General features: G+C 60.4%; 12 protein-coding genes and 1 long non-coding RNA gene across 28 annotated transcripts; 8 read left to right on the top strand and 5 right to left on the bottom strand.

Moving 5' to 3' along the window:
* Positions 1-18468: 18468 nt before the first annotated feature.
* On the top strand, positions 18469-34795 carry LMNA (lamin A/C). Its single transcript, XM_044266557.1, has 12 exons — positions 18469-19123; positions 29087-29243; positions 30292-30417; positions 30655-30825; positions 30941-31066; positions 31684-31904; positions 31992-32217; positions 32503-32610; positions 32711-32830; positions 33218-33307; positions 34003-34272; positions 34547-34795. Exons 1-12 carry the CDS (start codon positions 18768-18770, stop codon positions 34571-34573), a joined length of 1998 nt encoding a protein of 665 aa, XP_044122492.1. The 5' UTR covers positions 18469-18767; the 3' UTR covers positions 34574-34795.
* A 7359-nt stretch (positions 34796-42154) lies between these two features.
* Positions 42155-61895, top strand: SEMA4A (semaphorin 4A). Of its 5 annotated transcripts, none has more exons than XM_044266561.1 (15): positions 42155-42201; positions 48528-48695; positions 50316-50476; positions 51385-51447; positions 51709-51807; positions 52041-52146; positions 52826-52942; positions 53190-53314; positions 53477-53649; positions 54649-54799; positions 57951-58131; positions 59508-59626; positions 59712-59869; positions 60131-60231; positions 60589-61895. In XM_044266561.1, exons 2-15 carry the CDS (start codon positions 48557-48559, stop codon positions 61179-61181), a joined length of 2286 nt encoding a protein of 761 aa, XP_044122496.1. In that variant the 5' UTR covers positions 42155-42201; positions 48528-48556; the 3' UTR covers positions 61182-61895. The 5 variants fall into 5 exon arrangements, with proteins under 5 accessions (XP_044122496.1, XP_044122497.1, XP_044122494.1 ...); XM_044266562.1 differs by lacking the exon at positions 42155-42201 and adding an exon at positions 44416-44470; XM_044266559.1 differs by lacking the exon at positions 42155-42201 and adding an exon at positions 47210-47262.
* A 5587-nt stretch (positions 61896-67482) lies between these two features.
* Positions 67483-80442, top strand: SLC25A44 (solute carrier family 25 member 44). 3 transcript variants are annotated; one of them, XM_044266563.1, is made up of 4 exons: positions 67483-67616; positions 71850-72487; positions 76054-76181; positions 78166-80442. In XM_044266563.1, exons 2-4 carry the CDS (start codon positions 71863-71865, stop codon positions 78355-78357), a joined length of 945 nt encoding a protein of 314 aa, XP_044122498.1. In that variant the 5' UTR covers positions 67483-67616; positions 71850-71862; the 3' UTR covers positions 78358-80442. The 3 variants fall into 3 exon arrangements, with proteins under 3 accessions (XP_044122498.1, XP_044122499.1, XP_044122500.1); XM_044266564.1 differs by lacking the exon at positions 67483-67616 and adding an exon at positions 69529-71240; XM_044266565.1 differs by lacking the exon at positions 67483-67616 and adding an exon at positions 71247-71611.
* A 159-nt stretch (positions 80443-80601) lies between these two features.
* LOC122918292 (polyamine-modulated factor 1-like) lies at positions 80602-95020 on the top strand. The gene is made up of 5 exons (XM_044266567.1): positions 80602-80772; positions 91461-91566; positions 92096-92196; positions 93164-93359; positions 94504-95020. The coding sequence occupies exons 1-5, from the start codon at positions 80615-80617 to the stop codon at positions 94555-94557; spliced, it is 615 nt and encodes a 204-aa protein (XP_044122502.1). The 5' UTR covers positions 80602-80614; the 3' UTR covers positions 94558-95020.
* A 534-nt stretch (positions 95021-95554) lies between these two features.
* Positions 95555-97018, top strand: LOC122918293 (bone gamma-carboxyglutamate protein). The gene is made up of 4 exons (XM_044266569.1): positions 95555-96321; positions 96453-96491; positions 96573-96642; positions 96755-97018. The coding sequence occupies exons 1-4, from the start codon at positions 96258-96260 to the stop codon at positions 96882-96884; spliced, it is 303 nt and encodes a 100-aa protein (XP_044122504.1). The 5' UTR covers positions 95555-96257; the 3' UTR covers positions 96885-97018.
* A 111-nt stretch (positions 97019-97129) lies between these two features.
* PAQR6 (progestin and adipoQ receptor family member 6) lies at positions 97130-100831 on the bottom strand. Its single transcript, XM_044266566.1, has 8 exons — positions 100756-100831; positions 100117-100194; positions 99581-99708; positions 99291-99496; positions 98995-99121; positions 98513-98609; positions 98274-98424; positions 97130-97996 (listed from the first exon to the last, which is right to left on the bottom strand). Exons 1-8 carry the CDS (start codon positions 100813-100815, stop codon positions 97722-97724), a joined length of 1122 nt encoding a protein of 373 aa, XP_044122501.1. The 5' UTR covers positions 100816-100831; the 3' UTR covers positions 97130-97721.
* A 1468-nt stretch (positions 100832-102299) lies between these two features.
* Positions 102300-126979, bottom strand: SMG5 (SMG5 nonsense mediated mRNA decay factor). 4 transcript variants are annotated; one of them, XM_044266571.1, is made up of 23 exons: positions 126816-126897; positions 124240-124550; positions 123432-123530; positions 122806-122929; positions 122293-122449; positions 120232-120321; positions 119266-119355; positions 118262-118340; positions 116229-116354; positions 116075-116143; positions 115716-115924; positions 114937-115074; positions 113961-114545; positions 112093-112268; positions 111009-111084; positions 110245-110420; positions 109245-109403; positions 106167-106226; positions 105535-105694; positions 105077-105167; positions 104245-104319; positions 103765-103903; positions 102300-103657 (listed from the first exon to the last, which is right to left on the bottom strand). In XM_044266571.1, the coding sequence occupies exons 2-23, from the start codon at positions 124332-124334 to the stop codon at positions 103574-103576; spliced, it is 3057 nt and encodes a 1018-aa protein (XP_044122506.1). In that variant the 5' UTR covers positions 124335-124550; positions 126816-126897; the 3' UTR covers positions 102300-103573. The 4 variants fall into 4 exon arrangements, with proteins under 4 accessions (XP_044122506.1, XP_044122505.1, XP_044122507.1 ...); XM_044266570.1 differs by having other exon boundaries at positions 114931-115074; XM_044266572.1 differs by lacking the exon at positions 124240-124550 and having other exon boundaries at positions 114931-115074; positions 126816-126979.
* A 498-nt stretch (positions 126980-127477) lies between these two features.
* On the top strand, positions 127478-133687 carry TMEM79 (transmembrane protein 79). Of its 2 annotated transcripts, XR_006386580.1 has the most exons (5): positions 127478-128486; positions 129271-130073; positions 130226-130439; positions 130636-131670; positions 132752-132804. XR_006386580.1 is itself a non-coding variant. In XM_044266574.1 (4 exons), the coding sequence occupies exons 2-4, from the start codon at positions 129314-129316 to the stop codon at positions 132963-132965; spliced, it is 1188 nt and encodes a 395-aa protein (XP_044122509.1). In that variant the 5' UTR covers positions 127479-128486; positions 129271-129313; the 3' UTR covers positions 132966-133687. The 2 variants fall into 2 exon arrangements, 1 of the variants encoding a protein (XP_044122509.1); XM_044266574.1 differs by lacking the exon at positions 130636-131670 and having other exon boundaries at positions 127479-128486; positions 132752-133687.
* A 218-nt stretch (positions 133688-133905) lies between these two features.
* LOC122918018 (glycosylated lysosomal membrane protein) lies at positions 133906-136532 on the bottom strand. Its single transcript, XM_044266171.1, has 6 exons — positions 136366-136532; positions 135786-136043; positions 135404-135604; positions 135088-135306; positions 134484-134740; positions 133906-134376 (listed from the first exon to the last, which is right to left on the bottom strand). Exons 1-6 carry the CDS (start codon positions 136483-136485, stop codon positions 134211-134213), a joined length of 1221 nt encoding a protein of 406 aa, XP_044122106.1. The 5' UTR covers positions 136486-136532; the 3' UTR covers positions 133906-134210.
* Positions 136533-139772: 3240 nt separating this feature from the next.
* On the bottom strand, positions 139773-157480 carry CCT3 (chaperonin containing TCP1 subunit 3). Its single transcript, XM_044266575.1, has 14 exons — positions 157331-157480; positions 155488-155549; positions 154833-154883; positions 154674-154736; positions 153585-153681; positions 147531-147648; positions 145512-145698; positions 144774-144923; positions 143892-144024; positions 143631-143712; positions 142454-142634; positions 140835-141080; positions 140447-140578; positions 139773-140109 (listed from the first exon to the last, which is right to left on the bottom strand). Exons 1-14 carry the CDS (start codon positions 157359-157361, stop codon positions 140005-140007), a joined length of 1638 nt encoding a protein of 545 aa, XP_044122510.1. The 5' UTR covers positions 157362-157480; the 3' UTR covers positions 139773-140004.
* A 213-nt stretch (positions 157481-157693) lies between these two features.
* TSACC (TSSK6 activating cochaperone) lies at positions 157694-163589 on the top strand. Of its 2 annotated transcripts, none has more exons than XM_044266581.1 (4): positions 157694-157782; positions 158288-158339; positions 162309-162431; positions 163327-163589. In XM_044266581.1, exons 1-4 carry the CDS (start codon positions 157726-157728, stop codon positions 163542-163544), a joined length of 450 nt encoding a protein of 149 aa, XP_044122516.1. In that variant the 5' UTR covers positions 157694-157725; the 3' UTR covers positions 163545-163589. The 2 variants fall into 2 exon arrangements, with proteins under 2 accessions (XP_044122516.1, XP_044122517.1); XM_044266582.1 differs by having other exon boundaries at positions 157749-157782; positions 158283-158339; positions 163327-163586.
* A 9731-nt stretch (positions 163590-173320) lies between these two features.
* Positions 173321-183068, top strand: RHBG (Rh family B glycoprotein). Of its 4 annotated transcripts, XM_044266579.1 has the most exons (11): positions 173321-173547; positions 178299-178485; positions 178959-179109; positions 179221-179368; positions 180271-180437; positions 180720-180857; positions 180978-181111; positions 181244-181249; positions 181437-181558; positions 182461-182534; positions 182714-183068. In XM_044266579.1, exons 1-11 carry the CDS (start codon positions 173361-173363, stop codon positions 182780-182782), a joined length of 1383 nt encoding a protein of 460 aa, XP_044122514.1. In that variant the 5' UTR covers positions 173321-173360; the 3' UTR covers positions 182783-183068. The 4 variants fall into 4 exon arrangements, with proteins under 4 accessions (XP_044122514.1, XP_044122511.1, XP_044122515.1 ...); XM_044266576.1 differs by having other exon boundaries at positions 178959-179368; XM_044266580.1 differs by lacking the exon at positions 181244-181249.
* A 13496-nt stretch (positions 183069-196564) lies between these two features.
* Positions 196565-218617, bottom strand: LOC122918299. Of its 2 annotated transcripts, XR_006386581.1 has the most exons (5): positions 218552-218617; positions 216146-216202; positions 204823-204918; positions 199014-199124; positions 196565-196885 (listed from the first exon to the last, which is right to left on the bottom strand). It is a non-coding gene; the product is annotated as an uncharacterized LOC122918299 (long non-coding RNA). The 2 variants fall into 2 exon arrangements; XR_006386582.1 differs by lacking the exons at positions 216146-216202; positions 218552-218617 and adding an exon at positions 211543-211557.
* Between the last annotated feature and the right edge of the window lie 324 nt (positions 218618-218941).

Below are 218941 nucleotides of genomic sequence, written 5' to 3' on the forward strand. Positions count from 1 at the left end.
GCTTGGCCCGGCTGCCCCCACCTTGCGCGCCTTTAGCGAGATTGCGGTCCTCGATGATTCATTCTCACCCATTCGTTCTCCCAGCTAACTCGGGTGTGCGAGGCACTGCAGGAGATTCCGACCCACCCTGGGTCCCCTGGAGCCAGTTCTAGATCTGGCCTTGCAGGGAGGAGATGATCCCAAACCACCAGCACAGAATTCCAGAAATTATTGCCGTGAGTCCTGGAATGCAGGCAAACTCTGGGGCTCTGGCGGGCGAGAGCACGCGCGGGCCAGCCTCCTAGCCTCGGGCCGAGGAACAAAGGACCCCGTGGAGTTGTTGCGCAGGCTGCCTGTGCAGCATGTGTCTGTGTGCAGGTGTGTCTGGGTGCACGCGTGGGTGTCCGCATGTCCACACGTGTGAACACAGAACCCAGAGCTTGTGTGGGGGCTGTGGGTCAGGAACCGTGCTTGTCTGGGTGTGGAGCCGGGTCCCTTCCCTCTCCTGAGCCAACCTTTCATCGGCACCTCTGCAAGCACCAAGGGACGGGGCACACATCTGGCACCTGCCCCTCCTGTGTGCTATTCTCAGAGTCCCTAGGGAGGGAGGGGACACGGGAGGCTGTCGTCAAGGCTGCCCCACAGAGCCGGTGGGCCCTAACGGAGGGCATCCTAGCGTCCCCCTCTCCGCGTCATATATCCGAGGCGGGGACGAGGGGGCTCCTCTCCGATGTGTTACAGGGTCTTCCTTTCCTTGTCTGAACACCCCTCCCTGGGGGAAGTCCACCCTGCTATCAAGCACCGTGTCTCCTGCCGAGACGGCAGCCCGTTTGCTCTCGGTTGGTGGAACACGTGAGCTCATTAATTTCAATGAGGATGCATTAAGTAAAATTCTGTAGGACACACAAAAGAAAGATCAGGTTTGATCTCTGCCTGCAGCAAGCCACAGAAACTAGCCTGTGTGACCCAGAGAACGTGGCCAAAGACGATTAGGTGTGGGGGGCAAACGGTCTTTTGGACTCAGAGGGCTACAGGGGCAGAGGAGCAAGGAGGCCACTACAGGTCCCCCTGCTGTTCTGCACGGGTCTCCAAGGGCTCTGAAGCCGGGTCTGAGGTTTGGACCTAGACAGATGCCACTGCCCTTCCCCTAGGCCCACTCCAGCACCCCACCCCCAGCAGGTCCCGTGCTCTCTTATTTCCCTAGGGAGAGCAGCTCAGAGGGGCTGGGGGGGAGCCAGGGTCCCCCAGGACAGCTGGCTGACAGGGCCTCTCCGGGACCCAGGGCTGGACCCCGGCGTCCGGGAGGCGGGTGATACTGGAGCTGTGACAGTTGGTCCCCAGATTCCTCACCCAGTGGCGCCAGCTCTGGTTTCGGGCTGGGGAGGGGGAGGGGTTCGTGGTGCCAGCCTGGGCTGGGTGCTCTCGGGGCAGGGAGGTGAAGGCCATAGACACGCCCTTGCCAGGTCATCGAGAAGGGACTTTTCCAGCACCCTCTCTGTGCCAGGTGCCGAGCTAGAAACTGAAGGGGATCCTGACCCTCAAGACACAGCCCGCCCCAGGTGAATTAGCAGATACAAGCCACGTGCTGGTTGCAGAGCGTGTCCTCGGGGAAATAGAAGTGGAGTGAATGAATGAATGAGCATTGGAACACCTTCATCAGTTATCTAATGGCCTCATTTCATTTTTAAAGTTTTTTTAAAAATTTAATTTAATATATTTTTAAAAGATTTTTATTTGAGAGAGTTGAGCTAGAGAGAGAGAGAGAACATGAGCCAGGAGAGGAGTGGAGGGAGAGGGAGAAGTAGGGAGCCTGACGCGGGGCTCGACCCTAGGACCCTGCGACCGTGACCATGACCGGAGCCGAAGGCAGACGCTCAACCGACTGAGCCCCCCAGGCACCCCTAATGGCACCCTCCTCATTTTACAGAGAAGAAGCCAGGCCCTGTGACTCTTATGCTTTCTGTTCCATCCTGCTGTCTTTTTTAGGAAAGGGAAGAGGAAGTCGGAGGGAGGGGTGGGAAGGGACTTGGCCATTTCCTGAGCGCCTGTTGCTGGCCCGGCTGTTGTCTTGGCCTTTACAGACTCCATGTGACTCCATCCTCTTCACAACTCCGTGAGACTAGACATGCCGCCTCGGCTTCACGTTAGGGACCTATGGCTCAGAGAGGTTAAGTAACTAGCGCAGGTCACCCAGCTGGTAAGTGCCCTCCGGCGTTGGGTGCTAGATCTTTTTGACTGCAGAGCTTAGGACCCTGGAGGGAAACCCAGTGAGTGCCTGGAGGCAGGGGGTGACCACTGAACCGGGAGCCGTTTGGAGAGGCTTCCAGGACGGAGTGGCTCTGGAGTCCCTGAAACATGAGTGAGGTCACTGTGGAGGGAGAGGGCTGGAGGGACGACTGGCGTTTGGTGCCACAGGTGCCCAGGGAAGCCTGCTGGTGGGGCAGGGGGCCCCCTGGCGTGGATCACAGGTGGAGGACCAACGTCTGTGAGCCCCGACCACGAGGTGGCGCTGCAGGCCGACAGCTGGGAGCGGCTCCAGCCTGGACTGGACTTTAGGGCCCAGATGTTTCTTCCCTGCCTGCCAGGGCTCTGTGCCCAACCTTGCCTCCTCAGGGGTCACCCGGAGTTTCCACCTTGCCCTTGACGGGCTGGACACTCCACACACGGGAGACCAGTGTGTTCCCGACTCCAGGTGAAAACCCAGGTGCGGAGGCTGGGCACGCCCACAGCCACATCAGCTGCTCGGGTCATCCCGAGCCCCCTAGAGCTGCTTCAAACTGCCTTCGTGTCCAGCTGCCCTCCCGAGTCCCTGGGACACACGGTTCAGGGGCAGGCTGAGGAAACCGACACTGGACTTCAACTGACCTGGGTCTGAAGGGGAGTGACGAGAGTAATAGGTACCTAGTGAGAGGTAATTGCTTTTATTCCGTTGGTGGGTGCTGAACTCTCGCTGGGTCAGGCACTGCGGCAGGCCCTGGAGACGCAGCACTGAACAAGGCAGTCGAGGAGACTCCCGGGGAGCTGGTATTCTGGGCGGGAGTGGACAAAGACAGTAGACAAGGTCATCATGTCGTCTCTGGTCATGGTGGTCGCTACAAAGACCACTAAAGCCGAACGCGGGGTAGAAAGGTGGGAGATGGCTGCTTGTTCCTTCTCCTCCCGCCCCTCCGGCCCCATCCCCTTCCTCTGTCCCCTGGCCTGCAGGCTTCCTCCAGCAGCCCCCCTGGGGGAAACAGGAGTCCTGGGCTGGGAGAACTGGGTCTGCCTCTGCCTCTGTAGTCTGGACCTGCCCCTCTCCCAGCTCCCCGCTTCCGGGAGATGCATCACCACCCACCTGGTGGTTCAAGCCAGGAACAGGAGTCGGTATGATTCCTGCCTTTCCATAACTTCCTCCCATCAGCCCATCAGCCTTACCTCCCAGCTACACCTCTGGACACTTCCCAAACCTATGGGCTCGCTGTCCCTGCTGCCCCGTCCCCATGAGGGCTGCAGGCCCATCCCAGCTGCCTCCATGCCCTCCAGAAAGGTCATTTCCAAAACCAGCAGGGTCGTGAAACTCCCTTCTTTTTTTTAAAGATTTTATTTATTTATTTGACAGAGAGAGATGACAAGCAGGCAGAGAGGCAGGCACAGAGAGAGGAGGAAGCAGGCTCCCCGCTGAGCAGAGAGCCCGATGCGGGGCTCGATCCCAGGACCCTGAGATCATGACCTGAGCCGAAGGCAGAGGCCCAACCCACTGAGCCACCCAGGCGCCCCATGAAACTCCCTTCTTAAAACCCTGCATTAGCTCCCTGCTGCCATTAGATTGGAGACCAGACTCCTCCGTGCGGTTTAGAATGCCCTTCGGTTCCATGGACTCTGTCCTCCATCCCCTTCTCCGCTCTGGCCGCACCGGCCTTCCTTCAGGGCTCGGAGCACACGCTGTCCTGCTCAGCACCCAGCTGTGCCCTGCGCTGACCCGTCAGGGGTTCCCTGACTCTTCCCCTGCCTACTGCTGGTTCATCTCGCAAGCCCCCTCTATGACAGTTTCCCTGGGAAATCTCCCTTACCCTTTGCTACCCTGGACTGTAACCATCTCTTTATGTTTCTGTCTCCTCAGTCGACTGGGCGCTTTTTGAGCCCAGGAACGGGATCTAGCCCGGTCCTCCTTCCCAGGTCCAAGGTACCCAGCACCCAGCAGGTGCCCAGTCAGTGTCAGCTATTTGGGAAGTGGGCGTGCTTGTCATCACCCCCTCCGTCACTTGCATGGTGTAGGCCACGAGAGTGCCAAGCGTCCACGAGTCCTGTGCTCCTGCCAGGCCCTGTCCGCTCCCTGTGCCCGGAGCCCTGTCTCCCTGACTCGTCCTTCAGAGCTGAGTTCAGGATTCACATCCTCCAGAAAGCCTTCCTGACCACACTGAGCACGTCAGCAGGCCCCTCCTCTAGCACTCAGTCAGCGTGGAGCTCGGTCAGAGCCCGTTTCTGTGTTCAGGAGGCCACAGAGACTGAACCCCCACACGAGGATTGTCTCTCCAAACCTCATGTGGGGGGGCCCATGGTCAAGGTTTGTTGAGTGAATGACAGTGAATAAAAGGAAGAACATGATACTGAACAAGTCAACCTCTTCTTGTTGGGCCTCAGTTTCCCTTTCTGAAGAGTGGGGGCAGGAGAACGTAGAACGAAGATGTGCTTGTTCAGGTTAATCAGAGCCCTGGTCTGCGACAATGGCCGGATGCCATGGTGTACATTCCCTGGCCGCGGTTGACTTTGGTGTGGACGGTGGGCTGGGGGGGTCACCTCCAGTCAGCATCAGCACCGCGGGTGGACAGGCTGGGCCCCCCCCACCCCCACCACTGGCCAGCTCCAGCGTCCTTGCACAAGGGCCCCTGTCAGGAGCTGGGGGGCGCTCGGGCCGCTCCCCACTCTCCTCGCATCCCCAGCACGCCCCGGTCACCTCTTGTGTCCAGCCCCAAAGTGTGGACAGTGACACCTGGCTGCTTGGGGCCCTTCTCGCCATACGCGGGGCCACTTCCGTACTCTCCCCTCAGCCCTCGCAGACCCGTCCGGACCAGGGTCCCCAGCGGACTGCATGGCCCTCCCCATCTTCCCACCCACACTGACCGGTCCAGGCTCCCTTTTTCCTCTTGCATGACCTCTGACCTCCGACCCTGCCAGTCCCACCCTCCCCGGCTGCTCCTTTTCCGCCTCTCCTCCAGCATTCCAGGCCCGCGGCTCCCGAGCGGCAGGCCTGTCCTGGGTCCCACACTTCTGCCCAGCTGGTGCAGCAGAAGCCGGACGTGGCTGTCCTCTGGCCCGGGTGGGCGGGCAGCGGTCGGTGGGGCTGCCGTCACCACCTGCGGGCCCTCTGCAAATTCCTTCTCTCTCCCAAGCTGTTTCCCCACCTATAAAATGAAGATAACAGCTGCAGTCACCTGTCAGGATTGTTGTGTGATCGGTGGGAAGACATGTGTAAACTCACAGGCCTCAGTGCACACAGCAAGTGCTTAATAAATGTTCGGACTCACCTGCATCATCCCTTCCTCCAGGAGGCCTGCTGGCCCGGTGCCGGTTGTCTGCCCTCGGGCATCCTGAGCTGCCACCCCACCCCAGCATGCCCCCGCCCTGGCCGCTCAAAATGTCACTGCTTATTCCTCGACGGCCCTAAGCCTTTGGGGCACAGGTGCAGAATACAGAGGAGGTGGAGGAAGGAGGGGGCACTGGCCGTCCTGGGAGGACCAGCCCCTCCCCCCTTGGGGCCCGGACCCGCCACCCGCTGCGGGGCCGGCAGGTGGCGCCAGCGCCCGCGGGGCTCGGCCCCCGGCCACCTCCCTGCCCCGCGGGAGTCCGCGACGGGCGGGAGGGGCAGGTCCCGGCCGGGCGCAGGGACAGAGGTGTCCGCGGGGCTAACTGGGCGCGGAGGGCGTGAGGGCTGCGGGGCTCGGGGCGCAGAGCCTGGCGCGGGGGCGCCGAGCGGGAGCCGCGCAGTGAGTCAGAGCCGAGCGCCAGGGGCCCGACTGGGCTGCGCGGGGGCCACGTGGTCAAATCCGTCGCGGGCTGCGGGGAGGCCCGGTTTCCATGGCGACGCGGTGTTTGCGGCCAGCGGGGACTCCTGGGTCGCAGGCCGGGAGCAGTGATTCACCACAGGAAGGGGCGGCGGTCGCGGAAGGCCTGGGTCTGCGGCGGCCGCGCCTGGTGCTCCTGCCCCGCGCTCGGCTCGCGCTCCCGGGCCGGCCCGGGCCTGGGCAGTGCGGGGCGCGCGGTGCGGAACCGAGACCCCATTTCACAGACGGGGAGACAGTCCCCCTGGCCGGGACGAGGGGCAGGACGGGAGTGGCAGAGCCAGGACTGGCACCCGGGCCCGTGGGACTCGGCCATGCTGGTGAAGACCCCGAAGGCGGGGGCGTGCGAGTTCGGGTGTGGCTAAGGCCCGGGACGAGATGGGAGGGGGCCCCCATCCCCCTCGGCCGCCCTCCCTCTCCGCCAAGCCCAAGAAAGCGGTCCCCAAGTCCGGTGCAGCCAGCATCCCGCGTCACTTTCCCTGTCGCCTGGTCCTGGGGGCGGGAGAGAGAGAGTCTGGGGGGAGGGGATGCATCGTGTGTGCCTTCCCCCATTCCCCACACTCGCCCCCGCTAGAGCCGGGGCCCATCTCTCTGCTGCTGGCGGGACAGTTTCGTTCTTGATAAGGCGTGGGGGCCCCCAAATTCAGTATGAAAGAGGTATCCCCTCCCACGCCCGGGCCCTTGGTGATGGCACGCAAGCGGGAAGCCCGGCCCTTCCCCATCTCTGCCCCTACCTCGGAAGAGACAGAGATGGCAAGCACCTTGGGACCCTTCCAATCCCGTCCTCCTGGTCTTGCACAAAGAAAACAGAAGCCTGTAGAAGAGCGAGTTTTCCAAGGTCACAGTGAACTAGTAGAAGAGAAAACTAATCCCCCTAACTCCTGACTCTACATTCTGTGATCCCAGGAAGAATATTCTTGAATTTGGCCCCAGGTTCTCAGAACCGGGTCAGGGGGATGAATGAAGGGGAGAGGGTGGACGAGCTGGGGTGCCAGGGCAAGGGGTCACACGTGGGAAGAACGTGCGCAGGTCGCGCCCCACCTGCCATGTGACCTCAGGAATGGTGGAGGGGAGATCATCGGAAAGACCCCGTTTGGCAGCGCATGGCAGCGGTGTCAACGTCTGGGGTCACCAAGGACTGTGTGGTCTCTTACCCTCCTACCCTCTCTGAGCCCCAGGGCTAGCCTACCTCCAGGGTTGCAGGGAGGATGGGTTAGAGGGCGGGCAAGTACTTAAGAATTACGGAGTGACGTGAAGGTTCTTGACTGCCAGGGAAGGCAAGTCATGTCCTGTAGGGCTGGGAGACAGCTACCCTGCAGTGGAGAGTCGGTGAGTAGCCCAGTGCTGACCCTTGACCCCCAGGAAAGCAAAGAAGAGTATGAATTTCTGCCTTGCTCAGCAAGAACAGCTGTCCCCTCCCCTGGGGGCTGGGGGTGGGCGGCAGGTCGCTGCAGACCCCGGGGGGTGCCCAGAGGCTGTGGGAAGCTGAGCACTAATTAGCTCTCCCTCCCTAATTGGACTTAATTGCCTCCTTGTGATCAGCAATTAGGAGGCTGCATTGCTTAGCACAGGGAGGGTGACACCTCAGCGGGGATTGGTCAGGGCTCCCCTTCTGGAAGGGAGGGAGGCAGATGGCCCCCTGGGGAAGTCGCCCCTCACCCAGCCCCTTCTGTTCCTGTGAGCCTAGGGCCAGCCGGGAGCCTTGAGGCCTCTCTGTTCTGTGGCTTCTCTGGCTTCAGTTTCCCCACTCTCAGGAGCTGTCTGGTTTTTCTACCCAGAGGAGATGTAGGATCTGGGCCTGGTCCACCCCCACCCCGGCCCGGCTCCTCTGCAGCTTTGGGGTAGACAGCTATGGGGTCGAGGTTGGAGGTGTGGGTTTGGTAGCCAGGTGGCTGGCTTCCGAGGGGTTTGAACTCCAGCGCCACCATTTACTATGACCTTGGACCCTTTGTGCTCTGTTTTCTTACCTTGAAAACGCAGTGGATGGGGCGCCCACCCGGCTCAGTCGGTAGAGTGTGCGACTCTTGATCTTGGGGTAATGAGTTCAAGCCCCACTTCGGGTGTAGAGATTACTTAAAAATAAAATCTTTTTAAAATGTTTTATTTTTTAAAAAAAGATTTAATTTCTTTATTTGAGAGAGAGACAGAGAGCACAAGCCGGGGGGGGCGGGGTGGAGGAAGGGCAGAGGGAGAAGGAGAAGCAGACTCCCCACTGAACAGGGAGCCCTATGTGGGGCTTGATCCCAGGACCCCAAGATCCAGACCTGAGCCGAAGGCAGATGCTTAACTGACTGAAACACCGAAATACCCCCAAAATGGAACTTTTAAAAAATAGAATAGAATAAGATAAAATAAAATGGAGCTTATCATAACCTTCCACCCCTCGAAGGGGAAGGCTGAGGGGCAGATAGTGGACGGATAGCGGACCCATGCCACTCAGAACAGGGCCTGGCTTGGGGGGGTCCCAGAGTAAGTAGTGACTGTCACACCCCCATCCCAGACCTCAGCTGCCTCGTGTAAGACGGCAGACTGAAAAACGCCCGGGTCCCACGCCGGACCAAGCATGGAGTCAAAACATCTGAGACTTTGGGAATGGGCGCTTCTGAAAGCCCCTCTCCCAAGTGATCGTGACGCCTGGTGAGGCTTGAGCCCACTGGATGGAAGGGTGCCCCCACCACGCCCTGACCCCCGAAACACTCTCAAATAAAACCCCCCGCCCCCTACCCCCCTGCCCAGCAGCAGGACAGGGTCCTGATGGCTGCGTGGCCCTAGGTCACCACCCGTGTGCCCCCAGAAGCAGGTCCCACCCGCTCACCTGGACAGAGTCCTCCTCTATAAGGTGAGAGTAATAACCCCACTGTGTTCGCCTCCCAGGGCCTCCTGGAGACACTGTTTCGCTAGTGACAGAGCCTGCTATGAAGGGAGGCAATTATATTGTTCCTTCCGCAATAAACACATATTGAGGGCCTGGCGTGTACCTAGCATCTCCTTTACACAGGGAGCTCCTGCGGAGGTGAGGCCAAACCATCAGACCAGTAGGTTCCGGGGGCCAACCTCTTCTAGCTCCTGCTTGGAATCCCATTACCCCATGAATGGAAAGTTCCTAGAGAGAGAGCGCAGGCAGGGCTCCTCCAAGGAAGGCACCGGCAAGAGTGGGTGTGCGGAAAAAGCGGAGGGCTTGAGCACTTGGACGTTTCGGGCCCCTGAGCTGCTTGGCTCGAGTGTGGGCAGAGCTCTGTCTGGGCTCCAAGCACTTAGCCAGGGCCTGGAGATCAGAGAGGGGAAGGGGGACCACCCAGCCCTCCTCAAGGAGCTCCTTAACCGGGGAGAGCGACAGAGGCATCCACGGACAGCATCACTGTGTGTGCCGAGAGATGCTGGGGGCCTAGCCAGGGCGCCTAGCCCAGCCTCAGTGGCACTTTAAGCTGCGCCGGGGGGATGAGGAGTTGGTCAGAGGGCAAAGCATGTGCCCGCTTCAGGCAGATTGGTCTAGAAGTAACAGAGAGGTCGGGATTGCTAGGATCTAGAGGCCGGGACCAGATGCCCTGGGGGCCTTTACAAGCCAGGTCATGGAGTTTGCCCTTTATCCCCAGTACCGTGGGGCTACACTGATAGTTTGAAGTCTCATGGAAACATGCCAAGGTTTACGTTTTGGAAACATGGCCGTGATTTGGAGGAGGAGAAGAGGTCACAGAGACAAGGGTGTGGGCATGGAGACTGGCTCGGGAACTCGAGCAGTTACCCAGGATGGAGAGAGATTCTAGAAGTCGGGTCTACAGGCGGTGGGGGCTGCCTGGTTGAGGGAGATGGAAGTCCTCGGTTCAGTACCCACCGAGGGCGGGGCCGGCAGCGGGGAGCTGGTGAGTGTGGAAACCAGGGCTGGCCCCTGGAGTGGGGATGCTTGGAGGGAAGGGCCCGGGGCCAGCCTCTCCGTTTCCCTGACCTTCCCAGGACACACTGGGCATCCCTGGCCCAGAGACACCCTGTCGGGGCAGGCCTGGCCTGGATCTTCCGCAGCCCATAGGGCAGGAGCCATGCATAAGGGGAGCTCTAGGGACCCTGGTGCCTCCTCCCAGCCTCTGGCCTGAGTTGTGCCCTGGCGAATGGGTTCCAAAGGGGAGCCAAGAAGGCAGGCTCTCTAGGCTGGGGCCACCCGGGGCCATAGGGCAGTTTGGCTGCGGGTCTGGGAAAGGCTCCCCCTACCCCTTGAATGGTACCCCACCCAGGGGCTTCCAGGATGGTCCCTGCGCCCCAGCCCCAGCCCCAGCCCTCCCTTCCCCGGCCCCTCCCTTCCCGGCCCCTCCCGGAGAGCCTCTGGGCTTCCTCAGCCTGCTCTTTGCCCTCCCTCATTAAACTTGGTTTCTGGGAGAATATGATTTGAATTAACTCCTGGGAGAAAAATCACAGAAACCAGGAAAGGGGGGCCATGGGGAGGGGGCAGTGAGTCATGTTTCCATGTGTATTTTTCAAACTTTCCAATGGCACTTTGGGAAACAACACCCTCCTGGTTGCCAGCTTGGGCCTGGCCATCCAGGGGTTCCCGGCTCTGTGTTGGAGAGTCTCCCCTCCACGGCCACTACATCCAGCCCAGCCCTTCAGCTCTGCTTCGTTTCCTGGGACCCTGCCCCCTCACCCACTGGCCCATGCCGCCTCTGAGGGGCTCAGAGAAGTCCCTCGGGCAGGGGGGAGCTTCGGTCTGTCCTCTGCTGTCACTGCAGGGTGTAAGCCCGCCATATACCCCATTTCAGGGCGGACCCATGGTGCCTGAAGCCATCTGGCCAACACTGCAACCCTTGAGAAGGACCATCCACACCGGGGAGCCTGGGCTCCAGGAACCACCTCTGCCCCAGCAGCTTCCTCTCTGTGCCCTTCCCTCCTGCTTCTGTACCCCACTTTCCAGAGGGCCTGTGGCTGGGAGTAAGAATCCACCAACTCCCAGGGAGAAGCCTGCAGAGCAGAGATCTCACCCCAAGAAGGTGGGTAAGAAAGAGACCTAGTGCGTGTCTGTCCCGTGCCCGGGAAGGAGCGGCAGAATTCCGTCTGCCTCCCGACTCCCGAGTTCAGCCACAGCCAGTCCCTCCCTGCGGGTCCTGAGCCCTCCCAGCCTCCCTGAAAGCACCCAACTGCTTCCTGGGGGTCCTGGACTAGCTGTCCCTTCCCCTCCTCCCTCCAGGCTTCTGACTACGCCTTCCTGGCATGGCTGCATATCCCGTCCCCACAGTGCCCATGCCAGCAACAGCCCACATCACATGGGCCACATCTGGCTCTCTGGGAGCATATCCTCCCCCGCTTTGTCCCCTCCCCCTTCTCTGCCCTGGGCCTGAGCAGGGACTGCCCCTGAGGACCCCTCTTTTCTGTCCTGCCCCCTCACAGTCTCTGACAGACTCACTCCTTCCCCCTTCTTTCCACCTCCTCAGCCCCTCCCAACCTGCAGACTCGGACATCTGGACTCCGTCCCTCAGTCCCTCAGGATCCCCTCCCTCTCTGGATCCCGACTCTGTAGAGCACCCCTCTTTCTAATCCCCACTGAAGAGCCTATTGGGGGAGGGGTCTTTTTGCAAGGTGGGAGCCCCCAGAGTTGTTCCAGGGTCTGGGAAGCCCAGGCAGCCCAGGGAGTCAGTTCCCCCAGCCCAGCACCCCACCCCTGCCTGTTGCCGGCTTGGGGTTGGGGGTGGCTAGAGGTGACCACACGTGTGCGTGCAGGGAGGGGTTGGGGGGGGAGGGCTGAGGGGAGCGGTTTGGCTCACCCTCTCCAAGTGTTCTTTTGTGAGGCGAGGGAGGAGCCTGAAAGGGCCTCCAGCTACTGGCCTCCCTCCTTCCTCCCTGCTTAGCAACCCTTGTTGCTGGGTAAATATTTGCCCCACCAGAATCTGGGGCTGGAGCGCCGGGTGTCAGCCCACGCAGCTGCCCCTCTCCTCAATTCCTGGGCCTCTCCTCTGTCCAGGTCCCCTCTCCAAAGCCCCCTGGCCTGGACTCAAGGTGTGACGCCCCCCCCCAACTGCCTTGTCTCAAAGCTCCATCCCTCCTCCCTCACAGGAGACCCCTCCCCAGCCTCCTTCCTTCGCCCATTCCCATCTCTCCCTACATCCCCACCTGCCTTCTGTGCTCACCCCTGACACCTGGGTGAGACCCCACCCCTGAGCTAGACAGTCCGCCATATCCTACTGGGAGCCCAGCCTGGCTTCGCCTGGGGCTAAGTCTTGGTGCTGAGAACCAGGACCTCACCTCTCTGCTGCTAGAGGAAGTACAGCCCCACCCCTAAGCCTTAGCTCAGGTCCCTGAAGCTCCAAGGGGAGAGAGATCAAGGGATGTGGGATGTTTTGATGAATATCCATCCGTCTTCCATCCACCATCCCCAGGGAGCTTCTCTTCAGGAAGCCGGCACCATTTTCACCTCCTCTGGGGGTAGGACTGAGGGAACCATGGCCAAGAGGAAACAGATGCCCCCTCCGCCCCTCCCTGGGCAGCCTGACGGTGCTCCGGCCTCCGCCTGTACATCCTGTCCCCCCTAGAGCAAGGGCCCTGATGCCCTGGTGCCCTACACCTCCTCCAGGGGTCTCCTGTCCCCTGTCCCTATAACGAAGAACCCTGCAGGGTCCAGGGTGGCAGGCTCCCAGGGCCCCGGCAGGCTCTCAGGGCGCTGGGGAAGCTGGGCTTACCAGGCAGGGGGAGGCCAGTGCATTGATCTGGCGCAGGCCCTCCGGAGGGTATCACCAGGGAATTTGGGCAGTTGGCCCCAGGCAGGTCTGAGAAAGAGGGGTTGGCCTGTGCGCTGCTCTAAGACTCCTCCCAGCTCTGGAGTTCTGGCTTCTGGGGAATGAAATGATGAAGCTCTGGCCAAGGCAGTCCCGTCGCCATCCCTGGGGGCCCTCCTGGAGCTCCCGTGTCCAGCCCATCCGCCTGTCCGCCGGTAGCCCCAGCCCCTTCTCCGGGAAAGGGCCCAGGGCTCTGCCCCATCCGTCAGGAAATCTCCCGAAAATTCACCACCAGCCTCCCCGCCGGAGTTCACTGGGCCTGTAGACACCCCTGGCTGCAGGCCCCGGGGCGCCTTCCGAGGGCGCCCAGAGGTGCTGGGGGCGCTGGGACCTGCAGGATCTACCCTGCCGCTCAGACACGCCGAGGGGAGGGAGCCCGCCCGGGTGGCCGCAGAGCCGCCGCCGACACTTGGTCAAAGAGAGATTTTCGTCCCGTTCACAAATAGGGCCTCCGCGCAGCAACCGGGCGAGCGCGAAGGGACACCGCCCGCGCGCGGGGCTGTAGCGGCCCCCGTGGGTGCGGCGCGTCCCGCGGAGCCCACGGCGGGGCCCCCGGTTCCAGCCCCACGCGCGGCTGGAGGGGCGGCTGGGGGGCTCCTCTCCTGCCTCCCCTCCCGGGAGCGCGCGGCGGCCTGCGGCTCGGGGACCCTCTGCAGCCCCGGGGCCTGGCGTTGTGGCGCTTGTTTGTTTCCTTGGCAACAGGGAGAGGAAACCCCCGCTCGGGAGGCCGGGGAGTCCCCGGCAACCGCGCACACACACACACACACACTCGCGGCCTCACGCGCAGCCGCCCACGCGCAGGGCCTGCGTCAGCACCGCGGGCCGGCAGCCGCCTCGGGCCGGGGCGGGACGCCGGGCGCGGCGGGAGGGCGGCGGGGCCGCTCGAGGCCCCTCCCCCGCCCCGGGCCCCGCCCCTTCCCATCCGCCTGCCCTCCCCCACCTCCAGCAGGTGCGTGGGGGGTGGGGAGGGAGAGCGGCGGGCGGGCCCCAGGCCTACTGGGGAGGAGGGAAGGAAAGGGTCGCGCGGGGTTGCGGCCCGCCTGGCCCGAGTCTGGGGCGCGTGTGACAGTAAGGGGCACTGCGCTGCTGTCGTGTATTTTGACGCTTCCGGGAAGCTGGGCCGACTACCTGGGCCCAGTCTGGTGGGGGAGGGGTCGGGGGCGTGGTCCGGTGTGTGGGGCAGGAGCTCCAGGTCCGACTCCAGGATCTCGCGGCTGGACTGGTCTTCTTGGGGTCTGGGCCGAAGAGAAGTGGGGTGTAGCTAAGCTGGAGGTGGACAGCTGGGGTTTGTGGCCTGCTCCTGTCCCCTGTCAGCTGCGTGGCCTTGAGCAAGGCAGTTCACCCGCCCAGACCGCCCCATCCTCATGTGTATTGGGGGACATCAAGGTGCTCGCTCTGGGCCCTGCAAGGAGGCTTAGAGATGGTTAAGATAGCGATTTTGTGTGTGTGTGGGAGACCTTGCCTAGGTGTGAGGGTGAGGGGTTGGCTCTCTACTCCATTATCCGCCACCGCTTTGGCCTGGCTGGAGCCGTGAGGGAAGTCTGGCTCCGGCTCAGCGCCTCCTTAGGCTGGAGGGGGAGAGTGAGTGGGAGCTCTTCCACGCGTCCCCCAGCCCAGAGCTCGGTGCCTGGCAGACGCTTAAAGAACAGGTACAGGTACGTCCTTCCTTCCTCAAGGTTGCACTGATCATCTGTGCGTGACTCACTCAGCAACTCAGCACCTGTTGAGTACCAGGCCCCGAGAGCAGAGGATGAATGACGGGGACCTGCCCTCAAGACCTCACTATAAAGGGATTTCCAGACCTTGGCCTTGAGTCCCCAAATCACTCCCCCACCATACACCAGTCCCTAGACCCTCCTCCAAAGAGTCAGTCCTTCCCACTGCTGTGAGGGGAGCACAGCTGCCTCCCCAGTGTCCTGAGCCCCGGGTGAAGCCTCTCCCCTCCTCCCCTCCACCATCCACGATGATAGCCTAATGGCAAGATCTTCGCTTCCAGAGTCAGGCCAACCTGTGTCAGAATTCCAGTTCTGCTACTAACTAACCACAAGACCTTGGGCAGGTGGTTCTCAGCAGGAAGAGGTTTTGCCTCATGGAAAACGTTTGGCAACATCCAAAGGCCTTTTGGATTGGCTCAGCTGGTCGAGGAGGTGCTCCTGGCATTTAGTGGGTAGAGGCCTGGAACCTCCCACCCCCCATAACAAAGAAACCTCCAGCCCCAAATGCTGGGAGTGCCAGAGCTCGGAGGCCCCGCCTTAAGTGAAGAATTTAACTTTCCAGGCTTCAGTTTCCTCCTCTGTAAAACCGGGCTATTTCTAGTCTCTAGCCTGCGGAGCTACAGTGGGGGCTCACCAAGGTGGTCCCTCACAGCCCCCCCCCCCGCCTCTTCCCCTCTCCGTGCCTCCCCACTGTCCTTGACCTCAGCCCTGTCCCCTCACCGCCCATCCCCGGAGCAGCATCTGCCTCTGCGCCCCACTTGCCCCGCACTCCCGACTTCTTGCGTCTGGGGGCTCCCCTGCTCCTCGGCACCTTTGCCCAGGCTTCCTCTGAGGCACTGGGCCACCCCAGCACCTCCCACGCCTTCCACCGAAGTGGCATAAGAGAGCGAAGCGTGTCCTGGATTTGGCTCAGGCTGCTTGGTCCAGGCTGCGAGCTCAGCCAATTACTTAGAATCTAGTTTTGGGAAAGTGAGTCTCACTTTTGGGAAAGTGAGCGTCTCCAGCTGCGAGGGGGTTCTGTGGACCAAGCGGAGAATGTGCAGCGGTGAACTTGACTGGAAAAGTGTCACTCACTGTCCAGCATCGACCCACTGTGTGTCTGTATTTAAATATTTATCTATTTAAGTAATGTCTACACCCAAGGTGCGGCTCGAACTCATGAGCCTGAGATCCAGTGATGTGCGCTACTGACCACAGAGCCAGCCAGGTGTCCCCAACTCTGTATCACTTAATCACTGCAGCGTCCTTGTTTTATAGACCAGGAAAGGGAGGCCAGAGTCACACCCCTGAGAGCAGGGCCCCGGCGCACTCAGCTCAGGTAAGAAACTCTGAGCGCCTCCTGTGAGCCACATGTTAGGAACAGAGCAGGTGTTAGGGACACAGATGACCGAGACTTGGTCCCTCCTGTCTCTCACAGCACTTTTGGGAGGAAGGCTCATGGAGGAAGGGAGGCACAGCATGCCTTGTGCCCTTCTCCAGGGTCACTTCCTCAAGACAGGTGCCACCTCCACTGCCCCGGCCACGCCTTGGACTCACCCCTGTATTCTGATAATACTCATTAATGCTCCAGCTCTCGGGCCTCTGGCTTCCATCTGGAATTCACTATCCAGTCCAGAGTCCTCTGCTGCTCTACAGCTGCCACGCTTGCTCGTGCCTCTCCCTTGATCTCCCCACCAGTGGACACAGTAGTAGCCTTGCCTCTTCTAGGCACCTTGCCCATGTTGCAGGTGAGGAACGGAGGCCCTGAGAATCCAGTAGCAGACGGGTCACTGCACAGCGAGGAGGGAGAGGCAGGACTGGAACCTGGTCCCCACCCCGGGTCAGGTTCCCTCTTCTGGTCCTGGCCTCCTGTTTTCTCCTCCTGCTGCTTCTGGGACTGGGGATCTGTGGCCTAGTGGGGGTGAGAGCAGACTGATGGTATGGGAGTTAGGATCGAGGCCCACTTTGAAGTTTGGATTTAGGATTGAGGCTTTCAGTGCTGGTGGTAAGAAAGGGGAGACCCTTCGGAAAGAGCCTACAGTGAAATCTGGGCTAAGATTCCATCCCCCTCCTTTCTCCTGCCTCTTTTCCACAAAGATGAGGAACTCTGGTATAGGAAGGGTTAAGTGTGGTTTTGCTTCCCTGGCCAGGAAGGGAAGCTGGGCCTGTCTGGGACTGGGTGGGGCAGAGGGGGGGGCTCAGTGCCCGGAGGTGGGGGGGCCTGAGGCAGTGGGAACAGTATGAGCCCTGTCCCTCACGTTTCACTGGCTAACCCACCCCGCCTCCGCTCCTAGTTTGGGGAACAGAAGAGGGAGAAGCAGAACAAGACTTTTTGTTTTGTCTGGGAAGCTGAGAGTGGGGGCCACGCCCTGGGGGAGAGGGCCGCCTGGGGGGCTGGCTGTGTCCTGGATCCCTTGCTTGGGTGTGTCCTGGATGGTCACCATCACAGAGATGGGAAACTCAAGCATCCCCTCCACGGCTCCCCTCCATAAATACTCAGAGTTCCCATCCTAACGCCACTCCAACCCCTGTGTCCTCTGAGGCTGGGCTCCAGAACCCAGGGAAGAGGGCCCTCCCTGCTCTGCTTCCCTTTGCTATTACAGAAACCCTGATATCCCGGAGCTTTAGGCATTAGCAACGTAATTGAGTTTTCTGGGTTCTTCACCAGAGCAGAAGTCATGGGAGGCACAGGGGCAGGATGTGAACTCATGTGGGTTCTGGAGCCTGGGCCCTGCTGCCTCTTAGAGAGGGAAAGATTTGGGGACTCAAGGCCAAGGTCTGGAAATCCCTTTATAGTGAATTCTTGAAGGCAGGTTCCTGTCATTCTGAGGCCCTGTGAGCAGAGAATGAATGACGGGTTAGAGAGGAAGAGGCGGTGGGGGGCCGGGCTAGGATTGCTAGCGGAGGACAAGGCTGATCAGAGGAGTCCTTGGTGAGGCCTGGGGTGGGGACATCTGGGGATGTCCCCTGGGTGATCAGTGGCAAAGCCGACCTGGCCAGGGAGGTATGTAGTGATAAGGGCAGCTGGAGGGCTGTGGGGTCTCTGCTGTCCCAGCCCCCCAACACCGCCTCTCTGGCTGAAAGCAGGACAGAGACCCACCACTGGCTGTTCAGCCCCTGCCCTGCTCCCCCTTCCAGGCCCCTCTGGGAACCACAGGAATCTGGGACCGGGTGTCCCGGCAACGTGATGAGTGCACGCACAGCTCTGGTATCTGTTTTAAATTATCCGTTAAAATAAGTACAGTCTTGCAGTTGGCAGGGCGGGAGAGAAGGAGCAGAAAGGATGAAGGGGGTGGTGGGGACCTCCGCAGCCTCTTTTTCCAGTCACTTGGGTCTGAAGAAGGGGTGGGGATGGGTGCAAATGCCTGGGTCCTACTCCCGGCTTTCTGCGGGGGCCTGCAGCTTGGTGCTGGGGTCAAGGATCCCATGCTTGGCTTTGAAGGGTGAAGATGGGGCAGAAGATAGGAAAAGAGGGACCCCAAACTTCTGGCCTCTGCCCCAAAAATTGAGGGTTAAAGGAACTCAGGATCCAGAACTTCCCCGCAGCCCAGCTCCCCAGAGAGCTCGGCATTCCCTCCCCACCCCACCCTGGCACACTGCGATGCTGCTTTGAATGGGCTGCCCACATGGGGAGGGGGGTAGGGGTGACTCACTATTACTACGGGGAGGAAGGGGGGAGCCGGCGGTGGAAGAAGAGTGAGTCACCCCTATGGGCACCAGGCTCAGCCCTCCCCCACCTTTCCTGGATTGGCCTGCCTGACGCCCTCCCGCGCCTTCCACCCGCTTTCTCTTTTCCTCCTGCCCTTTGCCCACCCACTCCCAGCCTTTGGCTGGGCCTTCCTCCCGGGAAGGCCCGAGCCGGTGGGGGTAAGCTTGCGGCTGGGAGGGAGCCCTGGGAGGGGGCGGACCCAAGACGCGGGAAGCGCAGGGCCGAGCGGGAGCGCGGGCCGGGGTGGAGCCCACTCCGCCGCGCCCCGCGGTCCTCGCCTCTCCGCGCCGCCCCCTCGCCTCCCGCTGCGGCTGTGCGGCGGCCCCTTTAAGAGCGGCGGCCCCTCCTCCCACTCCCTAGACCTATTAGAGGCCGAGCCCGGCGTTGGTGACTCAGAGTGTCCGCGGGAGCGCCGCAGCGACAGCCGCGCGCCCAGGTCCCGAGGTCCGACAGCGCCCGGCCCAGAGCCCACGCCCGCCAGGAGCCCGCCGGCCCGCGCGCTCCGACCCCGAGCGGTCTCTGCCCTTCGGCCCGAGCACCGCGCCCTTCCCGGGACCTCTGCCCTGTGGGCAGCGCTGCCACCCTGCCGGCCATGGAGACCCCGTCCCAGCGGCGCGCCACCCGCAGCGGGGCGCAGGCCAGCTCCACCCCGCTGTCGCCCACCCGCATCACCCGGCTGCAGGAGAAGGAGGACCTGCAGGAGCTCAACGACCGCCTGGCCGTCTACATCGACCGGGTGCGCTCGCTGGAGACGGAGAACGCCGGCCTGCGCCTTCGCATCACCGAGTCCGAGGAGGTGGTCAGCCGCGAGGTGTCCGGTATCAAGGCCGCCTACGAGGCCGAGCTCGGGGATGCCCGCAAGACCCTCGACTCGGTGGCCAAGGAGCGCGCGCGCCTGCAGCTGGAGCTGAGCAAAGTGCGCGAGGAGTTCAAGGAGCTCAAAGCGCGGTGAGTGAGCGCAGGTGGCGGCGCGAGCGGGAGCCCAGAGGGTGGGCGGGCCGTTGCCCCGTCGGACTGCAGCCGCCGCCGGCCGATAGACTCGGCCTTATAGTCCCCTCCCTCCCCGGAACTGCCCCGGCGGGTGACTGGCAGTGCCAAGGGAAATTGTCAAGACGGGACAGAGAAGGGAGGGGTCTCTGGCAGAGGGCGGGGTGTCTAGGGAATGGTGGGGACATCGGGCCAAGTGGGGGCTGACGGCAGGCCCACAACTCTGTCCCTGTCCGGGCGGGGGTTGCAGGCCGACGGGAGCCAGGGGCGCTGCCCGTTCTAAAAAATCTGGGCTCTCAGGACACACTGGAGTGGGTGAAAGGGTCCTGTTAGAACTTTCTTGGCTGGCTTGGCACTGTGCCAGCTGTGCCCAGCCTATGTCTGGACACCTGGTGCCCATTAAGACGGAGCACCCCTGCTGGCAGTCACCCAGTGGGGCTGGAGAGAGGTTAGCCAGGCAGGAACGTGGAGGTGACCCCCTTGGCACAACTCTTTCCGGGGTTCCAAGAGTTGGGAAGCTTTCCTCCTGCTCCACTCGCCTGTCTGGGACCTTCTCTGGGCTCTGACAGGCCCTTCAGCAGGCCCCAGGAGCAAGGCTCCCCCGCAGCTCCCACAGCCCTTGGCCTGCTTGGCCCAGGAATGCAGGAGAGGGAGGGAGACAGAGGGCAGAGGCTCCCAGCTCCCTCCCGGCTCGCTCCCGGCTCAGGAAGTTGTGTTGCCTGTGCCCAGGTCTGGTGCACCAGCCTTGGCCTTCTGCCTGGTGTCTGACGCTGGGGGGGCCTGCTCCTCCCTGCCTCTCCTTCCTTGGGGTGAGCCACTCTCATTTCCCGGCCCCACTGAGCAATCTTTGCTGTGCCCGGTCCACTCAGCTACTGACTCTGTTTTGATCTTTGCCTTATGAAGCTGCTGGAATACAGGGACATTTTTGAAATCCAGCCGTTGGCCACTTCAAGCCCCTCCTACCTCACCCATCCCTGCCGCACCCTACCCCACCCTACTTGACTCCACCCTCTTTTCTCAAAAGGCCTTTGGAGCCTGGAAGTTTGGATCCTGGAGCTTGGAAGTAAAGCCCCAAGGATTTACTTTCCTCCTCCCCGTTCCCCTTTTCTCCAAGCCAAGGAGCACTGAAGGTGCTTGAGATCCTTGGGGTGGGCGGTGGGGGCCACGGCTTGACTTCCCTTCTTTCCCTGCCTTTCAGTCGTCTTCAAACTGGCTCTCCTCTGAGCCTCTCTGGATCCGGAGATCCAGATCTCGCCCTTCTCTTGGCCCTTCCTCTACCAGGCCCCTGGCCCCATGGGCGTGGCGGGTCTATCCCCTCCTGAAGACTGGGTGGGAACTGTGGCCGCAGACAGGGTCACTCACCGGGAGGCATTGTTGCCAGAGGCCACTCCTGTCTTTCTGCAGTAGTGACAGGAACAACTGAGCTAGCAGGACAGATGGGAAGCAAGCTCGGGGGATTGCCCAGAGCATCAGCGTGTTAGATTAGTCTGCCACTGCCCGTTCCCGCGAAGGGCATTCTCAGCGGGTGTTTTGTGGGGCGACACTGATCGGGAGACAGGATGAGGAGTCAGCCGTCCCTCGCTAACCCAGCCACGTCAGGCTGTCTCCCCAGCCTCGCGGTGCAGCTGTCCAGGCCTGGGACGCCAGGCGGGTGTGCACGCACGTGGGGCAGGGGCGGGGGCGGTGTGTGCCCGGGGTTATATTTAGCCATTTGCCTTTCTTCTCCCTCTCTGATGCTGGCTGGGGAGGCTGGGCTTCCGGAAGCGAGGGGTGGGTTGACACACCTGGATCTCGGGCTGCTGGGAGGCAGGTGGAGACGAAGCCTCGACTCGGGGTGTCCCCGTCTCTGTCCCCAGAGGAGAAGACTGGATTCCTTGCTTGTCTTTGTGTCCGCTGTGTCCAGGGCGAGAAGAGTAGAATGAAGAATTGGGGAGAGAAAGAAAGGCTTCGCCGTGACTCCTCCCATGAAAGCCTAGGGAGAAGGTGGTGTCTGGTTTAATGTTTAATGAGAGCGCAGAGGTCAGTGCCAGGCGTCTGGTTGGGGTGCGGAGCTCTCTGTAAGAACCCGTGGCAATCCCTGGCCCAGTCTGGTACCTTGACCACACCCAGGGCTTTGGGGCGTCCTCTGGTTGGGCTGGGTAATAGGCCCCAAGCAGAAGCAAGCACCCCCCCACACATTCTGTCTATGCTGGAGTCTAACGTGTTTGGACAACTAAGCATGGGAGTATGGGGAGCTGAAAACACCAGGGAAAGCCCTCCTGGGGTCCAGGCTGAGAGCTGGGCCCCAACCCAGCAGGACAGCTGGGCCGCTGACTCAGATGCTGTCCCCCTCCTCCCTTCCACCCCGGTGGCTTTAGAAGAGACAGAGGGACAGCACATGTCTCAAAGGGAGGGGGGCGTGAATGCCGCACTCTCCCCGCACTCCCCAAGGCATCCTGGGAGCTTTCCGTGGGACCCCTGCTGGAGGTCTGGGGCCGCGGTGCCACAGGTGGGTGCGGAGCGGAGTCCGGGGCCACAGCACGGGGCTGAGGTCTGCGCCTTCCCACGTGGAAGTGGAGGAAGGCCGAGTCGGAAGTGGGGAGATCCTGGGCCCGCAAAGCAGAAGCTCCTCTTCCCCCAGGACAAGGCTGGGTGTTTGACAACTTCCTGTATTGTCTGCTCCAGTGCGGGCCCCAGGAGGCCGGGCAGGGAAGCAGAGGCCCCGGCTGGTCCCAGCGCTCAGTGGGGCAGAGGCTTGTCTGGTCACAGAGCAAAGGGGTCGCGTCAGGACTTGAGCATAGGCCTCCCCAGTTCCAGTTCAGGGCCTGCGCCACAGGAGCCGACTTCTCTGGCTTAGAGGGCAGGGTAGGGTCCGGAGGGCGGGGCGTGGTGGGGCAGCGGAGGCTCAGTCCCCCGTCTGCAGGTGGCACTCGGACCAGCAGGGCCAGCAACGCCGCCATGCTGTCCTGTCCTGCCAGGGTCTGCGGGTACCCAGCCTTTGCTCTGCCCTGTACCTGGAGAGACCCAAGACCCTGCCAGGCCGGGGCCCCTAAGACAGAGCTCTGGAGGGCTGGGGGTTCCTGTCTTGGGACTTGGCCCCGGAAGTGTCTACTTGGATGAAGGACGCCGTACCCTCTGGCAGAGATCAAAGGGAACAGGGATGGAGGCCTTTGAGGAAACCTGGGCCCCTGTTCTCACCTGAGGGAGCCCCGGTGTTCTCTCTCGCTGGCCCCCCGCCCCTGTCCCTGAAGTCTACATTCTGCTTTGAGGCAGTGAAGGGGCAGCTAAGCTCACGGACTGAGCACTGCGTGAGGAACCCAAAAGGGACAAGAGACCGCAGCTCCCACGGGGCTTCCTGAGTGCCTTCCTGTGATCACAGGCCCGGCCGGTCCTTCCCCCAGTCTCTATTCTGAGACTTGCCCATGTGTGGGCAGTGCCCCTCGTCCCCCCCCAGTACTCCCCACCCTCCCTCCGCCGGGATTCAGTAGTTCAGTGTCAGGGATGAAGCCAGGGACAGCTGGGAGAACAAGTGGGCGGCAGGGCCTTCACCTCCCAGCTGGGCCTCTGCCCCTCCCCCAGAGGAGGCACTCCTCTCTGGGCCCCTTACCCTGTCTGGCTCAGAGGCCTAGCACTAGGGCAGTGCCCCCCTAGTCCCGCCTCCTGGAGCCCCAGGGTCCTGGAAGAGACGCGGGCCAAGCTCTGATGTTCTCGTCCGGAGAGTGGTTGCAGAGGCTCCTGTCCCCTAACGAGGCGGCCACCAGCAAAATGACAGCCCGCACGAGGCCGCAGGAACAGCCCTGGGCCTCGATGCCCTTTTCCCTAGGCTTGGTCCTGCTGCCACACTGCTGTGTGACCCTGAGCCAGTCACCTTCCCTCTCTGGATTTCCCCAGCTGTGGAATAAAGGGGTGAGAGCAGGAGGTGTCCAGAGATCCCTCAGGTTCCAAAGTAGCACAGGGACCCACCACGTGAGAACACAGTCCTCCAAAGCACCAAGCCATAAATGTTATAAGCTATAAATGTTAAAATCAAACATACTTAATGTGAACATAATTAACAGCCAATGGTGTTCTCATAGAAATGCTTCCCACGAGCTGCGGAAGGCAGAGCGCAGACACGCTTCTCTGTTGTCAGAGGTTGTGTGAGCAGTTCACGGTGGTGACATTACACTCTCGGTTCAGGCTTTGTTTTTATTGCTGGTAAGAAGGGACACTTCGTGGTCACGCGTCTGCTTCCAGGACAGTGGGAAGGGCCATGTTCTACAGGACGGGCTGAGGGCCACAGGCCCGTGCTGGGCTGGCAGGGACTCCCGGGGGTGGGGGGGCGCTGTTACCCGCAGACGTGCGGCTGACCTTGGGCTGCCCACCCATTTCCCTTCCCTTCCTGCACCCACTCCGGCTCCCCCAACCTGAGGTCGGGCTGTGAGGAGGACTTGGAGGGGGACAGAGTTTGGGAAGGGGGGGCAGGTGGGGGTGCTCCCTGTCCGTGTGTGGGAGAGGAAGCCGGGATTAATTCTGGCTGGGATCCCGGGCCCAAGGCAGGAGCTGAGTCACGGTAGAGGGCAGCGTGAGGGTGGACAGGAGACCCTGAACTTGCTCAGTCTGAGAAGGAAGGGCTGGGGGGGGCCTTTTTCTGAGGGGGACCGTGGATGTTCTTGCCCAGCGGCAGCAAGAGGGAGGAGGGCGGGACTAGCACGGGGGACAAAGGGAGGGGACAGAACACAGGTGTCCCTTTAGGGCTGGATCAGAGGAGCTAGGGACCCTCCTAACAAGGGGCCTGGTTTCTGGGGGGTGGCAGGGATGGGGATTTCCAGGGCCCCCCTTCTCCTGGGGTTCTAAGCTGGCACCTGGAGCTGGAATGCGGTGGGACCAGAACTCCTAGGTCCTCCCACTTCCTTTCCTGATCTTGGGGTGTGGCTCCCACCCCCTCTTGCTGTCATGGGGTTAATAAGCAGAAGCCACCAGGGGGAGGGTTCATGCATCCTAAAGAAGGGACTTCTGAGTCAGCTTCTTGTGGGGGAGCCCCTAAATGCCCTTCCCTTTGCTGGTGGCCTCCCTCCCCCTGGACATTCCCCACACCCCTGCTTTTGGTCTAGCCCCAGGCCTCAGCCGTGCATTGCCGTGACAAGGCAGGAGGGACTGCTAGAGAGATAGGCCAAGAAGAAGGAAAGGGGAGTTGGCAGGGACCTTGCGGGAGCCGTTGGTCAGGAAGCCAGCTGCCTATCGCACAGGACCCCGGGGCCCAGCCTCTGGTTGCGGGCGCCTCCTGCCTCCTGTCTCGGTACAATGCCACGTTGATACACCCAGCAGCTGTGACTCAGGCCTGGCCCCCCGCCAGGCCCAGCGCCTCTGCTGGAGTTGCGTCTGAACATGTCCACAGGCCTCCCAGCCCTCCTGTCAGCGCCAGTCCCTCCCCCTGCCCCCCGCCTGGAGTCACCACCTGGCTTTGTCTAGGGTGGGGGACAGTTGGAGCCCCGCGGCTCTGGACAGGGATCTGAGGGCCTCCAACCAGGCAGAAGCGGTGGTGTCACACCCAGGAGAGGCCTGGGGAGGCAGAGCCGCGCCCGCACCTGTGTGGGGAGGTCCAGGTGGGGTCCACCCCAGGGGCCCACCTGTGCTCTCTGGCTACGAGGTGCTCAGAAGGCTCCGGGGCCTGGCAGGGCCGGGAACACCCCTCCCCCACAGTTCTGCTCCTGAAGGTCTCTCTGCCCGCGAGGACTGGTACCTGGAGGCCCACATGTCCTGTCTCCCCACAACCCGCCCTTACTAGAAAGCGGCGGCCGACCCACAGCCCAGCCGCACAGCCCAGTGGTGGGGACCGTCCAAGCCCGTGGCTTCGCACACCGTTTGGGCGCCATGACTCTCCTGGGGAGGCCGGGGGAGCACGCGTCCCAGGCTTGCTTCCCCGGGGGCCTGAGTGCCGCTCTCTGCGTGCCCCCCACAGGCCCCCTTGGGGTGCCCCACTGGCATTTTGGGGGCTCTGTCCCCATCTGATGTGAGTGTCCTCAGGTGACCCCATGGGCAAACCTTCCCTGGTCCAGGGCTCGGTTTTCCCAGCTGTGACCACGCAGGGATTGGCCGAGGAGGAGGAGGCCCGGCCTGCAGGCATTCGAGGCACAGACGGGAAAAGCCCCGGATGGAAGTGGACAGAGCGTCGGTCGGCCAGGGCAAAAGCAGCCGCAGAGCACGTGGTGGTGGCGCTGGGGGTAGACCAGAGCGCCAGGGCAGGGCTGAGGCCATGCAGCCGTCGGGGTGGGCTTGGAGAGACAGAGGGAAGGAAGGACAGATGGCAAGGGGGGAGCTGCTGGAACAAAGGGGGGGGTGGCCAGGGGAGACACCCTCGCTGGCAGGAAGCGGGCTTGGGCCCCGTCTGGAGTCCTGGAGGGAAGGGAAGAGCTGCCTGAGGCCCACACCCCCGCCCTGCCCTTCCCTGCCCTGCCACAGGGGGCGCCCTTCACAGCGGGGGCTCAGAGACCCTGCCCGCCCCTCCCCTCCCTCCTGTCCTGGGGTTGCCCAGCCATGGGGAACTCTGTGTGCAGGTGAGCTGAGGGGCCCAAGGGGACCAGGGAGGGATCCCCTGCAGGGCTGGGCGGCTCCTCAGGGACCCCGTGGCCATGTTCCCCTCCCCCTCCCAAGTCTGAGGGTGGCCTGGGATCTCTGTGCCCCTTGCTTCTTCCTCAGGCCCCGGGGGGAGGAAATGAGGGCCTCCCCCGCCCAGCCTAGCAACGGGTCCCAAACAGGCCTGGGCGGCCTGGCTTCCATATCTGGCATCGGAGCCGGCTGAGGAGGGTGACTCAGTGGGCGGGCCAGCACCTGGCCTGGGGCCCACCCGCCCCCGAGCTTCCCTACCCTGAGGCCTCGGCCCTGCGGACCCCGGGCCCCTGCAGACCCCCGGCCTCGGGCCCCAGCTCTCCGCACGCTGCCCGCCCCAGCCCACTGTCTCTGTCCGGTCGAGGGATCTGCCAGCTGTGAGACGAGGCGGCAGCAGGACGCCGGGCCCTGCTGGCCTCTGGACGCGAGGGCTGGGGCAGGATGTGGGCAAAGTCAGGGTCTCCCCTGTGGGTGCTAGAGGATTTCCCGACCCCTGCCCGGCATTGTCCCCCCAGGGTGAGTCACTTGCAGCCCCGTTCCCGCCCTTCTCTGCGTCTGGGCCGCCCCACCCACCGCTTGCCACCAGCCCCAGGGGCCCTGGCACCTGAGGGGCTGACCACCTGGCCAGGGTCTGTTCGGGGGTCCCTGCTGGGTCTAGGCAGGCAAGGGGCCTGGCTTTGCACCGTCCCAGCCGTTTCCTGGAGTGGGCACGTGGCTCCCCGGCCACACAGCGCCTGGGGGCTGAGTCATGAGCTGTGGGTGGCTGACAGTGTCCCACACATGGGGGCTCTCCACCCCACATGAGGAAACCGCCAGCGCCCCCCTCCCCTCCCTCTTTGCCGGTGGTTGCGGCTGCCATCGCCAGGACAGGATGGAAAGGCTCATCGCCTCCTTGCTGCTTCAAGGCTGTGCTAGGGGCCGCTCTGCTGCAGGTCTGCTGCTGCCCCGTAGACGTGGACGTGACCCTCCGTGCCTCGGCGTCCTCAGTGACACGGGGAGGGCGCCGGCTCGTGGGCCGCTGTGCAGACCAAGGGAGCGAGCATGGACCCTTAAAGCAGTGGCCACTGCGTGACGGGCGCCCAGGCCTGCTGGCTGCCGTCGCCTTCCTCTGATGAGCGTTGTTACCCACACCGCCGTTGCGGGGAGCCGTGGGCGCCGGGAGCCCCGCAGACCGTACGCTGGCAGAGGGCAGCCGCTGGCCCCTCTGCCCTCAGCCCGGGTCCTGCGCCACGGCGGGCAGGCTGGATCCCCGCAGAAGGCCTTGGGAGCCAAGGCAGGGGTCCCCCACAGCGGGATTGAGTGTGACCCCGGTCCTGGGCTACTGCCGCCTGCAGGCCCTTCACTTGGGTCCTCTGTGCCTAGTGTCCTCGTCTGAGAGCAGGGGCCTGCGCTGGCCCCCCGCGAGCCCCTCCCAGTCCTCTTGGCCCAGAGCGGCTGTAGCACCGCCGGCCGCGGGTGTAGAGGCCTCTGCGGGGCTCTGGAGCGGGCCCAGGAGCTGCCGTCTGGGGCCACACGGCTTCACTTTACCGGCGGTTTCTTCTTGGTTCCTCCCCCTGCCGCTGGCTCAGCTTCGGAGAAGTTCTGAAGTCATGGAAAGTTGGGGCTGTGTTCCCAGCCAGGGGCTGGGCCGGATGGCAGCCAAAACCTGAGCTGGGTTTTGACTTTATTTTTAGCTTTTCTGGCTGCGTCGGAGGAGGGGAGACATCCTCCAGGCCTGGACGGGCCTCTGTGCGCGGGAGACGGACGCTGCCCCATCAGAGGGCTTGTTCTGGGGTGTGGCCGGCCGCCTGGCCCAGCGCCTCCAGGGGCGCCCTCTCTAGGTCTTTGCGTCCCCCGACCCCAGCTGGGTGTCACCGTGTCCCCCTCCTGGTAGGGCCCTGCTAGAGACCAGTGACCCCGTTTGGAAATTCCTGGGCGGTGGCAGGAGTTCGCCCCCGTCTGGGCTGCGCCCTGCACAGTTTCGTCAAGGCTCCCTCGGCCTCGCAGGGAAAGGCTGGGTCTCTTGGAGCGAACGGCTTTTGCCGAGGAGAAAAATGTTGAAGGGCCACTCTTCTTGCTTCCAGGACAGAAGTCCCCCACCCCCGCCCACGTTTGGTTTTCCTTTCCCTTTAGTCTCTGGCTCGGGCTCAGGACAGAGGAGTTCCATGAGGGCAGCTGGGCCCAGGCCCTGGGCTCCTTCCTCCAGGCGCTGCTGCTCTCTCTCACCACCTATTGCAAAGTTCTTGGGTTTCCCAGAGGTTTGGACCCCTCTGTGTCTCTGAGTCACTATCTAGCAAACATAACTGGGGGCCCAGAAAGAGAGGGAGGTGACAGCGAGAGCCACGTTTATCTGGTTACTTGGCTAAAGCTTCGCCCAGCTGGAGGGGTACGGAGGTTCAAACCTGGAGACCCAGGGGCCACATCTGGAGCCAGATGCTGAGGGTTGCGGCCCAAGGACCAGGCTTAGCATTCTCTCCTGCTCTGACAAGGCCTGGAGGGCGGGCGGCAGCTGGAACCCCTGTGCTTGGCCCGGATCAGGGGACCCAGACTGGGTATGAGAAGGGGTGGGCTCAGTACCACGCTTTGCTGTCCTCCTGCCTGAGTTTTAAACCATCCCTGATGTGTAAAAGGGGCTAGGAGAGGTGGCCCATCCCTTTGGGGCCCAAGGTGCAGTAGGGAAGCATGGACCCCAGGGCTGGAAACCTGGCTGTCTGGGCCCCTGTAGGGAGGGAGGCCTGGCCCAGTGGAGAGTGGGTGGAGTCAGGGAGAAGGTTAAGGCCTTGGGGCGCCTGGGTGGCTCAGTGGGTTAAAGCCTCTGCCTTCAGCTCAGGTCACGGTCTCAGGGTCCTGGGATCAAGCCCCACATCGAGCCCCACATCGGGCTCTCTGCTCAGCAGGGAGCCGGCTTCCTCCTCTCTCTCTGCCTGCCTCTCTGCCTCCTTGTGATCTCTGTCTGTCAAATAAATAAATAAAATCTTAAAAAAAAAAAAAAGGTTAAGGCCTTGTGTGGGAAGGGGCAGGAGACAAAGGTGGCCCTGTCTCTTTGGGAAGGAATGGGAGGAGAGAGAGGGAAAGGCATTCATCTCCTGGGATTGCTTTTGCCCTTGGCCCCAGGCACGTTCCTGAGCACTGAGTCATGGGAAGGGTGGAGAAGCAGGAAGGGGGTTTGGGGGACCTTGGGGAAAGTGGGAGTCCAGCCCCAGGGGCAGGCCTATGCCAACAGACCAAGAGCAAGGATGCCCTCTCCTGGCACTTCCCGGGACAGGCGGGCCGGCCGGGCAGGCCTCTGGGAGGTGACTTGTGGCTCCCCGCTGGAGCCAGGTTCTCCTTGGGACACGGACTTCTCCTCCTAAGCCCACTCTTCCCTTGCTTCCTTAGCAACACCAAGAAGGAGGGCGACCTGATGGCCGCCCAGGCCCGGCTGAAGGACCTGGAGGCTCTGCTTAACTCCAAGGAGGCCGCCCTGAGCACCGCGCTCAGCGAGAAGCGCACGCTGGAGGGAGAGCTCCATGACCTGCGGGGCCAGGTGGCCAAGGTGAGGCCAGCCTCCGGGGCCGCTGTGACCCTGCCTCCCCCATGGCCAAGAGCAGGCCACTCTACTCCCCCTGCCGGCCCCCGGCCCCCCTTCCCCTCCGTATCGCAGCCGCCTCTGCTTGCGGGTATCCTGCAGCGGCGATGCCAGACCGCCCGTCGCTGGGAGCCCAGCCGGCTCAGGGGCTAGAGCGTGCGAGTCCAGATCTCGGGGTCGCAGGGTGGAGCCCCACATCGTCCGTAGAGCTTAACGTTCATAAATGAAAGAGCCCCCAGCCGCATCCACGTAACTGTGTAAGGAGTCGTGCCTGGCCCCCATCCCGCCTGGTTTGGCTGTGCCGTCAGAGAGCCACGCTCCCTCTGGACATCACAGCCTGGGCTGGTAGTGGGGGTTCATCACAGACGGGATGCAGGCACGGGTATGGTTGTACTGACTTTCAAAACCCCCCACCATCCGTGCTCCCTCCCATCTCCCACCCCAGGCTAGGGACGGAATCCAGGAAGCTGGCTGGCGCAGCTCCTCCGATCAGAGCATGGGCACAACCAGCGTCAGCTGCCCAGCTCCCGCCGTGGGCCCTGTCCCCTCCCAGGCCCTGCCACAGCAGTGTGCCGGACAGACGCAAGAGTCCAGCAGGCTGACTGCCAAGCCCGGGCTGGGCCATTGCCCTCCGGGCCTCCCACCTCCAGCCCCTCCCTGCACCACTCAGGCCTTCACACCCCCAGGCCTTTGCACAGGCTCTCTTCCGCGCCCTGGCCATGGCAGTGCCCCCCACCCCCCTGGGCACACTTCGGTTTCTTGCCCCGTGCTCCTCTGTACTTTGGACACCCCCCTTCAGAGCACTTCCTGAGCTGTGCCCGGGAGGGATGCGAGTACCTGTCCGGAGCGGTTTCTGTGGGTGACGGGACACTGTGACCTCGGTGACCGCGGAGGCTCTCCGTCCCCCGGACCTGTGTCTGCACACGTGAAGGGGTGTGCCGGACAGACACTCGGCTTCCTTGTGGCTCTGATGTTCCACGGCCCGTCTCCCTGACCTCTGCCCCCTTTCTCCCAGCTCGAGGCGGCGCTGGGCGAGGCCAAGAAGCAGCTGCAGGACGAGATGCTGCGGCGTGTGGACGCTGAAAACCGGCTGCAGACCCTGAAGGAGGAGCTGGACTTCCAGAAGAACATCTACAGCGAGGTGGGCGGGCTCTGTGGGTGCGGCCGCGGCGCTGGGGCTGCGCTGGGTGCCGGGCGCCGGCCTGGCCCGCCGGCCTGCCCTGTGCTCGTTGGGGTGGGGGGGGGGGGACGTCCAGCACCCAGACCCCAGGCGAAAGGAGGGTGACAGGGCCTCCGCTCAGGCGTAGGATCGGGCAGGGGGCTTGGCCACCCCGGCCTCAGCCTCCAAGGACCGGGTCCCATCTCGGGTCGCCCCCAGGAGCTGCGTGAGACCAAGCGCCGCCACGAGACGCGGCTGGTGGAGATCGACAACGGGAAGCAGCGGGAGTTCGAGAGCCGGCTGGCGGACGCGCTGCAGGAGCTGCGGGCCCAGCACGAGGACCAGGTGGAGCAGTACAAGAAGGAGCTGGAGAAGACCTACTCCGCCAAGGTGCTGCCCCCGGCCACCTCCCCGCCCCCTCCCCCCGCCCCGGCTCCCTCAGCCTCGGCCCGGCCTGGACGGCGCCGCCGCGGGCAGCGCCCTGACCCTGTGCTCTCCCCTGAAGCTGGACAACGCCAGGCAGTCGGCGGAGAGGAACAGCAACCTGGTGGGCGCCGCGCACGAGGAGCTGCAGCAGTCCCGCATCCGCATCGACAGCCTGTCGGCCCAGCTGAGCCAGCTGCAGAAGCAGGTGCCCCCGCCGCCCTCCCGGGACGGAGCCTTCTGGGGCGGGGGGACACAGTGTGCCCTGGGGCCCCAGCCTGACTGGGGAGCCTGGGATTCAGAGTCCGTGACCTGGTCTGGCCTGTGTGACCTGCGCTCCACAGAGCCTTGGTTTTCCCTTTTTTTTTTTTTTTAAAGATTTTCTTTATTTGAGAGAGAGAGAGAGCATGAGAAGGGGAGGGTGAGAGGGAGAAGCAGACTCCCCGCAGAGCAGGGAGCCCGATGCGGGACTCGATCCCGGGACTCCAGGTCATGACCCGAGCTGAAGGCAGCTGCTTAACCCACTAAGCCACCCAGGCGCCCCTTGGTTTTCCCTTTTGAAAATGGAGGCGCCTCTTACCCTGCGCGAGGCTCAGTGCTGCGGCCGGCTGTGCGTTTGTGGCCGGAGGAAGCAGGTTCCAGTCCCAGAACGAGAGATTTCAGTTCAATACAGGGAAGGTTTTGGGGAAGCCAGCCAGGCCACGTGAGAGCCCCCAGCAGGCCCTGGTGGGGGGCCGGAGAGCCGGGATAGAGTCGGGGGGTGGGCACCGCTTGTCCGAGCTCCCAGACCCTGGGAGCTCCCCTGACCCCGGCTTGCTCGCCCAGCTGGCGGCCAAGGAGGCGAAGCTGCGGGACCTGGAGGACGCGCTGGCCCGTGAGCGCGACACCAGCCGGCGGCTGCTGGCCGAGAAGGAGCGGGAGATGGCGGAGATGCGGGCGAGGATGCAGCAGCAGCTGGACGAGTACCAGGAGCTGCTGGACATCAAGCTGGCCCTGGACATGGAGATCCACGCCTACCGCAAGCTCCTAGAGGGCGAGGAGGAGAGGTGGGTGGGGAGGAGCCCAGGGCGGGCCATGGGGGGGCGTGTGGCCCACCGCCGGCGCTGACAAGGCCCCCTGTGTCCCCTTGCCAGGCTGCGTCTGTCCCCCAGCCCCACCTCACAGCGCAGCCGGGGCCGCGCCTCCTCCCACTCCTCCCAGACACAGGGGACCGGCAGTGTCACCAAGAAGCGCAAGCTGGAGTCGTCCGAGAGCCGCAGCAGCAGCTTCTCCCAGCACGCCCGCACCAGCGGCCGCGTGGCCGTGGAGGAGGTGGACGAGGACGGCAAGTTCGTGCGGCTGCGCAACAAGTCCAGCGAGGTGGGCCTGCAGGCCGGGCTCGGGCTGGGGCTGGGGCTGGGCTCGGGGAGGGAGGAGCTGCAGCAGGAGGGGATGGCCCTGGGACCGCGGGCTGCCCCTCCCAGAGCCAGACCAGGGCCAGGCGTCGCTCCACTGGCTGCGGGACCCTGGGCGAGCAGCTAAACCCCAGCATGCCCGGTACCTCGCTCTTCTCCCTGGTGGGGCCCAGCCCAGGTGCCGGAGCAAGATGGGCCGGGGAGCCCGAGCGCGCCTCCCCCACCTTCCCCTTCCCTTCCTTCCCGGCAGGACCAGTCCATGGGCAATTGGCAGATCAAGCGCCAGAATGGAGATGACCCCTTGCTGACCTACCGCTTCCCGCCGAAGTTCACCCTGAAGGCTGGGCAGGTGGTGACGGTGAGTGGCAGGGTCCCCTGGGGCGACCTTGGGTGGGGCGGGGCTGGTCTGAGGCTGGGCACGATGGACTGAGTGCCCTTCTCTAACCCTGCCTCCCCAGATCTGGGCTGCAGGCGCCGGGGCCACCCATAGCCCCCCTACCGACCTGGTATGGAAGGCGCAGAACACTTGGGGCTGCGGGAACAGCCTGCGCACGGCCCTCATCAACTCCACTGGGGAAGTGAGTATGTTGCGGGCCGGCCTCCGGCTGGACCAGCCTCCCCCAGAGCTGGACCCAGCAGCACCCAGCCCCGGGGGACCTAGCTCCCTCCCGGTCGGCCCCGGGCCCCAGACTCTGCCCAGCTGGCAGACCCGGGGTGCCTCCTCCAGCGGCCTAAGGCAGGGAAGATAGACAGCAGGGTGGATAAAGGCAGGAGCACACTCCTCTCACACACACACACACACACACACACACACACACACCCGCCGAGCCTGCCAGGTCCCTCTGGAGAAGGAAAGTCCCTCGGCTCCAGCGCCACAGGGGGGGGGTCACTGGGAGTGAGAATGCCCGTGCCCCGCCCCGGCTCTGACCCCTGACCCCTGGTACCTGGTGCCCCGTCCCTGGCAGGAGGTGGCCATGCGCAAGCTGGTGCGCTCGGTGACGGTGGTCGAGGACGATGAGGACGAGGACGGAGAGGACCTCCTCCATCACCACCATGTGAGTGGCAGCCGCCGCTGAGGCCGAGCCCACGCCCCGGTCTTCCGCCAGGCCTCTCCTTGCCAAAAATCTTCTCATTAAAGAATGTTTTGGAACTTCACACGCTGCCCTGGCTCTTCTTCTCTCCTCCCTGTACCTTGAACAGGGAGCCCAGGTGTCTGGGTGCCCTCGGCTGGGAAGGAGCGGGAACGTCTGCTGCCGTGGGGTGTTCCCGCGGGAGCAGCGGACTGGGTCTGGATGTGTCTCCCAGGAAGGGGACAGGAGGACAGATGCGGGCGCCTGGCCCTGCCTCTCTCCCCCCACTCCTGTCGCTAGCATTTCCTTTCTCTTGCCCTTCCAGTTGCATGCGCCCCGTTTCTCCTTCCTGCAAGAACGTTCTCTTCCCAACCCCCAGCCCCGTTTTCTTTGCATGGCTGCTGCCCTACGAGCTCGCTCACTCTCCTCTCCCTCATAAGCTTCGAGTGGCTGGGACAGGGTCCAGGCACAGCTCCAGTTCCCGGTCCCCAAGTCTTCCTGACCCTCTGCTCCCCCACGGCTTCCCCTCCTCCCAGCAGGGGCCCTCCACTGGGGCCCCCAAGCCCAGAGCCCGCCTTTCTGCCTGGTGGCGGTGCGCACCGGAGCGCAGAGCGGGGGCTGGGCCCAAGCGCACAGTCCGGGGCTCGCCTGTCCCGCCTGAGCCTTGTCTTCCTCCTCAGGGCTCGCACTGCAGCAGCTCGGGGGACCCGGCTGAGTACAACCTGCGCTCGCGCACGGTGCTGTGCGGGACGTGCGGGCAGCCCGCCGACAAGGCCTCTGCCGGCAGCGCGGGCGCCGCGGTGGGCGGATCCATCTCATCCGGCTCCTCGGCCTCCAGTGTCACGGTCACCCGCAGCTACCGCAGTGTAGGGGGCAGTGGGGGTGGCAGCTTCGGGGACAATCTGGTCACCCGCTCCTACCTCCTGGGCAACTCCAGCCGCCGCACCCAGGTGAGTCCCCGCTTTGCCTGCACACCTGCCAGCAGGGGCCGCGGGTCCTTGAGGGTTAGGCCAAGGGGGCCCTGTGGAGGGGGGAGGCCTTCTCTTCCGCAGCCCGGGGGAGTGGGAGCCTCCTCCCCCAGCCCAAGGTCCCAACTGGTGGGCTCCTGCACCCTGCCCCTCCCGTCTGAGCCCCAGACTGGAGGGCGGGGGCGGGGCCAGGGGCAGGGGGGTGGGGGCCACAGGCTGCTGCTCACACCGCTCCCCTCTCCCTTCTCTCTCTCAGGGCCCCCAGAACTGCAGCATCATGTAATCTGGGACCTGCCAGGCCGCGTGGTGGTGGAGGCCTCCCGCTTCCACCCCACCTCTCTTGGACCCCCGCCCTGCACCTCGTGGGACGGGGCTTGAAGCCAAAGAAAAGTACCCCTTTGGTTTTCTTCTTCTATTTTTTTTTTTTTTTCTAAAAGAAGTTATTTTCTACAGTGGTTTTATACTGAAGGAAAACACAAGCAAAAAAAAAAATCATCTATGTCAATCTCCCCTTGCTTTTCCCTGCCTCCCGGAACTCTTTATCTGCCTTAAAACCAAAGAGGGCTTCTTCCAGAAGCCAAGGGAAAGGGATGCTTTTACGGAGCCCACTTTCTGCTGCTCCGCTCTGCCTGCTGCGCGCACCCCGGGACCCTGTGAACATGGTGCCTGAGAGCAGGTGTGGAGTCTTCTCTGCCGGCCTCTGAGGGAGGAGGGCTGAGCCAGGCCCCTGGCCACCCCATCCTTGCACTCTACCTGGCTGAGGCTCCGCAGTCTGCCCCGCCCCTGCCCCACCCCTGCCCCAGCCCCGGGGTGACTTGGCTGCCCAGTACCAGCTACACTTGCTTTTGCTGTATTTTATTTAGACAAGAGATGGGAATGAGGTGGGAGAAGGGGAAGAAAGGTTCTTTGAGCCTTCCTCATCTGGAAGCTGGAAGCGTGGGCTCTGGAGGTCAAGGTCACGTGGGTGCAGGAGAGTAGGGAGAGGGAGGGTACTAGAGAGGGTGGGAGCCAGCTGTGGCCCCATCCCAGAGGAGGAAGGTGAGAGGGGGTGGAGGGTGTGCGTCAGTGGTTTTGGCAAACACTAAAGAGCCCCTTGCCTCCCCGTTTCCCATCTGCACCCCTTCTCCCCGCCAGTCAATACACTATTGTTTCTATCCCCTGCTGTTGTGCTGTCTTTGTCCATGGGCGTCACCGAGTGTCCGGACACACACACACACACAACTCATGGTCTCCCACATCCTCCTGCTCACTGCTGCCCAGCCGCACCCCTGCTCTGGGGGAGACCAGCGGAGGCCCCGGAGCTCGTCAGACACACACCTGGGTCGTCTGGTGGCCGGTGCGTGTGGCTTCCGGGTAAGCTGTGCCCTCCCCTTGCAGGGCTGTGCCCCTGTGGAAGTCCCCCAGAGAGGCAGAGCCCACTGGAGGGCCTGGTCTTCCTCCCCACTTTGTGCTCAGCTGGGGACAGCACCGTCGTCAGGGAGACTCCACTGCAGAGGAAGCCATGCCCCGGGACAAAGGGGTGTCTCAGGCAGAGCGGGAGCCCCAGGAGGGAGTGGGGGGCCCACGGGGCATGAACTCTGGTGAGCATCCTCTCTCCGGCCCATCAAAGATTCCAAAGCATCCCTGCCGTATTTCATGGCCCCTCCTGGCCTGAGCGGGACTGTGGCCTCTGCCGCTGGGAACAGGGTCTCTGAGCTGCCCACGGCCACACCGCGGGTAGGTGGCCAGGATCCCAGAGCGCGGTGTCAGCCCCCACCTCCACCCCCGCTCCTGTGACTGCACGGTCCCCTCCGAACAAGGAGGAGCAAGGAGGAGCCCGCTCAAGTGTCTGCTCCCTGGGGTACGGGAGTCCCGCGGCAGGGAGCAGTCTGGGGTGATGGCGACCCCGACCGGGAAAAGCAGCGTGGGTGAGGGGACAAGCCCTCGCAAGTCCTGCTGGGAACCCTGCTGCCCCGCGGGCTGCGGCCAGGGGCCCCCGGGAGAGGGATGCTCACGGCCAGGGCTGTGCGCTGGAGGAAGCGGCCCCTGCCTGAGGCGGGAACCCCCTTCCCGCCCTTGGCCCGAGGCGCCGGAGCCCGTCCTTGCACTTCCCGGGACGGGCACCCGAGGGCGCCAGAGCGCCGCCCGGGCCGGGACCTCCGCGGGCCGAGGCGGCTGCGCGGGCCCTGGGGCAGCAGGTGCGTCCGCCGCGCGCCCCCCTGCCCGCGCGCCCCCCTGGCCGGCCGGAGACTGTTTATTTGAAGAAAATGTTTTGTGTCCAGTTGTAACGCTCTGATAACACTGAGAACGCGGTAAATAGAAAGAGGGAAAAGTCATCCCTTTTCCACCCCCCAGGGCAGGCACCGGTGGGTTTCCTTCTAGATGTCCCCGGACGCGCGCGGCCGCGGTCAGGCGCTCACGAGGGTCCCCATCCCGATTCTCAGTGAACACGCGCGAGCGCCTTCCCGTGCTGCTTCTCAGTGGTCAGCGCGACCCGTGACAACACGGATCCCTCCGCGCTTCGTTCAGGCGGCTCCGCCGACCCGCGCCCCGTCCGCACGCCCGGCCCGACCGCTCTCCAGCCGCCGCACGTCCCCAGGGCTCGGGGGTTCCAGCACGTTTGGTTGTTTCCCACGTTCAAGTGCGCGCGTGTTCGCCCCGCGCGGGGCCTCCCTGAAGGACGCGCCCGGAGCCGACCTCCTTGCTGACGTCTCTGGGCACTTCCACGGGATAAATGTCGGGTCGGGACCAGCAGAGGCCCCGGGGGCGGGGGGCGCGGTCAGGGCTGTTGGTATCGTGGCCGAGCATCCTCCAGAGAAGCCCGACCCTTCCCGTTCCCACCTGCCCCGAGCTCACTGTTCCCCAAGCTCCTCCCCACGCCGAAATTTCTACCAGTTTTCATCTTTACCAACTTGATAGGAAAACAATTACACTTCATTGTTCTTCGGAATTGCATCTCCTTGAAAAGAAGTTGAGTTTTTTCATTCACGGATAATGGCTTTTTGCATTTCTTCTGGAATGAGCCATCTTTCCATATCTTGCTCATGTCTTTATTGTGAAAATTATCATTTTCATATTGGTTCTTAAGATTAGGGGAGAAAGCGCTCTCTCTTTAGCTATGAAGCTATATGCTTTGCAAATATTTGATAAAGGATATTTATTATATAAAAGTACTTTAAAAATGGCTAAGTGTATATATAGCACCTCATTTCACCAATCGTCTCTGGATATTTAGGCTTGTTCTCATGTCTGTGGTTATAAATAATGCAGCAGAGAATGCCTTTTCTTTGAGTGTTTCAGGTAATTTCTTATGATGGAGTTTCGGTGAGTCCCCTGCTGATTAGTCTGGCTTCATCTTTTTAATTTTAATTTTTATTTATTTATTTGACAGAGAGATGACAAGGAGGCAGAGAGGCAGGCAGAGAGAGAGAGGAGGAAGCAGACTCCCGGCTGAGCAGAGAGCCCGATGCGGGCTCGATCCCAGGACCCTGAGATCATGACCCGAGCTGAAGGCAGCGGCTTAACCCACTGAGCCACCCAGGCGCCCCTCATTTTTTTTTTTAAAGATTTTATTTATTTGAGAGAGAGAGTAAGAGAGAGCACGAGAGGGGAGAAGGTCCGAGGGAGAAGCAGACTCCCTGTGGAGCTGGGAGTCCTTTGTGGGACTTGATCTCAGAACTCTGGGATCATGATCTGAGCGGAAGGCAGTCGTTGAATCCACTGAGCCACCGAGGCACCCCTCATTTATTTTTTAAAGACTTATTTATTACATTTTATTTATTTATTTGACAGACAGAGATCACAGGTAGGCAGAGAGGCAGGCGGAGAGAGAGGAGGAAGCAGGCTCCCCGCTGAGCAGAGATCCCGATGTGGGGCTCAATATCAGAACCCTGAGATCATGACCTGAGCCAAAGGCAGAGGCTTAACCCACTGAGCCACCCAGGCACCCCAAAGATTTATTTATTTATTTATTTGAAAGAGACAGAGAAAGAGAGAGAGAGCGTGTGCAAGAGCGGGGTGGGGGGGCAGAGGGACAAGGTGACTCCCCACTGAGTGTGGCGATCCCAGGGGCTGGATCCCAAACCCTGAGATCAGGATCTGAGCAAAAGTCAGGTGCCTTAAAGATACAAACATAGTGATCCGAAGGGGCACGTGCATCCGAATGTTAACAGCAGCAATGTCCACAATAGCCAAACTATGGAAAGAACCTAGATGTCCATCAACAGATGAATGGATAAAGAAGATGTGGTGTATGTATACAATGGAATACTATGCAGCCACCAAAAGAAATGAAATCTTGCCATTTGCAGTGATGTGGATGGAACTAGAGGGTTTTATGCTGAGCGAAATAAGTCCATCAGAGAAAGACAATTATCATATGATCTCCCTGATATGAGGAAGTTGAGAGGCAGAGTGGGGGGTTTGAGGGGTCAGGAAGGGAAAAATGAAATAAGATGGGATCGGGAGGGAGACAAGCCGTAAGACGCTCTTAATGCCGCAAAACAAACTGAGAATTGCTGGGGGGAGGGGGAGTTTGGAGAGGAGTATGGTGGGTTATGGACATTGGGGAGGGGATGTGCTCTGGTGAGTGCTGTGAAGTGTGTAAACCTGGCCATTCACAGACCTGCACCCCTGGGGCTAATGATACATTATACGTTAATAAAATTTTTTAAAAAAAGCAAGTCAGGTGCTTAACTGAGTGATTCACCCAGGTGCCGCACTACTGACTTTAAATTCATGAGCAGAAGGTGCTGGGTGGCTCAGTGGGTTAAGCCTCTGCCTTCGGTTCAGGTCATGATCTCAGGGTCCTGGGATCGAGCCCCGCATCGGGCTCTCTGCTCTCCGCGGGGAACCTGTTGCCCCTTCTCTCTCTGCCTGCCTCTCTGCCTGCTTGTGATTTCTGTCTGTCAAATAAATAAACAAAATCTTTAAAAATAAATAAATTCATGAGCACACACCCTGGGACCACCGCCCCATCACCACCCCCCGCTGCTGTCCCCTGCATCGTTCTCCATTCCAAAGAGACGGCTCTTGCTGAGGTCCGTGTGCCCTGCTCATGGCCGACCCAGTGGTCTCTACTCAGTCCTCTCTGCCCTTGGCCTTGCTTGTCAGAGACGACGATGCTCTGCTCCCTGTCAGTCCCCACTGCTGGGTCTTCCTCTTCTCTCCCTCCTCTGGCAGACCGAGTGCCTGGTCCCCACTCCTCTCTGTCTGCACCGTGGCCAGGACAGGCTTCCTCCAGCCTCATGGCCTTAAGCACCAGCCACACGTTGCCGACTCCCAGGTGTACACCTTCAGCTCGTTCCCGTCCCTGAACCCCAGACCCGATGCTTCTGGAGTTTAGCACGTCTGCACCGATGCGCCCCATTCTGCTCTGCCCGTCCTCCTCCTCACGTTAGCGGGTGACCATCCTTCTGTCCGGCGGCTCGGCCGGAAGCCTTGAGTCTACCCCTAACTCCTCTTGTCCTCTCAAACCCCACATTGAGTCTCCCAGAAGATCGCGGCAGCTCTTCAGTACAGACGAGGAAGCCAGCCTGTCCCCCCCGGCCCCCTCCTGTGCGGATTACACGATCACACATCAGTTTCCTAGTTGGCTTCCTGCCCTTGCTCCCGAGGTTGGTTCCCCGCACAGCAGCACAGTGAGCCTTTTTATTCTTTTTTAAAGAGTTTTATTTATTTATTTGACAGCGAGAGCTGAGCAGAGAGCCCGATGCAGGGCTGGATCCCAGGGCCCAGAGATCAGGGCCCGAGCCCAACGCAGACGCCTAGCGACTGAGCCACCCAGGAGCCCCCAGCACAGGGAGCCTTTAACAGCTTGGTCACACTCTGCTCAAAACTCTCCAGAGCCTCCCTAAAGCCGTCCATGTAAGAGCGAAGTGGCCTGCACAAATGACGTGCGCAGCAGCCTGACCACCCGGGCACGTGGTCCCTCACTCCCGGCCCTTCCACGCAAGCTGTGGCTGCCAAGTTCTTCCCCGACTTCAGGGGCCCCCCCTCCCGCCTGGACCACTTTTCCCATTGAATATTCTGGGGCTCGTTCCTTCACTCTCTCCAGTCGCTGTTCAAACGTCACCATCAAGGACAGCTTTCCCCGAAGAAGTTTCCTTCCTGAGCCCTAACACTTCCCAGCCACCCCCCCTTTATTGGTCCCCACGACTTAGTGGCGGCAAACATTCGCATGTTTGTTCATCTTCTGTCCTCCATCCTGGGACACATGCGCCAAGGACAGGTGTTGGGGTCTGTCTCATTCAGGCGATGACTCCAGCGCCTAGCGCGGTGCCGGATCACACAGCGGGCACTCCGGGCACTCCGCCAGCCAGCGTCGGTAGGCCAGGGAGGGGAATCCCTCGGGGCGAGCACATTCGCAGAGACCCGCCGCTCCTGGCTGCGGGGCAGAGGTCACCTTCCCACTTGAAGCGAAGCACCCGGGAGTCAGTGCGGAGAGAGGCTGGGCCGAAGTCATCCAGCTGCTGGTGGAGTCCGGGGCTCCTGGCTCCCAGAAGATGCTGTGGCGACTCAGCACTGTGGGAGGACCCGGGACTTTCTGAAGGAAGGGGTTCTTTGGGGGCAGGCAGGGAAGGACAAGAATTCTGTCGGGGGCGCCCGGCCGGCTCAGTCCGTGGAGCATGTGGATCTTGATCTCCGGTTGTGAGTTCAGGCGCCGCATTGGGCATAGAGATAACTTAAGAAGTTGTTCTGGGGGCACCTGGGGGCTCAGTCAGTACGCCTCTGCCTTCAACTCGGCCGTGACCTAGGGGTTCTGGGATTGAGCCCCGCATCGGGTTCCCTGCTCAGTGGGGACCCTGCTTCCCCCTCTCCCTCTGCCCCTCTCCCACCCCTTGTGCTCTCTCTCTCAAATAAATAAATAAAATTTAAAAAAACAGAGAGAAAAATTCTATCTGGTGGAAATGAGAGAAGTCCCCCTGCAGGTAGAAACTGAAACTCGAGGAAAGGCTGGGTCCGGGAGGTCTGGAGTCCAGCCTTCCGGAACCCGCAGGGACTCCACGGGGACTTCACGTTGGCACCGTGGGCACTGGGGAGCCCGCGGGTTTGAGCCCGAGAGAGGAGAGCCCACGCTTCCTGTGGGCTCCCTGGCTGAGGTCTTTCCGCCTTCCTATCTTTGTCCTCTCCTCATCTGCCTAATTCCCTTAGCTGCCCGGGCCCCTCTGTGGCCACAAGTAACCCGCTCAGGCCTCTGCCTTTTCCGTGCCCCCTGCCCTCACCAGCTCGCAGGCCGGCACTGGGAGGGGGTGAGCCGGACCCTGCCTCCCTGCAGCCCCAGCGCCACAATGCCCTTATTCTGCCGCCGAGGAGCACAGCTGGAGAGGGATCTGGAGGGGAAGGTGCTCCCTGCCCCCGGCCCCTGGAGTGACCCTGGGGGGGGGACTGTCCTCCCCTCCCCCTCTGGGGCCAGGCTGCAGGCCCTCACAATCCTTGAGCTGGTTCTCCGTGCTTAGTACCAGTCAGTGCCAGCTGGCAGCTCGGCTGAAGACCGAGGCGGCGCGGATATGGGGGAGGGGAGGAAGTGGGCAGGGGCCAAGGGGAATGGGGGCCAGGATCCGAAGCCGGGTGGCCAACATGGGGGTCCCACAGCATGAGGGAAAGGTTCAACTGATGAGTCTGAGGGCTTCAGGAGCAAGAGAGGGGACGTCAGGCCCCCAGGCCCCCAGTCTGGCCATCCTGCCCTCCCCCCCTGCAAATCTAATCTTCTCCTCACCACCCACTTTCCTCCACTGCCGCCCCCTGACGCTGTCCCTAGCTAATTTGTCTTGGTCCCTTTAAGAGCTGCCTGGGAACTGGGGCACCGGAGGGGGCTGGCTGGGCCCCCACCCCCTCCCCCTGCCATGCCCGCCTCTGCTCCGCCCCTGCCCCATACAGACTCTGCTGGAAGTCTTGGACGCCGGGGTTAGGGTCTCCACTGCTGGGCTGGGGGTAAGGCTGGAAAGTGGTGGGGAAGGGGGACCGTGGTCCCCGGGGGAGGGGATGGGAAGGTGGGATGTCAGTTTCCTAGGACTCTGGGCACAGAGTATCTGTGCCAACTTCAGTGAATAACATAGGGGGTCCTCAGGCCTCAGGCTGGGGGTAGGGCAGCTCCGGGGGTCCTGAGGGGCAGAGCCTTGGGGGGAAGGATCCCTGTGTCTCCTCACCTTCCCCCCCCATCTCATTTTCCTGGGACCCTCCTGGGATAAACTCCCATCAGCCACTTGTCCCTCCTGCAACTAAAGATGTGGGACCCTGGCACCCCCATCTTCCCACAGGTGGGGAAACTGAGGCTAGGCAAGCCAGAGGAAATGGAGTGGTGCATACATTAGCAGGAGAGATGGGGATTAGGCTGCAGAGAGCTTCTCCCTCCTTCTCTGCCTGGAAGAAGAGGACACAGGGCACTGGGTGTCCAGGACAGTTCCAACCACAGCCCGAGACTACATCCCCACTGCGTCACCCGGACAGCCTAGCTCCTTCCTGGAGTTCTGATTCAAGGCCAGGAGAGGCTCCCCGAAGCCCACCTGCGTGGGGGTGAAGTAAGGCAGGGGAAGCTGGCAGCCTCCCTCCACTGTGCTTCCTTGGAGTAGTTCAGAAATGTGGCCCTTACGATTCTGTTCCAGGAATGGCACCCAGTTCCCCTAGAGGGGAAGGAGGTGGGGGGAAGACCCAGGGACACTCCCAGGCGGGAAGTCCTTCTGACCTCTTCCTTCCTCTTGTGCCACGAGCTCAGCTGCCTCCGACCCTGCCACCTTGATTTCCAGTCACACCTTCCCCCGCTCCCATGCCCCCCATCCAGGGGCAGAAGAGCCTGGACAAGTGGGCACTCTCTGAGGCCCCAAGGCCAAGGGGCCGCCCTCAGGGGGAAAGGGACCATGGGGGGCAGTGATGGAGCTTGGCTTAGAGTCCACTTCTGCTTTCAGCACAAGCCCTGCCCAAGCGGCCCCTCCCCAGACGGAAAAGCTCACTGGCCACCCGAACCCAGACCCGAGTGGGAACCAGACTTAGTCTCTGAAAGCCTGGTCTGGGGCCGGGACCAGCACACTCGCTTCCTTCTTAGAAACACTATTAAGTCTAGAAATGGGCCAAACTGCTCCCAGGTAGGCTGGAAAGCCATTATCTTACCTCTGTGAATCAGAGAGAGCAAGCAAGCTGCCCAGGGTCACACAGCCAGTCTGAGGCAGCCCAGCCTGGGACCCAGGGCTCCGGCTCCCTGGTCCCCTGGTGCCTGCTTTACAGTCCTCCCCCAGGCCCAGAGAGGCCAGCCTGGAAGGAGTGTTGTCAACTGCTCCTGTTACCAGTGAGGAAGCTGAGGTCCAGGGGGGACAGGAGAGCAGGGAGGGGTACAGGGGTGCTCAGTTCCGGGGCCGGGAGAGGACACAGGCCCAGGTTCAAAGCTCCCAGCCGGAACCCTGCTCGCCCCTTCAGAGGTGTGAAAGACTCTGCGCAGGCTTGTCTCTGTTTTATCTGCGTCTGGTCTCGACCTTAGGAAGCCCCTTCTGCAGTAGTCTGCTCTCCACCCTCTTATAGCATCGCCCTTCTCCCCCTGACAGGTCTCAGGGGGCTAGCCAGAGAAGGCCGTGGCACCAGCCTAAGTGTGGCGGTGGACCCCTTCCTGGGGGACTCGGGATACTAAGAACAGAAGAGGGCTTCTGAGACCCAGCCTCTCAGTTAATCTGCCCGGATATCTGTGGGTTCACTTGCCTCCTCCTTGGCAAACTCAGTCTGCATGGGGTCGGGCTGGCTGGCAGCTGGCTGGGACCCCCTCCTACATAGACGCAGTTCCCAGGGAAGAGCGAAACCCAGAGAAACTGACCCCAGGAAAGAATTTAGCACCATATGACCCCTGAACCCAGCTGGGGGACATCTGTGAGGTGATGCCTGCTGGATGGGGGGAGAAGGAGCTGAGCAAGGCCCCCCCCAGGGGCTAGTGTTCCCCTCCTGCCTACCCCCCACAGCTGGATCCCCGCCTCCCCCACACATGTGGATCTGTGAGCCGCAGAAGGTGGGGCGCAGGGGGACACGAGTAGGAGGAGGAAGAATATGGGGAGATTCTAGTCCCTCCCACTTAGAGATGCGGTCGCCATGGTGACTGAGGACCAGTGAGGCGGGATGGGGTTGAGGATGGGGGGCGGGGGCGTGGCAGGGACGGAGGCACTGGGAGACGGGAACTGCCCGGCATTCCAGGGGGAGGGAAGCACAGTGCATCCCGGAGCTCCAGGTAAGGAAGCCGGAGAACTGAAGGGAGGGGGCGGGCCATTGTCTGATGCTGCCTCTGCCCTGAGGAGGGGGCAGACGGAGGGGTCGGGCCATTGTGTGCGCTACTTGGCTCAGCCTTCCAGCACAGTCAGATTGGAGGAGGAAGCCTAGGAGGCCCCGGGTAAAGGCTTAGGGAGGTCGGGCTGGGCGGGTGGCAGGAAGGCTGAGAGACAGTGTGGGCGGGAAGAGGCAGGGGAGGCTGGGGGAGTGGAAGCCAGGAGCATCCCTAGTGCCTGACACACAGTAGGCTGCTCTGCATAAGTTGACTTGACTTGGCTGTGATCATAAAAAGAGAGCAACAAGGGGCAGGGCAGGTGGGATGGAGGAAGGGGAGACAGGAGGCTGGTGTTCCCCACGACTGGGCTCTTCTGGGGCTGCCCCTGAGGCTGGAAGGGAGAGGGGCTAGGGGGCGTTGGACCTGCTGGGTCATTGGCAAAGCCTTTCTCCCTCTCCTGGAGCCCCTGTCAGTGAGGTATCCATGTGCCCTGGGGCACTGAAGAGACAAAGTGCCCCAGAGTTCTCTGGTGAGCACAGGATGGGGAGGGGAGGAGGGTGAACATGGGGTAAAAGTGCAAAGCGTGAGCACAGGGTAGGGGTGCGGGGGGGGGGTGAGCACAGGGTAGAGGTGCAGGGGGTGAACAGAAGGTAGGAGTACAAGGGATGACCATGGGGTAAGGATGCAGGGGAGGTGAACATGGGGTAGGGGTCCAGGGAAGGTGAGTACAGGATAGGGGTCCAAGGGGATGAACACAGGGTAGGGGTGTAGGGGGAGGGAACATGGAGTAGGGGTGCAGAGGTGAGCACAAGGTAGGGGTGCAGGGGGTGAGCACAGGGTGGGGTGCAGAATGACACCTCCATCTCCCCTCCCACCTCTAACCCCCACAGCGAGATCTCCACCCTGGGCCAGAAAGCTTGGCAGAAAGGGTCTGCTGTTTGATGTGACCGAGGGGTCCCCAGAGGAGGTGGACCCTGGGGTGGGGGATATGGCTGAACTCAGCACTGCTGCTACTGGGGGGTGCCCAGGCTGGGGAGAGAGGAGCCGGAGGACCCCCACATTGGGGCTATGCAACATCACGGCCCCTCAGACCTTGTCCCTGAACCCCTGACCCCTTCTTTCCACCCCCAACCTGCACAACCCTCCCAAGACTTCCCCAGCTGGGCCCTGGTTTCTTCATTGGGACAGGCAGGAGGGAGGTGGGGCCCTGCCAGCAGGGGGCTCGAGGCTGTGGGCAGGACCTTGTGCAGAGGGAGATGTGAGGGGGTCCCCGTCAGAAATCATCAGCCGCCTTCAGGAGGCCGCCGGGAGAGCCACAGACCCGGCGCACGGGGGCCCTTCTGAATGCAGGCTCCTGCGGCTGCCCAGGTCACGTGCCCCTGACCCCAGCCGGCGGCGGGCTCCCCAGCTACAGCGGGCCGCGGTGTGGACTGCGGAGTCTGACTCCAGGGCCTCCCATGCAAGAGGGGCAGTGGCGGGGCGGGGTGCAGTGCCCTTCCTCCTGGTCTGGGTCTTCCTGCGACCTCGATGGCCCTCCTGGGTGTGGGGCTCCTGCCCGCCAGAGAGGTTTCGGTTCCCTCTTGCCTTGGGAGTCCCCTGAGACACGTGCTCTCAGCCAGGAGAGCCTGAGCCAGCAGCACACACCCTCCCAGCTGTCTTCGCCGCCCAAGTGGCTCCGAGCTCAGGGAGGACAGCGGGAGTAAGTGCTCCCCAGCCACTGGGTGGCCTAGGTATTCAGATCTGAGTCTAACTTGGCTTCTCCCTGGGGAGCCTCCCTGAGCCTCACTCGCCTCACCTGGGAAATGGGACTACCATGGTAGCCCGCTGCAGAAGTTCTCGGCAGAGCAGAGCTCCGTCACAAACTATTCGTGTTGGCTGGAGGGGCTGGGGAAGATGCCCCGGGCCAGAAGGAAAATTCCTGGGTCCCCGGGGAAGGAGGAGCTAAGCCCAGCACTTCCAGAGGCAGGAGCAGGGCGTCGGGCTGAGATCGTGGGCTGGAGCTCCTTCCCCCACCTCCCCCACCCACCTCCCCCACCAGAACTCCTCCCTGTGACCCAGATAAGCCAAATCTGCTGGAGCAGAGAGGCCCAGGGCCAGGGCAGGTCCCAATCTGGGCTGGGAGGTGGGGAGGCGCAGAAGGTGGGGGCCAGGTGGGAGTTTTCCAGGGTTCTGGGAGTCTGAAAGACTCTGTCTAGCGGCTTGCCGCCCCTTCCCCGGCTTCTCCCAAGGACCTGGCCACCAACCTCTGTGACAGTTGTCTGGAGGGGTCTTGCTGAGACCAACCCCGAGGAGAATGGACGAGAAATGGGAGCAGAGGGATAAGGAAAGGGCGCTGGCTGCCCAAGCGGAAATTCTAGGGAGTGACCTGGGCCGCGTCGTGGCCAGAGGGCTGGCAGGACAGGAAGGACTCCCCGCCCGAGGAATGGGCATCTGAGAAGGAGCTGGGTCGCGGGTCGGAGTCAGGTCAGCCCAGGGTTGGCTCTTAACCCAGCAGCCAGCCAGCCTCGGGCTGAGCAGGCCGGAAACTCCCCACTTCGTAGGCTGTGAGCCCTCAGTGCGAGATGTGTCATTAACTCTGCGTTATGAGGCTCCCCCGGGGGCCTCCAGGGGCCGGTGAGCTATGGGGGGGGGTTGGGCGCCCCAGCAGTGTGTCCCAGAGGTGTGACCGCAGACGGGACATGCTCTGGGCCACCCAGCCTGTGCTGCCCCAAAGGGGAAGGAGACCAGGCTGCAGAGGGACTGGGTCGGCACAGCTGCGGGTAAGAGCCGGAGGCTCAGCTGGAAGTGGGGTCTGGGGGTCAGCCACCTGCAGGCCCGTCCAGGCCCCTAGCCGGGAGGAGACCCCATCTTGTGGGCAAGCCGAAAGAGGAACAGCGAAGCCCGGGTCATGGCTCCCAGCTGCGAGGGCTCGAGCAAGAGTCGTCATTCCTGGTCTGGTCAGACGGGATGCGGCATGACAGAGGGTGGAGGGGTGGCCGACATGACCCAGAAACCTTCTGGCCTTTTCAGCTTTCTGGATGGGCAGGGAGAGAGAGGAGGGGAGGCAGAGGCGAGTCTCCTTTCTTTGACTGCCCCACCCCCCCACTTCCGCCCAAGCCCAAGCCAGGGATCTGTCAGGACTCGAGAGGTGGAAATTCTGGTTTTCCAGAACTCCCAGGGCTGGCTCTGGCACTATGAGCACCTGGAGGGCCGCGCTCCCGGCCCAGCCGGGCTAAGGCCTCTGTCCCCTGCCTCCGGGGCCTGGGGACCCCCTCCACCCCAGAGTCCGGCCACCCGGGTTTCTGCGCTGTGGCTAGCTCAAGGGTATGCAGGAAGGGGCAGGTGGCTGGGGGTAGACCATCCTGGGGACACAGATGCAGCAACCCGGGGAGACGGACTCCAGGGAGAGGGTCAGCTGCGGACGCTCGGGCAGTGCCAGGAGGCTGCTGGGCTTCTCATCGCCGCCCTGCAAGGAGGGGGCCAGGTAGGTCTGGGCATCAAACAGCTGCAGGCCGGCGCCTGGCTGAGCCGAGGGGAGCGGTCCCAGCAGGCCCGCCCGGGTCGTCCGAGGCCAGCGGCAAAGGCGCAGCCCCAGGGTGCGCGCCAACCTGAAAGTGTGGGGAGAGCCGGCTCAGCTCTGCTTTAAGTGGGGGCATCTGCTCTCCAGAACCTCCCCTTCCGGGGGCCAGGAAGGGCTTTGGGGTCAGGACTATGGGGAAGGGAAGGAAAGGAGGAGACAGCAAGAAGGACTTCCTGAGAGTGAGGAGAGCAAAGACAGAGCGGGGCCAGGGGCCCGTGGTGGCCGGAGGTCAGGGCGACGGCCTGACGGCGGGACTCAGACCCAGAGGGCAGCGTGAGGCCGCGGGCAGGTCCCTGCGGGTGATGGAAGTGAGACTCTGCGGGCACCCTGCAAAGGAAGCGGTCCCCTCCCCGGCACCCCCACCCCCACCCCCACTTCTGCTGCCTGGGGCTCTCCCATTGGTCCCCAGGGGGGGATGTGGTGAGGAGGGCTCACGCTGAGAGTGCCGGACGCCTGTTTCCCCAGAGCCATCTGGTGACAGCCTCCCGCTGAGCATGGCCCTCCCAGCCCCCGGCCGGGACCCCTGGAGCCTCCTGGGCCTTCTCCTCTCCCAGCTGTTCCTGGCGGTGCCGCTACCGCTGACTGCAGGGGGCGGAGGGCAGGAGCCCGTGCCCAGGATCACGTACCGCGCAGGTAAGGGTCTGAGGGCCGGATGGGGCTAAACTGGAGGGGCAGAGGAGGACAGAGACCGAGGGAGAGGGGGAGGCAAGGGACGGGGTCGGGGGTTGGAGATTGTGGTCTCGCAGCGCCAGAGACTGAGGAAGGAAGGAGTGAAGAAACCGTGTGGCGAAAGACCGAGGGACAGGAGGGACCGGGGCGCTTCTCAGAGGAGGTGGTTTCCTCAAGCTGGGCACTGCAGACCCTAACTGCTTTCACACACACCCCAAACCAAGGCCCGTGCTAGGAGGTTATCCGTGGACCCCGCGGCCCAGGACATGGCAGGCACATGACAACCACACGGACCGTCTGTGTCCGGTGCTGTGGGCCCCAGGAATAAGAGAGTCAGGGCGGCCTGCTGGGGTCCAGGCCCTGGGACGCTACCGGCTGCTTTCTTTCTTTCCTTCTTTAGATTTTATTTATTTTACACAGAGAGAGAGAGAGCACAAGCAGGCAGAGAGGCAGACAGAGGGGGAGGGGGAAGCAGGCGCCCTGCTGAGCAGAGAGCCCACGCCCCTGAGACCATGACCTGAGCTGAAGGGAGATGCTTAACCTACTGAGCCCCGCCAGGCACGCCTGTCGGCTGGTTTCTTGCTGAGGCTGTAGGAGCCCATGTTTCTCCTACTTCCAGGGAGAAGGTCCGGGAAGGACGTGGTCCTGCAGGAAGTGTGGGTGCTGGGGTTACCAAAGGAGGCAAGGCTCGGCCGTGCTCAGGGGTCTCGCAGGCTCGAGTGGGGAGGCATGTCAGCAACTAGCCGTGCGAAGGGGGGTCAGTTCTGTGAGCTCTGAGGGAGGCCTCCAGCACCTTGCCGGCCTCTCCTTTTGGTCCTGAGATTGTCAGAGCTTCCAGAAGTAAGTCTTAGCGAGAGGACCATCTCGCTAAGAGAGGACCCTCCAACGAGGGCCAACGTGCCAAAGCGCCCGTGAGGGGATGGAGGAGCTTATCCCCGTCGCTGGCGTGTCCTTCCTGGAACCAGCTCGCCTCCCCCACCCAGGAGACATCCAGCCATGCCAACAGGGGCCTCTGAAGACCGATGGTCCCCTCTGCTCAGCCTCTGGCTGTGATTCTAGTGGCTGAAGCTTCCTGCTAGAGGAGAGGAAGGAGGGTCAGCAAGTGTGACCCTACAACCCACAGCTACCCCGACACACCGTCCATGTGGCTCACAGTATCTTCTTGTCTGTCCCTCTGCCTTCTGCTCCCCCTGCTCCTCCCTGGGGAGGATCAGGGCATCCTTCCCCTGCCCCCAGTGCCCCCCAGGCCTGGAAAAATGTCCATGTGCCTTGCTCGATTTCCCGTCCCTTTGTCTATCTCTTGGGTGCAGGCCACCTTCCCCCAGTCCCAGATTGTCATTAGCCTGTCTCTGGCAGCTTCTTGTCTCCCCTATGGGCTCAACACAGACCTCCTACGCTACTGGCAGCGGGGGGGGGGGGGGGGGGGGGGGGGGGAGCCGCTGGTGGAGAGCGGGTCCAGCTTCCAAGGCCAGGGGAGCACACTCTGCCAACCCTTCTCCTCACCAATCCCCACCTTGACCTCAGGAATCATCTGCCTGCCCAGCCATCCCTCATCACTCACCCCTTCTCATCACTTCCCAACAGGGGAGGGACACAGGGCTCTCAGCCTCTTCCACCAGAAGGGCCTCCAGGATTTCGACACCCTGCTCCTAAGCGATGACGGAGGCACTCTCTATGTGGGGGCTCGAGAGGCCATTCTGGCCTTGGATATCCAAGACCCAGGGATGCCCAAGCTGAAGAACATGGTGAGGAGGCCGGGGATGAAGGGTGCGGGCTGGGTGCGTGGGGGGGCGGGCCGCTGCCGGGGGCCTGGACTGCCCACGCACGACTCACTGCGCAAGCGCTGTCCACTCTAACCCGCGGCGATCAGCCATTCCCGACGCAGGTATCTGGTCTGCAGAGCAGATAAGAAACGCCACGGTGGCCTCGCTGCTTGCTGGTACCATGCATCCTGGCGGAATAACATTAATTGCTAAAATGGCTGATATGGAAATCATTGGCACTGAAGGAAGCGTGGACTGGAGTTAGATCAACAGTCCGATGTCCACCCGCCGGCAGAAATCCCCGAAGCTTCCGTGTCAAATCATAGTCACCCTCCTGCTGGGAACACTGTGAGGAGGACAGGGGGAAGGAAGGAGGGATGGGGCCGAGGGTCCCTCATCTCCCACGCTGTGTCTCTCAGGGTGTGGTCTCTGGGCCACTGTGCATATGGGATACTGGTTGAAAATGCAGATTCTCTGAGGTGTGAGCCAGGAACTGACATTTTAAACAAGTTCCCCAGGAAACGTGTGGTTTGTCGACTGCTGCTCTGCCTAACCCGCCGGGTACTGGGTACTTTCCATATGACACTGGTTGTGCCCTCCGGAAGCCTGTGCAATGGACTAGGACCCCTCACCCAGGGGGTGGCTGAGCCTGGATTCAAACTCGGGTCTCATTCCACAGGCTGGGTTCTTCTGTTGAGCCGCACCCTCCTGAACACCGGTATCCTTCGGGCAATAGCCAGGGTCAAGGGCTGGTGTTATTATAGCTCATCAGTGTGCACCGACCACTGTGCATGCTGGTGGCTTTAAAGCAGACCCGAGGAGAGGACAGCGGGTCAAAGCTAGAGCAGAAGACCTCACTGTCCTCTCCCTCCCGACCCCTACGGCTGCAGATCCCCTGGCCGGCCAGCGACCGGAAAAAGAGTGAATGCGCCTTTAAGAAGAAGAGCAATGAGGTGAGTGGAGGTAGGGGTGTAGGGACACTGGGCAGGAACCCCCGAGTCCCCAGACCATCACTGGATGGCATCTGGTTGGGCCGGCAGTGGAGGAGGCTGCTTTCCTAGGTGATCGCCTGCATCACGTTCTGTGAAGATGTCCAGGGACACCCCCCCCCAGCAATTCTGGGCCCTCTCCCCACCAGGAAGGGTGGGGGGCAGCCCGTAGGGCCCAAGCGTGTGGGGCAAGTGGCCAGACACCCGGATTCTCTGTCTCCCCAGACACAGTGCTTCAACTTTATTCGTGTCCTGGTCTCTTTCAATGCCACCCACCTGTACACCTGCGGCACCTTTGCCTTCAGCCCTGCTTGTACCTTCATTGTGAGTTACGGGGCACCAGCACCCAGACCAGAGCATCCCTTCTCACACCTACACCCTGCCCCCGCCCGCCCCCCACCCTCTCTAGCTCTGGAAAACCCTGCTCTTCTGGATGCGGGACCCTCGTGAGCTTCTTGGCCCTAGTTCCCCTCCACATCCCTCTCCCTTCCTCACGCCCCTCATTTCCCAGACATGAGACTCTGGCGTTCTGGCCCCCAGCCTCTCCCCCCCTTTAGGAACTCCGAGATTCCTACCTGTTGCCCATCTCTGAGGACAAGGTTGTGGAGGGGAAAGGCCAGAGCCCCTTTGACCCTGCCCATAAGCACACGGCTGTCTTGACAGGTGAGCATCAGGTTCCCGGCAGGGACTTTCCCGGGTCATTCTGTGGAATATGGAAGCTGACAGTTTCCTGAAAGGCCGGGGACAGAGGGAGGGGAAGCCGGGAGCCTCAGAGCACTAGCTTGGAGGGGCACTCAGCACCCCAACCACCAGCTCCCCAACCACAAAGGAGGTGGGGGGAGACGTGGAGAGGTTCGTTCACACAGGCGGGGGCGCCTGGGAAGGGTCTTGGCAGAGAAGAGGCCTGAGGCTCAGCCAGTTGTCCATAGATTATAGCGACACCACTGTCTGCACCCTCCCATACACAAACCACAACAGACTCCCCACCCCGGCTTCCTGGAGGAGGTGGCCTTTGGCTTTTGAGTGGAACCTTGGAAACTGGGGTAGACGCACAGGGAAGATGTTCCAGGAAGAGAAGAGTGGGACCAAGGCGTGGAAGCAGAAAGCACCGCCACCTCTGGGGAGGAAAGAGGGATCCTTTCTGGCAGGGGGTTCAGCTGGGCGTGCGGGGGAGCAGCCAGGGAAGGGCTGGACAAGGCCAGCCTGCCGAAGGACGAGGAGGGAGGCTCTTCCGGCCGCAGGAGTCCCTAACAAGGGTGCTCAGTGGGGTCTACCAGCTGGGCTGTGGGCGCCCCAGGAAGCTGCACCCTCCATCCAGGATGCCTCCCGCCCTCTCCCCTAGATGGGATGCTCTATTCTGGCACCATGAACAACTTCCTGGGCAGCGAGCCCATCCTGATCCGCACGCTGGGACCCCAGCCCGTCCTCAAGACCGACAATTTTCTTCGTTGGTTGCAGCGTAAGGACCCGAGCCCCCAGCCCAGGTCTGGCCTTGCCCTGAGCGCGGAGACCAGGCCCGAATGCCGCGGTTCCCGAACCCCACCGTCCTCTGTTTTAGGGGAGGGGGTGCAGTTCCCGCCCCCGTGGCAGGCGCCCCCGGCGCCACCTCCCGCCAGCCGTGGGGCGTCCCATCGGGCGGCACAACCGGCCCGGGGTGGGGTGGGTGGGGGGCTCCCAATCCTAAGCCTCCCCGCCCCGCCCCGCAGCGGACGCCTCCTTCGTGGCCGCCATCCCTTCCACGCACTTCGTGTACTTCTTCTTCGAGGAGACGGCCAGCGAGTTCGAGTTCTTCGAGAAGCTCCACACGTCGCGGGTGGCCAGAGTCTGCAAGGTCTGCGGCCCGGGCGGGGGCGGGGCCGGGGCCGGCCGTCGGGGGAGCCACTGGGGAGGCGGCGGAGGCGGGGCCGAGCTCCCACGGCCCAATGGGAGCGGGACGGGGGCGGGGCGACGGGGGGGGGTCGAGGCGGCTCTGACTCCGCCCCCGCGGCCCTAGAACGACGTGGGCGGGGACAAGCTGCTGCAGAAGAAGTGGACCACCTTCCTGAAGGCCCAGCTGCTGTGCTCCCAGCCGGGGCAGCTGCCCTTCAACGTCATCCGCCACGCTGTCCTGCTGCCCGCCGCCGCCTCCGCCGAGCCTCTCGTCTACGCGACCTTCAGCTCTCAGTGGTGAGCAGAGCGGTGGGGACGCAGGGGCGGCACGCGTGTCCTGGGGCCCAGAGCGCCCCCTGCATGCACTTCACCTAGGAAGGCATGGGCCCGTCACCACGTCCCAGGAATCTGACTCATGACCTTCGTGGAGGTTGGAAAATTAGGCTCAGAGAGGTTCTTTCTGGTTTATAACCTGCCCCCTTCCAAGAAGGATAGGAGGCTTATGGAAGGGGAACGTTGAGACCAGATACAGTCAAACCGATGAAATGGGAGTAAAAGGAGAACGAGAAGGCAGGGACAGGGTCAGCACATCACAGATGGCTGTCGCTGGTGCAGTGCTGGGATGCTGGTTACAAATTTAGCTCTGAGCTTCCCAATGGCCAGAGCAAAGAGGGAAACACCATCAGTGTCACTAAGATAAGAACAGTCATTGCTTGGAGGCTGGGAAATGTTCATTGATTTGCTGTGATCTGGCCCCACAGTGTTTAGGTGTCTGATGACCGTATGTCAGGTACCAAAGGTATCTGCTGTCAGCAGGGTCTGGTATCAGTGGCATCCAGAACTGAGAATGTGGGAGTGTGCCACAATCTGGCTAAAGGGAACAAGAGAAACCTGTCTTCACAGACCAGGGCTGAAGGAATAAAAATTGTCTCATAGTCAGGCTCTGGTTGGTTGTCCCAGGACCAGGAATCCAGGAGGCCCAAAGGATCAGGGCTTCATCATCAGGGGCAGGTTCCATGGCCCCTCCAATGGGTACAGCCCAGCCTGGGCAAGATAGGAAGGAGCCGCCCCAAGACCTGAGCCCCAGTTAATTATCCTTAAGGATAATCCTAAAATGAGCCAGAGTGAGGGGCTCTCCTGGCCCCTATCAAGGGGGTGGCGGGGCGGGGCAGTAAACAGTAGTAGGCCAGCTGGGCCCTCCACACTCCTGCCCTTCCGGGCTTTCTCACAGGGGTGGGCCAGGCCTGGAGCTGGTAGAGCAGAGGAGATGACTGTGTCTGCTCTGGCTGTCCGCAGGCAGATGGGTGGGACCAGGAGCTCTGCTGTCTGTGCCTTCGCTCTCAAGGACATCAAGCGTGTCTTTGAGGGGAAGTACAAGGAGTTGAACAAAGAGACATCACGCTGGACTACTTATGGGGTCCCCGAGATCAGTCCCCGGCCAGGCAGCGTGAGTACCACCCCCCACACCCAGCAGTCCTCCGCCCCACTGATACACACATGTCCTGCATGTGGAAGTACCCATTGTGGCACGATCAGTGTCTGATAAATGTTACCCAGTCCTGTCTGCTCAGGTACACACCTGCTCCCGTGGCCCACATTCCACAGGTGTCCATGCATCCTACACACAGAGAAGTCCCCCCGCCGCTAAGTGCACCCCAAGTACCCGGGTGTATCGTGGAGGAATCAAGGGAGCCCTGGCTGTGCCAAGAACCGCCTGGGCATCTGATTCTGCCTTTCTTATTTAACTTCTGTGTTTTGATCGGAGTTGAGTTCTGTAAATACTGACAGCATTTACAGAATCTTACAGATCTACGTGGTCAGTTACCAAAAACAGCCCTATGCAGCGTCCTACACTTTTCCCCCTGTAGAGGGACAACCTCTTTTAGCTGAGCTGATACCTTTTATATTTATCTCCAAATCTCTAACATACTGTTATTGCTCCTTCTTGATGTTTGAGTTTCAGTAGGATGTATCGAATCCCCATTCTGGGTAGTGACGATTTCCCTATGCCCCTCACCCCTACCCAGGCACGTAGGCACTGGAGCTGGCCTGCAGCAGCCAGCAGGAACCGTTTGGGGGCATCTCTTTCCAAGCTCATGTGTGCTGACATGACGCCGGTGGCCTGAGACCCGCGGGAATTAGGGCTGCGCGTCCCCGCACCCCCGAACTGTTTTACCAGCACACCACTGCACCCAGCTGTCACCTCCCAACAGAGTTTTATAGTAATTTTGGTTAGATCAGGATTTAGATCAGGACTCATGCACAGCTGAGCCAGGAAGCAGGCCCTGATTACGTTTCCTTTTTGCATAATTTCAAAATTTCCCGGGGGTGTGTAACTCTCTCTCTTCTTTTTCTTTCTTTTTTCTTCTTTTACTTTCTTAATTTGCTTTTTCTTTCTTTTCTTTTTCTTTTTCTCTTTTCGCTGCTTTGTTTTCTAAGCTCTTATCATTCATTCTACCCCAGACCCTTCCTCAATGATCTGCATCTCTTCTGAAGACAGATGCATTAGGCATTCTAACAGGTTTGCCTTCCTGGAGGTGGTTCCCATGAGCTGCAGCCCAGACCTGCCCCCCCGCACTGCCGCCATCCTAGAATTTCCCTTCTCGTCCTTCTGGGCATTTCCTTTGTATCTCTCCGTGAAGTCCTCGTGGTTCTGACATCCCATGGCTTCCTCTTTTTTTTTTTTTTTTAATTTTTTTCTTTTGTTTTTAAGGATTTGATTGATTTATTTATTTGATGGAGTGAGTGAGAGAGAGAGAACACACATGAACAGGGGCTCACACCTTGTTGAGCAGGGAGCCCGAATGGGGACTCGATCCCAGGACGCTGGGATCCTGATCTGAGCTGAAGGCAGACGCTTACCCATTTGAGTCCCCCACGTGCCCCAAAATACAGTTTATTTGAATCAAAATCTAAGTAAGATATGTAACTTTGGATTAGCTGGGGTTTTTTTCTTTCTTTCTTTCTTTCTTTTTAAGATTTTATTTATTTATTTGACAGACAGAGATCACAGGTAGGCAGAGAGGCAAACAGAGAGAGAGGAAGGGAAGCAGGCTCCCGCTGAGCAGAGAGCCCAATGCGGGGCTCGATCCCAGGACCCTGAGATCATGACCTGAGCTGAAGGCAGAGGCTTAACCCACTGAGTCACCCAGACGCCCCTCTTTTTTTTTTTTTTTTTTAAAGTTTACTTATTGAAGTAATCTGTACACCCGTGTGAGGCTAGAACTCGCACCGTGGGATGGAGAGCAGCATGCACTCCCGATGGAGCCTGCTGGGTGCCCCTTGGATTTGTTGTTCTTTTAAGGCTCTTTTAATCTGTACGTTCCACCGTCTTCTTTTCTCTTGCCATTTGCTTGTCCTGTGGAATTTTTCTCAGTCTAGATCTTGGAGCTTCCGGGTCTCTGTGGCGGAGTTGCCGTCGCTCCTGCGCCTTGTTGGAGGCTGGGCCTAGAGACTCCGTCCAATCCGAGCTCCACGGGGGCATAAGACCGCTTCAGTAGTTCTTTGCTGGGAGAGGGTCTATTTCCTCTGGGTCATTTAGCTTTTCGTTTGTTTTTTTCATCGGTTCGTTTTGGTCCCTTTCGTGTTCGTGATTTAAATCACAGGTCTGATGGCCCCGGGTTCTCTGTTCTCGTGAGAAGGGCCCGTGAAGCTCTCCGGAAGCTTCTTCCGTGGACGTGACCGCCAGCGGGGGCTCCCCGATGCCCCGCGGAAGGTGGCCTGGCCGGGCGGTATTCTCAGGGGTTCTCTGCGTCAGTATCAACAGGTCTTACCTCTGACCTGCAGCCAGTTTTCTGGGGCCCTCTTCCAGCCTTGTGCTTGGAGGGAGACGGCCTGGCTGCAGGCCCTGGGGGGCCGGGGGGCCGGGGGACCATGTCCCCACATGCACTGGTCTCCCCGCCTTCTCCCCCTGCTTTCTATGTGTGCCTGCTGCCCGTGTCCAGAGACTCTCTGCTTTCTGGTCTCCAGAGAAGGAGCCTCCAGTCCTGGGCCCGAGGCCTGCAGGGCCAGCCCCCGCACCCCCCATGTGTGGGACCTCAGCTTGCCCTCCTGACGCAGCACCCCCCACCCCCACCCCCCACTTTCAGAGGTGGCTGCTGCCATTTGTGACCTTTAGAGAGTCTGCCTTGTAAGTCAGACCCTTTTGGTTACCCCGGGGCTGGCTTAAGAAAATTCTTTCCTTTTTTTCCTGCTCAGTCTTTTACCATCTTTGATCGTTTGACTTCAGCTTTCACCCTGCGTCTGCCTTTGCTCTCCCCCTGCCCCATCCCCCCATTGTCGGGGTAGGGGGAGGAAGTGAGAGTAGGTGCGCGTGCTCCTCTGGCATCAGAGTGAAACACAGATGCTCTTACCTCACATCACAGATGAGGAAATGGAAGCGTGTGGAGGGGGAGTGACATCTGCACAGCGGCAGCTGACAGAGTGGGGCACCGTGAGCCGGTGACACGCTGTGCTGTGTGCGGGGCCTGGAATTCCGCAGCCCCAGGGTCCTGAGATGAGGACTGCCTTGAGAGAGGGACCAGTGGGGGGTCCCGGAAGGCGACAGTGAGCTTGCGGGGCAGGGAGCACGGACCTGAGGCTCCTCCTTCCCCTTTTAGTGCTCCGTGGGCCCCTCCTCCGACAAAGCCTTGACCTTCATGAAGGACCATTTCCTGATGGACGAGCAGGTGGTGGGGACACCCCTGCTGGTGAAGTCTGGTGTGGAGTACACGAGGCTTGCGGTGGAGAAAGCCCAGGGTGCCGACGGGCACAGCCATCTGGTCCTGTACCTGGGCACCGGTGAGTAAAGTCTCCCGATGTCCCGCGGCGACCAGGTGGGGGCTGTGACTCAGGCTGCGGACTCCGTGCACTCCCGCTCTCATTCTGCAAATGCTTGCTGAGCACCTGCTATGTGTCTGGCGTCCCTCTGGGCTCTAGGATACGGTGGGGCCACCCGACAGCCCAGTGTCCACCCTGTCTGAGCTTTGAGTCTGGAGGGGGTGATGGACACAGAGCACAGAGGGCTCTGATGGCCGGACCAGGAGCTGTTTGTCTCCCGAAGCCCCATTAGAGCCGTGAAGAAGCGAGTCGGTGGCAGGTGGCTGGGAGCAGCCAGCGGGGGGACAGTCCTTCAGGAAGCTGGTCGTGAAGGGAAGCGGGGAGGGGAGACTGGAGGAAGGGGGGGCTCCTGCCAGCAGGCTTCTTTTTTTTTTAAGATGGAAAGGTCCTCAGGCTCCAGGAGAGAGGCAACCGGTGAGGAAGTGAGCGGGCGGGTCAGGGGTGACTGGCAGGTTGCAGAGCCAGGAGGAAGCTGGGGTCCAGGACGCAGATGGGGGGCAGCCCCCATGCTGGGATGGGGTGGGGAAGTAGAAGAAGGTAAGGCTGGGGGCGGGTGTCCGGCAGGGAGCAGAGGAGGCTGTCGCAGGCAGGGTTTGGTGTTCCGTACAGGAGGAGGACATGGGGTCTGGGGCCGGGGACGAGGGGTGGAGAAGCAGGGAGGTGTGAGGAGAAAGGGCTACATTCACAAGTCAGTGTGGAAGGAAGGAGAGAGAGTCGGCGGGGGGACGTGCGAGATTGCCAGGCGTGTGTGTCGAGGGCCTGGTGGGGGTAGATGACCTTGAGCTTCCGTGGAAGAAAGCTACCCGTGCGCCCACGGCAGCCACTGTCTCCGCTGAGCGCCTGTTGGGTTCCAGCAGAGAGCAGGACCGACTAAAGCTCGGTGCCTGTGGGACGCATGGAGACAGACGACGCGTGTAGCACATGAGCCACGGACCTCGTGTGTTTTGAGATTAGACATTGATTTGGAGGAAGGGAGGACCCCCAGCCACAGCCCGGGGGGTGCGATTTCTAACGACGCGGTCAGCGCGACCTCACTGAGGCCCGTGGAGGAGGGACACTCAGGGGAGCTGAGGGTGGAGGCTGCCGGGCTTTCTGCAAAAGTACGTGGCTGTCCTTGGCCCCAAGTCCGTGGGGGTGTGGGTTGGGTTCTTGCAAGGGAAAGACAGAGGGGCAAGGGGTTCCAAGCCGTTGCTAACAGAGTTCCCGTCAGCCCCACGGCATGGAAGGGAGCAGCCTGATGGGCTGTGCTGGGTTCTCTTTGGAGGAGTCTGGAGTCAGAGGCCATGCATGAGGGCCCGTGGAGGAGGTGACAGTCTCCACCGTCTGTCTCTCCACAGCCACAGGGGCCCTCCACAAGGCTGTGGTGAGTGGGGACAGCGGTGCTCATCTGGTGGAGGAGATCCAGCTGTTCCTCGATCCGGAACCTGTCCGCAACCTGCTGCTGGCCCCCGAGCAGGTGGCAAGGGCCCTTCTGACGAGGCGGGGCTGGGGGGCTGGGTCCTTACTGGGGGTGCAGAGGTCACTGTCCCTCTCTTTTCCAGGGCGCAGTGTTTGCAGGCTTCTCAGGGGGCATCTGGAGGATTCCCCGAGCCAACTGCAGCATCTATGAGAGCTGCGTGGACTGTGTCCTGGCCCGGGACCCCCACTGTGCCTGGGACCCCGAGTCCAGAACCTGCCGCCTGGTGCCCAGCCCCATCCCGTGAGTGCCGGTCCCGGACGGCATTGGAGGCTGGCCTACTGGGACCTTCTTACCCAGTGTGGGGCACGGTCCCACCCGGGGTCTCCCTCCTGGGGCCGAGGCTCCTCCTGGGGTGGGCTGAAGCGAGGGGTCTTGGAGCTGCCCCAGCCGCCTGGGTTTACCTGCGTCTTCTCTGTCCTGACCCCCACCTCCCTCTCGTCCTCCATCCTCTTCCCACTTCGGTCTGTTTCAAGGCCTGACGTCTGCTCTCTGCCTTCGCAGGAGGTCCTGGAGACAGGACACGGAGCAAGGGAATCCAGGGTGGGCTTGCGCCACTGGCCCCATGGGCAGGAGCAGCCAGCCCCAGAGCCGTCCCCAAATCAGTGAGTGTGGAACCGGGGGAGGGTGGGGGGAGGCTCAGGTGGCTGTTCCCCCAGCACCCGCCAGCTTGCGAGCCCAACACCCGACCCGGCGAGGATTTCAGGCCTGGCTTCAGGTGGGAGGATAGGAATTCCAAGCGGGGATTCCGGATTGGGGCTGAAGTCGGTTGTGGTGTCAGAGTTGGAGTCAGATGAACCAAGGTTAGTCTGGGGTCCAGACTGGAGACAGACGAGGGCTCAGCTTTGAGTGTGGGGGCTGAACTGGAAGGTGGAGAGGGGAGTCAGGGTCCACATGTCGGTAGAGCTTTCCTGCCCTCCTGCTCCCCTGTGCTTAGCCATATCCCCATCCTTCATCTCCAGTTAAAGAAGTCCAGGCTGCACCCAACTCCATCCTGGAGCTCCCCTGCCCCCACCTCTCGGCCTTGGCCTCATACCGCTGGACTCACGGTGCGGCCGAGATCCCAGAAGCCTCTTCCGCGGTCTACAATGGCTCCCTGGTGCTGCTGCTGCAGGGCGGGGTAGGAGGCCTGTACCAGTGCTGGGCCACAGAGAACGGCTTCTCTCACCCCGTGGTCTCCTACTGGGTGCAGAGCCAGGACCAGCCCCTGGCCCTGGACCCCGAGCTGGCAGGCATCCCCCGGGAGCGTGTGGATGCCCCACTAACCAGGGTTGGGGTTGGGGCCGCCCCGGCTGCCCAGCGGTCCTACTGGCCCCACTTCCTCACAGTCACTGTGCTCCTGGCCTTAGTGCTTTCAGGGGCCCTCCTCCTCCTCCTTGCCTCCCCGCTGGGGGCTCTCCGAGCCCGGGGCAAGGTGCAGGGCTGTGGGACCCTGCCCCCAGGGGAGAAGGCCCCCCTGAGCCGGGAGCAGCACCTCCAGCCTCCCAAGGAATGCAGGACCTCTGCCAGTGATGTGGACGCTGACAACCACCCCCCGGGCACGGAGGTGGCATAGGCTCTGGGCAGGGCTGCGGCCATGTAGGGTAGGGTAGGGCGGGGTGCCCAGCTGGGCTGCCTGGGGGACCTGGGGCAGTGTAGCCCCAGGACAGGCAGGAGCACAAAACACCGCCTTCCTGTTGTGCCGCCGGTGGTCCTCAGCGGGCCGGACACAGCAGCCTGACCCCCCGTTGGCTGTCCCTCTGCCACGCACTGGGCTCTCCACCGGGCCGTCCCAGACCCGGACCAGACAAGACCTGGAGCCCATCCTTCATCTCCGGCCATTCCAAGACCTTCCAGAAACATGCTGCTCCAGGAGCCCCTGTGACCTGGGACTGTTCAGGCCCCCGTGGTAACAAACACCGAGGTACGAACGACACAGGAGGCCGCTGCCCGCTGCCCGGAGACCCCACGGGGGGCCGCTGCCACCACCATGGACACCAAGTCTCCGCTGTTCCGGGTCCCTGCGGGGGGCTGCCCCTCCCGCTCCCTTACCAGCTGTGCTGCTGACTCCTGGGACATCCTTCAGGAGGTCGGACCCCCTTCCTTCTTGTTTCAGCCGGGGAGGATTGTGGCCCCTGCCGTGGCTGGAAGGACGGGGTAACCTGAGCCTTGTTCCCTCCTCCACTCTGGCTGACCTCTGGAGCCCTCTCCTCTCCCCTTTCCTTTATTTTGGGATCCAGACTACCGCTCGTCACAGACAGTTTATTTTTTATTAAAAAGACAAAGCTCAGGACTCGCGCCGTTTTCTGGGAGCAGAAGGCGGCCGCGGAGGACGGCGGGATGGAGGGGGCGGCCCCGGAGGGCCTCAGCGGGGAGCAGCGCCAGGTCCGTGGGGCCAGGGCTGTCCAAGGGCAAACCGTCTCTTCTGCCGCGCCGGCTGCCCACCCAGAACCAACCCTGCAGCCCTTTCCGCATCCATCGCCCACGCACGCCGTTCCCTGCTGGGCAGCTGCTGTCCCTGCTGTCCCCAATCCCGTTCCCCATGTCCGCGGTCGTGTCCACTCTTGGCGGACTGAATTTTTGGAGAGACCCTATGGCCACCCCCAGCCGGGGCATCCCCTTCCCCAGTCCCACAATAGCCCTGTGTGGGGCTCCCCCCGGGGGCTCCTCTCACCAAGACCCTGCCTGCCCGCCCGCACTCGACCGCTCCTCCCCTCCCCTCTCCCCTCCCCCTCCCCACCCCTGCGCTGGGTGTTCCCTGCAGGGTCCAAACTAAGGAGGGCTCTGCGCCCCGCCCCCACGCCCACGGGCTCTCTCTCCTGTTCTCACCCAAACCCAGACGGGGCCCCTTCCTGCCGCCCACCCACAGCTCCCCCGGGGACAACCTTGCCCTCTCAGGTGCCCTGTGCTCTGGCTTTCTGTGCCACCTGTCTGCACCGATGACTCTGAAGCTACTCATAAGCCCCAAAGGGCCTTGACCTCTCTGCCACCTTCACACTTGGCCACTGCACTCCCACGACTCTTTCTCTGGGGCTTCTCCTTTTTTCTTAATCGTTTTTATTTGTAATGCGGCTCAAAGCAAACAACAGGCGGTCTACCCCCTTCACGGACCACCTCGGAGTGTTGCCTGAGCTTCTGCTTCCGTTGCTGTGTGATGCCGCCAGAGCCTGCCTTCCTGCGGCCCCGGGTCTCTGCCCCTCGAAGAGCATCTCCCTCTTGCCAGGCCCCTGCAGGCCCTGCAACCACCAGTCCCCTCTCTGTGAATTTGGCTACGGGAGGTGTGTCCTGTGAGGGGGGTCGCACAGTATTTGGCCTTCTGTGACGGGCGTCTTTCAGTCCCCATGACGTCCTCAAGGCTCACGCATGTTGGAGGCCCTCCTTCCTCGCCAGGGCGGAGCACTGTTCCCCTGGGCACCTGTCCCGCTGCTTCTCCCCTGCCCTCGCGCCGGAGGACCCTCCGTTGTGGCGTTTCTCGGCTACGGCAGACACCGCTGCAGTGAGCACCGGTGGGCAAGTCTCTCCTCCAGACCCCGATTTCTGTGCCTTCTTTTCTGGAGGAGGTCTTCTTCTCTAGGAATGTCTTCTAGCCTCCGCCCCGCGCAATGGCTCCGTCTTCCTCGGTCACCAAACACATTGTTAGCCCGAGCCCGGCTTCTGCTGTTCAAGCACCTGCCAGACGCACCTTGGGGCTCCAGCCGCCCCCTCCCACCCCCGCGACCTCTCGACCAAGAGCAGTGGGGCTGCGGGGGCCGCTGGGCCACAGCGGGGCTGCTGGGAACTTGCACTTGGCCTACGTCCGCGCCGCAATCCCTCACCTCTCGGAAGGAAGGAAGGTACCGGCAGCCCCTCCTGCTTCAAGCATTATGGAACCCTCGCTGCCAGGCAGGCGTCTCCTCAGCGAGCTTTCTCCCGGCTCCAGCCAGCCCGAGGACAAGCCCGCCGGACGTCTTCCTCCAGGCCACCCAGAGGTGTCCAGAAGCGCATCCTTTGCCCTTCACTGCCTCCCCTCAGCATTACTCTGGAAACGTCTCTTTCCTCATTCCCCTCTGAGGTACAATTTAGATGCCTCCACGCGATCTTCCGAGCTGGCCCCAGTCCCGGTGGTCATTCCTCCCCGGGATTTCCCTGGTGCTCACTGTCTGCCTCACTCAGGAGGTGCCCGAGCCAACCCGAGCCAAACCTAAGAATGTGAGCGACCCTGGGGTGGGGGCGGGCGGGCGTGCATCTCAGGCCACCCCCACAGCCAGCAGCCTGAGGCGTGAGGCACTACACACTGGCGACCCGAGGCTTCCAGAGATTCTCACCATTTGTGACAGCACAGCCTCCGTCCCGGCTCGCCCTGCGTGACCTCTGTGCAGCCTTTGACCTTGGTGACCTTTCCGTCCAGCAACACCTGTGCTCCAGTCCGGCTGCGCACTGGCTCACCTGCCTGCCTGTCCTAGCACCTGAGGTTCCCGCGGCATCACTCTCTTCTCTCCCGCTCAAAGCTCCCCTGCAGGGGCGCCTGGGGGGCTCAGTCGTTGAGCGTCTGCCTTCCGCTCAGGTCATGATCCCAAGGTCTGGGGATCGTGAGCCCCGCATCGGCTCCCTGCTTGGCAGGAACCTGCTTCTCCCTCTCCCATTCCCCCTGCTTATATTCCCTCTCTCGCTGTCTCTCTGTCAAATAAATAAAATCTTAAAAAAAAAGATCCCTTGGACAGTGTGTCCATACCTACTGCTCCCTCTCCCACCTCTTAACGAAGGACGCCCGTCCGTCCCCCCCAACCCGTTCGTTCAGCAAACATGCACTCGCCCCCGCTGTGGTCCAGAATGTGACGTGGCCAGGCCTGCTTCCTGTCTGCACGGGGCTTACAACACAGCAGCAGGGACAGCTGGCCCCAAGCTGGGGAAGAGGTATGGAGGGGGACAGTGCTTTACCTGCCTTCCAGCTACTGCTTCCCTCCACTTGGCCACACCACAGACATCTCTAACGCAACATGTCCCAAATTCAATTTGTCATTCCCTCCAGACCCTCTCCCGTGTTCCCCTGTGCGGGCTAGTCACACCGCAGTGTGGAGGCCTGGGGCTCGTCCTACACTTCCTCTCTCCCAGCCCTCCCTGGGGACTGGGTCCCCACCCCATCTGCTCCCCGGCCCTCGCTTGCCCCTGCATTCCCACCAGGTCCTGACCCCCTCACCAAGGCCGCCAGAGCCGACCCCTCACCGGCCCCTTCCACCTCTCTGCCACTCCCATCCAGACTCCCTTCTCTGGAGGGTCATTCTCGGCCAGGGTCAAGAAGAGCTTGCTAGAAACGATTCTGCCACAAATTGGGGCACCTGGGGGCTCCGCTGGCTGAGTGTCTGACTCTTGACTTCAGCCAGATCGTGATCTCAGTGTCGTGAGATCAAGCCCCGCAGACAGACGTCACGCTCAGCAGGGAGCCTGCCTGAGGTTCTTTCTCTTCCTCTCCCTCTGCAACCCCTCCCCTTGCTTGAGCTCGGGCGAGCTCACACTCTCCAATACATAAATAAATAAATCTGAAGAAAAAAACTTGAAATGGTTTTTCACTCAATCCAGACTAAAGAACTCCAGCAGGACCTCCGGGGACAGCGTGCCTTCCCTCCAGCCGCTCTGCATACGCGTCCTACAACGCCTCCTACAACGTCCAGCGACTGAGCACCTGGGACTGTTCTCCAAGAACCTATACTGAGTGTCCAGTGTCAGTCCAGGCCTTGGTGACACAGAGATCAGTAGTCTCCTGCCTGACGGAACTAACAGTGATGTTCCTTGAGGCATGCTGTTTCTTCTCCCTGGAACATCAGCCCCTCTGTTCTCAAACCTGCCGTGCAGAGTTAGTGCCCTGGGCACACCTTGCTCTAATCCCTTTCATACATGACTGCTGCTTCACCGGGTTTCTGTGTACCTGGCATATAGTCTCAATGCTGAAATCCTTTCATTCATTCAAACATTTCCTGAGCACTTACTACGTGACGGGCACTGTGAGGTGCTGAGGACACACCGATGAACAAAGTAGACACAATTCCTTTTCTTTTAAGATTTTATTTTTTTGAGAGACAGAGATCACAAGTAGGCAGAGAGACAGGCAGAGAAAGAGGGGGGAAGCAGGCTCCCCGCTGAGCAGAGAGCCCGATGCGGGGCTCGATCCCAGGACCCTGGGACCATGACCTGAGCCGAAGGCAGAGGCTTAACCCACTGAGCCACCCAGGCGCCCCAGTAGACACAATTCTTGCGGTCATGAAGCATACATCCCAGTGTGGGAGATAGACGACCATCCTAGTGTGGGAGACAGATGAGAGAGATAGTCAAACAGGTAGGGGATATTAGAGGGTGATGTGCTATAAAGGAAAAAATTGAGTTGCAGGAAGAAGGTTCAGTGGAATGAGTGTCTACAGATAGGAGATGCAGAGTAGGTCACTGGATAACGTGAAGTTTGAACAGTGAAACAATGCAGTAAATGACAGTACAGGCTCTGTGGGTGCCTGCAGGAAGAGCTTCCAGACGTAAGCCGAAGCCAGTGCAAAGGCCCTGAGTTGAAGTGAGAGCAGTAGAGGAAGGGAGAAAGATACTCGGTGTGCAGGGTTGGAGGGAGACTGTAGGACCTCGTAGGGCTTTGCCATTGTAGATATTGGCTTTTACTCTGAATAAATGGAGGACCCCTGGAGTATTTTGAACAGAGGCGGGGACAGAATCTGACCTAGAATTTAAAAGCATCACCCGGCTGCTGTCTTCTGACTAGAACATAGCAGGAGCAAGGGGAGAAGCAAAGAAACTGGTGAGGTAGCTGTTGGAGTCATCCGGGTGAGAGCGGTGGCTGGGGCCAGGCAGGCAGCGTGCGGCTGGCAGGGAGTGGCCAAGCCCTGGACAGGCTTTTGAAATGAAGCCCATAGGGGAGCCTGGGTGGGTTAACTCAATGGGTTAAAGCCTCTGCCTTCGGTTCAGGTCATGATCTCAGAGTCCTGGGATCGAGCCCCGCATGGGGCTCTCTGCTCAGCGGGGAGCCTGCGTCCCCCCCCCCCTGCCTGCCTCTCTGCCTATTTGGGATCTCTGTCTAATAAATAAATAAAGAAAGAAAAACAAAAAGAAATGAAGCCCACGGCATCTGAGGACGGGCTGCATGTGACAGGGGAGAGAAGGAAGCTTGCACCGTGGTCTGTGCAGATGCAAGACTGGACTTGTGACTGGACTTGCTAATGAACTGAGGAGGGGAGAAAGAACGTCTATTCGTCTTTTGTCCACCGAGTCGTTGGTCTTTTGCTGTTGAGATGTGGAAAATCCCATTTTGAAGTGAACTCTCTCTCCGCCCCAGGTCTTCCAGACCCTCATTTAAAGAGCTCTTCCTCTCCCTTAAAATCCAAATACAGGTCGTTTCGGAGTCGGAAGACACCCTAATGTCATTTACTCCACCTCCAGAATGGCCCCTAGTCCTGCAATGTTTTGAGTTCTCAAGCCTCAGAATCGGTTGTCTAACCTCATTCCTTCCTGCTGCACACCGGCCTCTACTGTTTTGGCTCCACAGATGAGAAAAGCCACGCAAAAATCACAGATTAGATTTGGAGTGAAGATTTCCAATAGACCCGAAACACAAGGTGACCCATTTACAACGGGATCCTCAAGCAGGGCCGGGTGACTTGGCTCAGCGAACGAGAAAGGACACGCACGCGCCGTAGAACTGAGGGCATGGCGAGGCCAACGAAGGCGTGGCTTCTGCCCGAATTCAGGATGGCCGCGCGCTCCGCCCACCACCTCCTTGGGGGGTGGCGGGGGAGAGGCTCAAAGCTTAGCACGCCATTGGTGGAGTTGCCCGCGGCGTATCCCCGCCCCCTCGCGAGGGGCGGGAGTGACAGTGTCCCAATTTCCGGTTCCGGCAGTACCGGGAGCCGGGTCGAGATGGAGGAAGATGCGAGCGGGGGCCGGCGGCCGCCGGGCATGGAGGCTCGAGTGGGCGCTGTGGCCTAAAGGGCCGGGTTCGGAGCTCGCCTCAGTCGCGGCAGAACCGCCCTGATCGGAGGAGGTGAGAAGCCGGCGGCGCGGAGCGCCTGACGGCGGAGGTCTCCGAGGACCCGGACCTGTCACGGCGGCGGCGAGTGCCTGCGGCTCCGCGGGAGCCGGCCTCGCAGCCCCAGGGCCGAGGGGCGGCTGCGGCCAGGCGTCTGCTCCCGTCGGAGGAGCGCACCGCGGAGGGAGCGGGGCGGGGGCGTGGCTCGGCCGGCAGCGAGCCCCGGGCCGAGGGCGGCCGTGCGGGGGGCCGGGCAGGCGCTGCCGGGACGGCTGTCGTGCGGTGTCTGCGACGAGGATCGCGTGGGTGCCTGTGGACGACCCCGGGAGAGCTGGGTGGGACCGCTCCGTGACCGGGGGGGGGTCGGCCTCGAGGGAGGGGTCGGAGGGGTCGGAGGCGTCGCGGTGGCCGAGCGTGGAGATGTGTCCGCGCCCGTGCGGGGAGAGTGAGGGACAGAGTGGGGCAGAGGCCTTGTTTGCGCTGAGAATCGGGGGCCGAGCCCACCGTGTGGGTCCAGAGCTGCGGGACCGGGTTTGCTTTGGTGCGGGTGGTCGCGGGAACAGCTCTGCCTGCGTCTGGTAACCAGTGCTGGGCCCAGTTCTGGCGACAGGTCAGGATAGAGTCGTAATCGTCCTGGACTTTTTGAGCAGCTCTGTCATGGTTATACCGATAGTGACAGTCGTCACTTAAAGCAGAGTTTTCCAAATGCTGGGGCACAGTAGTCACCCAGACAGCTCGTTGACAGTGGCTCTTACTGGACGGGCTAGCCTGCAGCCTCAGCTCCCAGCCCGAGCCGGCTGCCGGTGCGCGCACGGCTCTGACCAGCCAGGGCTTAGGGCAGCGCTGTCCAGGAGAGCTTTGCAGTGGTAGAGATGCTTCGCTGTTACCGAATGCTTTCCCACGAACCGCCTGGCCGGTACACGTGTGGCAGGCCTGGCTGCCCCGCTTCCCAGATGAGGAAACTGAGTTTCAATGAAGCGACATGGTTCCAATCGTACCAGTAATGGAAGTGGACCTCGGATCTCCTGAGTACGGGTGTTCTTCCCGCTGCATGACCCTGGCCTTCCAGGCGGCCCGCCTTGTCCTGAACCCGAGTCTTACCTCAGAACCTAGAGAATGATCTGGAGGGATGCTTCTGGATCAGGAAGAGTGCATGTGGAAGGGGGATGTGCAGAGACCACCGATCTGTCCCTTTCCCCTGCTGGGCTTGGTCGCAGAGGCACTGCCTCTGACATCTCATTTGATGACTTCGGGGTGTCCTGGGTCATCTGTTGGGTTCCATAGGAAGCACTTCAAACTTTGTGCCTGGGCAGTTGTTGAAAGATGGGAGGAAATTCAGATTCGGAGCTGTGCACGCAAGTAAGGGTCGGGGGAAGAGCCCGAAAGAACGGGGCTTCTGAGTGGGGAGAAGGGAAGCCCAGAGGCAGTGTGCGTCTGGGTGCCTGCCAAGAGGATTTTCCATCGGGTAGAACGGGAGGGACTAGTTTTGGTATTTCAGCAGGAAGTTTGGAGGTTATGTAACAAAGAGCAGGTTGGGATCCCACTTTCGAGGGCAGCCGCAGCTTTTGAAGGGTTAGAGGGCGTGCGTGCGGGGCCTTCTCGCCTTCAGCTGCACAAGCTTCTCCCTCTGAGGCATGACCCTTAGTGGCTTCGGTCACCATGGCAGCTGTAGAAGACACCTGCCTTGGCTTCGGAGAGTCCCCCCCTTCCTTCTGGGACTTTACAGTCAATAGGCCCCCGTAAGGATGGAGACATGGGGTGCTGGGTCCCGCCGTCGGACTTCTTGTCAGGAGTTAGTGGTTCTCTATGATTCAGCCGGACAAGTTGAGAACAAGTCCACTGCTCTTCCTTTCTGTCCTGTTTAGCACAGTTGGCGCGAGCCCAGCAGGGGCCGTCTTGCTTGAGCCCTGCCGTGTTTGTCCGGGGACAGCCGCGTGCTGGCCCGCCGCTCAGCCTGGTCAGTCCCTCCACCAGCACCCTGGGAAAGCAGAGGCAGCTCTTGGTTTCTCTGGAGCAAAGCTGAGAGAAATCTGTGGTCATCTGCAGGCCCAGGAGCTTATGTTTAACCCTTTAACCCTTGAGTGACCAGCAGCCATGAAAGCATTAATGCTGCCTACCACAGGTGGGAGGGACCCCGCTTTAGACTGTGCAGCGTGACTTGTGTCAGAACTCCTCACTTCCGTGGGGTAGAAGGCATGGTCAGTACAGGAGAAATCTTGGCGCATATCCTGCCTCCACCATGACCTTGGACCTGTTCCTTTTACTTCTCTCTGATGCCGAAGTGTCTAACTGTGCACAGGTGAGGTTCTAAGGTCACATGAGGTGACAGGTATTCGGAAAATCCTTGAGTCTCTCTCTGCTCATCACCCAGTGGTGTTGGAAACATGACCTTGGGACCCTTAATACCAGACACTCTGGGAAGGTGACAGTGACCACCTTCTCTTGAAGGCCTCAGAGGAGAGGACTGTGGGGCTTGGTGGGTGTCCCCATCTGAGGCTGGGGAGGAAGGGCCACTTTTGCTCGCAGCAAGTGACACGGCAGCCTTCCTTTCGTTATTTCCCACATCCTAGATGCTCCTCCTGGGCCCAGCTGGTTGTTCTAAGCCATCGTTTGCTGCTCTCGAGGTCTCCATGCATTCCTGCTCTGTCCCCATGGCTCTGCCCTGCAGGGTTCCTCCGCTGGCCTCACCTGGAAGCTGAGGTTTTCCCTCAGGGCACAGGTGTTTGGCTCGCCCTGCAGGCAGCCTGGCCTTCTGTGCCAGTGACACAGTCCCGCTGTGGGGGGGCTCCCCGGAAAGATCACTGTGCTTCTCTGCTGACTTCCATGGCAAAGCGAGAAGCTCCTCAGGCTACTTGGGACCTTTGGTTGGGAGAGGTGGTTGAGGATGGATTCCATTTAGACACTTGACATGAGGTTGGCTAAGGCACTGGCTTCAGGAACATTTCAGCTTCTAGAGTTGTCCCTTTAATGTGGCCACCTCCTTACCAAGCCTGTCGGGATTTCTCCCAAAGCCTGGGGAGCCCCTGACTTCTCGCTGCCAGTTCCACCTCCCCGTTTCCACTCTGGCTAAAAATGTCCGGTGTCCTGTGCAGGAACACGTTCCGTTGTCGCTCAGGGCATGTCCAGTAGATCATGACCCATTGCTGGACGGTTCTTAAGTTGGAAGGTCCCGGTTTCATATGGTTATTGCATTAGTGCTGGGTTTGCTGGAGAACTTCGGTGGTGGCCAGGCCTGACATTAGAGCCGCGGCAACGTACTTTGGCCTGGTTTCTGTCTGAGTCTTAGATCCACTCCCCAGAGGGATTGCTGCTGTCTTTGAAAACAGACTGTGCACGTCTGGAAGGCAGAGGCGGTATCTTCCTATCGCTTGGGTCTCCCCTCATTGTACAGCACAGAGGTGACGATTTCTGTGCGCAGGGGTGAGAAGTGCCGGGCCTGCCCTGTGCCCTATGGTTCTCCAGACTTCAGGGAAACCTCTTTTCTCTCTGCTGGTTCTTTTCTCTAGAGCGAGTTATCTAATAACCAAAGGGGACTCTGACCTTTGGCTTGTTGCTAACTTTCTATCCTTTGCTGGAGGGCGGGGAGTGGGGGCAGACTTTCTTCTAATGCAGGCTGCAGGGAAGATAAGTGTAGTGAGGGTAAGTGGGCAGCTGGGAGGGCCCAGTCCGCTGCCGGTAAATGGTGACAAAAGCAGCACCCTGCTGAGGGTTAGCGGTCAAGGCGGTGCGTCCTTGGGAGGCCTTGGAGCAGCCAAAATGGAGCACCAGCTTCCCTTCAGCATTAGGAACTTGCTAAGTGTCGCGCAGTGACATCCCTTCATCCCCGTGGAGGCCTTGCCCCTGGCCAGGTGGTTTCTCCGGGCGGCATCCTGAGCTCTGCCTGGGTGAGCAGAGCAGGAGGCGCATGGGCTATGACTCCAGGGCCCGGGCAGAGGCAGGGACTGGGCTCGGTGGTCTGCTCAGCCGGGCCAGGGAGCCGAGCTGGGAGCGGAGCTGCGGGAATCACTGAGGTGAGGGGCGGCCTCTGGAATTGGGGAAGGGCTGACCAAGGAGAGAGCAGGGGGCACAAAGGAGGACTCGGGCAAGAGAGCTGGCCAAGCTGGACTGGGTGGGATCTAACCTCCGAGGAGGCGGGTACCCCGGAGATGAAGCCTGAGCGCCGGGTTCGGCGCTAGCTGGCAGGGCAGAGCGCAAAGCCCTGGCCTCCTTGCCCACGTCCCCCCGCCCGCTCGCACCCCCACCCCCCAGGTCTGTAGGCGCCATGGAGGACAAACGCAACATCCAGATCATCGAGTGGGAGCACCTGGACAAGAAGAAGTTCTACGTGTTTGGGGTGGCCATGACCATGATGATCCGCGTCAGCGTCTACCCGTTCACCCTCATCCGCACCCGGCTGCAGGTCCAGAAAGGCAAGAGCCTCTACCACGGGACCTTCGATGCCTTCGTCAAGATCCTGCGAGCCGACGGCGTGACGGGCCTCTACCGGGGCTTCCTGGTCAACACCTTCACGCTCATCTCCGGCCAGTGCTACGTCACCACGTACGAGCTCACCCGGAAGTTCGTCGCTGACTACAGCCAGAGCAACACGGTCAAGTCGCTGGTGGCCGGCGGCTCGGCCTCCCTCGTGGCGCAGAGCATCACGGTGCCCATCGATGTGGTGTCCCAGCACCTGATGATGCAGCGCAAGGGCGAGAGAATGGGCCGCTTCCAAGTGCGAGCGAGCCCCGAGGGACGAGGGGTGGTAGCCTTTGGCCAAACCAAGGACATCATCAAGCAGATCCTGCGGGCTGACGGGCTCCGAGGCTTCTACCGGGGGTACGTGGCGTCACTGCTTACCTACATCCCGAACAGTGCTGTCTGGTGGCCCTTCTATCACTTCTATGCAGGTAAGGGGGGGCGGGAGAGCAGGGGTTGGGCAGGGGGGGTGAGTGGGGGGCGGGGCGGGCGGGGCACTGTGCAAGCCAGAGCGGAGGATTTCAGGGAAGAACAGGGTATTTGTCCAACAAACATTTGATCCCAAGAGGGCTCACGGATGAATGAGACACGGGTTCTTGCTTTCGGGGAGCTTCTGTCATCGTGGGGGGACTCAGACGAGTAAAGTAGATGACTCTGGAACATCAAATATGTTGATTGCCTTAATCAGTGGGGGTTCCTGGACTTTAATTGGAAGGCGAGGAAGGGCAAAATTCATGCGATATTTGGGATCTGAAGAGGAAATTTCAAATTTCAGATGAGTGTTTGCGTTGGATGCCTTTCCTCAGCGTTGTTAAATTCAGGGTGTCAAAGAGCCTGGAACCCCTCCGCTCCTAGAATGTATTTTTGTTTGTAAGACATTTTACTTCTTTTTAGGTGTTTCCCAGAAATGGATTACTGGGTCCAAAGATAACATTTTTGAGGGCCTCAATAAGCCTGTTGTCAGACTTCCTTCTGGAAGGCAGAAGGCATTGCCAAGAACAGGACCTGAGCGTGCCCGTGACCGTTGACACCCATGGCTTTGGGCCACCAGCAGACTCCTGTGAGGACGGTGTCTGCTTGCAGCCTCCACAGTCCCTGCTGTGGGCTCCGAGCCTTGGCCGTGGGCATTCTGCCCAGGCTATCCGGGACCTTTCTATCCAGACTTCATGATGCCTTCCTCACCTGTCATCACCCTCTCCCTCCAGGACTACACGTTTGTGATTCTCCTATTCTGCTGACTGTGCCTTCTTCTTTATTGCTAGCTCTGTTTCTCTCTCCTGTCCAGCACAGTCTTTCTTCTTGCATATTTGGTAAAATTCACCCAGACTCCACGTGACCTTTTGCCTCAGATCCTTTGGGAACTGATCTTGGTAATCTTAATGTTAAGAAAAACTCTAAGAGGGGTGCCTGGGTGGCTCAGTCGGTTAAGTGTCTGCCTTCGGCTCAGGTCATGATCCCGGGGTCCTGGGATCCAGCCCCACATCCAGCTCCCTGCTTAGTGGGGAGCCTGCTTCTCCCTCTCCCTCTGCCCCCCGGCCTGTTTGTGCACGTGCGCTCTTTCTCGCCAAAAAAAAAAAAAAAAAAAAGTGAGCGTTTTCTCTGGCATCTGTCTTTGCCCTTCTCTCCTCATGTGATTTCATTTACAATTGACTTGTCCTTTTCTGCCATGTCAGAAAATCTGTGTCTGTCCCTAGAGTAACTTTCCAGAGCTCTGGACAGACACTGACTGTTGGGCCTCCCGACTTGGACGCATGCATTTACATCCGAAACACTATGCAGTAAACTGTCTTTCATCCCAAGCTGGTTGACTCACTTCCTTCTCTCAGTGGCCAGGTTATTCTCCATGTCACTGACATAGTCACTCCCTCATCCCCACATCGGGTCCTGGTGACCCCAGAATGTCTTTTCCTATTCTCTGTCCGTTTCTCCTGCCTTCCCTGGAAACCAGGCCTCCAGGGCCACTCTGCCGGCTGCTGCGCCAGCCCTCTAGCTGGTCTCCCATCCCACCTACCACACATGCCAATGAAGTCACTCTGTAAACCCTGGGCGTGGTGCTCAGCGGCTCCCCCTGCTGGCTGAGGACGGGCACATCTCTTCAGCCTGGCTTCCGCCGCCCTTCACAGCCGAGTGTCCCCTGGTGTGGTGTGCATGGTAGCCAGGCCAGATCTCGGACAAATCTTCCCACCCCAGCTTTGTTCCTCTCCGCCGTCCAGGTGCACCGGCCCTGTGAAGCCGTGACGTACGTGACTGCTGCTCGCTGCCGCCTCGCATCTCTCCTTGGAGCCCTTCTTAACCCCGATACCACCTGTCTGTCCTTGAGCCCCGGGGGCGTTCCTTGAAGCTTCCTTCTGCAGCTGCATAGCTTGCCTTGATGCCGCTTGTGTGCACCTTCTCTCTTTCTTTTTCTTTTTTTTTTTTTTCACTCCAAGACACCATTTATTTTGTTAAAGTCAAGCGGGATGATGTGTTCAGAGGTGGTGAGTGTCGAGCATGAAGTACGTACAGGAGAAACGGCCACTAAGGAGCCTTTGTTCAACAAGCGAGCTCTTGTCTTTCGTGGCTAGAGAGGGTAAAGCGAACAGTTCAGCCGCACTGAGCTTCCCAGGGACCAGGGAGTGGGTGAGTCTGGCCGTCTCCATCAGCAGTTTGAGAAATGAGCTTTGCTTTCTTGATACAGCCTGGAGAAAACCTCTCTCTTGGATATGACTTTCTCTCAGTATTGTTTTTGTTTTTAAAAACATTCATATGGCGGGGGACCCCCGGGTGGCTCAGTCAGTTAAGCGTCTGCCTTTGGCTCAGGTCATGATCCCGGACTCCTAGGATCAAGCCCCGCATCGGGCTCCCTCCTCAGTGGGGAGCCTGCTTCTCCCTCTCCCTCTGCTACTCTGCCTACTTGTGCTCGCTCACTCTCTCTAATGAATAAATTAAAAATCTTTAAAAATAATTCACATGGGGGCGCCTGGGTGGCTCAATGGCTAAAGCCTCTGCCTTTGGCTCAGGTCATGATCTCAGGGTCCTGGGATCGAGTCCCACATCGGGCTCTCTGCTCAGTGGGGAACCTGCTTCCCCCTCTCTCTCTGCCCGTCTCTCTGCCTGCCTGTGATCTCTCTGTCAAATAAATAAATAAAATCTTTAAAATAAATTCACATAGGTATATACATAATGGAGTATTAGCCATTAAAAAAAATGAAAACTTAACCGTTTGCCATGACACGGACAGAGTTAGATGGTATAATGCTAAGTGAGATAAGCCAGTCAGGGAAAAGCAGGTATCATAGGATCTCACACAGACATAGAATTTAAGAAACAAGACAAAGAAAAAAAGAGACAAACCAAAAAACAGGCTCTTTGCTCCGGAGAACACACTGCTGGTCACCAGAGGGGAGGTGGGAGGCTGGGAAACAGGTGATGCGGCTGGAGGGGTTAATGTCTTGGGCGCTGAGCAGGATGCGGGATTGTCGAGTCACCGTGTCGCACGTAGGAAACTAACGTAACGCCGCCGCCTGCTAGGAAGCTGGAATGAAAAAGTACAGTACAAATATTCCCGTGGTCCCGAACGCACAAGGTCAGGACAGGGATGCGGGGAAGAGAGCCCGTGCCAGTCACTCTGCCCCTTCCTCGTGCGTGCGTGGGAAGACGGGCCCCGAGTGCGTTCCTGGCCGTGAGTCAAGAGGAGCGGCGACAGGCATCGGGTTTTCGCACCAGGGAGGATTTCTGTCCATCAGATGAAAGGAACTGGTGTGCAGAGAGGTTCTGAAACCCCTTCTCCAGAGGACTGTTCTGTTCAGGTTGGAGATGGACCCAGCATGGCTTCGGGAAGGGCCTCAGAGCCGTCAGTGTTTTGGCTCCGATGGAAGCCAGGAAGAGAAGACGGGTGTTCCGGGGTCCGAGGAGGCTGGGGCTGGAGAGGGTTCGTCCTTACTGGGCGCAGAAGCAGCCTGAGGGCTGACCACGTGATGCCGCAGGTCTTGAGGCCTTGTTTTTCCCTCGGTTCCAGAACAGCTCTCATACCTCTGTCCTAAGGAGTGCCCGCACATCGTCTTCCAGGCTGTCTCGGGGCCCCTGGCTGCGGCCACTGCCTCCGTCCTCACCAACCCCATGGACGTCATCCGCACCCGAGTGCAGGTAAGTCCGGCCTCCACCCGGGTGAGAAGGAGAAGGGTGGGTGACCTGCGGGCTCCCCCGTGCCCTCCTGACCTCTGAGCCGTGGCCTTCTAGTCTAGCTGGCCTTGTCCTGTCAGCCAGGCCCCTTCCCGCAGCCGAGCACGTCGAAGCCCCTAGTGTTCCCCTCGTAGTGTCTGTGGCCTCGCACGCCCTGCTCCTGGCCTCGCACACTTGTTCCTGTCCCAGCATGCCCTGCTCCTGTCGTGGCCATGGCCGCTGGGCTCCTCCCTGCCTGGCCGCCTGCTAGCATAGTCGATGGGACAGCTTTTCCTTACATCGCAGGTTTGGGGCTATTAGACGTCTGTCCATTTCGGCGGGTAGGTCTGGGTTCTCTGCAGACTGTTCTTGGGCAGGCCTCACTGGCTGTGCCATGTAGACTTAGCAGGGACGCTGACAGAGCCCTTGGTGGTGCTGTCCAGGATGATCGTCCCTGTCCTCCCTCATCTCAAAGAGAGCTCCCCGGCACCTCATCCGAGGAAGCAGAATCTGAATCTGGGTGTGTCACAGACAGGTGGCAGGGGCTGCGGTGTGAAGCTTTAGGTGAGAATAATGGGGGATTGTGACGTCTGAGGTGGGTAAGGGTAGGAAGACAGCTGTGCAGGAGAGTGGGGTCGCTGGTGGGGGTGGGGGGGGGAGAAACTCAACAGGTTGGAGGTGAAGTCAGCTCCCCTGATACCAGGATGCTGGGACGGAGGTGGCCGGTAAATCTAGGTGTACTTGTCCCTAGGAAAGAATGCCACCCCCCACACACTTTTTTTAAAAGATTTTATTTATTTATTTGATGGAGAGAGACACAGCAAGAGAGGGAACACAAGCAGGGGGAGTGGGAGAGGGAGAAGCAGGCTTCCAGCCCAGCAGAGAGCTCGATGCAGGGCTCGATCCCATGGCCCCAGCTGAAGACAGACGCCCAACGACTGAGCCCCCCAGGCGCCCCCCCCTACACTTTTGAACGAATCAGTTGGCTTCGGATTGGTTTGCAGGTAACAAAGTGCACAGGCTCCCTCCTCTTCTGAGGCTTATTTCGAGTGTTCGGTGAGGAGACCAAGGGAAAGGACAGGTGTCTGCTGCTGAGGCATTGCGGGGTGGGAGGGGACAAAGCGCACTGGAGGCCTGGAGGCTCACCCGAGCGGCCCTGCCCGGCTGTGGCTCTGCGGGAGGGCAGGGGGCAGAGGCGGGCAGAGGAGAGTGCTGCCCAGGAAGAGCGGAGTGTGCGGCCCGTGCTGCGGGAGGTGGGGGAGGGGCTGACGCTCCAGCCCATGGCCTTGTGAACATCGCCCAGTCTGGGGAGGCGTGACACGGAGAGCTGGTGTCCTGCGCGGTCTGAGGGTCTGAGTGGGACCAAGTGGGACCAAGTGTGCAGGGTCTGGGGGCACAGGAAGGGGACAGGACTGTTGAGAAGAACAGAGGAGATTCCAGCCTCAGCTGGACTCCGGTGTGGCAGGGAACAGGAGCCTTGGGGGGGGTGTGGGTGCCAGCGTGAGGGGAGGAGTCCAGCCTCGGGGACTGAGGGACTGAAGTGGTCGGAATGGAAAGGACAGAGCGGCAGGGCGGCGAGTACCCGGTCTCCCTGAGGCCCAAGGGACGCAGCCAGGGCAGGGCCGCAGCGGAGGGCCGGCCTGACGGTGATAATAGCTCGCACTAATAGGCACCAGGGCCTGCCAGCGGGACCGCTCAGATGACCGTGGCGGGGCTGGGAGTGCTCCGTTGCTGTTGCACGCGTGAGGGCCCCGAGTGCAGAGTACACTCCCCACGGGGCTGTGCTGTCGGTGACCAGTGACCGGGGAGCAGGATCCGACCCTGGCAGGCGGGCCGGCCCCGGGGCCCACACGCAGCCCCGGGCCACCCTGTCGCGCCCAAGCACGGTCCCACCCCAGACCCCAAGGCACAAGGCTGTGCCGAGCGGCTCTGACCGCAGCCCGCGGCCCTCCGCTGTGTGCTTCTCCAGGTGGAAGGCAAGAGCTCCATCATCCTGACCTTCAGACAGCTGATGGCAGAAGAGGGGCCCTGGGGCCTCATGAAGGGCCTCTCGGCCAGAATCATCTCAGCCACGCCCTCCACCATCGTCATCGTGGTGGGCTACGAGAGCCTCAAGAAGCTGAGCCTCCGGCCGGAGCTGGTCGACTCCCGACACTGGTAACCCGCGGCGGGAGCCAAGCCCACTGGTGGCCGCGCTGCTCTGGGGCAGGGGCCGCGTGGGGAGGGTGGCGCCGTCCCCCGACGGGCTCCCCGCCACCCCACATCTGCAGCCCTACCCCAGGGGGCCTATCTGGGACAGGGCAGAGACGGAACGGCTCTTGCTGAAGAGCCCACACCGGGACCCCCTCGCCCGTTACTTTTCGTTTTCTTGCCCTACTGGGCTCTCTGGCTCAGTCCCGGTCCTCAGCCCCGTCCTGAGGAAACCCACCGTCCAGTGCCACCGCCCCACGCCCTGCGGAACCTCTTCTGGCTTCCCCCACCGTCTGTGTTCCTGAGACCCTGACAAGAGCTGTACATAGAGCTTGCTTCCCGTCACTGGTCTTCTCCTGGGCCCTCAGCCCCACTCCCATCGGCTGCCACGAGCCCTCTCCCGCTGCCTTCCGCGGGCCCGCTCGTGTTTACTTCGGGACTGAGCTGCCCGCCGGACTGCTCTGCTGCTCCCTGCCGACGGGGCGCTGGGGGCACGGGGCCGGCACTTCCGCGCGGGGAGTCGGAGCAGCGAGAACCTCTGGTGTTCCAGAGCACTTGTCCTCTCTTTGGAGAGGTATTAGGTCGGGGACAAATGTTGATCCTTTATCTTGTTTGTGTTTTTTTAACACCTGTGAACTAGGTACTGTCAGTCCTGCTGAAGCGCCGATCCTGCAGTCAGAGCCCACCCCTTCCTCAGACAGGTGGAAAACGCGGCTTTTCCCTCAATCCCGATTATCTGTCCCGTCCACGTTCCTTCCGAGCCAGCAGCCCTCGGACGTGCAGGCCCGGGGTGACTAGAGGGTCTGCCAGGCAGAGAGAACAGCCGGTCCGGGGAAGCCCAGTGGAGCTCTGGGCCCTAGGCAGTGGGGCCACCTGTGTCTGTACCCGGGTCAGCGGGACTCACGGACACACAGGCCTCACAGCGGGAGCCTCCGAGTCGTGGAACCACTGGAGTTTCTCTCCTCATCCCAGGGAAGTGTCTTCCCGGTCACAGGCCTCCCGAGGGGTGCTGGGAGAGTCAGGAGCAGGGCACGAAGCCACCTGCCCACGACCGCTGCACTTACCAGCCCGACACTGCCCTGCGCGGCCGCCCAGCACTCCTCCTTCCCCACAGGCCGCTGCCACCCAGGCTGCCACACCCACAGAGGTCACACGTGTGGCTGGAGGAGCCTTCCCGCCTCTCTTCAGTCCCACCCCGGGATATGGCCGCGGTGCCGTGAAAGGTGCTAGCTACCGGAGGCCTTGACACTTCTACGGCTGCCCCCTTCTGTCTCCCTGGCCAGGTCAGAGCCAGACCCCACTTCTCCACCTCTGTCCACCTGGGTCTGTCAGATCTTTGAGGGCTAACCCCCTTCACCTCCCTTTGATTTTGTGTCCCCTCTTCTCCTCTGTCAGGTGTCCCCCAGTGTCTGTCCCCTAGTGGCTCCCCCCCTACACCAGGGTGCACAGGTGACTCTGACCCACTGCCCCTCAGTCACCCACCTGCCCAAGAGCCACCAGGAGGGTGAAGGCCAGGGCTCCTGTCCCTGCAGTCTCTGCCCTCGGCCCCACGCTGGCCACTCGGTCGGGCGGTGGCAGGAGGGGGAGTGCGTGCGCTCAGACTGCTTCCCCCCGCCCCGCCCACCCCCTCCTCCCGAGCTCCCCATGCGGAGTGCCGCACCCGCCCTCTCTACCTCTCCCTCTGTCTGGCTGTCTCTCTGTCCACCTCTTTCTCCGTCTGTCTACCGCTCCCTCTTTCCTCCACCTCTCCCTCTGCCCACCTCCCTCCCTCGCACCGGCCCGTGCTCGGACAGGGGGCCCCGACACCTGGGGGGGCGGGTGGCCTCGGGTTACGGAGCGCTCGGGTGGGCAGCGGGCCGAAGGCGGCGGCCGCTGGACTTGCGGGGGGCTGGGCTGTGGCCCGCCCCGGAAGGAACGTGGGACAACGGGGGGCGGGCACGCAGGTGCAGCTGGCGCTTGGCACACTGGACTGCTGTGAACACGAGCGGCGGACACCCACTGTTGCACTGTACGAAGTCTCTGACGTGTGATTAAACCTTTTTAATGAGCCCCTGGGCGTCGGCTTGCGCGTGGTCTGCCTGCCCGCCGGAGCGCGCCGCCCCGCCCCCGCGGCTCGGTGACGGACACTCGCCCCTTCCAACCGGAGGCGCCCGGTGCCGGGCCGGCCAGTCGGGAGGCCCGGGGGGCGGGGCGAACGAGCCCGTTAGATTTGGCGGTCGGGGTTCAACATGGCCGCAGCGCGCCGCGTCCACGCAGACGGCGGCTGCGAGGAAAAGGGGCCTGAAGGGTCGTGTCCAGCCGTGCCCCCCGGCGCCACCATCCCGAGGGTGAAGCTCCTCGACACCCTGGTGGAAACTTTCCTCCAGAAGCTGGTCGCTGCCGGGAGGTAAGGGGCAGGAAGCGAGAGGCCAGGGAGGGGGCGCGGCGGCGGCGGCCAGGTCACGTGGTCTCTCGCCCGGGTCGTGACTGGCCGGGCTCCGCCCGCGGTCACGTGGTCGCGCGCGCGCGCCGTTGGGGGCGGGGCCTCCAGGGCTGGCGTCCGGTGTGCGGGCCGGCCTGGCGTGCCCCCGCGGGTGGGCTGCGGCGGGGCTTTCCGCGCCTCAGCCCCGCACGGAGCGCCGGCCGTTCCTGCGCCCGCGGCTGCAGTGCGCACAGGGCCGGGCGCCGCGCGTCCCCGGGGGCAGACGTGCGGGGAACCGGCGCCGGGCGGGAGGGCAGCGCGGGGAGGGAGCCGCAGAGGACGTGACGCCGAGCGGAACCTGGAGGAGGGAGCGACGGGGAGAAGGCTACGGACCAGGCCTGTGCAAAGGCCCGGAGGTCGTCAGGCCCGCTGGGGAGGGGCCGCTGGTGGCCGGCGTGCAGGAGCGGTTCTCCGTAGGAAGGAACCTGATAAAGCGTCCGCAGTTGCTCGTGTGGACCCGTCGTAAGGCACCACCAAGACCTGCCCAGGCGAGGTCCCTCTTGTGTTTTAGGTATTTGCGTTTTCGTCCCCCCACCCCCGTTCGTGTCTTCCTCTCCCCTCTCCATACGCCTCGCTCTCTGTGGGCTCGGTGTCCTCCGGGTGTTGGTGTGGGAGTACTTGCCCGCAGTGTCGCCGGCTGTGCTGCCGGAGCTGGAGCTAGACCCGCGGTCGGGGCGGAGAAGGGAGTCCGGGGAGTAGAGCGGCGGGTCGGGGGCATCTGGGTTAGCCAGTGCAAGGAGGGGACACTGGTGTGTTTGCCTCCTTGTAAGACAGGTTCCGTGCCTGTTTGTAAGTGGACTGAGTGATAGTGGGACCGCGGAGGCCGTTTTCACTGAACAGCACTCGCTTTACGCTGTCCCCACGTGTCCCAGGTGCCTGTGGTGCAGGGCGCTCGGCCGCCTCATCCCCTGATCGGCATCCGGCGCTCACCCAGCCGGGGGCAGACCCCTGGCGGGCTCCGGGCCTGTCCTCCACAGCTCCTGCCTGGGCCACGGTCCTTGTCCTTGCTTTCGCACGAGCACTGACATTTCTGCGCGAAGGTAACGGAGAGGGGCCCGGGCTTCTGGGGTTCGCACCCGCCTCTGCCTTGTCAGATTGCTTCCCGGAGAAGCTGTTCCTGTCTCCTCCGGCCTCACCGGCACCAGCGTCCACCACCCAACCCCTGCCGCTCTGAAGGCGTGGACAGGGCTGTCCCACAGCAGTTCCGCGTGCCCCGCCGCGCGCAGCTTGGGACACACCTCACCGCACTTGTCAGTCACGTGGCTTTCCTCGTCTGCCCCGGCCGCCGCCTCCAGGTTTTCTTTTCAGACTCATTTTCTTAAGATTCTATTAATTTTCAGAGAGGGAGACAGAGAAGGAGGGAGCCCAGCAGGGAGAGCAGCAGCAGAGGGAGAAGCGGGGAGCCCGATGTGGGGCTCGATCCCAGGACCCCAGGATCATGTGGAGCTTAAGGTGGATGCTTAACCGCTGAGCGACCGGGCACCCGTTCTGCGGAGTTTTAACGTTCTTTCAAGAACTCACACATTCTTACTAGGTCACTGCCTCGTACTTGATAGTTTCTGTTACGGTCGCGAATGTTCTCTTGTTTTCTGTTAACAATTAGTTACTGACGACTTAGAGAAACTCTTGCTTTCTGTGAGATAGTGCTTTCCGGCAGTCTTGCTCGCGCTTCCGAAGCGTAACCTCCTCCGAGGGCGCGGCGCACCTGTGTTCAGCCTGATCCCATTTCCGCGAATGAGCGCGCCCCGTGACCAGCACCCGGATCCGGAACACCCCAGAAAGTGCCAGGCGCCCCCTCCCGTCTTCACCGGCAGCTGGAAGGGTAACCGCTTCCCTGCCTTTTGTTAACCAGACATTAGTCTTGCCTGGGTTCCCACCCCCCCAGCACTTTATTAAACGGAAGGAATCCTGTGGTTTGTGATCTTTTATGTTGGACTCGTTTCCTCGTTTCCTCGACGCTGCCCTTGCGAGATTCACCCACATCGTCATCAGGGATTCGCAGTAGTGAACAGTGATGTAATCATCTTTGCCTTCTTCTTTCTTCTCCACAGTGTTTAAGTTTTGGCTATGTATTGGGGCGCCTGGTTGGCGCGGTGGGTTAAGCCTCTGCTTTCGGCTCAGGTTGTGATCGCGGGGTCCTGGGATCGAGCCCCGCATCGGACTCTCTGCTCGGCGGGGAGCCTGCTTCCTCCTCTCTCTGTCTGCCTCTCTGTCTACCTGTGATCTCTGTCAAATAAATAAAATCTTTAAAATAAAAACAGTTTGGGCTATGTATTTTTGAAAAATTAGGAAAATGAAAGTCTCTGTGTGTTTCTAGTTTTCTGAGAGGTTTTTAAAAAGTCAGGGATGCCTGGAGGTCTCAGTTGTTAAGCGGCTGCCTTCAGCTCAAGTCATGATCCGAGGGTCCTGGGATCGAGCCCCGCATCGGGCTCCCTGCTCTGTGGGGAGCCTGCTTCCTCCCTCTGCCTGCCGTTCCCCTTGCTTGTGCTCTCCCTCTGGCAAATAAATAAATAAAATCTTAAAAATAAATCCTGTTAATTTTCATGTGACTACTGCTGGTTTCTACAAATTCTACCACTTTTCATATTTTCATAGTTGTTTAATTCTTGTTTTTCTCTAACAGTCTTGGTTTACTTCTCTCACGCGGAGTCTGCACCGCCGTCACAGGTGCAGGCGCCGCCGCGGCTCGCCTCCTGCTCTGGTCCAGCCTCCGGCTCGCTTCCCTTCCCCGCGCCGTCGCAGCCCCCGTCGGCATTCTGCTCCGGGGCTCTTGCACCGCTTCTTGCCTTTTCCTCTCACACAGACCATGTCCTGTGAGTCTGCGTTTGGGTTCATTCTTCTTTGCATTTTCCACGAATCATAAATCACGCCAAAGCCGGTTGCGCTGCCACAGCCGTTCTGGATCTGGAGTTCTGAATCCAAATGCAGATGGGACATCTGGTGTGGTCTTGTACGTTGTGGCGAGTTTTTCGCGACGCTCTGTCTCAGGTACCGTTGCCTTTCCGGGGTGAAGGACGTCAGGGACCATCTGTTTCCGCTGAAGTAGCTGGTTGGTCATGAACTTCCTGGTGCGGATAGTTACCGCGTCATTCTTGACGGCGCCAGGCTTCAAGCAGCCGGGGAGGAAGAAGTTTAATCCGTAAACCGGGAAATTTACCCTCGTGGCGCACAGCACATTCGCAGACTTGTACACCCATCGCCACTTTCTAGTTCCCGAACATTCTCATCACCCCAGGAAGAAACCTCGTGTTCGTTAGCAGTCACTCCCCGTTCCTCTCCCCGGCTCCCCGCGGTCCCCGTCTGCCCCTGTCTTGTGCACCTGCCTGGTCTGGACTCCTCGTCCACGCAGAGCGCACCGCGCCTGGCCTGACGCGGCCGGCCTCTCGCACTTCGCATGAGGAAGGATTTCGGGGTTCGTCCCTGTCGCCGTGTCAGGATTTCCGTCCTTTTATGCCCGGATTGCATTCTGTCGTGTGGCCCTCCCACCCCATTTCGTTGCTTCTGCCCCGACTGGCACGCGGCGGGGCTGTTCTCCGGGGACGGGCGTCAGGAACGGTGCTGGGAAGCGCGCCGCACAGGGCTCTGCTGGGGAGGCCCCTGCCCCGTGGCGCTGGCTCCTGTCGTCACTGCCGGTGTCACCGTCCGGGGAGGTGCCAGGCTGGCCTCCAGCGCAGCTGTGCTGCTCTGCGTTTCCGCCGGCTCGGTTTGCCCCCACCCTCGCCGCGCTCCTCGCCGGCGGTCTGTCTGCCCGTGGCCGGCGGCTGCGCGCCCAGTGGCGTCTCACGTGCCGCAGGTCCGCGCTTTCCTCCCGACTCCGGGGCTGAGCCCGTCCACGCGCTTCTTCACCGCTTCCGTGTCTTCTTCGGAGAGCTGCTGACTCAGATGTTTCGCCCATTATTTATTTATTTGTTTACTTATAGAAATGTTTTTCATTTAGGGGCACCTGGGTGGCTCAGTGGGTTAAAGCCTCTGCCTTCAGCTCGGGTCATGGTCTCAGGGTCCTGGGATCGAGCCCCGCATCGGGCTCTCTGCTCAGCGGGGAGCCTGCTTCCCTCTCTCTCTCTGTCTGCCTCTCTGCCTACTTGTGATCTCTGTCTGTCAAATAAATAAATAAAATCTTTAAAAAAATAATAAAATTCTATTTTGGGGGCACCTGGGTGGCTCAGTGGGTTCGAGCCCTGTGTCGGGTTCTCTGCTCAGGGGGAGCCTGCTTCCCCCTCTCCCTCTGCCCTTCCCCCTCCCTGTGCTTTTTCTCTCCCTCTCAAGTAAAATCTTTTTTTTTTTTTTTAAGATTTTATTTATTTATTCGACAGAGAGAGAGATCACAAGTAGGCAGAGAGAGAGGAGGAAGCAGGCCCCCTGCCGAGCAGAGAGCCTGATGCGGGACTCGATCCCAGGACCCTGAGATCAGGACCTGAGCCGAAGGCAGCAGCTTAACCCACTGAGCCACCCAGGCGCCTCAAGTAAAATCTTTTAAAAAAATAAAATTCCATTTTGAATAATCTCTACTCATGGGAAATGATCACATTATGATGTTAAATTTTATTTATTTATTTATTTATTTATTTATTTTTTAAAAGATTTTATTTATTTATTCGACAGAGAGAGATCACAAGTAGATGGAGAGGCAGGCAGAGAGAGAGAGGAGGAAGCAGGCTCCCTGCTGAGCAGAGAGCCCGATGCGGGACTCAATCCCAGGACCCTGAGATCATGACCTGAGCCAAAGGCAGCGGCTTAACCCACTGAGCCACCCAGGCGCCCCTATGATGTTAAATTTTAAAGCCATGTTATGGAGGGAAGCACGCAGACCCCACGAGTATGATCTTTCTCTGGTATTACAGGTGCAGGCGCAGGGGTGCCCGGCAGCTCAGTGGCTGGCGCCGCTGGTCTTGGGGTAGTAGGTTCAGGCCTGTCCGTTGAGTATAGACATTCCTTAAAAAAATGAAATCTTAAAAAAATAAAATTGCAGTTCACTAGTTGACACGTTACATTTTACAGTCTTTTACAAATGACCATTACAAGTTCCGTTTGGGTTTGTTTTTTTAAGCTGTTCCATTTTGGGGGGAAGTCTGAGACGATCTGTCTGACCTTGAAAAGCTCCTCCGCCCAGAGTCCGGTGCCTAACTGCCTGGTAGGGGCCACAGCAGCCTGAGGCGGTGCAGACAGAGGCGACCTGGGGCGGGGGTGGGTGTAGGACACAGCGGAGAGGAGGGACAGGGATGCCAGGACTCCCAGCTTGCAGTGGTTGGGTGCAGGGTGGTGCCGTCATCGGGAGCTGGGGAGGGAAACAGGTCTGGGGTCAGAAAGCTGTTTGGACGGGTTCGGGGTTCTCTGCGCCTTCGGTCCCCCCTCCTCGCACCTGCCCCAGCCCAGATCGGTATTCTGCCTGCACCCCACTGCCCAGTTGGTTCCCAGCCCGCGGAGCAGCACAGCGGAGCCCCTCCCGGTGGGAAGCCGTGCCTCTGCGCCCCCAGGCCTCTCCCCTTCTCCGCAGCAGCTACTGGAGACAGGGCTGTGCAGAGACCACATTCAGGCGACTCGACTGCAGTACTGCTGTTCTGAGCATGTTTGTCAGAACGTTGTTGTTACAGTGTCGTTCACGTCTTACAGTACCTGGCTCATAAATTAAGCTTGTGGTGCTGTGTCGGCACAGGAGAGGCAGCACTGCCCGGTTCGCCGCCGTCCAGTCTCTGGCAGAGTCTTGGCATGTGTGCACCGTGGGTAAGGGGGCCGCTGTACAGTTACTTTGAGAGATTTTTAAAAATCTTTTTGTTAATATTTGTCAAATTAGAAGAAGTCTTTTTCAGAAAAAGTACCGCAATTTCAGATTCTCACTATTAAGTTTCTGGTAGTTCCCGAAGTTTCCAAGCAGTAAAAGTTTAGGTTACAAGGGGCCCGTGTCCCCACTTGAGAGAGAGCCAGAGCTCGAGCAGGGAGAGGCGCAGAGGGGTGGGAAGAAGACGCGGGGGACCTGGAGATCACGACCCAGTGGGAAGGCGGACCCCTCACCACCCAGGCGCCCCTAATGAAGATGAGGTTTAAAAGCTAACTTTTTGCCACGGTCGTCGTCCTGCATCACAGACCCGTGCTGTCCTCAAGGAGCATTTCTTGTTTTGGCTGCCCCCCGCCCTCTCAGGCCCGCGGCTGCCCGCTGAGCCCCGCACTCAGAAGGGGCAGCGGGGAGGAGCCACCCACAGGCACCTGCTGGTGCGGGGGCGGTGTCAGACCCCCAGCCTCTGTCGCCGGCTCGGAGCGCCCCCTCCCTGGGCTGGGGCCGAGGCGCCCTCTGGTGGACGGTCGGTGGAGGGCGCTCAGCGGGGCCACAAGCTGGGGGTGGGGGTGGGGGTGGGGCGGTGCTTAGAGCTGCGGGCCGGCGGGATGGGGGCAGTGGCCCAGCCATCTGCAAAGCCCTGCACTGACCGACTGGGGGGCATGATTCTGGGCTTCCGTATGTTGAGGGTAATTTTTTTAAGTTAAATTTCGTGATACGGGGCGCTGGGGTGGCTCAGTCTGTCCAGGTCTGCCTCTGGCTCGGGTCATGATCTCGGGTCCTGGGATCGAGCCCCACATCGGGCTCTCTGCTCCGCGGGAGGCCTGCTTCCCCCTCCACCTGCCGTTCCCCTGCTCCTGCACGCTCTCTATCTCAAACAAAATCTTTAAAAAAATAAATAAACTCGTGTGGTAAAGTCAGAGTTTTTAGTGCAGTCAATGAGATGCTCCTTCTGTGAGTTCAGACCATGGGGGATCTCAGTTCCCGTGGTGCGCGGGCTGGAGAGCAGGGCGCTCTAGATCTCGGGGTGCTGAGTTCCAGCCCTCCATGCGGCACAGAGGTTATTTTAAAAACTAACTAAGGGACGCCTGGAGGGCTCAGTCATTAAGCGTCTGCCTTCAGCTCAGGTCATGGTCCTGGAGTCCTGGGATCGAGCCCCGCATGGGGCTCCCTGCTCCGCGGGAGGCCTGCTTCTCCCTCTCCCACTCCCCCTGCTTCTTTCTGTTCCCTCTGTCACTGTCTCTCTCTGTCAAATAAATAAATTAAATCTTTAAAAAAATATAACTTAAAAGAGTATAAGAGAACTAGATTAAAATCAGTTAATACAGTCATTTGTGTTTTAATAATTAGTACATTTCAAACAGTGACTTTGGTGATAAATACGCCCTCTTTTGGGGGGGCCACAGCTTTGCCTTTTCTCTGTCGTGCGGCCAGTGGGGTCTTCCTGCGGCTGGGCTGGCCTCGAGCCGGCGTCTGCCACCAGGACGCTGTTAGGGAGCTCTTGCCGTCTGCTGGGAAGCCAGCTCACTGTTGGGCACTTCCGCGGGCGCCGTGAGGCCTGCGGTCGAATCAGTGCTACTGACAGCGCTCGTCTGCGGGGACCTGTGCTAGGTGCGTCACACGCGTGACTCGCGGGAACTCTGAGCGCAGACTCGCCCGCGGGGCCGAGCAGAACCCGAGGCTCGGAAGGGTGCGGACGCTGTCACACGTCACTCAGGCGTCGCGCGGTAGAGGTAGGGTCTGAACCCAGGCAGACAGACAGGCCGTGAGCCGCAGAACCAGCGCACGTAGCCACACGCCGCTGATGGGGCCCTCGCGCGCCCTTGGAAGGCCAAGGCCAGGGCACCGTCCCAGCAGGGGGTGAAGGGGCCTTGCAGAGAGGCCCCCCAGGGCTGCTCTTGAGGGAGGACTCCTCTGCCAGATCAGTGCACACCCGCTGGCCCTGGGGGCAGGGTGGGGATGCTGGGCTGCAGCTGCCTCCAGCCCAGTTCCGGGCACCTGGAGCTGCAGGGAGGGGGCAGTGTAGGGGGCGTGACGGCCCCCCGAATGCTTTCCAAAATGCATCACTTGACCTGCTTTTCTCTGAAAGTATGTTTTTAGAAGTCACAAGGGCATTTAAACTGTTCCTGAACCTGTCCCTGCTCTCGAGAAAGGAACTCGTGGGGTGGGGAGGGGAGTCGGAGGAGGCAGACAAAGGCACGCGCTTTGGCTAGAGGGTGAGGATGCCCGGGGCACGCGGTGTCCATGGGCCTGACCGCGGCGCGCGCCGCTCTGCGAGGGGCATCCGCCGCGGGAGCGCCTGCCACGAGGAGAAGCTGTTCCTCCCCGGTTTCCCGTGTCTCTGCCAGCTGGGGGTGTCGGCTGCACGTCTCGGGGTCGTCCTTTCACGGAGTGAGAGCCACAGCGTCGTGCCATGAGCCTTAACACGAGCAGGCGTGGCAGTGACGTCGCAGTGTCCAAAAAACAAAGCCAGGAGCCCTGTCCCCCCGTTTCCCCACGCCGTCCTGCAGTCCGGCTGCCTGCCCTCCGCTCCCGTGCGGCCGGCGGTCACTGTTCGGGGATCTGCGCGTGTGGGCTTTGCCGTCACTGAGTCCTCGGAGCCCAGCGGCCCATGCAGTGACCTCCACAGCAGCACTGGTGGGCGATGGCCTGTCCCTGGTCCCCGGGCCCCACATCCTCGCCACCACCACCACCGGATGCCGGAGCGCAGGACAGGGACCCACTCAGACCCTCCGCCGGCCAGCGGGCCCGGAGGAAGAACAGGATCTCCGGTGTCCGAGCCAAGTCTTTCTGAAGCCACAATTACCCAGTTTTGTTCCAGCCCGCTTGGCCGGATGTCCTGCGTCGCCGCATTCCTCGTGTAGCCACAGACTGCGTGGCAAGTGGGGCTGGCAGGACACAGGACGCCTGGGGCCCCGCCGAGGCTGAAGGGTGCCAACCTCTGTCCCTGCTCCTGCTCACGGGGCCAAGGTTTAGCCCCCACAGGTGCTGGTGTCCAGCGGGCGCTGTCACGACAGGGAGAGACCATCCCTCACGTGGAGTCGCCGGCAGAGGCTTGCAGGCGGACTTCTGGAAGTAAAGGCCTGGCCTCCTGCGTGCGCCAGTCTCCAAGGTGTCAGTGCTCAAGCCGCAGCCCCAGGACCGCAGCGGCGCCCCGAGGCCGAGCGTTTCCAGAGAGAGGATGGCAGCCGCCCCGGGGCACCAGGAAGGTGCTGGGCCGGGAGGCGGCGGTAGCCGTGCTTCTAACATCACCTGCGGGCAGACGACAGGACTTCGTGTCTGGGGCGGTTGAACAGCAGCTTCACAGGTTTCCTGCGGACTAGCAGGTGTCCCTCGCAGGACCCCGTGCACGCACAGGTGCCACCCGCTCCGCTGGTCGGGGAGGCCGGGAGCCATGAGAAAGGGGGACCAGCAGTGAACCCCGAGCGGTGGGGGGCTAGGCGCGGGCTTCCAGGGACACAACACCATGTGTGTCCCGAGGCCCCCCAGTCTGGCCACACAGCTGGGGAGCGTCCGATCCCCCGCCGAGCACAGTGTGGGCTGTTGTGTGCTTAGGGACTCCGGGCTCAGACGCTCCTGCAGGTCACTGAGCTCCCCCACCCCAGCTTAAAGACCATCCCGAGAGCCTTTGCCTTCAAAGTGCCCCCACGAGCAGCCGTCCCCATGTGCACGTGTGCTCCCGCGGACGCCCCAGGAAGGCCGTGCGGCTCCCTCCCCCAAGATCACCCAGTACCTGGTTGGCGGCCAGCACCCTGGCAGACAGTGGGCAGGCTGGAGGGAGAAGGGAGAGAGACAGACGAGAAAGCACGGAGTGGGGAGGGAAAAGGCAAGAGACTCCGTTGCCTTATTTGAATGTCTTTGTCCAAGAGAGCAAGCCACGGGGAGTGTCCCGGGCACCCTCTGATCCTTCCAGCTGTGAGGGTGGATCCGGGGACCAGCTTCCAACAGCCGGGACAGAGACCTCCTTTTACAGGGCGCAAACAGGGCGCCCAGGGGCTCCGTCGGTTAAGCGTCTGTCTTCGGTTCAGATCATGATCTCGCCCTGGGATCGAGCCCCGCATCGGGCTCCCTGCTTGGCGCGCGTCTCCGGCTCCCTCTGCCTGCCGCTCCCCCAAGCCTGGGCTCATGCTCTTTCTCTCTTCCTCTCCCTCAAATAAATAAAATCTTTAAAAAAATTTTTTAAAAAAAGGCATGACGGTAAGAGGAATCCATTACCCCACTAACTAGCAGCCCCAAGGTGGGGTGGCTCTGGTTTGGTGTTTCCAGCGCATGATGATGTCCTCGGACACCCCCGTTCCCCTCTTCCGTTCAGCCTCCTCAGGGCATGAGCTCTGCCCTCAGGCCAAGGTCCCCACGGAGGCCTGAAGCTGGAGCCAATGCCGCCCGCACGGGTCATCCCCGCCCACAGAAGGGGCATTGCTTCCTTCCTGTGTGGCTCCTTTACAGAGGAAGGAAACCTCTGCCAGAGGCCACCTGTCCTGTCCTGTCCTGCTGGAGTGACCAGAGCTGCTCAAGGACCGCAGCCCACCCCCCCAGCAGGACCCCCCCCGCCCCGGGAGCGGGTTGGACCCTGTGGGGGCAGCTGGCACGGAGTCTTAGCTCCCGGTGATTTGAGGCACTGTGGCTGGACGGGGGAGACCCCAGAGCTTCGTTGGGCTCTGTGGGGCGGTGGGGGCCCTGGGGATCCGGTGCGGCGGAGGGGGCTGCGGGTGGGAACCTCAGCCTTCCCCCGGGCCGTGGACTCGACGGGCCGGCCCCTGCGGCAGGGAGGCAGAGGTGGCCAGGCCAGGCGCGGGCTGGCCGTGCGCTTCACCCTCTGCCGGCGGTTTGTCCTCCCCGCCAGCTACCGGAGATTCAGCGACTGTTACAAGCGTCTCTGCCAGCTGCAGCCTGACGTGACCCAGCGGATCCACGACAAGTTTGTCGCCCAGCTGCAGGCGTCCGTCCGGGTGAGTGGCAAGGAGCCCAGCAGGGGGTGCTGGCCCTCGGGGTCCCCAGGGCTCAGCGCTGCCCTCTGTGGCTGCGGGCTGCCGTGGCCGCTGTCCGTTCTCCGGTGTGGCCTTGCTCTCGTGGCCGGGGCTGGGGCGTGTGCCTGCTGCCCCGGGGGCTCCTGTCCTCCCCGCGTCCCCAGTGCCCAGGGCGCAGAGGCGACACGTAACCGTGGGCAACCGTGGACCGGCCTGCTGCGGGGAATGCGAAAGGCCAGGGCTGTGTTCGCGTGTTGAAGTAACCGTGGTCTCTCCAGAGGGCTCCACGTCCGTGTGCGTCCGCGGCACCGCGCTGGGCCCGGGCGGGGGCACCCCGAGGGGCTGGGCGGGCTCTGCTGTCCGTTGGGTACTTTCTGTCCTTAATTATTAAAGCCACACGGAGAGAAGTTGGAATGTGGGTATGAAGACAGAAGTTAGCCAAAATCTTACCAGTCCTGCACGTGTGGTCCCGGTGGGCTTGTCGGGCGTCTGAGTGCTGTGGCCCCTTCAGGAGGAGATCTCGGAGATCAAAGCGGAGGGGAACCTGGAGGCGGTCTTGGACGCCTTGGACAGGATCGTGGAAGAAGGCAAAGACCGCACGGAGCCGGCCTGGTGAGAAGCGTGGCCCCCGGGGCAGGCGAGCCCTGGAGCCGCCGCATGCTGTCAGGGGCTCGCGGCCCACGGGGGACCGTCCTTGCCGGGGGCTCATCTCGGGACCCACCTGGCGGATTTGCAGTCCCTGTCCGGCTGGGTTTTAGTCACTTATCCATTTCACAGTATTTAGGGGACCCCTACTGTGTGCCCCCAAAGCTGACCTTCCCGTGGCTCGGGGCACCCCACACAGGATGGGGGGATCCCAAGCTCCTGCCCTCCCCAACACCCCCTGCCTGAATTTAGGCCAGAGCCAGGAAACACCTTTCTCACGCCTTCCAATTTTTTATGCTTTATGACCTTAACACACAGGAGAATTGGGTTTTAGAGCTAAAAATGAACTTTTTTTTAAAGATTTTATTTATTTGACAGAGAGAGATCACAAGTAGGCAGAGAGGCAGGCAGAGAGAGAGGGAAGCAGGCTCCCTGCTGAGCAGAAAGCCCGATGCGGGGCTCGATCCCAGGACCCTGAGATCATGACCTGAGCCGAAGGCAGAGGCTTAACCCACTGAGCCCCCCAGGCACCCAGAAAAACGAATTTTTTAAAGAACCTCTGGTGGCTTCACCCTCCTGCCCCTCCGAACCAGCCCGTCCTCACTCGGGCCTTCGGGACTCGCGCTTTCACCTCCAGACCCGCCTACCGTAGCTTCCCAGGAGGCCGGCACCGGCTGGGCCTCTCGGGGTGGCCCTAATCGCCGAGGAGTGGGGACACAGGGTCCCACGGGCAGAGGCCGTGGCTGGAAGGTGGCCTCCTGCCCTGGAGCGTTAGACATGGGGGGGCGCCTGCGGCTGGCGGGTGGGGAGAACCGGGAGAGGGGTCCCCGGGCGCCTGAGCTGAGAGCCGGCCGGTGAGCCCGGCAGTGGGGGGCCCGGCCCGGCCCGCTTGAGGCTCACCCACACCCGTGCTCCCCCCACCCCTGCCACCCAGGCGCCCCAGCGGGATCCCTGAGGCAGACGTGCGCAGCGTGGCTCTGCCCTACTTCCTGCAGCAGCGGGACGCGCTGCAGCGCCGGGTGCGCAGGCAGGAGGCGGAGAACCGGCGGCTGGCGGAGGCTGTGCTGGCTGGGCGGCGGCAGCTGCAGCAGCTGGAGCAGCAGGCCCGGGCCCGGCAGCAGGCCTGGCAGGTGGGTGTCCCTGGTCGTGTCCCCCGCCATGGGGCCTGATGGCAGGTGGCAAGCCCGAGGGACAGGCTCCTCCTGTTAGGCTCAGTGGCCTGTGGCTGTGGGGTTCTCCACGAGACCCCCAGGAGCTTTTGGGGGCGCCCGGGGGCGCAGTCTGTCAAGCCTCCGACCCCGGTTCAGCTCAGCTCAGGCCATGCCCTCGGGCTCGTTGGTCGGATCCCCCCCCCCCCGTCCCCCCCGCAGCTCTGCAGTCAGCAGGGAGTCTGCTTGGGATTCCCTCTCCCCCTCCCTCCCTCCCCCTCGAAGCGGCTCCAGTCCAGGGCTGTGGGCACCACTGCTGGGCTCGCTCCGTCACCCAGACGCGCAGCCCGTCTTTACTCGTAACCACTTGCGGGTTCCCGGGGCAGGCCTTCCTGTTCCATTCCTCGCCACGGTGGGTCCCCACATCCCAGGCTCCCGGGTCCCCGAGCCTCGGAGGCTGCAGCAGAAGCGGGCCAGTGGCTTGCTCGCTTCCCTCCGGCCCTCACCCCCTCCCTGGCTCTGGGGCCCCGGGCAGCAGGTACCCACAGGGTCCTGACCTGGGCCTTCTTGGGGGCACCCTGCTGAGTTGTCAGGCAGTGTGCTCCCCGCTGCTGCCACTCTGTCCCCACGAGGCCATGGCTCACTCTCCCGTCTGGAGCCCGACTTCCAAGCCAGCCAGCCCCGACGTTCAGAGCTGCTGTGTTCAGAGTGGGGTGCACAGCCCCTGCTCAGAGCCACAGCAGCCCCAACGCACCAGAGAGCCCCACTGCGTGGGTGGTGGGTGCCCTGGTGAGCTGGTGCGTGGCTCCGTGTGGCACCTGCAGGGCTGTCCGTGGCCCAGCTGCGACCCTGCTAGTGTCAGGGGACACGCGGGGCCCTTATTCATGCTGGGCACTGCTCTGGGGAGGCCCACCCTCGGTGGCCACGACTGCCAGCCTGCCTCAAACACTAGCTGAGTAGGGGACACCTTCCACAGAGGCCTTTGCCTGCCCCTCCCTTGCTAGGCCTGTGACCTGAGCCGAGGCCCCTTCCATGTCGCTGGGGGAAAGAGGCCTGGGGTCAGGCCGAGTGGAGGGGAAGGTTTACGGTTTCTCCTGGGCTGTGTCTCCCCTCCTGCTGCTGCCAGGCCCTGCACAGAGAACAGAAGGAGTTGCTGGGCGTGCTGGGGGAGCCCGAGTGAGGAGGCGGCCGCCGGACCAGGAACAGAGGGCAGTCGAGGTCAAGGGCCAGGGCCGGCTGCCCCTGAGAACCAGTGAAGTGGTGGCCAGTCCCTGAGTGCGGATGGAATTAGCCGGAGGATGACGCCTGACCAGCCCTTCTGCGTTGGGGGCTCCCTTGGGGTCACACACAGACACACACAAAACACACACGGACACACACACACACCCCCCTTCAGACCCTTCCCTGTTCTCTTCGGACGCAAGGGCTGTCGGCCAGCACCCACACCGGGAATCAGGCCCCAGGCTCTCTGTCCTGCAGGTTGGAGCCAGCCGCCTGCCCCGCCCGTTCCTGAGCGCCCCCGGACCTGGCCCGGGGCATCTGTGTTCGGGCGCCCTGATTGCCCCCTTGCCGGCCAGCCCCAGGGCCCTTGCCATGTTTTCCCCACATCCGTAAATAAACCTCCTCCGCTTCCTACACTGTAATCTGCGAGGACGCTTCCTCCCCGGGCCTCTCCCAGTTTCTCCAGGGCCGAGGCCCCCCGCGACGCCCCCCGAGCTGCTCTGAGAGCCTCCAGGCCAGGGCGGGCTGGTGGGGGCGCCGCTGACCACCGCATGTCCCGTGCAGGGAGGCAGCAAAGCCCCTCGACCGGGAGACCGGGACCCCAGGTCTGGCCCTTGTCTGCCCCCCGGGTTCACTGTGAGGGGGGGCCCCAGGCAGGCCTCCCTCAGTCTTGCACATGGTGAGCGCCCGTGCACGCGCCAACGGGCAGGTCTTCTGACCGGCGGGTGAAGTGGATGTGTACACGTGGGGCACAGAAAAAGCCCCCTGGGATGCTTGGCTGGGGGCACTGGAGACACGGGCAGATATCGAGGGACCCTTGCTGGCTGCCCCGAGCCCAGCAGCGCCGCGGCATTCACTCGGGAGACCCCGTCCCGCCCGGCTGCGGGCCGCAGGGTGGGCAGCGAGGCGGCGTGAGGCACCCTTTCCCCGTCCTCTCCAGGCTGGACTGGGGGGACGTGGCCCTCAGGGGTGCTGGGGTGGGGTCTTGCAGGCTGGACGTCTGTCTCGGAAGACCGGTCCCCGCTGTGAACCCCGAGGAGAGGCCCAGGGAGCCTCCGTCTCCTCACGGGCCCTGTCTGTGCCCCTGTGAGGGGCTCCGGGCGAGGGTCCCCAGCACCCCTACACCAGGCCTGCCACTGACGTCCCTGCGGGGATGGGCGCCTCCGCCCCGCCTTGGGGTGAACGAGGGCATCGCTGCCTTGGGCTCCCCCTCCCTGGGGTTTGGCTCCTGCCCTCGGCCGGCGGTGCAAATCACAGGCTTCCAGAGGCCGTCCGGCTCTCCCGGAGCCTATTTTAGACCCGGAGCCCCCCTCTCTCCCCCGGCTCCCCCGTCCCGGCCTGGCTCACTGGTGCTCAAACTTAGGCTGGAGCAGGGGGACTTGGGGTGCGCCCCCTGGGGAGGGGCCGGGCCTGCCCAGGCAGCTCCAGTTCCAACCACAACATCCTTTGGGGTTTGGCCTTTAGAGCTGGGGCAGATGACTCCCACACGGCCCTGGCACAGTCCCCCGGGACCCGCCCACAACATGGGGGGCGCCCCCCTCGCCTGCGGGGCTCAACTAGGAGTATAAGTGGCGCGGGTGCTGGCCGCGGCGAGAGACAGACCAACTGAGGCCCAGCAGCCCCGCAGCCGCTCACGGACGCAGACAGGACAGACCCGCCATGAGGCCCGTGACGGCCCTCACCCTGCTGGCCCTGGCTGCGCTCTGCCTGGCGGGCCCGGCCGGTGAGTGGCCCGCCTGGCCCCGGCCTCCCCTCCCCTACCTGCGGCTCGCCCAGCCGCCCCGCTCCTATGGGCTCTGTCCTGGGGGTGGGGGCTGGGGCAAGCAGGGCTGAACCAGACCCTCTCCCCTGCAGATGCGAAGCCCAGCGGTGCAGAGTCCCGCAGAGGAGCAGGTATGAGGCAGGGCCCGTGGGGGGTGTGCGTGTCACCCCGCAGGCCTCGAGCCCCCTGACGCCCGCCTCTGTGCCCCACAGCCTTCGTGGCCAAGCGGGAGGGCAGCGAGGTGGTGAGGAGGCTCCGGCGCTACCTGGACCCCGGGCTGGGGTGAGTGTTGTCTGGGGCCCTGTGGCTCCAGACCGGGCCTGGGGACGCGTGGGGAGCCCCGGGGTCGTGGGCGCTGCGCCTGGAGGCTGATGCCCCTCTCTCGGCGCGCCAGAGCCCCAGCCCCCTACCCGGACCCCCTGGAGCCCAAGAGGGAAGTCTGCGAGCTCAACCCCGACTGCGACGAGCTGGCTGACCACATCGGCTTCCAGGACGCTTACCGGCGCTTCTACGGCACGGCCTAGGCACGGCCTAGAGCGGGCGCCCCGACGGCCCTGGCCAGCTGAGCCCTCCCCGCCTGCCCCCCGCACCCTGCCTCTCCCCCTGCCTCCCGTCCCGCAAGGGTGGGGTCCCCATCATCCCGCTGCTCCAGAATAAACTCCGGAAGAGGAACTGGGGCCGTGATTCTTTGTCCATCTGTGGGGTTTTGGGGGCCGGTGTGGAGGGGGTGGGGAGGCGGGCCTCTTCAGTCTCAGTGCTCCCCCAGATCTGCCGTTGACTGGTTTATTTGGAAGCATCGAAGGGAGCTTTCTAAAGGTCTAATTATTAGGGTCCCCCTCTAGCCCAGCACCCCTCCCCCCACCCAGGACTCCCACACAGACCCGAAGGCCCGGACAGCTGGAGCGCGTGGCTGTGCCGGGGACAGCCTCTTCCCCCAGGGCAGAGGGCCCCTGGTGGGGGTGGCAGGGCGGCCATGGGTCTGCAGGCCGAGCGCGCGGGGTCGGGGGTCTAGGTTAGTCCTGTTAGTGCTTCCCCGGGCTTGGCAGAGACTCGCAGCCAGAAACGGGACCAGGCGTCAGGGCCTCAGCACCTTCCCGTCCCAGCCTTCAGCTGTGGCCTGGCGCTCGCGCGGCCCCTCTCCGACCCTCCGCACTTCCCCGGCCCCGCTGAGCACACCCTCGCTGCCCCTCTTGCTTGCTGCCGGCAGCGCCCTGGCCCTTTCCTCTCCTCTGCCCTCTCTCCGCAGCCACTCTAGGCTCCAGGCTTCCACGTGCCCCACCCATCAGGCCCGAGTCTGGGCTCCTCCCCGGCACCAAGGCCTGGCCTCCGCCTTCCCCCAGGGCAGGCTCAGAGATGGAGCCTCACTGCTGTCTGGCCTTCATACCCCCCTCCAGAGGGCCGCCCTGCACCAGGGGGCAGGTGCTGGGGGCCCGAAACAGGGAGCTTGTGAAGGCAGCAATGATGAGCAGGTTCCCGGCCACCGCCAGGCCCAGCGCGGCCACCGTGCCCGCCAGGCCCACGGGGGGCTCCTGCGTGGCCAGCCAGGCTCGGCGAGATCCCATGTCAGCCAGCACGGCCTCCAGCTGGAAGTGCGTGCCCAGCACGGCACAGATGTGGAAGAGCTGGTGGCTGTGGCCTGTGGAGGGCGGGCAGCTCAGGGCACATACTCCCTTCCCAGGGCCACCCTGACTACCTCCTGCTCTGGGCGGGCTGCTCCCCTAAACGGGGACTAAGAAAACCTAGAAGGCCCCCGGTACCCGTGCTGCTGGTTCCACTGTTATGTGGGCAGGGGGTGCGCCTGGACCCTGGGTGCTCTCCCTGGCTGCGGTACCCCGTTCCTCGGTTCGCGCTGTGCTCTGGGATGCTGTCTCCCCTCACCCCTTCCTGCATGGGCACCACTCTTGAGCTCTCACCAATGTAGTCGAAGCGTCCCGGGGCCAGCCGCTCGGGCAGGTGGGAGGCGAAGAGGAAGCCAGTGAGCAGGGCGCACAGCAGGTGGTAGCCGTGGCTGGCGCTCAGGGCGTCCTGCCCGCAGCCGGGGCCCCTGTCCCAGCACAGTCCAAGCTGGCAGAAGACAAGCGGAGCTGCCGGGAGGGCCTTCGGGAGTGAGGGTCTGGGGAGCAGGGAGGGCAGGAGCCCTGGGCTCCCTTACCCGGTAGAAGAGAGGGAGGTTGTCGAACAGGAAGGGGTAGGCGAAGGCGGCCGTGCGGAGGACCTTACTGAGCCCAGGGCTCTCCAGCTCCGGGAACCTGAGGGAGGGAAAGGCTAGTTACCACCCTTGCTCGCGGGTGGTCACTGAAGGTCAGGGGTCCTTTGGCCAAGATGGACTGTCACTAGCTTAGTGGCCATGAAAGCCCTTAGGGCCTGGGAGCCTCTGTAAGTGACCACACCCGTGACGCCGTAGACACCCGCCTACCCGCCACTCTAGGGTGGCCGTGAGAATCCAAGGAGACGGGGCAGGTTTGGTGCTGGGGGAGCGACACCCGGGGAGTCCTCATTATGCCGGGCCATTGTTACTCATGTCGATCAAGAGCCCGAGGCGCAGGTACGCCGTCGCTGGCCTCCTGTGTGTCTCGGGCCTCCAGCTGTGTCCTGTCCCTCCGCCTTCCCCCTCCGCACTGGCGGGAAACCCACCGGGAGTAGCAGGAGAGGCCGGTGCACAGGAAGGAATTGAGCGCGGCAGCAGGCACGAAGAGCCGGTGCAGGCGGCTGTGCAGCCAGGAGGCCGGCATGGAGTAGGCGGCGTAGGGGAAAGCACAGCCTGGGGAGCAAGGGGGCGGGGCTGGAGCTGACGTCTCAAGGGCGCGCCCGCCCGGCCCCGCCCCCAGAGCGCCGAGGGTCCGCCCCCGGAGCGCTCCGGCCCCGCCCCCACAGCCGGCCGGCCCCGCCCCCACAGCCGGCCGGCCCCGCCCCGGCCCCGCCGGGCTCACCCAGGCTGTAGAGGCTGAGCGCGCCGTAGTCCAGGAAGTAGCAGATGTGGCGCGCGCGGGGCGACATGGAGCTGAAGGTGTGCGCGCAGCACGACGCGAAGGGGTAGAGGCAGGCGGGCAGCAGGAAGACGAGCAGCGGCCGGTGGTACGGCTCCGCCCGGAAGCCCGGAGCCCCTGCCAGCGCCAGCAGGCGCCACACGAAGTACCTGCGGCCGGCAGGTGCTCAGGCCCGCCGCCCGCGGCCCCGCGGCCCCTGCCCACCCCGGGGACCCCGTCGGGGCGCCGCTCACCAGGTGGGCAGGAAGTGAGTCCAGATGTTGGCCGTCTCGTTGGTCATCTGGAAGGAGCTGAGGACGCAGTCCCGGGCCGAGCTGCTGGGGCGGCGATAGCCAGACAAGATGCCGTCCTCCCAGAACACCTGTGCGGGGCCGGGTGGGGCACAAGGTCGGGGGGCGCCACTGGGCCCGCCCCGTTCTCTCCGCGACAGACCTCCGCAAGCGGCTTCGAAGAGAGTGGGCTGGAGGTCACTCCCGCCCCAAAGCCAAGCCAACTCAGAGCCGCGCCTTACCGCGTCCCAAATACCCAGAGAGCGGAGGAGAAAGCGAGGAGGCAGTGGAAAGGGGACCAGAGGGGAGGGGTGAGGTGGGGCGGGGTGGGGGGGAGAAGGGACTCTGGGTGGACGAGCATCCTGGGCTCTGGGGAGGGGTCGCCAGCAGGTTCCTTAGACAGCAGAGGGATGCCTGCAGGAAGGAGACCCCCACACCCACGCCCAGCCGGTCAGAGGGGGAAGCCTGGGGACGGGGAGCTGGTGGGTCAAGCCCCTCACCCGAGGGACCTGGTGGACTCGGAGGAGCTGGGGCAGCTTGAGACTGAGCATGGTGGCCGGGCACCTCCACGCCGTGACCTAGAGACAAAGCGCGGGGTGAGGGCATCAGGTGTCTGCCCCCATCCTGGGCCCCTTCTCACCCCAGGCAGGCCGGGCCTGGCCACCGGGAGCCGGAGTGCGCTGTGCCCGCAGGTGCGCGCGGGAGCTGGCGTCCACCGTCATACCACGTGCCCCCCGTCCCCGCCTGGGGCGTTCGGTTCGCGAGTGAGAGGCGCTGCTCAGTTTCAGCCCGGGACAGACAGTGCAGGGCGCTCCCCAGCGCGAAGGCAGCCCGGGGTTAGTAGTCCCAAACCCCGGACCCGGGTCCCCAGCCCCCAGTTTCTGTCGCTGCGGAAGCCTGAGTCAGGGAGGTCAGTGCCGAGAGCATCCGCGCACCCCCCGCCCCGCCCCAGAACGCCCCCTGGCCCGCGGAGCCGGGCCGAGCACAGAAACTGACTGCGCTCGCCCAGAGCTCGGGGAGAGGCCGGATGGCCGCGGGAGTCGCAACGAATCAGGGCGAGCCTGGCTCTTCTCTGAAGACTACACATGTGCCCCGGGGGTCCCCGACCCTCCTGAGCCCCGTACCCCTCAGCTCCAGACCTGTGCTCTGCCTCCGGGTGGCTGCGGCTCCGCGGCCCCTCCTGCCTCGCCCAGGCACATTCCTTGGCACCACTGGAGGGGCTGGGCCAGCCGGCGGGTGGAGCTGCCCCGGGGGAGGGAGAGGAGGACCCTCCCCCTCCCCCAGCCAAAACAGCGCGGCTACAATACAGCCCCGCCCCGCCCCTCTTCCTGCCTCCCCCGGCGGCGGTCTGGGTGTGTGCCTGTGCGCGGCTCACTCCGGGCCTCACCGCTAGCCGGTCCCGGGCCTCCGCTCCCGCCGGGCTCTGCCTCTGACCTGGGTGCTGGGGACCCTGCTGGGGGGAGGCAGACCCAATCTCTAGTCCCTGTGGCCTGGCTTTTAGATGAGGCCTCCCCCGGTCCCGTAGCCCCTCCCAGGAGTGGGATGGGGGTGATCTGACCCATCCTGCGCCCTGCCAACCTCCCTGGGGACTGATGGGGGTGGAGATGCTGGGGCCTAGCTCCCTTTGGGGTCCCTTCCCTTAACGGTAGGGTTTGGGGTCTCTGGAGGGCTGTGTGCAGTAGCCATTTAAACAGAGGGGTCTGGAGCAGGCGCTTCTCCTCTGGTCCCCCAGAGCAGGTGTCACACCCCAGGCTTACCCAGAGCGTGGCCGGTGCTCCCCACCCGGTGGGTCAGCAGGCCCGGGGCTTCTCGGGCAGTCCCAGGCTCCTGCCAGCCAAGCTGACAGGAGGGAGAGAGCAGCGGGCAGGCGGGCCAGGCCTGGGCGGGGAGTGAGACAAAGGGGAGCCAGGGAACAATCCCAGCCTTGTCCAGTCCCCAGGGAGCAGCGCAGGGTGGCCCAGCCCCATTAGCAGGCCGCTCACTCGGCCTCCTGCACACAGCCAGCCCCTCCGGCTTGGTCTGGCTTGACCCAAGCCCACGGACATCAGACTGGCCACACCAGGCTCGAGCCAGCCCGGACTTGGCCAGGGCGGCATGGCACCCTCCTCAGACCAGGGGGCGCGCCAGGGGTCCAGGTTCTGCCATGAGCAGGGCGGTGGGGGCAGGGGGATGCCTGGGCTTGGGAACCCAAATCCTGACTTGTGACCTCAGAAAGCACCTCTCGCTGAGCCTCGGTGCTGGGCAGAGTCCAGAGCGAACGCCTCCAGGAAATGGGGCTGAACCACAAGGGAACCGCCATTCCTGTTTATCCCCAGACACACCAGACACTCCAGTCCTTGCTGGGGGCCAAGGGCTGAGGCCCCAGAGGCTGGTCTCCGGGCCCCCACGCACGCCCCCCGCCCCCGTGGAAGAGCTTCAGCCCTGCTCATGGGACCCAGCTGGAGGCCACGCATCCCCCGCCCCGCCGGAGCTGCTGTCCTTGCTGGAGCTCCCGCCAGCACCCCTGCAGAGCCACGAGCCGCTCCCAGGGCCACCGAACTTGACGGAGTCTTCCACAAAACCATCCCTGGGTTGCTGGGCTCCTGCTTTGAGGGGTTCACCTCGAAAGAAACTTTCTGCAAACGCCAGGAAGAAAGTGCCAACATCCCAACACAACCGGACACAATGGCACCAGGAGACAGGGTTGGGCTTCGAGGAGTCTTTATTAAGGGACGCTTTAGTCTCAGTCTTTGCCAGGGACTGGGAGAGGGGTGACCCCGCTGCCCCAGGTTGTCCCAGATGTGCTGTTTTAGAGGAAGGAGGCAAGAAGCCTGCTTTCCTCTGAGAACAGCCCGGGAAGCTAGGCTAGCGCTGGGGTGGGGGGCGCAGAGCCAAGACCCCCGGCACCCCCCACCCCTGGCCAAGCTCCTGGCCAGCCCCAGGGCAAGGGGCCAAAGCATTCCTGGCCAGAGCCTTCCGGACAGCCTGTGCCCACTGCAAAGCCCGCTGCCCTGAGCGATTCCCGATCCCGGCTCCCACGTTCACCTCGCCCCTCGCTGCGTGCAAGTGAACCCCATGCTCCGCCCCAGCGGGCCAGCAGCCCCTGGCCGGGCAGCTCCAAGGGCCTCTCCCTCCTGCCGCCCGTCTCCCTGCAGGCCTCTCCTGGACCTCCCACGGCTCCCCCTCCTCTTCCTGGCATCACACTCTGCCCCCACGCAGGCGCCACCACTGTGGGGCTGGGGGCCCCAGGGACCCTCCCTGGCCTGCGGGCCAGACTGCCGACAGACAGAGTGACCTGCTCCGGGCCCTGGAAGCCAGGCAAACGCAGAGCGGAAGCAGAAGTGGGGCAGCTGGGTGCGCGGTCCCCGCAGCAGGAGGGGGCGAGCCCTGGCCCTGCCCTTGGTGCCAGCAGCTCCGGGCCCCTCTTCTGGAAGAGTCCCCAAGGCTCCAGAGCTGCCTTGCCTGCACAAAGGGAGAGGACGGGCGGTCCTCCAGGAGAGGAAGGGTCCGCAGAGAACTACCCACGTGTCTGGTGTTACCCAATTCTACCCCCCCGCGCCAGAGGGTGCAGACTCCCGGCGCCAACCACCGGGCATCCTGAGTGAGAAGACGGGCCAGCCCCCCAGAGGTCCACAAAGCTCTCCGATGGAGCGCGGACGCCCACGCCTGCCCCTGCCCCCGGGGGCAGCGGTGGGCTGAGGCAGAAGGGCTGGCTGGGGGCCCCCAGGCCTCTCCTGCTCCCAGCACTTCCCTCACTTTCCTGACGTCATCTTGGCGACAGGGGGACCGCCCTCTCAGCCGGCTCCGGGCCCTCCCTGCGGCTCCCGGGCCCTCCCTGTGGCCTGCGCGGCTGGGCTTCCTTCCTGCGTGCGTGTGTGCGTCTGCGTGTGCTGGGGTGACTACAGGTGGTGGTCCTGGCTGCCAGGGAGGGCAGGAGAGATCTGGACGCAGCCCCACTGTAGGGCATGGGGGTCCATCTCAACCAATCTCCTTCCACTGCTTGTAGAAGTCCAGAACATTCTTGACGTCCACACTGGCGTGTGCAGCGGCCTGCAGGGCTGCCTGAAGGATGGTGGAAGCGAGACAAGCAAGCGCATGGAGTGGTCTGAGGGCGTCGGGCCGGGCACCTCCTCCCCGCTCACCCCCATCCTGCTGCCTGGCGGACCGACCTGCACAGGGCCTGAGAGCACACGGGGGTTGTCCAGCGGAAGGCCTGTGATGACGGTCACCATGCCGCTGGGGTCCTCCTCACCCGCCCCCTGGGCCAGAGTCAGTTGTTTGCAGCTGTCCAGGATCTTATACAGGGTCCTGGTAGGGAGGAGGAGGAGGCAAGCCAAGCCACAGCGTGAGGGGAGCCTGCGTACCAGCATCCCCCGAAGCTGGGGACTGGGGAGGGCAGCAGGAGCACACGCAGGAGAAACCAGGCAGAGAGGGACAGTGGTTCTAGAGAGTGTCCCATGGGGACTGGGTAAAGGGACGCTAAGCAGGGACACCAAGGGGCTCTGGGGCTGGGGCTACTTCTCCCTCCCGCGGGACACCCACAGGAGGCCCTGGCGGGTTAAGCATGGCCCCAGGCTGGTCCCACCAGCCGCTGCAGCACGGGCCAGCCCGAGAGGTGGGGAGAGCAGTGAGGCGCGGCCACCGGTTACCAGGCGTCTGCGTCCTGCCGCTTCAACTTGTGCCGCTCGAAGCTCTTCCCCACCTCTTTCTGGCAGCGAATGTACCTGCAGCAGGGGAAGGGGGTCAGAGGAGGCAGGGCACCTCTCCTAAAGCACCTCCCGTGTCCCAGGGGAGGGGAGGGGCACCTCGCTCCCATCAAGGCTCTGTTTGGAGCCATTTCAAAGGAGCTTCCTGGCAGCCCCCCCTAAGCTGGGCTCGCTTTTCCTCCCGATAACATCGATCCCTTGGTTCCTCCCGGGGGAGAAGCTGGGAAGGGAGGAGCAGCAGATGCTTTTCAAGTCAGGGCTTCTGGAGACAGGGTCCAAACAAGCAGTCTTTGTCTGGCTTCCTGGCCAGGCAGGGGCAGATGCCGCCAGGGCGCCGAGGCGCAGGAGCCAGCTTGTCCCTCTGCTGCACCCACTGCCCGTGGCTCTCCCAGCCTGGAGCCCCGAAGGGAGGGCCTGAGCGGACCTCAGCAGTCCCAGCCTGGCTGCGCAGGTGAAGGCGCTCCCACCCCAGGAGCCCTGATCGACCCCGGCGCGGCAGCCGGGAGCCGGGGGTGGGGGCACTGCCCCAGCTCCCTGACGACGCTCACCTCCCGACGCTCACCTCCCGTCTGCCCAGAGACAAAGAGACGACAGCCTGGTGATCTGACAACAGGCCCCCCACCCGGCATCCACAGCTGAGACCCTGACTTGTCATTTTATCTCTGTCCCCTGCCCCCGCCGCCCTCCCTCCCCGCAGCAGTGCGCAGGGACTGCATGTGTCTCTCACCCACGGGGACCCAGGGCTCAGGAGACGCCTGGCCAGGCCCACACTCACCTGTTTCCCTTCTTAAACTCCGCCTCCAGGTACCGGATCCCGTCCCGGGCCCCTGGGTGCTCCTTCTTCAGCAAGTCCAGGCCATCGATCACTGGCGGATGGGGAGGGAGGGGACAGGTGAGCTCGCAGGGAACCCCAGCACCCGCGGCAGTAGAAGCAGGGACCCGGGCTCCTCGGGGGCTCCCAGGCTCTTCCAAAATAGGACCTTCTCCGATCAGCAGAGCTCACGGTCTACCAAGTGCGTGCGCTTAGGTCTTTCTCGTTTCTCCCAACCGTCTCGTGAGTCAGCATTTAACAGATTGTCACATACATTCCGCAGACGAAGTGACCGAGCTTTAGAAAGACGGCAGGACCTGACCGAGGCCACCGTGTACAAACTGGGCCTCCGTGAGGGCCTCTCGACTGCAAGCCCCAAGTCTCTCTTAACCACACCCTGCCCCCGGCCCCAGTACACCTACCTGTCCTCGGGATGATGACAATGAAGCGGCCGCTGGCGGCCAGCTGGCGGACGACCGGGAGGTGATGGCAGAGGGCCTGGGTGTCCGGGACGAGGTAGGGAGACATTGCTGACTGGGCCTTGGGCTGCTGCAGGCTCCCTTCCAGCTGAGAGACCTCGAGCTGGGGAGAGAGGGCAGAGTAGGTGCGGCTGCACGGGCCCTGCAGCCTGGGCGTGAAGGATGGAACCCAAGGGGGCTCTCGTGGGGTGTCCCCTGCTGCCAAGGGGACGGGGGAGCTCCTTGTACCAAGGCCTTGGAAGAAAAGGAGGCAGAAGAAGGAAAGTCAAAGAGAAATAGAAGGAAAAGCGAACAGAGAAGGCAGAAAGGGCCCACCGAGGCCCAGCGAGGAGCGAGCCGGGGAAGGCAGTCTGGGAGGCAACGTGCTTCAGGTGGAAGCCGGTGCGCAAGGCTGGGGGCAGACAGAGCAGAGCTCTAGGGGCGGGCGCCACACTGGAACAGCGGGGGTGCGGGGGGAGAACAGGCGCTGGGGGCAGAGCAGGGAGCAGCGGCTGGGCACCATCTGACCATCTGCCCGCAGGGTCCGGCCAACGAGCAGAGGCAGAGGCGGCCGCCGCGGGGTCCCAACCGCCTACCTGAAGCCGCAGCTGGGCCATGTCTCTCATCAGCCTGTTCCGACGGGCTTCCTCCTGCGCCTACAAGGCGAAACGCGCGCTAAGCTTGGGACTGAGAGCTGGGGCCACAGTCCTTTGCCCAGTGATCAAGAGCTCTCACAGATTCTCCGAGAGAAGCTCCCGCGTCGAGACAGGAAGGCATCATGTGAGGTCGGCTCTCTCGCCCCCACGAAGTGAGGGAGAGGGGGGCTCAGGAGACAGACCACTCCCCTGGCAGAGAAGGGCTTCTGGGACCCGCGCCGCACCTCGCGCCGGCCCAGGCACCGGAGCCAGGGAGCAACAGCTGCGCGGGGGCCACATACACAGCGCCTAGCAGCACGCGGCCGCCAGCTCTGCCCTCTGCCCTGCGCGGCGCCCGCACACCACGCCTCCGATCGCCAACCACGTGCCAACTTCTTCCAAACCTGCTGCTCCCCTTCTGGCGGTCCCCGACTTGGGAAAGCAGCCGCTGTGTACGCCAGGAGGCTGAGCTGGGCTGTGACTGGTCCCTCTCTCTGCTCCCCAAGTCATGGCCTTCCTGTCCTGCTGACCACACGTCCGAAAAACCACTCACACGCCTCTGTTCCCCTTCACCTCCGCTGTGGGACCCCCATCTAAGCTGTGGGACCCTCCCACCTCTTCCTCCCTGGCCCCTGCCTCCGCCCCAGCCACCTTCCCCGCCGGCACCCAGACACCAGCTGCTGGGCCCTGAGGCCCCGAGTCCTCTGACGGTCCCCTCTGTCTTCCGGGGATAAAGCCCAATCTCCCTAACGTGGTCTAAAGATGAGACAAAGGATGGGGGGCAGGGGGCACGGCACCGAAGGCCCTTTGATGGGTGAAGGGACGTCCTCAGAACGATGCTCTACAGCAGTAACCTTGTACAACCGCGTCCACCGCGAGAACGTGTGGCCACGATTTGTCTGGACAGAGCCAGACTGAGGGCGCACTACAGACCAACTGACAGACACTCCTCAGAAGTGTCAAGGTCATGAACGGAAGGACTGAGAAACCGCCACAGCTCAGAGCCGACCAAGGACACACACAACCCAACATAATGTGGGAGCACATCTGGGGCACCGGCAGTGGCTGCCTTCGGCTCAGGTCCTGATCTCAGGGTCCCAGGATCGAGCCTGCATCAGGCTCCCTGCTCGGCAGGAAGCCTGCTTCTCCCTCTGCCCACCGCTCCCCCTGCCTGTGCTGTCCCGGCCTTTCTTGCTTGTTTGTTCTCAGATAAATAAAATCATTAGAAAAACAACAAAGAAAACAGATGTCAGTGGAGAATCCAGTGACATCGGAGGAAAGTCTGGGGCCAACAGTACCGCGCCCGTCCCAGCATCTCCGCTGTGACAGTTACATGACGCTTGTGCGAGATGCGCCTACCCCCCCTCCAGAGGCCCACATGACAAAATGGCCCCTTGGGGACACCTGGGCACAGGACAGAGAGAGGGAGGGGCCGCGCCGCAGACGGGCGAGGCCGGGCAGTGCTGGCACTGCAGAATCCAGCCCGGGGAACAGCCTGTCAGGCTGGAGTTGAGCTGCGAGGTCCGCTCAGCTGCGGGGAGAGGAGGGACCTCCATCTGCGTCCAGGAAGAGGAGAGCTGCGCCAACCCCGGCCTCTGGCATCCTCAGACCAGCGGCTCAAAGATGTGGGCCTCGGCCGTCCTCAGGGGACATCTGAGGAACCACAGGCAAGCTGCTTGCCTCACCCAGGCAAACGCTGCAGCCACAGCAGCTCAGAAGAGCCGGTCTGCCCCATGTCAGAGCCCTGGCTTTGCCACAGACAATCCCTCTTCTGTGGCTCTGTGTCCCGTCATGGGGCGCAGGAGAGGGTAAGCGCCCCTCACTGAGCTGCGCCCAGGGCTGATCCCGCTGTCCCGGGCCACGTTGGCTCGGCACACGGAAAGCTCTCAGTATGCGCTGGCAGATGTCAGTACGGGGAGGGCACGCTGCTGCTGAGGGATACACCCTTGGGGTGGACATGGGCCACTCCGCAGTGCTGGGGGCAGCCCCGGCAGGCGACGGGACCTTGGGGTCCAGCACCAACCGCGAGGTGCTCTCAGCGGCTCCGTCCCTGAGATGGGAGTCTTGGAGCTTCAAGCTAAAGGAAATGCCTGCAAAAACTAGTATTTTTAAAGCTGTGTGATTTCCCCGTGAATGTCTTTGTAATTATGTGTTTTTCTCTACAGAACACGACAGGTTTGTTTTTCAACAAAAGGAGCTTGCTTTTAAGACCATGAAGAAGGGAGTTCCTGGTGCACCCGTGCCCCTTCCCAACCACGCATGCTGTCCGCGCGAAGCGGATACTCAGAGAGGTGGGGAGGCCTGCAGCTTAGGAGGAGGGGACAGGCCTCGGACGAAGAACCTCAAGGTTTGCAGAGACACGTGGGCCATGCTTCAGTGCCAGACATCCCCCGCTGCCCCCCAAAACGGGCTGCCATCCAGCCCGGGGGGGACAGTGTGCTCAGCCGTGCAGGCCCCAGCACAGAGCCCAGACCCTGCTCCCCAGCATCAGGCCACCAAGAGCAAACGACCTTCCTTGCTCACTCACTGCGGCAAACCCAGGGTCTACAGAACAGATTGGACTGGCACGGAGCTGACTCTCACTCAACATCTGGGGACCAGGTTCTGAATGGAAAAGAGGTTAACCCCGGCCACCTCCTACTTTCTGGGGGTCCTATAGGGAAGGGTCCGGCCATTCCCCCCACCCCCAGTCCTCATCCCCAAGAGAGGAAGCGCCAGGGGCGCCCGCGCGCACGTGCCCGAGATGCAAGCTCGTTCTGACGTCCCAACAACCCGGAGAGGCCAGCACCCCTGGGGCCAGGGGACCCGTGGGGGAACCTAGCAGGGAGCTCAGACAGAGGGGACAGGGACGGGCCTCCAGCCCAGGCAGTCTGGACGGGGCCAGGCTGTTTCTTCTGAAAGTACCGCTCCTTTCCTGTGCTCCCCCTGTCTGCAGGCCCATGGGGGGGGGGGGGGGGGCCCTCCCCGCAGCCCCGCAGCCCTGCGCCCTCGTCCCCTCGGTCTTCTGTGCAGGCCCCGCCCCCCAGGACCGAGGCTCACCATGCGGAACTGCGCCTGCGCCTGCTGCAGCACGCCCTCCCGCTCCGACTGCGCGATGCTGACGAAGATGCCGGCCTCCGCGCTGAACTGCAGAACGCTGCCTTGCAGGCGGGCCACGAAGTGCCCGAAGCTGCGGATGCAGCAGGTGCGCACCACCGACTGCGGGGACGAGGGAGCTGGTCAGGCGCGGCAGGGCCCCCAGGCACCACACCCCCGGCCCCCCCCTCCCCGCAGCAGGGGCAGGGACTCCCTGGGAAGGCCGGTGGAGAGATGAGCCCCGAGACCCAGAGCTTTGGGCTGCCAGGAAAGGAGACTCCAGGCTGGACTGGCTAACCAGGACCCAGGCGGAGACAGAAAAGGCAGCACAGTGGGCTGGGCGTTGGGGCACCTGGGCACTCCCGCCACCTCCCTCCTCGATGCAAAAACGAGGGGACACAGCTAGACCAACAGTTCCAGCCTCTTCTTTTGGTTAGGAAAACTGTTCTTCCCCCTCAAACAAGAATCCTCTCTAAAACCCTAAAACATGAAACAGACGAAAGCCCAGACCCTCTGGCTGAAGAGGAGGAACCAAAAGGCCCCTGTGTGCCGGCGAGAGTGCTGGGTGCCTGTCTGCTCGGCTTACCGGGCAGTCCCCAGGCACCCCGCATAGGGACGCAGACACATGGGTGGCCGGTCGGGCAGTGCTGCCCCTTCCAGCTCTCTCTGACAGCTTCCTGTCCAGCTCCCAGGATGCCGGCCCCAGAGCAGAACAGAGCCTGAGAAGAGCTCCTAAGCCCTAACAGCCCCCCATTCCACACTCTGCAAAAGCCGGACACGGTGGAGGGAGGCCACGAAAGGACACCCACAAGCATCCCACGGGAAGGAGGCCAAGCCCAGCAGCTCACGAAGGAAGCACGCCGAGCCCAGCCCTGAGGACCCTGCCTGTCGGGACGGGAGGGCCACCGGCTTTACTGCGGGGCTGGCTGAACAGAGCTGCTGGTGTCAGAAACGCCGTCCCCACCTCCTCCAAGGCGCTAAGCAGGGGCCGATCCGCGTCAAAGTTAAAGCGTCGATGGGCCGCCCGGAGAGGCGGCAGGTTACGAAGGGCCGTGTCCTCTGGGAGCAGCGGGCTGGAGGGCAGGTCAGGCAGTTCACAACCTTCAAGAAGGTCTTGGACCTCAGGACACAGGGCCAGGCCTGGGGAGAAGCCACGTGAGACCAGCTGCCCTGTGGGAGCCCCCGGAGGGACACGGCCCTTCCCCCTGGAGAGCAGGGAGATGGACGTGCAGGGCCGTCCCGCAGGACCGGTGGGGCCGGAGGAGCAGGGCAGGCACAGGAGCAGTGCGCTCTGACCCTAAAGGCTCCCGAGCCCAGCGTGAACCTGAGGAGCGCTCTCGAGGAGGAGGTGCACCCTCTCAGCTGAGGCCTGAGCTGGGAACCGGAGCACACATGCAGCTCGAACATGGCAAGAGGGGATGAGCTCTGGAGGCCCAGGAGGACTCTCGGTGACCGGAGCTGGCTCCCAGGCCTGCCTCTCTCTGCTCCTGTCCACCCCACATTCCCCGGGGAGCACCCTGCCTCGCCAACCAGGCCACCTGCCCACAGTGGGGCAGTGTTGAGGAAACCAGAGACGCAGAGACCACAATAGCCGCTGTGTGCCAGGATGGCCGGACACAGAGCCCCATCAGCCTCCTTCCCCCCAGGCTGGGTTACCAGGGAGGGGGCTGAGCTTTGTGGGGCCACGAGGGAGAGGGAGAGCAGGGGCAGTGCTGGGCACTCACTCACCAGACTCCCGGAGCTCGCCAGCAGCTGGCAACAGGTTCAGCAACACAGACAGGCGATTCCACAGACTCTGAGAGCTCTGCGGAGAAGGGAAGCCTTCAGTGGGGCAGGGGCAAGAAAAGCAGGACGCCGGGGGGGGGGGGGCGGTCTGGGGGCTATGGGCACAGACCTAGAGCGATCTGATAGAAAAATCAACAAAAGAGGCCAAGGGGGAGGGGCAGGGGAGTCCTGGGAAATAGGGAGCCAATCTCATGAGGAATGAGGGGGGCCCGCGGGCCTGGCTGAACTTCATCACCAGCAGCAAGACCGTGGGAAGAAGGTTGGAGGCCACAGGAAGGACACTGGGCTCTGGGAGTGGGGAGAAACCTGAGCGCCGGAGGCGGCTTCTCCCCACCCTTCTGCCCTCCATGCGCCCATCCTGGAATACCTGTGTGGGGACGGGACCCCACACCCCCATCCTTAGCACACCTCCCGATGACTCAAGGGGAGTGAGTAACTCGCCGCCAGCACACATGAGCACACGCCCAAGGGCGTGCCTGGCCCTAACCCCAGCTCTCCTCTGAGAACAGGGCGACCCGCAGGGGAGGGGTCCTCCACAGCAGGGCAGATGTGTCCCTGGGACAAAGCAACACTGGACAAGAACTGTGCGGCCCTCCAGGCTCGAGACAGAAAGACCCTGAGAAGGCACCCCCTGCCCCGACCGCACCCCCAGCCCCAGCGCCCGCCTCCGCAGCCCGGGCCTGACTGCCACGACCTCCACGGCTCCCCTGCCCCAGGGCCTCCACCCTGCCTGGCGGTCCTGCCGCCCCCGGGGCCCGTCTCCCAGGCACCACTCCTCCCTCTGGACTCCGGGACAGGGCTTGAGGCCAGCCCTCACGGACGCCTGGCCTGACCCCCGCACGAGGGCGCAAAGTGCAACAGACTCCGGTCCCGGCCCGGGCCACAGGCTCCTGGAGGGCAGAGGTCCCGTCTAACCCTGTCCCTACAGAAAGCGTAACGGCCCACCCGAAGCAGATGCCTAACGTCTGTCGTGACGGAACCCGCAGAGGGGCCCCCCAGCAGCCCCCGCCGCCCCGGAGAGCCGCACCTGCGCACACACGACGATGAGGTCAGGGTTGGCCCGCAGCCAGTCCAGGAAGACCTTCACGGCGGGAAGCAGGCCTTCAGCCGCCAGGACTTGCAGCTTCTCCTGGACGCTGCGCTCGTTCCGACAAGAGCGCCCGCTGGACTCACTGCCTTCCGACTCGGAGCCCTCCTCGGAGGCTGGGGTGGGGGACGGGGAACCGGGATGAGCGGCCCGGAACACAGCCTCAGGCTTCAGCTCCAGGCCAGGGGCCGCCCTGCCCGCACCCCGGGGCGGAGTGCGGATGTGGAAGATGGGGAACTCACCACGCACCCCCGCCTCATCTTTCCACGCCCACCAGCCGGATGCTCTTAAGCTGAGAAACTGGTGCCTCCACCCTTGCTGAGCCACCTGGGGGGCTCAAGTCAGCGGAGGGTCTGCCTCCAGCTCAGGCATGATCCCTGGGCCCCAGAGTTGAGCCCCGAGTCAGGCTCCCTGCTCAGTGGGGAGTCTGCGTCTCCCTTTCCCTCTGCCTGCCACTCCCCCTGCCTGTGCTTACTCACTCTCTCTCTGACAGACAAATAAAATCTTAAAAAGAAAAACAAGAACGGTTTCTTCCTGGGGCCCCGGCTGGCTCAGTCGGTTCAGCGTCTGACTCTTGGGTGTCAGCTCAGGTCTTAATCTCAGGGTCAGGAGTTCAGGCCCTGTGCTGGGCTCCACACTGGGCGTGGAGCCCACTGAAAAATGAACAAATAAAACAAAATATGGTTCTTTCAGTCTCAAGCTAACTTGTGAGGGGTCTACAGATATTTCCTCAACCGGTGTTTATAAACAGCCTACTCCCTGCTACGACGCACAGCGGGCAACCAGAAGGTAGCCGTTGGGGAGGGAGAAAAGGCAGACAGAATTCAAGGACAGCCCGAGGCGCCTGGGGGCTCCCTTCGCTACGTGTCTGACTCCTGGGCTCGGCTCAGGTCACGATCTCAGGGTCTGTGAGGCCGAGCTCTGTGCGAGGCCCCACACTCAGCACAGTCTGCTTGGGATTCTCTTCCTCCCTCTCTGCTCCTCCTTCTCACGCAGGTGTGCACTAATAAACTAAATTAAAAAAAAAAAAAAAAAAAGACAACCCCGCCCCCCAGCACTTTCACGGGCGGGTCAGAGCGTGGAGCAGCCCCCCAGCCCCAGCCCTGCCCCCGGGCTTCCGAGCATTTCATCCCTGCAGTGTTTCCTGCGTCCCACCTCGGTCCCACCTCCTACAGGCTCGGTGTTAGGAACGGACGATCCAAGGACAGACCAGACCCATGCTGCCCTGCCCCCAAGAGGCTCACGGTCTCGGGGACCCAGACAAGCCTACAGACAAGGACGCCGGAGTGGGAAAGGCCTGGAAGCTGTGGTGGGGTAGAGGTTACAGGAACCGCAGGGAGGAACTCTCCCCTAGCCTCAGAAGAATGCCAGACCCCGTGATTTCTGAGGGAAAACCAGACGGCAAGTAAGAAGGAGCCAAGCACCAGGTTAGGGGCAGTGCGCAGCACTCAGAAAAGGGAGGAGAACCCGTCCTGCACAAGGCTGCTGTGCAAGTTCAACAAAGCACCCGACGACAGGCCAGCCCGGCGCCCAGCAGAGAGCAGGCACTGGGCGCCCGGTGCAGGGAAGACCCCCGAGAGAGAGGTCCCTAGTGGGACAAGGGCCAGGGGCAGTGGCCATGTGGGAGAAGGGGCACACTGCAAGCAGCAGTGGGGACTCGGAGGACGACACTGCTGGACCGGACCGGACCGGAGGGAGCACACGGATGCAGCAAGGGGTGGGGGGCACCTGCACAGACAGGCAAGCCGCCTCCCTCGGGGAGTGGCGGGAAGTACGGACCAGAGTGGCGGGAACAGAGGCCCAGATACCTGGCTCTGAGGGCTTGTCCGCATCTCCGTTGACGCAGGGCCTGCAGCTGGCCATGGCGTGAGCTTCGGCCGGGGGCTGGAGGAGCAGATTGCTGAAGGTGGGGGCCAGTCGGAAGCAGCGCTTGGTCTGGAACATCTGGGTGGACATGGCTTGCAGGTTGCTGGCAATGCTAGCCTCACTGGGGCCCAGGGGGCCATTGAGAGACTCGGGAGCCTCTGACCTGGGCCGAGCAGGCTCTGGGACTGGGGATCGCGTCCCCTCCTCGTCCTCCATGTCTTCCAGGTCTGACCGGGACTCCTGGCTGTTCATTTCTGAGTCTGTCTCGGCATCAAAGGCCGTTCCCCCACCTTCGAGACTCTTGTCAGAGCCACTGTCCGAGCCCTCGCTGGCCCTGGCAGAGTCGTGGCTGGAGTCTGATTCAAAGCCTTCGCTCAGGTCACTGTCATCTCCTGCTTTGGGTGGGTGGCGGCGGCGGCGGAGGCAGGAGAGACGGGAAAATTTCCGACTCTTTCTGACCTCACCCGCTGGAGGTGCTGTGGGAGGGGGCTCGGGGCCTGGCACCTCTTCCTTCTCCAAGGGCTCATCTGTGCCAAGAGGACAGTCAGGTGGGGCCTGGGGGCAAACTGGAGCGATTCACCACCTCCCGAGCCCCCCATGTGCTCCCCTTCCCGTCACCGCACACCAGCCTGTCCTGCCCATGTGCACGCCCCCTCCCTCACCTGCACCTGTGCCATCAGTCTGGACCAGCCCCCCCCCAGCCTGCACCTGTGCCGTCACTCTGGACCAGCCCCCCCGCCCGCACCTACACCTGTGCCGTCGCTCTGGACCAGCCCCCACCAAGCCTGCACTTGTGCTGTCGCTCTGGAACAACCCCCCACACCTGCACCTGTGCCTGTGCCGTCGCTCTGGACCAGCCCCACCCCCACGCCTGCACCTGCGCCGTCACTCGGACCAGCCCCACCCCCCCACCTGCACCTGTGCCCTCGCTCTGGAATGCAGGCCCGGCGTTCTCGCCCTCCTCCAGCTCCGCCTGCAGCCGTATGTTGACGTGGTTGACGAGGTGCGAGAAGAGCGCCAGCGTGAAGGCAATGGCTGCGCTGTACTGCTTGGACCCTAAAGCCGGGAAAGCCGGGCATGAGCGGCCCAGGGCTCTGGAGGGGCAGGCGCCATGAGCTCCAGCCCCATCTCACCTGCTCTCCTCCTTCCAAGGACCAAACTACTTCTCAAAGCTGCTTCTAAGGAAGAAGGATTTCTGAGGTCTCTGCGTGATTATGCTGCCGCCCGGGACGTGCCGGCTCACTGTGTGCGTCCTCGGGCAAGCGTATCCTGTGGGCCCGTGCCATCTGCCCTGGCTCTGACGCCTTCAGGCGGGCTCCCACAGCCCGAGCCCCCACACACCCAGGCCCGCCTCCCTTTTCCTCCCGACTCTGCTCCATGTGTGCCGCTCCCAGGAAGGTCTGCGCAACTGCCCAACCGCCCCCGACAACAAAATTGGAATTCTGTCTGGGTCATCGGCTAAGTACCCTGACCCTCCTGTTGGTCGGGGTTGTGACCCACTGTTTGCGGGAGGGGCCTGAGGTGGGGGGCACAGTGTGGACAGGCTGTTGCCTTCGTTCCTTCACCAGAAGCTCTTTCAGCGTAGGAGTCCCTGGCCCAGCAGTGAGGCAGGTGCGGCGGGCAGCCCAGGGAGGAAGCCGGGGAGGGGCGGGGGGAGGGGCGGGGGGAGGGGCGAGCAGGCGGGGCGCGGGAGTCACCTGCTCTCTTCAAGCTGTGCACGCCCATGAGACAGATGATGACCATCTGAAAGACGAGGAGGTCCGGGACGAAAGCATAGCCACCCTCGTAGTCCTCCTCGCCCTCGCTGGCCAGGCTGAGGCCGGCGGACGAGGGCAGGTAGAAGAGGCAGAGGTTGAAGTCCTCCAGCACTGACTGGCAGAGCGGCGTCAGCTCCGAGTCCACTGGGCTGCAGAAGGGCAGGGGCGACAAGGAGGTCAGTGATGGGGCCCAGGGCAGGCAAGAGGAGCTGCGGGGCCCGGTGGAAACTGCAGAGAGCTGGCCCTGGCGGGAGGGGGCTCACGGGATGCAGGTCAAGGGCCCGTCCGCTGGCGCTCACCCGCTCCTGGGCTGCAAGAGGCTCTGCAGGTACATGAAGTTCACCAGCAACCTCTTGATGTCTTTGCACCTGGAAGAAGAGGAGCCCCAGGGAAATGGCAAATGCCCCAGAGGCCCTCCAGTCCCACGGCCCCAGCCCCACGGGCCCTACTCACCGCTTCTTGCTGGGGGAGAGTTTCCGAGTCTCGCACTTCTTCAGCTGGTGGTGCATTCTGGCTGCCTTGTCGTACAGCCGCTTGAGATTCCCATAGGCCCCCTCGAAGGACACCTCCGACTGGATGCTGAAGGAGACACACATTGCACTGTGCGGCCCCGGCAGGCACGGCGCTCTGCTGGCGCTTGGGGGAACAGTACTTGGAGCAAACACACGCTGCCCCCAGGCTCCCTTTCTGTGTACAGACTCGGGGCAAGACCACCGTCCCAGATAAATTACACAGACACAACTTCGGACAACACCGTGAACGGCAGACCTTCGCTCCCTCCGCAAGCAGAATAATTGCTCCCGCTCTGTCAGGGACCGTCCCTGAAATACAGCAGCACAGAGCACGTAACACGTAACACACAGCTCCCGTGCTCAGACACGGTTCGGAGGCGAGAGTGTGCAGAGAAGCCGGCCACAGGCCAGGCCCAGCACACGCCGCCCACACATATGCACGTGCACGCAGAGCTGGGACGAGCAGGGACACTGCGCCGGCCCCACGGACCCGAGCCAGCGCGGAGGCTCCTAGCCCAGCCTGCCTCATGGCAGCACCCACAACACCAACAGGGCACTGGGCGGTTTTTAATGTATTTTTGTCATAAGAAGCAAGGGACAGAAAAGAAGAAATATGTGTTACTGGTGAATAAGAGGTAGTCACAAAGTCACGGACACTCGTTCCGTCCAGAAGTGGGTTCTGTGCGTCCTCGCCTTAAATCGGTGATGGGGGAGAGGACGATGCAGAGCAGCTGCTCGGACCACCAGAATGCCACACAGATGACTGCCAGTTTCCAGGCCCTAAGAGACGGGCAGGTTCTATTTCCAAATGTCTTGGGTCACAATCCAATGTCCGGAGCCTTGAGCCACCATGTACGAAATCCATCTCTCCCAAGAAGAGAAACCACACGGAGTAGGAAGGGGTCCGGAAGAGCCTTGCTCCAGACAGAGCAGCCCCCAGGGCTGCTGAATACCAGAGACTGATCCTAGAAAAGGCCACTGGGGGCAAAGAATGGCCTGACCAGGCCCCACCCAGATGCCTCACCCACCAACGGGAGACGTGAGTGCTTTAACACAGCAAGGCAGGGCCCCCGCGGGCACCTCCCAAACCTGGACATGCCAGGCTCTCTCTGGAAGTGATCACTCGCAATCACGGTCACGAGGGTGATGAGGGACCAAGGACCAGTAAGCGGGGCATTCCCGGAAAGGTACGAGAGGATTGGGGAGGAGGCAACAGAAGCCCACGAACCTGGTCACCTGTATTTAAGAACAGCAGCCGCGGGGGCCGGTCTGTGCCGGTCCCGGACAGGGGGCAGGCGCCCCAAGAGCAGACACTGTGCTGATTCAAGGAGAAAGGTTTCCTGGACCAAATGAACCACGATCACGGCACAGGGAATGAGAAGGTAGACGCTCACTCCACACTTCCGCACGCGGCCCACACGCTTATGAAGAACCAGCTCCCTCCACTCCCCTTGCTTGGAAGCCCAGTTCACAGCAGCATCTTCTGAACGTCTGGCTTCTCATGGAGGCATCGGCCCAGGTGGTTTATTCCTGACCGTTACCTCACTGGGGCACCCAGCAACCTATCAGACACATGTCCACCGGGCTCTGGCGACTCGGTGACCTAAGCCCACTCGGCTCAGCCATCCTGAAGCCAAGGCTCCTTACTCTGAGGGCACGTCAGCACTGGGGCAGCAGTGGCCACCCTGCGGTTCAGCGGGCCCTCCCACACTGTCGCCGTGGTCACTCAGACACCAAAGGCCGACGGTTGTGCTGTTCTGCACAGCCGCTACCCTGACCCCATTCCGCCTACCACACCCTGCTGACTTCCTCCCCCAAGACAGCCGTCCTGCACTTCCCAGCAGACAGTGGGCAGCTCTGCCGGCTGCCCGAGTGCCTTCCAATCCAGGTGGATCCGTGACAAGCAGGAGCTGGGAAAAGGCGGGGGAGCGAAGCAGCAGGGGTCGGGACACGAGGCCCGCGGGCGGTACTCACCAGCGCAGGTAGCAGTACATGGCCTCCACATTGTAGTACTTGCCACCTGCGAGCGTGCCCAGCTGGTTGAAGGGCATCCCTGGAGGGAGACAGAAGTCATGTGGTCTGTGCCAGGACATTCCCCTGCCGCCATGACCCAGCACTGCTGAGCACCGGGAAACTCATGGGCTCGTGAGGAGGCGGCGGCCTGGGTCTGCAGAGGACACCAGCATCCCCGGGGAGGAGTGGCCAATCCTATTTCCCCAGGGGACTGACTGGACACGCACTTCCAGCCTCGCCTGCCAGGGATCAGCACCACCGAGTGCCATTCCGTCAGCGGCAGCTGTGGCAACTCTAGGGTTGCTGGAAACCCACAGAGCCCTCTGCTCCTCCCCAGCTCTGTTTCTCACCCTGAGCTCTCCTACTGCAAGCAAATCCCCACCTCTCCATGCAATGGAGCATTCCCCCTGCTCCCACTGTCCCTCAAGTGTCCTCTCTCTATAGAGGCCTCAGAGACAAGGGAGCCTTCTTCTCTTCCTTCCCCTCTGCCTCCCTCCTTCTTTTTTTTTAGTATATGTGCTGCCGAAGCGAGCACTGCCTCCCTCCTTCTTAGATAAAGAATCTGCATTTCTCTCGAGGCGCCTGGGTGGCTCAGTGGGTTAAAGCCTCTGCCTTAGGCTCAGGTCATGATCCCAGGGTCCTGGGATCAAGCCCGGCGTCCGGCTCTCTGCTCAGCAGGGAGCCTGCTTCCTCCTCTCTCTCTCTGCTTATCTCTCTGCCTACCTGTGATCTCTGTCAAATAAATAAAATCTTAAAAAAAAAAAAAAAACTTAAAAGAAAAAAAAGAATCTGCATTTCTCTCGAGCCTGTGTTCGAGAGGGAGAATGCACAGCCAAGGCAAGGTGTGACGGGACCGAGCACGAGGAGGACCCAGCGAAGCCAGTGCGGCCTGCCTGCCCTCTCAAAGTCGTCTTCCTGCTGAAAACTGCTGCCACTTAGGGAGGCCTGAGTCGGACGCCACTTACCAATCTGGGGAGCTACTGACAAGGCTTGGTAGTAAAATCTCTCGGCTAGCAGCTCGGTGTCTACGCCGGCTAATTCATTCTGATAACGCGCTGCAGGAGACAGAAGGAAGGAAACATGATGCTGCTGTGTTCCAGAAAAACCTCCCCTCGTCCTGGAGTCCGCTCTGTGGAGCTGTAGGAAGACCCTGGGAGGAAGACACCTGAGCTATGAGGCTGGCTGCTTGGGCCTTGGGCATAATCTTAACTCTGCCAATCGTTCAACTCTCTCTTCCCTGCTGGGAGCTTCAGGGTGTGGGTCGTGTTTAGTGTTTGTAAACAGGCTCTTGTTTATCTCCTTCCAACGGAAGGGGACCCGGGCACCCACCGCAGCTGTAACTGCTCGGGAGGAGCTCCGGCAGTGGGTTATGGAATACAGCTGTCTGATCCTGCAGGAAGACGTTACTGAGGACATGCGGCCAGTCTAACACAAAGCAGCTGCTCTCTCTGCACAAAGGGCCCATGGGGGGCCAGGAGTGTGCGGGGCAGGGAGGAAAAGCCTCAGGGGACAAAAAGTAATGTATCTAATAGCCTAATGAGGAACCTTTAGCTACCAGGACTAGAGGCCCAGGGCCCAACGTTTGCCGGGCAGGGAAACCCTCCAGGAGGCTGAACTTCAATTCCTCTAGGAGTAGAGCAAAAACGGAAAAAACAAACCCCAAAGGAGAAAAACATCCAACTAAAAAAATCTTCCTAACCCACTACTGAACCTGAGTTACCATCCAGACTTTCTCAAAGTTTATTTCCTTCTTCCCTAGTCACTGGTCCCTTCTGGCTCATGGAGGAGCAGGGACAAGGGAACATGTTAGTTACAGACCGCAAACTATTCCTCCTGCTCTCCCGCCACACACAAGCTGGTACCAACAACGGAAGCAGCTTCCCACCTGTCCTGCAGCCCAAACCATTGCCCCAATGAGTGCCGGTTCTTACACAAATCCCCCAGGTACACGAGACACCGGTGGCACGCCATCTGTGCCCAGTCCATCTCCTTCCCTGACGCAGACACTGGCTTCTTGCATCCTGAGAAAGACAGAAAGGGACACTCAGAAGCCCCTTCCCCGACCCTCTACCTAATGGGAAACATCTTTCCTAGGTGGGGAAAGGAGATCAAGAATCCGAAGCTTGTCCTGAAACCCTGTGTTAGGGGCAGGGAAGACATGCATCCAGGACCAGGTGGGGAGACAGAGGCTTGCAGGTAGGGATCATTCACAGGATGGCAAGGAACTGGAGGAGATGGGCAAGGGTCCTCAGGTCAGGACAGATTCCTGGGGAAGGGCAACATGAAAGGTCATCATAGGAAGGCTTCTAGAAAGGAAGAAGAGGGGAAGGCCAAGTGTCAAGGCAGTCTTGGGTGCCTTGGGTAGAAGCTTCCCACGTAAGGAGCAAAGGTCTGGGTACAGACGGGAAACCTGCTGGGAAGAATGAAATGTACAAGAGGCCAAGGCAGGTGCCCCAGGCTTCTGCGGGGAGGAGGCCTATGGAGAAGGCCACCTACTGGGGAGCCTGCCCGTGCAGGAGACAGGTGAGCCTGCCGTGCCCGAGGACTGGCGTGGCCAGAGCCAATGTGCTGGGCTCTCAGCTCCCCCTTCTCAGTTCAGAGAGCTCGAGGTCTCTGGGGGGCAGCTTCCCCACATATCAGGCACTGGTTGGTCTCAGTCCTGTTTGGTGTCAATGGGTCCCACGGCAACCTCTGGAGAGGGCGACTTCCACTGCTCCCACCGGGCAGTCAAGAAGCACGTCACACACTGGTGAGTGGCAGAGCCAGGACTCGAAAGGCAGACTGGCTCGAGCCGTTCTCCTCTGTCCACGTCACCAGGGTGCCACGCTGCTGGCTACGAGACCCGCCCCGAGGAGCCCTTCCTAGTACGTTCTGCAGGCCTCCTCAGTCAGCCGGTCGCGAGCACATCAATGAGGAGAAAAACTGAGCTCAGGAAACGGAGCCTCCGAAGTGAAGGCTCTTCACTGCAGGGGCTCTGGACCCCTCCGGCCATCTGCTGTGGTGTCTAGGAGGGCGGTCTTAGGTTACCTCGTTGTTTTTAAATGTTTTGTAAATGCACCAGATGCAGCGCTGGGCTTCTGAAGGAGACTGCCCCCAGCTGACACAGACAGCGTCTGGCCAGGGCAGGGGCACAGGCAGGGGGAGGGAAGGAGCGTGAGCGGCCAGAGTTGGAAGAGGAGGGAAGGAGGTGGAGCACAGTCGCGGCCCCTCGGGCAGCCACGCTTACCTACCCGTGACACCTAACCGCGCGGCGCGATCTTGAAGGACCGTCCATAAACATTTCTAACACTTTCAATATGCACAAAAAAGCTAGGAAACGATTTCTTAAGTTAAAAAGAAACAGTGCTGGGGCGCCTGGGTGGCTCAGTGGGTTAAAGCCTCTGCCTTTGGCTCAGGTCATGATCCCAGGGTCCTGGGATCGAGCCCCACATCAGGCTCTCTGCTCAGCGGGGAGCCTGTTTCCTCCTCTTTCTCTGCCTGCCTCTCTGCCTACTTGTGATCTCTGTCAAAAAAAAAGAAAGAAAAAAGAAACAGTGCTGGGGGCGCCCGGCCAGCTCAGTCAGGGAGTGGGAGGCTCCTGATCTTGGGGTCGTGAGTGGCAGCCCCACGTTGGGTGTAGAGATTATGAAAATAATTAATTAATTAATTAATTTAAAAAAGGAACACACACACATAGTGCTGAGCAAACTCAAGGACAAGAAGAAAACAAGTGCTGTCACTTCCACCCTCCGGGGACGGGCCTGCTCGCAATCATCCTTTGGACACCGCCTCGTCTGCACCCCCGACCAACGGAAACCTCTCTCTTTCCTCCAGGTCTTCACCCAACCTCGCACGCTTGTTTAGAGAAACCCGAAATCCACGGACCGTCTGCAGGTCTGGCTAGAATCCTCTGTGCCCGGCCAGGTCACCAGCTACAGAACCCAGAAGAGAAGAAGGCCAGATGCGGCGGCCCCTACACTCTCTCCCCAGCCCACCTGTCAGATGTCACTGACCTATGAGGGGGTCGGTGACATGGGTCCAATCGATGCAGCACTGAAGTTCCAGCTGGTAGTGGGACTGGATATAGAGAAGCAGATGCTGGTAGAAGCCGATCCCAGCGACCAAGTGCGTCCGGTAGGCACACTCCAAGGCGCTCCGGCTATGGATGTGCTGGGCGGCGGGAAAGCGGAGGGACTGCTAAGCCATGAGCTCACAGGGCTGTTCCCCTCCCCGACCCCAGTCCTCTCACCAGGAAACGAACTTGGATTCTGGGCTCAACCTCGCCCACATGCCCTTCACTCACGAGTCACCCCGTAATACCCTCAGATCCACCTCTCTCCTCCTCCCATCTGGGAGGAGGCTCCCCGGCCAATCCTAATTTCATCGGACCCCTCCTTCCTTCCTGCCTCTTTTCCGTGGTTCCTCTCCCTCCAGCCGTGTCCTGGCCCACCTTCCTAGCTGTCTCTTCCGTTCTCAGCTTCCCTCTTTAGACACCTTTCTTCTCAAAACCTGGGCCCTCCCCTTACCGTCTTGTGAGTCTTGATGAGCTGAATAACTTCATAGTACACCTTCCTCCAAAGCAGCTCCTCGGCCTTCCTCCCATAGTCCACTGGGTGCAGGAACATAAGCTTGACGCACAGCTCGCGCAGCCTGAGGGCACAGGGCGGCACGGGAGGCTGACCATCCTCGGGGCAGGGAGGCATGTGTCACGCCCCGACCCACCAAGCCCCATGCCTCCCAAGGGACGTCCAGGGTCAGTCTGCAGGACCTGGGACAAACAGCAGTCCTGGAAAGCAGTGGAAACCCCAAAGGATAGAGGCGGGAGCAGTAAGAACTTTAATAACCCTCTCTGCGCCCCGCACACTTCTCTCCTTTTTTCCTGCCTTTTAACCCCATCTTTCTTTCCCGCCACTTGGTAGCATGGCCGGTTCCCCCAACTCAGTGCCGTCCAGCGGCACCAGGCGCTAGAGGAAGAAGCTGCAGAGACAGTGAGGGGTCCCCACATCCTCTCTCAGGAAGGCCAGAGTTCTCAGCCCGTTACCGTACCATGAGCTCAGGAGGTAAGACAGAACACGCGTCTGTGTGCAACAGGGTTTCGGGGGAGAAAGGCAGAGAAAGCTTAAGGCTCTGTCACTGAGAGTCTCCGGCTTACTTGTTCCTCAGGCTAATGTTCTCTGGTTTGAACACCTCCTGATAAGCGGTTTTGTTGCAAAGGATGAGGTCAAGTCGATGCACAGCCTCCACCACGGCCCTGGAGGGAAGCACAGGCAGAGAGCCCTGAGCCCTGCATAGGTCCAGACGGGCTGGGGCAGGGGGTACTGATCCTAGAGGAGAAGCTACAGAATTAGGGGCAGGGAAATGGGAAGGCTGCAGGCTACGCTGTACAAAACCAGACGAACAGTCGCCACGCACCCCAAGAATAGCCCTCTGCCCTGGGGGACAGTTCTGTCACTACTTGCGGCGGAGCTTGGTGGGCAGGGGAGCTGCTACTGGCTTACAGTGGGTGCTGCCAGAGACCCCACGATACACGGGACAGCCCACCACAATACATATCTTGCCCCAAGTGTCCAAGGGGTCAAAGCAGAGAAGCCCCGTGACAGGAAAAGCTGGATTCTCTTAATGGAAAGAGCCTGTGCTGGGACGCCAACAGGAAATGCAGGCTCTGACCCTGGCTGTGTCTATGTCTGTAATTTTGGGCAAATTAAGCTCTCCGAGCTTCAGTTTCTCTGTCCATAAAAATGGGGACAGGCACGGCAGCCACCACAGGGGACTGTGAGGATGAACTGAAAGAGCTCGCTTGAGGCCCTGGCTCATGGCAGCCGCTCAACAAGTAACAGGATCGAGTTAATCGTTGTCCAAGGACTTACTGTCCCTGACACAAAGGAAAGGCCTTCCTAGCATAAACTTCTATTTCTGAATTAGTGGGGTACGGAAGAACGGGGAGGGGCTGCACTGCGTACTGCGTAGTCGCAAGGTCTCCTCGATTCCTCGCTTGCTGTGACAGGCTCTGGGTGCCGGCGGGGGAGCTAACTTCCTCGCGTCCCAGTTCTCCCATCTACACAGTGGAAGCACGCTCACGGCCCACTGCGCGAGGATTAAATTAGCGAATACGTGAAGCACTCATGACGGTGCCTCATACGTGCAGACTCCGCAAGTATTAGCTTCTATCTTTCTTGTCGTTAAGGCCAGGAGGAGACGCCAGACACCACGAGAAAAGGCCACTGAGACGCCACCATGGATGGCTGAGAAGTGCCAGAGGGACGTGTCATCTCTAGAAGGGGAAAACCCAGAGGAAGGCAGGTAACAGCTGGGGAAACAGGGACACTCAGAACAGCTCTGGGCACACAAGCAACCAAGAAAGGGAGGGTCTGGTGACTGTTTCAGAACAGTGAGACGTGGGCCCCTGGGCTGGGTAAAGTGGGCCACGGCAGGCTGGCTCCCTGCGGTGGCTCAGGTGGGATGCCAACAGAGGCTGCCCTGCCCAGGGCAAAGTGACCGCCAGCACCCAGAGGAGCGGGCGGGAGGGGACTCCAGGCCTTCTCACAGGCAATCTTCAGAGCTCAGCATTTCTGCAAATGCCTTCTGGGCTGCCTACAGACGGGAGGCAGCCCTTTTAGCCAGCCTGGCCCTCCATGCCAGGGCTGTCAGATGGCCATCACTGACTTTATTCTAGGCCCCCTTAGCTCCCCGGGGCAGGGCCTTCCAACTTCCGTGCCAGGGACAGACCTCAGGAGCATAAGCACATGTCTTTATGGACCGGCTCCACAGCTCTCCTTAGTGCTCAATCCAGGAAAGCTTAATAACCGTTACTCTGGAAAGTTCTAATTGCAGATTCTCTTCTTTCTTTTTTTTTCTCAAGTAATCTCTATGCCCGACATAGAACTTGAAGGCGTGACCCTAAGATCAAGAGCTGCACGCGCTCCTGAGCCAGCGGGCACCCCGAAAAATGACTTTTTAAAAATAGTTAATCAGCCTCTTTAATTAACTGGTGTTTGTGGCCCTTCCAGCATCCCTTCTACGGCTGCCTTCTCGTTTTCTAAAACATTTCAGGATCTCCGTCTATAAACAGACGGTGGGAATTTCCCAAATTTACTGAAGCTCACAGTGACAGTTTCGTATCTCACGACACATTTACGTGGGGCAGAGGAAGCAGACCTCCCTTCCCCGGTTCCTTCCAACAGTCACCACCGCGTCCCTAAGGAATAAAAGCAGCGACCTGCTGCCTCGTGTCTCCACCCTGCTCAAAGCCAGGAACATAGGCACAGGCAGGGGGAGGCTCGTGCGCACGTAAGCCACACGTGCGCCCACATCACCCTGTGGGTCCCGTGAGGTACCAGGGCGGGCTGAGGGCGAGCGAGGCCGCGAAGGATCAGGTTGACCAGGCCGTTGCTGAGAGCTGGAGACCAGTGCGGGATCTCGCAGGCAGGGCCCACGCTGGCGGGACAGCGCTGACATTCGGGAGCCTGACGCGGCACCCGTGTCACCCTCAGCCGGCTCCTCACCCGCCCTGAGGCGGCTGTGGGCAGCCCACAGTGGGCGCCCAGGGGCTGCCGCATTGGATCACTTTGCTATTTTTGGAGCAGCCTATGCTCCCCTGTGCCTCTGACTTACAAAGGCCAGAAAGGCAGGACGCCCAGGGGCGGGAGGGAAAGAACACGCTCCCGAGCCCCGAGTGGCCCCCAGCCGAGATGGGGCCGCGGCTCCGAGGGCCCCTGTTCTACGAACCTCACCCTCTACGAGACAGCAGCAACCTCAACCTCGCCTCACGCTTCACCCCATTCTGCCCCAGTTCTAGAAACCACGTTCCAGAAGCCCCCCGGAAAGAAAAAATCCTCGACCCTGTGTGGGAAGAGCGCACAGCGGCCTCCGCAGAGGGACGGGGGCGGCAGCCAGGACCTGCGGAGGGCCAGCGGCGCTGCGGGAACCAGAAACTGGGGATGGACGCTGCCTGGCAAGGGGCTGTCGTCAGGAGGCTGGGAGGGAGCAGGGTTCGCGATCAGGGGGCCCAGGTGCCCTGAAATGGGCTCCGTGACCTAGGAACACTCCGGACTCGGCCCTTCGTGGCCCCTCCAGGCCGACGCAACTCGTCTTCGGCCTCTCTTTTCATTCAAACTCCGCAGAACGGGAGCCCGAGGGACTTCAGGGCGTACCCGACCCAAGCCTGTCCTCTCCAGGATGCGGACGGCGAGGCCCAAGGTCACACGGAGCCCCTGGCTCTCCGGACCGCAGGCCGGGGCGCTCCGCTCCGTCGCGTCCTGCGGGGTCCGGAGCGCCGCTCCCTTCCGGGTGCTCCCCGCCCGCGACCCCACCCTCACCTCCGAAGCCCGCAGAGCTCGGCGCCCGCCCCAGGCTCCGGGCCAGGGGCCGCCTCCACGTGCGCCCCCCGGCCTCGGCCCCCGCCGGGCCCCGCGCCCACCCCGCTCCCCGCCCGGCCGCGCCCTCCCGCGCCCCCCCGCACCCCGGCCCCGCCCGCCGCGGCCCCGCCCCCGCGGCGCCCACTTCCCCCGGCGGCCGCACGCACGCCCCGGCCCCTCACCGGTAAAGCCGCTTCGTGTGGAGGACCTTGGCCTCGGGCTCGTTGCTCTCCCCTGGGGGGGGGCCTTGGCTCATGGTGCCCGGGTCCGGGGCGGCTCCCGGTCACAGGCCCCCGCCGCCCGCCGCTACCGCCACCACTGCCGTGTCCGGCCGGAGCCGCTGCCGCCGCAGCCGCCGCCGGCCCTGCTCGGCCGCCATCGCTGTGAGGCGGCTGCCCGCGACAGCTCCTCCTCCGCCCGCCAAATCTCGCGATAGCAGCCGCCCCGGCGGCGGGCCCGCGGCCTGAACGCTGCCAAATCTCGCGAAGCTTGTTTTCCCTCCCGGGAAGTTGCCCGAACTTAGTCTGGGCAGCGCGGCCTTCTTCCGGCTTCTGCGAGCCCCTGCGGAAAACTTTATTGACAAAGCCGCCCGCGAGCGGACGGCGGACCCTGCGAGGGGCTGGAGCTGGGCTGCGGGGCGGCAGCTGGGCCACAGCTAGGAGCGAGGCTCTGCTCTGTCCCGCAGTGGCCCCTCGGTCCGTCCTTCCGACCCTTCACCCCAGCCCCCGCTGGAGCCGCGCCGCTTTCGGATCACTGCCGACTCCTCCCCTCCCCCACCCCCACCCCCCGCGGTCCCGTGAACAAACCAAAGTGTCCCTGAAAGTTCCCTTCAAAAGGCGGCACGCGAGCGGATGGCCCTCCGGGACGCCAGCCTTGACCGCGCCCGCGGCTCCCGGCTCCCGTCGCACAGACCCACACCCGCGCGTCTCTCAGCAGCCCCGCAAACAGTCACACCCGGCCACGCGATGCGGGGCGAGCGACCCAGAAAGACCCTGTCCCGCCCTCCCAGAGCTCCGACGGCTCGGGGGTGAGGCCCCACGGAAGTGAGCGGCCACGCGCCCTCTGCCTTGGAAGGTCACCTTGGATTCTGATTGCTTTCCTAACCTTGCACCCAGTCTACAAAGCAAGGTGTTTTGGGGTCTTTGTGAGTTATGATGGGAACATAACCTCCCTTCCCCCTGCATCTCCTGCACCGACCTTTTTTTGTTCCTGAAACCACCTAGGCTGGGCTTTCTCCTGCTGTCCCCTCCTTAGGACACTCCTTATTTCCCATGAGGTCACAGCTTAAATGTCATCTTAGCTAAGAGGTTTTTCTCTAATCGTCTGACAGGTTAGGCTCTTCATTACCTGGGACCCCAATACAATAAGCTTCTGGAGGGCAGGGACCTTGCTTGTCATCTTGTCTCCTGTGTCTGTGTCCAGAATAGTGCCTGGCTAGAAACAGGTGCTCTACAAATATTTTTGGGTAACGGTAGAAATTCCACTTCTTTTCTGGGTCTCCCAACCTACTCCGAGCACCCTTTCACGTACAGACCCACTCTTTACCCTCTGCTTTGCCAAGCTTCGGGCCCTCACACGTCCCATGTGCCTGGACGGCACGCTCCCCTGTACGCCCAGCTGCACCCCCACTTTTTTTCAGAAAGGATGACGACGTCCTTCACCAATGCTTTTTCTGTCGGCAGATTCAGCAGGGCGGGTCCTGCCCCTTTAATCTGGGCCCCACCTGCTCTGGTCAGACAGGTTTGGAGACACAGGTAAAGGGAGAGAGACTGAGAGGAACACTTGCAGAGCCAGCAGGGAGCCGGGCAGCTCCTTCCCAGACGTTGGGGACCCTCCGTCTCTCCAGATGGAAAGTAAGAGGGTATCATGGGTCTACATGGCTAGAGGCAGAAGGCCCTTGAGGAGGTGGGGGGAAGGGACCCAGCCCCATGAAGCAGGAGTGAGATGGAGAAAACAGGGAGGAAAGAAAGTAGAGGAGGCATGGGGAACAGCCGTGATTAGGCCCAGAACTCAGAAGGGACAGCCCCAGGCCCTCTGGAGATGGAGGACAGAGGACAGGGGCTGGTGAAGAGAGTGGAGACTGCCCAGGTGCCCGCCTTGGAGACGAAAGAGCAGGGCGCACGGCCGCTGCCGGATTCTTGGGACAGAGTTGTAGGCAGATCAGTGGTATCAGTTACCAGGAGAGTCCAAGCAGGGATCCACAAGAAGAAGGGGAGGATTGAAGATGGAGGGGCAGGGAGGCCGCTGGTGGGAAGGGAGCTCCTGGCAAAGCTCTAGAAACCCCTTCTTCCTCCTGTTTTTGCAAGAGGGTGGCTGTGACCCCAGGGGTTTTGGTGGAGGGAGTAGTCAGTGTGGGTGGGAGCTGGCCGAGGCCACGGTTGCCAGCGCCTGTGCCCCCTGACTCACCCTCTCCTGCTGGGGAGCATTTGACGTGGAAAGGGTGTCTCCATTTCAGCTGCTCACTTCCCTCCCACCTCCTTCTTTTCAACACCTTTTCTGGCCCCATGTTCTCCCGAAGGTCCCAGAAGAGGCCAGAGCCCATGAGACCAGCTGCCCCAGACAGTTCTGATTCTATCAACCTGTCCCTAGGGCCAGAAACCAGGAACTTCTGACCGAGCTTTCTTCTGCTCCCTCCAGGGTGATAGGCCCTCATGGTAGACCCCAGGAGTGAGGCCCCAGGATGACAGAACCCGAGACCCTGGCCCTGCTGGAAGTGAAGGGGTCTGAGGCCCTGGAAAAGAGCCCACCCCAGGCCTTGGTCCCCAATGGCCGGCAGCCAGAAGGGGAAGGTGAGGCGGAGACCCATGGAGCCGCGTCCTCCAAGGTGGGGTCCTCAGCTGGGTCTACCACGGCCGGAGAGGGACCCGAGGATGGCCTTGACAGCACAGTGAGCGAGGCGGCCACCTTGCCCTGGGGGACCGGCCCCCCGCCCAGTGCCCTGTTCCCAGACCCCCCCGGGTGGCGGGACATGGAGCCCGAGCCCCTCCGGTCAGAGCCACCCACCAAGCTAGAGGACTTGTCCGAAGATGACGCCAACCTGCTGCCCGAGAAGGCGGCCCGGGCCTTCGTGCCCATTGACCTCCAGTGCATCGAGCGGCGGCCCCAGGAGGACCCGGCTGTGCGCTGTGAGGCCGGCGAGGGCGAGGGCCGCCGGGCCTGCCTGCCCGCCCGGCCCAGCCAGCCCGAGCCCTGTGAGCGCAAGTGGGCCGAGGCCGTGGTGAGGCCGCCGGGCCACACTTGCGGGGGCTGCGGGGGCTGCGGAGGCCGGGACGGGCTGAGGGCCGTGGCCTCGGTGGGAGCCGCGCTCCTTCTCTTCCCCTGCCTGCTGTACGGGGCCTACGCCTTCCTGCCCTTCGACGCCCCGCGGCTGCCGACCATGAGCTCCCGCCTCATCTACACGCTGCGCTGCGGGGTCTTTGCCACCTTCCCCATCATCCTGGGTGAGCCGGCCGGGAGCGGGGAGCAGGGCCGGGGGCGGGAGCTCCCCTTCCCCGGGGTCTGCGCCCCCCCCCCGACCCCCCCACCGCGAGCCCTCCCCGGCTTCCCGCCCGCGGGCTCCTGGGCCGACCGTGGGCGCTCTCCGACCCGCCAGGGCTGCTGGTGTACGGGCTGAGCCTGCTGTGCTTCTCGGCCCTGCGGCCGTTCGGGGAGCGGCGGCGGGAGGTGGAGATCCACCGGCGCTTCGTGGCCCAGTCGGTGCAGCTCTTCATCTTGTACTTCTTCAACCTGGCCGTGCTCTCCACCTACCTGCCCCAGGAGACCCTCAAACTGCTCCCCCTGCTCACCGGTCTCTTTGCCGTCTCCCGGTGAGCTGGCTGGCGGGGTGGGGCTGGGGGAGGCGGTGGTGCTGGAGGGACCCCGACATTTGGTCTGGGGAGACAGGGGCAGGGAGCCCTTGGGATTGCGCATTAGCCCGGATGTGCCCCCTGCATCAATGAGTCCGCTTTCTTCCTTGCGCCTGACCTCACCTGGCAGCAGATGACCCGCTCTGTGTTCTCAAAGGAAATTGTTTTGGAGAGCCAAGGACCAACCCAAAACTGGAAAGGCTGCCAGGTGTCACCTCCATCAACCTCCCACGCGCTGGCCTCTATTAGACACCGCCTGTGACTGACTGATGCTCAGTTCCGTGTCTGTGTAAAGGCCCCCGTTACTAGAGAGTCTTGTCTTTGTGCTATAAACCCCGCTGTCCTGACTTTGACTCTGGAATTGCCCAGGGCTGTCCAGGTATTTGACACCTGTGCTCCATGTCCCCACTCCAGCACCCTGCCCCCCGCCCACAGTTTCCTTTGCCTCAGTGTCCTGTGACCTTCCCTCTGGCCAGAGAGCCTCCTGCTTGTCGGTGGTCACTGGCACTGGCCTCCTGCTGGTACCCGTGGAGCCACGTTGGCTCTCGTTCCTCTGCTTTTGTCTGGAAGTCACCCGAAACCCTGTGGGGCGTTTCCACGTGAACTGCTGCGAACCCAGAAAGCACTTTTGAATTTCTGAAGGCACACGCAGATCTTTTCGTTTTTTCCCTAATGTATTTCCTTTTGTTACTTTTTTTTAAGCTTGTATTTGTCAGAGAGAGAGAGAGAGAGACGGTGCGCACAAGCGGGGGGCGTGACACGGAGGGGAGAGGCAGATTCCCTGCTGAACAGGGAGCCCAGTGTGGGACTCGATCCCAGGACACTGGGATCATGACTCAAACCAAAGGCAGTTAACGACTGAGCCCCCCCAGGCATCCCTCTTTTTGTTGCTTTTCATGCAGGATTCCTGGTCCCTTTAAGTGCTAGAACATTCTTGCTCTTGAGCTAGCATCCGCGCGTGCCGTTCTGACTGGAGCCCAGTGGCCGTCTGTCCCACCAGCCTCCCGGCCATCTTGAAGCCTGTTTTCTCCCAGATGTTCCCCCAGAGGAACGTGTTCCTACTGTGTCACTCACCCTCCCGTGCACCCGTGTCCGTCCTGGGGAGCGCCGGCCTCAGACAGAAGCTGGCTTAAGCAGCCATGACGCTTGTCTGGCCCTTCTTACCCGGTTCACGGCGAGGGAAGCCAAGCAGGTCAGGGGAGGCCCGTCGGCAGCTATGGGGCCTGGAACACAGCCCCTCCGTGTGTCCCCCACAGGACCCTTCCTTCCCTACCGCCTGCAAGATGCTCAACGCTCTTGCCTGGCTTCACCCCTGCGGAGCGTGGGGCTTCACCCCTGCGGAGCGTGGGGCTTCAACAGGGACTTCATGCAGAAAGCTTGCGGGAGTCTGGTGCTCGGGGAGGGCTCAGCTACTGGAACCCAGCGTCCCGCTGCACCTGCCAGCCCGGGGCCGAGGCTCTTCCCCGTCCCACGGGTTAGAGTGGAGGCGTGGGCGTTTTGTGGCGAGTGGTCCTTCATGTGACGAGACGCGGCTGCTCTCCTCCTGGCACTAGGGGTGTGTATTTGGGATGGATCTTCCAAGAGCGGAAAGGCCTATCCCTTTGGCTCCAGGCCTCTTGAAGCCGGCTTCCTTCCTCTTTTTCCCTCTGTCCTCTAACAGGGCAGGAGAGAGGGTGATGCTCAGGCTTGGGTTCAGATCACAGTTTTAGTATTTCCCTGATGTGCAACCTTGGCCCAGTTCTACTTAATCCCTTTGGAGTCTTTGTTTCTTCGTCTGCAAAATGAGAAACCAGTACAGTGGGGTACGGTCCGGCTGTGAGAGACGAGGAAGTGCGTTATGTATGGCTACAACCCTAACCTGGACAGGCAGTGGCGCGGTCTGTACGGTGTGCTACCGACCCTCAAAACGGGAAAAGGAGAACATCCGCCTTGTGCTTGCTCATCTGCACGTAAAGCCTTGACTCACAGGCCGCGGGGTTACTGGACGCCCGAGGGTGGGTGGAGGGGAGGCAGGTGGCTGAGGGCCAGGGATCGGGACGGGGGACGTTTCACCGTACTCACTGGTGCCTTTGCATTTCGAACCACAGAAAGGTATCCCACCTACGCTGAAGTTTTAGACTTAAATTTGGAAAGTCAGCAGAGAGGGAGGGAATGACGAGGGCCTCCTGGAGATGCGGGATGTCCACACTAGGGCCCACGTCGTGTCGTGTCTGCTGCCCCCATCAGCCCGCAAGCCAGCCGGCTGACATACTTCCTCTTCCTGCTGCCCCCAGGCTGATATACTGGCTGACCTTCGCCGTGGGCCGCTCTTTTCGAGGCTTTGGCTACGGCCTCACGTTCCTGCCGCTGCTGTCCATGCTGGTGTGGAACCTGTACTACATGTTCGTGGTGGAGCCCGAGCGCATGCTCGCCGCTGCCGAGAGCCGCCTGGACTACCCCGACCACGCTCGCTCGGCCTTGGACCTCAGGCCTCGTCCCTGGGGCTGAGGCCCCCACTCGGCTCCCCCAGCCTCGGTGCCTCGGGGGACAAGCCCCAGGATTGCCCATCTGTCCCCTGCTCTCCCCGTCACCTCGGGAGCCCTCGGCCGTCGGGAGGGAATTCAGCTGGTTTCTTGCAGGGGAAGAGGTGGACGGCCATGCCCCTCTGCAGGCTGAGGGCAGGGGCTGGCACAGGGAGCAGGGGCATGGTTCCCTCCTGAGCAACACCCCCCCACCCCTGGCGCTGCCTCCAGGATCCCCGTGCTGGCCTCCGCCCCACGCTCCAGCTCCCGGGAGGCCGCGCAGGCAGAGCCTCCACCGACTGACCATCCCTGTGCCACGGGCTGCAGGGAGACTGGCAGTATTGCCCGTACCCAAGGTAAAGCCTGGGCATCCGATCACACGGGACTTGCACGTTTGGCGGAAGCCTTCCTGCGGGCCTGGGTTCAGGACCCTCCACCACAGGCCCCTGTAGGACTTTTAACTTCGGTCAAGATGATCGAAGCTGCCCCAGCCCAGAGCTGCCGCCTGCTCCCTTCCGACCCAGTCAGGCCCCCAACCCCCGACCTCCAACCTGCAGAGGGGAGGGGAAGCCTCCGTCTAGAGAGGGGCAGGGGTGTGTGTGCATGCGCCCACGCACACGGTGGCTGGGTGCCTGCAGGGTGCGGTGGCCGATGGGAACCCTGTGTGAACGTGTGACAATAAATGACCGCCACGGTCCTCCCTCACTATTCATGTCTGAACCCCTCTCTCAGGTGTCCCTTCCTGGTCTGAGCCAACTGGTCCAGAACCCCCCGCCCCACAGGACAGAGAGGGGCGTGCTGGAGGGAAGAGAGGGGGCCGCACACACCTCCCTCGCCCACACTTCCCATGCCCACACCTCAGCCTTCGGTTCCTGGAACCAGCACCGCCCCCCACCCATGAAACCCGCACACTGACAGACGAGCCCTTGTGGGGGAAAAAGAGTCTATTTCGTCCCTTCCAGGGTGGCCAACCAGTCAGAGGCCTCTCATTAGGCCCGAGTCCCATCCCGGGAAACAGGGCTCGAGGGGCGGGAAGGGATTGCCAAGGGACTCCCCCCCCCAGCAATCACCCTGTTGCTGTCCCTCCCCGGAGGGTGAAGGAAGCCACCCCTGGGGGTGGTCTCTGAGGTCCTGCAGGGAAGCCGGATGGAGAAGGGAGCAGCTGACCCTCCATTCGGCAGACCGGCGAGGCAGGCCCGGAAGTGCATACCCCCGCCCCGGCGAGTGGGCCTCAGTTGATAGGCTGGTATTCGGAGCACTGCTTGTGGCCCAGCAGCAGAAACAGGCCTCCTGCCAGCAACATGAGCCCCGGGGCCCCCAGGGCCACCGCCATGATGCCCAAGATGAGCGGGGACAAGCTGTCCATCGGAGGAGCGCCTACGCCCAGAAGCATCGACCTAGGCAACAGAGTGGGAAAGGCAGGCCGGCAAGTTAGGTGGGAAGACCGGGAGGCCCGGCTCCCCCATGTCTACTCCCAAGGCCCCGGTCCCGCCCTGGCTCTCACCAGCTGAGGTAGCGTTCGTCCCAGTAGCCGGGGCCTGTGGGAGTCCCAAAGGTCAGATTGAAGGCACAGAAGTTGGTCTGGGACCCAAAGAAGGCTCGGACAATGGGGGACTGGGGGAGAGGGTACTCTGAGGTGGGGTGCAGTGGGGAAGCTTGGCAGGGCAGGGCCGAATCCCGGCCCCTCTGCCTCTGGGAGAAAGCCACTGGCCGCCACTGCATGAAGCCTGATGGGGGGGACCCCCACAGCAGCTGGTCCAACTGGGGAGAAAGAAAAACAACAGGATGAGGACAACACCCTGTGCAGACCCTTCCGGGCCTCCAGCTGTCACTATCTGGCCTGGGGCCTGGGCCACCTCCATGACCGAAGGCCACCTGCACAGAGCCTCAGTCTCTCCTCTGTAGAAGGGGGAACTGGATGGGAAGCACCGGGCGCCTCCTAGCCCTGCCCTCTGCAAGCCTGTGCGCAGCTCCCTCCCCAGCCCTCCTCAGGCCACAGTGACTAAAGCACCTAAAGCTGCTAAACTAGTTGCCAGTTGGTGCGTGGTTACCGGCACCTCTGGCCTCGCGGGCTCCTCCTGTGGCCCCCACCCCGGCGGAAGCCTGACCTGGAAGACAGCAGGCGTGTACTCGTCATCGATGGAGCTCTGCTCTCGCACGGACGGGCAGTCGGGGCCCCGGCCCAGGGTGACGAGCTCCAGCCCAAACAGGGAACGGTTTCCCCGGGGAGCGGCCCCAACCAGGGACACCTCAAGCTGGCAGGAGTCCGCTGAATGCAGGAGGCGTGGGGCCTGGGCCGGCCGGCCGGAGCCAGGAAAGGCCTGCACCTGGAGGGGGGAGGCACGGGAAGCGGGGGCCTGTCTGCAGGCCCTCCCCACCCTCACAAACCAGCTTTCCGGGCTCCTCTGAGTCCCCACACCTTACCCTGAAGGCCAGGCTGCCGTTGGCAAAAGCCCCGGTGGGGTCACGAATGGGGTGGCCTCGAAACGTGGCACTCAGGGTGGCAGGGTCCAGAGAGTCCGTGATGTTGTCCCAGGAGAACTCGGCCAGGGAATACGGGGGATACGGTTTTCCCGGAGGCTTGACGGACGCCTCCGATGTGTTGGTGTCGTCAAATTCAAACAGCTGGCGGGCGGGGTGATGTGGGAGGGGCTTGCTGTGTCCCGTTGCACCTGGACTACCCCCCACCCCCACCCACCCGCAGACCCCAACCCCCGGGGTCCCATTTTTGACAGTCTTCAGTCCCCCGCGCCGGCACCCCGATGAATTCTCTGCTCCTCCCCCTGGCTCTCCCCAGCCTCCTCACCCTGGTGAAGACAATGGCAGAAGAGAACCGGATGCTGTCCCTGGGGAGCACGGTGAGGCCCCCGTCCGGCTCTGGGGAGAGCAGGCGGCTCCAGTTGACGGCCAGGGTGCTGTGGGGGGTGTCGGTCGCCACCAGCAGGGTTGCCAGGGGCCCCGTGCTGCTCCACACGTAGTGCAGCGTGGAGTTGGCGCCCACTGCCCGGATGTGCAGCAGGTTCTGGGGGGGCCCCTGCCAGTCCGGGATGACCTCCAGAGACACCTGGATCATGGGGTAGGGAAAAGGACACAGGTTGAAGCCGCCTGGGGGGATGGGGAGAGGTAAGGGGCGCAGAGGTAGACAGAGCCCCGGACGCCCTGACCCTGGCGGGCAGATGAGGGCGCAGGGCTGGGGGGTGAGGAAAAGGCCCGCCTGGGTCCCTCCGGGCCATCAGGGCAAGACAGGGAGCCCCCGCCCTCTGCAACCCGCTCCCGTGGGCACCAGCAGCCCCCTGCGCCCCCTGCTGCCCAGGTGCCCTCCCAGGCCAGCGTCTGCCGAAGTGCCCAGGGCTCTAGCCCCTCACCCGGTGGGTCTCGTCCCTCACCTGGCGGGTCTCGTCCCCCAGCAGGCCGAGCGGGGCTGCAGACGCCAGCAGGCTCAGGAGGAGTGTGGGGCCGGGGGCACCGCGCCCCCAGCGCCAGCGGGGCCCCTCGCTGCCGCACATGGGGCCCCAACTTCAGAGGGCGGAAGAGACCCCAGAGTCATGTGACACGCACACTCAGCTGACCTCCGCGTGGGGCGGGGCCTCGCACAGTCCTTAAAGGGGCCGCCTCCCTTAACCCCGGTCCAGGCTCCGGAGAGAAGGTCGGGAAGGTGGTTGGCTCGTCGTCCCCAGCGGGACCCCGGGTGAGACACCGGACCTCGCCTACCCGACCGCCACGCTGGCTGCCTCTTAAGGGGCCACGATGTCGGGATTCAAGATCCCAGAGGATCCCGATAACGCTGTGCTGTGGGGAAGGCAGAAGGAACTGGACAGAACTCCGGCCGAGACGGGGTGCCCCCATGGGTCTGTCCATGACTGTGCAGCCCGTGCATGCCCTTCCTGACCTACGGGAGCTCCGCCTTGTAAGACACTTCCAAACTAAGAGATGGGAACAGTGTATTTGTCAAAAGGAGTTTATGTCTGGCTGAATAAACCTCTTTGTTGTTTTCGTGTTTTTCCTTAAAATTATGTTAACTAATAATAAATGCACATGACTCAGACTCTTAAGGTAAGGGAGGGTGTCACCTTCTTCCCTCCTGAGACCACCACCACTGTGGTGTTTGTGACCTGTCCTTCCCAAAGAGCACCACGCAGGGGCACCCAGCAGGCTGCCGGGAGCGGGCGACTCTTGGTCTCGGGGTCGCGAGTTCGAGCACCACGCGGGGCGCAGAGCCTACTGAAGAAAGCAGAACAACACCCGAGCTGTTCTGTGCGTGCCGCGTGCCACACATGTACACATACGTGTGATGCCGTGAAACGGCGGCAAACCGCGACCTGCCGTGTGCTCTCCCGTGTGCGCCTTGTCGGCTGCCTTCTCCTCCTGGCGCGTTCTCCACTTCCGTGTCTCGCCGCGGCGGCCTGTCCCCCGGACACATCTACCCAGAGCCGAGGTGGTTTCCAGCAATCCGCGGCGGCAGACTGCGGCATGACCACCCCTGTGCCGACAGCATTTTGTACACATCGGAGTCCAGGTAGGGAAGCTACGCGGCTGATCCCAGGGACGGTGGGTGAGGTTTCTCGAGGCCAGGCCCGGCGTGGGAGGGTCTGACACTCGCAGCCTCCGCCCTCCTGCTTGTCCCGGCGAGGGAGGCTGCTCACTCCTCTGTGGTTACACCTTGGCCTGCTTCTTTGCAGGCCCCACCTTCCTGACCCCCAAGTGCTAGCTCTCTCCAGTGATCTTCTGTACTGGAACCAACATCACCGCGCCCCCCAACGCCTCCACGATCTTTTTCACAATGTCCATTATTCTCCCCGAGGCTGATATATTCTAAAATGTCAAGTTTTCTTCTGGTTTCACTTTTTTGTATTGAAAACGTTCAGCTGCCTGGAAGTAATTTTGGAAACCGGGAATGAAGTAGGGATCTAATTTTATTTTCCCCCAAATGGCTCCTCTGGGATGAACTCAAGTTTTCTCGAAAAACTCATTTTTGAGGGCACCTGGGTGGCTGTTGGTTAAGCAACTGCCTTTGGCTCAGATCATGATCCCAGAGTCCCGGATGGAGTCCCGCGTCGGGCTCCCAGCTCCACGGGGGGTCTGCCGCTCCCTCTGACCTGCTCTCCTCTCAAATGGATAACTAAAATCTAAAAACAAAAGACCCCCCAAAAAACCACTCATTTTTGAGACAAGTGCTTGTATCGTCTGAGCTACCCAGACAGGGTAAAGTAGAAACTGGTGTCTCGGCTGAGTGGTCAGGAACTCACGCCTCCCCACCGCTCACAAAAATGCTGCTTTACAGGAGGAAAACGGGATGTGGCCGGTTCTAGGAGCCTGACAGCAGGGGGGTGGCACGCCCAGTCAAGGAGGTGGCGAAGCTGCGGTCACAGGCCCACGGGGTGGTGACGGAGGCAGCCTGCGCGGCAGGGAGAGGCTGGGAAGGCCGGAGCGGGGCTTGGTATATGTGCTGCCGAAGCGAGCACTGGAGCGGGGCTTGGACAGGAGGAGCTGCCCGGGAGTCCGGCTCAGAGGCGCTCACAGGGACAAGGGTCTGAGCACAGCAGGCCGGCCACCACACGCTCCCCCAGCGTTCACCCCGACGCCCGGCAGGGACAACTGCAGCCAGAATGGACGTCGGGGAAAATCGCAACGGGGAGCAAAGACCCACAGGGTCTTCATGAGCACCACTTCAAGACCCGGTTGTCTACCTCGCCCCTAAGGTCCTAGAGCGCTGAAGGAATGATGAATTAAACAGAGGCAGGGCCCTCGGCACAGGACGGGCGGGCCTGTTCCAGAGCCGCAGGGCAGGAGGAGGAGCAAGGGCTTCAGAGGGGGCTGAGCCAACGCTGGGCCCCAGATGCAAACAGACCAGGGACCACCTCATGCCTCCTGCGGTGGGCACGGCCTGCTGAGAGCCAGACCGCCCACAGCAAGCTCGCCTGCCATCTCCAGCTTTGTGGCCCTTGACACGACTTTATCTGTGCCAGTCGGATGCCCCAGTGTGAAAGGGGGCTGGGACTGATCGGAGTCCCCGTGGATGCGGGAGTACACACGCAGACTGGAACGTGCTAGGCAGGAGGCACTGTGTGCTGTTCTCCTTCTACCGAGCACGCCGCCCAACACAACTAAGGCCTGCGGCCGGGTAGGAGGGAAGGGCTAACCGTATGAATCCTAAGGACAAAGGGGATGTGGAGGGCCCAGGAGCCAACACAGACACTGAAGAAATCACAGGCTAGCCCCACTTGGCCTCCAGCATCCCTGGCCGTTATTTTCCTCTCCGGATAAGAACAAAGCATGAAACACAATTAAACCTTCCCCGTCCGCCAGCAGGAGGCAGAGGCCCTCCCGCGACCGGAGCGCGCCAGGGCACGCCAGCAGGCCGGGGGACAGACGCAGTCAGAAGAAAAGCATTCCAGGTAAGACGTGAGGGATTCTGAAAGTTAAAGGGAACAACAGAAAAACCCCAGATTCACGCTCTTTAGGGGAAATGCCTGAGCCATGGCGCGCACTGGGTATTGCTGTCTACACAACCCCCCCCGCAGGAACACCCAGGGGCTGGACAGGTTCCTCCTGTTCTCTGTGCCCTTTATACAAGGCGGTGTTGCTTCCAGCTGCTTAGTCCGACCCTTTGAATTCCAAGAGTCTTCCCGACCAGCATCTATTGGGAAGTCTGAAAAACACCTTCAAGGAGGCAGATACTCCCTCCCTCCTTCCCATCTCCCTTCCTCCCCAGTAAGGTCTTCTCCTCCCCTCTCTTTACTAGGAAGCAGAGATAAGACTAAGACTCAAGATTGAAAAACACATAACCACTGTCTCAAATGACTTAGATTTAATCGTCGGAAGCAAACTAAATTAAATGGAAAGCTTACAACAGAGAAGAATTATATGTCAGCGCCTTTTGCAAACTGAGCTGGGGCAGAAAAGGGGCTGGGCTGCCCCTCAACCCAAACCCTTCCAAGCAAAGACATCCACAGTGTCCCTGGCGGTCTGGCTCAGGGAAGAGGGCGCCTCCGCCGGCTCCGCGTCGAGGTCTGGGTGCCGGCCACTCACTCCTGGCCAGCATCGGGAGCCCCGCCTTGCCGGCTCTGGTCATCCCCCTTCTTTTTGTGGCCTGAGACGATGTCATCAATCCGCAGCAGGAGAACCGCCGTCTGGGGAAAAACCACAGCCCCAAAGAGGTCCGCAGAGAACGGAAGAGCGCTCATTTTCTTTAAAACCCAACACCGAGCTCCTCCACGTAGTTAGCATTTTATCTGCCGTCTACCCTGACCGAGCCTGGCACGGAAAACGCAGCTCTCCCTCAGCAAGGGCCACATCTTGTGGGGTCACCTTGCTTTCTGCATGAGCTAGAGGGGGGTACAGAGAAGGACGCTCGCGAGACCTTCCGAGAACCCTCTGCCTTCTAAGCCTGCCCTTCAAGATGGAGCCCAACACGCTGGTTTCCAGGGACATGCCCGCCCGCGGCCCAGCGGCACTCGGGAACCTCACCTCCACGGCCGTCTTGTACGTCTGCAGCTTCACGGCCAACGGCTCCCAGATGCCCAGTTCCTTCATGTCCACCAAGGTGCCTGTCTCACCATTTACACCCCACGTCTCACAGTTCTCCTGGGTGTGCTTGGCCTGGAGTCAGAAGAAGTATCAACAGCTCAAGGGAAAACACCAGAAACAAGTGGGCAGGAACACGAGGTAATAAGGCAAGAACAGTGACATGAGACAAGGTAATGACAATGACTGCAAACACGTCGAGTGTTCGGAGAGAGAGGGGACACCTGAAGGCACAAGCTGTCAGGAGAGCCAGACGCACAGATGGGAACCACCCCCTGGGCCAAGCAGCTCTCCCCACCCCGTCAGGAGCAAAGCGTGGGAAGGAACTCACCCGAAGCGAGGTAAGCAGACGAATGGTGCTGGCCCCACAGTTCTGGATAAGGGTACGAGGGAGGACTTCTAAGGCCTGGGCAACAGCCCTGTATGGCCACTGTTCCACACCGGTCATGGCCTTGGACTTTTCTGTCAAGGCGTGGGCCACGGCCATTTCCGAGGCCCCACCCCCCGGAACCAGCTGGGGGTCCAGCAGGACGTTGCGGCAGACCTGCATGGCATCCTGGAGGTTGCGTTCCACTTCCTTGGGAAAGCAAACGGATGACATGAAGCCCAAGGCTGGGGACTCAGGGACACATGAGAGGCACTCGAGGGCTCCCTAACTGCCACGTCTGGTAAACCATCAAGGAGGGCAGCTGGAAAGGTCCCTAGAACACTGTGGGGCAGAGCAGACGCCCTGCGCCTCGCAGAAGCACAGGGACTACAGGTGTGCGAGAGGGCGGGGGGTGAAGTCAGGCGACACAGAGCAGTCCCCGCTCCGTCCCGTCCCACGGCGCTGCGGGGACCGGGCGCCGCAGGCCCTGCTTCTGCACCTTTGGGTAAGTTACCTAACCTGGGACAAAAGTGGGATTTGTAACGTCAGCTTAAGAAATAAGGAAGCAGCGGTTACCGGGGAAATGGTGAGTCACTGCTGAAGGGGTAGGTCTGGCAAGATGACAAGGTTCTGAAGATCTATGGCCCGAGAATGTAAATATGTACGGAACCATACACTCAAAAATGGTTCAGATGGTAAATTTTATGTGTTTTTTTTGTAATTAAGAATTTTTTTAAAAAATTACATACACACGTAATCTCTGTACATAAGGCGGAGCTTGAACTCATGACCTCCGGCTCAAGCTGCGATACAGTGAGCCAACCCGATGCCCCTAAAAAATGGTTTTTCAGGGCGCCTGGGTGGCTCAGTTGGTTGAATGTCTGCCTTCAGCTCAGGTCGTGATCCCGGGCTCCTGGGATCAAGTCCTGCATCAGGCTTCCTGCTCAGTGGGGAGCCTGCTTCCCCCTCCCTCTGCCTGCTGCTCCCCCCTCCTTGTGTTCGTGTCAAATAAAATCTTTTATTATTTTTTAAAAGATTTTATTTGACAGAGAAAGACACAGCGAGAGGGAACACAAGCGGGGGGCGGGGGGAGCGGAGAGAGCAGCAGCTTCTCCCTGGGCAGGGAGCCTGATGTGGGTTTGACCCCGGGACCCTGGATCATGACCCAACTGAAGGCAGACATACAACGACTAAGCCTACCCAGGTGCCCCAACTAAATAAGATCTTTAAAAAAATTATTATTCACTTAAAAAAGAAGATATTTGTGGCCACATATCAAAAATTAAATGGCTATGAATGGGCAACAGAAGGATTTTAGGTCTTAGGGGCCTCTCTCAAGAAACAGAACGACCCAGGGCACCTGGGGTGGCTCAGTGGGTTAAAGCCTCTGCCTTCGGCTCAGGTCATGATGCCAGGGTCCTGGGATGGAGCCCCGCTCCGGCCCTCTGCTCAGCAGGAAGCCTGCCTCCCCCTCTCTCTGCCTGCTTGTGATCTCTGTCAAATAAATAAATAAAATCTTAAAAAGAAAGAAAGAAAGAAACAATGACCCAGTTCCGGCGCGCACGCCCCCAAGGCAGACTCACGGAGAGCAGCTCCTTGCTGGCCCCGCGCAGGAGAATGGTACAGGCCTTGGGGTCCTTGCAGTCAGTGATGAATGTGAAGTACTCGTCTCCAATTTTCTTGATTTCCAACACGCCTGCTCCTGTCCCAACATCTTCTTCTCTCAGCTCTTCTGGCCGGCTGACTATCCGGGCCCCGCAGGCTCTGTTGACCAGATTGGGGGGCCATGTGACTTTGGGGGCTTCTACTCATTTTCCCAGCCCGAGGCCAGCGGCTGGGGGTAAGGCCCGAAGTGGATTGCTGGAAACACTGCTACCTAGCGCGGGAGGTCCCGGCTGCCCGATAGTAAGATTCTCAAACATGTGTAGGTGACGTGTCCTTGCACGGACAAGGTTGATAAACTGCAAATACACGGAACAATGAGACAAGCAGGTGCGGTTTGACCCGAGGATGTTCTGTGGCCCCTCAGCACCGGACAAATGCACTCCTGGGCGCATCTACCGTGTGCGCCACGTTATGGTCCTTTCCAGATGCGCTGCGTCCCGCACGGCCCAATGAGAGCTCCAGGCCAGTAACGGGGCTGCACTCAAGACAGCGCGAAGTCAAGAAGGGAGGAAAGGGAGTCCGTGAGTGTGCGTCTGACTCCACCCCACGGAGCACAGAACTCACCTGCCCGGGCCCCCCAACTCCCGGGCCCACGGTCCGCCTTCTGCAGCCGTGCGCACTCAGAGCCCTTTCAGAGCTGGCGGAAGTATAACACTCGACCTGGATCTGATATTTGACATTGGGGTAGACTCAGCTTTTTAAAATAAAAATTAGTATCAGCAACGAATGGTATGTGAACACAGAATCTGCAAACAGCGAGTCAGTCGTAAGCTGCATGAGCAGGAGCTGAAGATCCAGTCAGGGAATCCAACAGCCATGCTGTAGGCCGAGCTACCGCAGACAGGCCGTGACAGACCCTGAGGCAGGGACCACAGACGTCTAAGCCTGGGCCTGTCACTACTGGCCAGCAGCAGGCAGCTGCGGGTCCGGAGCCTTTCTGGAAACAGCACACAGCTAAGCCCAGGTTATGCCCATCAATACCCAATCTGACTGTGTCCTACATTAAACCTTTTCAGGTAACAGGAACCACATTATAAAGCTCCAAAAGGAAAACACACGGGAAGGAGGAATCTCATCTTCACGTGGCCGACTCACCTGGCGATGCGGTTGTTGTCCGTCTTCCGGACTCTGCGGATGGCTGTGATGTTGGCCCGCATGAGGTAGTGCTGAGCTAAATCTGTAACCCCGAGAGCAGAGATGTCAAACTGGAAGGCGGAATCCTAGGTCCTGAGCCAGTGTCATCCCCAACGTACCCCACACCACCGCGTTTACATTCGGTCCACGCCCAAGGGGGGCGGGGGGGGGGGGCAGCCACCCTCCTCTACTCACCGGGAGGGAAAGCGAAAGGAGTCCTACCTGAGATGCCCTTCTCTGTGATGACCACATCGGGCTTCAGACGGACAATGTCCTCACAGAGCTGCTGGATGTACTCCTCCTCCATCTGCAGGATCCGCGTGAAGTCCTCCTCTCTCGTGATCTCGATGTCAGTCTGCGAGGTGGAGAAAGCTGCGGACTTACGGGTCCGAGAGGCCTGCCGGCCGGGAGCCCAGCCCTTGGGAGCCCGTTCAGCCCCAGCCCTGCAGCTGAATGCCTTCACTTTTTTTCCTTTTTTTAAATTAACACATAACGTCTTATTGGTTTCAGGGGTGCGGTTCCGTGTTAACGCCTTCGTTTAATTACACGTTAAGTGGAAGTGTCAAAGGCAAAGGCATTCAGGGGAGTTTGTGGCCTGAGGTCCTGGACCCTAGTGCAATGTTCCCTCCGGCCCGTCAGTGCGCATAGTATCTGGGTCTTAATTCTTCCCGCCAACAAAATACACCTTCCTCCCAATGCCTGCATTAGCGAGCCTGTTACTTTATTCTAGCCACACATAGTAAAAGCCTGGTGAACCTCCTCCCTCTGAAAATTCCTTGGCGTTCCCAAGCTGAATTACCCCTGACCCTATGTTCTACTCGTGTCATGGCAGTATGGAACCGAAGCCAACAGAGCTGCGTTCAAACCCTGACCTGGCCGGGACGGTTGTGTTCCTCAACTAATCTACCTTCTCTGAGCTTTGCATCCCTCAGCTGTGAACGGAAATCAGTACGAACACTGGGAAAGGATTCCCGGGGGGAGCAGAAACTATACATGCAGGTTGCGGACGCAGCAGGCAGGGTAACAAACACGCCTTTACTTCCGTGTCCCTGTTGGCAGTCCGAGTCCTCCAGCAGCGGCGAGGAGGCAGGCCGGGAGCCTCACCTGGCTTTCTCCCTTCTTGTACTCCAGAGAGGAATCCAGCAGCACGATGCGTGGGTTCTTGATGTAGCGCCGCATTCGGGGATGGGTCACGTCTTTGTTAATCATGACTCCCCGCAGGACACACGAGTCTTCAATGATGCCCCCCGGTATCTGAGCAAAAGACCCACTTGTCATCCACACCCGAGAGCGGCCAGTTCTCAACTCCCTTCCCAGACACTCGGCTCTCCCGCAAGAGCACATGCGGGTTTCTGACGTAGCTGTTTCCCTGAACGTCAAAAACAGCCGTAACCACACGTCCCTCCAGGAGGCACACCAATCGCGGACCAGGACCCCGATCTGAAGGTCAGCGGAGACGCTAGAAATTCAGTCACTCGCCAAGATTCTCTCAGATGTTTTAGGCTTGGGGCTCCACCTGCAGGCCCACGGCTATTAATGCTACTTCTGGTCCTCCAAGGAGCAGAGCTGGGGAGCACTTTCTGGGGCCTGGGTCACAGCCTCACCAGGAGGCCCAGACACGGAGACACGGAGAAGCCCTCCTGCAGCCCCCGGAAGCCTGGCGGAGGAACAGCACTGAAAGCAGCAGAACTATTCTGGGAACACCTCCTGGGTACCTTCTTTTTCAAGCTGCAGTTTTCTGGGCAGCAAATGTTCTAACTATAGAAACACGACCCTCGGTCCTCCCAAGCGAGGCGACGCACGCGCGGAAGCAGCGCGCCCTGCAAGCGCGGACGAGCTCACCTTCTCCACCCGGGCGTACTTCTTGATGTCGATCTCCTTGCGACCGTTCTCCTCAAACTGCACCGTCCGGACGGCGTCCAGGGCAATGCTGCAGGCCAGCGAGGCCCACCGGCTGATGGCTTTGGTGGTGATAGAGCTGTTGATGATGTTCAGCATCACGTCTCGGTTACTGGTGTCCACAGGGGTACTGGAGGAGGAGGCAGGCAGTGTGCTCAGCGGACAGCTCGGACGGTCGAGAAGTCCCCCATCTACAGCCTAGGGTCCCGGGGGGGGGGCGGCAACGGGCAGAACTGTCCCTCCCCGTGCCTTTCGACAAGACTGAAACTGAGCCGTCCCTGGAAGCGATCTCAAATCCGACCAGTGTCTCCTCATGCCTGACGACCCTCCAGACTTAAGAGTTTACAGAAAAATGGTGTGTTCTTTATCTTCTGCTTCAACCAAATAAACTCCACTTTTCTAACTTGGGGCAAAACACATTTTGCCTCTGACACCCTATCCCACCGCTAGTAAATGCTGGTAACCCCCTCGGCCCGCACTATCCTCAAGCAGCGGATTCCGCGGTGAACCACACGGCGCGTTTGTGTTCAGCCTCTCCTAACAGCAGCACACATCTGTATGTGGGGAGACTATCTGCAGCCATAAAACCGAAGTTCCACAAGACCTTGGACACCACCTAAACCGAATTTTCATGTAACAGTGTAAGGCATATGATATGCTATCATTACATAGCTGTTGAATTATGGATTTTTCTTTTAAAGATTTTATTTATTTGACAGAGAGAGATCACAAGTAGGCAGAGAGGGAGGCAGAGAGAGGGGGAAGCAGGCTCCCCGCTGACAGAGAGCCTGAGGTGGGGCTCGATCCCAGGACCCAGAGATTTACGACCCGAGCTGAAGGCAGAGGCTTAACCCACTGAGCCACCCAGGTGCCCCTGGATTTTATTTTTTAAAAATATTTATTTGAGACAGCATGAGCTGGGGGAGAGGCAGACTCTACTGAGGAAGAAGCCCGAGGTAGGACTTGATCCCAGGACGCTGGGATCATAACCTGAGCCGAAGGAAGATGCTTCACCGACTGAGCCACCCAGGCGCCCCAGGAATTAAGGATTTTAGAGAAGAAACAACAGCTCGACAAGTATCACCTAGGACATACAGACAATTATTGTTTGATAAGAAAAACTATCAATTCAGCTCCACGAACTCAATAAATCCTTTGGTTATCTCTACATTCTTACAGCTTACTTCATAAAAATTATTTCAGGCAAACACCACATTCCCGAAAGCGCTAGACAGACTTTACCATACACTCCGTTTCTCAGCAGGCACTACAACACACAGCTCGCCAAGTTACTTGAGGCTTACGTACCAAACACCCAACCACATCAGAGTAGAGGCTTTACACAGAATTTTTAAACCCAAGACATTCTGCGTTATGTCATGACCTAACATCCTCTGATTTTAGAAGTCCTGCTTTCCACACTCCTATCGTTACCCTATTAGTCGCAGCAGATGAACAGCAAGTTCTTTAATTCCTAGATGGGACTCGAACAGAATTTTCAGTCCCACTCCTCCTGCCTTTAATGGAAAACTGCCGGCTACCGCCCTCCTCAGCATTTTACTAGAGAATTAACTGCATGAGTCATAATCCTACGGGATGATAGGGCACTTCAGTATTAAATCCTGAATAATTGTTATCCAACTCTTCAACTAACTCCCCCCACTGGCATCTAAGCTTTGAGAAGATAGGTCTATTTTGCTACACATTTTCCATGGCAGCCCCTAACAGGGGAACAAGCAAACCGCACGTAACCCGAAGACATTTGGGAGAACTGAACCCAACTCCCTTTGTCTGCCCTGTGTCCTGTGTCATTGTCCTTTGTCCCTCTGCTGCCCTCCTCTCTCCGCCTCGCATACAGGACGACAGTGGAAAGCCCTGGCGATGTGCCTAGCCTTCCTCCACCACCGCAGAACACCTCCGTCTTCCGGGCCCCCCCAGCTGACAAGTCTCTGATCCCAATACCTGATCTTCTTAAGGGTGCTGATCATGTCGTCCAGGGCCTTGCGGTACGCACTGATCACCACCGTCGGGTGCATCTGCTGCTCCAGGAAGTGCTCGGCCACAGACAGCATCTCCCCCGCTGAAAAGAGACACACAAGCCATCGTGGTTTTTTTAATAAAGTACCGAGACTTCAAGGCAACTTCATGAGATTTCTAAAAATACCTTATCGTTTTCCCTAAAATAGATGGTCCCAAAACCTATGCCAATGGACTGTTAATAACATTTTTTTGTAACCCAAATTTTACACTTTATACAAGGCAATCCATGAAGAAAATACCCTCACCAGACATGCTTTAAGTGATTGAAGACTGAACACAGTTTATTCACTTGATCTTTCAAGATCAGCGTTTGTCACCAGTTTTCCAAGCAAAAGGAGACATTTTATCCCCCCAAAGACTCCAGAAGGAAAAACATATAAAGGAAAACGGACTTGTTGATGATTCTCTCGGTACCTGGTAGGCACAGAAACCATTTGTACTAAAAACAAAAATACACATAAAAACCTTATACCTGGAAGCATAACCACAAAAACTCACAAAATTTACTGAGATTATTTGTGAAACATCCCCTTACTAAAAAAATTTGTCTTTACTTTCTAACACACACAAATAGATATACAGATGCACATATATACACAATTCTGTTTCTTCTTTTTTTTTTTTCCAAAGATTTTATTCATTTATTTGACAGACAGAGATCACAAGTAGGCAGAGAAGCAGGCAGATAGGAGGAAGCAGACTCCTCGCTGAGCAGAGCCCGATGCAGAGCTCGATCCCAACCCACTGAGCCCCCCAGGTGCCCCACCGCAAGTCTGTTTCTTAACAAAAAAGTTTGGAGAGACAAATGTACTTTTTGTAACAATTAAAAAAAAAAGATCTTTTGTACAATTTGCTTGTACTACCTGTCCACTAACACTGATTGTTAAAATGTACACAAATGAAAAAAAAATGTACACAAATGTGTCAAGGTTCGCCAAGTGTACTCTTTGAGGGGCGCCTGAGTGGCTCAGTCCTTAAGTGTCTGCCTGCGGCTCAGGTCATGACCCCAGGGTCCTGGGATGGAGCCCTGCATCAGGCTCCCTGCTCATCGGGAAGCAGGCTTCTCTCTCTCCCACTTCCCCTGCTTGTGTTCCCTCTCTCGCTGTGTCTCTGTCCAATAAATAAAATCTTAAAAACAAAAACAAATGTACTTTGGCATGTGCTTGAATGTTTGAATTCAATACCTTACACCAATTCCTAAGTGACCAAAATACCCGTTAAAATAATCAAGCAATTATTTTTTACAGACTTTATTCAGTTTGAGAGCGAGCTCACACACACGCATGTGCACACGTGGCAGGAGGGGCGGAAGGGGAGGAGGGGACAAGCAGACTCTGCACTGAGTGTGGAGCCTAATGCGGGGCTCAATCCCACGACCCTGAGATCATCATCTGAGCCAGAACCAAAAGTCAGACACTTAACGGACTGAGCCACCCAGGTGCGTCCAGAAATACTCACGCATTTTAAAACGCGCTGGAATAAGTTCACTTAGGAAAGGGTATGGCCTGTTAGAGAACAGTGAGGACAACTTCGAAGAAGGACTCTAGGAACAGCAGGGGTTTCTTTATCAGCGCTACCTAGACTCGTGGATACTTAACCCCCATCTCTCCGGGAGATTTAACTAGGTTATTAGCTAGGAAAGCCTGCCTGGTGACTACTGCTCATCTGCAGCCACGAAACCGTGGGAAAGATACGAAGTCTGTCTTCCTTCTTGTATCCTCCGAATTCTCCTTCCAAGCACAGAACTAGCCACACCTAATTTCTGCTCCTCAAAGAGAACTGGGTCTGAACAAATGCTTAGTGGGCACCTGGGCGGCTCTCCAGGTTAAGCATCCGACCCTGGGTTTCGACTCAGGTCATCTCAGGGTCAGAGGACTGAGCCCTGAGTCCAGCTCCGATCAGCAGGGGGTCCACTGGAGCCCCCCTCTCTCCCTCTGCCCCCCACCCCGCTAACCCCAGCTCACGCTCCCTCAAAAAATAACCAAGTGCTTAGTTGGTGGTGACACACTACATCTCCACCCAACTCTGTACTTCCTAAAAATAACTGAAAACATCACTTTAAAAGTTCATACAATAATTCTGTTATATGCACTCTACTTCCAGGCATGTGGGCCAACATTATAAACTGACATCTGTTAAAAGAGTTCTCATTTCCTTAAAATGAAACAAGATGGGATTAGGAGGGAAACAAACCATAAGAGACTCTTAATCTCACAAAACAAACTGAGGGTTGCAGGGGGGCGGAAGAGAGAGAGGGTGATGGACACTGGAGAAGGTACGTGCTCTGGTGAGTGCTATGAAGCGTGTAAGCCTGACGATTCACAGACCTGTACTCCTGGGACTAACAATACATTATATGTTAATTAAAAAAAAAAGAGTTCTCATTTCCTCTACAATGTATTACTGAAATCAGATTTTAAAAAATAAATGCCTTCGGGCGCCTGGGTGGCTCAGTGGGTTGAAGCCTCTGCCTTCAGCTCAGGTCATGATCCCAGGGTCCTGGGATCGAGCCCCGCATCAGGCTCTCTGCTCAGCAGGGAGCCTGCTTCCTTTCCTCTCTCTCTGCCTGCATCTCTGCCTGCTTGTGATCTCTGTTAAATAAATAATTTAAAAATAAATAAATAAATGCCTTGATTATAAACATTTCTCCATTGACTTAAAACACACAGAGAAATAAAGGCAACGTCAAATTTTCAGAAGTGATTCTTTATGATCCTACAGAAAATGGAAAGATCAGTTATTAAAATATGTATGGTCAAGACTCATTGTCAACATTCGTCAACCACACAACTGACTAAAATGTCATTTGTAGGGGCGCCTGATGGCTCAGTTGCTAAACATCTGCCTTCGGCTCAGGTCGTGATCCCAGAGTCCTGGGATAGAGCCCTACATCGGGCTCCCTGCTCAGCAAGAAGCCTGCTTCTCCCTCTCCCACTCCCCCTGCTTGTGTTCCCTCTCACGGTCTCTGTCAAATAAATAAGTACAATATTTTAAATAAATAAATGACATGTTATCTTTGAGCCCCAAGTCAGGGGCATTTTGTCAGTCACACACACGTGCTGAGACGAACACTCGAGTCACGCGATGCCCTGCCCTGCTTCAGCTCCCACACTTTATGCGGTACAGGTTCACATTTTTGTGCATTTTGTTGACTTCACTGTTTAAACTGGCCCAAGCGTAGCACTACAGTCCAGCCCAGCCTTCCTAAGTGCAAGAAAAGTGACGTGTCTTACAGAGAAAACAACACATTACAAAAGCCTCGTTTAGGCATGAGTTACGGTGCTACTGGCTGTGAGTTCAATGAATCAGCAACATGTATTACATAATGTGTCCTTATTTTTATTTAAAAATTTATTTATTGTGGAGCGCCCAGGTGGCTCAGTCATTTGAGCATCTGCCTTCGGCTCGGGTCATGATCCCTGGGTCCCAGGATCGAGTCTTGCGTTTTGTCTTGTTTTTTAAAGATTTTATTTATTTATTTGAAAGAGGGATCACAAGTTAGGAAGAGAGGCAGGCAGAGAGAGAGGCGGGAAGCAGGCTCCCCGCTGAGCAGAGAACCCGGTTTGGGGCTTGATCCCAGGACCCTGAGATTATGACCTGAGCCACAGGCAGAGGCTTAACCCACTGAACCACCAGGCGCCCCAGGCTCCCTGTTTAGTGGGAACTCTGCTTCTCTCTCTATCCTTCCCCCCACTCATGATCCCTTGCTCTCTCAAATAAATAAAACCTTTAAAAAATAAATAAAAATTTATTTATTTGAGAAAAAGACAGCGTGTGCATGCCCCTGTGCAAGTGGGCAGAGGGGAAGGGGGAAGAGGAGAGAGAAACTCTCAAGCAGACTCTGCTCAGCACAGAGCTTGACGCTAGGTTTGACCTCAGGACCATGAGCTCACGACCTAAGCTGAAACCAAAAGTCTGACGCTTAATGGACTGAACCACACAGGAGCCCCCATTGGGTGTCTTTAAAAAAAAAAACAAAAACAAAAAAAAACCAAGGGGTGCCTGGGTGGCTCACTGGGTTAAGCCTCTGCCTTCGACTCAGGTCATGATCTCAGGGCCCTGGGATCAAGCCCCGCATTGGGCTCTCCACTCGGCAGGGAACCTGCAACACATCACCCACCCACCCCACCGCCACTCCGCCTGCCTCTCTGCCTGCTTGTGATCTCTTTCTCTTTGCAAAATAAGTAAATAAAATCTTAAAACAAAACAAAACAAAACAAAACAAAAAACAAACCGAGGGGTGCCTGGCTAGCTCACTTGGAAAGGTATCAACTCTTGATCTTATGGTTATGATCATGGGTTACTCCCATGCTGGGAGTAGAGATTATTTAATTTATTTGGTTTTCTTTTTATTCTATTTATAATTCTATTTATCTGTCAGAGAGAGAGCATTGGCTCACGTGGGAGCACAGGCAGGGGGAGCGACAGGCAGAGGGAGAAGCAGGCTCCCCTTTAAGCAAGGAGCCTAATGCAGGACTTGATCCCAAGACCCTGATCACAATCCTAGACAAAGGCAAACGCTTAACCAACTGAGCCACCCCGGTGAACTGGGAGATTACTTTAAAAATAAGTAGGGGAGGCTGGGTGGCTCAGCCAGCTAACCATCTGGTCTTGGCTCAGGTCCTAACCCAAGGTGCTGGGACTGCAGCCGTATCAGGCTTCCTGCTCGGCGGGGAGCCTGTTCTCTCTCCTTCCTGCTCGTGCTCTCGATCACTCTCTCTCCCAAATAAATAAAACCTTTCTAAAAAATTGAAATAGAAATAAATAAAACAAACCCAAAACCCCTCACGTTAAGTAAGGTATAAGGGCACCTGATTCTTGGTGTCAGCTGTCATGATCCCATGGTCGTGGATCGAGCTCCCTATCAGGCTCCAAGCTCCCGTCGCTGCGGGAACTCTGCTTGGGTTTCTCCCCCTCTGCCCTCAGCCTCTCCCCTGCCCCCCTGCCCCCCCACCCCCACCAAACAAATGCAATAAAGTGTGTAGGTATTAAAGAGTGTGTAGAGGCTCAAAGGAGCCAGACCCGGATCTACTCCAGGACGGACGGTTTAGCGCTTGCGAACTCAGCGTCTGTGGGGACTTTCTAGAATGCAACTTACCGTGAATGACAAGAACACACTGTATTTTGTTCCACCAGGTTTTTAGTTCATCCTACACTATAATGAATGTTTTACGCTCACTTGGAGAAAATACACAAAAAATTACCAATAAATTATTTAAATATTTGTAATTAGCGGACTGGTAATAATTTCCTTCTTAAAATAGGACACACAGGGGCGCCTGGGTGGCTCAGTTGGTTAAGCAGCTGCCTTCGGCTCAGGTCATGATCCCAGCGTCCTGGGATCGAGTCCCACATCGGGCTCCTTGCTCGGCGGGGAGCCTGCTTCTCCCTCTGCCTCTGCCTGCCTCTCTGTCTGCCTGTGCTCGCTCGCTCGCTCTCCCTCTATCCCTGACAAATAAATAAATAAAATTTAAAAAAAAAAAAAGGACACACGTTATTTCCGATAAAAATCTTCATGTTTTGATCACCTGGGTGGCTCAGTAGGTAAAGCGTCTACCTTCAGCTCAGGTCATGGGGACCAAGTCCTACGTGGGCCCCTTCTCCCTGTACCCCTTCCCACTGCTTGCGATCTCTTGTCTCTCTTTCCAATAAACATATATATCTTTAAAGATTTTATTTGTCTACTTGACAGAGAGAGGGAGAGGGAGGGGGAAGGAGGGAGAGGGAGAGGGAGCGCGCATGCATGAGCAGGAGTGAAGGAGAAGCATGTCCCCAGCTGAGCAGGGAGCCCGATGTTGGGTTCCATCCCTGGACCCCAAGATCATGACCTGAGCCAAAGGCAGAGGTTTAATGACTGAGCTACCCAGGCAGGTGCTCCAAATAAATAAAATCTTAAAAAAAAAAAAAAAAAAAAAGGAAAAAAGAAAAAACCTCATGTTTCAATCGAGCTTCTCAGCACCGCTGTCGTCCTCTTACCGAGAATAATTACTGATGTGGTCCCGTCTCCAACCTCCTCATCCTGCGTCCGGCTAATTTCAATCATGGATTTGGCTGCTGGATGCTGGACTTGAATCTGAGAAGGAAAACGCAGATGGCCACGGAATCAGCAGTACTCAAAGACCTCGGAACCCACTCTACTGGGTCCTGACTCTTGAGCTGTTATATTCTCTCCCTTATCCAGGACCGTTTTACCACAGCTTACATGATTTTAAGGGGTCTCCAAAATATCTAAGTGAATCCTCTCTCCAAGTCCCCCTATTTTTAGGGGAAAATGTGTCCCAACTCAACTACTCAAGTTTCTCAAAGACAGAAGAGCCTCTTTCATAGCTTACTTCCCAGGAGCCCCACTGCTGCGGCTGAACTGTGTTTTCCGAAAGGACAGCTGAAGTCCTACCCTCTGGAAACTGTGAATGGGAATGTTACTGAAACACAGTCTTTGCAGTTGTAATCAAGATCTACAAATTAGATCATGCATGATATTACGATAGACCCTATATCCAACCATTGTTGTCCTTTTAATAGAGCCACAACAGGAGAACGGCCTCTAACGACTAAGAAAGAGACAGGGGGCGCCTGGGTGGCTCAGTGGGTTAGGACTCTGCCTTCCGCTCAGGTCATGATCTCAGGGCCCTGGGATGGAGCCCCACACGTCAGGCTCTCTGCTCAGTGGGGAGCCTTTTTCTCCCTCTGCCCCTCCACCCGTTTGTGTCTGCTGTCAAATAAATAAAAATCTTAAAAGAAAAAAAAAGGAGATTGAGTCCACAGGCCAAGCAATGTCACAGACTGCGGTCAACCACCAGATGCTGGCAGCATCAAAGACAGATTCTTTTCTTGAGCTTTCGGAAGGAAGGAGGAGGGCCCTGCTGACACCTTGATTTTTCACTTCTAGCTTCCACTCTATGAGAAAATAAATTTCTGTTTAAAGCCACGGCAGTCCTAAGAAACTAACCATCATGCATTCATAATTTTACGGATCCTTTATAAAATTGCGAGAAAGCAAAACGTTCCAATTTCAGTATATGTGCTGCCGAAGCGAACACTGGAAAGCTAAACAAAAAGTCACACCTCTCGGAGAATGGCGTTGCCGTCATTGGTCATCACAATGCCTCCCATGGGGTCCAAAAGCATCTAGGACAAAAAGTCAGTCATACCTAAGTTACACCTGTTCCAGGTAACAGACAGGAAAAATCTGAAGTCAGAAAGTTGAGGAAGGGACAGGCCTACCTTCATCATGGACTTGGGTCCCAAGCATGTGCGGATGATATCTGCAATGGTCTAGCAACAAGAAAACGACAGACACGGACCACCGGTCAGAAGGCCCGTGAGTGTGTGTGTCAGAAGGCATGTTCGGTACAGGACGTCACACGCCCAGGGGCTGCTATTTCTCCCCTGGGAGTGATTTCAGGGTGGACGGAGAAAGAATTTTTCACAGGAAAGGGGGCCGTGGCTTCTGGTTCCTGTAACTCAGGTAACTGTGGGTCCACGTGTTAGCATTTCTTCCCACGACAGGGGCCTCCACACTGCGCTACATCAGCTCCGGGGCGGTTTCACTCTTTCATCCAGAAGCACGTGCTGAGTACCCCGCCAGGATCTACAGTGGCACTAGGAATGCCAACGGGAAGACAGTCCTTCCCCTCAAGTAACTCGTGGGGAATGGCAGGCAGACACGAGCAGGTTACAAAACAATATACAATAACAGAATTATGCCCAGATATCAGGCCTAACTCATTGTGCGAGCATATCTTTCTACCTACCACCATGAGAGAAATGGCCTGAAAGGACATTTTCTTCTTCCTAACTGCAAATGAATACAAAAGTACCAGGGAAGGCAGCTGCAGGCAAACTAATCAAACTTGAAACTACTTCAAAGACACACTACCTTAGCAGCATTGATGTTTCCAGACTGAACTTTTCTTCCAGATTCACGCTTTGTGTTCTGGCCTAAAACAGATAAAATAAAATGCAACAGACCAGGATTCACCCACCGTATAGAAACTCTCATTCCCTGACGTTTGAAAATAAAAACACACACAGGTGTTACAGATGTAACAAAGGTCAACCCTCATCGAACTGTACCCTTCAAATACGTGTAAGTTATTGTGTCGACATACCTTAAAAAACTGTTAAAAAAGTAAATATACGTACTTGTGGCTACGTCTTTATGTCAAGCCCTGGCACACAAACAATCCCTAACACTTCAACCCTGGAGCCCTGGTCATCGCCTTCCCATGAACCAAACGTTCACGTATTTACAGCAGATTCATAACCTGAGGTCCACAAGTGGGCCCTAGTGGAATGGTGAACTCCTGGGTGTTGGGAGAAAATGGGGAGATACTGTGTTCTTGTCTGGGAAGAGGCTCTAGAGCAATCAGATTCTCAAAGGACCGGTGACCTAAAAAAAGCATCAATCACTGCTTTATGCAAAAAAGGAAGGAGTTGGGGGGGTCCTATCTTCCTACTTGGGCAGAGGGAATCACGCTGACAGTTCCAGCGCAATCACTGCCGTGCCCCCGCGGTGTGCTGTGCAGTGAGAAAATGCTCTGAGGGGGCTCGGTTTACAGGATACGCTCGCTCCACACTTGGCTAGAACAGGAATGTCTCAGGGACCCCTACCATCAGCCAGAGCTAAGCACATATCCTGACAGGAGGCCTACTCTGTTCTAGCCACTAGTGCCAGGGATAAAGGCAGACCTGGAAAAGGCTTCACGATGCACCACTCGCCCCTGGGCCCTCCCAATGGAGACAAGCCCGTGGCTCCCACCAGACCAACCTAATGCTGATCTCCCCCCTCTCAAATCACACACTCCCTACAGGTTAAATGGGTAAAATTTTCACCCAGTCCCATCTAATCTACACGCTCAGAACCCTCAGAATTTGGATTCCCGTTTCAGGTCGCGGTAACTAAAGTCCTGCCTGGACTGTCTGGCAGACTCATCAGAAGAAAGGCGGCTTTGCCCCAGTTAGGTGAAATCTTTTTTTTCTGAAAACAGTTATTTCCTAGGGACAGGGAAAACGGAGAAAATCGCGTTATTGCATTTTGTATACCGAAACCCGTAAGGGAGGGATAAGAGCTTGTAGCTGGGGTACAGAAGTTACCCGAAAAATGGGAACGGCCCAAGGGAAGACAATGGAGGTGGCCCTCAGAGAGGAATTCAGGAAAACTCCGCAGGAAAGATCGCAGCGCAGAGGACGCCGCGGGACGAATTACACCCAAGCTGGACCCCGCACGCGTCGCTAGGGGACCCCGGGGGGCTGTCACGGAGACTGACCGCGGGGACCCCCGGCTGTGCGCAGACCCCCTTTTCGGCCGCTCCCCCCCGTCACCTAACCACCCCATCCCACGAGGACAGGCTCCTAAGCCCCCAGGAAGGGCCGCACGCTCGAGCCGGGCGATCCGGCGGGACCCCGCGACCACGGACCCACCGGCCACGGCGGCGAGGCCAGGCCAGGCCACATCCCACTCCCCAGCCCCGCACCGAAAACCACGCGAGCAGGGGTTCGGCGGCGCGGAGAGCGCGAGTGCCCGCAGCCCGGCGGCTCAGCCAGGGGCAGGGAGACAAGGGACCCGGTCGGGGCACTCGGGGGAGCGGCAGAGGGGGCTTCCGAGGCGCACGGGAAGGCTGCGAGGCCGGACCCGGGCGGGACCGGGCTGGGGCCCCACGGCCAAGTGCGGAGGGAAGGGGCGGAAAGGGGGTCCCTGCCCCGGCTTCCCCCCAACTCACTGAGCACGAGCACCGGACGATGGCCCATCATGGCGGCGCGATGTAGAGCCCGGTACCCAGAGCTGGGGCGACCGGCAGAACCTTCTGGAGAGAGAGAAGCAGAGAGAAGCCCAGAAAACGCTGCCTCCTCAAGGCTCACACCTTAACCCGCTACCCTCCGGGTCGCTGCCAATCACCGCAGCCAGCTCATTGACGGGCACGAAGGCCGGCCAATCGGCTTCCTTAGCCCCGCCCTCGACGCCAGAACGGCCGGGCAAGCTAGATGGAGAGCGCGCGGTGATGGCACGGGGAGGGCGCGGGCGCTTGCGCAGTAGGGTGGCCGCTCCCGGCCGCGTGCGGCGCGCAGGTCGGCGCAAGCGCGGAGGCCGGGGCAGTTGGCCGGCGCGCCACCGCGCATGTGTGTCAACTGCGAGGGTGGGTGCCGGGCCGGAGGCTTTAGAGTAACAGCGCAGGTGAGGCGCCCGAGCCGGCCGGCGTGCGGGGTGCGCCGGGGCCGCGGGGGGCCCTTCCCAGCCTTAGCTGCGGGAGGAGCAGCGGCGCGGGCCGCCTCGGGAGCTGGGTCGCTGGGGCCGGCTGGGTGGCAGAGCCCTTCTCGGGGCGCGCGGCGAGTCCCCGCGCTCCTTCCGCAGGTGCTTCCCGCAGACGCCAGCCCGCTGTCCGGCCCGCAGCGCGCCCCCGGGGCTCCCGTCCCGGCTCCCCCGCGCCCTCCTCCTGCGCCCCACTGCCGGCCCACGGAGATGGTGGGGAGCCGGGGCCTCGCAGGGCAGGAAGGGGGCTGCTGCTGCGGGACGGAGCCGTGGGGGAAGCCCCGCTCGCGGGAGGCTCCGGCCGCGCACCTTTGGCCGGGACGTACAACAGGACCTCCCTCCCGCGCGCGCCTCCCGAGGTGCGCCGGAGAGAGCCTGAACTGTCGCTGGTAGTGACGGCCCGTAACGCTGTGGTTCTTCCCCAGGCACCGCACCTGCTGGTGTCCCGATGGAGCAGCGTGCTGGCCGTCCCAGCGGAGAAGGTGTGTGTCCGAGGCCCTGCACCCACCCCCACACACACCGAAGCCAGGCCTTCATAGTTGCTCAGAATTTGGGAAAATGATTCTAGTTGTATATATATATATTTTCCCCTGCTCTCTCTGTTAAGTGGAACGTATTTGTAGCTGTTCTACGGTTTCCCATCAAATGGAAACGTGGCTGGGGCGCCTTGCGGGCTCCGTCAGCAGAGCTTGGGACTCCTGAGCTCAGGCTCATGAGTTTGAGTTCCCTTCTGGGCGTAGACCTTCCTTTAAAAATCAATAAATAAATGGGAACATTGCTGTATTCCCAGGGCCTAGAACTGGATCTGTTACCTGATAGTTGCTCGAGGACACGTTGACGGAATACACTGTTCTTCCTTTGTTTTCCCTCTTACTGCTTAGAACACGACTTCATGTGCCCGGATTCCAGGAGACCTAGTGTTGGGAAGAGTAAACAGATACTCCGTTTGGGGGGGGCGGCGCAGTCCCGCTCAGCCGACTGGGGGGTGCCTGGGCAGCCGACTGCAGAACCAGCCACTTCACCGTGGGTGGAGTAGGTGACTCCTACCGGAGAGGCGGCTGTGTCACAGCCTAGACGGAACAGACTAACTCTCTTCACAGTCGTCGGGGCTGGTAAAGAGCATGACCACGGAGCCCCCAGGCCGGGACTTAACGCCAGCACGGCCACGTGGCTAGTTGTGGAATCCTAAGCAAATTTCCTACCTTGAGTTTTTTCAGATAAAATGTGGAGAAAGCTACCTACTTCTTACGGTCATTGTGAGAAATAGGTAATGTTCATAAAGCACCTGTTCCCTTTATTTCAATCTATGTTCTGCATCCCGATGCTGCTTCCCAGCCTCCTTCCCCTTTGTGTTGTCGGAGGTGTGGTTCCTTCACGTTCATTGTGTGTCAGTATTCCTCACACCTTCACACCTTCACACCTTCCAACCTGGTGGAAAATATATCCTCCTATACCTAGGAAGAGACTGAATTGTAGAGAAGTGCATTTGTATGGAAGTTGAAGTTAGATTTTTTCCAATGGTGACAATAATCACGAGACCCCCAGTTTCAGCAGAATTCTGTCTTCGTACCGTCCTGCACGAGCCTTCAAATGTCAGATGAGATGTGGGGAAAAGGAGATGGGGGGGGGCCTACAGCAGGGCTTGGAAAATGCACAAACGCAGCCTAAAAAAACCCCCAAAGACGAATTTCCTTCACCTTCACCAGGAGTAGTAGGGAATAAAACAGATTTGCATTTTCATATGCCTTTTTTTTTTTTTAAGATTTTTTTATATGACAGAGAACACAAGTAGGCAGAGAAGCAGACAGAGAGAGGAAGGGAGCAGAGAGCCCGATGCGGGGCTCATCCCAGGACCCCGGCATCATGACCTGAGCCGAAGGCAGAGGCTTGAACCCACTGAGCCACCCAGGTGCCCCAACAGATTTGCATTTTCATAGGCCCAGTGAGTCTCCAAGTAGAGAGGACCTCAGTCTGGCACCCGGCTATGAGGACTCTCTGCCCCCTGCCGGGGGGGCCCCTTTGTTGCACTTGGAGTTAAGGACAAGAACAAGACATCTTCCTTCATTCAACCTACCCGTCACACCTCTGCCCCAGGCTTGTTTCCTCCGTCCTGTATCTTCATCCCCAGATCCCGGCTGAGACAGGATCGCTTTGAGGAACACAGTCCCTGGCTGCCCAGATGGGCTCTAGGTTAAGTGCTCTCTCACACTTCCCAGTAGAATGACGCACGTGTTCAGTCGCTTAGTGGCTGTCTACACCGCAGGGCTGTCAGCTCCCTGAGAGTCGCAACCGTGCGGGTCTGCTTGCCGTGGCATCGTCAGTGGTGGACGCTCGCGGGCATCGAGCTGTCTCCTAGGCGTGTAGGTGAGCCGGTGGAGTCCGTCTCTCTGTCCCCCTTGGTCTCGGCCTGGCAGTGACTCCCTCAGAGACTCAGCCGCTTTGCCTCGCCATCCGCCGCCTCTCTGTACGCTTGGCCGCTTCCTTCTCATCTTGAAACTCCCGAGGAAGAGCTCCCCAAGGTCCCCTTTTTGCTCTCCCATTTTTTCACTCTAGAAAGCTGATTTATTTTTGCACCTTCTTTATCCCCTTTTTGGGGCTGGCCTGGTAGTTTGACCTTTCCCCTGAGCTCAGTGCTACCTCTGGCTGTTTTTCTAGGCATTTCTACTTGGACTGTCTCGTCTCCCCTCATTCAGTATGTCCAAAATGTGAGTTAGGTTAATCGGATGGGAACCCAACTCAGACTTCCTTGGGTAAACAAGGAAATTCAGAGGCTTGTGCAGTTGGGAGGGAGGCTGAGATGGTCGCAGGATAGGAAGAAGGCCCTGCAGGAGCAGGGGCCTCCGGGACTGCACTGAGGGACGTGGTGCCTGCAGCCGTTAGTCCGTCCATCTCCCCTGCACTCTGGTCTGGGCTCTCTTGCTCGTGTCTGCTCCTTGCAGCACGCTGGCCAAATTCAGTAGCTTTCCTCTGCCCCAACTTCACGTTTTCCCAGCATAGCAGATCAGAAGAAAGCAAACTGCTTGGGCAGCAGGATCCATATGTGCACTCCCCCCTGGCCCCTCGTGCTTACGCTTGGATCAGCCACATGGCCGAGGAGGATGAGATACCGTGGTTGGCCTGTGTTGGGTCCCACGCCCTTTCCTCCTGGGAGGCCGGGCCTGGTGTCCCAACCAGAATGGCCTGGAATCTGAGAAGAGTAGGTTTTCCAGAGGAAGTGTTGCTCACTAAACAAAATTGACACATGTCTTCTGTGGGACCCATGACCTTCTCCCTACAAATGTACTTTTCCTTCTAACTTAATTATTTGTGCCAAAGGTTATGTATTTCCCCGTTCAAGAACTTTCACATCCAGTCTCTTTCAATTCCTCTAAATTAATAAAATAGATTTTTAATCCATTTTCTGATCCTAAAAGGCTCAGTGGCTTTCCACCGGATTCGGGAGAAAGCCTGAAGTCTCAGACTCACTGTTGTGAAGGGCCCCCCGCGGCTCACCTGCTCTCCTGAGCTCTTTCCTCCCCACTTGAAGTATCTTTGCCGGTAGATACCCTCTCCTGGCCGGTCTTCCCTGACTCCCAGACTTGTCTTGAGCTCTTGTTCCTTTCCGAAAGCATCCATTTCTGCATCCAGTCACATACGTAGGATAACTACGAGATAAAAGGCCTCGTTTTCGGGGCACCTGAGTGGTGCAGTTGGCTGAGGGTCTGACTTGATGTGGGATCGGCTCGTGATCTCCGGGTCGTGAGATCGAGCCCTGCACCTGGCTCCGTTCTCCGGGCAGAGTCTGCTTGAGATTTTCTATCTCAAATAAATAAGTCTTAGAGATAATAATAACAATAATAGCAACAAAGTTCTCATTTTCACCCAGATTGTCAGAAGCACATTGTTTAGGTCCTTGGGTGGTTCTTTTTTTTTAAGATTTTATGTATTTGTTTATGTATTTATTTGACAGACAGAGATCACAAGCAGGCAGAGGGGTGGGGGGGAAGCAGGCTCCCTGCTGAGCAGAGGGCCCGATATGTGCCTCGATCCCAGGACCCCAAGACCGTGACCTGAGCCGAAGGCAGAGGCCTGTCCCACTGAGCCACCCAGGCGCCCTGGTCCTTGAGTGGTTATATCTCACATTTCGTCATCAGTGTGCTATTCATCTCCCAAAGACATAGTCCCTGGGAAGCCACGAGTTTGAGACCCTGTGATGCGCGAGTGTCTAGCCCAGGAGTAAGCACGTGGCACACGTCCACGAGAACTTGTCAGATGTTAGCTGAGCCCTTTCCTGCTTGGCTTCCCTTACTCCCACTGTGGCTTCTTTTTTGTCTGTCTTACGGCACTTCCTTTGGAGCTATTGAGTGCAGGGCCTTGGTACCTGTGTTCATAGACCAAAGGCAGGGGTCGAGTTAGAAAGGCCATCCCGTGTGAGAAATGACTCTGATTAGTTGCCTCTGATTTTGTTGCAGCCAAAGAGGAAAGTAATGCTGTGCCTCTTTGTCGAGCCAAACCCTCCCCTAGCTTTATTAATCTTCCAGCAAGTTCCCCACCGGCCACTTCCCTGAACATCCAGAAAACAAAGCCGCCCTCAGGTAAGGATTTGGGGAGGGGGGAGGTTTCCCCAAGGGACCCAGCACTGGATGGGGAGGGGGTCTGGTACCAAGCCCGGGTCACTGGCAGCTTGCTGATTGTTCAGGTCAACTGATAGCATTTTCTTGGTTTCCTTATGCGCATATTTACTGGGCTAGGCTTGACTGATAGGAAAATTGTATTGCTTGCTAGTAACTTCAGTTAAAAAGCGGCCAGGGAAGGAAACGGTAGGCAGACGCTCATATCCCCGTGGGGAAATGCGGGGGTGTTTTGGACACCTGCAGGGCCTAACCAGCACTAGACCATACGACAGGTCACGACAACAGTGTTTGCTGACCTCAGAGTTTAGCAAAGGAGCCAAGGCCAGATAATACACAAGACACAGGCACATCACTGCCAGAGTTACCCCGGAGCCGGCTGTAGTCCTTGAGAACAGTAGCAAAGCGACGTGAGACAACAGGAGGGACTGCGGGTCCCGGCTGACCCCACGCCGCACCAGGCTGTGGAAGGACCACAGATCGTCTCACTTGCTCATCAGTATGTTCTGAATACTTAGACACCAGCCGGCTGCTAGGTGCTGCGGATAGAACAGCGAAGGAGTCAGAGCTTCCTGCCTTCCCGGAGCTTACATGCTAGAGAGGGGCTTAGACAACCATTAAACAAGTGATTGCAGACCAGGCTATGTGATCACAAGTACTATGGGGGAAATTTGGCAAGGGAGAAAGTAACAAATCCCAGTGACAGTTTTCCAGTAAACATAGTGTGGCCGAGTAGGTGACAGCCGAGCATGGGTACGTGCGGGCTGAGTTGTGCAGGGACGCCTGGAGCCCTCCCCACCGCGGTACGGTCTCCAAGTCTCCCTCCTGCCCCCGGTGCACCTCCTCTGCTCTCCCTCAGGAGTTGACCACAAGCCCACAGAATGCCTGGGCCTCCTGGAGTGTATGTACGCCAATCTCCAGCTCCAGACCCAGCTCGCCCAACAGCAGATGGCTATTTTGGAAAATTTACAAGCGTCCATGACACAGCTGGCTCCTGGGAGGGGAAGCAAGAACTCTACTCTCCCAGCCTTATCCCGCAGCCTGTTGTTAAATCACCTGCCCCAGTCCACTAAATGAATCGTGGAACAAAGTTACTGTGTGCGTCTTCTGCTTTCTCCCCGGCAAGCCCTCGGTGGAACCCAGTGTATAGGAATCCTGCACATGGCTGGTTCACAGTCCGTGCTCGCAGGGTGCAAAGCACTGGGAGAGTCACTGGGGATACGTGTCACGGTAGAGACCGTCTTGGGATATTTACCATCTAACAAGGCAGCTAAGCTAATTCCTTGCAAAACATAGCAGTCCTTGGAGGGGGCCTGGAGGGAGGCCGCAGGGCGGCTGCAGGGGAGGGGTCTTTCGGGAGGGCAGCTGTACCCATCTTGGACTCTGTGAAGGGGTGGGCGTGGGGGCATAGGGAGATGAAGTAAGGGGAGGGTTCATGTCAGTGGAGGGGCTTGGACAAGGACCTTGAGGTAGGAGAAGTCACTAGAAATTAGGAGAAGCTTTCCTCCCCAGCAGAGGATGTGAGGAAGAATGGAGAGAGCTGAGATCTGACAAGGCAGCTTTCCCCGGGCAATGGGACTAAGCGCAGCCACTAGAAGCTCTGATTCTATTGGAGGCACTGAAGAGCCATTGGAAGCCTCCAGAGAGCAGCAGGGCACGTGTAAGGTCATGGAAACACCACGGGCGGGCATTCTGGGGTGGAAGGGCAATGGCGCTCGTGAGGCCTGAATCAGTTGATAATATAATCTGATGTGAGACTACTGTTGGCCGGATAATGGGGTTAGAAACGGACGGGTCATCTCCTTAAGACGGAGTGGGGGAATCTGAGCTGTACTGCAGAGAAGGACTGACTACCAGCTCTGAACTTGAAACACCAAGACACGGCACATGGAAATTTCTCTGCAGGGAAGTCAGTGTAGCTTTAATGAGGGGTCAGGTCCAGCCATAAATTTCCAGTATTTGAGAAGAGGACACATGAGCTTAGCTCAGCCACGTGAGCCACACTGCGTCATCACTTTCACAGATGCGTTGGCAAATTACTCTCAAGACTGGGTCCTTTTCCCCAGATGCCTTCTCTTCCTGTGAAATGCAGGGGAAGAGCTGGGTTGGTTTGCAGAGGTGGGGAGGAGGGAAAGCAGTTGATTAAGAAGAGGGTTTCAGGGGTGCCTGGGTGCCTCAGTGGGTTAAAGCCTCTGCGTTTGGCTCAGGTCGTGATCTCAGGGTCCTAGGATCGAGCCCCGCATCAGGCTCTCTGGTCTGCAGGGAGCCTGCTTCCCTTCCTCTCTCTCTGCCTGCCTCTCTGCCTACTTGTGATCTCTTTCTGTCAAATAAATAAATAAAATCTTTTTTTTAAAGATTTTATTTATTTATTTGACAGAGAGAGATACAGTGAGAGAGGGAACACAAGCAGGGGGAGTGGAAGAGTGTGAAGCAGGCTCCCCGCCGAGCAAGGAGCCCAATGCGGGGCTCCATCCTCAGACCCCGGACCCCAGGATCATGACCTGAGCCGAAGGCAGACACTTAACAACTGAGCCCCCCACCCCACCCCGCCAGGGCCCCTGCACTACCAGGTTTACTGAAGCATTTATACAGTAGCTGAGATCCGGAAGCGACCTACGCGCCCATCAAATGACAAGTGGGTAAAAGGGCTCTGGTCCAGGTACAGGACCCATCCAGCTCAGCCGTCAGAAAGAAGGACACCCCACCATTTGCAACAACGTGAGTGATCTTGGAGCACATTAGGCCAAGTGAGGGACATCAGAGAAAGACCAGCGCTCCGTAATACCACTCACGGAGCCTAGAAGAGCCAAACTAAAAAGAACAGTAAACTGGTGCTTACCAGGGGATAGGGAATTGGGGCCAAATACGATATTTAAGGGTACAGAATTGTAAAGAGTCTTAAATAAGCCGTAGCGATTTAATGCACAGTATAATGACTATAGCAACAATATTGCAAAGGCAATCATATTGCAGTATATAAATGTATCAAAGTAACATTGTACACCTTAAATTTAGGCAGTGATATTTGCCTAATATGTTCAATAAAGTGTTTTTTATTTTTTAATTTATCTTTTTAAGTTTTTGTTTTGTTTTGTTTTAAATTGAGGTGCTTGGGTATCTCAGTTGGTTAAACATCTGGTTTCAGCTCAGTTCATGATCCTAGGGTCCTGGGATCAAACCCCGCATGGGGTTTCCTGCTCAGTGAGGAGTCTGCTTCTCCCTCTCTCTCTGCCCCTACCTCTGCTTATGCTAGCTTTCTCTCTCTCAAATAAATAAATAAAATCTTAAAAAAATTTTTTTTGCTGGGGTACCTGGGTGGCTCGGTCATTAAGCGTCTGTCTTCGGCTCAGGCTATGGTCTCAGGGTCCTGGGATCAAGCCCCACATTGGGCTCCCTGCTCAGTGGGGAGTTTGCTTCTTCCTCTGTGATCTCTCTCTGTCTTTCTCTCAAATAAATAAATAAAATCTTTTAAAAATATTTTATTTATTTATTTGACAGAGAGACAGGGAGAGCAGGAACGCAAGCAGGGGGAATGGGAGAGAGAGAAGCAGGCTTCCTGCCAAGCAGGGAGCCCAATGCGGTGCTCGATCCCAGGACCCTTAGATCATGACCTGAGCTGAAGGCAGACACTTAACTGACTGAGCCACCCAAGTGCCCAATAAATAAAATCTTTTAAAAAATAAAAAATAAAAAGATTTTGCTCATTTATTTGAGAGAGAGGGAGCATGAGCAGGGGGAGGGGCAGAGGGAGAGGGAGATGCCAACTCCTTGCTGAGGGAGGAGCCTGACATGGGCCTCCATCCTAGGACCCTGAGATCACAACCTAAGCTGAATTCAGATACTTAACTGACTGAGCCATCCAAAGGCCCCTTTGTTTTTATTTTTGAGAGACAGAGAGAGAGAGCAAGGCAGTTTGGGGAGGGAGAGACAGAGGGAAAGAATCTCAAGCAGACTCTGCGCTGAGCATGGAGCCTGATGTGGGGTTTGGTGTCACGACTCTGAGATCATGACCTGAGCTGAAATCAACAGTTGGTCATCTAACCAACTAGGCCACCCAGGTGCCCCTCAGTTAAAAAAAAAAAAAAAAAAAGGGAAAAAAAAAAGTTTAAGTCATGCTCAATGGAAAGATAGTCCATGTTCATGGATAGGAAGACTTAGTGTTGATAAGATGTCAGTTCTTCCCAAGTTGATCTTTTTTTTTCTTTAAAGTAGGCTCCACACTGGGTGTGGAGTCCAATGCAGGGCTTGAACTCACAACCCTGAGATCAAGACCTGAGCCAACATCAAGAGTCACTCACTTAACCTACTGAGCCACCTAGGCACCCCATTCCCAACTAGGTCTATAGGTTAAATGTAATCTCAATCAAAATCCCAGCAAATTATTTAGTTGATATTGGCAAACTTATTGTGAGGTATGTATGGGAGGAAAAGAACCAGAATAGCAATATTGAAGAACGACATTGGAGCATCTTGGAGATGCCTCCTGACTCCAAGACTTAATATAAAGCTGCACTAGTCAAGACAGTGTGGTTGGGGGAGCCTGGGTGGCTCAGTGGGTTAAGCCGCTGCCTTCGGCTCAGGTCATGATCCCAGGGTCCTGGGATCGAGCCCTGCATTGGGCTCTCTGCTCAGCCGGGAGCCTGCTTCCTTCTCTCTCTCTCTGCCTGCCTCTCTGCCTGCTTGTGATCTCTCTCTGTCAAATAAATAAATAAAATCTTTAAAAAAAAAAAAAAAGACAGTGTGGTTGGTATTGGTGAAAGGCTAGATGAATAGAGCAAAGGAACACAATGGAGAGCCCAGACATAGACCCACATAAACATAGCCAGCTCCCCTTTGACAAAGGAGTAAATAAAGGTAATCCAATGGAGAAAGGATAGTCTTTTCTTCTTCTTTTTTAAAAGATTTTATTTATTTATTTGACAGAGAGAGACACAATGAGAGAGGGAACACAAGCAGAGGGAGTGTGAGAGGGAGAAGCAGGCTTCCCGAGGAGCAGAGAGCCCAAAGTGGGACTCGATCCCAGGGCTCTGGGATCATGACCTGAGCCGAAGGCAAAGGCTCAATGACTGGGCCACCCAGGTGCCCCGGATAGTCCTTTCAGTGGTGTTGGAATAGCTGGACATCCACATGCACACGTGAATCTAGACTCCATTCTCTCTCACCCCATGTGCAGTCCTTCAGGAAACCCTGTCAGTTCTAGCTTCCAAGTCTACCCGGAGCCTGACTGCTTCCTCCTCCTCCGTGTCACCATGACCATCGGCTCTTGCCTGGATGGTGCTGGCTGCTCAGCCGGCTGCCTGCTTCCGCTTACATGCACACTCGTGCTCTCCAGGCAGCCAGAAGCTCCTTTACAATAGTAAATCGGATCATGTGACTCTCCTGCTCTTAACTTCCTTGGTTGCCCCCCATTATCCCTACAGAGAAGTCGTGCTCCTTACCAGGGCCCTGAGTGCTCCGTGTGCGACCCATGTCTCCCTGCTCCACCCCTCACTCCCCACACAGCTGCCCTTCCCTCCATGCTGTTCCCTCTGCCCAGGGGTCTGTAGGAGCCCCTTTCTGGCTCCCTGCCGGCATCTCCTGAGTCTCCCAAGGCCATCCCCAGCAGCCCAGTCTCACTCCCCCTTCCTTTCTGTCCCTCCATCCTCCTGCCGGCCTCGTCTGCATGTCATAGAGCTATTTGTGTGTGTTTCCCGCAGCTCCCCCACTAGAAAAGCATCTCCTTGAGGGCAAGGTCAGTATCTGTTGTTCACTGCTGTATCCCCAGGGGCAAAGCCAGGCCTGCTTGACCTTGTGAAGTGTGGGTCCATAAACAGCTAGGGAGGGAAGGGCTGAGTGGCTATGATTTTGCTTACCAGCATCACGAGCCCCAGATTTCACATCCTGCCTGCGTCTCAGGGGTCTCGACTCAGGCAGGCCTGCAGGACAGAGACCCAGAGCAGGCAGCCTGCATCCTACGTGTGCACCGGACAAGGTGAAGTTCTCCAGTGTGACGGCCTAGTCCAGTCCCTCTTCTGCAGCCAGGAGCTTCCTAGAGCCAGGAGCCCTTGTCAGGTGGTAGGGACTCAGCTCGCCACCTCCGTCCCAGCTGCTTCTGCCCAGCTGTGGACGACCCCCGCCAGGCCCCGGACAGAAATCTCATCCAGTCATTCCATCCTGGGTCATATGGGAACATTTCTGCTCAGTTGCTCCCTTTCCAGAGAAGAGAGGTGTTCATCAAAACTCACCTTTGGGGAAGACCAGCAGGGAGCATGGGGCTGGCTAGGAGAGGGAGTCCTTGGACTCCCCGCAGAGGGAAACAGTAGGACGTGAGCTGGCTTTCCCAGCAGGTCCGGGATGGACCGTGGTTCTGGTTGGTTCCATGGTGCTGGTGGAGTCCTTGGGAGCACTGAGGAAAAGAAGCTGCGGTGCGGGTGGGGGGAAGACACAGGGTGTTCTGTCCTGGCCCTCTTTAACAGTAGTCACACCCATATGACCTTTCCTTCCTGGCTTTCCTCTTAAAGGGACCCACTCAGGCACTTGAGGGTTAAAAGAACACCCTTCCTTTTGTGTTCATTTTTTTTTCTTTTCTTTTCTTTTTTTTTTTTTAAGATTTTATTTATTTATTTGACATAGATCACAAGTAGGCAGAAAGGCAGGCAGAGAGAGGAGGAAGCAGGCTCCCCGCTGAGCAGAGAGCCTGATGAGGGGCTCAATCCCAGGACCCCAGGATCATGACCTGAGCTGAAGGCAGAGGCTTAACCCACTGAGCCACCCAGGCACCCCCTTCCTTTTGTGTTCAAACTAAGGACTGAGGGCCAGTTTCCCCACGTCCCTAGCAGTGCACAGATTTCCCCTAAGGCAAAGAAATGGCCATAAGGCTTACTTGCAGGTTTCCTTATGAACAGCGGTAATCACCGTGAGCTTTGCTTCTGAGGACACATGGCCGGTCACATGCTCCCTGGACACTGACACGTGCTCCTGGACACTGATGCTCACGACAGCCCCTGGGAGGTGAGTTCCCTCCCTGTAACAGGCGAGGAAACTGAGGTTGGAGGCTTGGTAAACAACTTGTGCAAAATCTCTCTGGGACCGAGCTGAGACTGACTTATGTCCTTGCGTTCCAAGGCTATGCCCTTCCCTTCTGCACTTTGCTGTCTCCCAAAACTTTTACTGATCGGGGATTGAACTCAGACCCCCAGCAGGATAGGCAAGGACTGTACTTCGGAAACACGGCTACCGTCAAGCCTTAGTGACTGAGACATTGTCTCCTCTGTCTTGGCGGCCCAAGAACGGGGTGTGGTTCTGTCCCATGTGGTGGCACCGGAGCGTGGGGGAGACGTCCGCCAGAATCCAGCACAGCACCTGGCCCATCGCCAGAATGCAGATAGAGTGTTAAACACATGAAAAAAACGGGGGGCTTGAGATCAAGAAAGCGATCTGTCTTTTACTGCACACTAAGTGCATGAGGCCCTGGGCAGAGAAAGCTAGATCTAATTTTCACCATGCCGTGGAGGGAAAAACAACAGTGTTTTACACGGTGCTGCCGTGGCTGTGGTCTTCGGGGGGTCTGAGAGCGGCGATTCATCCGGCCCCAGTAAATGGGCATCCCGGAGCTCTCTAGCCTAGCCTCTTTTCTCTTCATACCAGAGCGCTGCACGAGAAGAACCCCCCTCCTCCACCCCAGCGGTGAAATTGGGCTAGATCTCAACATAAGCATCACTTCCTCCAGGAAACCTTCCCTGACCACCCCACCGTGGTTAGCAGCTTGGGTTAGCACTGGGGCCAGGACACCCTTGGCCCTCCTCAGCCTGATCCTGCCCCTTCATTTACATTCCCCCCACCCCCCCAGGGCAATCCCACAGTTGCTCAGTAACCCAAGCCCTGGGCCCAAGCCAAGGACCGCAGGGTCCTCCCTGGGCCAGGGCAAACAGCCCCCAGCAGTTCCCCTTGGCCACCCTCCACGTGTCCAGCTGCTGAGTGGAACCTGAAGAAGGGAGGTCCAAGATGGGGCAGACCCCCAGGCTGCAGGATGGGAGCAGCTAACAGACTCAGGGGCCCTTTGGGGGAGGGGTGGCACGGAGGGAGGTCTGAGAAGCAAAGCCCCCTTCCACCAGAGCTTCCAGGCCCAGAGGACGCAGAGGGAGGGCAGGGGCCCTGAGAGTGCTTGGATGGAGCCTCTTCCTTCTGGGTGGTGGGCCAGGGAGGACCTCGCAGGTGGAGGCCTGTTGGGGGGATCCTCAAAAGGGGAGGACTATCAGGATCTTGCCCTCTGCTGGGCCAGGGGTGACACAGGCTGGTACCACTATTTGTTAAAATATAATGATCTTTCCATACAGGTGGGCAAAGAGATGGAACCCAGATGTCTACATTCCACGGCTGGCCTGGCTCTTCTGGCCCTCTAGACCTCCCAATATCCAGTAGATCCCACAGAGGTCTCTCTAGGCCTCCAGGACCCAGCTGTGTTACCCATGTTGACTAGAGTCTTGGGTCATGGCCCCAGGCCCTGGCCCAGGGTTGGGACTAAGTGAATTGTTGTTGGACGCATGAACGAACCACGGAGGAGGGGGAATCTGAGATCCGGAGGCGTTCAGAGACTAAGAAAGACAACAGGTGAGAAAGAGATGGGACAGGCTCCCAGAAGATGCTGGGAGGGCCCAACCCACTCCTTCCTGCTCTCACCGGTTCTGCAGCTTATGAGGGCCTGTCCAGACCCTGCCTGGGCAACCCAAAGAAGCCCCCACTCCCAGACAGTGCCCAGGAAGCAAGCTGCATCCCTGGGGCAGAAGGCTGGCTCCGGGAGGGTACCCCAGATGAATCGTCCGAGAATCATTATCCAAAGGCTGCTGACCAGACATCCCCCACCCACCCCCACCCCTGCAGCAAGAGCTAGAAAACAGCCTTCCTGCTGACCAAGGAGTGCCAGAGAGCTCCGGGCCACGGGCCAGGGACCGCAGAAGGCCAGAGAGCCTGCTTGGGCTGCCGGGAGCAGTCCCACAGAGGCTGACCCCTGCCCTTCCAGGCCTCCTTGGCTGGTCACTTACTTAGGTCAGGAAACCGGACACCTAGAATCCAGCAGTCGCCCAGAGCCCACGCGAGGCGGGAGGCTAAAGCCGACGGTGGGAAGTGCAGAGGAGATGAGCCGCACCAAAGGCAGACGGGACGCAAGGAGGAGGGTCAGGGACGGCACCATCACACCTGTCCCTGCGCATTCCTGAGAAGGGGCAAGCCCCCTTGCGGGCAGGAGCCCCACCTGACACCTGCCTGGGGGAGTGGCTGGTCCCTGGGACCCTCGGCCACGGCCTCCGGGAACGGCAGCTCTTCCTTTGCCGACAGGGACGAGCCCCGCCCACACAACAGCCCCCTCAGACTGGGCTGGGCAGCGGGGAGGACACAGGGCTTCCCATCCCACCAGCCCCACTGAGACGCCCGTCGACTTTTCTTCTTTGAAGCCCCTTGTGGGCTTCAGGTGTCAGAACCAACAGTGCCAGGGTCTTCCACCCGTGACAGCCTCCAGTGGCCCCGCGCCCATGGGCTGAGGCCGTGTGCCTCTGCGGGGCCTTCAAGATCTTTCTAGACCCCCCACCCCCAGCTTCAGTCCCTGAACACCCTGGACACTCCCCGGGCAGGTTTCCATCTTTGCAGGTCCCTTTCTTGAAATGTCCCCTCCTCCTTCTTGGAATGCCCAATTTCTAGGTTGTCCTTCTAGAGCGCCTGCCGACACGACCTCCCAGGAAGCAGCTCATGTCTGTGCCCAACCTCATCCCTGCTCCCGTGGGTTCTGCTGCCTCTCTTCCTGGGCCCCCTTGGGCTCTGTACTTCCTAAGGTCCCACGTTCACCCCAGTGGGAATTCAGTTCCCTCCTAGGTGCTCCTGGAGGGAGGGAGGGCTCATGTGGTTCGTCTCCAAAGCCTGGCTCTCCGTAGGCGTCAGTCAGTCTGTGTCCTTACTGTCTGTCTCCCAGGACCCCAGCCAACGTAGACCTCGCCCATGTTAGAAGCGGCTCCTGACTCCAGGCTAAGACCCTTTTCCATCTAGCGTCCCTTCTTTCCAGCTGCTGAGGCAGAGGCCAGGTGTCCTCACCCCTGTGCAGGCGTCCAGGGAGCCCAGCTGTCACCGCGGCCAGCTGCTGGGCAGGCTGGGATGCAGACCGGGGTGGGAGACCCAGAAGGCTTCGGGCCCAAGGGAGGGACTGTGCTGCTGAGGCCCAGACACCCCCAGTCAGGTTATCATCAATGCCTGGCCAGTCTCTTTGCCTCCCTTCTGCATCTGGTTTTTTCAGTTGGGAAAGGTTGAGTAAGCCCTCCACTGTCCCTGGTGTTAATCCTGGAGGGGCCAGGCCGGGGCCTTAAAGGGCCTCTTCCTTGGGAAACACTCTCTAAACTCATGCCATGTTGGAAGGGCAGTGTCCGCTCTTCCCCCCACTCCCACCCACTCCTTCAGCTGTGCCCCACCAGGGCAGGTCACAGGCCATCTCCAAGGACCTGTCCCAACCCGAAGAGCGGGAGAGGCAGCTGGGCCAAGGAAGACAGGAACTGGGGGTCCTGATAACCCCCTCCCCGCCCGGACGTTGTCCCACCTCAGGCCTCGGGCACAGGCCTTCACCACCCTGGTTCCGCGCCTGCCGGGGCTGGGGCTTCAAGCTGTGGCCGAGCCTCGGCGTGGGCCTGGGTCTGACTCCTGTGGGCGGGGCTTGATCCGGGGGCGGGGCCTGGCTCCGGTAGGTGGGGCCGAGCCTCGGCTTGGACCGGGGTCTGGCTCCGGTGGGCGGGGCCTGACCCGGGGGCGGGACCTGTTATCTGGGGGCGGGGCCAGGCCCCGGTGGAACCTGCCGCACGGAGCCGGGATAGTCCACCCTGCGCGCCCCGAGCGGGAGCCGGAGCCGGAGCCGGAGCCTGGGACTGGAAGCCCCTATCCATGGCCAGGTCCCCACGCCGCGCCGCGGGCCGGCGACTGCAGCTGCCACTGCTGTGCCTCCTCCTCCAGGGCGCCACCGCCATCCTCTTTGCCGCCTTTGTCCGCTACAACCCCGAAACCGATGCCGCGCTCTGGCACTGGGGCAACCACAGTCACGCGGACAACGAATTTTACTTTCGCTACCCAAGTGAGTGCGGGTCAGGGCGCGGGGAGCAAAGACCCCAAGGTCCGCGGTGTCTCGGGCGTCTCTACCCCCGGAGGGCAACACTCTCTGTCGGAGAAGAAGGTGCCCCAGATTCATAATGACAGCCTTTCACTGGTGTCTGCGGTGTCCGGACATTGTGCTGGGGGCTGCACGTGTATTATCTTCCTTAGTCCACGACGTGGACAGGGATGGGGAAATCCAGGCTCGAGGAGATTAGTTGGCTGCTTAAGGTTTGGGGTGCCAGAGTAGAGGGGGCGGGGATTCAAACCCAGATCCGAGCTGGAGGTGCTCCCTGTCTCCCCTCCCAGCTGGCGTGTTTGGGCTTTGCAGGGCTGTTCCCAGACGGGCTCTGCAGGGCCTCCACCCTGATCCCAGGGTGGGAGTGGTGTGCGGAAGGTGGTAATGGCAGACACTCGCTATGAAGGCAGCCGAGTCGGGTGGCACTGAGGTGTTTCCTCCCCAGCCACTCAAAGCTGGCCCTTCTGGAATCAGAGAGAGAGGACACCACCATCGACCACAGCTCTGAGAAGGAAGCCTGGCAGGGTCATTAGCCCATTTCCTGGGGGAGGAAGCTGAGGCTCAGAGGGCCTGTGACTTGCCCATAATCACCCATCAGGTGAATGGCAGAGCAGGAACTGGGACTTGGGCTTCCCAAGCAACATCCCCTGCTGGGGACAGAGCCTCTCTGTCAAGGTTGGGGGCCACCTCTTGCAGCTCAGGCCCTGGGCAGCTGGGACCAAAGATACCAGCTCTCCAGACTTCATCACTATTGCTGGGCAGGGCTCCTCTCGGCCTCAGTTTTCCCCGTCTGGGCAATGGGAAGAAGGAAGCTTCAGTTGGCGGGATGCACATGCAAACAAGGCCCAGAGTGTGGGAGTCTCTTCTATAAACCCTGGTCTGTCATTACCCTGCTTTTCCTATGCTGAGCTGGTGGCGGGCTGTCCCCACCTGACCCTCTCCCGGTCCCGACCCCGACGCAGTGAGGCTGCCGATGCTGAGGACGTAGAGGGTGAGATGCACTGGGCCCCAGCTCGAAGTGCCAGACCCCCAGACCCCCAGCCGTCCTCTGCAGGGGCTGCCGATCTCCCGTGTTTCCCAGACGGCTGGATGGCTCCCGGGTGGCGCGTTTGCCCGGAGAGGTAGAGCGCGGGGAGGAAACAGCTCTCAAGCTGAGAGAAGTGAGCTCTTGTCCGAGGGTCTGACCCGGCTGCCTGCCAGGGCCCTGTATTTGCTCCTCCCGGAGGGCTTCAAGGCCTCGGCGCCCTGCTTGCCTCAGGGTTCTCCCCGAAACACCCCAGCCAGTTGCCCCTCTGTTTCGGCGGGGGGCAGGGCTCTCCGGCAACACGCAACTCTCCCTGGGCTGCAGTAAGGATGGGAGTGGAGATCCTACCGCTTTGATGTCCTAGGTTTCTATCCCTGTGGACTTGGGACCCTGGTGTGGGGGGAGGTCGGGGTGGAGGGAAGTGTGAGGTCTCTGGAGCCTGGGCCTTTGATGAGCCGGGTCTTCCCCTGCCCCTGAGTCCAGGGGAAGGGGTCAGGGCCAGAGGGAGGCGTAGCCACCGCCCTTTGGTTCGGGAGATGAAAGGGAGTTCTCCAGCTGGTGTTGAGCCGTGGGGCTAACCGGTGCCAAGGGCACGGCCGCTCTGAGGGTCCGTCTGACCTCTCGCTGCAGGAAGGGCCCTCAGAGCCCATCTGGTCCACTCGCCTCAGGTGTGCAGAGACGGCCAGAGAGCTCAGGGGGCTACCCAAGATCACACAGCAAGTCAGCCAGGCTTGAGCCAGGTCCCCTGGCCGCCCAGCTGCGGCAACTCCTCCTGTCCCGTAAGGCAAGCCATGGAAATAAGAAAGAGGAGAAAAGGCAAGTTGACGGGGGACACGGCCACAGCCATGAGAAAGAGTCTCAGAAAACGGTATGGGCAGGTCCGGTGTCACATGCCTGTGAGAGCTTAGCTCTGGGGAGAGGGGTTTAGGACAGGTGGAATGGGGATCTTCACGGAAGACACGGGGAAGGGGGATGTGACTGGACCAGAGTGGTTTGTGACGTCTGGGAGGAGGAGGGAGTCGAGTGTGAGAGGAGGTGGACCCCCAGGTCACCACTCCCTTTCCTCTGCTGGGCGTGTTTATAGCCCCACTTTACAGATGAGGAAACCAAGGCTCACAGAGGTTAAGTGACTGGTCCGTGGTCACCCAGTCCAGCTCTAAGTGCCCCCTTGTTCCTTGTTATTTTGCTCAGGAGCCAACGAGTGGATTGGGCAGGAGCAGTCAGGGAAGGAGGGAGGGTAATGGGTATCTCTAGGGGACTTTTATCTTTTCTCCAACCAAAGGTGCGTGGGTTTGGTGGCCACAGCCAATGGAGAGTCTGCAGAATGTCCTGCTGTGAAGGAGCTTTTTCATGTTTGGACTCCAGTGGAAAGGTCAAGGGACTGAGTTTTGATTGAAAACAAGCCCAGAGCAGGAGCTATAAGTATTATGGCCAGTTAAGACAAGTGCCGGGGCAGTTTCTGCTCGTCAGGGTCACGGAGCCCGGCAACCCGGCCCCCTTTGCCTTCCTGCTGTCCTTGGACAAAAGAACAGACATGGCCACCCCTTTACTGTTTCCCACAAGGAGAAAAGAAGCCAGACAGCAAGGCCTCAGAGAACTTAGGGCGCAGGCTGGCTTCCAGGTGGTTCGTCTCCTTTTCTGCTGGGTTTTAAGATCGGAGAGGGAGCAGAGAGCGGGCGATTCGGGGGCGCACAGTGCTGGAGAAGTGTCACGGTGTTGGGGACATTTAGCAAAGGCAGCGGACCCCCAGGCCCTTACCCCTTTGGCAGCTGGGGGTGGGGAGCAGCTGAGCCCCAGACCCACCCAGCCGTGTGCCAGGGGCTTGCGACCTCCTTTGCTGTCAGCCCACACCCAGCACAAGAAAAATCTGCTTCTCCTGAAGCTGCGGATCGCGTGTACGGTCCAGTAATACACGTTTGGCCTCTGTCGGTGCTTCTTCAGGCGAAACAAAAAGGGGTCTGTGATTTTTTTCCTTTATGATCTCCCTCTGTCTACAAGAGAGCTGAGGTCGTTTACCGCAGACACCTAATGAGGACGAGAAAAGAAAAGCCGAGAAGCAGAACATAAATAATGAATAATAGTCATCAGGAATGAGTGCCTCCGTTGTCCCAGCTGCAATCCTGGTGTGGCTCGGAGCTTCCAGGCAGCCAAGAGAAAAGGGAAATGCAACCAGTTATGTGTTCTCTCCGGAGGCTAGGAGGGCTTCCGCGCGTGGGTCCCTGGTTCTCCGAGGTCTGTGTTGGACACTCCCTGAGGGCAGGTGCAGTGGCAGCTGCGGTGACAGCTGTGTCCCCAGAGCCTGGTGCCGCAGTTCTTAGTAAATCTCTGTCAGGGCAATGCGGGGGAAGCAGCCGGGGGCCCTGGGGGAGGTGACATTTGCTAGGACTAAGTTCCAAGGGAGATTTCTCACGTGGAGCTCTAAAAGGGGAGTTAAGGGTCAGAGTCGACCCCGTTTCTCAACAGCTTGTTGACACTGTGTGATTTCTGGCCACACTCGTGGCTCTACTCTAGCATTTCTCAGTTAAGGCCAAAGACCCCGCACGGAATTCCTCCAGAAGACCGAGCAGGGCCGGCCGGCCGCGAGCCGCACTAGGTCACGTCTCAAACCCTGTTTACACGGAGTGAGGGAGGGTGCGGGCACACACGGACACGGAAGCAAACCGCTGCCGTGTAACGCGTGCCCAGCATCCCTGTAGACGTGGGTACCAGCCTCGCCTATTTTGCGAGCAGGAAGCCGCCTATCTCCCTGCCCAGAAACCCACTGGCACTGAGTGACACCGCGTGGGATGAATCCAGCCAAGTCTTCTATAAAGTTAACATACACAGATTATAGAAAGAAACACGCAAAAGAGCAGAACCCTCCTGCCCCGAGCCTCTGTAAGGCACAGATCCAGGGTCCCCGTTGGCAGTGTCCCAGCAGCCCCGGCCCTCCGTTTCTGTCCCAGTCCCTGTCCCCATCCCTGAGGAATTCTCTGCTCACAATTGGAGCTATTCCCCCCCCCCAAAATAAATAAAGTTGTTTCATAAATTGTTTTTAAAAAGTTTAAAATCCTGGGTGCCTGGGTGGCTCAGTGGGTTAAGCCGCTGCCTTCGGCTCAGGTCATGATCTCAGAGTCCTGGGATTGAGTCCCGCATCGGGCTCTCTGCTCAGCGGGGAGCCTGCTTCCTCCTCTCTCTCTCTCTGCCTGCCTCTCTGCCTATTTGTGATCTCTCTCTGTCAAATAAATAAATAAATAAAAATATTAAAAAAAAAAAGTTTAAAATCCTCAAAATGGAGAGAGGCACAGATTCCGAAGTCTGAGGAATGGAGATTAGACATGGAGGAGGACTTCCCAGCAGAAAGGGAAAAATCGGACAAAGTGCAAAGGGCAAGCCAATTTGGAGCCCGGGGCGGGGGGGGGGGGGCGGCCAGGGGCCGCTGCAGGGGAGAACTTGGGCAGGAGGGCCCCGTCAGGGGTGGGAAGACAGGCCAGAGGAGAGAGCAGGAGGCTGGGCTCCCGGCTCCCACATGGGGACAGCAGGGCGGGCCGGGGGTGACCCAGGCTGGGGGGGTCCCCGCCGCAGCTGGGGGTTCTCAGAGGGCCGGTCGGCTCCAGCCTCTGGGCGCCCCAGCTGGCAAGGGCTGACCCCTGCCCCGCGGCAGGGCGGCTGCGGGGGTGGGCGGCACCGAGCAGCTGCAAGTGCCCCGCAGGTTTCCAGGACGTGCACGCCATGGTGTTCGCGGGCTTCGGCTTCCTCATGGCCTTCCTGCAGCGCTACGGCTTTGGCAGCGTGGGCTTCACCTTCCTCCTGGCCGCCTTCACCCTGCAGTGGTCCACGCTCGTCCAGGGTTTCCTGCACTCCATGCACGGGGGCCGCATCCATGTGGGCGTGCAGAGGTGGGCAGTGGTGGGCTCCCGGTTCCTCCCCAGCCCTGGGCTAGCTGGGAGGCCCCTGCCTGGCAGGGACAGCCAGCCCCCGCCCTGTCCTTCAGTCGGCTCCCAGACCTGCGGGGGCTGCCCCAGGGGCCTACCGGCTCCCTCGGCCGCCGGCACACCCAACCATACCTGGCCCTTTTTCTAAGCCCCTTCTTACCCAAGGGCTGTTGGGCGCATGGATGGTGTCCTGGAAAAGGAGGGGTTCGGGGCACTCCTGGTTCAGGATCTGGTCCTCCTGCCCCTTGTGGGCTTCGCACTCCACGTCCCAGAACCTCCCCGAGACTGCTTTCCTCGGCCACGAGCGGGGGCCACGCGAGCCCTTCCCACCCAGCAGGGAAGGGCCCAGATGCCGGTGCTCCCGGCCTGCTGCCCTGACCTGGGCCTCCGGGGCCACCTTTGCCCGCCCCTCCCGCGCTTCTGTCCCGTATCCCCAGCATGGTCAACGCGGACTTCTGTGCGGGGGCTGTGCTCATCTCCTTCGGCGCCGTCCTGGGCAGGACTGGGCCTGCTCAGCTGCTGCTCATGGCCCTGCTGGAGACCGTACTGTTCGGGATCAATGAGTTTGTGCTCCTCAGCCTCCTGGGGGTGAGTCGGGGGGTGCCCGGTCAGGGCAAGGCCCAAGCGGGGAGAGCTTGGGGCCGGGTGGGGTGGGTGGGGGCGGATGGCCGCCCCTACATGTCTGCTCTACCTCCCCAGGTCAAGGACGCGGGAGGCTCCATGACTATCCACACCTTCGGGGCCTACTTCGGGCTGGTCCTCTCTCGGGTCCTCTACCGGCCTCAGCTGGAGAAGAGCAAACATCGCCAGGGCTCCATCTACCATTCCGACCTGTTTGCCATGATTGGTGAGGCCGGCCTGGGTGGGCAGGGGGGTGGGGTGGCTAGAGAGGACCACCTCTAGGGGAGGTCTCGGGGTGCTGCCTACAGCCCTGGGGGTCCTGCTGGGCTCTCCCTTCCAAGAGCCTGGGGTCTGCTCAGCAGTGTCAGTGGGTTTGTTTTGGTTCTGTTTTCGACAAGTTCTTGGAACTCAGTCCTGGGATGTTCACAGGCCCCAGACCCATTCCCCAGCCCCAAACCAAGTCTGACGGCACCAATCCCTGCTTAAAACCCTCAGCCCCCACCCCAAGTCAGAAGCCAGGCTCAGCCCAGCACAGCTGCCCCCCACCATTCTCCCCATCTACTACCTCCAGGACTCTGCCCCTCACGCTGCCCGCCCCCGGCGATTTCCCAGAGGCCCCTGCACGCCTGGGGCGCAGGGAGAGGTCATGGGTCCCTCCTGGGAGCAGCTGGGGCTGACCGTCACCACCACCTCCCCCTTCCAGGCACATGCCTCTACCTTGGCCCCTGCTCCCGTCTCTGCCTTCACAAACAAGGCAGGGAAGGAAATGGAGATTTTATTTTCTCATAGGTGGTACTGAAGAATGGCCAGAGGGCCTGTGCCCCCACAAAGGCTGGCTTTGCATTTTTTTTTAAAGATTTTATTTGAAAGAAAGACAGAGATAGCAACAGCAGGAAGGAGAGGATTGTGGGGCTCGATCCCAGGACCCTGGGATCATGACCCAAAGGAGCCAAGGGGATGCTCAGCCCACTGAGCCTCCCAGGTGCCCCAGATTTTGCATTTCTCACTCACCTCCAGGTCTGTGGTGAAATGGGATGGATATTTTGGCTGGAAGTCGGGGGCTCCCTCAGGAAGGCATGCTTCCCCGGGAGGCTTACCCCCCAGCTCTCTTCTGGGCTCCCCATTTAGGCACCATCTTCCTGTGGGTCTTCTGGCCCAGCTTCAACTCTGCGCCCACTGGGCTGGGGGACGGGCAGCACCGGACAGCGCTCAACACGTACTACTCCCTGACGGCGAGCACCCTCGGCACCTTTGCCTTGTCGGCCCTGGTCGGGGAGCGCGGCCGGCTGGACATGGTAGGGATGGAGGCCTCGGGGAGGCCTCAGGATGGGTCGGGGGAGGAGCATTGTGAGACCCGTAAGGCCTGTTTTCCAAGAGAACAGGACGCAGCACAGGCCCGGGGCCCAGATGAGCAGGGTCCTCGCAGGAGGAGACCGCAGGCCAGCTGGAGGGGTAGGGGTCAGTCGGCAGAGGGACGTCTAGAGGCAGGAGATGCGGCTGTGCTGGACGGGGTGGGGCCGGGCTGGGCGTGCCATCCGGAAGGGCCTCCCATGCCCCCGTCCCTGGTGCTGCCCCAGGTCCACATCCAGAACGCTGCGCTGGCCGGAGGGGTTGTGGTGGGGACAGCAGGTGAAATGATGCTGACGCCCTTTGGGGCCCTGGCAGCTGGCTTCCTGGCCGGGACGGTCTCCACGTTGGGATACAAGTTCTTCACGGTATGGACATCTCCCGGGGCCCTGGGCAGAGCACGGGGCACTCAGCCCCTCTCCTCCCCCATCTCCAACAGCCCAGGGCGGGGGGCACTCAAGACTCATGACGGGTGTCCTGTCCTCCAGCCCATCCTCGAGGCAAAATTCAAAGTCCAAGACACATGTGGTGTCCACAACCTCCACGGGCTGCCTGGAGTCCTGGGAGCCCTCTTGGGGGTCCTTGCGGCCGGGCTGGCCACCCACGAAGCTTATGGAGAAGGGTGAGTCCTCACCGCCCCTGACCCTCCCCAAGGTCATTTTCCCCGCAGGGTGACCTCACTCACTCTCTTCCTCCTTTTGTGGACCAACACAAAAAGCACTGTTTCCATTCATTCGTTCCTGAATAACGACAGGAAGAGGTAACGACCCTTGGGACAAAAAGAGATCCTCAGACGGTTCTCAAAGCGTCGAGCGGTGTGCGGGCCCATGAGGGTGGCAGGGTGTTCTGGGCTCCCTCGAGGTCCTTTGGCGGCATGAGGCCATGCGGTGCGCTGGCGCCTTGACCCTGGGCTCCAGCCCCGTGTCCCCCGCCCCCTCTCCCTGCAGCCTGGACAGCGTGTTTCCGCTAGTAGCCGTGGGCCGGCGCACTGCCACGTCCCAGGCCATCTACCAACTCTTCGGGCTGTTGGTCACACTGACATTTGCTTCCGTGGGTGGGGGCCTCGGAGGTGAGTGACCTTGGCTTTGGTGCGAGGCTGGCAGGAGCTCTGCGGGGCTCAGAAGACAGAGGAGGGCTGTCCCCCCGGGGACCGGCCAGCAGATCCCATGCCCTTGACGTTCATTGGCTCAGATAATTAGGGAGCACCTGCTTTGTGCCAGGGGTGGGGTGGGGTAGTAGAGTTCAGGGGTAACCTCATCTGGAAGTGGGCACCTGTTCCCTCCTGGTGTTCAGAAAAGGTGGGGAGGCTGCCAGGCACTGAGTTGAGTTGGTGTCTGGGGCTTCCCTGCACTGCCCGCTCCACCCACCAGAGGGCAGCCTGACCTCAGGCTGAGGTCCTGAAGGGGCCCCTGGGCTCTGGTCCCGGGCGGGGGCAAGGGGCAAGGGGCAGGGTGTGGGGGTCGGGAACCCAGATCCTCCATGGAGGTGGACTGCCCACTGATGCCCGGTCAGACAGTCCTTCCCGACGTCTCGACTCGCTCCTTGTGGCCTTCAAAATAAAACCAATGACTCAGTATCCCCAGCCCTCCCTGTTCTCCCCCCGAGATTCTCGTGCCCCAACAAGGTTAGATTTGTTCCCTCGCATAATCTCTTACTTACTCAGTAGATACTCTCTGCACCCCTCCTGCGGGAGGCCCCAGAGAGCTCAGGAGCTGCGTCACAGCGGCGTCATGATAGGGTCCCCGACGTTCTGTAGGAAGGAGGGAGGCACGGGACTTCATCATGCCCTGGGGGTCAGGTCCAGCTCACAGGGCTGCGGCGGGTACCCGGGAAGGGCCTTGCTGAGTCCTTGGCACGGGGTCCGATGCGCAAAAGGGCTGCCCCAATCCAGCTGTGACCCGTCGGCGGCAGGTGTCCTGTGGGGCCCTTGGGCCTCCCCGCCCCTCACACCCACCCCTACCCCCCAACCAGGCCTCCTGCTGAAGCTGCCCTTCCTGGGCTCCCCCGCGGACTCCCAGTGCTACGAGGACCAAGTTTACTGGAAGGTGAGGTGCCTGCGGCCCCTTGGACCCGAGCCCTCCCTCCCGGCCTCACCTCCATGATCCCGCCTGCCTCTCTTTCCTTCCTGGCCGCTCCTTCTCCTCTGGGGGACTCCTCCCGCCCCAGCTGTGGTCCTCAGCCTCTGGGGCTACCCCTTCACCTGCTCCCCACCCCTGCCCTCCAGGTGCCTGGGGAGCAGGAGGAGGAAGCCCAGGGCCCTCTGAGGGCAGAGGAGCCAGACAGCCGGGCCTGACTTGCTTCCAGCCCTGAGAGCGGACGCCCTGCTTTTAGAAGATGCTGACCGGTGACCGGCGACCGTAGGGAAGTTCTTTTCTAGCTCCTGTCCCTCCTGCTGCAAGAAAGGCTGAGAGCCGTCTGCGGCCCTGGGGACAGGGCGGTGGAAGTTGGGGAGATGGGGGGGCGCACCTGGCCGAGGTCGAGGGAGACCTCACCCCCCCACCCCTCGGCCTGTCTAGTGAGGTAGCTGAAGCAGCTGTCACCCCGGCTGTCGGGGTGATAAACACCACCCACAGCAAGGACTCCGGCTCCTTTTTTGTGCACTGGGCATGTGGGGCGCTCCTCTCTGGCTCGGACACACAATGTTGGAACGTTGGACCCCGGGGCCAGCGAGCTCCCTCCTCCCTGGGCCCATGGTTCTCCCTCCAGGAGGCCAAGTTCTGCCAGGTAGGTGCCCAGCCTAGGCTTGCTTGCCTCCAGGGAGGGGGGGCTCATTCTCTCCCCAAAAGTCCGTGTGTCCCAGGACAGCTGGCGCTGCTGGCCAGGTCCTCCTGCCCCAGAACGGCAGCCGCTCCCTCTCCTGACTTGGGCAGGCGCCTGCGGGGCCCAGAAGGGGAGAGGGAGTTGTTTGCCACGGAGTCCCTGGAAGTAGCCCGCAGCCAAGCGCCCCTTCTGCCCCTGTCGGTGTGAGGCCCTGGGAGTGTGAAGCGCCCCGAGAGCGGCTGCGGGAGGGAAGGCAGCCCCCGGCCTGACCTCCTCTGACCACCAGAGGGCGCTCCGGGCCCGGCGCGGGAGCCAGTGTCCCTGACCCTCTCGCCCCCACACTCCCAAACCCGTGTCCTTCCCGGAGGCTCCCGCTCTGCTCCCCAGCATGCCTGCCCCGTGTCTGTGTTGAGCCCCCCGTGTGTCAGGCGGGCTCCAGGGCTTCAGAGGTCGTGCGACAGAGAGGCCCCCCAGCAGCGGGCAGGCCGTGACCCCTCCACCCCGGCCAGCCCTTCCTCCACACTTGGGCCGGAGCTGGGAGGACCACAGACACTCCCTCGAGACCAACAGCCATTCAGACCCAGGGACTGCGGGCGTCAAGGGCAGCGGGTGCCCCCAGCAGGTGTCCTCCTCACTGTGTGGAGTTTGGCTGGGGAGCGAGGAGGGGGAGGAGGGGGGAGGAGCACAGAGAGCCCGGAGGGACCAGCGCTCCAGGGGACCGTCCCTGCCCCAGGAGCCCGTCAGCTTTGTCCTTCCTCCTTGGAGGCCCCCATGGCTGGCCAGGGTGGGCGGGTCATGGGGAGGCCCCTGAGCTGGGGCAGAAGGATGACGGCCCAGATGGCAAGAGGGTCCCCTGTCCTGTCAGCCCCAGCGGGGGTGGGGGGGCTTGGGGGAGAGCTGAGGCCACATCCTCCGTCCACGCCCTGGGGCCTCAGCTCCCAGCCCTGTGCTGGCCCAGGTCCAGTCGCTGAACTGGAGCCCCCCCACCCCCAGCGGTCCTCAAAGGGACCTGAAAACCTGTCAGGAAAGGGACGAGCCCTGGCGTGCCCTGGTTCAGTCTGGACCATCATTCTGCACGCGGCCGCCAGCATTTTCCACCAGGCCCTCTGCTTCTGGTCCTTGCTTGACCAAGGCCGCATCTCCAGGCTTGAAAACGTGGCCTGCTCCAGCCCAGGCTGGCTGCTGCTTCCTGCTGCGTGGAGGAGGGCTTCTTGGAGGAAGGGACCAACTGAGCCCTCTCTGGGGGAGGTGGCTAGCCAGGCAGCTTCTGAGGGAGGAACTGTGGGGTGGCCCACCCAGAGGACAAGGCCACCTTGTCCCAGGTGGGGACCGCACCTCGAAAGCGCCCTGGGACAGGTGGTCCCCTGCTCCATGTCCCCCATGAAGCCTCCGGTGGCCTGGAGACAGTGCTGGGCTTAGTGCTCAGGGGACTCGGTCCAGGTCTGAGCTGTCCCGAGCCAGATGCCTGGTTTGTCCTCACTTTCCCTCATCTCTCTCCCATACCCAGTCCTGAGGGCCAGCAGGCTGCTGGGCACCCCACGGACTGTGCCATGAGGAAGGCAACCATCACTTGTGGTTGGGGATGAGGGCAATGGGGTATGTGAGTGACGGGGGACAGGGGTGATGGTCCCATCACTGCTGTCTGGCCGGGAGCTCAGAGGGCAGGAAACACGGGTGTCTAAGGAGCCCCTCCCCCATCTTGCCTGCAGCCCCACTCAGCACCACCCTGATGGGCAAGGTGACCCAACCATCCAGCCTGGGCCAACAGGGTGACAATAAGCAGGTCAAGGAGATGGCAGGGACGGGGCCAAGGGGGCTCTTTCCTCACCCCTTCAGGACAAGTAGGCCTCTGCCCCTCAGGGAAGCCCCCTCTGATCACCACCATTATCACTTTCAATGCAAGACAATCAGATGCTTGTCCACTGCGAACTGCCTGCACCCCAGCTCTGGGACCTCGATGGACGAGGACACTGGGCCCTCGCGCTCCTCCAGGGACACACTGATGGGGTTGACGGGCCATGCAGAGGTCGGCGTGGAAGCCCGCAGGACACTCAGGGAAGGGTTTCTGGAAGTGGCCACTTCCAGAAGTGGCCACTTCCACTTCTGGCTTTGCATAACTCTGTCCGTCCTGGGAGGCTCCCCAGTGTCTCAGGGCCTGTGTGGCTGGAGCCCTCCGGCCACCTCAGCTCGCCTGACCTCTGAAGGACCTGGCCTGAACACGGCAGCCTGGGAAAGGCCTGAGCTGTGCCATTGGGATTCACATCACAGCGTGCGCCCTGGCTCGGGGAGGAATTAGACACGGCGTGGGTGTCCGAAGTGTGGGTCGGTGGCTCAGCGGGTGCCCCGCCTCACCCCAATATTTCTCTCCCACCATCAGGACCCCTGCCCGCTGCCTCCCGGCTCTGCGCCACAGCCCCTTTGTCTGGCCTACAGCCCGCCTCTGCGCACCCCGGCCCGTGCGCCACAGAGGCCGCCACCGCCCAGGCGGGAACAATGCGGGCCAATGTCTCAGTCGGGCGAGCCCGGCTATGCAAATGCCCCTGGCCTGTGAGAATTCCCCTCCACCGCCGGCTTCCACCACTGAAAGGGGCCGGCAGCCACCGCATAGAGATGAGCTGTTGTCCCCGCGCCGGGGACAGAGCGCCATTGTCTCCGCGGCACAGTCTGATCACCAGCCTCGGCCCCAGGCAGAGGTGACCCCAACCTGTCCCCTCTGCACCTACTCCTTGCCCCAAACAGGCTTGACTTGGGGGTCAGAACGGGGTGAGTCCCCCACTTCCCTCCCCCTGCTCACTAGCTTGGCCTGCTGGGGTTCCTTCCCTTGGGGCTTCAACCTGGCCCGGTGGGTGGGGCTCTTCCCGCTCTCCCTACCTGTCCACAGAGCCTCTGACCCCTGTCGCCGTCCCTTTTCTCACATCACGGGGACCCAGTGGACTGGTACAGCCGATTCCTGTCCAGAGCCCGGAGGAGAACGCTCATGGTTTCCCCAAAGCAGGGTACTGGACAGAGACACCCCAGGAGTCCTCCCTGACCCCTGAGCCCCAGACCCAGTGCAGGCCGCCCTTCCTGCCCCCCCCTTCTCCTGTCCACCACACTTAGGGGCCCCGTCTGGCCTGGGAGAAAGGTGCACGGTGGCAGGACTGACTGACGCGGGGTCCCCTCCCGCAGATGAAAAGGTGCGGCCCTCCACCCCAGCCCAGGGGCCTGTGTCTGGCTCACGCATGGAACTGGCTAAACCTTGGGTTGAAACGCTCAGACAGGGGCGTCTGGCTGGCTCAGAGTCTTCACTATGGGGGCCTGAGTTCAAACCCCACCTGGGGTGTAGAGTTTTACTTACAAAAATACTCAGACAGTGGGTGAGGGAGCTCTGGGCTGGGAGCAGAGTCCTTTCCGGGGAGGGGCAGGAGCCCTGCTCCGGGGGCCTGCAGGCTGAGCTCTGGCTCACGGGCTTGAGGCTGGACAAGGCGCAGGGCCCGAGCCCACCTTTCCCGGACCTCCATGCAGATTTGTGAAGGACGGCGCCCGCCACTCGGGTGAGAAGCTCTTTTAGGACTGGTGCTGAACCCTTGAAACAGGGATACATCTGGGACTCCTCAGATTCTCAGGGCAGAATCGGTGGGGCCACACCAAAAGGAAAGCTGTCCTGGGAAACCCAGGCCTCTGGTCCCAGGAAGGCGAGAGGCCCGGATGGGGGAGGGGGGAGAAGACAAGAGAGATGCTGCCTGAGGATCCTCTGGGCCGGCCCAGCCTTCCACCCCTGGCCTTCCCGGGGACACAGGAACAATGTGCCCGGCCACCTCACCCTGGGGGATGGGGGGCAGCCTCCTGGGCTGGCATTTGGGACACTCTAAGTTAAGAGGAGAGCCGGGGTCAGGGGCCCCGGGGCTGGGAGTTGAGGGGTGCCATGGGGCCCGGGAAGCAGCCCGACTTCTGCCGGCCCCCAGCCCCACCTCTGCGACTGGGCCCCCCCGCAGCTCCTCACCCAGCTGCTCTTTTGTCCCCGTCTCTGGGCCGACCCAGAATTCCTCCGGAGCATTCTGACCCGGGCTACCTCAGGAAGAAGGCAAACCCTCGTCCTCACGCACGTGCACATGCGGCTGAGGCCCCCACCGGAACCCCAGAGCGTGGCTGCCCTCCCACGAGGACATTTGCCGGTGGCACCCTCATGTCGGCCTGTGCCAGAGGAGCAGCGACCTGAGCTCCCCCGGCTCGGACTTCTGGGGCTCCCTGGGGCCTGCTGGGCTGGTCTCTGGGGCCCCAAACAGGCCGAGCTTGGCTTGAGGCTGAGAGAGGAAGTGGCTTTGTTGTCCTGGGCATCAACCCGTTCTCAAACTCGCTTTCCCACCCTGCTCTTCTTGGCAGGAGAGCCCTCGGCTGGAGGGGCTGCCCGCCCCCCCCAGTGTCCCCTCCGTCCTCGCTCACACCATCCACTCTCCGTCTCCCCAGAGCAGGAATGTGGCTCCGGGACACTGTGGGGCTTGTTCCCAATCCCCTTCTAGCTCATTTCACTCAGGCTTTTACAGCCTCGCCTTCCTCCCACGGGCTGCTGTCTGGTTCTGGCTCTCTCCAGAAGCCTCCCCTCCTCCATGCAATTCCTCACGCTTCATTTTGTCCCAACAGCATCTGCGGAGGCTGCGCCCCGGGGGGTCAAGGAACCCCAGGGTGGGAGCTGGCGGTGGGGGCAGGGTCCCCCTTCTCCCCAGCCCTGCGGCGGCTCCCGGCCGGACCCCACGCGGCGCACAGTGGCTGCCAGCCCTCCGGCCCACGCCCGCCCTTCCGTCCACACCCCGCGAGCCTCGGATTATGGGTGGAATCAGCACCGGGCTTCTTGTTGGCAGTGGCTAATGCAGACCCTTAATAACCGTGGCCACTGATGCCCAAGCCAGCAGGCCGCGTGGTCTCCCGGACTGCGGGTGGGCTCCGGCCTGCCTCCGTCCTGGACTCCACGTTCCCCCACGGAGCAGGGGTCCCTGGGCGCAGAGGCTCCGAGGGGCTTAGCTGGGGAATGGAGGGAGCCCCAGGACTGGCACCAGGGAGAGAGAGGAGACCGGCAGGGCCACGTGAAGCCAGTGCCCTTCTTCCCTGGAATGCGGGGGTAGCTCGGGAGGGAGGTCCCCAAAACCCAGGGCCCCTGGGGGCCCCGTTTGCCTTAACCCTGGTGGCACAGTGTCTGGATTTCTCCCTCTCCTGAGACAGCACGACCCTGTGGAAGGGAGCAATGGGCTAGAATAGGAGCCGACCGGGTGCCAGGCCTTCAGAACGCCCGGAATGCCCGTGCAGAAAAGCCGGACTTCGCTCTGCGGGGAGGGTGGCCAAGCCCTCCAGACGGCCCGGGGTCGGTGCCCTCTGTAGGCCCCCCTTGCAGGGTGTAATGCGCTGTTTATCGGCTCGCCCCAAATGGACTGTGGCCGCCTCGAGGATAGCGTGAACCGGGCGCTCTGCCTCTCCCTCTCCCCCCTGACCTCCAGCCTTGGCCACCGACCCAGTTAGGGGCAAGAGAGTAGGCTGAGCCCTCAGCGGGCGCTCGGGCCAGTGGAAGGTGGCCTGGCAGGCCCGCCAGGTGCCTCAGTACCCCCTCCCTGTGCACTCATACCCTGAGAAGTGGCCCCAGGCGGCCCAGGAGAGCTTGGGAAGAGCCCCTCCCCCACACACCTGCTTCCCCCCATTCTTCTCTGCTCGGACTTCAATGTCTTGACTTTTTCCTATGGCTTTTGAGGGAAGGATCCACCAAGACTTCAGTTTGCTCCAACTCAGAAGAAAGTGGGGGGGGTCCTGAAAACAAAACCCCAAACCCCTGCAACAACCTTAAAGTAGGAGAGATTGGCTGGAAGGCTTTTAATCCCTTAATCCCTCTCAGATGGGTCTTGAGACGCTAATGATTTTCCTAATTATTCCCTCCCATTTTCCCATCGCTCTGTAAGGGCTTTCGAGAGGAGTGAAATTCTTAGTGAGGGGGTGGATGAATGGCGGACCCACCTCCCCCAAATTAAGCGGGAGTCCAGGCGGCTGGAGAGGTGGGGGAAGGGCCAGGAGCTCTCCAGCTGGGGACTTGGGCTCCCCTGCCCCTGGGACAATGGGGGCGGTGGAGTCGGGCGCCCAAGAGGGCCAGGTGTGGGGCTGGGGTCCCTCAGTGTGAATGGCCCATTATCCTGCCCCGAGGATGGGAGTTGAGGGTCTCTTTATGTCCCCTAGGAAAGGCCCCTCTGGGTGATAATCACCCTGGGAGGGAGGTGGAGGTGGCGATAAGGGTCTTTACAGGGGACCAAGCCTCTTGAGAGAACAGGGGCCATTCAGGCTCCAGGCTCCCCTTGTCTCCAGCAGCCTGGGACCCTGTGGCCCATCCATGGCAGGTGGCCGTGAGGGGCAGACCATGAACGTGGCCAGTCTCTGGGCTCAGCCTCCCCCCCATCACCGTGGCTGGCTAGCCAGCAGTGGCCTTCTGCAGGAGACCTCCCCCATGCCCCGTCCTGACCCCACCTTGGCTTGGGTACCTCACACCACCAGCTGTCACTGAGTTTCTCTAGGGCCAGACGTGCGTGCGGAGAGCCGACCCCGCCTCCCGGCGGCACCTTCATGAAACCCTCTGAGGGCTGCGCCTCCTCCTCCAGACTCCCTGCAGGGTGAGGCCGCAGCCCCCTTTCACAGACAGAGCAACTGAGGTTCTGAGCAGTTCGGAGACTCGTGAAATGCTACACGGCCGGTCACCAAGGGAGGTGGGACCCGTGTGTTGCATCCCAGGCCCAGGGCTCCAGGCCCCCGGCTCTCTGTCCCCGTGCCTGGAACTCGGGCCATGCGGCTTTCTGGAGCCCCACAGCCTGGGCCGCTGGGAAGGGAGAGTGCGGACTTGCTTCAAAACCTCAGCTCTGAGCCTAGCCAAGGGGGTGGGGGGAGCTGGCGCAGAGGGAAGGAGGCGGACGGGGGGCCATGGGGCTCCTCACACTGGCCTGCTTGGTTTGTGTTCACGGACGATTTTTCACAAGACGATGTTGAACAAAACCTGGCCTTCCATAAGCACCTTATTTGAAACTGTGACTCACCTCTGGACCCTGCCTGTCCTGCCGCTCCCCTTTTCCTGATCTGTTTTTTTCCAGGTCATTTATGATGGGAGTAGCTGGTCGTGTCATTCTCCCGCAATGGCCTCCTGAGGCCCCAGGGCCTGGGGTCTGGGTGCGCCGGCCAGCCCCCCATCATAAGCCGGCTTTGTGTCTGAAGGCCGTCGGCCCCGGTGAGGTAGAGAAAGGACGGCCTGCGGGCTGGGGTTTCTGGCCTGTGGGGTCCTTGAGCACCTGGAGCCACAGCCCGGGGGTCCCTCCTGGTCCCCCCCCAGCCTGGGCGAAGCCCCCCGAGTGTCCCATTATGCACATTCACTTCCCACTTTGTTGGGCCTTTTGTCAGCGGGCTTGGGAGTGTGAGGGGCTATTACCACAGGCCTCATTATCCCCAGCCAGAGCAGTAACGAGGGGTCCCCTCCACAGGCCTGCACACGGCGCAGGGTCCCTCCCATTTAATAACGGCAATGACAGCCTCGCTCCGAGCCCTGCTCAGGCCCTGCTGCGCTGGGCACTCCACTTCCATTATCACAGTTAGCCCCCCGCCGCTCCGGCAGAGCCACGTTTACAGCCCCATTTTCCAGATGATGGTTCTCGAAGGCCCCACGACCAGGCCCCCTTTCCTCTCAGCAAGGCAGCCAGCCCCGGGGGAGGAAGGGCCGGCAGGGCCCAGGCCCCAGGCCCCAGAGGGAGGACACACAGATGTGCGGAGAGAGCAAGTGGGCCCACGGGGGCCTGGCAGCAGGGATGGGAGCCACCAGGCCACCACTGTCCCCTCATAGGGCCAGTGCGGGCTCAGGGAGCCTGCACGTGGAGCTAATGGGAAGTCAGGCTCTGCCCTCAACGCCAGCTGGCTAGGGAGGGGTGCTGCTGCTCTGGGGGCCGGTCCCAAAAGGCCCCAGGGACCTGGCTAGAGCACGGGGGACACTGACCAGGCCCAGGTGCCTGGGATGGAGGCCGGCAGAGGCCGGAGGAGGGGAGAGGCAGATAGAAGGAACTGAAATCCCATTCTTGCCTCCTAACTGAAGCATCTCGGGCTTTGCTACTCTGGCCTTTGGGGTGAAGCACTATCCTTCCCCAGCCTTTAAAAAAGATGCAATAACCAATATTTTGAATGTAATTGTTTCAGAGTAATTCCTTCTCGACACTCTGGAGGCACAAAGGGTAAACTAGAGGGCACGGAGTTTCCCTTGGACCTACCTGTCTCTGCCCCACTTCCTGCCCGTCCCCAGCTGCTCGGGACCCTCCCAGGACTACGTGGGTCAGGCCCTTCGGTTTCTGGAAATAAGCCCCATGCCTGTGTTTCCCCAGCCTGCGTCACACCCTCTCAGCCAGAGAATGAGGGAGGAGAGCCTAGGGACGGAGGGGATAGGAGGACCTCTCAGAAGGGCAGAGAAGGGGCGGAGGGGGCACCTGAGGGGCTCCGTCGGTGGAGTGTCTGCCTTTGGTGCAGGTCAAGATCTCAGGGTCCTGGGATCAAGTCCCACGTCTGTCTGTCTGTCTGGCTTCCTGCTCTGCGGGGAGCCTGCTTCTCCCTCTCCCTCTGCCCCTCTCCCCGGCTCTCTCGTGCACACATGCTCTCTCTCTCCAGTAAACAAATACTTTTTTTTTTTTTAAAGATTTTATTTATTTATTTGACAGAGAGAAATCACAAGTAGATGGAGAGGCAGGCAGAGAGAGAGAGAGGGAAGCAGGCTCCCTGCTGAGCAGAGAGCCCGATGCGGGACTCGATCCCAGGACCCTGAGATCATGACCTGAGCCGAAGGCAGCGGCTTAACCCACTGAGCCACCCAGGCGCCCCAAATAAAGACTTTTTAAAAATGTTTAAAAAGGAGCAGAAGGGCTGGCTGTCCTGGAACTGGAACAGAGTGTGCGAGGGCTCTGCTGTGCGGCGCCTTCTGCATGCCCAGGTCTCTCTCTGCATGAGAGTTGAGGAGGGGCCTGGGGCCCCATAGCGGGGGCTCAGGGGCTGCACCCTGCACGCTTGGACCCTCAGCCTGGGGTTTCTTGGGGTCTGGAGAGGGTGTGTGCCTCTGTCCCTTCCTGGAAAGGCCGGATCTGAAGGGAACCCCCCTGGTCGGTGGGACCCCCAGCTCCAGGGTCTTGTCCTGGGAGGGACACGACTTTACTGTGGTTGTGAGGGTTATGTACGTCTATAAAGTATGTGGTAAAATGCATGACACAGAGTACACCCTGACCGCCGTCTTAAGGGCTCCGCTCTGTCCGGACCTAAGCGCCCCTTTGTTCATTCCTGGCCTGGAAGCGCTTCTCCTGCCCCCAGAGCTCTGTGACACAGCTTCATCTTGGGTCCTCCGGGAGGGCAGCGGTGGGGGGGCCTCTGCGGTGTGGCCCCTGGAGCAGGGGTGTTCAAGCTGAGGCCCCGCCCCTCCTGGCCCGGTGCACTCTCCCCTCTTCCTTTTCCCGCCTGCCCCCCCTTGAAAAACCCACCCCGCTCATTAGAGCCCCTGGAAAGTGCTGGTGTAAGGCGGCAATTAGATCGTTAGCCCAGCCCACCTGCTCGGCCTGCAAACGCCTTTTAATTGTAATCCCTTAATCTCCCTCAGATGGCTAGCGAGCCTGGCTCTAGGGCTTTTGCCCCAACAGCCCGTTCCCCCCCACCACCGCCACGTCCCCCAATTAAGGGGTCCTCTAGGCAGAGAGTGCCTTTCCCAGGCCTGGGAGGAGGAGTGTCCTGCCCTGGCTCTCTGTCGGTGAGAAGTGGCCCCAGATGGTGGGCCAGCCCCCCTGAAGTTCCCATAGGTGTAGCTGAACCCCCTTGGGCTGCCTGCCTCCTGCCCTGCTTTCTCTGCCCACAGGGAAGCTACCCCCTGGCCTCTTCACAGTGATGTCTACTTTCTTGTCCACCTAGCCCTGCCCGCCGCCCAGGCCAGCCGGGGGCTTGTGCTGCGGTGGACCCGAGGGTCCGGCCCGGCCCCGGGGACAGCCTCAGAGGGACCCCCAGCTGACCTCTGCAGAGCACGGCCTTGTCCCCCAGCCTCCAGCCCACTCCGGGTTCTGGCACCTCGGCTGAGGGGCTGGCGGAACACTGTGCCTGAGCTCTGAGCAGGGCAGGGACAGGAGGAGGGACAAGGTGACCCAGCATGGGGCCCAGGCTTCAGCAGAGCCTGGATGAAGCGCTTTCCTGGGAAAGTTCTGTCACTAATTGACTTGCAAATGCCTTGTTTGTCCCCAGATTCATAATTAGGGCTAAGGATTTCTAGGGCCCCATCCTGAAGGGGCTTTTTGGGGGCAGCCTGCCCCTCTCCCCTCGCCGAGGTCGACTGAGCTGGGGGTGGGCAAAGCCCGGCACTGGTGCCCAGCTGCCGCCTGGCGTTCCCACGACTCTGGTGCCAGCGTGTGAAAGGAGGGGTATGGGAGGGGCTGGGGCTGGGGCCCCCCCGCCATCCTCCAGCCGGGACTGGGGCCAAGGCCCTGAGGCTCCAGGAAACGACAGAGCTGGGGAGTGGGCAGCAGTGGTCTCGGGTGGGGGGCCTGCTGGCACCCCCAGGAAGGAGAGCCCAGCGGTGCTGGCGACTGGCATTGGCGGGGCCTCCGGTGAGATGAACAGGCCAACAAGGGGCCTCTCTTCCCCGCGGCTTCCCCACAAAGGCCTTGGCTGCACCACTGGACGTGGGGGGCCGGGGGCCACCGGACGGAGAGGAGAGGCTATTCTCAAAGACACCCTCACTCCCGGCCACTGCACTCCAAGGAAGGGGCCCTGGGCTGGGGTCCCAGTGCCCTGGGTTCAGGCTCAGTTGGGACTTGGATCTGCTGAGGGAGAAGAGCAAAGCTCCCAAGATCCTGGCCTCAGTTTCCTCCACAGCATTATCCCTGGCATCCTTCCCCCACCTGATGTCCCCCTCTTGGTGTCTCCCATCTCTGCTGCCCCCAGCCGGGGCCCCTACCTAGGCCAAGCACAGGCCCTGACCTTGAACACCTTTCACCCTCCCAGAGGGCAGGACGAGGCCCTGGAGCTGATAGGCCATGGCCCCGCCATGTGCAAACAGAGGGTCCTGGACACATCTGTCGGCCTGGGGGGCCTCGATTGGCAGGACCCAAGGGGACCCAGCAGGCCTGGCACGGAGTGGCTGCCCAGCCCCCAGTCTAAGTTCTTTCTTAGCTGCCCGGCTCCCAGCTTTCCCAGCTTTCGGTCGGCCTGTTCCCCTCCCGCTGTGTTCTGTCCTCGTCCGCCCCCCATCTTCTCTGCCTGGCTCGCCCCACCGCCCCTCTACATTCCCCCTTCCTCTCCAGCTCCTTGCCCACTTTGCTTGGGTAAGTCCTTCCCGAAGTCCAACCCTCGTCGCAGGTTGGCCTCTCCCCAGCCTGGCCTCTTTCCAGGCTGCCCCGCAGCTGGGCCCCCAGGAAGGGGCGTGGGCCTCGTGCTAACCCGGAGAGGAGGAGGCCTTTTTCCTCATCTGCATACAGACGGGCTCATCTGCATACAGACGGGCTCATCTGCATATGCTCCATAGGGCTCCGGGAGCACATTCCCAAGTGTCCCGCCAGGCCCCTCCCGGCCCAGTGCTGGCATCCCCGGCGAGGGAGCGCCCCCACCCCGCCGCCCCGGTCCGGGTCTGGGTCTTTCTGCCTCCCCGCGGCCCACACCCTCGCAGGCTCCTCGCACACCTGCTGGGCCCGCGCCCTTCCTTCCTGTGCAGGGCCCTCCGGCCGCCTTCCCATCCCCAACCACTGCGCCGGGAGTTTCCTTCCCAGGCCAGGAGGCCACCGGTGCAGGCAGAGGGCTGGCCCCCAGCCTTGGCTGCCTCCCCCACCCAGGGCCCCAGCACCAGAGGGTAAGGGGCTGTGAAGACTGATGCTCAGGGCGGGTGTGGGGGGCAGATCCCCAGCGACTTCCTTCCTGTCGACCCCGGAGCCCAGTGGGCCCCGGCTCCATTGACCCCTCCTCCCCAGCGACTGTCCTGGGCTTGGGGGGCTGCTGAGGACCCTCGCAAGGCCAGACAGCAGGAGGGTCCTGAAAGGAGGGCTGGGAACCTTGGAGGCGCTGGCCATTAAATAAGCCGCGTCGTGGTACCGATGGACCCGCCTCTTCTTGGCTGTGTCCTGGGCCTTGGCCGGCCCTCTGAGACCTGTCCTGGCGGGAGCCCCTGGGGTGTGGTGGGGGTGGGGGGGCTTCTGTAGCCTTCCTCCTGTCCCACGTCCGTTTCCTCTGCGAAATGAAGAGTGGGACAAGACCAGATGGCTTTCATGTGTCCCTCCTTCCTGGACACAGTGCCCAGGTGCCCAGCCGGCGCTCTGGATGCACCTTCAGCAGATGCAGGGGTCCCTGGGCTTTGTCTTGCCCTCAGGCCAGGAGGCCTGGTTTAGGAAAGTGCGGTGGTCAGTGTTTCTATGGGGGGTTGTAGACACGTGCGTACGTGCATATCAAGTGTCTCGGGGAGGACACAGGGACGGTCGCTGCCTTGTGGAGAGGAGGGAAGGAAGACATAATTTCCCTTGTGTGCTGCTGGAAGTGTACCATGGTTCCTATCTTCAGCATTTTTATTTAGGAAGATTCCAGGTTTCAGACTACCGTCCCACAGAGGGGCTGTGGTTAGGTGGAGGAAGAACTTCTCAGCGGGCGACAGAGATCTTAGAAGGTGCGGGCAGTCTGACTCCCAACACTGCACAGCAGGAGCTCTGCAGACAGGGCGGGGCCTGTCTTTGGGGGGAATGCGCTGGATATGGATGCATCATCCGGGACATGGGGTAAGAGCATAGTCCCAGCCCCCGCTTACTGCAGGTCCCCTGCCCCCAGGTTCCCACCAAGGTCTTGTTGGGTCGTCCTACCCACCATCTAACCCGCATCCCTTTTGCTAAGTATTTCCCTCTCCTTCTACGTCTACAGAGGAAGCAGGAGTGGGTGCTCTTTCTCTGTGGTTTGTTCAGACGGAGGACGTCTGTGAAGAAGGGCCCCTTTGTGGAGGAGAGAGAAGGCCACCCAGGGACCCCCCCCCACCACAGGCACTCCGGGCAGCAAGCCCAGCCTCTCCCGCTTTCTTGGTCTTGGTGGTGGTTCCAGTTCAGCCGGGAGCATCTGCTCATCGCTCTGAGTTGGGCCCGGCCAGAGCCTGGGAGGCACCACCAGGAGCCCTGGGGCGGCTGGGAGAAGGGGAAGCAGCCAAGGAGGACTTCAGTCCGCACACCTGGCGTGTGTCTTCATGAGGCTTCCCTCTTCTGCTGCAACGGCGGCCCCCACAGCACGGGTCTCTCGGGGGGAGCCCTCCCCTCACATCCCACCCAGGTACATCACGACCACCAGGACTGGCTCAACGTTTAGGAATCTTTATTAGAGGAGATGGGACCCCCATCTCAGGACTGTCAGCTCAGACGACACGGGGGGGACCGGGCTGGGCTAGGTGGACAGCGGCAGACACGGGAGCATGCGTGGAAAGAAGTCCCATCCCCAGTGGCTCCAGGAGGAATGGGCAACCCAGGCTGGAGCCAGGGCCTAGCCAATTCCATCCTGCTCAGAGGCTTCCTGGAGCAGCGGGTCAGTTGATGGAGTTGAGCTTCATCCTTGGGTCAATCCCAGAAGGCTTCTCGGAGCAAGCCCACACCTACTGGATACACAGATCCTTCTTTTTGGTCTGAAAAGAAGTATCAACAGTGAAGAAGATTCTCTTTGGATGGAGACCTTGGAGGCACAGGACAGAATTCCAGGGACAACATCCAGTGGCCCTTGAGGCTCCCCTCCACCAAAAAGGCAAGGGCCAGGGGACCCCATGCCCAAGGGCTAAGTCCAGGCATCTCTTCCAGGAGCTCTACCCAGGGCCATGACAGGAGGAGGAACTCAGATTCCCAGCAGGTGAGAGGCGGGGCAGTGGCCAGGGGACTTGGCTGATGGGGGAACAGGCCTCCCTCGGACGAGGACCAACCTGGGAGGCTGCCGGTGGCTTCGACAGCAACCATAGCCTCTTCCGGGTCCTGCCTTCACCCACAAGGGCGGTGTCAGCATCCCTTTGGCTTTGCCCCCAACAGGAGCTGTGAGGCCCCGCCCACCCGTCACTCCGACTTGTTAGGAACCTGCTGTGCAGAAGCCACAGGGGAAGGAGGGCGCAGTGCAGGGGACCTACCAGGGCCCATCCAAAGCCCAGCCCAGCTTACTAGCCCCGACTCTGGGCAAGTCACATGTCCTTCGTCGGGCTCCAACTGCCCCTTTGCAAAGTGAGGGACAGTACCAGCCCGTTTCCAGGCCTGTTGGAAGATTGATGGAGAATGGGGCGGGGACTGGGGCACGGGCAAGCGGGTGCTGAATCCAGGTGGGCGCCCTCCTTCTCTGGGTGAAGCGAGCAGAATGGAGGAAGGAAGCTCAGCCAGGGCTGTGCGCACTCCGGTATCAGGAGCGCTCACGGGGACGCGGTGTCCCTCTCCTGCCCGCAGGACCTGGGAGCAGGCGGCTCTGGGGGTCCCTCAAGTTCACCCCATCTGACTTCTCCAAGGGCTTTGAAATGTGAAGAGAGAATCTCCGGAAGGGGAGGGGACCTGAGCCCTGCCCCCAGGATACAGCTCCCCTCCCCTCAGATCAGATGGTCCAGCCCTACCTCCCCCTGCCCTGTGTTCTCCACCCCACGACCCCAAACCCAGCTTTGCAAGCTGCTAACCTTGACTGCGGCGGACTCTGGAGGGCTGCGAATGTGGTGTGCCTTGCCCATCACACCGGTAGCTACCCAAGGGTGAGAGGACTTCCCTTGGCCCTCAGCCTGCCCTGGCTCCTAGAGGCCCCGGGGAGCAGGCCCCCTCCTTGGCGCCCCAGCTGCGTCTGTCAGCCTCTCCCTCCCCAGCTCACTGTTGGCATTTCTGGCCTGCCAGACCCTCAGCCTGCCTCAGAGCCGCATGAGCCCCAGGCTGGCTGGATTGGGGGGACAACAGAAGGGAAGGTGCGTGTCAGGGCTTGGGCAGGGGCGGTGGGGGAAGCTCAGAGCAGCACCCCCCAGCCCGTGGGGGAGGAGGAGTCCAGATGGAGCAGAATCCACCTGCCCCACCCTCCCAGCCCAGACGCAGCCAGCCAGCATCTCCTAGCAACGGTCCAGGAGCAGGGGGCTGGGAAGGGGGGCGGGGAAGCAGTGATGTCGTAAATCACCCCAGCCCCTCCCTGCCAGCCCACCCTGCCTCAGTGGAGAATGGCCTTTCTCCCTCCGCCTGCCCCTCATTCAAGATTCCCCCAGCAGAGCCGGCCCCTGATCAGTGCCCCTTCGGGATGTCCTTCTGGGTCAAGGTGACCATTCCCTGCCTTCGGCCTGAGCTCCAGAGGGAGGGAGGATGGGGTCCCCGTCAGCCTCCCGCGTGGCAGGAGCAGGGAGACTGCCTTCCTAGGGGAACCCCAGCCCCCCACCCTGAGGGCCTGGCACCCTCACTTCCCAGTGGCCTCTGGCTCTTCTTTCTTTGGGTGGTTATGGGGCCAAGGAAGGGGAATTTCTTAGCATTTTGTGACACAGACTCCCTCCTCTAGACAAGATTGCATTTATTATTATTATTATTATTATTGTAAACAGGCTCCCTGCCGACGTGGGGCTTGAGCTCAGGACCCTGAGTTCCAGAGTCCCACGTTCTGCTGACTGAGCCGGCGGGGCGCCCCTCTGAACAACAGCTCTTGGATGTGGATCCCCAAGTCTTGAAGGGTTCCTGGGACCTCATCAGGCTGGCCAGTGCCAGCAGCTGGAGTCCGGGAAGCCTGGGCCGGGCCGTGACCACACCCGGTGGCCGTGTGTTCCTTACCTCTCAAAGTCGCCGCGTGGCGCCCAGGGTCGAAGGGTGCTTCGCTACAGATCGGGGTTAGGCCCTGGCAAGGACTTCCCAAGACAGGAATGTGCGGGATCATGGGACCTCCTGGTTGGAGAGAGGAAAAGCCTGTCGCAGGAGTAAGAAACTGGGTGGGAACCGGATCCCGTGAGTGCCTCCTTGGCCATATTACATAACACACCGGGAGTATTCAGCACAGAGCCCGACTTACCATTGGCCTCCATCTTGGCTATTTTTAAAAAATCATGGATTAATCTAAATTTTTAAGGACTGGCTCGCAGGAGGAAGGGATCCATCCCTGGAGACCTATCTCCCATCCTCCGGGAAAGCCCATGGGAAGAGCCAGATAGGAGGCAGTGCCCTGAGTACAAGATGGCAGCCCGTTGCCATGGCAACGGCGGCAGAAGGAGTCCGGTTGACTGTGGGGGCAGTGCTGGAGAGCCAGCTGGTGCCAGATGGACAGAGCCGGCAGAAGGTAGCCCTGGCCGGGTGAGGCTCGTGCCCCCGTGCCCAGGGCTGTCCCTCCATATGCCAGCCGCGGCCCCGCCCTTCCCCGCAGGCCTCAGGGCTCCCCGCGATCTGTGGGGGAGGAGAACCGGTCCCCCTCCCAGCTCCGCTCCTACAGCCAGGAGTGACCGCTCAGAGACAAAAGACCTTGCTGCTCAGAGTCCTGCCAGCCCAGGGGTTGAGGCCTCTGGCGAAGTCTTCACTGAGCCCCCTGCCCCCTAACAAGGCCACGGCACGGAACATGGGGACGGGAGAGCCCGGCACGGCAGGCCCAGGGCACCGTTCGTAGATGCTCACCGAGGGTCCCGGTGTCTGGCAAGCGGCGCCTCTGAAGAACCCTAATGTGGGGGCCGCCGGGGGAGGGCAAAAGGGGGGGACTTCAGACCGGCTCCCCCAGGAGCTGGTCACTTACACTGCTGGTCAGTGTGCTCACAGAGCCAGCTGGAAGGACCAAAGAAGCTGCGGTCAGGGGTCTCCCCTCCAAGTGTTAAAGATGCTTGAGGATGGAGACCGCCAGAGCCGCTGCCACGCTTCCCGGACAGGCCTTCACGGCAGCCTGCGTCCAGTCCCCCGCCCCCCCGCCCGAGGGGTCCTGCCTTTACCTCCGAGCCCAGGAAGCCCTCCCTGACTGTTCCCACCTACCTACAATGGCCCTTCTAACTCTGCGTCCCTTTTAGAATTAGCCCTGGACGTCTGCACACAGCCTTACAAAACACCCTGTCACAGGGACCCTTCTGACCCAGGACAGCAGTGGAAGGAAGTCAGGATCAGAGACATTCAGTGAGCTGCCTAAGGTCACCCAGCCCGAAAGTCAGGGAAGCAGGGTTTGCATCCTGACAAGCCTGTCAGTTCCAGGTCAGCAACCGAAACCTCCTCCTGCTGTCCTTCCCATGGATGGGGCCCTTCCAGCAAGTGTGTGAACAGGACATCCAGCCTGCTGTCGGCACCCCACACCCAAACCCTGATCACAAGGAATGGTGGGCACGAAGCGCAGGGTGGTGGGGAAGCTCCCTCCACGCTGGCGGTCAGCAGGGACTTGCAGACCCGGCAAGGACAGAAATGTCCCTGGGGGAGGACAAGACTGTGGGGAGGCTCGGCCGGCTTGCGACGCCTTTCCACCCTCCGGGAGCGGGGAGGGAGGTCCCCGGAGCAGGAGCTGGGAAGCACCAGGGAAGGGCAGCTATGGCCTCCGTGCGGGGCCTGTGGGGCCTGACGGGATCCTGGAGAGGCGTTTGTCCCAAGCCTGTGGCCCCGAGAGCCTGGCCAGATCTCAGCTTCTCCATTTCCTTCCCAGGTCTGGGTAAAGCCTGAGGCTACCCCTCAGCCCTCCACTCCTCCAAACCCATCCACCCGCCCCCGGGGGCACTGGGAGCTAAGCCCCCTCACCTGACAGAGCCCTTCCACGTTCCCTCACCTCACAGAGAAGCCTTTGTGCAGAGGCTGGGCCTGGGGGAGGGGAGGGGCCGTACCCCCACTACCCACCCCCACGTCCCCCCAGTGGCCAACAGTAGCACCTCCTCAGCTGCCTCTCCAGCCTCCCACAGCCTTTCTCCAGGAGGGATCCCCTCACAGCCCAGGCCCATGCCCCACCACCCTCCCTGTCCCTCACCCCCTCGTCCAGGGACTTTCCGCGACCCGGTGCCCTCTCTACCCTTCACTCCAGTCCCAGCCGCCCGTCCTCCTTGCTGGCCCCAGGGCACTGGCGCTGGACACCAACCCCGGCTTCTCCACCTCTCTTCCCGGAGAGCTCCCACAAGCCTACCCACGTGCAAGCAGGTACGCGTGTGGACGGTGGGGTGAGGCCAGCGGGACAGGCAGAGACCCTTCCTCAGGGGGCTCCCAGGCCTTAAACATTTCCTTCATTTGCAGAACTAACCAGGAGCCCCTGAAGCGTCCAGCGGGGCGCGGGCCGAGTGGGCAGCTTGCTGCGGGGTCCCGGCCCCTCCTGGGAGCGGTCACTTGCTGCCCCCCGGCCGCACCCTGCTCCCGGCCTCTCTGAAGCTGTCAGCGAACTCCCCAGCACCCCGTCCCATCCAGCCTCCCTGGCGGGGCCCATGTCCGTCTCTTCCTGCCCCAGAGTCCCCGTAATGGACAGCCCCGTCCCCTGCCTGTCCACGCTCCAGCACCCACTCCTTCCCCAGACCTCAGACTGGACGACACTGTACCTCGTATCGCTTTCAACCCCCCCACCCCCGTCTCGCCCCCTCTCCTCCGGCCCCTCCAGGAGGCCCACCCTAGCTGCCTGCCCCGCACCCCTGCAGCACCCGGCCCAGGCCTTCACCCTGTGGCTGACTCCTTGCGTGCCTGCCCTCCCTGTGGGACGGCGAGCTCCTCAGAGAAGCCCTGTAGCCACCTTCCTCCTCCACAAGGCCCCGTGCACAGCAGGCAGTGCCTGTTGACAGGAGTGAACGTGGGGAGGAAGGTGTGGGTGTGAGGGGCACTGCAAGGCGGGGGGATGGGTCCTGATGTGGGTGGCGTGGAGGGCGAGGGCCTGCTCCCAGTGGGACCTGAGGGCCTAGGAGTTTGGTGGAGGCAGGATCGCAGGAACCCGGCCAGGTCAGAAGCCGGGCTGAGCCAGTGGGCGTCTGGGAAGTGGCCACCCGGTGAATCTCTGGGGGAGGCTGGCTTATGCGTCACTATGGCAGCCGAAAGCACAGGAACTGTCCCGGTGTCCTGGCAGCCCAGGCCCGGGCGTCCGCCATGCGGGTGGACCCCTCCAGCCTCTGCCTCGGGAGCGAAGGGCAGGAGCACAGAGGGCAGGTGGGGGACAGGTCTGGAGTCCAGAGAGGCCAGACAGGTGAAGTGGGTGAGCGTCTAGAGCCCCACGATGGCTGACCGGATACCCTGGCAGGGCCGCGGAACCCTGGGGCACGCTGGCAAATGCAGACCCGGCGAACCCGGATGGAGGACGGAGTGAGCAGAAGCCAGAGCCACAAGCAAGGATGTAACAGGAGCACCGGAGGCCATGGGAGCGGGCGGGAGATGCTCTGCAGGGATCGTCCAGCCTGAGCGGGGCCCGTGGAGGTCCATCTGGGTCAGACTCCTGGGCTGGGCAGAAAACACTAGAACCCTCTTCTCAGGTGGCCCTGCCTACCCACTGACCCTCTCCTTCTGACCCCTCCAGGATCTGTACCTAACCCACGGCCCATCAGATCCTCGGCCAGGTCCTCTGACCGCCGGCGCTCACCGAGGTCTGGAAGGGGACCGGAGGCCTCTCCACCAGCCCTGCACCCAGGCCAGGCTCGCGCTCCTTTGGGGCCCCCATGCCTCATCCCTCCTGCTTTCCCTCTCTTCCATCCTCTCTTCCCCGTTCCATGAGCAGGTAGACTCAACCACGGTCCAGTCAGCCAGCTGAGCGCTTCCTGTGGCCTCACCCCCACCCCCCACCATGTCCGTCCACCTGTCCGAGGTGGCCGTCTTAGGGGCACCAGCTGCCTAAAATGGCGGCCTCCCGCTCCCGCTGCTTCCGTTCCCACAGCATTGCCTCCTACCCCCATCTCTCTCTTTCTGAAGCTTGAGCCCAACAAGGTGGGGGGCCAGGCTGGGGAGCCAAGGCCGGAGGAAGCAAGACAAAAAAGGACAGAAAAGCCGGCCCCTTGGCATCTCTCTTTGGCATCTGAGTCCAGCTCAGGGAGGGACGGCAGAAGGGAAGAAAGAAAGTAGTGTGAGTTTTTATTTCTGTCCCCTTCCTGCCACCTCCCCCTACACACACACACTTTGATGAAAACAAAATCTCTCCCCTTTTCTCTCTTCTCCATCCCCCTCCCCCTTTTTCCTGGCTCCTACCGGAGCCTCCTGGAATGTAAATGAGTTGTATTATGCAAATGTATGCAAATCAGGCTTAACGAGCGGAAGGAGGGGGCAGAATGCCTAATGAGTAATGGCGGAGGGTGCAGATGGAGGGTGGCAGGGATGACCCCCTCCTCTTCCCCCGTTCCCACAGCCTGGAGGCTTGCTGGGGGTAGCAGGGTGTCCCTCACTTCTGGGAAGGACTAGAAGGTCAAGGCAACTGTCACTTGTGCCGAGAAGGCCCCGGATGGCCTGGGTGGAGGGCAGGGACAGGATAGCTTGAGGGGAGAGAGGGTTAAGTACAAGGGACTCCTGCTTGTTCGCACAACCTTCCCAGAGTGTCTGCATGCGCCAGCCTTCCTGCCTGCGCAGCTCGGCAGGGCTCTGCTGCTGAGGAGAGGGTGAGGCTCACGCATGCCAAGGCTTGTGCCTCAGAAAGGAGGATTCCCAAGGGAAGATTCCCAACCAGACCCAGGTTCTTCCTGGGGGTGGGGGTGAAAGCTGTTCTCTCTTTGTGCTTAGGAAGGTGGGGGTTGGGGCGGTTGCCGTGGCAACATAGCATGGAACACCCACCTCCCCAACATCCAGCCCCAGAGGACCTAAGAGTCGAGGGGGGGGATAATAGATTGACACCCCTGATGCCCCCACCACCTGGCACTGCCAGCCGGAGATGGCGGCATCACATCCTAGAGAGAATGGCCTCTTTGTTCCTGGGCTCCCGGTGTCGGAGAAGCAGGCCTGGGCACACAGAAGGGCCTTTCCCAGGCCCTGTTCCAGTTTGCGTGACTCTTGCCGGCCTCTGGAGACTCCTTGTGGCCATTCGCTGGCCTCTGTGCCCTGGCAGATGGTTGCCCCCTTGCCTTTTCTCCCATGGGCTTGCCAGCCACGGCTTGCTGTGCCTTCCTCAGGAGAGCACTCGGCCCCACCGCGTGCTGGCTCCCCACCGCGTGCTGGCTCGTGGGGACGCCTCACATGTCCACACACGCATTCTGTCCTTTTTCGTGCATGGACAGCCTGCGTACCCTCTCAGGCCTCCTCCTCCTAACTCAGGGAGCAGGGAGGCCCCACGGGATCGAGCAGACCGGGTGGGCAGGGCCAGGCTGGAGTTCAAGAGGTGCCTCTCGGCATTTTCCCTCCGCAGCTGAGTGACCTTGGTCCTAACTCCTCTACTCTCGAGGGAATCTGTGCAATGAGGGACACAGGGCCAAGGCTCATTCTAGTTCTACGTGATCTCGCAAGGGCTTCGGTTAAATCCTTCCTGAAGTCTAACTCTCCTCCTTCCTGCTGGGGCAGCCGGTCCTCACTCAGAGTCCCCCAGGAGGACAGACACAGTTTCCTGAAGATGGACTGGACAACTGCCCTCAGCCCTTTCCTCTTCCTGACACTCCACCGCTGCCTGCAAACAGTTCCCACAGATTACACAATCTAGAGACAGTAGAAGGGCCCGTGCTCACCCTCCCGCAGGGGCGCGCGCCGAGGGCTGACTCACCTCCCGGGAGCTGTCCGTGGTGCTGGATGCAGCTGGGGCTCGCGCGTGAGAAAGAGGGCGGGAGGGTGGGGACACCCACCCGCCCCAGGTGAGAAGCTAAAGGGAAGAGAAGAAGCAGAAACATTTGGAAACTTGTAAGTAAAGGGGCAGATAACCCTGGAGGAAGTTTCTCCTCTCTGAAGATACCCAAATCCCCAGTGCAACTTCAGGGGGAGGGAGAGCCCAAGAGCCAGCGCATCTGAGCCTAGCATCCCTTCATTCCTAAGGACATGAGAATCCTAGATTAGCTCAGTCTTCGTTTGGGTCTTGTTTGGAAACCCGCAGGAAGGGCATAGTTCCTGCCCTTGGGGAAGGGCAAGTCGAGGTAGTTGATGGGGCTCAGACCTCTAAGTTCTATGGTTCCCACAAGGAATTTAGTAATAAAGATGAGGTAGATACACAGTCTGCCCAATAGCATTACAGTTAGGGAGAGCTGGAGAGGAAAGGCAGGGAAGGTAGGAATGAGCACAGGTGTGTGCCTGGGTGCACGCACGCGCGTGTGTGTGTGTGACCCACGCAGAGGAGTAAGCCTGCATCCGTGGTTCTTAACCCTACCTGCACATTAGAAATACCCAGACAACTTTCCAATGATGCAGATCCCTAGGCTTCATTCCCAGATACTCTGATTTCATCAGTCAGGAATTAGACCCAAACATCAGTTTTTTGTTTTTGTTTTTGTTTTTTCCTAAAGCTCCCCTTAGGGAGCTTTACCCAGTCAAGAACCCCTGGCCTGGAAGAAAGCTCCTAGGACAAAGTACAAGGGTTAACCCTGGCCCACTGGAGGAAGAGGCAAAGCTAGGGCCGCCGAAGAAGCAGGGAATAAATATGGAAGAGAAGGACAAGCATATAACTTCTCTCTTCTGGGAACTCCTGGTGCCCACCACCCCGGGGCCAGATCGGGATGGGAGACCGGCTCAGGTGTTGGGCTTGTCTCTTCTGTGTTGTGGAAGCTCAAACCATCCCAACGACATCAGGCAATGAGAAACTGTCTCCCCACCACAGGCCCTTGTGTGGAGACTGAGCATGGGTGCAGTGACCCTGAGGGCATGCTGCTCCCCTTCACCCAGAAGGTCCCCAGGGAGGCAGTTATAGAAGGTAAACAGCAACAATGGTTCCTTTCAGTGTCCAGATTCCAACCCTTCAGTCCAATTAGCAGACACAGCAAACAGCAATTCAGCTGCCTTCAGCCGCTGTCATAACAAACTCAGAGCAGCCTTAATGCGGGGATTAGGGCAGGAGGAGGAGGGGAGTGTCACTCTGAGCCTTGGGAGAGCCTGGGTGGCAAGGAAGGGCTCCCCTTTTCTCTCACCTCTCTCCTATCTAAATATGCACCCACACACCTTTATCTTCCATAACCCTGCTTCTCATTTTCCTCAAAGCCCTGAGAATGTTTTCATGGTTTCATCTACTCTTTCCCTGCAATGATTTTAAAGCACTAATCTAAATGCATTTTCTTTCCTAGGGAAGTGGGCACACCCTGCCTCTGGAAGAGAAAGTGCCCTACATAACTCCCCAAGATCTCTGAGGTCTGGACAACAAAGGAAGGAAAGTGAAAGGTTGATCTGTGCCCAGAGCATTAGAGAGGGAATAAGGTGAAGAAATAAGTATCAGAATATTCCAGATCCCAAGCCTTGGGAAATGCAGACTTCAAGTAGGACTTCCAGACCCAGAAGAACAAAGAGGGGGCTGTGTTTCTCCAGAGGGTTGCTAACCTTGGGAATTGAACTTGGCAGTCAGGAGGCAGGGAGGCAAGAGGAGAGAAAACACCTTCTTAAAAGCTGCTCAGTGTGGATGAAAAGTCTGCAGGTTGATAGGCAGGTCTCCATTTGGTCTGTTAATTATACCCACTGCCTAACAGGTCCTTTACCTGGATAAACTGTTTTTAGTAATCCTAGAAACTTAATGGAATAAGCTTGGAATTATTATCTACCCTTGCCATATTTCTCTCTCTCCGTAAGTCGAATTGTAGTACTACCAGGAGGGGATAAGATCTGTTAAGAAGAGAAAACACTATGGCCCTTCTGCCCGAAGGACTCTAGGCTCTTCCCAGAATAGGTTGTTCCTCCTTCCACCAGCCTCCAGACACTGCCTACCCAGGTCCCCAGCAGTCCCTCCTGGACTCCAAAGCTGGAAAAGAAGGAAGGAACTTCCAGTTTCAATGTGTTGAAATCCTCAGCCAAGAACATACCAAAGAGCTGTCCTTTCTTGCATTCTGAGCTCAATCATAAGCTTTCAGATTGTTGTTGTGAACTGTAGGGGAAGTATGACTCCTTGCCCATGGATATGGTAACATAGTACAAGGTATTTTACATAGAATTCTTTGTTTGCTCCATGTAACAATCCTGAGGGCATACATTCTTCTCCCCCTTCTATAAACATCCTGCCAAGGCTTGGAGATGTTGCAGCTGGTGCGTGATACACCCAACCCCAGACCTTCCAGTCACATACACTCTTTCCGTTTCCGTCCCTCCCCAGGCTGACGGTGATGGTGGTTACGAGTAGGGAAACCTTTCTTTCTTTCTCGCTCTTCCTTTCTTTCAAGACTTTATTTATTATTTGACAGAGAGAGACACAGCAAGAGAGGGAACACAAGCAGGGGGGGTGGGAGAGGGAGAAGCAGGCTTCCTGAAGAGCAGGGAGCCCAACGCAGTCTGGATCCCAGGACCCCAGGATCACAGCTTAATGACTGGGCCAGCCACAGGCACCCCTGGGGAAAACTTTCAATGCCCCCGCATTGAGGAAAATCTGACCCAAGGTGAGGGTGTGAGTGATAATCAAAATGTGAGTCAGATATCTAGGAGAAAATTGCCTTTGAACTCCTGGACTCAGAATCCAATAGGAAGCCACTGGGATGAGGGCAAGGGAGGAAAATGGGTGAAGAAACCAGCTTAGAACTTGGTTCCCAGTAGGAATGGGTGGATGTCTAAGATCTGAAGAACAAAACTAAAACCTCGTCAACGCAGAGGTGTGATGATACCAAGCCAGAAAGTCACTCACTGGTGACAGACGAGGCCCTTGCGAGCCCCTTGGAGCCAGCTTCCCTGCACCCATCAGGGTGCCTCGTGGGCTCAGCTGGAGGAGGCATCATCTGGTATAAAAGTTGGGGAAGGCGGGCAGCAGGACTCAGGGGTATGACTGTGATGTCTGCATTGGGCAGACTCTCCCCAACCCAGAGTGTCGTTCCCTTCGGCGAATTTGTACTTATGCGTGGTCAGGCATCCCTGATCCGACAGCCAAGCTTCCTGCCCACTGTGGACCCATCGCGCACACACACCCAGCCTCGCACCAGGCCACTCAGGTTCTCACCCTCCTGAGCAGACACAGACAGCTCCCAGCACAGCCTCCCAACCCTTCCTGACGGCCCTGCCCCACACCCACGCGCGCCACCATGAGGACGGGGAAGGCAGCCCACACTCCCCACCACGTCCCTCCTGGTCTCTACCCCCTCTCCCCAGAGCAGGTGTTTGTTTTGTGCCCTCCACCCACCCGCTCCCTCCCAGCTGGTCTCCTTGGGAGACCCAGAGATCAGATGTGCTCCTGGCCGCCCCCCATGGTGTCGGCATAAACCCACTGCCGCTAAAACAGTTCTTAGGTAGAGGAGTCTCAGCAGATCCCAAACACGCACTTCCAAACCAGCAGCATGAAGAGTTTAAAAAAAAAAAAAGGTAGGGGTGCCTGGGTGGTTCAGTGGGTTAAGCATCTCCCTGGCTCAGGGTCATGATCATGAGGTCCATCGGTTTCCCTGCTCAGCAGGGAGCCTGCTTCTCGCTCTCCTGCTCCCCCTGCTTGTGCTCTCTCTGTGTCAAATAAATAAATAGAATCTTTAAAAAAAAAAAAAAAAAAAGCCTGTCTTTCTTGGAGCTTCTCCCCCCACACCCCGTCTTCTTCCTCCGCCTCCCCTCCCCCCCCCCCTCCTTGGATCACGACCCCCCCCTTTCTCACTCACCCTTCACCCACATCTCCCACCTTACCCTCTTCCCCCCACCCCAGGTTTGAAACTATTCCGTAACCCTAGCTTCACACTGAGGTCTGTAGTTCCTCATCTGTAAAATGGGGTTAATCATAACCACCTCCCAGTGTCGGAGGGTCAAAAAGCAGCATGTAGACGACGGAGGCTGTTACCAGGAGGTACAGTGTGGTGGTAGGGACTCTCAGTCCCTGCCCAAACCTGCTCCCTTTCTCCCTAATCCTGTCTCCACCGCCCCCCCTCCAAAAATACCAAATTCCAAACAGTTGAAAAAAAAGGTGAGAGGCAGCTAATCTCTCCTTCCTCCAAAGCTTTAAAGGGAGGAAACGCGTGTGCACTAGGCTCCCTGAAGCCTGACTGTTTTCGTCTGGAGTCCCCAGGATTTCTCCCTCAGAATGTATCATGGAATCATCATCTCCTCCTCGATACAGAAGTCAGTTCCTGGAGGAAACGGTCAGTTGCTGCAGGGAACTCGGGTCTGGGAAAGGTCATTTTGCCCAGTTGTCCTGCCCTCTTTTTCCTCGCTGTACTCTGGAGGCCCAGGTGGTGGGGGAGGGAGCGGGGAGAGGGCATAAATGCAGGGGGGCTACTTCTGGCTTTGTTACACTTACTCTATCCCACCAAGTAACTCTAGACCGTCCTCATCCTCCTCTCCACTGCCCTGGAACACTTGCTTAAAATATTTAGGTCAGGCCAGATAAATGGATTCTTTCAGAAAAGGCCCTGATTAATCTCTGTAATTCTTTGCTTTCTCTGGGCAGCATAAATACTAAGCTACAGATTCCTTTGTGTTTGAGCTCCTTGAGGCCATTTGCTCTTGGAGGTGATTTCTGCGAGCGTGAGAGTGGGGTAGGTAAGACCCCAACTCAACCCATGGGGTCAGTGAAGACAAAGCTGGTGTGAGAAGCTTTTCAAGACATCACACTCAGGTGCTGGGCCAGAAAGAGTAAAGAATAAGGAAGAAGAGAGCGGAGAAACACTCCGCAGGCCCCTTCGCCAGAATCCAGCCTGTCCCTCCCTCCCCGTCTACCCCCAGGTACCCCCACACGTCTCCACTCTGCCATTCCCAGCTCCCAGCCCAACTGGGCAGACCTACAAGGCTTCAGGGAGCGTATGAAAGCAAAAACCATAGGTGGGGGTCTTTGCTCTTTCCTTTTCTCCTGAAAAGGAGGTCTGGCGGAGGGGTTTCCCCCAAAACCTCCCACCCCAGCAAGAGTTGGGCATAGCCTGCGGGAAGTTGTTCACCAGCGCCCAAGGGAGACGCCTGCGCCGGGAGCCCTAGACACTGTCCCAAAGAACCCTGCACGTAGAGTCAACGGATGCCGGCCCCAGAGCAGCTCCCCGCGCGGTGGCCCACCTCTCATTCAGCCCAGAAAGGCCCCATCCTGGGGAGGAACCACCCTGCCTCTTCCTGCCTAGTCCCAGCTCATGGGGAGCACCAGGCTAACGTGAGCCCCGGCGGCGCCTCCTACCTGCGCGGACCCGGGTTGGGGTTCGGTCTTGAGGCCCGCGGGCCACCGGCGTCTCCTCTTGCCCGCGCGGCCCAGGGGACCTCGCGCCTCCAGCCCCTCGTGTAGGCCTCCCCCGCCCGCCCATGCGGCCAGCTTTCCCGGGGCCCTCTGCGCAGTGTATGGGGTTATTTTTACTTTCGGTTATCTAGCTTTATGAAGACTCCACACCACTCATACAGCTAGATAACCAAAGATAACAACCAACCCCGCCTCCTGGCTGCTGCCGCCGCCTCTTCCACGCAGCCTCCCGGCCGCCGCCGCCGCCCCCGGCCGCGCGGTGGAGGTGGGAGAGGGCACGGGGGTGGAGGTGGGGGCGGAGAGAGAAACGGAGTCCAAGACCGAAAGGGACCCCGAGTACAGGACACAGACAACCACGGAGACCTTAAAGGGCGTGGGAAGGACGCGAAGGCCGGCGGCGTCGAGGTCCAGGGCACGCCCCCGGGCCCCAGGAGCTTCGAGCGCCTGGTTTCCCGCTCGCAGCCGAGCCAAAAGCGGGAGTTCCGCGGGTCCTTCCGCAGGAAGAGGGACTCGCGGGCTTTTCGCGCCAACCGGGACGACCGCAGGGACCGCGGCAGAGGCCTCTGCGGCCCCACGGGGTCCCCACCGCCCTCCTCTGAAAGCTGCAGGGCGCGCCCAACAGCCCAAGCCTCTGCATGGGACCGCGGGGACCCCCGGCTCGCGAAAGGGTAGAACAAGGGCGCTGACTAAAGCCGGGGGTGAGCAGCGAATCGTGCGGGAAACCCCCGGCGGCGGCGTCCTGGAGGGAACAGGAAATCCCGGCAACCCGGAGGGAGGCAAGCCGGTGCGGGGCGGGCGCCCCAGGGCCTCCCGGCGCGTCTCGGGTAGAGAAGGAAAGGGCAAAGACCCCACCCGGGAGGGGTTCCGGGAGACCCCGCACACACACGAGATGGGGCCGGCGGTGCAGGCGAGCCGAACCCCAGGCCCCACGGGACCCCCCAGAGAAACGGCTTTGTACAAAAAGGTTCACAAAGCACCCAAGGCTGTGAAAATGGCCGGGGGTCCGAGGCGAAAGGGGCCCTGGTGCTTGACGGGGATTCCGATCGGGAAGGGGAGTCGTCACGGAGGTCCCCGCAGCCCCGAGGAAGGTGTGGGTCTCGGCCGGCCCCTCGAGGCGGACGCGCAGGCACGCCGGGCACCTCCGCGCTCGCCCACCTGCTGCCTCGAGCCGGCCAGGCCACTTACAGCGAGCCCAGGGCGCCCATCGTGCTCTCCCGCGCGGTCCTCCCGGCGCGCTCCCGACGCGGAGAGCTGTGGCCCTGGCTCCGGGGTGCCAGGGCTCCGCGGGCGCCGGGTGCAGGCGCCCGCCGGACCTCAGCCCCCGCCGAGCCGCGGCGAGCAGGGCTTCGCGGGCCTCGCCTCCCCAGCTCCCGCCTGCGCCGCGGCCGCTGCTCTGGCCGGGGCGCGCTCCGGCTCCGGACTTTTCATTCATCCTTTCACGCTCCCTCCCCAGCCCAGTCTCCGATTGGCTCCGCCAAGTCTGACGTCAGCGCCTCGTCTCCCAGCCGACCCCGCCCCTCCCCTGCCAGGGACAAGCCGGAGCGCGCAACTGGGGCGCCCCTCCCCCTAGAAGCGGGGTCGGTGCGCTGACCCTCGGCCTCTTGCTGCCTCTCCCACCCCGAGCCCGCCTGCTCTCTCCCCCCACTGCCATGCGTGGTTTTCACCTCCATCCTCACTCCGTCGGCCCCACATTTTCCGTTTGGTCCCGAGGTATTGCTCCAGGATGGGGGTGGGGAGCCCAGAGATACGGGATTCTCCCCCACCTGCCTCCTCTCCTCAGGACGTTCTTTGTGCTTGTCGTGTTCTGATCCCTTCCGGACCGGGATCCTAACCTTTTAGGACCGGCGGGAACATCGCTCTTGGTTTCCAACCCAAAACAGTGAGGGAAAGATTCTGGACTCCTAGCGGGAGACGCGGGGTGCGAACCAGGCAGGGCCTCCCTAGTCGCCGCAGAAACGGGACCATCTCTAGAACCTGCTCGCTGCACCAAGGGTCCGGGGGGAGGAGGCCGGCGGACCCCCGCGGGCATTAACACGGACAGTCTCCGCACAATCCACTCGGCCTCGGAGGCCTGCCCCGTGCGCCCCCACCCCCCGCTCCATCTCCGGCGTCTGGAGAGCGGGGGTCGGAGGGAGAAGGGTCGGTGTCGGAGCAAATGTCCTGACCTGGCTCTCCCCATCCAGCCCAGAGAATCCGAGTCCAGTAACGCAGCGTTCCAAGGCCGGCAGCTCGCGCCACCCGGCAAGCCGGGTCCGGATTCTCGCCGCCTGGCAGAGCTCTCCGGAGAGAGCGCTGTGGGTTCCTCGCTGAGCCCCAGTGTCTGCCAGGGAGCAGTCCCGTCCCTCCAGCCCCTTTTTTGAAAAATCCTACGACTTAGATTCCTAGAGCCCGTGTGCCTGCTTCATCCCAGCCCATTCCTACCCCCTGGGACCCTTCAACGCGGTGCCAACAGAGGTGACCCCGCCCCTCGCCTGCCAGCCGGACAACTGTTCTATCCACTGGGGGGGGGTCACCTCTCTGCACTGTCTGGATACTATTCCCCCTGGTTAGATGCAAGTCCATAGCCAATTTTCATTTTATGCACCCCTTACAGAGAATGTATAGAGAATGGGAGGTGGGGGACACTTTGAAAGAGGGTAAAGCCTGGGGGCCTGCCTTTCCCCAGAATAGCAGTTTGGAGTCTGGCTTCCCCAGTCTCCTGCGGCTCTCAGGGCTGTGCTTGGCACAGCTCCCCACCCCCACTCCTCTGTCAGCCTCCAAAGGGTCTCAGGACTGCTACCCAAGGGAAAGGCTTTCTAGAAGCTTCCACAGCATCAATTCTTTACCCTCCCAGAACTGGGAGCACACCAGCCACCAGCCAGCGGTGGGGAAAGAAAGAGACAAAGTGCCAACGGCCTACTTTCTTCCCTCCTGCCCTCCCCGGTGCCCCTACGGCTCAGAACGAAGCACTGGGGGAACACAGGGGTCTCTGTTGCCTCAGTTCCATTGCAGAAAAGTGAAATCCTCCTCAAGGCCTCTCAGAGACAGACTGACCGTACCAGCAGGCTGCTGAATGAGCTCTCTAAAGTCACCCTCCCTACAGGCCCTGGAGAAACCCTAGGGCCCTCCAGCCTTTCAGCTTCCTGCCTACAAAAGTCCTCAAATTATTCCAGGTCGGCGACTTTATGCCCCTTTAGAAGAAACCCAAGACCCTCCAGACATTCCAGAAATCCTGGGTGGGACCTCCACTTGTCCACATACACCACCAACTTCCCTTACCAATATTCCCCCATTTGCCCCCTACAAGATCACTTAAAAGCTCCCGAAGGGTACTTTCTCTCCCACCCCCTGTCCTCCCCCTCTCCCAGCTCCTGGGAGGCTGAGGCCAGTGCCCTCCACTCTCCCCTGTCCCAGCCTAGTCCCCTGTCCTCAGTGGGCCCCAGCTCTTCTTCACCCCGGGAGTACAGTGAACCCGGGAGTACAGTGACTGGGGCGGGGGACCCCAGAGAACCTTCCTTCCATTTCAGCCACTGCTGTATTTCTGCTGGGGATGGGGCAGGGGTTAGACACACAAAGCCTTCTTTGCCCCGGGGGACACCTCCTCCCCCGTGGGCCAAAATCAGACTTGCTGGACCTTCTCAAAAACTGGGGTTTAGAAAGCAGGGTACGTTTCCAAATTTCCCCTCCAGTAGCTAGATAAGGAGCTAGATTTTCTGCCTTGTGCCACAGCCACGGGTGCCTCCAAGCTCCCCCAGCCTAGGCGGTGTTAAAAGTAAGGAGGCCCCCGCAGGGGAAAATGGGGAAGAGTGTGTGCACTGGAATATCTGGCCAGATTCCTGATGAAGCCATTTTTGGTTTGGTTTTCTGGGCAGACAGGACAAGTTGGCCTCCCAGGGTTCTGCTCAGGAATGGAGGCGAATGGGGCCTCTGTCCCCATTCCCATGGGGATGGAGCACTAAGCCAAGCGGGGAAGATCCAGAAGACTCCCCAGGGCCTCTGGGCTTGCTCTGTATATGAGGCCATGTCACTCAGGTTTCCCAAAGGACAGTATGTGGAAGGGAGCAAATGAGATGGCCCTCCAGGGCAAAGTCATTCCTATTGGATCTGGGAGATCTAATACTATGCCGAAAACCTGGTGGGTGCCCAGGAAAGAGTGGGTTAAGGAGGGTATGTGCGTGCCCATGCCCAGCTGAGTTTGCCCTCGTGTGGATGGGTAAAGAGGGAGGGCGTTGACAAAGTGGGCGCTCAGGCTCTGTGCGTGGGCTCCGCGTGGGAGGGGACGGGAGAGGCATGGGGCAGCGTGGTGTGTTAGTGACTTCATTCAGGGGTTTCTTTGACCACAAGAGACCCTTCTACCCTCCGGAATTGGATACGGCAGGCCTCAGAGAGGCCGCCGACTGGAGCAAAATGAGTGCCTTAGGTCCCCCTTGTGCCTGCCAGCCTCAGTCTCCCCAGGAAGGCCTCTACTGGAGCCCCCAACACTCTCGACAGAGCTTGGTGTACAGTAGCTGTGGCCTGCAGACCCCCAAGTCCTTCCAGGGAAATTCTGGGGTGCTGCGGGAGAGCCCCCCAAGTCCCTGGTATGATCAGAGTGTGCAAGTGTCTCCTTTAGCTTCGAGCCTGCCTTCTCTGCCCGTGCCTGTCCCCACCCCCATCCCTGCGGGCCTGATGCGCACCCATTGTCTGTGCTGGAACAGGCCCAGGTGTGGAAAAACAAGGCCTGAATTGCGCTTTCTGGATGCAGCTTCGGGGCAGGTTTTTATCGTTTGGGTCCAAAAATGTTGGCATTAGGCCACTCTCTGGAACCATTCAGGTCATTATGTTAGGAGCGTATTTTTTTTCTTTGTTTCAAAGATCAGATTAATTCGCCTGGAAGATACACATGAAAGCTGCCTTCGGAGGAGGCTGGGTTCAGGTATTATTTCTGCTTCCCAGGTGCCCCGTTGTTATAAACATTATCACACATTATTCTTTTGCTACAGAATATTTGCATTGTCTGTGGGGTAGGGACACATAAAAGCAGGAATTGGCCAAAAAAAAAAAAAAAGTGCTGAAGCCATGAAAAAAAAATCTGTCTATCTCCACAGGGGCAGAGGGACTAGAGGGCATGGGGTCGACGGGGAAGACTTTTTCTCTGGGGACGCCACGCCTCCCTCCCCAGGAGCCTGGTCTTCTGCTGTCGAAGTGCCTTCCAGGCTACCCCCCATGCGTAGACCCAGAAGCTGAGCTGGGCTCGTGTCTCAGAGCCCTCTGGAGCCAGGGAGGGGGAGGGAGGGGAGGGACATGCTAGAGGGCCCGGCCCTCAGCAAGGGGTTTCCTTGCGGGGCAAAAGCTTGGGGGTGCCAGGGTGCTGTTTGCGAACACGTGGTGCAGACACAAATGCCACCCCTTGTCCTGGGCACTCCTGGCCACAGCCTCCGACGGCGGGGCTGCCTCCCAGATCCCCACGCCCCCCCAACCCAGGCTGCCCTCCTTTCTCACCTCTGCCGCCGGGGACCCATATCCCCACCCGCCTCCTCCTGCGCCCACCCAGACCTCAGGAACCTTTGAGAGAAGAGGAAGAGTCCCCTGGGTCCCCAGGGCCTCTCCTCCCTCTCCCAGAGCCGGGTGCGGTGGGGGGGGTCTCTGATTCCCACCATCGGTGATGCCACAGGTCCCAGAACCCTCAGAGGGGAGCACAGTCAGGCCCCGAAAGCTAGAAGAGGCAGGGTGGGGGGACCAGGAGAACACGGAGGAGAAGTGGGGGGTGTAGGGTCAGCCCACCCCCCCCACCCCCACCATCAAAGCAAACAAATAAGAAAATAAATACCCTAAAAGCCAAGGTGACCGCCGGGACTCGGGGCTGCTGTACCTCGGAGGCCCGGCCCTGTCAAGGAGGAGAACGTGAAGGTTAGAGTGGCTCCCGTTCTCCCCGCACTCTCCCTGCCGCCCTCCTGGGTCCTTCCCTCCTCCGCTGGCCAGGCTGCCCTCTCCCCTCGCAGGAACTCCAGGCAGCACCAGCGATGGCGGGGGTGATGGGGAGGAGAGAGAGCAGCCAGCCAGGCAGCCCGGACGTGAGGGAAGGCAGAGTCCCCACCGGCCCCACACTGCCTGGACACGGCCCGGACGGCACCACCCGAGCCCTGCTCGAAGCCTGCTCCTCCTCCTGCTGAAGCAGAGGCCCCTGGCCCTTCTGACTTGAACCTGGGCCAGCAGGCCCTCACCCCACGGGCATTCTGTCCTCACAGCTCCCGGCTGCTCCGGCTGCTTGGGGCAGGATGAGGGATCCGGGGGCACTGAGACCTGTTTGTCTGTCAAGAGCTAAGGGCGGCGTGTCTGTAGAGTCCTCGGGCCCTGAAGACACCGCCAGCCCTGCTCCTTGCTTTCTGGCCCTTCCATCCTGGAGCTGCCAGAGCCCCTGTCCTCTCCTTCTCTGTCTCACGTGCACAAAAGGTGAGAATACAAAGCAGCATTTTACAGGTTACTGTTGGCTATGGAACCTTCTCTCAATATTTTACAGTTTCACCTTTCCGGGATTTTGCTTTCAGGCTGAATTTTGATTTAGGGGCATGACGTGGTGACCCAGCTTCGGACATTCTAGAGGCTTATTCGCAAGTGTGCGGGCGGGTGTATGTGTGTGTGTGTGTGTGCTTGCACGCGTGTGTTTGCATATGCCTGTGTGTGTGCGTGTGCGTGTGTGTGTTGGGGTAAGTTGATGAATCCTTCTCCCTCAATCTCGCTCCACAACTACTCCACCTTCTTTAAACCGGGAAGACCACCAGCCTTCACGCAGGGAAAACCATCACTAGGCAGGGCTGGGAGCGGGGATGAGCCTTCCCGTCCAGCTCCATCTCCTGCCGGAGCGCTTTGCCCGCCCCGCCCCATATCTCCGGGACACGAAGGCCCACTCAGCTCCGCCGGCCCCTCCGTTCCTAAGCGGATGTCTCCATCTGAAAAGGTCCTCACACCAAAGCGGGGCCCGAGCCCTGAAACTTGAAGACTGGCTAGAAAATGGGCACCAACACAGCTGGGGGCTCTGGCTCCTTCCTTCCGCATCAGAAAGGCGTGGGGTCCCCGCAGCAGCGATGTCTCTCCCTGCAGAGCCCTGCCCCGCAACCCACCCCCAACACACACCGTGCCGTGCAGGGGGTGGGGGGCATGGTGACAAGGACCGCGCCCCGGGAGGGAGGCACGGAGCCTGTTCGGTGACTAGTAGCCTTAGCTTTTCCCAGAAACCTGGCCTCCAAGGACCAGAAATAGTCTGCGGCCTCCACCCCCCACTGGCCTACAGGAGTCTCCGCCTGTCTCCCAGGACCACCCCCCACCGTGTGGGTGGGGACAGGAATTGTGCCTTCTCTCCGTATCCCCTGGCCCTTCCCGAAAAGCAAGAATAAGAACCAGCACCCAGTGGGGCTGGCGAAAGCTGCAGTGGGGCTCCTGCCCCTTCTGGGACCTGAGCATCTGACGCCAACACCCCACTCGGCTTTCAGCATCCCCGAACCCCGTTCCCACCTGCCAGCGCATGGGAAAAGCAGGGAAGGAGGATTAGAGTGATCTAAATTCTGTAACATGCTTTTGGGTTTCCTCCTAATTCTGGTCCCCACCTGTTTGGGACTGTGGCTCCCTCCCTGCCCCCAGCCCCAGGACCCAGCTCCTTCGACCTTGTCCTCCCCCAAGAGCTGAAGTCCCCGGGGCAGAGAGGACTAAAGCCGCGAAAGGAACAAGGTCAGGAGTGCAGACCCCGGACCGTCTTTCTCCGCGTCCCATCCCCACCCGTCTCCCTTCCTGCCCACCCCCCACGGGTAGGAGCATTAAGATGTTGGCCGTCTGGTGGCGAGAGGGAGGGGCCGGTTAACAGGATCAGGAGCGCCGTGACCCTAAAGCCTCCCAATCCCATTGACAAACTTGGTGAGCCGCATCCCGCGGGCCGGCGGGGAGGGGACCCGGAGGCGCTCTGGTAGCGAGGCAGGGCTGCTGCCTCAGCTCACCGCCCTGGGCGCCCCGGAAGCAGGAGCGGGGACCCCCCTCTGCCAGCGACTCCTCCAGACACACGCCCCACCCCCGTGGGTCGCCCCCTCCGTCTTTCATCCGCCGTTCCTTCCTGCGATTTTTGTGCCCGCCTCTCCTCCATTAGCTGGTGGGCAAAGTAGGGTGCCCTGGGCTGATTCTAGGGGATCCCATCCCACCCCAGCCCAGCGGTCCGAGGGAGCAAGAGCCCTCCGGAATGGCCACTCACCCGGCTTCTGTGAGGAGGAGAGAAGGCTCGGTGGCCCCAGCCGCTGGACTGACTCCCTCCCGCTCCTGCCTCCTCTGGCTGGGGGTGGGGGACGCAGCCCCGGTGACGGTGACGTAGCATCTGTCTGTCCATTCAGGAATTCTCCTCGCCCCCCTCCCTCCCACTCTCTCTCTCTCTCTGGCTGCTCTCCCTGGAAGGCTGCAAAGAGGGGGTGCTGCCCCTGTCTGGAGACACCACGACCACCAAAATGACAGCCCGCTCGGAGAAAGCCCCCTCCCTTCCCTCTCCGAGGCCTGTGTGGGAAGGGGTCTTTGTCATCTCCTCTGTTCCCCACCTCCTCCTACTGCCTTCTCCAACCTGAGGCAGGAAGAAGGGGCTCAAGAAAGCCAT

The sequence above is a fragment of the Neovison vison genome, chromosome 10 (genome assembly GCF_020171115.1).
Source record: "Neovison vison isolate M4711 chromosome 10, ASM_NN_V1, whole genome shotgun sequence".
In the NCBI taxonomy this organism is placed as follows: domain Eukaryota; kingdom Metazoa; phylum Chordata; class Mammalia; order Carnivora; family Mustelidae; genus Neogale; species Neogale vison.

Excerpts from the sequence above, each read along its gene's own strand:
- LMNA (XM_044266557.1), top strand. The coding sequence starts at position 18,768 with ATGGAGACCCCGTCCCAGCGGCGCGCCACCCGCAGCGGGGCGCAGGCC. Across the intron at positions 30,826-30,940 it reads AGAAGACCTACTCCGCCAAG|CTGGACAACGCCAGGCAGTC; the intron begins GTGCTGCCCCCG and ends TCTCCCCTGAAG. Across the intron at positions 32,611-32,710 it reads AGGCTGGGCAGGTGGTGACG|ATCTGGGCTGCAGGCGCCGG; the intron begins GTGAGTGGCAGG and ends CTGCCTCCCCAG.
- CCT3 (XM_044266575.1), bottom strand. The coding sequence starts at position 157,361 with ATGATGGGCCATCGTCCGGTGCTCGTGCTCA. Across the intron at positions 145,699-147,530 it reads AGCACCCTTAAGAAGATCAG|TACCCCTGTGGACACCAGTA; the intron begins GTATTGGGATCA and ends CTCCTCCTCCAG. Across the intron at positions 144,025-144,773 it reads ACAAGAAGGGAGAAAGCCAG|ACTGACATCGAGATCACGAG; the intron begins GTGAGGCTCCCG and ends TCCACCTCGCAG.
- RHBG (XM_044266576.1), top strand. The coding sequence starts at position 173,361 with ATGGCCAGGTCCCCACGCCGCGCCGCGGGCCGGCGACTGCAGCTGCCA. Across the intron at positions 181,559-182,460 it reads CGTGGGTGGGGGCCTCGGAG|GCCTCCTGCTGAAGCTGCCC; the intron begins GTGAGTGACCTT and ends CCCCCCAACCAG. Across the intron at positions 182,535-182,713 it reads AGGACCAAGTTTACTGGAAG|GTGCCTGGGGAGCAGGAGGA; the intron begins GTGAGGTGCCTG and ends CCTGCCCTCCAG.
- LOC122918293 (XM_044266569.1), top strand. The coding sequence starts at position 96,258 with ATGAGGCCCGTGACGGCCCTCACCCTGCTGGCCCTGGCTGCGCTCTGC. Across the intron at positions 96,322-96,452 it reads CTGCCTGGCGGGCCCGGCCG|ATGCGAAGCCCAGCGGTGCA; the intron begins GTGAGTGGCCCG and ends TCTCCCCTGCAG. Across the intron at positions 96,492-96,572 it reads AGAGTCCCGCAGAGGAGCAG|CCTTCGTGGCCAAGCGGGAG; the intron begins GTATGAGGCAGG and ends TGTGCCCCACAG.
- SEMA4A (XM_044266561.1), top strand. The coding sequence starts at position 48,557 with ATGGCCCTCCCAGCCCCCGGCCGGGACCCCTGGAGCCTCCTGGGCCTT. Across the intron at positions 53,315-53,476 it reads GGGTGGCCAGAGTCTGCAAG|AACGACGTGGGCGGGGACAA; the intron begins GTCTGCGGCCCG and ends CCGCGGCCCTAG. Across the intron at positions 53,650-54,648 it reads GCGACCTTCAGCTCTCAGTG|GCAGATGGGTGGGACCAGGA; the intron begins GTGAGCAGAGCG and ends GGCTGTCCGCAG.
- SMG5 (XM_044266570.1), bottom strand. The coding sequence starts at position 124,334 with ATGGGAGAACTGGGACGCGAGGAAGTTAGCTCCCCCGCCGGCACCCAG. Across the intron at positions 115,925-116,074 it reads CTCTTGCAGCCCAGGAGCGG|CCCAGTGGACTCGGAGCTGA; the intron begins GTGAGCGCCAGC and ends GCCCTTCTGCAG. Across the intron at positions 114,546-114,930 it reads GAGCGAGGGCACAGGTGCAG|ATGAGCCCTTGGAGAAGGAA; the intron begins GTGGGGGGGTGG and ends CTCTTGGCACAG.
- LOC122918018 (XM_044266171.1), bottom strand. The coding sequence starts at position 136,485 with ATGTGCGGCAGCGAGGGGCCCCGCTGGCGCTGGGGGCGCGGTGCCCCC. Across the intron at positions 135,605-135,785 it reads CTGCCATTGTCTTCACCAGG|CTGTTTGAATTTGACGACAC; the intron begins GTGAGGAGGCTG and ends CCCGCCCGCCAG. Across the intron at positions 135,307-135,403 it reads ACGGCAGCCTGGCCTTCAGG|GTGCAGGCCTTTCCTGGCTC; the intron begins GTAAGGTGTGGG and ends TCCCCCCTCCAG.
- TMEM79 (XM_044266574.1), top strand. The coding sequence starts at position 129,314 with ATGACAGAACCCGAGACCCTGGCCCTGCTGGAAGTGAAGGGGTCTGAG. Across the intron at positions 130,074-130,225 it reads CACCTTCCCCATCATCCTGG|GGCTGCTGGTGTACGGGCTG; the intron begins GTGAGCCGGCCG and ends CCGACCCGCCAG. Across the intron at positions 130,440-132,751 it reads GGTCTCTTTGCCGTCTCCCG|GCTGATATACTGGCTGACCT; the intron begins GTGAGCTGGCTG and ends TGCTGCCCCCAG.
- LOC122918292 (XM_044266567.1), top strand. The coding sequence starts at position 80,615 with ATGGCCGCAGCGCGCCGCGTCCACGCAGACGGCGGCTGCGAGGAAAAG. Across the intron at positions 80,773-91,460 it reads AAGCTGGTCGCTGCCGGGAG|CTACCGGAGATTCAGCGACT; the intron begins GTAAGGGGCAGG and ends CCTCCCCGCCAG. Across the intron at positions 91,567-92,095 it reads AGCTGCAGGCGTCCGTCCGG|GAGGAGATCTCGGAGATCAA; the intron begins GTGAGTGGCAAG and ends TGGCCCCTTCAG.
- PAQR6 (XM_044266566.1), bottom strand. The coding sequence starts at position 100,815 with ATGTGCCTGGGCGAGGCAGGAGGGGCCGCGGAGCCGCAGCCACCCGGA. Across the intron at positions 99,709-100,116 it reads GAGTCCACCAGGTCCCTCGG|GTGTTCTGGGAGGACGGCAT; the intron begins GTGAGGGGCTTG and ends GGCCCCGCACAG. Across the intron at positions 99,497-99,580 it reads ACTCACTTCCTGCCCACCTG|GTACTTCGTGTGGCGCCTGC; the intron begins GTGAGCGGCGCC and ends TGCCGGCCGCAG.
- TSACC (XM_044266581.1), top strand. The coding sequence starts at position 157,726 with ATGTGTGTCAACTGCGAGGGTGGGTGCCGGGCCGGAGGCTTTAGAGTA. Across the intron at positions 157,783-158,287 it reads GCTTTAGAGTAACAGCGCAG|GCACCTGCTGGTGTCCCGAT; the intron begins GTGAGGCGCCCG and ends TCCCCAGGCACC. Across the intron at positions 162,432-163,326 it reads GAAAACAAAGCCGCCCTCAG|GAGTTGACCACAAGCCCACA; the intron begins GTAAGGATTTGG and ends GCTCTCCCTCAG.
- SLC25A44 (XM_044266563.1), top strand. The coding sequence starts at position 71,863 with ATGGAGGACAAACGCAACATCCAGATCATCGAGTGGGAGCACCTGGAC. Across the intron at positions 72,488-76,053 it reads CTTCTATCACTTCTATGCAG|AACAGCTCTCATACCTCTGT; the intron begins GTAAGGGGGGGC and ends CCTCGGTTCCAG. Across the intron at positions 76,182-78,165 it reads TCATCCGCACCCGAGTGCAG|GTGGAAGGCAAGAGCTCCAT; the intron begins GTAAGTCCGGCC and ends GTGCTTCTCCAG.